Source organism: Alligator mississippiensis, chromosome 1 (assembly GCF_030867095.1).
Source record: "Alligator mississippiensis isolate rAllMis1 chromosome 1, rAllMis1, whole genome shotgun sequence".
Taxonomy (NCBI): domain Eukaryota; kingdom Metazoa; phylum Chordata; order Crocodylia; family Alligatoridae; genus Alligator; species Alligator mississippiensis.
The window spans coordinates 141,359,434-141,647,791 of NC_081824.1; the positions used below are offsets into that span (position 1 = coordinate 141,359,434).

At 43.1% G+C, this 288,358-nt stretch overlaps 2 long non-coding RNA genes across 4 annotated transcripts; both read left to right on the top strand.

Moving 5' to 3' along the window:
• The first annotated feature begins 39,402 nt into the window (after positions 1-39,402).
• LOC132243999 (uncharacterized) lies at positions 39,403-198,080 on the top strand. Of its 3 annotated transcripts, none has more exons than XR_009455624.1 (10): positions 39,403-39,645; positions 155,964-156,091; positions 156,183-156,296; positions 156,511-156,865; positions 157,793-157,920; positions 158,012-158,167; positions 158,340-158,498; positions 191,461-191,782; positions 192,178-192,291; positions 195,778-196,326. It is a non-coding gene; the product is annotated as an uncharacterized LOC132243999 (long non-coding RNA). The 3 variants fall into 3 exon arrangements; XR_009455622.1 differs by lacking the exon at positions 39,403-39,645 and adding an exon at positions 197,271-198,080 and having other exon boundaries at positions 155,916-156,091; positions 195,778-195,919; XR_009455621.1 differs by lacking the exon at positions 39,403-39,645 and having other exon boundaries at positions 155,916-156,091.
• On the top strand, positions 137,606-140,013 carry LOC109281197 (uncharacterized). Its single transcript, XR_002087765.2, has 3 exons — positions 137,606-137,967; positions 139,220-139,276; positions 139,682-140,013. It is a non-coding gene; the product is annotated as an uncharacterized LOC109281197 (long non-coding RNA).
• Positions 198,081-288,358: the final 90,278 nt, after the last annotated feature.

The window sequence follows — 288,358 nt, forward strand, 5'->3', positions numbered from 1 at the left end:
ATGTTCTGCTGCTGTGGAAGCTCCCAGGCACTGCACAAATTCTGTTCCCATTCAAGGCAAGGAGAATAGGACTCTTATTTGCCAGTAGTGGGGAGATTAACTAGAGGTTAATTGACAGAGTCTTGCAGCACTACAGAGAGGGGCACTGCAAGGGTCAACTATCCCTCAGTTGGGAGGCAGACGAGTTAAACATTTTTCCCTCTTAAGGCCATGCGGTACATCCCTGCCTGACCCAGAACCAAATCTCAGTTTCTTGACTCCCACATTCAGTCACAAACCCACACTCTCTTTTCTATCTGTATGCCAGGGCTGTCCAGTTGTCTGCCCATGGGTCATATCCAGCCCATGTGGTTTAATTTCCAGGTTGCAGGCTCCTGTTAAGCTGCCACTCTCCCCATTGTTGTGCTGCATATTCAGTAGGCTGGGGGTAGAGTATTGCACTGGATGCATGATGAGCATCTCTGGGAGCCCATGTGGTGTGCCACTCAGGGCCCACAACTGGTGTGGTATATGGTCGGTGGCCACTTAGAACTTAGCCCTGCTCTATGCTATGAGGTTGGACACACGTGTTGGTATGCCATAAATGACATTCATGCCATATGCAAATATTCAATATTCATCATATATTTGAAAACAAGCTTTGCATTTTTGTAGCCTTACTTACCAAGACAGCAGAGCACAGGAGTTTTATACCTGGGCTGCAGAATCCCGAGAACAGCACTGATAAACCTTTAAAGAAACGAACCTGAAAACCTGAACTGCAGTAGCACTAGCAGGCACTCGGTAATATGACTGCATTTACTGCATTCATGCTGGTGGGCTTTCTTGAGTGTGAAGTAAACATCTTTTGAATGACTTGATGCCAGAGGGGGCATGTATGGCATCCTCAGACAGCCTCAGTGAGACATCTGACTGATTAGATATTAAGGTCAGACTCTGAGATACCAAGGTCATGCCACATCCTGTTTTCCTCATATTGCTGGGGCCTGATAAAATAGCAGTTGGTAAGACCACCAATCAGATAAGGTGGCAATTTTCGACAGTCTCAAATTATTGTTACAGCAAGGGAGGTTCAGATAAGATCAATCAGACACTGGGATGATTTAGCTATTCCTGAGATTTTTTTTCTTCTTCTTCATGAAGACACTTTACCCAGCCAGTCTTTTGAATATGAATGCAGGGGGAGCACTCATGGAATCTTTTACCATCCTCAGAGCAAAATACAAGGGTTGATTTATGGGCTGGATTACAGAGAAACAGTGATTCTTTGCTCTTTATGATGTTTTGTCGGAAGGTGTGGTACCCTGCAGTCAGAACTGCATGATTTCAACTCGGTTTTTACAAAAGGGGCTACAGACTGGGGTGGCAGCGAGTACGACAGCTCTTGTAACACAGCAGTTAATAAGACACAAGCACATAAATCATGTGACAGGTATTGAGTCTAACAAGCCAGGGCAGCAGCTTTTAAAAACAGCCATTTAAGTTACTACCCTGTCAAAGGAAGCTGACTGCACACCATGGGTTTTATGCCACAATTTGCCATTAAAATGTTTCTTTTTTTGATGCTTGGAAAGTTTCAAAAACATTCTGGACTATCACAGCTGCACCATCGCTCTAACGCTACCAAAAACATTTTGGGAGTCCAAGGAAAGCAGAAGGGGAGAGGAGTTTGGAGTGTCTCAGCCGTGCCAAGAGATGAATCTGTACTGCTACGATGTCCTTCATTCTGACAGATATTAGTCCTGAAGTTACCTACATTTCACCTCAATTATTTTTTTATTGTTGAAACCACTTTACATCAGAAAGAATAGTAAAATGGACAATATAGAATGTCCTTTGCATGAAGGGAACAATTTCTATTGCATTGCATCTCCTGCATACTTTTTTGTGTCCCCTTCATTCTGAGCCTTTGTTACACAGCATGTCATATATTTGAACCTTGTCAGGCTGAGAAGGAGAGACAAGGCCAAAGCAGTGTTGTGCAATGGATACACATCCCTGTCTTTATTTCTGTGTCTAGGTAGGAGTCAATGGGTGATGGCACAAGAATGCTGTCATTAATGCACAGGCATGTCCCCTGTGCTCTCTGTTCTGTGCTATCACATTTTTACTAGAGCTCGTCAGGAAGTGCTTTATGTTCCAGCCAAACATTTCAATGAGAACAAACCAGCTTACTTCTTCATCACATTTTTCTTCACAAGGTTTGCTGGTACCATCAAGTGTCAGAACTGAAAAATCTCTGACAGAGGAAGTATGTGTGTGCGCGTGCGTGCGTATGTGTGTGTGCATGTGCACGCACCCATGCATGCGTACACACTTGCTGCTGCTGTTCCCAGTTGCTGAAAACAAAAAAAAACCTTTAGACTTTTCGAAATAAAGAAACAAAAATGCCCCTGCCCCCACAATAAAAATGGATCTTTCCCAAGGAAATTTCTACTTTGATTAAAAAAAAAAAAAAAAAAAAAAAAAAAAAAAAAAAAAAAGATTGTTATTGGTGTTCGTGTTGATGTTGGTACTGAAAAAGTGATTTGAATGAGCATTTTGACCAGATTTACTTCTACTTTTCATAGACATGGATCATCCTGTGCATCTGGAATCCTCCATTGTCAAGCTTATATGTAGTGGACCCTACTGCACCATGCAAGAATGATTTTCTTCCAGCATCGCACACTGCTTTCTAACAAAAGAAAATATATTTTCTGCAGTTTATGTGCTAGCGATGGTCTAATCTGAGATTAATTCCACCTGTCTGTCCCCAGGAGTTTTTATCAGTGAGCAAACCAAGTCTGTGGCGGTGACTTCTTTTTATATCTGATTTTGACAATGTCAGGAAAAGTAGAAAGTGCTTCAGGGAAGATTCTTAGTAACATCCCATCAGCAATATTACATTATGTTAAGTTCAATGAGGTCATTTTGTTTCCCTTATGATAAGTTTCTAGCTCTGTGGACACTAATGGGAAGGAAATATAGTCCATCTTGAGATAGAAGCCCTGAAGTGTGGGATACCGAAGGATGTCATCAGTGAAATGGGATCCTAGGAACTGCTAAACTGGAATGCAGCAAAGGCCCATCTAGTTCAGTCCTGGCTCTGACGGTGATCCATGTCCAATGTTTATGGGAAAGGGGGGTGGAAAAAAAGCCTATAATGCACCTAGCTTTGGTACAGCGCTAGGGAAGACATTTATTCCTGACCCTAGGCTAATGATCAGCAAATGCCAAGAAACAAAAGGTGAACAGCACAATTACGTGATTTTGCTGCTCGGGATAATAAAAAAGAGTTGCACAATTGGTGTTGTCTGTTGCTATAGCACAATGTCTGGAAGGACTGCTTGCCTGGAGAATGGCTCTATTCACAAGGCGGAGTCCATAAATTTGGAGAAAGGTCATATAGGCAAGATGTCTGACCTGTCTGTATGTCACCAAGCTCCTCAAGATTTGATGGTGTTGGATCCACATCTGGTGCAAGCAAACACAATTGGGTTTTCAGCTGGTGTAAATTGGCACACCTGCATCGAAGGCAGAGACGTGCTAGTTTGCAGCAGCTTGGAACTTGACCATTGATTTTTCTGCTCTTGCTGGGTTCTTGGGGGGCAGGGAGGGATGTGCTGGTTGTTGTTTGTTCATTGCATTTGTTCGGTGTTTGTGGCACTTGAATAGGTTCAAGAAAATGCTTAACAACACTAGAATTAGTTGAATAATATTAATTGAATAATTTATTCAATCAATTCCATTGTACTTTTCAAATAATATATATCTGATATTCACTGTGAGAGAGAGGTGAGCGGACAACAGGAAGCATGTTGTTTGGAAATTATGTATTTGGCAAATTTTATGGATATTTTTCAAATGAATTATTTGGATTTTATTTTATGTTGTTTTCCCAGCAGTTGCCTTTCACAATTCCTCTTCGTATATAGGCTTTGCCCTGTCATGTAGGGATACCCCAGCTAGTAATAAATAAGCTGGCTTGAGTCTCAGCAGTCTGCTGAGAACCAGGATAATTTAGTCACCTGGACCTCTGCCCCACTTCAGCTAGGCTGCTGCTGGTGCCCGACCTACCTTGTTTACAGCTAGCTCGGGTATCTCTACATGGTATTGCAGGCTGCAGTGTGGAAAGAAGGAGCACAAAATGTTGGCAAATAATCTACAGGTTTTATATTGCTTCTCATTGAAGGAATCCTTTCTTAGCTCATTATCATTGCCTAGTTTCCCTGACAGCTAACAAAATACAAGTCTCTACATATGGGGCCATCTTTGCAGTAACAGAGCTTGCTGACAAAGATCTATAAGGCCAGTGATGTATCACTCCTTGAGACTTTAATGATGGGTGCTGGTACTTGGTATGCCTGCTTCTTTCTAATGGCAGCCACATTTCAGCCTATTGAATTCAATGACAAAATTCCCATTTATTTCCATAGAGCCAGCATTATATTCCAAGATTACACAGATGATAAATAATAAGAGGGAAAGAGAATGAGGTCACCTGTTTCTCCCCTTGGACATGAAGAGATTCCTGCAACCCAACAGACTTCAAAGTCACTTTTAGCACATTGCCCATGCTAAATAAACAACATAATAATTACATATGTTCTGAATTATGCCCTTGTTCCTGTGCTTACAAAATGGACTTATTTTCACTGAGTCTCTTTCCAAGAGACTGTATAATATAATTCATGCAAAAGTGATTTTTCTTTCTCTGCTTTCAGAGTTTGAATATTGTTTAGGTTTTTTTGTGATTATTTATTTTATTTTACTTTACAGAATGCAAAGAATACAACAGCACAAAGTAGTCTTAAAACAAAGAGTGAGTTACTAGCACTCTTAGGATAATAACAAAATTTATATTTAACAAAAGAATATGACCAAAATGCAAGAAAATAACTATTTTCAATTTTGAATGTGAGCCATCTCCCCACACATTCTATAAATGTGCCTCAAACTTTCTTCCAGTAGTTGCTATATCAACATTTTTGGTGTTGATGCAATAGCATCTGGACACCTTTGGTAGCATCTGGACATAAATATTAAAAATCAACAAAAACATGACATGAACTACCCATATGGGTAGCCAAGTAAAGCCACAGCCACTGGAATTCATTAAGGGCCTTCATCTGCAAAACTGAATGCCTCATCTCTTGTTTTCAGCTTATCTATCATCTTCCTTTTAAGATGCAAGCGAACCTGCCTGTTGATTAAGTTTCTCTTTCATCAAATTGGAAATTACTCATCCTGGGCAAAGTGGTGATCCAATTGGAAAAACACCTGCATAAAGCTAAAATCCCAATTTGTCAGGGCATGGGAATGTTAAAATTTTCATTTTTGTGAAACCCACACTTGGAGGGTTGTTTTCTGTAATGCCTGCCATAGTCAGAGGAAATTGCATGAGCATGGTTTAGGCCACAGTTAGGTTGATAGAAAAGTTGTTCTGTGAGAAATTACTTCCCTATATTTTTCTAAGAGCTGGGTCTTGGAGTGCTCAAGTACTCATGAAGTATTTCTGTTGAAAATCACCAGAGAATAACCCTTGATGATCCTTTTGGGTGTGAACACTGAAGGAAAACACTAGCCAACATGCTTTCCTCTTCTAGATTCTCCCTGCCATTATGTATCCTTTCAGGGATAGAAATAAACTAGCTCTACAAGTGTTAATGCTTAGAGGGGAATAGCCAGAAAGCATTTAACTCTCTCAGATCCAGCAAACTACATATGTATGATAAGAACCAGCATACTTTCTTATGCATGTACAATATCCAAAAAAAGCTGCCTTGAAAGAATATGAAGACTGAAAAATATGTATGGCCCCTTAAACTCATTCTTGGAAATAACAAAACTATTTTAGCTGAATTAAAAAAAAAAATCAGCCTGAGGTAGACATCTGCCATAGCAAGTCTTAGCCTAAATGGGTAAAGCTTAACAAAGGACTAAGTAACTGAAGCAAGGTCTTACAATAGAAAATGTCAGCTGACTTTAGCTACGGTGCTGCCAGCTCTGCCTGTAATAATGGCTAAGGGCTAAATTGTGGCATACAGTAATGGCTGCTTCTTGAGTGGACAAGAGATGCACTACAACAGGGTATCTCCAAAAGGTGATGTGCATCCTGAAGACTGCAGCCTCAGTCCACCCATAAACAAGGGTATCACACACTTGCTTCTCTGGCTAGCCAAATCTTAAGGCTGATGGGGGAGAGGAAGTTTTATTTCTGCCCTTGTTGAGTGTCTTACATAGTTCTTACCCTTCCTGAATTCAGTGATTCCTATTGGCTTCAAGGCAGACTGAGGAATGAAGGGGAGCAAGATTTAATCCCCTTCAGCCAACAAGTTTATACTATATGGGTTACAGTACAAGGGATAGCTATTCTGCCAGTAATAGAAAGGAGCTGAGTGTTTTATTATTGATTTGTATGTAGGATTAAAGGGTTTCGCAACCAAGTTTGCAGATGGCACAAAACTGAAGGGCTCCTTGGGAGGACAGGAGAATTCAAAGGGATTTTGATAAGCTGGAGAAATGGGCAATAGACAACCAAAGGAAATTAAACAAAGAAAAATGCAAGGTGCTGTCTTTGGAGAAGAAAAAACAAATGCACCAACACAAGATGGAGATAATTGGCTGAGAATTAGCATTGCTGAGAAGGATCTTGGCTTCATGATGGAACACAAATTTGACATGAATCAGAATTATGCCAGAAAAGGAAATCCAATTTGGGGCATTATTGAACATTAATAGATATCTTATATGTAAGACATGGGATCTGATATCTCATTCTGCTCAGCACCAGTTAGGCCTTAGTTGGAGTAGTGTGCACAGTTTTGGCCTCTGCACTAAGAAGGATGTGGAAAAATTGGAAATGGCCTAGGGACTGGCAATAAAGATGAAGAAGGGGATGGAATGCAGGCTACATGAGGGAAGGCTGAAAGAGCCAGGTGTGTTTAATTTGGAGAAAATGGATCAAGGGAGGGACACTATAGCAGTTTTTAAATATCCAAAAACTGCCATAAAGGAGAACTACTATTCTCCCTTGCCCCAGAGGACAGGATACAAAGTAATTGGTTTAAATTATAGCAAAACAGATTAAGATCTTATCACTGAAAAAAACTTTCTATCTGTAAAAGCAGTAAGATAATGGAACAACCATGTGGAATCTCCTCCATTAGAGGTTGTGAAGAAGAAGCTGGATGAGCATTTGTCTGGGATGATCAAGGAATGGTGTACCTTGCATCCCTGCATCCAGGGGTTGAACTGGATGACCAGAGAGGTCCATTTTAATCCTTTAGTCCTGTGGATCAATGGTAAAGCTTGTTCATGGGATTCTGAAGGCTGGGTCCAGTCTTGAGAGTGACCTTGGGCTCTCAGGCACACCCTTCACTGTTGTACTCTGGGTTTGAAGTGAACATGATAATTCATGTGGGCAGGTTGTGGCTGGGGTGTGTTGAGCCCCCACTTATCCAAACACATCATTATCATGATGTAAACAAGCCCTTAGGTACTTAATGTATTAGTTATCTAGTATGAGATTTTGGTGTCTGCAGGAGGAGTTTTTGCAAATATGTGGGAAATCCCTCTGTTCCCACAATTGTCCCACAAGCATGGGCACACAAGCAGAGGAATGTAAGGGCTCCGGTTGGAATATATGAGCACCTATACATGTGCCTGATGCCTGCTCTGAGGCATGCTAATTATGCATTGTAAGAGACTTGATTAATTGATTCGGCTGGAGCAGGCTAATTGGCACGCTCCAGCAGCCTTGGCCTCAAGTGTGTTCAGCGTCTCTGAGCTTCAAAATGGCAGTGGTGGCGCTTTAACTAAAGCTTGTTCAGTGAACTGTATTTAAAGTACCGCTGCTGCCATTTTGAAACATAGGCCGCTGAATACATGAGATGCTGCAGGCACGTTGATTAAAGCGGCTCACAAGACCCGCTCTAATTAAAAGTGGCTCCCCGGATCCCAGAGCACATGTAAAGATGTCCTATGTGAATTGACTATTTAAATAATATTAAAAGAGTCTAAATAAAATTACTTCATTGAGCGATAAAAATCTTGGCTTGCAGTAGGGATTTTCTAGCACTTAACAGGGTGGCTGATATTGCAAAGACCTTCCTACATACAAAGATCTTTTCAGCTCAGGTACATTCATACTGAAAAATAATTGAAAAGTTGTTATGTAAGAAAGTGCTTTGTTTTTCCTGGATGTTCATTCTCTTATTTCATTTTGTAGCTCTTGTACAAAAGGAGAATTTGGGGGAGAAAATGGGGAAGTAGAAGGGGAGAGAGGCAAGATAGTACTAGGAAAAGGATAGGAAGGTTAAATGAATGGCTCATCTATATTACAGAGATGCTGACACAGTAGTTTTGCCAGCCTAGCTATGGTGCCTAAGTGGGGATATGACATTAGCCAGCAGAATGTATTTTTCTATTGGTATCTTATAACATCATAGAAAATTAGAGTTGGAAGAGACCCCAGGAGGTCATCTAGTCCAATCCCCTGCTCAAAACAGGACCATGTCCAACTTTGTCATACAACCCAAGGCTCTGTCTAGCCGGGTCTTAAAAACCTCCAAGAATGGAGATTCCATAACCTCTCTGAGCAACCTGTTTCAGTACCTTACTGCCTTCCTCATGAGAAAATTCTTCGTAATATCTAACCTAAATGTCCCTTGTTGTAACCTGAGGCCTTTGCTCCTTGTCATCTGCCACCACTGAGGACGATCTAGATCCATTTGTAACCATCGAGGATGATCTAGATCCATTTGTAACCATCCTTCAGGTAGTTGAAGGCTGCTATTAATCCCTGTTCAGTCTTCAGGGACTAAAAAAGTCCAGTTCCCTTAGCCTCACCTCAGAAGTCATTTCCCCTAGCCCCCCTAACCATTTTTGTTGCCCTCCACTGGACTCTCTCGAATTTGTCTACATCCTTTCTGTGGTGGGGGGCCCAAAACTGGACACAGTACACCAGATGTGGGCACATTAGTGCTGAATAGAGGGGAATAATCACTTCCCTTGATCTGATGGCAATGATTCTACTAATGCAGCCTTGCGTACCATTAGCTTTCTTTGCAACAAGGGCACCTTGTTGATTCATATTCAGCTTATTGTCCACTTTAGCCCCCAGGTCCTTTTCTTCAGAGCTGCTGTTTAGCCAGTCAGTCCCCAGCCTGTACCAGTGCATGGGGTTGTTCTGTCCTAAGTGCAGGACTTTGCATTTATCCTTATTGAAACTCATGAGATTTCTTTTGTCCAGTCCTTCAATTATTCAAGGTCCTTCTGAATCCTAGCCTACCTTTCAGCGTATCCACTACACTACTCAGCTTGGTGTCTGCAAACTGTGTGGTGAGGGTGCGCTCCATCCCATCTTCCAGGTCATTGATGAAAATATTGGACAAAACCAGCCTCAGGACTCACCCCTGGGGCACTCCACTTGATACCATTCATCCAACCTGTATTTCCTTAGATTGCTTGTGAGAATGTTGTGGGAGACCATATCAAAAGCCTTGCTAAAGTGTATCATGTCCACTGGTCTCTGCACCTCCACAGAGCCAGTCATCTCATCATAAAAGGCAATTAGGTTGATCAGGCATGATTTGTCCTTGGTGAATCCATGCTGACTGTTACTAATCACCTTCCTCTCCTCCAAATGCTTAGAAATGGATCCTTGAGGACATGTTCCATGATTTTTCCAGGGACTGAGGTGAGACTGACCAGTCTATAGTTCCCTGGATCTCCCTTCTTTCCTTTCTTAAAGATGGTCACCATATTTGCCCTTTTCCAGTCATCTGGGACCTCTCCTTTTCTCCATGAATTTTCAAAGATGATGGCCAGTGGCTCTGCAGTGACATCAGCCAACTCCCTCAGCATCCTCAGATGCATCCCATCTGGCCCCATAGACTTATATATGTCAAGCTTTTCTAAATAGCTCCTAGCCTGACCTTTTGCCACTGTTGCCTGTTCACATCCTCCCCAGACCATCCTGCCAGGCATAGTAGTCTGGGAGCTGACCTTGCCTGTGAAGACTGAGGTGAAAAAGCAATTGAGTACTTCAACCTTTTCTGCATCATCTGTCACTAGGTTGTCTCCACCATTGACCTCAGAATAGTGAGATGTTTCTCTTGGTTTTGGTCTCTTGAAGTTGGCAATAATGCCTAACTTTCATTTTCCAAAGTAACATAGTTTTAGGGGTCTAAGTAACACTTAGGGCATGTCTTTACCATGCCAGCTGTATGCCCTGAATGGGGCAGCCCTGAGCTTGTCCCTCCAGCTCCACTCCTGTTCACACACACCAAACCCCAAATTGCACAGGTGAAGATGTTCTGGAATATCTCTCCATGACCACTTTCAAGATCTATTTCTGGAATAAATGCAAATGGCTGTTGGGCTGTTGGGAACACCCCAAGGTGGCCTCACCAGCATATTTGGAGCATGCAATGTAAAGGAGATGGACAGGGTGAGTTTGAGGGTGGTTCAGGGTGCTGTTGTAGTGTGGATTATCTTTTTATTCCTTTTAAATAAGAGGCATATTTATATCTCCTGTCATGCATTATATCATTCTGTCACACAGAAATAAGACTTTATGTGACATAGTTGCCATTCATATATTTACTCAGAATTTTACTTAAAGTAAAATGTCTCCTGCATTTGTAATGAAATAAGAATGTATTGTAAGTGGGGCTAGCCATGCCACCAGGTCGCCCAACACTTTTTCACTACAAGACACTTTTTTCAGTTGCTCATAACTTTGTCAAAATTTAACCATTTGGGAAAGTTTCAGTCAAAATGGTTCTTCTGTTTTTGAGAATGAGGCTAAAGAAAAATATATTATTTGACCACTGTTAAAAATTTCTGACAATCCTTCTTTTGTGAGATTCCAGCCAGCCCAGTGCTTGGAGCACTGACCTGAATTTTGGTAGGGTAGGGCTTGTTCTTTGGGTCAAGGATGTGTTTTTTGCTCAGCATGTTAAAATCTACTGAAACTGGAGTTCATTCATAGGTCCTAGTGCCCAGATCCTCAAAGGTTTTTGAAATCTATTGGAATCCGACTTCTAAATTCTTTTGAAGACCTTTACCTTATTGCTTGAGTTCCTTGTTGCTATAATGGGAATAACAACATTTCTTTTATTCATAGGAATGTTGTGAGGATGCATACAAGGAAGACATCTTTATTCATGCTCAAGGGGTGCGCGCACTTTAATTAGAGTGGCTCTTGAGAGCTGTTCTAATTATCTGCAGCATCTTGTGTATGCAGCAGCCCACACTTCAGAATGACGGCAGGGGCACTTTAACTAAAGCTCGTTCAACAAGCTTTAGTTAAAGTGCCTCTGCTGTCAGATTGAAGTATGGGGATGATGAATATATGAGACGCTGATGCTGCTGGAGCATACTAATTAGCATGCTCCAGCAGTCTTGATTAATCAAGTTTGCTCCAATGCGCTGTAGTTAGAGCTAATTGGAGCAGGCATCCTGCACGTCTATAGGCACCCATTCTGAGATGCTCAGGTACTATGGCAATGAAGACCATGTCCATGTTTCTAAAACAGACTAGAACAGTGTGGAAAACACTCAGTTCAGTGAATATAGGTCAGTTCAACAGCAATGAGCCTTCTTTGGAATTTCTTGCTTCTGTTTCTCTTCTTTTTCCTGTGGTCATTTTTACCTCTCTTTTTTTTTACAGTTTTGTTTGCACTCTCTGATTTGTCTTCACTGTTATAAGTATATATACAATTTTCAGAGGCAGTCCAATCTGGTCTATTGTGTTATTCACATACTAACCTGTTAAATATCCCAAGACCTAATATTATACTGTACTGACCCTATATTATGACTCCAAGATCCCTCTCTGCCTCCGAGCTGCTGAGAAGGACACTCCCCAACCTATAGGAGTGATGGAGATTCCTCCTTCCCAGGTGGAGTACCTCACATTTATCTTTATTAAATTGCATCCTATTTCTCTCTGCCCATTGATCCAACCTGTCCAGGTCAGCCTGAATCTGCTCCCTCCCCTCCGCTGTACTAACTTTGCCCCATAACTTGGTATCATCAGCGAACTTGGAGAAGGTGTTCTCCATGCCTTCATCCAAATCACTGATGAGAAGATATTGAATAATATCGGTCCGAGGACCGAACCGGGCGGGACCCCACTGCCCACCTCCCTCCAGGCTGAGAAGGAACCACCCACCACCACTCTCTGGGTGCAGTCCCTAAGCCAGTTGGCCACCCACCTGACCATGTAGGCATCCACTCCACAGTCTGCTAGCTTCCCAACGAGGATAGGGTGCGAAACTGTCTCGAAGGCCTTCCTAAAGTCCAGGAAGATGACATCAGCCTCGGCTCCTGCGTCCAGGCAGTGTGTGACCTGGTCATAGAAGTCTACAAGGTTTGTCAGGCAGGATCTACCTGTGACAAACCCATACTGGTTTCCCCTCAGCATCGTTTCTCCTGCTGGGCCTGCACAGATGTGTTCTTTGATTATTTTCTCTAGTGTTTTCCCAGGAATAGAGGTAAGACTGACTGGTCTAAAGTTACCCGGCTCATCCCTTCTCCCTTTCTTGAAAATGGGCACCACATTGGCCCTTCTCCAGTCCTCAGGGACCTGGTTGGAGCATCATGAGAGCTCAAACAGCTGTGCCAGCTGGCCACTGGCCAATTCTTTCAGCAGCCATGGATGGAGGTCATCTGGGCCTGCTGACTTGTACCCATCCAGCTCCTCCAGGAGCTCCTTAACTATTTCAGAACTAATCGGAGGCGGACTGGTGCCATGTGGACATCCGTCAATGATTGAGGTGGGGGAATTGGCTTGGTCGGTACACAGAAATATAGAAGCGAAGAACTCATTGAAGAGCTCTGCTTTTTTCCCCGCGTCAACCATCAACTGATTTGTCCTGCAGGGGCCCTGTGTTGCTCTGAGCTTTCCTTTTGCCCGCTATATACCTGAAGAAGGACTTTTTATTGTCCTTGATTGTTGAAGCCAGCCTGAGCTCAAGCCCCGCCTTGGCCTGTCTAACTGATTCCCTGCAAAATGTTAAGTGTAGGCATAATATTTAATAGAGGTTGAGTTTCAAAGGATCTGAAAAAGTAAGTGCCCTGAATTTTTTTAGTGCTAAGTCATTGGTAGATTCTTTCTCAGTCACCCAGGTTGCAGTGGGAACAGATCATTCCATGAAGTTCTTAAAAAATGCCAACTGCCTCAAATTTTATCCTTGTTTTATGCTGTCTTACATAGTGGGGACTCTATCATTTTAATAAAAGGTCTATTTTTTCATTTTTAATGTCTTTTTAACAGTGTGGGAGTTATAAATGCTGTAATAATTTTACCACTTTCATATTTAAAAATATGCCCTCTAAACATTTACATTCAAGATTTGTTTTTCTTCAGATGTGTAAATAACACACAGCAATTTGCATCTCATGCATAAATCACTCTCCTGTTGAATGCAAATTAAAAAACATTAACCCCCCTTTCTTTAGTGGCTTTTTCACCTCTTCCTATTTTTGGCAATTGAGCTGGCCAGTTTTTCCAAGGAGAATTTTGGGGCTATATGTGGTTGAAAAATAATTTCTCATTTTATTTTTTCCCCCACTGAGTATTAAGAAATCCAAAATTAATTCATAGCACTTATTTTGCAGTCCTAACAAAAGACTAAATGAACATATTTGAAATGTTTCTTGTCTGTGTATTTATATTGGTCTCTTTAAGATTCATCCAAAATGAATTCAGTCTTGGTTTCTTGTAGTACAATATCAGTGTGAGCTTAATCAATTTCAATTTGCTGGCAAACCAGAAACAAGGCATTTTTCAGGATGAGCCATGATGGGCTAAATGGGCATTTCTTGCTGCTGGAGACTCTCTGTGAAATTTCATGTCATTCACCCTGAAAATTGTTGGAGCACTGAATTACAAGGCGCTCTTTTCTGTGTTGCACTGATCATGTTGTCTGGTTAAACCCTAAGGGTCTTTCTACTCTGTGAATTTCCTGCACTGGTCATTTCTGTGCCTACTGATCAGTTTCCTGGGTCTCAGCCCAGGAAAAAGATCTTCTCTGGGGAGTATCAGTGCCTTCATAAAAATGTGACCGAAATATCTCATCGAGTCATCTTCTTTAGCTGTGATTGACTTGTAGTGTAAAGCATTTGGTAGGGCTCCGTATGAAAGGCCTGCTATAAAAATAAATCGCATGGCATTGCTAACTGAACTGCACCCAGGAAAGATTTGTTGCAGAGCTAGTAGCAGACACAGCCTCTCCTTGCTGGTGTTAGTGTTCTGTTCACATCAATGGAAGCAGATCCCAGACGGCCAGAGATATGTGCATAGAAAACTCCCCAACTGAGGCAGCTGTTATTTTAGTGCTCAGCGTTAAACACCACAGTAAGCTGTGGGTGAGCATTTCCTCTGCTGCTGCTGCCTGACCGCAGCATTGCTAATTTTAAAGCACAGCAAAGAAAGGAAGGGACATGATGGTGGGATGACCACAGCTGTTTGTCACAAGGAGGCAAGCGGCACTTGTGTTGAGAGAAGGAATGCTGCAGCTCCTGTTTCACTGTGCTGAAACAGATTTAAAAAAAGTGGGGACAGGGGAGTAAAAAGTTTGCTAACATCCCTGTCAAAACAGTATTTTTTTCAGAGGTGTTTCTGGCTTTAGTCTCTATTCGCTGCTTTGTAGAAACTCTTTGTCATACTAGTATGAGTGACATCAGGTCTGATAGTCCTCTCTGGAAATTAAAATGAGACTGAGTGAAGTTAATGGTCCTGATTTTTTTACTGCCACTTGCATGGTGGAGTCCATTTAAAGTGGTGAGGTGTGCTTCTTAATATACCACTCTAAACAGTTGGCCATACCCCTTCCTTTGTAGTTGGAAGCAATTAAAAATGTATAACTTTGCCTCTTGACAAAGTTTGTAACTTTTCTCACCTTAGCTGCCCACCACATAAATCAAAGTATTCTTTCCTTTTTAATGGTTCAACCAACTGTAACCATGAGCAAGATTTTGTAGGACATACTAAGCATTTTAGGTTAATCCTTATTCCTGTTTATATGTGGATGGATGTTAGGTTGTATTCTCTTTTTGTTTTTAATGAGGATGGATCAGACCCAATACAGATTCAGCCTGCCAAGTGTACAGTATTCATTTTGAAGGTTTTTATGCAGATTCTACTATCAGATTGCATCTTTATTATATGGGCACTTGTCAGCCACCAGCTCTACAGGCAGAGGTCAAAGTGGCCAGAGAATAGAACACAAATTTCCTTTGCTCAGATGGGAAGAGATAACAGATAACATGATATTGACCTCTGAAAGTCATGGACAGCTCTGAGGGTGGGTAACATGATCTAGGACTTCTGCCAGTCATATAATAATAACACGTGCTGTTAGCACAGACATAGCTAATCTCTTGGGTGGGGATTTCATTCTTCAAATGTTTTTCCAATTGGCGCTAAATTATTTTGGATTCTAACTCTTTTAAACCTAGACAGATATTCAGTGTGAATGTGGGCAACAGGTTGGAAGCAGGACAGGGTCTTTCTCTTTGATCAAGCAAAATTGCTGAATGGGGGTGACAACCATGTGACAGAAGATGCAGGAAAGACTGAAGTGCTCAATGGCTTTTTTGCCTCAGACTTCATAGGCAAGGTCAGCTTTCAGACTACTGAACCAGCCAGCACAGTTTGGGGAGGAGGTGAAAGAACAGGTTAAGGACTATTTAGAAAAGCTGGATATGTACAAGTCCATGGGGCCGAATGGGATGCACCAGAGGGTGCTGAGGGAGTTGGCTGATGTGATTGCAGAGCCATTAGTCATCATCTTTGAAAACTCATGGGGATCAGGAGAGGTCCCAGATGATTGGAAAAGGGTAAACATAGTGCCCATGTTTAAGAAAAGAAAAAGGAGGATCCAGGGAACTACAGACCAGTCAACCTCACCTCGGCCCCTGGAAAATCATGCAGCAAATCCTCAAGGAATCCATTTCTAAGCACTTAGAGGAGAAAAAGGTGATTAGGAACAGTCTGCATGGATTCACCAGGGGCAAGTCATGCCTGACCAACCTGATTGCCTTCTATGGCAGGCTCTGTGGATGCGGGGAGAGCAGTGGATGTGATATACCTTGATTTTAGCAAGGCTTTTGATTTGGTCTCCCACAATAGTCTCACAGACAATCTGGATGAATGGACTGTGAGGTGGATAGAAAACTGGCTGGAGCCTCAGGCTCAGAGGGTATTAATCAATGGCTCGATGTCTAGTTGGCAGCTGGTTTCAAGTGGAGTGCCTCAGGGGTTGGTCCTGAGGTGGTTTTATTCAATGTCTTCGTCAACGAACTGGAAGATGGCATAGAGTGCACCCTCAGCAAGTTTACAGATGACACTAAGCTGGAAGGAGTAGTAGATATGCTGGAGGTTAGGGATAGGATTCAGGGTAACCTAGACAAATTGGAAGATTGGGCCAAAAGGAATCTCATGAGGTTCAACAAGGATGAGTGCAAAGTTCTGCACTTAGGACAGAACAATCCCATGCACCAGCACAGGCTGGGGGCTGATGGGCTGGGCAGCAGCTCTGTAGAAAAGCACCTGGGGGTTACAGTGGATAATAAGCTGTATATAAGCCAACAGTGTGCCCTTGCTGCCAAGAAGGCTAATGGCATACTGGGCTGCATTGGTAGGTGTGTTGCCAGTAGGTTAGGGAAGTGATTATTCTCTGTTCAGCACTGGTAAGGCCACATCTGGAGTACTGTGTTCAGTTTTGGGCCCACCACTACAGACAAGATGTGGACAAATTGAAGAGAGTCCAGTGGAGGGCAACAAAAATGGTGAGGGGGCTGGGGGACATGACTTATGAGGAAAGACTGAGGGAACTGGGCTTATTTAGTCTAGAGAAGAGGAAACTGAGAGGGGACTTAAAAACCTTCAACTACCTGAAGGAGGGTTCTGGAGCTAGACTGTTCTCAATGGTGGCAGATGACAGAACAAGGAACAATGGTTTCAAGTTGCAGCAAGGGAAGTTTAAGTTAGATATTAGGAAGAATTTTCTCACTAGGAGGGTAGTAAAGCACTGGAACTAGTTACCCAAAAAGGTGGTGGGATCTCCATGCTTGGAGGTTTTCAAGACCCAGCTAGACAATTCTTTGGCTGGGATGATCTAGTTGGGGCTGGTTCTGCTTTGGGTTGGACTAGATGACATCCTGTGGTCCCTTCCAATCCTAACTTTCTATGATTCTAAAATTTATATAGAGAAAAAGTGAATGATTTCAAAACAAGTTTTGTATAGTGGATTTTGGGTGGAGGAAAGGAAACAACTCCTTGAGTGGATTACATGTGTGAACTGTGCCATAAAGGTTATTGTATTAAGGCAATATGGTTATGAATCATATTCATATTACTCCCTAAGTAGTATGATTGTCTGCCCTTTCCAGGAATCTACTTGCATCCCATCACAACTCTTTAGGAAAACAACAACAAAACAACAACAAAATAGCTCTTACCTTCAGGTGTTAGTAAAGTTTGGAAAAAGTTTCCATTTATGACAAGTTTTTCTATTTTTTTTGTAACTCTCCCTTCTAATTGAGGTAACACTACTGAATTACAGACATTCTCAAAAAGTCATCCCTGCACTAGTGGCTTGCAGAGAACTGGTACTGCTTTCTCCACCTTCTCCAGTTGCTAATTTAATTAAAAGACACTGAACAGACATTAAATATGTTCATCACATAAATGTACCCTGTAGCAAATACTATAATTACCACAGGCCTGAGATATATTTGTAAATGGGAATAGGTAGTAGGTGTTACTAAAAATTGTAAAGGAAGTTCCTTTGAAACAGCTCTGCATTACAATATAGTCCATTCTATGAAAACTGTGCCACGTGGTGTTCCCCCTCTGTTACACAGTATGAGTCCTGTGTTGATACAGGCTTCATTTACATATTAAATTTACATCTCATTTGTGAATTTATAGACTGTCCCTTTGAAGGAAAAATGGTGCCAGATTATTTATTCAAAGGTTTTTTTCAGTGCAAAGGCATGCTTATGCGATGTAATACCTGATGTACAAAATCCCCAAGTGACAGTAGCTCTGCAAGCGCATGATACTTATAATACATTACACATTATCAATAAAATGTTTCAAGGCATGTCTTAGATCTTATTAATATAGCTTTAAATTATGGGTACAATCTGACCTATCTGTTGATGGAGTAGAAGTAAGGCTTGGATTATTAAACAGTGGTGGGAGGCTCAGGGCATCATTAAACAAACTGTTTCAAGAGCCACCTACGTATTTCAGAATAAGATCAGTAAAAGCATACTTTGGCTATCAGCAGAGCAACACTAACTCTTTTCAAGTTAAAAAAAGGTACAAGAAAAGTGGAAATCACTGATTCCTCCTTTTTAATTTTCTTTGTAATAATATTGATGCTGGTTATGATTCATGTCACTTCTGAAGATCTACCTGCACTACCTACAAAAATATGTTGTACATTCCCCTCTCCCCACAAAAAGTCATGCGTTAAAAATAAGATGTGTTCTCAATCACCATGATGTCTAAACAGAAATTGCATTATTGTACAGCGTTACCACTTAGATGGTTTGCCCTCAGGCCTCAATTCTATATCACCAAATGCTAATATGAACTTCTGCACTAGGTAGGGTACCAATATTGACTTAAATGGGACCCACAGAGAGGAGTGAGTCTATACTTATAGAGATTTTAGGCCTTAGATTACAAGTTCATCATTTATGTATTTTTTTTTGTGAAACAACTAGCACATTATTGCATATATAATGTATAAATTGTGTGTGTATATGTATGCATTATATATTATACATGTAATAATAAGGATAATGTTCCATTGGTATAATGCTTCCTCCTAAAGATCATGACACCCTTTTACAAGTGCTGACTACATCAGCTCTTAAAACAACTAGATGAAGTAGATGTTTATATCCCAACTGTAGCAACAGGAAAAATCAGAAGTGGATAAAGTGATTGGTTTAAGTTTAAACTGAGGTCAGTAATAAGACCTAGAATAGATCCCAGTTCTCCTGACTCCCAGCCTAGTGGATTGTCCTACAAATGATATCCTTTCTCTCATTAGAAAAAATAGGACTGAACAACAATAGTAGCATAAAGTAAGATGTTTCTTTTCCATCTTTTGCCTAATTTAAAAATAGTATTTAAGTGAAATTTCTTTAAAGTTGTGAAGTTTTGGGAGAAGAGTTCTTCACTCCCTTTCCCTACACGCCTTGCTTATTGTTGTCTGTAGCAAAGGCAGGAACTGGTGATGCAAAACCCCTAAAAGAGCTGCCTTTTGCAGCATTTCTATTATAATGTTGCTGGATCAAGTACAAAATTAGCACTGAGAGAAGCATCTCACATTGACTAGGGAGGGAATGGGAAGAGACATTTTTAAAAAATATGTCCAGCTGGTAAGCAAGCTGGCATGCACTGCTGAGTTGTTAGTAATGTTTTTTCTATTGGAGTGGACAGTCTTTTTTCTGTTGACGAAAAAGGCAACTCAGTCCATTACGCATCAAATTAAGAGAACACACACGTGCACCATAAATGCTACTCTCTCTCCCTGTGCACTGATCAGTAATAATTACCTTTTGGGAAGGGATGGAGTGAGGTAACCTGAATGCTTTCAGGTTAATTATTTCTCTACTGTGCTCACTGAAGACCTCAGTGTTTTAATAACAGCAACCTTTTTGTGCCAAAGGTCCTCTGAGACTTGAAAATGGCAACAACAAAGTAGTCTATATCTTTGGACAACAACAATATAAGTCATTATACTGCTAAAAAAAACCCTCCTTCAAAGCAATGTAAGAAGGTTTATTTGGCAAGTTTAAGAATATTAGCTTTTACTCATACAATCTCATACACTAAATAAATCCAGGCACCAGTAAGTGCAGCCTTTAGGTTCGTGTGGGGTTTTCTGTCTTTTTCTGTTAACCTTAAAGTTTATTATGCCTAAAACCAAGAAGAGCTAGTTGTCAAGAAGGCAGAATAATGACATTTTGTGCCATTATTCTAATGGGTTTTCAGTGTGCATTTTCTTTAATTATTTGCATGAATAATATCATTATGCATGCATGCCAATACAATTCTGATAATTAATTTACATGATGGCAATTTCTTAACGATTTTGATGTCAATGTTAATAGCAGCATCTGATAGTTGATCTGTTGATGCTGACATAAATTTAACTTTTAATGCGTTAATTTCAACACCAGCCGCAGCATTGAATTACATTGGAGAAAAATAAACATCCCCTGGATAAAACCTTCAATGGAAAAAGACTTGAACCTTGCCTGAGGTTTCTGGGTTTCAAAGCTCCCAAACAAAATCCAGGCCCCCAGACACGTTTCATGTTTTCTTTTTCTTCATTTTTAACCATCTTCTGTTATCAACAGTCTGACTTTTAGAAACTCAGATTATATAAATAAGATGTAATCAGTAGGCATTCTCCTGTACTGAAGTGGTGCACAAATTCCAAATGTAAGAACTAATCTTGTGTATTCCTGGTAAGATTTAGCTTTCTGGAGCAAAATGCCTGACCTGCATTCCATACCCAAAATGCCAATTGCAACCAGGCAGGGAATCTAGGATTAGCCCTTTTGAATGAGAGTCTAAAATGCTCACAAGACTTTAATGTAAGTTGTATAATACAGTGTCAATACAGTAATATTTGTTTGTGAGCTAATTCTATTAATGTTAACAAAATGCATAAAATGTGCACTGAATAATCCATTTCTGCAAAATTTATCTTGACAAGTCTTTTACTTTAGGGAAATGTGCATGGGTGTCTATATGCATGCATAGTTATTTGCCTGTGTGATGGGTGTATGTGTGTGTGTGTGTGTGTGTATGTGGGTGTGAGAAGGCACATACATATACCTACACATATGTATTGCAATCATATGAATATCCTATAAAGATCACATTCTGTATCCAGTGTCCATGTACATTGAAGTTTATATAGATTTTTATTTACCTGTTAAATATTTTAGTACAACTTACTATTGAAAAAAATAGCTGAAACCAATGATATGAAACATAAACGAGTGGTGATGGTTTCTATTTTTTTTTAATGAAAGTAAAACTCTACTTCATGGTCTAGTATCTGAAATAATGTTTATCTCTACCTGTTTCAGCCAGTTAAATATGTAGATGAAATGTTTAAAACCTTTAAAAACAAAATTCATCCTGCCAAGCATTTCAATCTTTACCCTACTTGGCTTTTCATCAGTGGTATCCACTGTGTGAGTACACACTTCACCTTATATAGCGAAGAGATAATTATACAGTTTCAATTAGACCCTCAATCACTGGACTATAAACACCTAGTAGTGCGGAACCAGGTCATCTACCTTTAAAATTGCACTAACCTTTCTTCTGACGTCAGGCACCTTGAACCTGCATATAAAAAAATTAACTCTTCGAGGCAGTATCATGTAATTCCTCTGGTATATTATATTCCTAACTAGTTAAAATGTTAGAACATTTTGTATGTTTACAAGAAAATTAAACAAAACAAAATAAAATAAAAAGGACCAGCAAAGTTAGGCTCTATTTCTGAAAGGGCTCTATAGTTTTAAACCTTTATGCTGTGCATTGTCTTTCTGAAGTCAATGGAGCCCCATTTAGGAACTGAATTTGTACATCCATTTGTGGGCCCAGGCATGAAAAGACTAGTTTGAGAAAAATGAAGATGTGAAGAGAGATAAAAGCAGCCCTGTTTGGAGGACTGCTTTAAATGGCTGTGTTAAATAAGATACAATTAAAGACTAGCTTTGGGCCCAATGCACAGCTGTCCTAGAGGTATGCAAAGCGTGCAGCTGCATAGGGGACCTCTGCCACATTCATAGCCTCATCCTGGCTAGCTGGTGGCTCTGCAGCTGCTGCTCTCCCTCTTCCCCTCCTCCTGGCCACTTGCCAGTTGCCTCTGCTGAGCTCGAAGCTGAAAGTTAGTGTCTACTAGATAGAACTTCAAAGCACCCAGCAGCAGTAGCTTCTACTTGTCTGAGTCTTCAGATAGAGTAGAGCCAGGAAAGACTGTAAAAACAAAGAGGAAGGGGATAGGAAACCAGCAGGGAAGAAGTTCTCTGAAGAGAAGGGGAAGGAGCAGGTTTGCAGGGAGAAAAACCCTGTAAATATTGGGGTGGACGAAGTACGGTCAGAAGGTCTGTCAAAGGTAAAGCCAGAAAGCTAGTGAGTCAGGTGGTGGAGGCAAGCAGGAAATCATGTTGGAACCCATGCCCCTGCACCCTCCCTGGAGAGAAGGGCTCTGCTTATATAGCATGCTCTCCACTTCTGCAGGGAGCCTGGCTAGGAGCCGTCAGATTATTTGTTTGGATGAGAATGATCTTTCTGGGGAAGGTACGAGCCAAGGCTGGTTAAACCAATTTTAAGAGGAGGTAAAAGAAAAAAGTTATGGGCCTTTTCCTCCAGGGAAGGAACTGATTTTAGGTCCCATTGCAACAGAACTCCTTGTACTAGCTATGAGACCCCACGTACCCAAAGCAATGGATGTGCTTCTTCCTGCAGCATCTTCTCTTCCTTGAATAAAGAGAGCTTAGTGTACTTCACTTTGTGTCCCCATATATGCTCTTGTTTTGGCAGCAGGCAAAATGCCTTCATTTTCTTTTTATTTCTCCATTTTGGTAACTTCCATGCATGGATGTACTTTAACCCCAGTTATATCTGTTTAACATGACCATTTAACCAAGTAGCAATTTTTTCAAATGTGGTTGAATGTTCTTTATTGATATCATATCAGCATAGACCTGGACAGTTCTTATTTTCTTTAAATTATTTTTATCTATAGAGAGCTGTCTCATTTCCATTAACCTGAGAGTATACAACCTGGGCTCCTTTTGAGTCAAAGATTTAAGTCTTGGCAGAGTCAACTCCTTCATCCTTCCAAGGTAGATGCATCACATGCCACAAAGTCAAACGTGGATCTTTCAAAAGCAATATCTAAACCATATTCTCATCAGCTCTCTATAGTCATAAAAAATCCCATAGCCCTTTCCATAAAAGTCCAGGTCTGTTCTGTGTCCTTTGCTAAATATTTTCTTTCCTCATCTGATTCTATTATTAGAGTACTGTGAGTTGATTAACTATTGGCCTCTTCCACAGCCATGGTGACATTTCAGTGGTGCTATGTGGATTTATTCTGAAATTTAGTTAGTGAGCTTGTAGGGACAAAGGAGCCATAGTTTGGAATCAGTGTATCTGTACTTATTTACTTGTTAAAAGTTTTAAAATACTTGCTTACATGTCCCTGTCAGTGCACTGGTTCCTTAGCCTATAACCAATAGCTTAAATGTAGGACTGCTTGTAAATATATGGCATCATATATTGTAATTATAGTTTTAGGCCAGAGAATGACAGAGGGAAGTAGTTAGATGTGTTAATGTGAACTCAGTCAGAAGGCAGGGTAGATATGTACCTTTATAGACTAACTAAATAAGATACATAAAGAGAGCACAAGCTTTTGGGAATCCAAGTTCACTTCATCAGATGAGAATGGGAGAAAACATTGATTTGGGGAAGAAGGAGAAAGACAAGAATCCCTGGATCTCTGAGCAGCCTTAGCCTACTCACCACTCCATGCGTCCTCTAACATGAATAGAAATTGGGGCCAAAACTGAACCCTCCTAATGTTGAGTACTTACAATTGCACTGGACTAAGGGAGAACCTGGACTTACAGAAAGGGGACAGTGAAGAGGAGAGGGCACAGAAGAAAGTTTCTGCAGAGGGAGTCCCTACACAGAGATGTAGCACATCACCAAGAACACAGGATCTTGTCTCCATTTAAGATTCAGAGACATGTTCCATCATGAGACTAATTTAGATTTCAAACCCTTCACGTTCAGTTTTGGATGTGGGTGGTAAGAAGAGAGAGTTTCTTCCTGATATTTTATGCTTACCCTTAAGCTGAAGGATAAATTTGGAGATTAATTGCATAACCCGTTTTTAAGCACAGGACTTTGAGAAATGAGTGGTGGTTTATTCCCCCCAGGTTCTGAAAAGTCTTCTGTTTTTCCACCGAAACGTGGTTCAGAAACAGCTTGAATGTGCCCTAGAATGAATTATTGCTCAATGAGAAGTAGCATACAGGGTTGTTTTTATTAAGGGTAGGTGGAAAATCTCTTGGAGCTTTGTGCTACACTATTAGCTTTGTGAGTTGTCTTGTGGAGGTTACAGGCAACATGAGCATGTCTATGGAACTTGTACTATAAATTAATTACTGCAATAAATCCCAATGGTTTACTCTTATCTGACTTTCTAGAAAAAGTTTTTCTGCCACTTACCAAATACACTATCTTGGCCGGAAAAAAGGTTGAGTGAATCTGAGGTTAGTTGGGCATGATATTTCTGAGGTGTGCTATGGCGCCTGGAAAAGAAGAAACTGCATTTTTTTTTGATAAAAAGATATTTTATTATTGAGATCATCAAAGAGAAAAATCTTTGGGACCTGACTTTGTCAATAAATGGCCTTTACTTCAGAGTAAAGCAAAATAACAAACAAATGAGAGAGAGAGTGAATGAGGGCAAATTCACAGATAAGTACTCGAGAGTCAGGGCCCTGGGCTGGGCATTTTTACGTGTGTTTTTGGATGCGGTGCCTGGCACTTTAATTAGTGAGCTATGCTAATTAAAAATGCCTGCACATCACGTGTATCAGTGTTGCTGCACATCCCCATGCTGAAAAAAGCTCATTGGATGTGTTTTATTTCAAAGCGCACCATTTTGTCAGCGTGGAGATGCGCAGTAATGCTGATACGTGCGACACATGAGGCTGCTGGAGCACATCAATTTCTGTGCTCGAGCAGACTTGATTAATTGTATATCACACAGCATTGTAGAGGACTTCTTTGGACAGTCTTGTCTCCCTGAGATCCCTGAATGCCTTTACAGCTCCTTAGGGCCATTGGCAGATGATCTAATGTATGCCTGAGACTGGTCTAGTACCCAGGGGCATCTGCACACATGCTTCGGGGTGCAGGGAGAGGCATTTTAATTAGAGTGGCTCTTGGGAGTTGCTCTAATTAAAACACCTGCAGCTTCTCATGTATTCAGCATCCCTGCATTTCAAAATGGTGGTGGGGGCATTTTAACTAAAGCTTATTGCTTTAGTTAAAGCACCCCCTCTGCCACTTTGAAATGTGGGATGCTGAATATATGAAATGCTGCACCATGCTAGAGCATTCTCATTAGAATGTTTCAGCAAACTCAATTAATCGAGTCTGCTTCAATGCATTCAAATCCGACTGTGTTGGAGCACGTGTAAAAATGCCTCAGATGTCTTCAGAATTCAGAATGCAAAAAAAAAAGGGCTTGAAAGGGACCATCTGATACTCCCTTTCCTCATCCTATCAGCCATAGCAAAGATCTGGTCCCAAATCCCCTACGTGTATAAATTTGTAATGTTCAAAGGAGCAAAATCCCCTCTTTAAAAATATCTCTTTATGGACAGTATTCATTCAGTGAAGAAAGAGAGAGAGTTTGGGGAGAGAGAGGGATGGAGAGAGAGAGAGAAAGAGAGACAGAGAAAGGGAGAGAGAAAAAATAATCCACCCCACAACTGAAACAATCCATTACCAGGGCAGTCAACTTGCGGCACATATATCATAGGGAGCACAGGCAGCCTCTGTGTGGCACAGAGTGGACAAAAGAGTGTACAGGTAGCTCAGTGTCAGCTAGGGCAGGAAGGAGAAAGCTGATCAGGCAGGAAGCACAAGGCAGGAAGCAGAAACTAGCGTAGCAGGTCAGGCAGGGGAAAGGGATTGGAATGGCACTGAGGGAGGGTGCAGGGTTAATGTGTGGCACACCTGCCAAAAAAGGTTGGCCCCCACTGCACTATACGTTTATCTAAAATAGTTTTTCACTCAAAAGTGTGACTCTGAATGTGATCTAACTACTTCTGGTCTTAGTGCAAAAGCTGATTTCTACAAAGGTAGTCATTAGTCAGTAGGATGCCTAGATACTAAATACAATGTGCATTGTTTCTTTCCTTGACAGCTCAGCTCAGACTGGTTATTAGCATGATGAAAGCTTTTGCTTTGAAAGTCTTATTGCTCTCTCTATCCCCTTACATTCTCTCTCTGCAAAAAAACATACCAAACCAGAATAAACTGCTGTTGCATAAACTGGGTCTTTTTTAGGTGTTCTTTATGATACTGTTCTGAAAATCTCTGATCAAACTGAGACTGAAATAGGCTGCAGGAGGTTGCCTCTGTTTTGGCGATGAATACATTGCTACCAGCCAAGTTCTGAATAAGCTGTGCAATAGAAACAACTTGTAATGCAATGTGGCAAATTTATAAGAAGGGAGAAACTATTTCCTTTGGTATTTCTTGTACTAGAATTGATCATGTTCAACATTTTTAGTATCCATTCAGATGTCTAGGCTGCAAATTTCAAAAGGAATTTCATTGTAACTAAGCAGGAATTAATGACCATTTATTATTCTGTAGTCCATTTTTAAAAATTCATTCAGTTAACTGGCTAATTGCACTGGTTAACTATGTTATATTTTTAAACATAATATGTATTTGCAATATATAGTGCTAGAAAATGTAAAACCTTAAAAAATATGCTCTGTTTAACTCTCAAATCATGACTTTACAAAGAACAGTGTATATTTTTTGTGCCTGCTTTAGACTTTCATACATATAGTATTTCTACTTGTTTACATATGTTAGAATCTCTTGCATTTAAATAGCTCATTATGCAAATATTTAGGAAATACACAGATATTTATTTTTACTGTACCTTCCATTCAATCACTGAGCTGAGATTTTAATGTTGAAACATTGTCTGCAGTATGGCATGTGCCGTAATGACTTATGAGTGAGTATATACTATATAAACTAGATTAAAAGAACCTCATTAAGATTGGAAAATCAAGCAATTGAATATTAGGAAACATTGGGATTAAGGTGCATTCTAAATTCACCCCCCCTGTGTCTGGATGTCTTATGAAACAGGCTAATTACAGGGTCATATTCTGTTTTCCCCACAACAGACACCTGTCTTATTGAAAGCACAGGATGAATGGTGCTCACTCCCTTATAGAGCAGCTGGTCAATATTTTGTTCTTGCCCTTCAATGTGTGGTTCCATGGTTTAATTACTGTGTGCTATTCCAACCTTACTCTGAAAGCAGAATTATTTACTGTCTCCTGGGCTTTCATAGGACACTCATCACTGTAATACCTGACTGCTTTATAACTGTTAATTCATTTATCTTTACATCCCCCTCAGTGGTATTATATGTCCAACATCTAAGGGCATCATTGGCAATATCTCCATTTGAGGATGATCTACCATGGCTCATTGATGGAACTTGAGATCACTTAAGAGTCCAATCCTTAAGCCACAGATTCATCCACAGAAGTTGCAGATCTTTCTTCAGGGGAGGTGTAGGCTACAGGTTGGGATTCATCTCCTTTTTGTTCCTCCACTCTCTCTTCTTTGCTTTGAGGGCAAAGCACTTTACCTCAAAACAGGCTGCTGCTTGGCTGAGGTTGCAGCGCCACTGGAATTGGTGGACAGCCAGCTCACAATTTTTTATGTTGGCATCTGTTTTTTTGAGGTATGCCTTCAATGTGTCCTTGTAGTGTTTCCTCTGGCCACCATAATATCTCACACCATTGCTAATCTGGGAGTAGAGCACTTGTTTTGGGAGTCAAGAGTGAGGTATCTGCACGCAATATCCTGTCCGTGAAGTTGGTGCCTGAGGATTAAATACTCAACGCTGGAACCATTGGCTGCAGCAAGGACACTGGAATTTGCACATTTGACGTGGAGGATTTTCCAGAGACATCATTGGTGATACCTCTCTAGGCTCTTGTGATGATGATAGTAGGTCACCCACATTTCATATCTGTAGAGGAGACTAGGAATGATGATTGCATTAGAGACCTGGATCTTGGTGTCTTTCCAGAGATCATGATGAATAAAAACACATAGAAGCAATCTCCCAAAAGAGACACTTGCATGCCAGATCCTGTGATGGATCTCCTCATCAATGTTCACTCTCTGAGAGAAGTAGTTACTGAGGTAGGGGAAGTGCCTGACTACCTCCAGGGTCTTTCCCTCAATTGTAATTTGGGGAGGCAAGTCACATTCATGGCCTGGGGCAGGCTGATAGAAAACTTTAATCTTCTCAATGTTGAGAGAAGTCCAAATTTTGGTAGGCTTTTAAAAAAAAATCCCATGTGGTCTGGAAGTTTTCCTCAGTGTGCACAAGGATGGCAAAGTTGTTAGCATACTGAAGGTTAAGGATGACTGTTTTTAGTATGTCACAGGGCACTAAAGTGCCTGCTCCTTTAAGAGTGGAATCTGTCTAGGGAGAGGGCCCTAGGAGCCAGGCAGAAACCCTACAGGTGTAGGTTACTATGGCAGCAGGCTAACAAGGGAATTAGCCTGCAACTGTACCTGGCCAGCTGACTGGAAGAAAGCAGGACCCTGGGCATATATAAACCCCATGGCTAAGGGCAGCAGGGGCTAGTTCTCTGGCAACAGCCAAGGGAAGGAGCCTGCAGAGAAGAATTGCCCAGAGATGCTGTGGCTGCCTGATATGCTGCATATAGGGCTAATGGGGCTCCAGAAGCTCACCAGGTACCCTGGCCTACAAGGCACTTAATGCTGGGGGGTAAGTTTGACTCTTTTAAAGGGACAGAGCATACCCTGAACTCCTTGTTTTATGTTATAGCCCAGGGGCTCATATTTTGGTTGCTCTTTATAAACTGGTGGACCAGGCTTAGGCTATTGGGGGAGGAGGAGGCCTTATTGGGGCACACTAGAGTGTGGAGACTCCAGCACCAGCAGGTGCAGCACCAGGGGGCACAGTGACAAAAGGGTGAGCGGATCCCAGCGCCAGCATGGGTGCAGAGACAAGACTACAGAGAGCCTAGTGATGACAGGAGGCCGAACTAGACTAAGGCCTCAGAGGGACAATGTTTAAATACCATCTGTGAGGGTTTGGGCATGGTAAAGGGGTGGTTTTGGAGGCATGCATCTAGCCCATAAGGCTAAGGCTATGTCCCGTGAGTGACATTTTGAGTGGGACCCAAAAAGGGGTCCAAGAACCCACAGGGTTCAGCAGGGTCCATCAGAACCGTGTCCAAACACAAACTTGAGGCAAGTCTCTCTATTTATTATAATTACCAGCAAGACATGGCCGGAGAGGAAACAGGTGCCTGTTTGGCAAGATTGGCACGGTCACGGAGCCCTAGGGGTATCATGGCCATCCCTGGGGACCCCACACCATGATATAGTATTTTGGTCTTGGAGTGATCAAGTCCCAGATTGAAGAACCCTCCCACAGTTTGATATTCAATGTCAGTTCCAGGAAGAAGGCAATCCTTAATAGGAACCAAGATGACTGTCAAAAAAATGAAGAACAGAGTTGGGGCAATGATGCAGCCTTGCTTGACCCCAGTGCAGATGACAAATGGATCTGTTTCTGATCTGCTACATAGAATGGTCACAGTCATCTGGTCATGGAAAAACCTTAGGACCTTGATGTACTATACAGGACATCCAAATCTGGCCAGTACTTTCTATAAGGCTTAGTGGCTGATGGGATCAAAGGTCCTGATGTTGTTCCCAATACCTTTCTTGGACCTAGTGGGCACCAAGGAGAATGATCATGTGCTCCTTGCAAGTAGTAGGCAGAACAAGTTCAAGATTGGAGCAGAACTGCTCTTTGACATAATTGTCTGCATTAAACTGTGGTGTACACACTGATGACAGAGGTGTATTGGTTGGTGCTGAGCTTAAGATGGAGGGTCATAAGATGTTAATTAATGCTTTCAGGGAGCTATGTAAGTTGACTGAGATCATTCTTGATGGTGAAGCTGGCCCTGTTAATGTCTGTCCTGAGCCTGTTTCCCCTTCCAGAAGGTGTAGCCTCCACCCTATTCTCACAGCTCACCCTCATCTGGTTGTCTTCTTTCACTTAGACCTGCAGTTTTGTTCTTGTACCTTACTAGTTCCCTGGAGATGATGGCATCTCTTCTTTCTGGTCATTCATGGTCTCCATTATCCATCAAGGTGTGATGTGGTGGCGAGATGCCCCAACAGGCTCCCAAAGGGGAGGGGGCAGTCCCCACGGGCCCCAAGCCACACAAGCACCCCCCCCCACACTGGGGAAACTCACCTCTAGGGGTTCAGCCAGAGCCAGAGCAGGAGCACAGCCGCGGCCAGCATTACGCTGGCTGTTTAATCAGCTGTTCCCTGGGCAGGGAAAAGCCAAGTCAACTGCGGTGGCCACGGGAAGATTTAAAAGCTCCACTGGAACCTGGGGGGAAGGAGAAATGAGGAAGCATGCTGGCATGGAGCACACCAGATGTGCTGAGGCTCTTGTAACAGGCAGGAGCAGTACAGCTGGCTCAGTGCCAGCATTCAGAGCAGGGGGGGAAGTTGAGCCCCCTGTAGCAGGCTGGGAGGAAGGAAGCAATTCCACACCCCTCTCCTCTCCAGCAGTGTACTTTTTTTGATAAAAAAACAAACCAGAGGCACCCCACCCGGAGGCGTTGACAAGGATGCCAGCCTACTTGAGCCCAGTCTGCCAGTTTCTGCAGTGGAGATGCTATCCATTAAGACAGCCAGACTGGTCCCAACAGGACCCATGCTGACACGGGTTCCCCTAGGCAAAAAGGGGTCAACCAAGCACGATCAAACCACACAGGTGGCACCTATCCGGTTGGTGAGTGGATGGGGTGTAGGGTAGGTGGAGCTCCGCAGAACATCACGCCTGAACCGTGAGTACTACCGTCCTTGGGGTCCCCCAGGAAAAAGATCTTCACTGAACCCCTCCCTTTATCCAATAACACCAAGTTGTGGCAGGAGAGTTGAGGGGAGGGGCTGCATGCTGGATGGATAGTAGGTCACTCAAGGTAGCCCCACCTAAGATGCCTTTCATTCCATGTTGTGAAAATCATTATTTCCTTATGATGTTTTTGATTGCAGAGAGTGTGATCCTGCTGGACATGGTTATCCAGCCAGGAGCAAATTAGATAGCCCAAGTTTAGGGCACCTTTTCAAGCCCCTTCCCCAAGTGGGATGAGAAGAAGGGAACCTGAATAGGACTGTTCAGCCATGGCAGCAGCTGCTGAATTGCAGCCCTGCCACGTGTGAGACCACCATTATGCTACTACTGCCTGTGTGCAGATTCATAGCTGGAATTCACTAGTCTTGTCTCTGTCACCACTGGTCCATTGCCACAAGGCTTTGGGAGGTTTGTGCAGGAGAGTGTGTTGTTTTCACAGGTTGGTAGAAACCTGTGTGTGGCTTGATTTAATATGAGGAATCTGCTGCACAGAAACAGGAACCACATTATCTTGACAAGGTAGAGACCTGGGCCAAGTGGCAAGGGAGAGCCATAGAATACAGGAGATCTCCATCTTGCTGCAGCATTCTGTTTTTACACCCATTTAGATCCTGAGATCTTCCTTTGCCTGTTCCATGGTTGAAGAGTTGGGACAGACATTCAAACAGCCTGAGCCTGAATTGATTCGATCTTTGCAGGTTAGTCTAACCTGCAAAGCTTGAACCTATTTGGAGGTGGATAGACATTTTCTTTTCATTCCAGAGATTAGGAGCACATGCTTGCAATGGCTCAGGCTAGAAGCTGGAGGGTGCTAGAGCAACCCTCCCTTCCCTGACATAGTGCTGAGCTGAGGAGGGTGTGGCCAGACCCTATCAGGACACTCTGATTAAGGAGGGGTGTAAACCCCTACCCTGCCTGCACCATCTCAGACTTTTCCCCCTGCTCACTGCTCAAGGGTGGGAGTGTTGCCAGACCCCAGCCCTAGGCTAGCACTCTGAGGAAAAGGGTGTGTGTGCAATGCATGCATCTGTTGATGATACTGAACTTTTCAATCTCTTCCCCTGCTTTTTCATACTGTCTGCAAACCTGACAGGGCTGCAAACCAGCAGGGGGCTGATAAAACCACAGTGTTTATCAGCCCATCAGCAAAACAAAAGCCTCTCTCATTAGTTCAAGCTCTTCTTAAACAGTTTTTTCCAAGGAAGAAACAGAGGGACTTTACCAGCTGACCTGTTGATTAGCTCCAAAAAGCCCTAAGCAGATACTGTTCTGTCTGCCTGTCCCAGTGAAATTGGTGACACACATAGACACCTCTCAGCATTCACTAGCATACCACATGCTGAGGGTCCATGGGGCTCCATGCTGTGGGAGATGGGAGGGAGTGGGGAATCCCTGCTTGATCAGCGAGGGGAGTCAGGCAGACCCTGCTGTGCCTGCAGTATCTGCTGGAGTTCTGGCTAAGAGAGGGTCAGGGCCAGCTTGTTCTCTAGAGCAGAGAGCAGTCAAGTCTAGCCCAGTCCAGCCCAGGGCTGCAAAGCCTCTGGGATGCTGAGGGACTTCGGTTTAACTTAAACCAGGAAGAGATATGGGACAGACATTGCATAATTGGGTTTGACACAAATCAGTTAAGTCTGATACTACATTCAACCAGGTTTATCTTGAACCAGTTTCAGTCATTTTGAAACTGGTTTATGTACACTGAATTTTTGTTCTGTTATAGGTTTAAACTAGTTTCTGATAACTTAAACCAGTTTATGTGTAATGTCTGTCCCTAGCCTTAGAGTTGGTCTGTGGTTTGCCTGGAACCTCCCCTCAGACCTGTTCACTGTAGGTGACCCTGCCCAAGCATCTAAGGAAAGGGACCTCAGGAATCAATTGCAGATGGAGTCAACTAAAATAGCCATCTGTAGAATGCAGAGGATAAATTGGATGGGATTAAGTGGCTAATCTGGTGAATTTGTATGGGGATGGACACCTGTATGTGATCAAACATAAGCCTTGACTCCACTTTTGGAGTTAGATAGCTAAGCAGCTGACCTCAAATAGCTAGCTCATTCCTGATTTTCCTATTCTATTCCACACCACACCAAACCAAACCCAGCAAAAGCATCTTCACAGAACAAGCACCCCTGCAATAGCTAATAGCATTGCAGTAGGGTACTCCCCTAGGATAGGGGACATATGGGTTTAAATAATCTCTTTTCTGATGGATTTGGAGGAGAAGCTTGAACCTACATCTCTGATGTATGACCCTAGCTACTACAGTATTGTTATTTTGGGATGGATCTTTCACAGTTTCTTATGTTGGAGTTGTTCTATTTTGTATGGACATTTATTGGACCAGACGAACTCTATACTGCATCCAGTGTGTCGGGTATGCACTGGAGATGTAGATGCAAGTCTATTCTCTAATAAATCCATCCAAAGCAGGAACTGAAATCCAGAGTTTCCCACATCCCAAAAAAGTGTTCTGGCCACTAGGATAGAAAGCCTATTGTACATATAGTCTGATGTCTTTTGTCTTACCTAAAAGATCAGAGTGACTGGCAAGAGAACTCAGTAACAGAGCACTTATTTTGAGAATCCCTCCTCAGGGTTTTGGTTTGAGCCAGGCCTCCAAGTGACTTATTGGTTATAGGGTGGTAACAACATTTAGGCAGCTTTGCACATGCTGCTAGATAAGGTGGCAGCTGAGCAGTGGTTGTTAAGGATGTTAATAGGGACTATTAAGACTGTGTAGGCCATAATGAGATGCATGTGTACACGGCACTTAAAAGTGGGCTAAATGCTTTTGCACCACTTTAATGGTGTCGGTGTTCGCACACCTCAGCAGTGTATTGCACATTAATTCCAGCCACTGTAGGAAATTCAGTGGTGTAACGTGCCTTAATTGACTTGGGGTGCAGCAAACTAAAACTCCTTTAAGGAGTTTTAGTTTGCTGTCCCTACAGGTGCGGAGCAAAGCACCGAGCTCCATGCAGCTCCACGGCTCTTTAGGAAGCCCTGCAGGCAGCCTGATAGCAGCCTGGGAAAGCAGGCTGCTCCCAAGAAAGTGGCGTGCCTGATCTTTTTTTCCCCCCCCACCTGGAGCCTGCCTGCTTGCCTGAGCTGCACGGGGGGCCTGGTTGTTCCTTCCGCGACTGCGGTGCCCCCCAGGACCGCCCGAGCTGGGTGCCTGTGAGTGGGTGCCACCTGGGGTGGGAGTGCACCACTGCTGCAGAGGGAAGCACCAGCACCCTCACACAGCCCAGGGACTCCTCTGCCTGCTGTCAGCTCACCTCCCCCCCCTGCCAGAGAGGCAGGTAAGTCAGTGGGGTGTGTGCACAACACAGGGGTTTAATCAGTCCTAAATTGAAGTGGTGTTTTTAAAAACCCACCGCTTCAATTTAGGGCCCCAGTTTCATCTACACATGCCTTAAGGGTGTTAATAGGTTACTAAGGATGTTAATAGAGACTTACCCAACAATGTGCTTTTGAGCACCTGAATCTGAGTGATTGGGGTGAGAAGTTTCTGCTAACTTTGGGTCCCCAATTAGATATATTTCAGACTTAATGTTTCAGAGTATTTAGCATTAATAGCACTCCAAGGGTACATCAGCATAGACTCCTTTCAATTCCTGGTAGGTCCTTTGCTGACAAGATAAACACTGCCCACTCACTCCCTTTTGGATGCACTGGAGACCAGCAATTAAATGCTTGTGTACTTCAGAGTAAAACAGGTGTTCTGTCTCAGGAAAGCCTGAGAACAACAGTGGGAGGGGTACTTGGGGCTACCCTAATTGCTGGTTGTTGGTGTAATTAAGCAAGAGTGAGTGGGCAGAGCTTATTTTGTTAGTGGCAGACCTAGTAAGATGTAGACATGGCCTGGATGCCCTAAGCACTCTATACCATCAGACTTCCCAGGAAGCTGCAAGTGCTCAGCACCTGAGCAACACAATAATGACTGACTGTGAAGAATGTGGTGCAAGTGACTTGTGATATGCAGTATCACAAAGTATATGGCAGACAGAGATGGAATTCAAGTCTCCAAAAAAAGAGTTCAGCTGCCTTTAACTAAATGAGGCAGATGTCCTGAAGAAAACTTACTATGTAATCATGTATTTAATGACTGTTTCAGAATCACAGATTTTGAACATTTTTGACAGTACATTTTCCATTAGGAAATGCTGTTTTGTCAGAATGAAAAGGACTTGTGGGAACTTTCAGATTCTGATGATTTTTTAGATGACATTTTAAAACTATTCAGTATGTAAATATTTAATGTGTTTGTTCTAAGTGTTTTACATTGGCTTTGTTGTTTCATTTTAAGGTTGTTTTCATTCATTTTGTTTCTACTTGTATGATAGTAATCTTAATCTTTATATTATGTTGAGTATTCATATTTATTATAAAAATCTTTGAGCATTAGCAAAGTGAAACATTTCAAAATCTTGTACAGATTGTCTTAGTTCTAGCATTTCCCAATTGTTGGTGATTTGACATTATTATTTTTGTTTAATGGATTTTGTGGGTGCATGGTAACTTCCTTCTCCCTTTATGAAAGCACATTGAAAAAATCCCTGGAAATTCTGTCATGTGGCATCATAGTGACAACCATATGATTCCAAGGTTGGTAACCTTTAGATCTTTACCACACAGACCTCTGTCAGTTTTGGATGGAGGAACTGATAACAGTATCAGGTTGTCATCCAGTATTTGGCCCAGCACTAGAGGGGAAGGGGAGACGCACTTTGACAGAGTGTTTCACTGATATTTTTGGAGAGCAGAAAAATAATGAAAGTCAGGAACACGGGGCACATATCCACGTGCAAGTGTTCTGGGGTGGCTTTACACTAGAGCAAATTTGCTCCCGCTTCCCCACATGTGTAGACACCTTCCTGGGGTGGGTTTCCTTCAGAGTAAATTACTCTAGAGTAAGCCCATCCCTGCAGATGTCTACATGTTTGGGGAAGTAGGAGCAGATTTGCTGCAAGTCTGCTCCCACCCCCATGGACCCTGCACCAGCCCCCTGAAGCATCCAGGGAGAACTCTGGGCTCCCTCTGGGTGCTAACCTAGGGGCTGGCAGGGAGCATAGGGCCAGGAGACAGCTCTCTCCTGGCAGGGGCTGGGACATTGCTCCCTACCCTCAGGAGCTGCTCGCTTCCAGGGTGGGCAATGCCACCAAAGCCCAGATGGGGACAAGCTCCCTCTGCCCTGGCATTTGGGAGCTCCCAGCCCCTGCTCTGTAATGCTCCTGAGGAGAGGGAACAATCTCCCGCTTCCTGCTGCCCTGTTGATTGGGTGCACATTTGCTCCTGATCAGCCATCTACATGTGCTGTACTTCTCACTAATTACTCCCAAGTAAATTTACTACTTGTATTTACTGGTAGTAAATTTACTCTTGATTAGAGCAGATTACTGCACAGTAAGCATCTGCATGTGTAGACAGTGATGCTTACTGTGCAGTAATTTGCTCTGATCGTGCATAAAGCATCTTGTCTAGACACGCTCACTGGGTTCCATTTTAAGAAGGCTCTACAGCAAAGTGTTTTGTAGTTGGCACAAACTCTTTGGCTCGTCTCCCCAGCTGTGATCCTTTCTGTTCTGTCCATGTCATGTCACTTTCCTACCTGCTTTTCTTAGTCTCAGTCTTCCCAGGGAAGTACACCACAGAGTAAATCCGTCTGATTTCCCCACAGACTTAGGAAGGAGGACCCTTATTTCTTCTCCTGGGAAAGTTCATGTGAAGTGTGATCAGCCAGGAGATCTGTATACTCATTGTGCACTTAATCTTTAAAAGTTTGATTGCTCTCCAACTCAAAGTAGCATAAGCAAACTGCAGGATTTTTAAAAGGCTTGTAACTTGGTCAAAATTAGGCAGACTTTCCTGGAGACAGAAAAGATGCACCCTTGATAGAAAAGCCACCCTACTCAAATTTCAAGTTCCTGTTCCAAGGTTTGTGGACAGTAGATGTGTTCAAAGAAAAGGAGGTCCAAATTTTTTAAAGACAAGAAAATATATTTTACCTTGGCTGATTTGTTTTGGTTGATATAATTAAACAGACACACACAAATTCAGTTGGAGGCAGGCACTTTGCATGGAAATTTTCAACCTAAATGGTTAATATCTGGCAAAGTTATAACAGGATTTTATAATGAGTTCTGTCAGACAGTCTTAATAGGAGATGGCATTAACAGCACTGCCTATAATAGTATAAACATTTTGTGCTTAGTAGTTACTTTCATGAGAACAATATCTATATTTCTATTTTACAATAAGGGCTATCTTCAAGAAAGAGAGAGAGAGGAAATATGACTTTTGTCAATTTTCGTATTATAACTGATCTAAAGATATATGTGAAGGGGGCTCTTGTCCTTTTATAGAAGTTGTATGAAGGTTGATTTTTAAGCTAATACATGAGAACAAACTTTCACTAATAGGCCAGGTGTTTTCTTTTAACAAAGGATAGGCTAAGGCATGTCATTTTTGACCTGGAGAATTGGATTGGGATAAGATTGTTTTAGATAAAGATTTCCCTACTAACTTAAAACTGAATCTCTTTTGAACATTTTTTTTCTCCCCAGCTCAAAAAAAAATCCATATATTAATTTTGGGGGTCATTAATTTAATAAACACTTACTGGTTTGGGAAGTGAAAAATGCAAAATGCTGTGAAGGAGGTCAGTCTTCCTGTAATTCTGGCCAAGCCCAAACCAAAAAATGGCATTCTCATAAGATTTCCTATGAAGCAGACAAAGAGAAAATGTTTAGTAAATCACTTGATAGATTTATTAGAGAGAAGTTGAGGACTTCCATTCATTGCTTGAATATTCTGCACTGTAGCCATGTCTGTGCAGTGCTTTGTGTAGGCTAATTAGCCCTGCCAAATGAAGTGTCCTGTTAGCCCACCCTTCACTTAATGAGCCTGTCTGCAGTCCCATGCAGATGTAGCCACACTGCTTGTGATTTAGGATACAGACTGGCCAGAGCCCTATAGTGTGCTTGAGGTCCCACTGCTAAGATTGCTTGATATCACTGCTGAGGGTAGTAAGGTTACTACATAGGTATGGCTCAGAGGTTTAACGCAGGCATTAGGATGGTCACTCACATGCAAGTACTAAATTGTCCTTTATAAATATTCATTCCATTACTAGTCACTTGTTATCTTACATAGCATGACGTCTCTGACCCTGACAGGAGTGAGGTTCTCTAACCATCTTCCAACACAAGTAGCCGGAGCAAGAAACCTAATTGTCTTTTAGAAATGTTTATGAAAGGGTTATATGACGTGGACCCGTGTCCCTATTCCAGCTTATTTTCGATAAACAGATTTATCTACATTAAACAATACTGCTGAGCTTCTTGAAGTTTTCCTTTCCCAAGTTTGTTTGACCTACTGCTGTTGCTTCTGTGGGTTCAGCACAAACGGGAGACATGATGTATAACTTGGTTGTTCAAATACTAACCTGAGAGTCACGTGATTCACTGACTTCAGTTTGGATGTCTTTGGACTCGCTTCCTGTCTCTGTTGCAGATTTCAAGTGTGGCCAGGGACAAATCAATTCATTGCTGTGTTTCTTCATGTCCTCATCTGTAAAACTGGGAGAAAAACACTCTTGCTTTTTGCAAGGGTATTATTAGTGAATTACTTTGAGGTTCTCAGATGGAAGGTGCTGTGGAAGCATAAAAGGTCTTTATTAGACCAAGAGTACAGGGTGCAGTTACTGTACTTGGGAGATTTTGTCTAAGCTTCTGTTTCAGTGGCGACCTCCTTCCTGTATTTAAGAATCTTATTCTGTACCCCTCACATTAGTTCTGTTTCTGGCCAAGCACTTGAAAAAATAGGAAGAAATAGTGCAAAAACCCCAGAACCACCTGTAAAGTTCATATATGATTTCCCCACCCATAAAAAGTAGCAAAGTGATTGTATTTATTTTAATATAAATAAATACATTTTTATCGCTGCAGTTTGTAAATAGGAAATGAAGTCACAATCCTCAAAATTATAATGGCAGGCACACAAAGACACAGTTGCTGGCACAGAATTCAATTAACAGATAGCAATCACCCTTGGGTGACTGTGTGAGGTAGAAATATGCAGGGATGCTAATAAGTAATATCTTAAAGCCAAGTCGTTTATCAGCCAGCAGCCAGACATGGGCATAAGTGTGGGCAGACTGCACTGCTCTGGGATATTTAATAAAACCTGCTCTCTTCATTTGAGGATTTGTGTTTAATCATTTGGTAACATTTTAGAAACATCCAGGCTGGGAAACTTCTCAAATGGAACTGCTTAGGTCAGAAAACGTAAGGCATTATTTACCGAGACTAAAATAGCCAAAGGAACACAGTGGATTCTAGGGTGATATTAAAAAAAATTCTTTGTTGCCATCTTTTTGACCTTTGAGCTTCTATGGTATGCCTGCTAACATGAATCACAGCCTTATCTGGGGAAACCTGCAGAGGGCCTTCATTAATACTGGGAAAGCAAATGATTGAACTGCTGTTTTAAATAATATTTTAACTCTTCTTGGCTTGGGTTAAAGCCTGGAGCTAAACATTTTTTTTCTTCTAGGCTCCTTGAACTTTAATTTGCATTGAATTCCGAGTGTTCAGAAGCTTGAGGCATGCTTAGGGTTTGATTTCCATCCAAAAATTTTCAATTTAGGCTTTATTCTCAGAAATGTTCTTCATGCAGAAGCAGTGGGGCAAAACTGCAGAACTATTTTCCTATGGTGAAAAGACTGTTGCTTGGGAAGAAAGAGGAGTCTAAACATGAGGTTGTTTCTCCCCTTAAAGGAGGACAATGTATAAGAAGGGTGCTAGGATCTTCATATAATACAGAGGTAAGAAGAGGTTGTGATGGGCTTTTAAAAGATCTTTGGGATTAAAGCATTTGTCAAGCAAAAATGGCTTGATGTAGAATAGACCAAGGCCAAGCAGCTTCATAGCAGCCTGGTCATAGGACATACAAGAAGCAGTATGTCAATGTCATTAACAACAAATGCAGAAGTCTGTTGACTAGAAAGCAGATGGCACTTCTGATAGAGCTTTGACTGCTTTTGGTACTGACCCCTCTGAACAACCAGCAATACCTCTTGTGTGGTCATGAATTTTTCATGTATTCTAGTTAGATAGTGATTAAAGGCTTGATTAACTTCCAAGTTACCCTGGTTTCTGACAACTTGATTATCCCCATTACGTTGTCCCTTGTGGGAGAAAGTCTATTGGAAGAGGCAGAAGGTGGAAGGTGCATTTAAATCCTAATTCACCTTTGAAAAAATGGATAGCAATGAGTAGCACCTTAGAAATGTACTGATTTGGGGCTCTTCATAGAACTGTATTAAATTTCTTCTCCTGTGGACTGTCTGCTGCCTTTCCTCACATTTAAATATCCGCTACAGCATAACAGGACTGCTGTGATTTCCAGCAATGTGGGAACTGAGTCCATGCCATGATTGTCATGCTATTCTTTGCATAAAGTCTTAGTAAATGAGCTTCATTAAGGGAACTATGGGAGATATTAGCAGAATGAATTGTGCCCTAGAGCCTGCAGATAGACTGTGGTAGAGAGTCTCAATTCAGTACCTGAGTCTAATGTATTCCCTCCGTGACAGGTGCATCTACATGTTCATTAATGTGCAGTAGTTACTGTATATTTAGTTTAGTACTTGCTTAATGAAGTACCAATTAAATGCAGAGTAATTACAGTTACTGTGCAGTAGTGCCAACGCATGGTTTTTTAGTGACGCTTATTGTGCATTAGCTTAATACTACTGTGCAGTAGAATATTAGCACAGGTTTTGCCCAGCACACTACTGCACACTTTTATTTGGATACTGAACATTAAACAGCTCATGTAGATGTGCCTGAGGAATACCTGTAATCTGCGAATCAGTACCAATAGTCCCCTCTCCTAATCATTCTCCAAACCTTTGGCACAGAGCCCACTTTGTCATGCACAGGAAATGGAAAGTATAATGTATCTGCATGATTGCCAAGAAGATGTGACGTAACATATTGTGGAGTTCTTTTCAAAGTGTTTTTCAATGGCCTCCTCACTAATGGGTGAATTACTTCTATAGATAATTTTAAAACCAGGTGGTATAATAGAAAGATTGTATAGGCATGACTTGTGTATGACCACATTACTCATAATAGCAAAGCCACGAGAGTTATATAGTTCATCCCAAATATATGCCCATAAATCCTATAAAACCATAAAATGCCATTGTTTGTTTTGTATATACCACTAATTTTGCAGAAAAGCCATTTATAGTTCCACACGAAACCAAGCTGACTGATTACGATGAAACTTCACAGAAGAGGAAATTAAAAAATTTCAACTATTAAATTTTAGAACACTCAATCTTAACCTTGTGATATTATGATTCAATATGTGCCATTAGGGCCAAGGGATAAGTGCCGGGTCCAATTGGTTGTGTATTGTAATGGAGACCTCATTCCTGACCTCAGTGGTCTGCAAGATATTGGAACTTAAACTTCCTGCTGATTCAGGCTTGAATATTACTCGTCTTCACTGCAGACTTTTGAATTTTTTTTGGAGGGGAGACAAGAACTGAGAGGTTTTTTTTGGGTTTTTTTTTGTTTGGTTTTTTTTTTTGTGGCTTGGCTTTTATAAATATTATCTCTAAAGTTGCAATGTTGGAAGTTCGCTCAATGAAGCTACATTAACAGCCAGAGTTTAGGTGAGTGGGTCAAAAGTACAAAACAATTGTAATTTACCCCATACATAACACCACCACATGCCTGATATAATTCAATCCTGGAGGACCCAAGGAGTAGTTCAATCTATATGATGATTCACAATCATGCTTTTCTGCTGAAAGTGTCATCAAGGGAGCCAGTTTGTATTAGCTGTAATGGCAAACAGCTGTTCAAGAAGAGCTGGTCAGGCACCAAATGACCATTAGATAGATTGTACTGACTTTTCCCTACTTCTGAATTTGCCCTGGTGACCTGGAATTGCAGTGTCCCATCAGCTACTACCAATCATTTAAACCATTCAGTCCTACAAAGCTCCTGTTCCCACCACAGCAAGTACTGCTTAAATTTAGAAGCTGCCAGATACAGTGCTTCATATTCACTGATGGCCTGAATAATTTCTCAGTGGTGCAGCACATATCTCATTAAATCAAAGATGTTTGTAAGAACTATACATACACAAAATGGGGTGTGTTATTACTTTGCTGAAAAGTGATGACTTAACAGAACCGCATAGCTGCCTGTTCCAACCTCTGGAGAAAACGCTATCTTGCAGCGTGAGTTTTTGAAGAAATACTTCCCCTTCTACTACCCTAATCTGTACCTGTATGCTTACCATTATTATAACATATTAACTGCTAGGCTCAGAGAAGGACTGAGGATTTCCCAAGTATAAAAGCAACAGTAGGTCCCCTACACTCCTGCAGCTATTTCATTAGCTGCTCATATTAGTGTTGGAAATACTGGCTACTACTACTGGTGGCAAAGGTTAAATGTGTTTGCAGGAAATCAAAGGAGTGCTGCCCCTTTCTCTCTTTCGCCAGCCCAACCTCCCAGGTGGAGAATGTTTGAAAGGCTGTTGTATATATGGAGAAAATAAGTTAGTCTGTACCTGGCTCAGGACACCCACATTCATGCAAGAGGCTTAAAAAAATGTGTGCTGTATGACTTTGCTGTAGCAAGATTTTCCTCATTGGTGTTTGGGGGAAGAGCAGAGGATTCCTCAGCATTGGTTATTATCCAGGGCATGTGTTTTAAAATGTTAAGTACCTTGATTGTCTCTTGCATAACCAGTGCTGTCAGCAGTTTGCACAATGCTTTTATGAGTCTTTTTTTCTTCCCTGAGATACCTGCATTCAGTTTTGAGATTCTGTTTCTGAAGCAATTCATTAAACATCTTCAGTGCACCACTTCTGTGAAGAAGTCAATTTGTTCTTCTGCCTAGTGAAGCAAAACTCATGGCTTCAGTTGGTAAATGCAAGGATTAGAAGCATTTCTTGCTGTTTAACTTATACTTCCCTTCAATTTATCCCCTCTAACATCCTCTTTCCTTTAAAGTACAAATTCATTATTCATAGAAGGTCCAGACTGACACTACTTCAGGCTATATCATTCTACTTTAGATCAGGTACAGCTGGGCAGTCTGGCTTTTACACAGGGCCATAGGAAGGGAAAAAAGTAGTTCAGTGTCTTGTTTCATGTCAAGTCTTGGCTCTGATGTTGCTATCAGATGTCAATGCAATGGTGGGTTTAAGATAACCCAAGGGGACAAGAACCATGGCTTTGAAAAGGCCCAGGTACAAACATGACACTTTTACCAGTAACAGTGATTGGAAACTGGTCTATACCTGTAACAGAACAGAAGTTTGGCAGGCATAGACTGGTTTTAAAATGGCAGAACCTGGTTTAAGATTTGCCCCCCCCCCCCCCCAAGGCAAATGTTCTGTTTGCTACTGATCTAAACTACATAATTTACAGAATAACACATAAATGGCTCAGTTCTGCCTTGGGCTTTTTGACACCTAGCTAAGGTGTCATCTCGGTACACTTTTTTTTTTTTTTTTTTTTTAAGTACTTTCCTCCAAATCACTAGTTGTAGTGTAGATGGGTCCCTTAGGATCTGGAGATATTTCTGACCATGTAAGTTATAGTAAGCAGCAATATAGTCCCTACAAATGCAAACACCTCTGTGCATCATCCACAAGCAATTTTTCTTTCTTGGGCATTTCTTTTGTGCGAATTGAATCAGGATTAGATTTACAGAAGGTAAATAATGGAATCAGGACCGGTGCCCATTGAAGTTAATAGGAGTCTTTCAGTTACTTACCAACTAGAAGATCATTTAGGGGCAATTAAGAAAAAATATAGTCTTCATATTTCTTCAAAAGTATAGTTTTTTGTTTTAAAAAAATCCTTTAATTATTCATGATTGTTTGTGGAGGTTTTCTGTATTTGCTATCGAGGGGTATGGTTGAATATAAGTTTACACACACACACACACACACACACACACACACTGACAAATCCTGCACCCAGGAAAGAGAAATGTGCAGAGCCCTAGACTGAGGAACTTCACACTGATCACATTGAAATAGGAACTTCGCGCTGATCACATTGAGATATGTATTTTCCTCTTATTTCCTTAACAGTGCCCTAACATTACTTTTTCATTTAAGCAATGATTCATTTGTAAGAAGTTATTTCTACAGTTGGAATTGAGAGGGATGATAGTTCACAAGAACATCTCTTCTTTAAGTAGTGGTCCCATCAAGGAGAAAGTCTTAGTGCCACTGTACTAATGGAGGTTCTAGTGCTAGAATCAGATACCCACTAATTGATCCTTGGATCCAAATTGCAGCCTATTGACTTCAATTATACGTATCTATTTAGAGGTTTGAGAGGTCATTATGAATTCTGTAATGATTTTCTTTTATTAAAAAAAATGAAAAACTCACAAAGTTCCCAGGTTATGGTCACAGATATTACAACCCAAAATTATATTACAGCAGTATTTTGGAACTTTGCTGGCAAATACAGTAGTATGTTCATGAGTTGTATAGCAGATATTTATTTTTGATTTATACAAAGGACAGAAAGGGGCACTTATCCAAGGTTCTAGGTAGAGTATCATGTATTACAAAAAAGGGGAAATTAAACAGCCCACAGCACATAAAGCTGGCTCTCCTCATCCCTCTAAAAGTCCATTTTCACAGCAACTTGTACAAATGGATGCATCCTTTATGAAGCCTTTCTATAGGGAAGCCAGAGTGAGGTCTGAAGGCCATTCTTGGAGAAGGTTCTAGTGCTAGCCCTATATCTGTCAAATTGAAGAGGATGTGATTTACGTTCCTCTGTTAATCACAAATGTATTAGCAGTATAGCATAGGAAGAGGCAGTCTCAGGTAGTCAACATATCTATACTATGTGTTGTCAGAGGCAAAGCAGGCTCTTTTAGCACCTGGGGTAGGGACAAGGAGGAGAAGCAGAAAGAAAGGAGCCTTTGCTGCCCCTGCTCTCCTCACTTGGGCAGCAGCTGCTACAGCTGTGGTCATTCCTTTATCAGTGCAGGCTCAGGCTGTTGCTGCTAGGGGACAGGCAGGAGAAGGGGCTTCCCAGGGGCTGCTCCTGGTGCCTCCCACTACCTCCCATGGCAAAGTCTCCTGTAGGAGGCATTAGTCAACATCCCCCTCTCCCTCCAGATACACTACTGGGCATGGGGCTGTGCCTGCCCAGCTCCTATGGCCAGGCTCTGCCTGCCATGGCAAAGACTGCATAATGGTGCCACATCTAAGTTGACACCCAGGTCTAGTGCCCTGCTTCTCCCTTCCCCCTGCCTAATTACACTATTCTGTGTTGTGAACCCAACCTCTTAAATTAATTCCTGACACCAACAGGCACTCAGTGCAGTTGGTAGCACACCACGTACGTTTGCTATCATGAGAAGGTTGTTTGTTCTGTCTCTATGCCAGGCCTGGAGTCATCAGTGAGAAGCATATCCCACCCACTCACGCTAGCTAGCATGGGCCAAAGCTCAGAAGTGAAGTGATGTAACTGGCTCAGTGTGGCCCTGATCTGCTCATAGGCTCATTGCCTTGTGTGTGACTCTTAGTGCACACTCAGAGCTGGACTTGACTACAATATGACCACCCAGAAATAGCCCGGAGAATACAAACATCAGTAACAAAAAGCATCAGCAGATCTGCAGTCAGAAGCGGAGGAACCAGCCTGGCATTATTAGCCTGCTCTTTTCCCCAATCTACTTTCAGCTCTCAGTCTTATTGAGGTTGAGGCCTTGCCTACTTGGCATCATCCTCTATGTCCCCTTTAGGGGAGGGTTCTGCCAGCTATGCTGGCATAGCTGTAGCAGCAAAGGCTCCTTAATGTAGGCAAACCCTGGGCTTCAGCCTCGGACTTCTGTGGAAAATAGGTAAGACCTTCAACAACACTAGGTAGATCAAGAGCAAGAGAGATTTTGAGCTGAATGTCATCAAGATGCTGGAAATGCTGCATCCCATTCCTAACCCTCCAATTGGCCCCATATCCTCTTTGAAAAGCAGAGGAGGCAGAAGGCCTGCAGAACTCCACATAATAATGCCCTAAAATAATTAAAGTACTATTGGAATTGGGGGAGGGGAAGTGGCAGGGGGAGAGAAAACGAAAAACTTTTACCACTAAAAGTTTCAAAAGAGGAGTGGAAAGCTATGTTGTAAAAAAGAGCTGATCGTATTTATGATTAACACCTATGCCCTTGAAATTATGTGTTCTTACTACACCAAGGTGTAAGAAGTGGATGGGTATAATATGTTTACAGACTGCATTTCACCCACCTGGGTAGTATAGAGAGAGGGCGCACAATGTTTCTCTCTGTTTCTGAGTTGATGTCCCACCATGACAGTGTTGGGCACTCTCATGCCCCTCTCCCACTTTAGCCATTGCTGGTGGGGAGAGAAGCAGTAGCAAGAGAAATTGGCCACTGCTGCTGATTGTCACCAATTCCTCTCACCTCTGTTTGCCACTGGTTATGCTTGCTGGTGGCAGATGACATCAGGGAAAGCAGTGGTGGTGTCTGAAGTAGTGGGGGTATATGGGCAAAATTGGTGGCAGCTGGCATCCATATGGCCCTTCTTTAAACCTCTCCAGGAGGACATGTCCCACATCTTGGAAAATGAAGGATAACTATCTGTAGCTACTGAGTTATGCTTTTAGTCCACGAGGTAGAATTCTGTGCTTTAGTGTGTCTGGCCCCAGATTCAAACCTCTTAATAGCTTACCCTGGGAGTCATTACACATGAGTTACTTATATTTACAAGCTGATTTGTATTTTCTCTGTAGACCAGTGATTCTTACCCAAGGTGCCTTGAGATCCTTTTAAGAGTGCCCTGAGATGATATACAACATTAGCACTGTTAGGTGTGCAAACATGATTCATCAGATAAAACCAGAGATTTCCAAGAGGAATCCATAGTGTTCAAAATATTCTGATTGATTGTGGTTTTTCTAAGTTCTTTGCAACAGAAAAAAACTGTTACATTATTTTCCTGTAGTTAAAAAATGAGTAAAAACTAAGAGCTGACATTTTCCAAGGGGTGCTTTCAGTCTAATTGGGGGGGTGCCTCAAATCTAAAAAGGTTGCAAACCACTGCAGTAGACATACTGGGACAGCATTTGGGGCAAGCATTTTTTATTAGCCAGTACCATTAGAAATGGTTTCATAGAAGCTATTAAGTTTGTTCTCCTTTCTGTTAGTATACAACAGGGCTGTGAATTTTAGGGGCAATAGTTCAACTAGGAGAAAGTTTTGTGGGAATAAAGTGTATTTATTCAAAGTGTTTCCACAGGAGGGGTGATAAAGGGCACTGTATATTTCTAATATTGTAGCCCTTTGCATGGATTTATCTACAGAGTGAACAAAAAGTTCACTCAGCAAGTCTCATAATCTTTTAGACATAAAATGTTGGGAAATAATCTCCTTTAAACCAAAACATGGTGAACTCTTAAAATGAGCAGCTCCTTCCTGAAAGTGGCTTAAATAAAAAAAAATTGAGAGCCAGCATTCAAGCTGTCAGATTCTACCACTATCACTGTCTCATCTGCTAACACCTACTAGCAAACGCTTGTCAATTGCAGATTGTCATAAGCATCTTTCATTTGAATATCTCAATGCAAATGAAAAAAAAATTAAACAATTAAGCCTAACTGTGCACCAGAAAAATAGGAAGTGTCAATAGGCTCATTAGTAAACTGAGACAGAGAGGTATTTGATGACATGCCCCAGGTCACAAAGTGAGTCACTGCCAGTACTAGGGACAGAATATGCTCTAACCACAAGGCATGCTGCTTGTCTCGCCTAGAAAAGGTTTTGCCAGATTATTATTATTTAAATCCTCTTACTGTTTTAAACCTTCATGATTAGCTTCTGTTCTTCCTTCATAATGGATCCTTTCCCTCCCCACCTTTTGCAGCCAAAATGAGGCATGTGCTGGGGGCAGAACTGTCCTCGGATTATTGAGAACATAGTTTTCAAGGGTGCCAATCAACTACTTTTTCCTGTTTCCCTTCAGATCAAATATTTTCTGTTTGTTTCTTTCACAAACAAGCAAACTAAAAAAAGGAGTTTGTGATGTCTCATATTTCCTACTGGAAGAGATTTCAAAACTTGTCAATTGTCTACACCCAATACAGTATCACTAGATACTAATTTATGGAAGTCAGTGGATAGGAGGAAATGAGGGATGGGGCATCTATAATATTCTACTTTATTCAGAAGCGTGTACCAAAGTGCTTTTTTTCTGCATACAGCAGAGGCTTTGCATGTCTCCTTTCTTGCTTCAAAAACAGATTTGTGTTATGTTATATCCTCCAAGTAGCAAATTCCCTCTGCCAACTATCTGTGGGTGTGCAGCCCTTTCTTGGGAACATGTTGTATCTTCCCAGTTCCTGTGTTTGTGATATCACAATCCTTTTGCTCTGCAAAACCATGAATGAGGCCATTGTGAAGGGGCTACCAGATACTTAACATTCTAAGAGGGACATGTTGCTAAAAGTGTGTGTAATGAGGAAAATTACATGGCCAATAAAACAAAGGTCTTCTCAAGTTCTTGCTCTTTTTTTTCTTCTTGATTTCAAAGTAGAACTGATTACACTGGGTCTAACTTTTCAAGGCCTGGCTGGATCATGTTGAGGTTTTCTTTCTTCCTTTTTTTTTTCCCCCAACAGGAGTTGAGGCTGAAATCTAAGTCTAAGTTAATGAAGCTGCTTCAAAGTTGCGGAGAAAAGAGAGTAAACTACAGCTGTGAGGCACAGACCACAGGAGATTCCTGCTTCAAACCCAGCCAGCGTAGAATCTCTGGAATTATTTGATTTAAGAACAGGAAAAGAATTTACAGTATCTGATTTACAGATTAGCCCTGAAGGAGAGGGAAAAAACAGTAATAAATACTCATTTCCATCTCTCCATTTTCTAATATGGTCATTTCAAGCTGTAATAAAGTTAACTGAAAATGGAGTCCAGCCTGAGAGAGACTTTGGGGAATTTGCGCATAGACTGGCAAATTAATCTCCGAATAGCCCACAGTTCAGCACTCCTTATTTTGTCAATATTCAGTGAACAGTGAAAATTCAGAACATAATTTCCCCCCATTTATTCTATAACAGTTTATTTTCAACCCAGAAGTGCACCTGGTGATTTATTGCTCATTTCCAAGGAGTTTATTCAGACCAATTCATTTTTTTATGATTAAAACTGAAACTCTGGAAGTTTCCTGTGTATTTGCAGGCTGATTGAGACAGAGATATTAAAGGGATGACTGTAGTAGGATAAGGAAGATAGGAAGGAGTCATGCTAAGCAGTACAAAATGCAAATACGTGGTTTTGTATAACTCTGTCCACCCCATTTCTGTTATTGAGAGGTTCAGGTTGCTGCGCTACATCCTGAAAAGGTGAAGAGTACAAGAAGACACTGCCCCCTTATACTCCTGCATAGTAGTGGGGTACAAATATCGACTTTGCACTCCCTCTACAGAAGGCTGTTCCCTCCATATCCCCTGAGGATGCAGTAAGACCTCACTGAAGTAGGGAGAAGATAGGGCATAGCATCACCTGCCCTTTACATCAGCTAGCAGAGGTAGTCAGAGGCAAGAGTTGTGCTTCCCATCCTGAAGTTGTGTAATAGCAGAAAAGTTGCCCTTGTGGGTCAGAAAAACTGATGAACTGTTCTGTCAGGGTCCCTCTAGAATGGTATGGCTCTGCACAGCTGGCTTCGCAATGTCAGGCTGTGCCCCACGATGTACTTGTACGTTATGCCGGAACTCAGCCCTTTTGCTCTAACACAGTATAAGCCAGTCTTTAAAATGAGAATGATCAAATATATAACATGCCATTTTCTCTGTGGTTTTAGGTATGATGCTGAGTATCAAATTTTGCATTTCTGTAAAATCACACAAAATATTGTTTTTGAAATAGTTCAGTATCTCCCTGGACTAAGAGCCATATCCTTAGCATCTGCTGGGCAACCCTCAGGTTTTATCTGTTAAACTTTTTTGGTGCTTAGGTCCTCTTGTTTGTCAGGTCTATATTTTATTCATTTTACCAGCAACCCTGTACTGTATGTTTACAAGGGTTTATTTGTCTTTTGCAGACAGCCATGCTTATAAGCAATAATTTATTATGTTAAAATGTCAGAAACTGGAACTATAAGAAATCCATGCACAGGTTGTTTTTTAAAGGGACCAAGTCAACTTGTTTGCCATTTGGTCAATTACAAAACAACCTCCAAAGACTTTTATCTGCTCCTATGTCCTTTGACCCATTACAAATATTTTACAATGATATTTTTAATATTTTGAAAAAGTTGTTGGCTTTTTTGCTGCTGTTGAGGGGACATGTACAAATAGGATAAAGCAACTGAATGTAGAGGGGAAACTACTAAACTCACCAGCTGCATGCTGCTGTCAAATGTGAAAACAAAGCATAATGAAAAATCATCTTGTTCTAGTAATTTAGCATGCTTTTTCTTGTAATAATGGTGGGTACAGATGCCATTTTTCAACTGTTTTGTCCTTTTAATAATATATGGGCTAGTGTATACTAGTATAGCTCCCTTATGTGTCTGGTTTACATCAACTGAGCATCTAGTTAGTTATTTTAAAGAGATCTTGCCTGACTGTTGCCTAGGTATAAACATGGGCATTTTTCATGTAACTTGTTCCCATGTGATCTGCAGTATGACTTTTTTGGAGGAAAAGTTGTGCTGTATTGTTTGGGGGGAAAGAAAGATAGGGAATGTTTGAAATCTGAACTGGAGTCCAAATTTTGTGAATGAACCCTTTTTTATTATGAGTTGAATCCCATATCTAAATATCTAAGACATTTATGGTGTTTCAAATTTGGAACAAAATATGAATGTTGTCGTTTAAAACCATCTCTAAGATATACAGAGCTTTACATGTCTGAAGCATGTAAATAAAAAATGTGTATACTTTGCTACTGGTTTGTAGTTAGAAAGAGCACCTATACGTGTCGGAGCATAGTAATTTCCATGCTCCATGCAGACTCCAGCATCATGTGTATCAACATCCTCACACTGAAAAATGCAGCAGGGGCACTTCAACTAAAGCTTGTCGAATGAGTTTTAGATAAATCGCTCCTGCTGCTATTTTTCAGTGTGGGGAAGCTGATACACATGACGCTCCCAGCGCTTTAATTAGAGCAGCTCTGGAGCTGCTCTAATTAAAGCACCCCCCACTTCCATCTATAAATGCCCAAAGAATAAATATGACTTGCACATTTTTACAAGACTCCGATTATATAAAATAAGAACTAGTGAAATTATTTCAAATAAAAATATTAAAAAGAAGATTTTTATGCATTAAAATATTTTTAGGCACCTACAGGACTCATTGGAAAAATATTTTCTGCAATTTTTTTGTGTAAAACATTCCTTTCTCAGCAAGATCTATTGTAGCTATATCTAGACCACCTCTAGCACAAATGCAATATTTTAAAGTTGCATAATTTATATCCTTATTTTGGTTCTGTACTGATGTCAAAACAAGAAATTGACTTACAAGAGTGGATGTGGAACAAAAGAACCCTTATTACCAGTATGTGGTTTGTGCCGTGTAAATAATTTAGATACTGGAAGTATGAAGCTGTGATCGGCAGGAGGAGGGGAAGGATGGTATGTAGATTTGTATGGCACAGTGAAGAACTAGAAGTGTCACACAGGACTAGACATGAAAAAATACTGGGTGATTTTGAAGAGTATCATTCTCCAACTTCTGGTTTTACAGAAAAAAATTTGGGGTGGTTTGGGACTTGTGTACTACTTGCTCTGAAGACGTAACACTTAGGGATAAGCTCTAACTCATTTCTGCTTTGAAGATGTGGGTGCAGTTTTGCCTTTTTTAATTTGTTATTGGCTGAAGGATGTGCTTTGTTTGGCCATTATAGTAGCCCCCACTCTCCTTCTCCATATTAAGCAATCTGTTCAGTGTATTTGGTAGAACACCTTGGAGGTTCTGCTGTTCTAATGAAAGTCAGGCTTGACATTTTTGATGCTCCTAAATGCTCTGTATTTTGTATTGCCAGGCTTTCCCCTGACTTTTCTCCCCTAAATATTTACATATGTTTAAAGTAACTTTGGAGCAAATTAAAGCTGTCTCTTAAAAACTAGGAGTTCGCTGATCCTGCTGTGGATTCCAGCTTGGCAGCGTGTCCTCCAGCTGATACAATAGAAAGCAGGCACATAGTATAATGCCTCCCCAAAACCTCATCTGTAAAGTGTAAGCTGGTGCTAAATCTCTGCTGTACTGCAGACTCTTCCTATATTAGTTCCCAAATGTATAGTTGGCACCAAGAATTGTACCAGCTAGTGCAACTGACTTTCATCAGCAGGTTTGCGGCTGTGATTTTTTTTGTTGTTTTTGCCATCTGGATGTGATTTTAGAGTGTGACACAAGCCTGAAATGAAGACATGTAACATTCAGCTTGGTTTTTCTTTCTCTCCTTCTCTCTCCCTCTCAGTCACTGACACACATACAGTTTAAAATAATGCATTCCATTAAAAAAGGATAAATGGCATGCTAGGTTAAATTGTTTATTTTTATTATTACTGTTTATATTCAGATTTGTACTCTGAGGCCCACAAATGATATCAGGGCCTCATGATGCTCAACTTCTAGCAAATACATGGTAAGAAACAGTTTCTGCCCCCACAAAATTTGCAATCTAAATAGATAATACAGAGCCAGGGGAATCAGAAGCACATAGAAGTGAAGTGATCTGCCCAAGGTCATGAAAAGGGTCAGCTGGGCAGTGAGCCCAGATCTCCTGACTGTCCAATATGTTCAGCAGACTACATGCTATCTCTGTTACTTATTATTTTTATTGTGGGAACGCTCAACTACTGTTACCAAAGTTAGCCTCCATTGCACTAAACAGAGTTAGTGCAGAGTAACTAGTGTGCTATATATTCACATACCAGCTGATCATGCCCTTGTTTGCTCGTATAGACAAGCCCAGTGAAAGGAAGTGGGTGAGCAGATGTGTGTGTATCTCTATGTGTGCTGTGTAGAAGGCTGGCCTGTGGTTCTGTTTCTTCTCTGCTCTTCTTACGTGCTTCCCTGTACAGCTCCTGATCTTTTTGTACGTGGGCCAGAGATCTATGTAAGGTCTTATTTTAAGAGTGGTGTGTGTGAGATAGGTCCGAATAGATGACCCTATGATCACTTTGGGAAAATGGTTTCCCATGAAAATAGAGTACTACATTCAGGGCGCCTCTACACGTGTGCCCGACTGTGCAGTTGTTACTGTGCAGTCATTTAGTGCATTAACCATTGGTACTGCTCAGTCCTAGTGCTGCACAAGTTATTTCCAACACTACTACACAGTAGCAATGACTTACTGCACAGTAGCTCATTGCTACTGTGAAGCAGCAGTGGCGTTGTGGTTCATGCCCACCGATGCTATGTTGCCAGAGTGATGAGCAGTATCACCATAGTTTGTTGGTACAGTGACATAGCATCTCATGTAGACATGCTCTCAGTTGCCAAGGAGGCCCCTTTCAGCCCTACACAGACATTCAATGTGAGGGACCCTACTGTCCTTTAATATCAGGTAGGGCCAGGAAATCCAAGTGTCTATGCAGACATGTGTTTCACTTTAAGAAGGACTTATTTGGTTTTAGTGTAAATTAATTCTTAATTGTTTTAAGTTGAAGAAAATTAATCCACTTAGTATGAGGTAATGAGCTTTGATGTGTGGATTCTTGTGTTGTAAGTGCCCTTACTATGGTCTAAGTGTAACGTGTAATTTCACCCTGAGGGGGAATTTATAGGCTGAATTTATATGGGACTAGCTACTTTACTCTTACTCATAGTGCACACTAAATGTGAGGTGGCTTACTCTACTTTCCAAATGGAGTAAGCCAAGCTACCTGGTACAAAATCACTCTTCATTAGGGCTGTGCAAAACGGCTCTGTTCTGTTTCGCCTTGAGTTTCGATGGTTCGATAGAACAATGTTTTGTATGGAATTTCATTTCGAGTCGAAACAGCTGTTCTGTTCCATCGGGCTGTCCCAGCTGGGCTGCCTCCTGCCTCCAGCGCAATCTAGCACGGGAGTCGAAGAAGCAGCCCATCTGGGCTGCCTCGCTGGCCCCTCCCGGATCTTGCGCTGGGGATGGGAAGTCAGCCCAGCTGGACTGACTTCCCATCCCCAGCCTATGGTTGAAACCAGCCTTGTTTTGTTTCGAGGCTATTTCGAGGGCCTTTGTTTTGTTCTGATTTTGCCGTTTTGACCTCAAAATTGGTCAAAACAGTATCAGAATGAAATGGCCTGCAAAATTTCACACAGCCCTACTTTTCACTACATTAAGGCCAGCTATAGACGTTACACATAAATAGGTATAAGTGATTAGAAACCAGTCTAACCCTGTAACAGAAAAGAAATTCAGTGCACATAGACAGGTTTAAAAATGGCCAAACCCACTCTAAGATACACTTAGATGGATGTATCAGACTTAAGTGATTTGAGTTAGACCAGTCTATAGAACTTCTGGACCATATCTAAAAGCCCCCACATAGCAAGCTAGTACAAATTAGTTCCACCCATGTAAAGTCACATGCTAGTAAACTTTATATTTTGTCTTGTAGGTAAGATCAAAGTGAACCGGATGCAGAAAGAATATATTATGTCATGTGAGTGAATGATGCAGGCTCCAGACACAGTGGCAAATGAAAGCTTCAGAGACATTACTCTGAGGCATAACTGATTGCTAATGCTCTTCAGTGTTGAGTCTAAAGCAAAATCTACTTCTGTTTTAGTTTTCTGTAAATCTTGGTACATTTATTGGCATATGTTTTGCTATATAACTCATGCCAAATTGTTCTGTATTTTTTAAATCTTCCTTCCTTCCTTCTCCTTTTCAATTTACCATTTTTTAAAAGTTAGCTCTTCCCTATTTTCCATTTTTTTTTTTATTATCCTCACCTTGTTCCAAGTTTTAAGAATAAGGGGAGGATAATAAAATAATTCTTCACTGTAATGTAGAATGGTAAAATCTCATTCATTTCTATTTTTGTCAGCTGTAGGAGCATAACTTTTATAAACAGGAAGCCACAATTTTTGAGAGTGTCAGAAAAAGGACAGGGGTGTAGGTTATAGCTGTGTTGGTCTAAGGACATAGGCAGACAAGGTTCTTTGGGTGAATCTGATATCTTTTATTAGACCAGCTTAAATAGTTGGAAAAAAAATGTAAGCATGCTTTTGGGTTCAAAAACCCTTCGTCATGCTGAGATAGCTTCTGCAGTTAGTGTATGCTCTTCCTGGATGGAATGAAAAGTAAAGAAGCCAAAGGCTGGGCTGGTACAAAAAAGACAGAAATTCTACTTGTGATTTGTTTACCTAGTGTCTGAGCTGTTCCCAAACTTGATGTCATTTGTAGCTAGGAGGTAGTGTTAATGAGGTGTTAATATGTTTGTAGGAGATGCAGTTTTAGAGGTTTGACTTTGATCAGTAGTGCTATTTCCATTTTCTTTGTCTTGAGAGGCTGTTGTACCATGTGAGGTTGTTGACTTAACAAGAGTTTCTCCTGTAGCTGGAAAAAGCAATCAGGGCTCATGGTAAAGGGTGATATCTTTTATTAAACCAATAAGATTTTTGCAAAAAAAAATTCTTTAATTGTAAGTTTTCAGGCACAAACACCCTTCATCAGGCATTGGAGAAAAGATTGTAAAAGATCTCCTGGGTAGAAATGAAAGTTTGTATTTCATAGGATTTCAGAAAGGAGTCAATAGATAGAAAGCTCCTTTGGGCAAGTGGTTCCTAGCTTGTAAGGAGTTTCTCAGCTCTCCTGTGAAGATCTGTGATGATGCAAATTACATTAAACAAAGGCAAGAGCAACATCTCAGGTTTCAGGTGGTCAAAGTTGCTTCCTACGTGGGAAATTATGAAGATTTCATTAAAAAAATCCACTAAAATCCTGTAGCTGGAAGAACTTCAGGAAGGAATGATGTGGGCTAACACTCCCACTGATTTAAGTGGGATCAGGGTAGTTTCTTTTATTAGAATAGTTTGAAGAAGAAAAAACCTGCTGAGGAGCTTTCCTACATACAGTTCTTGTATTGTTTTAAAGAGAAATTTTAAATTGGTATACTTAAAGCCATATACCCCCTTCTGCAGACACACATATAGCATTATAAGTAAGGACCTACTGAGAAAATGATTTAATGGAAATTGCAAAATTCAATATTGTTCATGAAAGTGGGCAATGTCCCCGAAATCCATGGAAGAAAAGAAAATGTATTGAAAATAAAATGCTGATTCTGTAGAGGTAGGGGTTGGGGTGCTGCCCACACAAAAGGGAGCCAAAATTGCTGCCATACTTACTTTTCACTGCTGATTGGTTAAGAGGGATGCTTGTTGTGTGGCCCTGCCACTCTCCACCAGTTGGTGGTGAGAGGCAGGGTTGTATGACAGACAGCCCTTGCAGCCAATCAGTGATGTGGGAGAGGGCCACCACAATTAGCCTGCAAAAATGGCAGACAGTTCCATGATCTCTTTGTGAAATTGGCCAGCTGCCTCCTCAAGTTGGGTAGTCCCCTACTTATAAGGGTCTTTATCCTAATGCAGCTTATTTCCACAAATTTAGCAGGCTAAGGTATGCCTGTATACTTATGCCCATACTAATGCTTGTACTGTTTAAAAAAATCACAAAGTCATATAAGACTTGTATATAGAACCCACATTTCTAGAGTCAAATTCATCAGGTACAATTCACAACCATGAAAATGAAAACGGGGCAATAAAAGTGAGATTGCTAGGATGATAAAACATAAATAATTGTCAATACAATGAATATAATTGGTGTAAGAGCTCTAATTCTTTTTCTTTGTTAGTTTTCTCACTTAAACAGTAGTGTAAGGCTGATATTATAGCCATGATGATCCATAAATTAGCAAGAGGCAAAGATTTTCTTAGGAAACTATCTTTCATTGAATACTATCATTCATTGGACCAACTATGTAGTTGGGATAAAGTTAGACAAGATTTCTAAAGCAAGACATCCTTCCTCAGGTCTCTGATCACAGGAATCCAGGCACAGCATAGTGAAAAACAGCAGAGGGGAGTGGGTAAGAGAAATTCTCCAGGGGCAGCAGACACAAAATTAGCAGGAGAAAATAAGCTGATTCCTGGGAGATCAAGGTTTATCAAAAGGATGATGAAGGGTCATTCTCACCATACTTGTGTGGAAAGAATTCAGAAGTTGGGGAAAAATATAAGGTTCTGTAAACCCAACATCAATATTTAATTATTGGTTCTTGGTGTCCAGCGAGCTTATGAATCTTTGTTCCTAAGTATGCTTTTTAAAGATGTTAGGCAGATTTCCCTTGACCCTGAGGATAGTGAGGTCAGAGAGGAAGTGGTTGTTCTGGGAGAAATGTGCCCCTAATGGTGTATGTATGTCTTTGTCCTTTATACTGTTTCTTTGGGAGCTCATTCTTGTGCATAGTTCCTGTTTAATTTTACCTATGTAGTTGCCATGTGGGGCAGTTGGTGCACTGGATCAGGTATTTCACATTTTTGGAAAGGCACGTGTTAGAACAATGGATTTGGTGGGGGGGTGTTAATGTTGGTAGTGTTGGCACAGGATTTATTACCCAGATACCTTGTTATGGACACACCCAAAACCCTAAGGCTGAAAATGACTTCTCCATTCAATAATAAACAACTTTTATTGATACACAGTGATAACAGATAAGAATAATGCAAACAATTCTATATCTACCAGTCCTAGAGTGGTCGCAGGGGGAAGGTATGTCTGGCCAGTATGTAAGTTTCACTCTGAGGTTCTTTTTTGAATATCAGATGTCAGCAGCCTGGAGGTTGAAGCCTGAGGGACCCCCCCTCCTCCCCGCCTTCCAGTGGCTGGGTGAGAATGGGCTGGTAGTGTGCCGTCTGTCCATGGTGGCCTTGGGCTCCCCTTTCAGGGACCTTTCGCTGCTCTGAAATCCCTCTTTCTGTATTCTTTTTTTCCTTCTGATGACTCTTTATTCCTTGGCATTGTTGATTGGTCTCCCTGTGGACGTCATATTGTTCATGTCCTGTCCTGTCCTGTCAGCATATTCTGTTGTTTAACAAACCCACCACATGCACACATCCTAATTTCATTATTTACCAGTTTTACCTAACTTAGTCCATCTACCAAAACTGGAAATCCCAAGGGTTCTACAGTTTGGCACTGTGACCTACAGAGTCCCTTTTCTCTGTTTGGGTATACTGTTCGTGTTATGTAATAGCGTGGTGCATATCTTCAATTTCTCAGCCTGTGTGTCTGTTTACTTCAGACACAGTGGGCCGTGAAGGCAACTTTGTCATAAACAGGCTTTTAAAAATCAATTAACCCTTGCTGTTCCTTGGAACCATTGCTCTAATGCAATATATCTACTTTACCTACAAGTCAGTTCCCAAAAACAAATCCCTAAATACCACTTTCTAGCCATCAGATAGTGGTGGCAGTGGAGATGTGCTTACAGATTAAACATTCCTTGCCAAGATACTGTTGTGTTCCAGTTGATGTCTGTTGGGCAGTGGAGAGTTTGTTTCTGATGATGAGTTGGGCAAGGTTAGGGGGCTGTTTGAAAGCCAGAAGCAGAGGGGCTGGGAATATTTCTCTCAAGGTCTGATCTTTGGTGAATGTAGGCTGTAGTTGTTTGGTGATTCATCTGATCGGTTCCAGTATGGAGTGGTAGGTGACCACCAGGAGTGTGTGATCTCAGGGGGTTTGTGTTTGGAATCATTGCTGGTCTTGCAGACATAGGTATGGTGGTCTGTGGGTTTTCTGCATGGTTTGCAGGGTGCTGTCCGGTGTATGGATTGTGGTAATAAGAAAGTTGATATTAGTGTAGGAGTATCCTAGACAAAGTATTCCTTGCCCCTCACATCGCTTAGACTAATTATGCCTTGGGTTAGTCTCAGACTCACTGGCTGCATCTAGACAAGCATAGCCATGTGGTATGTGGCACTGCAGACCTTTCTGTGGCGTGACATACCACACATTCAGGCATTTCCTGCACCACTACTTTGCATCACAGGGGTTTTATTTGACTCCTGGAAATCCAGAGGTCAAAAAACCCACACAGAAAAAAAGTGGGGTGGCATATACAGGGACAACATGAGCCACCCAAAACTGGAGCCTGGCCAGCTACAGTTGCACTCTAGCAGCTGGCCACGCTCCAAGCTGCAGGAGTGACATGGCTGCAGCTTCCCCAGCCCCCAGGACCTCAGGTAGGGCTGCTGGAACCAGCAACTGTGCTGGCACCAGCCTCTCCTACCCCACCCGGGGTAACCTGCTGTGTGTCAGAGGGTGCATGGCACAGACTTTCCCCAGGGACAACTAGCAGTGGCACAAGGTGTCCTGCTGGTAGTTATCCCCGGGGAACCAAACACCCACACTCAACTAGACATGGCCACTAAAACCAAAACAACAACTGAGCCAAAACTCCCCAAACCTAAATCCCCTGCACATGCCAAATTTAGATTAAAAATACTTTGTACATATGTAAATCTCATTCCAAGTATTTTCTCTCACTGAAGTGCCTCTATGCACTTCTGTCCCTGGAGGTCTTCAACTGGTTTGGTTGCATGATTTTCTTCTATTGCTATCATTCATTAATCATGTTTTTTGGAGTAGTGCCCAAGAGCCAACTAAGAACAGGGCCCCAGTGTGTTAGATGTTGACAAGCACAACAGCGAAAGTCTCTGTCCTAAAGAGCTTGCAGTCTAAATAACGAGACGGGAAGAGTCAAAGGGAAAGGGAAAATAAACAAACTGAACAATGCTATGGCAGAAAACATCCAGTTATTTCCACAGTTTGGGGTGGTTGGGCAGGGTGGGTGCCCTGAAGAGGGGATTGGTTAAAATGGAAAGAAGTAGGAAGGAAAGGGGATAAAGAAGCAGCATGAGGAGCAAATAATACCAGATGTACAATGAGGCTGGGTTGAAGAGACTGAGGAACAAGTAGGGCAATGATTGGAGCAAACCACCAATCAGCACAGTTGGAGAAAGTCCAAATCAGAATGAATTCACTTGATACTCCCAACTTTGGCTTTTTCTGCTCCTCCTATAGGCCAGAGTGTCTGAAGTATCCTTGTCCCTCCCCCAAAGGTAGCAACCTCCAGATTTGCTAGCTTCTGCAGCTGTTCCAACAGGTTGGATTCTCACATATATAACAAGGACTCTAGATGAAAGAGAGTTTAACATATATTCATAAAAAGAAACAAGAGACAAGGATTTCTGTGGATGATACCTTTTATCGAACCATTTAAATGGTTGGGGTAGACATAAAAAGAAGTACAGTGACCTAGGTATTTGTATATGTAATGCTTGCTTACAAACCCAATGGGTACATTTGGATTTGTGGACTGAGATGAGCAGGGAACCCACCATAACAATGTGGAAAGTCTCACAAGGTAAAACTTGTGAACTTTAAGACACTTGCTTGTTACAGTGAGCAGTTCTGGCAATGGTTGCTGTAAATTTCATGATCGTTTTTCCCTCTACTACCACTCTGGTTTAATGTTTTGTTGCTTCAGTTGCAGTTTAATGTTGCATTTCAGTTTTCTTTATTTCCGTTTGTGAATACGTTCCCTTTTTCATACTCTTTTTGCTGATGATGAGAGGGGCATCTCCATTAGTGTAAAGTCTTCCGTTTATGCACAAAACAGGTGCAACAAAGATGGCAGTATTGTTACCATCCCTACATAGCCCATATTGTGATCTAAGATCTGCACTTCTGGGTAGTTCCATTCTCCTGATCTATTCCTCCTGCTTTGATGTTGCCTAAAGTATGTTTAGTGTTGTGTTAGTTTTTGGAATGTGCTTTGATTCTGCAAGTATTCCAGAGGTTTACAAATCAAAAAGCTTTACAGGTAATCATCAGAATTTTTCTTGGTTCATTTTCTTTCTTGTTATTTACTTATGATAAACTTTCTTTACTTTGCTTTAGCTTCTTTATACATATAGTGATGGCTTCCAATTCAGGCTTGTATAAAATGAAAAATGTACATTCCTAGTTTTGGAGGTGATAAAAACTTGACAGATATTTGGTTTGAGTTGGCTTGTTATTCCCAATGGAATAACACATGTTCACAAAGCTTTCTTCAGTGTCTTTTTCCTTTCTGGTTTTGGGGGATTTACACATTGTAAAGGATAACTTTATCCTCTGTCTTTCTTTTTTTGTTCTTAAGTATATCTGTAGGCTGAGTGGCTGTTTCAGATTTAATTAACCTGATCTTGGAATCTCAGCCGTACTGGACCTGGCTAGTAATACGTCGATGGGAGACCACCTTGGACTCCTAGACATGATATGAGTTAAGGAATTGTGGTTAAACATGGGGATCTGGGACACAAGTTCATTAAACTGATTTAATCTAGATCAGTTAAGTCTGATACGACATCCATCTAAGTTTATCTTAAACTGGTTTTGGCCATTTTGAAAGTGGTTTATGCACACCGAACTTCTGATCTGTTACAGATTTGAACTGGTTTCCAACCACTTATACCAGTTTGTGTGTAATTTCTGTCCTTGGTCTAGGCGGGTATTAGGCCAAAAAATGAGATTGTAGGAAGATTTTATTTCACCCCATTATTGCTGCTCATCTGACACAGGAATGGAAGGAAGAAAAGATGTCTCTACCTGTTTTTTGTGCAAATATAGCTTTGATTATAAAATGGATGCTGTTTTTTAAAAATGAAAGTGTGTTGTGATTTCTAAATATCAGGGTTTATTGACATCATTTCCCAGAGATGCTCTTTGAGATCTATTAAACAGATGTCCATAGGTTGCTTGACCCTGGTAAGGCAGTGGAAAAAAAAGTATTTCCATTTTTTGTCCTTTATTGGTAGAAAACTGCTCAAGTAAAATAATGTGAGAAGCAAGGTCTGTTTAGTAATATCTTTTATTGAACCAACTATAAGGTTGGGAGGGATGTTAGACAAACTTTTGGGCATAAAGTGCCCTTTCTCAGGTCTGGGAAAGAAGCAGATATAGTCTAAAGTAAATAGCAGGCAAAACAGCTCCAGTATAAGTCAAAGTGAAATAACGGAAGACACCAAAGCTGAATTCCAAACTTTCACTCATCAAGCCAGCTCAGCAGCAACTCAACATGCTTTTAGCTCAGGAATGACTTGCTTTAGGGCCCGAGCAATTGGACAAATGGAGCATATTTGTTTTTTTACCATTCACACCTCATTGGAGGAGAGTGTTCGCATTTATGGGATTTGGAACAATTTCTGTTTTTTCAGCACTGGTGCTCCAGCCCTTTTACAGCAAGCTGTGTTTCAATTATGGTCAGATAAAACTTCAGACTCGTTCTCCTGGAAAGTTAAAGATATTGACGTGTGCTCAGGCCTTGGTCACCAGCAGACAGAAACTTCTAGCTATAATGAAGGCATAGAGGAGATAAAAGAAATGTCTCATATTGCCCATGCAGTTTCACAGAACCCATTCCTGCTTCTCTCTGCAATGGTCCAGATGCCTTTCCTAACACAGGAAGGCTTTCAGTAAACACAGCTGTTCAGAGAACTAGTGGATATCTCATGACCATGAAAATTTGCCATTGCTAAAAAAAGTCCTTTTTTTTAATTTAAAGAGGTTGAAGCAATAGAACTCTGCCAAGACCAAGCATGTAACAATGGACCCTTAGATCTTCAGCCTCATGTTCTTCTGGTTAATGTACTTCAGGTGATGGTCTGGCTCTCCTTTGAAGCATCACAGGGTATATGTAGACTGGAGCTACTGTGCAGTGAGTAGCTTCATTGGGCATTTGTAGTGGTTTAGCCATGACAGCATTATGCTCAGTGTATGCTGGCCATCAAACTATATATTTAGCTCTTCAGACAGGTTTTCCAGCCATGCTCCATGCTGTAGTGGCTCCAGTGCTAGCAGTATCTGCGGTAGCTAGTTTAAAACCAGCTTGGACATGTGTGCACATACCCACAAATGTAGTAATTCAACTCATAGGATGCAATGACTGGACTTTTCTTGCTTGTTTTATTTACTTTTATGCATCAATCATACATTTCTCACTTTTTGGAAAAATGAAAACGAGGCTGGGAGAAACAGCTGACAACAGAATTCTGGTCTGCAAATGTTGGCGATGTCAAAGTACATACTTCAGTGAGGCCACTTGAAAATCTTCTTTAGCTCTGGGGGTTGAATTCAAAGCCCACACCAGTAGTTCTCAACCCTTCTACACTCAAAGTCCCCCTTAGAAAATGCCAGCTCCTAGCTGCCACTCATTTTTGGACTACAGAAAAACAGAGCAATTTTTTTGTTTCAAAGAACTCAAAAAGACCATAACAGGGCAGAATAGTTTTGACGCTATGGATTTCTATTGGAAATCTCTTGGTTTGTCTTGGGAATCATGTGTAGGTGTTTGCACATCTAAGAGTGCTAATCTTGTGTGCCATACCACAGCACCCTTAAAAGGATTTCATGGCTCTCCAGGGTGCCGCAACACCCTGGTTGAGAATTACTGACCTAAATATAAGTTTCAATGAAATCAATCTCTCACCTCTTAATATAGCCCTGAAAACATGACACGGGCCTTTCTGTGTGTCCACTATGGACCACAAATGCCCTTATAGCACTACAAAAGTCAAGAGGACAGGTATTCACACTCCCTATCGTGCTACAGAAATGGTGCCAGCGCTACATAAATATTCCTGTTTAAAACAGGAACTTTTCTGTAGTTCTGTGTTTTGTACCACCACATGTAATATCTATACAGCTACATGCCACTCCCACATATAATATGTAATCTCATAGGCAATCTTTTAGATCCCCAGCATCCCACTGTGCTCTGCACTCCCTACAGATTCTTCCTCCAAGGTGAAGAGAAACAGAGAGCCACAGGCTCCATTACAGCCTGGTGTGACAAGCTGTCAGGGGGTGTTTGCTGCTGCTGCTCCAGTCATTGGAGCTGTCTGACACAGCACCATGGCTCCAGTCATTGTAGGAGCAGGTATCAAAGATAGCCCTCCAGTGTCTGTGGGGGCAGTGGGGGCCAAGGAAAGATGCTGCTTTGGGACCTGTGACCTACAAGTAACCTCTCATTGCCCCCTGGGTAGTGAGCCCACCTTTGCAGCGACTTCGTAGTGTTCCAGCCAGGTGCCTCTGAACATGTGTATGCTGCCATTGCTCTCTATTTTTGTAGTGGTGCAAATGAATGGATATCCTATGCTGCCTGTCCAAAGGAGGCTCCTTTTTTTGCTTCTTTTGTGCAAATGAGAGCAAACAAAGTCTTGCTGAGCAGCAGTAAAACACAGTGTTTTTGCCAGTTTTTGTATCAGGAACCTTGCAATTATTAGGCATTGTAAATGCTACAGTTGAGAGATTGGGCAGATGAGCTTGCTCAGGAGCCTTGGGGATTCTTTGCTGTTTTAGATTCGCTGAAAAAAAATGGGACAAGAAAGCTGATGCTGGTGAAAGAAAAAGTACAGGGAGGCACATTTCAGTGCCTGGGTATAGGAGCCCGAGAATCTTCTTATCAATCAGCAGAAAATAAAAAAAAACAAACCCTTTCTCATCCTGAATTTGGAGCAAATGCTATTGTATCTCTGCATATGAACCGAGGAGTAGTCCAAGGAGCCCCCGGGACCACCTGGGCTGAGTGCCAGCAGGAGGGTGCTGCCTGGGGGGTGCTGCTGCCACCACGGGGGGAAGCACCGGGCCCCAGTGCAGCTCAGGGACCGCTTGGCCTGCTGGTATCTTGCCCCCCGCCCCCCACTGCCAGAGAGGCAGGTAAGGATTGGGTTCTCACCCATGTGTACACGCCATGGGGGTTTAGTTCAGTTTAATAACAGTGTAACCCACCATTTCAATTTAGGGAGAACTAAACTGAATCAAACTCCTGTGGTATGTACAAGAACCCCTAAATTCTAAATATCTATATACTTTGGTGTTTGCTTTTGTTTTTTTTATCATAGAAAAATCAGAGCTTCCCCTGTCCACTTCGCTCTCCAGGATGTGGGGACAGCTGCAGCTGAACCCACAGCTGCTTTGTGGTGCTGAGTAGCATTGATATGGTGGTGACCTGCCCCTGCCCATGCCCTTACCCCTCACTCTCAACCCACAGACCCACCAGTGCCCCTCACTCCTGACCCGCAACCCCTGGCTGCCCTCCACATGCTCCTTCCTGGCAGCAGCTCCCTCCCAGCACCAGGACACAGGTCCAGTTGCAGCTGTCCCACTCGCTGCTTTGTGGCCCTGAGCAGTGCCAGCCCTTGCTGTTCTGCTCCCTGTGCCTGTGCCCAGGCCCCAGTGATTTCCATGCCATGACTGGGAAGACCTTGACTGGGGCTCAGGGACTGGGCTGGGCAAGCCCCTTGCCTTCCAAGCTGGCTTCCCCTTGCACAGGCTGTTGTAGGAGGGAGGGCGGCTCCAAGCCTAGCTCTGGTGGCCGTTCCTAGAGCACTCCCCCTTGCCCTGCGGTCTCTCTCTCTCTCTCTCTCTCTCTCTCACACACACACACACACATTGCTGCCACCCCTGGCCTATCACATACACCTATAGACACCACTGCCACCTCAATCCCACCCCGGCTGCTTCCCCCTTCCCCCAGCCCATCACACTTGCCAAGTGGTTCCCAGGACCAGGAGACCCCCTGGTTGGGGTGGGGGCTGCTGCCAACTCCATCCCTTCCCCCCTTAGTGGGGGGTAAGTGGTGCGGAGGTTGGGGTGGGATTTGTGAAGAGGGTGTAGGGTTTGTGTATGTGGGTGATTGTGGGGTTTGTGGTGGTGCATACCACATGCCCACCCCTTACCCCCCAGTGGTGTACAGCCCTCACCACCAGTAGCAGCAGCCAGCAGCGCGCCCCTGGGGTATTCATGGCACATTGCAGGCAGAGCTCCGCAGCAGCGCACAGTGCTGCCTGAGTCCCAGGGGCTACATATGGTGCACAGAGTCAGCCCAGCCCACTGGTGTGTGCCTTTGCTCCAAACTTGGAGCCCCACATACAGCCTGGCCCAATGGCCCTTGGCTCCTGGAGCAGTGCTGGGAGCCCCACATGGAGGCAGGACCTGGCCTGAAGGTGTGCACCAACAGGCCGGGCTGACTCTGTGTGCCACATGTAACCCCCAGGACTCAGGCAGTGGCATATGCTGCCGGAGGGCTCTGCCTGCAGCAGGCCATGAGGACCCTGAGGGCTTGCTGCTGGCTGCTGCAGCTGCTGGCAGTGGCTGTGTGACATAAGGGGAGTGGGGGGGCATCCCCCTACTTAGCCGTCCCCCCACAAAGTACTCCTCTCTCACACAGTCCTTACACCCACCCACATGCACTCCATTGGGTTAGGAGGGCTCTCTGACTGCCCCGACTTAGTTTCCTGTCTGTCTGCAAATAGCTTTTGCAGGCTGGAATTCTGCTAGCCTTCAGAGAGCTGTTTGCAAATGGGGAAACCTATGGTTTCCCCTTTAAATGGGAAAATCTTTGTGTTCCCACAGGAAAAAGAAAACCCACATTGCTGCTTACTGGGATTGTCCATGGTCCCTGCCACAGCTTCTGGGTCCTCCTGACTCTGCTGCTGGCCTGGAGCTGAGAATGGGGTGCCTCTGCCTCTGGAACAAGGGCACAGCTGTCCCCTCACCCCCCGGCTGCAAGGCAGCCTGCCTGGTCCTGCTTCAGTGTCTAAGTCCAGGGGAGACCCTGGGTGCCAGACAGGCACTGGAGCAACCCAGGACAGAGCCTGGGTCCCAGCCAGCTCTGAGCCACTGCTACCAGCCATGCTGCACTTCTGTTTCCTCCAGCATGCTGAGGCAGTGTGCTGGAGCAGCAGGGGCATGCAGCAGGCGTAGAGACCCTCTGGCTAGAGCATCTCCTTGGAGTGGAGAACCCAGCCTCTAGTTGCTTCCAGGCACTCTCCAAGAGTGCACCCCGCACTGCTTTTTCTGGCAGGTTTTCTTTTGATACCAGGATTCTCTGGTATCAAACTTAGAGTCCATGCTGCAAATATGCAGTACGGGGAACATTTTTTAGTACATGGCGTACCTTCTGTGGTATCTCAGACTGGTCTGAGATGCTGCAAAAGGCACATGCTAGCTCGTGTGGATGCAGACCAGAAGTGAAAAACTGGTGGATGGAAGCTCCATCTTCCTTAGTAATGTGATGAGCTGCAGCAATCTGAAAAAAAGGGCTGGCCCCTTAAGGCACATTCCACATCTGTACGGCTGTGAGGCGGGCCCCACACACTTGGTCTTTGTTCTGCATATACCAAATCCCAGAAAGAGAGAGATATTCAGGCAGTGTTGAGCATTGTGCCAGTAAACACACCTATGAGCAGAACTAGCTGTCTGGTCAGAAATGCCCTATGGCACCTATACTGCCTCATTTATAGAAGTAGAGTAGGAGTGAGTGGACAGTGCACTTCATAGAGTCATGCTCTAAGGAACTGAAATTGTGGGACTGCTTAGACTCTTTGCTATTTGCTTGCAGTTTTTGTTACTTAGGAACACTGGTTTTATTGCCCCAAAGCCCCTCCAAATGCTTGTCGGTAACTGGTATAGTTCTGTGAAAGTGAATGGAGCACCTCGCTTACAGAAAGGTATAGCTACGAGGTACATTTTTAAGCACTCACTTTTTCAGTATATGGTTTCAATATATGGTAGGCAGACATCTTGTGGCTTTGCAAGCACTTGGTGCCAAACATAGAGTTCCCTTGCATGGGTGGTTCTTCTGAAGCTAGTAGGACAAGGCCTGGTAGGAATGACTGTAACTGTGTAGAGGATGACTTTCTTTCAGCAAATAAAACAATTTCTGATATCATATACTGTAAGTAAAATAAATAGGAAGAGAGAAAGGCAAGGAGTATTGTATATTTGCTCCTGATCATTACTATAGGAGTCTTAAATACCAGTAGAGATTCCATGTATCTAGTGAGTTTATGTAAAATCATTGACCTTGATCTGAGGATAGACCTCTTTAACACAATCAATACAGGTGCAATCAGATAAGAACATTCTACTGTTTTATTAAAGTGCATCTAATTCAAAACTCAATAACTCTCACAAATCCTTAATCAGAGAAGACATCCTGGGAGGTATTTAGGTGAGTGATCTTATAACTCTTGCTCTCTTCTTGTTAGGTTGGCATTTTACAAATAGATATGTCTGTTTCCTCTTTATCCTCTCTGCCATAATTCTCTCCTTTTGGCTGTATGGCTTTATTGACTTTATCAACCCTCTGTTATTTAACGAGGTTTGAGTCAAGTGTCAGCCTTTTGCTTACCCATCCCCCAGCATTCCTAACACCAGCCTTGTAAAAGCCAGGTGCATTTTCCTTAATGACAGATTGGGGTTTGCAAACCAGTATGCAGAATATGAATGCCACTTTTATAAGAGGGATACTGCTCACCCTTCCCATCTCACCCAGAGGGATCAAGCATCAGTAAAAGTAATTTGTCCATGTGCAAAATTATAGCTTAAATGAAATGAAAACAGGAGACAGTTACTGTGTTTTTGGAAATGATTTTAAATCAAAGTGATACATATTGAATAAGACAAAATAAACACAAAGTAGAGAGCTCCATGTGCACAGTTTACCGTGAGGCAATTATTATCCTTTCTAGGTGATCCTCAGCATGTTTCACAGTAATGTAAAAGAAAGTGTAATTTGGAACAGTTGAGTTGAGTGCTGATTTATGGTCATTTAACTTCACATAAGGCAGACTGAGGGCATTAGGTCTTCCGTTTAAGTGCAAGCAACTGCACACAGTTAGCTATACACATGGTTCATTGCATTAGCCAATACAGCGGTCCAGTCAAATCCACAATCAAACATTTTTAGAGTAAAAAAACATATTTTATCAGAATCTAATAGGCTATTAGTGCTAACCTGTAACTATAGGTTGTGCACAAAGGTCCAGCTGCTTCATGGTTCTTGTAGCTATAGGACTGCAGTAAACGTCTCCAATGGCTGTGCCATTCCCTTCACGGGGAAGGAGTGTTTGACCAGTGGAACCCCACAATTGTGAATACACTCATCACAATTCTAGTTCTTCCTCCTCCTGCAATGGATTCAAGTTTCTGAACCTAGACACTTCTATGAAATTTCCTAAAGCCAAGTTTGGGAGGGGAGGGGGGAAAGCAAACAAACACCCAAAAAAGAAAGCCCCAGAACAAAAAATACAGCCCCCTAACCTTGTCAACATCTTCAATTCCCCAATTCCTTTAATAGGGATGTATGTTTGGGGGTTGTCAGTTCTAATAAAGATGATACCCAGCCATGAAATTAAAAAACAGTCTCGTTTCCAAATCCGACATCCCATCTCCAAAATCTGGGAATGTTTTCTTTAACAACTGATGTAGCATGTTAGATGGACTAGAACACAGGGCCTTCAGGACCAACAAGACCAAGGCCAACTACTTCCTTCCCCTGGCAAGGGAATACAACTCAGCTAAAAGAATGACTGCAAAAGGAAGTAACTTCATAAAAGTAGCTTCTTATCCTCTTTGTGTACTTCCATTGGAAGCGATCACGACACAATCAGTGTGCTGCCTACTCCCCTGTCTGTTGCTCAGTTCAAGCAGTAGGGGCATATTGCTGTAAATCCTGGATTTTATTCTGGTTGATGATTTTTGTTGGGAATTCTTGCATTTTTAAATTAAGCTGTAGTTTGCATCCAGGTCTAATTGCAAAGCAAACCTTGTGACTGCACTGGCTGAAGACCAACTTGTTTGGCGAGGGAAGACTCACCCTATCTACGTTTTAATATGCTTGGCTTTTGAAACCACATAGTTTTGAAGTACTTGGGATGAGATTTCAAACACAGTGTTGGGGCTGTGATCTAAACCTTTATAAGAGAAACATAAGATGAGTTGGAGGGGGAGAACCATCTGTGCTATGCTGAAAAGAAGGAATGAGAATTTGTCCAAGGACTGGGTATAGGGAAACCTTTTGCTGTGAGTCTGAGTATACAAGCCAGAATTAAGCAGCCTGTGCTACTGAAAATCTGTTTCTGTTCAAGAACAAAGGCTGGAGCTGAAACCAGACAAATTCAAATTAGAAACGGCACAATTTTTTTTAGCAGTGAGAGCGATTAACTACTGGAACAAAATATCAAGGGAAGTTGTACATTTGCCATCTTCTGGTGGCTTCAAATCAAGGCTGGTTGCCTTTGTGGAAGATAGACTTTAGCCAAACACAAGTCATGCTTTAGTCAAACATACTATTGGATTTAACCCAGGAGAGTCTAGGTAAAATTTGGTGGCCTGTATTATGCAGGGTGACAGACCTGACATCCTAATGGTCGCTTCTGGCTTAAATGCTAGGAGTCATTTGTGAGGAATATGTATTTAAGAATAAAAATAGATTAGGAAAAGTTAGCAATGTAGGGCCTGATTCTAGTGATGGGTGTAATTCCACTGTGCTAGATACATAAGTAAGATTGAAATCAGGCCCTATATACACAGTGTAAAGCACTATAAAATAATTGTTTTCAGAGTTACCATTTTCCTTCTACTTGTTGTGAATCAATCCTCTCCTACCATGTTTTCTTTTGCTTCTCATCCTCATCACTATCAAAGCAAACACCAAAGGGATGAAACTTTAGTGTGGATTGAATGACAGCTGGATTGATTTCTAACTAGATCTTGAACACATTCTGGCTGGATATTTGAGCTGTGTCTGTCACTGATATCTTACTGTACCAACAAAGCTTTTGGTGAGTTCATGATTGATGACTGGTTGGTAGTACTCTGTAGAGAACATGTTTCATAATTCTTTGGTCTTCCTCTCTGATAACGTGACTGCACTTAAAAAGTCACTGGGATCCCCCTAGTGCTGATGGATGCATTTACTACATTCAGCTATAAATATCCTTATTGTTCTCATCTTGCCACTGAAGCAACTGATGAATATAATAAGAATTGAAAATGCTATTCAGCTTGCACTTCACCTTCCCTCTGTGCCACATTTCATTGCCATATTGTAACATTGGCATAACCATGGACAAATCCATTGTTTTGTAGAAAGACTGATATGAAAATGTCTCTGCTTGGAGTGCTGAAATGGCCAAAATGTGGCAGTGGCTACTGCTATGCAAGTGTCCACACCTGAGCATACTTCAGTGTTATCTATGACACTTCCCAGGTGTTTGATAGTTGCCACTGACTCAGTTCCTTACCTAGGCAGGACTAGTGATGATCTGGTTGTAAATCAGGATTGAAGGGTGCTTAATAGGTATGGACAGAGTCATAATTACTTTTGTCCACCTTGATAACCAAACCAATGTGTGCTGCTTCTTGCCCAACAAGTTTGGCCATTGGCTGGGAGTGATATGCCAACGAAGACCACTAGTCTGACTAGTGACTTCAAAGCAGAATAATGTTCATTTCAGTGCCCCTGACAGCTGTCTCTTCCAGTTTATCCATCAACCAATCAATGTCAATATTAAACAATGAATGTTTCAGGAGGCAGCCTTGCTGAACTCCCATGGAAATAGGTGTCTGCCAATAACGTGAATGCAGCTTTCCACTCTATAATAGAGTTCTTCTCTCAGTAACACTGATTTCCTAGGAATAGAGTTGCCTTAGTGGATCCCTTAAGCTTGCTTGATGCACTGAATCAAGTTTGAATGAAGAGCCTGACAGAATTCTATAAAAAGTGCTGGGCCAGTTTATTAAATTCAAGTATCATCTAAAAAAAAAAAGCTGTCTCAAAAACAAAAATCTGTTTGACAATGGGATGACCAGGTTTGAAGCAAAACTGAGTATCCCAGCCTTTGTCATGAAGTGCATTACTAGTTTAAGACATTAGTACTGTAGCCAAGATTTTCACCTGGTACCTTCAGCAGTGCTATACTTTTTAGTAATTACTACATTTGATCTTCTCATCTTTTTTTTGAATAGAAGCAAAATAACACCCTTCTTCTAGTCACCAGGGATGATATCCTACTATGTTTGTCAGGGCCTTGTAACACGGGACACTTAATACATATTATATCTGTGCAGAATTAAAGTTGGAATATGTTTTAAGCAGTTGCATAGTCGGTAATATGTACAGCTCACTGCTTGTCAGTCCCAGCACCTGCACTGGACAGGGGTCTTGAGCAAGCTCCAGTCCTGGGGTTGGGAACAGCAATCAGAAAATTGTCTCAGCACTGGAGCCCCTTAAGTGAGGAGAGAAAGCAGGTTTGGGCTTTGGTGGGCTGCAGTGCCATGGTCCCATTGGGACACACGGATTGTAAATCAAGAGGTAAGTGGGAGGCTGTGAGAATCATTCCCTCTGCTTGCTATTCCTGCTTACAACTTGAATGGATGGCTCAGGGGACTGCAGATTGCTTGTATTATCTCAGTGGAACAGTCCAATGATAGCTGAACATGCATTACTTCATACAACATGGAGATACATCTCCCACCAAAAGCTGTAACTTGCGGCAATATGATAGCTCTTAGCAAGTATTTTACTGCTTGGATGCATGGACGCTCACATTTTAAGTGCAGTTAACACATCCTAAGTGTAATGTGTGATGGCCCTGCAATCCAACACTGATAAATGCAACCTCAGTCTCCCATGAAATATTTTTCATTTATGCAGACCTCAAAGTGCTTAAATTTTTCATCAATTAGCCCTGTTTGGAGTGAAACAAAGTAGCTGTTTAGAAATGCACAGGCCTAGTTTAGATTAGGAAGTGAAAAGCTACCATTTTTAAGTTGCAGCAGATGGACGGATTGATGGGGCAGGGAGAAGAATGTTCCAACTACTTTATTGTGTCCATAACACTATGCAACAGTTTGATATTAATCTAATAAGGCCATGATTTGTGAGTAAGTTTTGCTCTTATGACAGGCTGGTTTGGCTCTAAAGGATTCTCACACCCCCTGGAAAATAAGGATACTAGAGATCTAATTATAAAAGAGAGCTTGAGATGCACAAGACTTCAGACTCTTCTGGCATTTAATGGAATTTGCTGTGGTGCTAAAATAGTATTTTGACATGATAATCATGAGTCTTGGAGGGGAAAAATGTGCACAAAACGGGTACAATCACATTTAAAACATGCATCTTAGAACTAGAGCATATATATGAAAAGTTGGCTGCTGTTTAATCAACAGATCTTTATTTTATGTGATGCATGGACTTTCAGTCTAGGGCTTGGTCCTTCTCTTTGACATTTGCCTGTCTAAACCCTACTCTTATTCCTTTGGAGCATTAGGAATGTATTAACAGGCAGAATGTAGCTTCTGCCAGAAATCAAGAATTCAAGATGGCACCATAAATTAATGGGCGGAAAATTTCCTCTGTATTTGCAATTAACTCTCTGAATTAGAGTTGATGGCATGTGGGATTGGCAATCTCCACACAGCTGTATAAAAGCAAGAAACCATTTTTTGATAGATCTGTTAGGTTTTTTTTCTAATTTATAATGCTAAATTCATTTAACTTCATAAAATCATTTATTGGTAATGGTTAAATTTTTTCCAAGGATGCATGAAAAGGTACCACTGAGTTGGCCCTGAACGAGTGATTTTAAGAATAGCGTAGTGATATAGATGCTCAGCTGACTATTGTTGCTCCGTAAGTATTATCAATATACTCTACTACATGCTCTTAATTCAGGCAGAAATAAAAATAGATGATGAGGAAGAGGCATGAGCTAATTCACATAATACTGAGAATTGGGAATTCACAAGCTCCTGTTCTGACAAGGACTCTCGCTGATCTTTAACAAGTCATTTAACTTCTTCACAGACATTTCTCCATTTGTAAAATATAAATAACATTTACCTTACTGAAGTGTGGTAAGATTTAGTTAGTAGGCCCAATTCAGTGAGTGTTGGAGCTGCTTCAGTGCCTATTGAAATCAGTGGGGAGACTCAATCATTCCAGTGGATTGAATCAAATCTTTAATGTAGGGAGGTTTAAATTATACTTCTTTGTACTACCAAGGTCCTTGGGCTATGGAAAGATTAACTCTTGGGATACAGACATAGTTTTACTATCTTTCCTTTGGGTTTTCAACAGCAACAGTTTTTGTTTATAACTAGGATTTCATAATGGCTCTAAACGTACAGGTTGCAGACATGCACAGACCAAAACCTTCCCGTTCCTTAGCTACAGCCTGTTTTCAGTGAGTACTTTTTGGTCTTGTTGACTATGTCTCCTATCTCCACCACAACAGAAGAAAGGTAGCGGCCCTAGCTGCACCCATAAATTCCCCTTCTCCAGGCTTTTCAACACTGTAGCTTTGTACTAGGATTTACCTTCAGGAAACCCTATGATAAATTTGGCTCAACTTCTGGAACACATTATGTATATTTTTAAAGCAAACAATATTAGTCACTTGGGTATGAGTATCTGTATAATTTCTGTGAATCAGGTTACTTCATATTAAACAGATATATATATTAAGAATATGGCAAATGGGATATATTTTCCTGCAGATATTTTTAAGATCAAGCTTGCCCTTTTCTGGCATACATTTTTTGTTAATCAGTGACTGTTCCTAATATCAGCTAATTTATGATAAATATCTGAGCAGTGACCATCAAATGAGCAGTCTCTTTTTTCACTGCTGAGATGCCTTATTTTTATCTATTTTTTTTAAAAGCATCCAGAAAAAAACAAAAATCAAGAGGGATATGTGTATCAGTGTATACCTTTCTAGGGACGCATTATATAAGCCTTTACATGATTTTGATTAATTAAACCTTAAGAATGCAGGCTGTGAACAGACATCTGACGTGAAATTACTTGCAGCAAGCAAACCTATCTTTTTAAAGTCCTATGTAAAGTTGCTACATTTGACATAGCTAGTGGCTGGGTGTTTGCTCTGCAATAGATCTTGCTTTGCATTGTGGGTCATTGTGGGGCAGGCTAACCAGCCAATGCAGCACACGAATGCAGGCAAAAAGAAATTATAACTATGAGCTGATCAGGAATTTCATGAAGAATTTGCACAACATCTTACTCGTAAGTGGAAGAGAAAAGGCCTTACATCCAGAGGTTCCACTATCTTTGTGGATAGCAGCTGTCCCAGGCAAAAACATGTGATTCATTTAATATCATATCGCTGTATAATGCCATCAGATAGTCTAAGGGATATCTTACGTTACTCTGATAGTCAACAACCAAGCATGGTCAAGGACAGTCAGATTGTTTTATTGCACATAACTTGGCAAAGGCTAAGGAAACTGTATGAATTTAATGGCTTGAGGCTTTTATTGCTTGCCCAACAGGTGATGTTTAAAATGTACTCCTTTGCCTTCATGTCAAATGCAAAGTGAAACAGACAGCTCTAAAAATCATTAGCTGGAGAGGGGGACAGACAGAACAACAGTCCTCTGATGTCAGCCTGCAAATTGGTCTAAAGAGGACCTGGAGGCAAACAGAGAGACTCCTAGAAATCCCAGGAGAGCTGTAAAAGATTAGACTATAGGACAAGTGTCAATCCATGTAAAAAGGTATTCAGATTACAGGAGAAATTTATGCAAGGGTTAGTAACCACACTACTGGAGAACAGAAATCTGCCCTTTAAGAGAATATTCCTTTTAATGGGGTCTCAGGAGAAATCCATCTTAGATAACCAAGAGGTGAAGGTACTGCAGATTTTCTACCTGCCTCATCTAATCTCCCTGTAATGTAGAGCAGTCCACAGGAATGACTAAGGAAATCAAAAGATTTGCATGATTCATCTCTGGGAATGAGAACACTTGATTTGGGAGAGAACAAGTAGGCATTCTGAAATATGTTCCCTGTCTAAAGGATGGAAGTCATTTCCAGAATTGTCATCTGTTTGTTTACCCTAAAAAAGGCACGAAGTGAGTGAGGATCTGCTTTTCAATGTTATTTACAAATCCAGGGTTCAAATGAAAGTGAACCATAGCTCGAATAAGGATTTTTCATGCTCTCTCAGAATTCTACTAATAGAATAGATAAAATATAGTAATAATACATTGAATTTATACACCACATGTCCAAATCATTTAACAAATAGCCTATTATATAGGACAGCACATCACCCTTTCTAACAGGCTTCCATCTCCATGTGGACAAGAGCAGCTGTTGCACGTCTGGCAACATTACACAAGAGATCAAGAAAGAAAGTGTAAAAATTGTTGTTTTCAAATTTAAATGGACAAAACATAGGTATCTGAATTGGAATTTAAACAGGACATGGTGGCTCACACATTACTCTAGTTAAAGAGCAATAATGTCAGTAATGTCCAGAAGTAATCTAGACCTTGATTTTTTCTGTCCTGTGAAAGACCACACCTCTAGCATTACAGAGTATCCTAAAACAAGCCTAGTCCTTGACTCAGTACTGATGGAGGGGAAGGAGTGCCACCTACTGAATTATGAGCACCCCATTCTACAGTAACATTTTTTTTTTCTGTGAAGGTTTCCTGTCCAAATACTGACTAATCCTAACCCCATTTACTTTACAAAATCTGATACGATTATATCCCACAGTGGAATGGCTGTGAGTTAATACTATATAGGATTTTCAGAAAGGTGATCACTGGTTTAGAATGGAAGCAAAAATACAGTACAAATCAGATTTCTGCTGATAAAGTTTGCTTTGCAGAGACATTGAGACCTTTCTTTAGTGGACAGGAACAGTGATGTGCAATTTGTATTCAAAATATTTTTTCTAGACTATCCCAAGATCTTAACAGGATCTTGATATCTTCTATATGATCCTCCTAATTTCATGGGGTAAAATTAAATTTCTTGAGGGGGTATACATTTAAAGAAGGGTTGAAATAGTATAAAAGGACTTTACAACAACACATTAGAAGTTAGTGATCCTCTAGATAACCTAAATGGATACAATCTTGAGTATACATGAGTTGGAGATCAGTCCATCACACTTTGGCAAGGTTTGGGGAATTTAAAATATTTGGAAATGTGCCCGAACACAAGAGACCTTTTAGATGGGGAAAGCATATTTCTTAAACCCCCGAAGAAATATGACTGTTTTGGGAAGGGAATTTTATAAACTGGCATTTCAGCTGCTTTACTGCTAAAATCCTAGGGGAAAACGTCTTCGCTGTATGTATACTCTGTGGGCAATGTATCATTTCCAATGAAAGATTCCAGAACCCAAGACTGAGATGACATATTTAAAAGAGTTATGACCAGACATAGATGGATGCAGGTGGTGTTATAAAGAGGGTTGGAGCTACCTTGCTACCACAAAAACAAATCTTATAATGACTGGACCCATGAAAACTATAAATAAAAGGAAAGCCAAAGTATTCCCACAAATGGCCAGATGACATAAGTGCTGGGAATTGCTTTTAATTTAATATGGCTGAGTGAAGGAATGCCACATAGGATATGGTTAAAAGGGTATTATTAAAACCCTACCCTAAAACAGATAAATGAGCCTGCAGATGATGCTGTTGGCTCACTCTCTCTGCTCTAGAGGAGGCATAGGAGAAGAGCAGAGTCATCACAGATTAGGCAGGCTCTTCCTCTGCCTTCTTTTCCAAGAGTTTTGTTTTTTAACCTAGGAAAGTCAGAAATAAAAAGCAGAAATTTGTATGTTGCCGTTGTATAATCTGTAGAAGACCTTAATGGAACAGCTCAAACCTTTTCCTTTGGCTGAAAGGGTCATTACTTTCCTGCATAGACTTCCAGTGAAGAAAGTCTATTTCCTTTACATACAGACAAGCCTGAAGATCTTTTTTCCCTTTGCTTTGAACTGGATGAGGAATGTCTTTAACTAAGCATTTTGAGTAATCAATTTTGAAGGCAAGGTTGTTTTGGTTTCTCATCCTGTGACTGAAAAAGACCTTTATAATTACACAGACCTTATAAAAACACATTGTACAGGCAGACCTCCTTTGTGGTGAATGGATGAACCTTATTCTGATGACCCAGGATAAGACACAATTGTCACTTGATTGTAGAGTCGCTACTTGCCAGATGAAGGTTATTCACTCGACCCTTAAATTCTGACCACACAAATGTGCACATATTGTGTGCTCTCTCTGTTTCTCTCTTTCTCACACATACATGTGTAGACAAATACACTGGTTCCAACCACATTCCTTGGTGGCCTGCTGTCTCTTTTAGGGTATAAACTTGCCAATAAGGTCTTTAGATTTTGTTGTGGTAGGCAACTCAGTTTCACAAGTGGCAACAGTGTATTTCAGGTAGACATGATCTACCCATTTCAGAAAAGTCATGTTGCCAATCTGGCAAGTAGTGCATTTAACCACCATATTGGAATCCAAGATGTGTGCCATGAATTCAGATTTGGGTCAATATTTCAGCTCCCACTAGGGTTAGAAAATTAATTCCAGTGACAAAAACAACTATGTGAACTGAGAAGATCAATCGTAATATTTCTGTCATGGTAGCCATTTGGATTCCAAGATGGCTGGCACATTAGCATGTATGTATCAACTCAATGTAAATAAAAAACCTAGTTAATAATACTAAAACCTCACAAATTCTATCACTATAAATTTCATAGCAGGCCTATAATACTGAAAATATTACAACTCAGGCTAGCCCACTTGTTTGAGTTATATTGAATAAGACAATACAATTTATTTTTATTTCAGAATGTGGATAAGTCAGATATTAATAATACATAACTCAATGGCAATGAAACACACAGACATATGTTCAGCTCTAGGCAATAGGAAAATATTATAATCTAATCCAATGGTTATATAACAGTAATTCAACAGTATATATAGCATTAATACAATGGGTAATTGCAGTTTTTCAGATCTCTTCATCATTTGAATCCGTTTCTGAATCCCTGTAGGTCTTATACAAATTGCACCATGCTGTCTCATAGCACTCACAGCCAGGAGTGCATGCCACATTAACCTGCTTGCACGAGAATGCTGGTCCCCAGTATTCCATCTTGTACTTGCAACTTGTTACCCAAAGGTATTCTCCTGGTAATGGTTCAAACCTATTTATGATAGAGACATAACTGTCATTTTCAGCTTGCCAACCACAATGATCAGGTGACAGCAATGGTGGATTAGATTCAAGCACACTTCGCCAAACGAGACTTTGATAATTGGCTCTGCTTACATGGTACACAAGGGGGTCATATGTAAGCAGAAGTTATCCAGAGTTTTGCCTTGGTGGAATATTTTTATCCTAACATCCAGAAGGGTCATCAAAGATGTTGGCTCCTGATACAGCAACACAACAAACTTTTCTACACAGCTATACAAATCCTTCTCAACATCAGGCCTATTTCCTAGACCTGCCAAGAGATGTGGATATTGAATAAACACTTTCCAAGCAGTTTTCTTAGCATGACCACTGAAGTGTCTGGTGGTGTCACAACCAGTGATACTGTGGAATCCAATTAGAAATGCACAGACTGGCTCAGGCAAGCCTAACACAACATCTGGAATGAATCTTACTGGGTTGCTTCTCTTCATCCAAACCTTAGGCGGAAGATTATATCATAGAAGAAGGACCAATATGTCTGTGTCATTGCACGAGAATACTAGAGAGGAGTATCCCTGACTTGACTGCATGTTTGTTGTGTAAGAACATTCTTGTGTCTGCCTCTTGCTGCGAATGCAGTTGTGAAATGTCACATGAGCCAGAGTGCTCTGTTTTAGCAAAATCACAATGAGCATTTGTTTACTTCAGAAACATTGATATGATTCCTTTAGAAGCTCCTCACTTAGAAAATTAACTAGGTTTTCTTTGTTTTCTGGTAAAGATACAAAATTACTCTATGATTCCAGTAATGGAAGAGAGATACTGCTAATGATTCTGCGGCCTAGTAGGCTGAATCTTTATTATTCGTGTGCCTGCCTTTATGTATGGTGATATGTATTGACTGAAGACAATGTTGACTGGATTGCATGTGCTGAAATATCTGGTAAACACTTGTTGCACAAAGGAATCAGACAAATTTCCAAATGTTTGAGCAGTTTTTGGCTTTCCTATGCTCTGTACAAGAGCCATACTGTCAAAAATAACAGCTGATTTTTCAGAAGTAGTATCTGGCAGAGCAATTACTGCTTTATCTCCAATCAAGATCCACAACAAGACTGCTTTGTTGGCCACATTGAGTGATTTGTCAGGTTCACGTTGTTGAAGAGAGTGTACGTAGAACCTTCTCCTGCTGCATTTCTGCAAGTAGCCTTTGCTGGATTTCCTTTGCATTCTGCATCTGTTTCACTTTGTTCTGCTGTTCTAGGACTTTACATCCTTGAAAGTTTTCAGTTTTGATTTGGGTATGTTTGCATAGAAGCTCTCGGTACCATCTTCAGTAAGACATTTCTGGCTAATGGTGTTCACAGTTTCTCTTCTTTTGTCATATACATTTAAAATGTATAATGCAATATCTTTCAGCTCAGCATCTCCCGTAGAAATACATAATTGCTCATCATTGGAAACCTTAAACAAGTGGAACCTTTTGAGATGGTCTTGTACCAACTTGACATCATTGTAACCTCATTTCAGTTGCATCCTTTGTCTTTCATTATGATTGAAAGAGGTTGTTGTATTGATCCCAAACATTTGATTCATCATCTCAGTTAGGTGACTTCTTTCATTGTAGTCTGGCTCCCATCACTGTCTAACTGATTTGTTGCATGTTATGTTTAATGTGCCACCAGCAATTTTACAAACCTTGTGAACCTGCTTTATTGCCTGGTCAGTTGAAATTTTTACAAAGGGGAGATTAGTTGTCTGTACCTTGAATCCTCCTTCCACAAACTCAGTGTACACTGTAAAATTCACTAAATTCACAGCAAAAATCAGTAAATTCTTCATACATTGAAGATATACTGGACCCCATCTTGTGTAACTGGTATGATCATGCATAGCTATCAACAGAAGCATTTCTTCAAGGACACATATATGCTAATGCCATTTTCCTTCACATTTGGTCCTGATGAAGTGCAAGCGAGTATTGACTAGTTTCAAAGAGTTCATCCATTACTTGAACATACCTTGATGAGAGTGTTCTTCCACAATTTCTTGAAATAGAGTGATAATTGTTAGCAGATTAACTAATAGCTCTTTCATTGCATTCCTTCTTGCTTCATAGTCATTGTTTTTTAATGCAACAGTTATGCTACTGGAAAGTTGGTCAATGACATCATAATCTAATCCATTGCTTGAATAGGGCAACAACAGAATGAATTAATTTATCCAAATATGCCACATTTAGGGACCTACTTAACTCGCAGCAAGACAAAGCCATTTTTGTGACTTTGTCCCCACACAAAGACTTCATTTTGGAGGCATTTCACAGCGGTCCCACCCCTTAGTGCTGATTAGTGGAGAAGCCCCACTCCTTAGCAATGATTGGTAGAAAGGTCCCAGTGGGGAGAAGGGATGAGGTGGTAGCCACCATCTTGACTGCTGGCTGCCCTTCCTCCAGCCCAACCCCCTCAGTGCTGATTTGCGGAGAGGCCCTGGGGTGGAGGAAAGGCAGTCACCATCTAGCCTGTTGCCCACCTTGTGCCATCCTGTCAGCCAGTGCCTTCCCCTCCTGGGCAGGCTGCAAGGCTCACCCAGGAGGGAAAGACTTAATAAAAACTTATTTTTATGAAGGGTTTTTTTTTTGGGGGGGGGGGGGAGTTGCAGATTTTGTGGGCAACCCTGGATTTTGTGGTTTCCACAAAATCTGTAAAAATGTGATTTACGAAGGTCCATAGCCACATTGCTTCAAATGTTATTTTGTGTGCTCTGATAGCACAGTTGTACCATTTTCCTTTCATTATGTTGGTGGAGGTGTTTTCTGAAAATAATCTGCTTTCTGTCCAACAGTCTTCAAGTCCTGAAGCAGTGAAATGGTGACAAATTGCTCTTAGGTAAACTGTGATGATATGGAAGCCTCCCAGCTGAATGTTTACTCCTTCAGTCTCTTGTGGCCAAGCCCACACTAGTTCGTTCACTTTGCAATACAATGTCTGGTCAAATGTTATGACTGTATGCTGTTGTCCCAGGTGTTCTGCAATTGCTTTATATCACATGATTAGTCCAAATGGTGTTGTACTCAGATACCGGTGCAGGCAGTATGAGACAAAATCCAACAATTGATGGTGGTAAAGTATCATCAGAAAGCTAAATGCTGTCTACCCAGGTACAGCAACATTCTCCTGGTTGTCAGCTGATATTCTATCCAGTATCCATGGTCACTCTGCTGAATCTGTTGAACAGCTGTGTGGGTGAGCTTTTCATTTGTGTTACTATACATACTATGGACAGGTAATTTCAGTGACTTGTTATGGGTCATCATCACTGAAATGACTTCGTTAAATTCAGGTGGTACATATTTCAAGGTTCTTTTGCTTCTTATTATGTCAGTGCTTTCTTCAATCTCAGGTAGTTTTGATGGTCCTCTTTGAAATGTTACAATTTGCATTCAATGAAATCCTTGTTTTCCATCCAATAGTTCCTCCAAGATGTCAATATAGTCCAATAAAAACTGAACACGATGACTGGGTATGAGATTACAGGGAATAACAACTTCATTTTTCTGAAATTCTTTTAAGTTTTTCTTAGCATTGATGGTATCAATGTGATGAACTGTCTCATATGGTGTGCTGCATCCAGCAGCATGGAGACTTTGTACCAGCTTCTTAGATCTAGTTGGATGATGCATCAGGAAGCCTAACCCAACATGTTTTGGTATTAGCTTTTTGTCCCCTGACTGCAAGTAAACCAAATCCTGACATATATTCAATACATCTCTGTCTAGATTCTTATCTTGCACATGACTTTCAACATGTAAGTTGTCATTGTCATCTTCCAAAATCAAACAGATCAATGTGTAAAGGCTGTTAGGAACACATTTTGGGGCTTGCTTTTCATTCAAGTTGCTGAATCCCTTCATGCCAGCTATAACTTTCAAATCTGCTTTGATATTGAGAGCAGTATAGTACAAGTTTCATGTGTCTAAGAACTCTTCTCTGAACTGCAGGCCAACAGCTTTTACATTATTTACATGTAACATTACAACTGTTTGTATGGCTTTACCAGTTGTCACAGTTCAGAAGACAAGGAGTGGAAGATTTGCATTTCTTTGGTGCTGAAACTGAATGGCTATATTGTAGTAAGTCTGAAGTTCTTGCTTCATTTGCTTCAGTGTGGTCAGAGGACTTTCACCACCTTCATCTTCTACTAAATTGCAATATCTTTCAAGAATATATTTCAGACTTTACACATTTTCCCATGCAAAATGGTTATCTAGTTCATCAGTCACTTGATGCCATGCTCTCACTTCAGGAGAAAGAAGAATATCTTTTTGTGCAATCTCCACATGCAGATAGGAATGAGAGACTTGTTACTTCTGTTGTTCCTCCTGCCTGGATTCAGGAAGGCAACATGCCTCAGCAGCTATTAGATCTTTGACACCAATTTGGCAATGCAACACTTCATTCTTCTCTGCCAGCTTGTGTATTGCATTGGTTGATTCAAATGACAACATGTGACTAAATCCCTTCTTATTAGAGTGTTTCTGGTAGAATATGCAGATCCTCCGGTGAACTGCTGGGTAGATGATCTGCTGATGTCCTAGTGTGTTCTTCACTTGATGTTCTTAGTAGGTTGCCATTTCATCTTCTACCTTGCATGAATTTTTAAACAGCCTTTCAGTATGTCCTTTGTGTGTAAAATAACTGTAGCAAGAACAGTGCCAATTGAGGCTTTTGGAGTGTTGCAGTACAGGATCAACACAATGTGATAGTCTATCAAGAATACTGCCATAAAAATTGTTGAATTCAGCAACTGGCCTATGTTGAATGAGTGCTTTGTTTAGTTGTGCAATTCCAGCAGGTGTATTTTGGCTAATCGTTCACGGCAAACCTACTTCAAGACATATGATGTATCTTGTAGATTCCGAGTCATACCTCCCACACTTTTTTTTGAACTCATTGATGCTAACAACTCCATTGTAATATTTGATTAAGGACAGTAAGGGCAAGTCTCTTGTCAACAGTCTCCATTGGAGGTTTTCATGTCAAGGTACTCTGAAGCAGAACAGAGTTGATGTATCAATTTTGCAAACCTTTTGGATATCTAATAATGAACGAAACTGTAAATTTGTACCAGCCATCTTGAAATCCAATATGGCTACCATGATGGAAATGTTACAGTTGATCTCTTCTGTTCATACAATGTTGGTTTTATCATTGAAATTAATTTCTAACCCTAGTGGGGGCTGAAATATTGACCAAAATGTGAATTCACAGCAGCTATCTTGGATTTCAGTAAGGCAGCAACATGCATTACTTGCCAGATTGGCAGCATAACTTTTCTGGCAGGGGTGGACCTCTATCTGAAACAGTGTTGCCACTTGTGGCAATGAGTCACCTACAAGGTGATACCTTTACTCTTCTTTTTTACCCCACTTCTATAGAATCTTTGGGTTTCAGGCAGGCTTATAGTCTCTTCATTTTGACATTCTCTTCTTGACCCTCCAGTCCTATGGCACCACGTGATTCCTACCTCCTGGAAGAAATACATTGTTCTTTTTATGATGGCATCTTGCTGTAACCTTTGCCGATCACTATAGTTCTGGGATAAACAGTACCTTCTTGGCATTAATCCTCCACCCAAATCACATTGGGTTCTTCCTAGAGATAGCAAAAATAGCAGGCAGCAAGTGAAAGAAGTTGCTGAGTGAGCATTAGAGTTTCACTGCCTTTGTGTCTCATCATTTTTCCATGTGGCTATTAAAGGTCCAAGGTGTCAATCATCTTCTCTGAAAAGACCTGAAAAGGCTGTCAGAGTTCAGTATTTTTAGCTCTTCATCAGATTATCTCTTTTCTTTTTGAGATAACAATAGTTCTTAGAGGTTAAGAGGGAGACAAAAGCCTCGTTAGTTTTGGAATTTCAAGTTAACTCAAGGAACTGAAGAGACTTTTTTCCACTGGAACTTGAAAAGTTGCTTAAAGGATATGAAAACAAAGGGAAAGCCTCCTTCTGAAGGATCTCTTTGTTAATGATATGCAGCTGTAAACTGCTGCAGCCTTCTTCTCCACACCTTGGGACCATGATCTATTCACAGCCTTCTCAGTAACAATCCAGCTAAACTGGTAATGGAGGTGTTTGCAAAGCTCTGCATGTAGCGATCTTTGGTCTTCATGAGAAAGGAACCTAGGGTTTCTGTTAAGATGATTACTTAAAGGGCCTCAGTCACAAGGCCCTACAGAAACTGGGCTGCTATTCCTGACAGAAAGGACTCAGCCACTCTAAGAGAAACCTAAAATGTAGCCAGAGAGTCTCTACTGCAATTGGTCTGAAGAAAGGTTGGTCCTGGGCAACAACTAATGGTATCAAGTGTTATGTTTGTTTAAAAAGAAATGTAAAGAATTAATTGTACAGCTGGGACATGGTTCAAATGCAACAAAAATTGAAGGTGTGGGAAGACTATTGAAGAGACACAGTCTAACATATGCTTATTAGGCCTGTGTGAAGTGGCTAGTATTCACTTCAGATTTGGATTCGGCCAATTTGGGGGACAGTGATTTGATTCAGTGATTCAAATCACTGTTCCAAATCCCCCAGACTCACTGTTCCTGCCAGTGGGGGGCAATTCCCACTGCCCCCACGGCCCCAGGCCACGTGGGGTGCCCTTCATGAGCCCCCCAAAGCCCCGTGGTTGCTGCAGGAGTGGTAAGTCCCAGGGGTTTTCTCAGTTTTTTCTTTGTTAACGGGCTGGAGCCACATCAGGAGGGGCAGCTGTGGAGCGGGTGAGGGGCAGTGAGGGACAGCAGGGATTGACCCCTGTCCAGCAATACACGGTGAGCACCGGGGCTTTTCTTTAACGGGCCAGGAGCTGGGGTGGGTGGGGTACCCATGGGGGGGCTCGAGGAGCAGGTGGGGGTCAGCAGGGCTGGGGGAGCAGGCAGGGGCTGGCAGGGTTCCCCCCATGATCCCCCTTCCCACTCCCCCACTTGTAGTACTTACCAGCTTGGAGTCAGCTGCAGCTCCCTGCTGCAGCCACTGGGGACTGCTGAAATCATCAAAGCTCTCCGAATCTTTTCTAAAGATTCAGAGAATTTTGAATTGATTTGGACCTTTTCATTGGTCCCCTGATTCGATTCAGATTCGGAGATTTGGCCACTGAATTGGGCCGAATCTCCTCTGAATCAAATCACCACTTGAAGCTTTGCACCGCCCTCATGTTTCTCCCCTCCAAAGACTTACTAAACTACTTCAGCTGGATACTAAAAGTCATTTGTTTTTGGTTTTCTTTGGTGTATCTGATAGTTACCTTTGGAAAATATATTAAAAGCCATGCAATTTTGTAGCAGACTCTCCTTTTCCTAAAGCTTGGACATTTGCCACAGCTCTGCTAAGGGATCAGATTTGCTAGTCTTTTACAGGGAAGTACCCAGGTCTAAGCTATGCATTGTGCAAGCACACAGGGACAGTCATCTATAAGCTTGTTATGGCTCACTAGCTCTCTACCAGCATATTCTCAGTGGGCTCATCTACACATGCATAAAGATGCTTTTCCTAATGCACATTAAATTTAGTACCTCCAATGTGAGGTACTAAACAGATACGCATAGGCTGCCATAATGTGCAGAAATGATTGCGCATGATTTTTAGATGACGCTTAATGCTCAGTAGCCTATTTTACTAAGCATTAGCTTAATAACATTTTTTTTACGTGATGCTTTAATGCACAGTAAAATAGGCTACTGTGCATTAAAGTGCATGTGTAGACACTCCAAGTATGAGCTGGAACAACCTAGAGCCTGCTCTAAGTTATGAAGTAAGGGACCAAGGGGATCATGTGTCCAGGAGGATTAAAAGTGGAGTCCTGTTTCTACAGCAACTTTTCCCCTTTAGTCAATGGTAGCAGCTGCTACAGGAGTTAGTTCTGCTAGCTTTCCACTGGGGAAGCTGAGGGGTGGGGGAAGGGGTGGTTATCACCGAATTGTAGCCAAGGGTAGATCTATAGGCAATGTCATGGTGTGGTCACACCCTACCACTTTGCCACACATGTAAGTGGGGCTAAAGGAGGATTTATGTAATGCATAGATCTTTGCCAGCTTTCTGTACAAATGTGAAGAATCTCTAGTGCTCTTTATGAAGGGCTGCTTCTCAGTGCTTAGTCATGTCTTACTGTCTATGATCAAATATTACATTCAGCAGGACAGAGCAACTTGGGATCTGCTTCAGCTATCATGAGGGAAATCTGACTGGGACTAAAAAAATCCCATAATATTTTGGTGGGAATGTGATGTAGTCTTTTGGCTCCCCTTTTTTTTATCACCTTACCAGAACAGAGCTAAGATGTGTCCAGAATACTTTTTTGCATGGTTCTTGTTTCAGTGTTGATGTGCGCATTTGTAATAACAGCTTTTGCCACATTCTCTTCTTTTGAACTCAAGGGTAATTTGGTAAGATCAGATCAGCTCAATGCAGCAGCTATTAGATGAGCTGGCTCTGTGGAAGATCCAGCATCAAATAGTCTACGCTGGTCCCATTGTCAGATATACTACATGAAAGAGCCAATTCTTTCAATAGCATTTCATAATCTAAGGTTTCAAAACAGCCAGATTTCCAAGGCCAACATATTATATCCAGGGTGCTTTTTTTGTTCTTTTCACATTATGTAGGATAGTATTGAAAGTAAAGAGAAGGAAAATTCCAAAAATAACTGGAGAAAAAAAAGAAAATGTAAGAGAATTAAATTAAAAAGTTTAACAACTCCCCTGCATCATCGTAAAGGATAATGTTTTTCATTTCTGCAGCACTTTTCATTTCCTGTTCTCAAAGTACTTTGTAAGCATGAATTAAGCATTGAATGATTCAAGTAAATATTTTGTTAGTCATTTTACACATGGGAGAAACTGAGGCACAAAGAAGGCTAAACTTTGTCAAAATCACACAGGGTGCATCTATACCTGCGCTTTACTGCATGGGTAACTATCTCCACACTAATGCATCACTGTCTACATGTGCACCCATGTTAGGGGAAAGAAAATTAATTAACTTTGTCATAGGATACTACTGCCCAGGACAAGTACTATCCTACTGCAGAGTAATTTACACCACCCGAATGCACACGTAGACGGTGACCGGGGCTGGCTGGGGCACAAGCCAGCCCCTCCACAGCCCAATGACTTGACTTAGAACCTGAGGCTGACCCCTTAAGCCTGCTGCCAGCCCAGGGCTGCTTCTCCCTGGATCTAAGTGCTGTGGTCCCAGGTGCATGTGCACATGCCTGGGAGCCACTAACTCCGGTGCAAACCGCACCAGAGTTTATTGCTCTGTGCTAATTGCACATGTACAGAGAATCATTGGAAAAGCAGGGAATAGAACCCAAGAATCGTAACCCCCCTGGCGTATAGCCCTAACCATTACACATACTGATTCATCACTATACTGCACTGCAAAAACATGAATGCAGGAGTAAAGATCAGGCATTTGAAAGGGGAAAGCAGCTTTCTGTAGATGTACAAAAATGGCATGTGTGGTATGATAATCTTGAATACATTTACTTTGAAAGCCTAATCTATTAAAATGAGCACATATAATTCTGCAATTATAAATACAATATGTGAAGTAAACACATTAGTTAAGAAGTTATGCTCTCAAAACTGTTAATTACTAGCCAAATGCATTTTACAATGCTTTAATGAGTACTTTTTCATATCATATTAATATCCATTAGCTATGTTAATACTAGTAATGCTAATAATGTAGAAAGCCATTAGTTTGATACAAAGTCAATAATGGATGGTAGTGATTTCTAGACTGAACTGCATGAGAAAATTTTTACTGTCTTTTAGTGCAATGGTAAAATTGTCTTCAATTTCTGTTTCGGTTATGAATTCTATCTGCCCTCACAGACAGTAATAACTGAGTTTTATGGAGATCTGTGGGGCAGATTTGTTGATGTTTTGTGACTTTATTAAGATTCTGCATGGATGTGAACAATATAGAGATGACCTCTTGTCTTTCATAAAGTGAAACCAGGCACAGAGACATTTACTTTACTTTCTGCTGGAGAGAATCCAAAATGTTTTCTTGCATGGCCCATATCTTGGGAGACTTTCTTGTGGATCTTCTTTGCTTAGGTATAATTGTCTCCTCATGAGAGAAACAGCAGTAGGCCTGATCTTCAAATTTTGCTTTGAAACTTTCTCAAAGTGTACCATTGTTAAGACACAGGCCTGATGCAAAGCCATGGGGCCTTGTATCAGTTCCTTTATAAGTATTGTTGATCACTTTTGTTTTTTGTTTTTTCTAAAAGGATCATATTGTTTAGATTAGTTCTCCCTGGCACAATTATGGTTGTTATTTTCCCAAATAATCTGGTGAAATGTAATGGTTTTTTTAGTTAGTGGAGGGAATCAGGAGTGATTATTTAGAGAATTTCTGCTTGAAGTTGTAATACAATTTGCAACTACATTATATTGCTTGCTTTAGGAAAACATTTGTAAGCTGATTTGCAAGTAAAATATTTTATTGTACTAATATCAGGAACATTTTATGGTACCAGTGTAATACTTGCATTGTTTTAGAGACCATTCTTGGACTTGAAAATTAGCCATATATTGTGTAAATCAAGAGAGAGAAGAAACCTCAGTGGTTGTCTCAAATATTAAGGATACAGATTTTAATAATAGCGTGTTCCTGTTTAATTTTTAATTTACTTAACCACAGCATTTATTCTGGCTTAAGGCAAGAGCTTGCCTGCAAAATGCAAATATTTGAAACTTTTCTCATCATTTTTATGCAATATACATATATTCTACTCCCTGTATAGTATCTTTCATCTTCTCTAGCTACTTGAAATGGTTTAGCCTGTGGAAATGAACTGCTCTAGGCTCCAAAAGTGGGTTTTTAGTCTAGAGTTCATGAAATGAATCAAGCTTACTGAGGCACTGATTCACTGCAATTAGATCCAAGACCGATGCGTACAAGTGTAACACCCACACACACTTGAGATTGTGTATGGCAAAGTGTGTGCTTTTGGTTGTTGTGTATTATGTTTTTTTCGTGTGAGTGTTTTTACATGGGCAAGACAGCCCCTGTTGTTCTGGTCACGTGCTCAGTACATGGCAAGCTGGTGCCTGTATCTAGGCAAAACATGTAAAACTCTCTGGCCTCATTGGTAAAAGGAAGCAGAACATCTTCCAGGCCAATTGTTTGGGAGAAACACTGGACAGTGGTGTTCCCTAGTTGAACAAGGCTTTGGTGCTGTCACACCAGGTATATAAGAACAACCCAACTAAGTTGTTGTTCATAAGGGATGGAAGTAAGGGAATACCACTAAGGAGGATTATGCAGCACTGGCCCTCACCTGTAGGAAGCGGACCAGAAAAGCTAAGGCTAAAACCAAACTCAAACTGGCTACAGGAATCAAGGATAATAAAAAGTCCTTCTTCAGATATGTGGGAAGTTGAAATAAACAACCCAAGGGCAACATTGGGCCCTGCTGAACCAAATGGGGCAGCTGACAACCGACACCCAGGAAAAAGCTAATCTTCTCAACAATTACTTTGCATCAGTTTCCCACCAGCCCAAGGGGATCACCCTCCCAGACAGGACACAGGATTACCAGGGTAAGGGCAACCATATGCTAATGATTGGTGAAGATATTGTGAGGGAACGCCTTGATAGGCTGGACATCCACAAGTTAGCCAGAACAACTGATCCCCATAGGGGATCTCCCCCCCACACCTTTCACTGGAGAGGCAAGCAAAAGTTAGGACACGGGAAAGGTACAGGGAGAGGAAGTCTTTTTCAGAGTTTGAGACTCGTATTTCCTCCCTCTATCCCCCTCCCTCCCCCCCCCCCGCCCCTTTGAGTGGGATAATACGATGCGGGGTATTAATCCCTGGACCAAACTGATCAGAAAAGGAGTAGTGGCAGTTTTGCTGGCAGTTTTGGCCCCACAGGCTTTGATGTGGGATAATACCATGGGGGTATTAATCCATAGAGCAGGCTGACCAGGAATGAGTCCTGGCAGTTACTGGCCCCTCTGTTTTGTAATTGTATTGCCTCAGTAGCTGAGACTGGATGTGGTGTAGCTGAGACTGGATGTCCAGGCTGCAGCCATAGGCTTGGGCCCTTTTTGCTGTTTCACAGCTATTGCATTTCAGCCTAGCTGTGTGGCTAAACCCCAGCCATATGTTTGACTGGCAGTTTTGGGCCAGGGTGAAGCCTGGCATGGTTTGGTTCAAGGTGAGACCTGGCACTATTTGTTATTTATTCCAGGCCTCAGTGCAGTATAGGCCTGGCTGGGTTTTGCTACCCAGTTCAGGCCCAGTGAAATAGGCCTGGGCATCTTTTGTTCCTTTTTTTAGATTGTGCCCCAACCAAGCAGTGTGGTTGGGCACTAGTTGTAGTTCAGGCCTAAGCCAAGATAGGCCTGACCTTTCCTTCAAGTTTTTTTGCAGTTTTCTGCCCAGAAGAGTTGGGATTGGGACTAGGAATTGTGGAGTGCGGTCTGCTGATGAAAGCTGCAGTTAAACCCTCAAAGCCCCCATGCGGAGGTGAAGGTTGGTGCTTTACCATGCCTCCAGGAGCAATGGAACCCCTTTGCAATGCAGAAGGAGCCACGCTCTTAAGCAGCTCCCCTCGGCGGATTGAACCCAAGGGGCTGCTCAGGTCTCTCCAGTGTGGGCCCCCTCTCCAGCCCATTGCTGAAGGGCTCCCAGAACTACCTGTTGGGGAATCCCAAGTCCCAGACTGTCTGGGTATGAGTGAAGCCTCCCCAAGAGGGTGCCACCTATGGACTTTGATTTGTAGTTAGTGTTTTAAAATGATATTTAATTTTTTCTTTTGTTTTGTTCTCTGTAATACATTTGAGCTTTTTGTTTTCAGTGCTTGTGAGGAGGTGGGGTTTGTTTATAAGGGATGTCCCAGCAAATTTAGTGCTCGCAGTGGGAGATCAAGCCACTAGTATAATTTATAAGGTACCCCAAAATGTGAACCCAGCCCTTTTTGCTGCTGACCAGTGCCCAGGAAAAGGGTTGCAGAAGCAGAAACTGTTGCACTTAGAAACCAAATGTTTAAGCTAGTGCTTTATGAATTGATACAACATTCGGTTGATGAATAGCTGAGAGGCTTGCTTTAATAACTACCAGCAAGTTACAAAATGACATGATAGAAAAAGACTCTTTCCCAATATAAAATGAGCGATTAGTCCTTATATTAAAAAAGAGAACCAAAGAGAATTTCACCCAGCTTTGCCCAAGGCAGGCAGGAAGCAGTTCTTGTACAGGCTCATAATATGGATCCTTCATGTGTGACTGGGTGGTGCAGGGTGGCTTCTTGATCCTCCCTGGATTGCACAGACATCTTGCTGGTAGTTCTGTCTCACTTCTTATACTGTTTTAATTGTATAGCATCAAAGCATTCCTCTTGATAGTTGGATAATCAAGGTCCGAACAAAGCAGGCAAGGCCAGAGTTGACATATTACAATTGTATCCTGTTTGTGAAGTGTGCAAACTGATCTAGCAATCAAATGGGATGGGTATTGATTGAATGAGATACCTTTAGGAAATTGATCACAGAATACTGGTTTTCAGTAGTTATTTTAACAATGGAGTCTAATAAATGCTGCATCAAATGGCTCATGGAGATGGTGAAGATCAGAGACTGTTGGATACAACAGGTGTGAGTTTCAAGAGAATACACACTGCTTTAGCATAATAAACATTTAGAAATTGACAGCCTATTTTGAGAAATATGCCTTAATTAATAAATACAAATGTGAGGCAGTGAGGATCAGACAATAAATGTGAGGTAGGTTAGATGCGGTCATGTAGACTGATTTAGCATAAAGCTTTAGACAGATATTGGATGTTTGCTTTGGGAAATAGGTCTTAATCAAAGGGGGAATGTGTTATTAACCAGGATATATTTAGTTATGTTTTCATTGCACCTTGGCTTTTCTTGTCTCTTACAGGCTTTGTTTTGAAGTGGATATTTTAGTTCTTCTGTTTTTTTTTAGTGACACTTTGCTCAGTTGAGATGCAGATGTAGTTTGTAGGTTTCTCCCCAAGCCACTTGGCTTTCTGACTAGGTTTCTGAGTCTTGTTCCATTTATGTACTGATGTTCCACTTATGTACTGTGTTAGGTTTCTGCCAATACCTTTAACCACCACTTATTTTTTTAGACTCAGGTGTGGTAGAAGGTTGAGGACCATTATTATGACTGTTATTATCTTATGAAATGGGTCTGGTATTGGGTACTGCAAGCACTCAACTCTCTCTTACGCCTAATAGGTTGCAAGCCATTAGCAGAGTTTGATTTTCTTGTGGCAATCTTGTTACCACAACCCAGTCTTGCCCCAGCCATTGCCCCAGCAAGAGACACTGTCCAAGCTTTCACAGTTTTTATATGCAGCAAACACTGTTTCATACATCTCATCCATCTTTGGTTTTACCTTCTTAGCTTCTGGGTCTGGAACTATTTTTTCCCCGTGTGAAGATTTTCTTTCAGTAAAGCAGATGGGGGAATGGGAGGGAGGTTGGAAATCTACAGTCCAGCCTAACCTACAGCAAGAAGTGTTTTGGGCCAAATCTAATAGTATTCACTTTTATTATTAAAGTAGCAGGGAGTCACATGAGTCAGAAACACATGAGAGATTATGACAAGCTCTTATCAAGTTGCTTCTAAAATTTCTCAAGTTAGTTTCCCATCTAATGTTTGGTTACCTTTGTTGTGAGTGCAGGTGAACCTTTGTATCCTTTACTTCATTTTCAATGCCAGATAAAAACCATTCAAAATTGTACCAGTGATGGTTTTTTCGTGCTGTGAGGTTGGGCACTGCCTCACAGCATGATATCATTTTGCTCTGAGACCTCCACAGGAAGGGAGGGCTGCTCTAGTGCCCCCCAACTTCTAGCCTGACCCACTGCAGGCATGTGCCTGAATTTTCTTAGTCCAGAAACAATGTCAGTCCGGTTATAAACCGGTTCAGCCTAGCCTGGTTAGACTAACCTGCAAAAATTGAATCAATTCAGGCTCAGGCTTTTTGAATGTCTGTCCCTAGCCCCCATGACCTAGAGAATAGGCATCCCCAAACCAAACAAAAACAAAAATCCCCTTCCCCCCAAAAAATGCACTGCATAATCCTACACAAAATAATCTCTTGATGCTTAGGAAAGACTTGAGATCCTTAATTACATTACAGGTAAATATTAAATCTGAACTGGATCTGCCTGGGAAGTGGTGATAAGACTTCCTCCAGACGCAAGACACAGCCAGAAGAAGCATAAATGGGATCCTGTCAAAACTGTTGGGCAGAGAGAGAATTCCTGACAGGTAAAAATGAGCTGGATAAATAACCTATGAAGGCAATAAAAGAGTATTGGATGTAAGTTTTCTGTCATGACCTAGACTTAGAGGAAAACATTTGCTCCCTAAATCATGCTTACGGCAAAACTGAAGGTGAACTTTAAAGACAAAACGCATCTCCTGGGATCTGAGCTCCAGAAATAAAATCCTCCTGGAAAATAATAGAGCTGGACACAACCTCAAACATTATACCATGTGGCTGACTATGGTTTAGGGGCACACTAGCCATCTATATTGTGGTTTATGTATACATTTGGGGGGTTTTTTGCCCACAGCCTATATAAGATGCTCCAGAAGCTCCATAATGGATAATTAGGTCTGGTCCTATTGACCTCAAGGATGGACGCCTTTACTGGGTGTTCCTGAAAACTAGAAAAACATGACTGGTTCCAAATTTTAAAAATGGTCCATCTTCATCATGGGCCAAACCAAAGTTATAATCCAAACAGCCCTCAGATTTATGATGACTGAAATACGAGTCCACTTTTTGGCTTTAGCCCTTAACCAGAAAAAAAAAGAGAGAATTAGAGTGGTCCGTAGACACCAGCAATAATAAGAGCCGAGTGAGTAATTTGCAAAAAATGCAAATTTCAGACTGTCCTGGCATATTTTAGCACAAGGTATACTGATTGAATGGTGCCTGAGAAACCAGTTTCCATTGTGAATATCTAAACTTACAAGTTCATTTGCTTTCCATCTCTCTCTCTCTCCATATTTACTATTATTATAGTAACAGTGCAAACACGAGAGACAGAAGTGGACTTCCAAGCCACCTGATCTGAAACAAGGTTACAAAAGTTTATTAACCTTGTCACTTGACAGAAGACACTCATTCACCAACTACTAAATACAGTTACGTCTTCCTTTAAAACAATTAAATGCAATAACACTATCTCATATGTAAGTAATAAGTTCATACCAGTTCAGTAATTACCACAACTTAATAAATCAATTCATAAAGTACAAATAGATACATCTGGGGTGGAACATGGAATAGATGACTTGAATCTCCTCTTACAGATTAAACAAGTATTTTAGCTTTAACTGAATGGGCATCTCTCGATGACTATAGTCAATGACTATATCCCTACACCTGAATGACTGTGATAGCTTGATCACTTTGTTCTCACTATAGTTCCCTCTACAGTACCTAATTCAGACACTGAGGGAGATGGTCTACTTCTTGCCACAAGTAAGGGTGTGCCAGATTCTCTTGGGCAGTAACCATTACTCAGAGCTTGTATTATCTTTATGGTCTCCCCTCACCCTAACCATCAACACTCGACCACTGTAGTTATCCTGTCAGTACCCAATTGGGCAGGAACTGTTTTGTACTACTGCTTCCTAGCAGCAGCCATTTTTGTTGACAATATCTGTACTCTTACGATAAAAATATCTGGCGATTGAACTGTGCCCTCCTGATGGTGCAATCGCAATTTGAGTATTTTCTCTTGCCTTTTGTAAAATAACTTGGACAAATGTTGCTGGAATATTTTTATAGGAAAAAAAAAGGGAAGAGGTCTCTGTTTTAACAGGTGAACTCTATCCATAACACTATGTTATTTAAACTTATTTTTGAGTTGTTAACATTTTCCTTTGGCTTTAATAATGACATAATGGGCTAAGTAGAGCTCAGGCAGATACCACATTTGTAAGGGGGCACCAGAATAGTACTGCAACTGCTGTGATCACTCACCAGTCTCCTGCCAACTGTGCATTGCCCTTCTCTGGCTATAGTTCTTGCCCACCCATCCCTCTCTGTGCAAACTGCTTGTTCTTGTTTCTGTTTTTTTCTCAGCTACGTCCCAAAATCCTTTGGGCTACATGTCCCCACTACATGTTTGCTGATCTGGGGGCAAAGGTTCCTGGTGCATAATGCTTTATGTGAGCCCGGATTAAGCTCTCAGTAAATATTTTATTGCATTATCTTGATTCTTCTCTCTTGGTAAAGTAAACTAACGCCTGGTGTTTCGCCAGTTTCTATTTTAACCTAGGATTTCAAGCCACATACACAGTAGATTCTCATTGTTTTCACTTCGCGGGTTTGTTTTCTGAGCTGTTTGCAGCTCTCTCTTATTCCTGTGAGAGCTGATGACAGTTTTTAAAATGAATTTGGGACTGTGACCTGTGATATTTTTCCCTCTCTAGAACAATATCTTTATAAATATTTCTGAAAACACAATAATAATACTATTATCTAGACTTCATTACCAGGATTACACAGTTGTATATATCCAGATCTTGGAGATAGGTAGCTTATGTGATTGTAAGATTCTTAGTAGACTCTACTCTCAGGACGCAGGTTAAAGCTGATTTGTCTTAGCTTTAATTCATGTGCTGCATTGCAAATGCATTTGCTTTTTTCTTGAGAAAGGAATTGGTGAAGCATTTTATTTTATTCATTTGGGCCCCTGATCACTGAAGTATAAGGAAAGATATCCACAGACTTTGCTGGGCACAGGAGTGGGATGTAACTCCTCACACATTCCCTGTCTGCTCCTTTCTTCTGGGGCTGGAAATGTTCCAGTGGTTCACATATTTGGACAGCCCAGGAGCATTGATTTTCACATTACTGACAAATGCCAGAACAGACTGGTGTGAATGTCTCTTTCTAATTACATAAAAATGTGAGATGTAGAAGGGGATCACAAGAGAGTAAAACATGGTCATTAAGGAGCAGGAAGGAAATGAAATGCTTTCCTTTCATTGACTGACTGAATTATTTTCAGCTAGCTGGCTGGACTTCCTTGTAAGGTAGGCCTCTAAAAAAGTGACATCTTTTAATGGACTAATGTGAGGCAGTCCAAGTGGTGAACAATGTAAGCCACCTTCCAAAGGCTTATGTGCAATAAGCAGCTTCATTTTTTAAACTGAAGGCATGTTACTACTGCTGTTATTCACAAAGTACTCTATGTGTATAAAGGGACAGATTTTTATAAAAAAACCCTCTACATCTCTTAAGGGTTTGATCTTTCAATAGGTCCAGCACTCCCAAACCCCTTTGGTGCTTATGACAATCTCCCACAATAAGCTTAACATACATTAGGACCAAATTCAGAGGAGATTCAAGTCTCCCTTAGACATGCACTCACTGATGGAGACTCAGCTGAGGTACATATGGACTGGAAGAAATTGTAGGTTACAGTAGCATAGAGCATCTCTCCATGGGTTGGTCTGCATCTGAATTCAGCCCATAGTTCATGTTGTGAAGTGTTTCCTAGCTGATGGACAAGGAAACAACAGAGATAGGAGATGTCAAGTGCATAATACTAGTCATTGGTCTGACTCAGTATAGCTCTTTTTATGTCTGTGTGCAAAGGGAGGGCTCACAGGGAAAAAGTGGGCTTTGAGATGGAATTTGAAGGGAGAGAGGAATGATATAAAGCAGACAAGAGAGAGGTATTTTAAGTATAGAGACTGGTGTCAAAGATAGTGCAAATCTGAGTCACAGTGAAGAAGATATAGGAAACAACTAAATGTTAAGACTGGGAGGAAGTTTGAGGAAGTGAGAGGGATAGGGGAAGCAGAAGAAAAGTAAGATGTTGAGGGGGGTGGATTTCATAGCACCTCAGAAGTGGGGGTGAGGGGCATGAACTAGTGGTAAAAGGCAGGAAGCCAGTAAAGAGATCTAAAGAGGGAGATGACATATGAGAGGCAGTCAAAGAGTAAGATCAGTTTAGAGAAGTGCTTCCACATGGCTGCATTCACTTCTCCACTGTTTCCTTTGCTTCCTGATGGGAAGGGAATGTCTTATTTTTCTCCAGTGTTGTAGGTTGTAGCCATGTTGGTCTAAGGACATAGGCAGACAAGGTTCTTTGGGTGAATCTGACATCTTTTATTAGACCAACTTAAATAGCTGGAAAACAATTTTTAAGCAAGCTTTCGGGTTCAAAAACCCTTTGTCAGGCTGAGGAAGTTTCAGCAGTTGGTGTTTGCTTTTTCTGGATGGAATGAAAAGTAAAGAAGCCAGAGGCTGGACTTGTATGCAGCCCAGCCCAGCCCAGCCCCTGGCTTCTTTACTTTTCATTCCATCCAGGAAGAGCGCACACCAACTGCTGAAACTTCCTCAGCCCGATGAAGGGTTTTTTGAACCTGAAAGCTTGCTTAAAAATTGTTTTCCAAATATTTAAGTTGGTCTAATAAAAGATATCAAATTCACCCAAAGAACCTTGTCTGCTTATTTTTCTCCATACATAAAATGATGTATCCCAGATCTGAAATGCAGGTAAGAACTGTGCATATTTGCCTTTGGAGTGTCTCATAAATGTAGAGTCCTATAAGGGTGTAGGTTTTTGAACCCGAAAGCTTGCTTAATAATTGTTTTCCAACTAGTTAAGTTGGTCTAATAAAAGAGATCAGATTCACCCAAAGAACCTTGTCTGCCTGAGTCCTATAAGGAGTCTTCTACTTGTCAGGCCTCTTGTTTTATAGACAAGCAATGTTAGGCCATGGCATCCTTGAGACCAGTGACACGTCCTCTCACAGGGCCTAGCTGCATCACTTAATTTGGTTTTCCCTGAATATTATCTTGGTCTTGAGAAACGTGTTGTGAAGCAGAGTCAGACTGGTGTAACTGTAGCCAGACAGCACAAACACAGTCTTCCAAAATAGCCTGCACATTTGGATGTGTACTATATGTATTGGCTGTAGTGTCCAAAAGAAAAGGTACATACCTTCAGAAATTATTACTTTGGGATGCAATGTGCCACCCTAAGGGATAATATAAAAAGCAAAGTAAAAAGTATATTGTAGGCCAAGACTTGATTTTTTCTTTTAAATTCAGGAAGGGCTAGTTTGATTGAGCCTGTTTTGGATGGCTTTCAAATGTAAATCCTCCAGGCTACTTTAGGCGAACTCGATATCTTCTTTGAGTCAGACAGGTCTCTTAAAGTGCAGCAGGACCAAAAAAGGACTTGAAATTAAGGTGACTGCACATCTTTGGTGTCCTGGAAGAGTTCCAGAGCATGAGATGATATTTCAGTCCTTTGCATTCCCAAGAATGTCCTTTTGTCCCCTGAAAAGTTGACACCTTCCTGTATCATAATGAAAAGATGAGCCAGAGAAGGAGGGCACTTGTTCAATAAATCTGTTCAGTGACCAACTAGCAGTGTTTTAGTGCAGTGACTGACTGCTGCCTTTCCAACCTGTCAAATGAAGGAGCAGGAGTCTTAAGATGCTAATTCTCATCCTCACACTGCCCCCTGCAGGCTGAGCTACTAAGTCTTGAATGATTTTGGACTCGTTGATAAATAATATGCAAGGACTAAACAGAAAGGGAAAGATATGTTCATAGAAAATTATTAGTAAATAATATTAATAACTGCTTTTCTATCTCTTAATTCAATGCAACATGTTTTTTTCCTCCAGATCTTGCAGTGTTTGTCTATCTTTAAGAAGAAGGGTGCCATTGAATTATAGGGGTTCTGGGCTAGAAGGTGGCAGCTACTTCTATTCCTCATTGGGGTTTCCCTTCCTCCTATGTGCCACTCTTCATATGTTTAGTTCTGTTCCAGGTCAAAACCTTTATTAAGATGCAGTTAACTTATTGAAGGCAAATCAGGCACTTCTGCTGAAAACCTTAGTGGGACATTGAAGATATTAGACAAGTACAACAAAATGAGAGGAAGGCAAGCAATTCCAAGTTAAGGTTCAGCTTATGCATACAGAAATGTTTGAATTTCTGTACATACAGGGTCCCCTGGCCATAGCTTTTCACAAGCCAAAAGGATCTAGTAGGTAGGGGATAGGTTTCCTCTGTTTCTGGCCTTCCAAACAAGCTGCAAGAGCAGTGAGAATACAAGCCTTGAACAAGGCAGAGAAGAACCACTGATCTCTTTGTTTTATAACAAGAGGATCCCAGAAAACAACCCAGGAATGTCTGAAAAGGTCACATATTGTATAGCCCTTTTATGAGTCTCAGAATTTAAGCATACCTGAATTCTACGTAGATACTGAGGAGTGACAATCAATGGTTTCTATAACAACAAGCACAGTTTTCTTTCAGACTCGCAACTTGTGTATCATGAGCCAAGGAGACCAAATATAATAATAAGATAAGGTGATGCCAAAAGTATGTAAACTGTCAATGGGAAAGCAGAAATTGTTGGGGTGGGTAGGGACATACAGGAAGAGAAAATGGGGAGATGAATTATGGAGACAGATGGAGCAAAATCCTATTCGCTTAATGGATGACCAAAGTGCAGTTTATAGGAATAGGGAGATGTTTGCACATCACAAGAGGACAATCCTCTTCCTATAACAGGGCCACTTTTGTGCCTAAAGGAGGTAACAGAATTGATCTCATGTAACAGTCCAGTAATTCAGAGTTAGTATCAAGCCACACTTTCGTCATCCGCAGAAATAGGATTCTGTCCATGGAGGGTAAGAAGTGGAACCCAAAATGAGAGGTCTAATAGAGACTTTTTAACCTTGTACTAGAAATGCAGTGATCGCACCAAGAAATGTGCATGAGGATGCCAGAAGCAAGAAGCCAGAATGAGACCTCATTCTTCCATCAAATATGGGATTGATTCTTCCAGGTCTTGTTAGTGCTCTCCATCAGCAGTCTAGGTAACATAAAACTAGAAGTGCCAGCACAGTAAATTTCAACTTGACCAGTTTGAGGACCATGTAAAAAAAAATCTATTAACTGGGTTAGGTTAAGATGCTGTGACCTTAGGAGTTCTCAGTAATTTCTGGCTGGGGAGGAGCAAGATCATAGCAGGAGGAAGAATTAAGCTTTGAAATGGGAGTGGACAGAGATAAGGTCTTATGCCCCATGACCAGAACAGGGTAATGAAGAAAATCCTGTAGGCTTAATGTGTACATGGGCTCTTTCTCTCCAACATGTGCCAATGTGCTGCCTTCACAGATGGTGTATCAAGGGAGCCCCAATGGCCAGTTACAGCAATTCCTGCACTAATGTGAACAGAGCTTTTGATTTCATGGTTTAAAATAAAATGACCCAAATATAATTACTGAAGCTTATTAATTTATTTGTTATGGGTCGGTAACCCTTCATAGGCTCTAGTACTTGTAACAGGAAGGGCCGAGAGGATTAAAGCTTTAGTTTAGCACAGTTTGCTTCCTATATGAAAATTGGAAGAAACGAAGCACTAAATTGCATGTTTTATGATTATATCTTATTAAAAAACAATTAATACCCAACTTTGAGTGTGCCAGTTTCATGCTGAATAGGAGCAGTTTGAAAACAGCAGCCTCATGAAGGTCACAAGTGAATGATATATGCAGCTGTTAGTCCTCTCTATTCAAATCTTTAATCACTGATAGTAACTGAAAACTGTTACTGTCAGGCAGTTGTGATCTGTATGATGTAGGCTGGCAGACTTAGTTCTGCTTCAGGTGAATAGATTCAGAGATTCATAGATGTTGGGGTCGGAAGGGACCTCAGTAGATCATCGAGTCCAACCCCCTGCCCTGGGCAGGAAAGAGCACTGGGGTCAGATGGCCCCAGCCAGGTGCTTGTCTAGTCTCCTCTTGAAGACCTGCAAGTAGGGGAGAGCACCAGCTCCCTTGGAAGCCCATTCCAGATTCTGGCCACCCTTACCATAACTAAGTTCTTCCTGATGTCTAGCCTAAATCTTCTCTCTGCCCGTTTGTGGCTGTTGTTCCTAGTTACTCCAAGGGATGCCCTGGTAAACAGAGCATCTCCTATTCCTTGCTGTCTCCTCCCCAGCCCCCCCATGAACCCCCACCAATGAATTTGTAGGTGGTCACAAGATCACCTCTCAGCCTTCTTTTGCGGAGGCTGAGGAGATCCAGGTTCCTCAATCTCTCCTCATAGGGCTTTGCCTGCAGGCCCCTAACCATACAAGGGATGCTTCTCTGAACCCTCTTGAGGTTGTCCATATGCCTCTTGAAGTATGACACGCAAAACTGATGCAGTACTCCAACTGTGGCCTGACCAATGCTGCATAGAGGGGAAGTATCACCTCCCTGGACCCAGTGGCAATGTGTAGGAGGTATAGTCGGGTGCATATGCACCCTGAGAGTGCTGGTGCATTCCCTGACAGCCAGCATTCCCCACTTAGGCAATGGGTGTGGGGGCAGGTGAGAGTGCTGGTGCCCCTGCTGAGAGTGCTGGCTGGGGAGTGGGGGCGCCATGAGAAGCGATCCTCACAGCCCCCCCCAACCGATCATGCCAACCTGGAAGTGCTGCGCTGCTGGCACTTCCAGGTTGGCGCGATCAGCCACAGTGGGACTCCCCCCACGGTCAGCACTATAGGTCATGATCAGTGCGACTGGTCACTGGGCAGGGCAAGTACCTCCCCTGACTCAGGAGGGACCAGTCACCCATGCTTGGACTTGTTCATCATGCACCTGCTAAAGCATGATGAAGTGTGTGGTTAGCTTTACCGATCACTTCATCACACTGACTGTCATGACCCAAAGGGTATGATTTTGTGTGCGCTTCGGCACTGCAGAATTATTTCCTGCCACGAGGAGCTTTCTTTGCATGGTGCAATTCTCAGTTGCATAGAGACAACCCCAGTGCAAAGGAGTTCCTGCCACCCGTATGTAAATTTGTGTGCCGCTATTGGCTGTTTCTAAATTATTCCCACGTGGCGGCTAGTGATTGGCTTGCTAGCCGTATAAAAGGCTTGAGCAGTTTCCGCCCAAGTTGGAGGAGGAGAAGGAGGACTTCACATCTCGTAAAGAACTCTAAGCGTGCTGTGGAACTTAACGAACCCAATGTGTGCCTTAAGAAGGATATAGGGGCCTGATCAACCTCTAGCCTCTCCCCGTCGCCGCACGATCCCTCGACGTACCCTTCCCTGCACGCTCGTGGAGAGTCACCTTTCGGACTCTCATCCTGGTATCCAGAGCTCTTCTCGGGTTATTTCGTCCGGTTGATTCGACGGGCTCGTGGTTCTAGAGCTCTCAGCCGGCCTTGGACCAGAGTTTGTGATTAGAACTCTTGTCCGCTCTTCTTCTTTTCTATCTGTAACTGCAACGCAAGCAAGTTTTCCTGCCTGCACCGCGACCATCTACGGTGTAAGTAAAATAATCTTTAATCAACCTCTACGTGTCTGTGCCTAATTCTAGTCCGCTGTGCCTAATTCCCCAACCCACGTGCCAGGGCTGCTGGCCACAGCCCGCCGCATGCCCCCGAAAGCCTCAGACCGCTCCTGGCCTGCACATGGCGACGAGGATGGGATCCGGGGAAAGCACAATGGAGCTAGAATTAGTTAAGAACTGTCCTTGGTGCAGTGGAAAACGCCAAGTAGAAAACTTCATGGAACTGGAGGTGCATATCACTTACCACCAGGCGGGCGGACCGGGTGAGAGGTTTATCAGCAGATGCCTTTCGCTGAAGGGAGAAGAAGGAGCTTCTGAAGACGGAGCCCCAAGAGAGAGGGAAGTGTGTCTTCACTGCGCGGCATTTGGGTGTATAATGAATAATGAACGGGTCCTGTTTAGGCCCCTTGACACTGTGTCCCTCGCCAGAGTCAACCCGGCAGGTGCAGTAAACCCAACCCTCACCCGGGAGTGTGCCCGTTGCCTAAGATGTGCTCGGGAGAGTGAAGAACTGGTGCCGATCGACCGGTTCGCCCCCTTTATGCTAGCGTCTAGATTGAGGGGTCGTGAGCTTCCATCTGAGCTCCACGAAGACCTGGAGACGGAGGGACGTGCCGCAGATGAGAGGGTGGCCCCACAATACTACAAGGGGGGAGTGCTAACTGCAACTTTTCGCACTGTAACCGATTTAATGCAAAAGAATTTAAGTTTGAAAGCCCAGCTGCGTATGGCCGTTCAAGCGGTCAAAGAAGCGGCTGCGAAAGAAAATCTTGAGACGCCACGCCAAGATGGCACCGAGCAAGAAGGAGACCGCGTGGAAGAACCGGAAGAGAAGGGTGGAGCTTCAGAGGAACCCGTGAAAGTTCGGCCGGTGACCCCGCCCACCGATGCAGCGTTGCTTCCGGCGACCACGCCTTCTTGCTGATGGGAGGGAGCATCGAGCGGAGGAGTGCATCCACCCCTCCTGCCTGAAGCAATAACAGCAGCATCGACTCCCGAAGTAACAGATCAGCCTGTAGCAACAACCAGCCGAGTTGCTACTACCTATTACGCTCGCACCAGAACTTTACTGCAGGATTTGTGCAGAGAATCAAGAATCCAACCTGAAGAAACTCTAGCTGTATGGTTGGGACGTCTGGTCGTGGAACTTGGGTCTGACCTGCTGAACCAGGAAGAAGCAAGCTTCTTGGTCAAACAAGCTTCGTGGAGTAGAGGACATGTCACTGACATTGACATGGTGGCATTTAACGTTCACTGGCCTATTCCACTGCCAGCGCTTGTTGCAGGACTGATCGGTCAAAAAGCCCATGCATGGCATGACGGACGGCCAGAACATACCGGCGCAGAGCAACTCATGCTAGCAATTATCGGAGTCTCGTACTGTGCTTGGAACCCCAGAGCATGTGCACTAGGACTGACATCACTCCAGCGAATAAGACCACGGCCTCACCGTCATCTACAAAATCCTGGATCCGTTCCAGTGACCATTCACAGCATAGATAATTGTCTTGAGGTTTATGGGCGAAAGAACATCGCTATCCTCCGAATTCTGCTTAACCCAATGGTGAACCAACCTGTGAGTAATCTTCGTCAGTTGTCACGACTGCGTATCCTGATGGAGCCAAGAATATCTAGTGATCGGGAACGTCGACACCCGACTGAGGCTCAAGGCGCAAGACATCGTGAATCCGATCTTCCATCGTTGCCACAGAGAACACCAGAGGAGTGATACATGTTTGGATTTCTCCTACAGCGTTCTGGACTCTAAGTGGCAACTTCGGGTTTTAGGGGACGCAGGCCAATGGCAACTGGCCTATGAGTTAGGTTTTCATTATCTGGAAGAGCTAGACGACAGCTCCTCGACGATTTCATCCAGTTAAGTGTGCAAGAGACGGTTGTCCGGAGTAGCAAACACCTGTATTATGTTTTAGAAATGATAGTGTGGTTCCATGTGAATTTTGTAAATATTAGTGAAATAACTGTTTTAAGAGAATTCTTTTCACAGATCTGGAATTCAGAGTGCGTGGCGGAGAGAAGCCCCAAGAAGGATAACATCATCGGCAGAAGTGAGGGCTTGACGCGCGACTTCGCCATGACGCCCACTGAAGCCCTGATCGTGCAGTTTTTTGTTATGAATCTAGTTATGTGTGTATGTATTTGTGCCGGCTATTATTTAATTCGATCCCTGGAGGACGAACTTCTTATGTTAGCTGATTTTGTGTTTACCTGTTTAGTTCAACGACCTGTTATAAGAGCTACTGGTGACCCGAGTGACGAGCATGTGGTATAATTCAGCTGTGCCTTCAGCAAGGGGGGATGTCATGACCCAAAGGGTATGATTTTGTGTGTGCTTCGGCACTGCAGAATTATTTCCCGCCACATGGAGCTTTCTTTGCACGGTGCAATTTTCAGTTGCATAGAGACAGCCCCGGTGCAAAGGAGTTCCCGCCACCCGTACGTAAATTTGTGTCCCACTATTGGCTGTTTCTAAATTATTCCCACGTGGCGGCTAGTGATTGGCTTGCTAGCTGTATAAGAGGCTTGAGCAGTTTCCGCCCGAGTTGGAGGAGGAGAAGGAGGACTTCACATCTCGTGAAGAACTCTAAGCGCGCTGTGGAACTTAACGAACCCAGCATGTGCCTTAAGAAGGATATAGGTGCCTGATCACCCTCTATCCTCTCCCTGTCGCCGCACGATCCCTCGACGTACCCTTCCCTGCATGCTCGTGGACAGTCACCTTTCGGACTCTCATCGTGGTATCCAGAGCTCTTCTCGGGTTATTTTGTCCGGTTGATTCGATGGGCTCGCGGTTCTAGAGCTCTCAGCCAGCCTTGGACCAGAGTTCGCGGTTAGAACTCTTGTCCGCTCTTCTTCTTTTCTATCTGTAACTGCAACGCAAGCAAGTTTTCCTGCCTGCACCGCGACCATCTATGGTGTAAGTAAAATAATCTTTAATCAACCTCTACGCGTCCGTGCCTAATTCTAGTCCGCTGTGCCGAATTCCCCAACCCACGTGCCAGGGCTGCTGGCCACAGCCCGCTGTGCGCCCCCGAAAGCCTCAGACCGCTCCCGGCCCGCACACTGACGACTCATGTTCATCTTGGTGTCAACAATGACTCCAAGATCCCTTTTCACTGCTGTGCTGCTGAGAAGGTCATCCCCCAGCCTGTAAGTGTGCTGGTGATTCCTTCTCCCTAGGTGCAGCACTTTGTAGTTGTCTGTGTTGAACTTCATTGTATTCTGTTCTGTTCACATTTCCAACCTGTCAAAATCCACCTGGATTCATTCCCTACCCTCTAGTGTGTTAATTTTACCCCATAATTTGGTATCATCTGCAAATTTGAACAGAGTGCTTTCCACACCCTCATCCAAGTCACTGATGAAGACATTGACCAGCACAGGTCCAAGGACTGAGTCTTGTGGGACTCCACTGCCCACATCTTTGCAAGTCAGTAAGTGTCTATAACAGAATTGAATAAGTGTCTATAAGAGAATTGGGAGTTGTACTGGCAGATTTAACAAAGCAAAGGATTATACATGAATGGAACTAAGTACCACTTTTCCTCTCTAAGGGGTTAGAGTCCTTTCAAGTCAGACACAGTACTACAATGTCCATGGCAGACAATGGCCTCACACTAAGTCATCATTTTTCATGAATGCACTATATAAAAGTGAATTATTTAAATAAAATAGATGGAAGGCAGAATAGTGGTGAAGTTCCTGCCTACTCAACGAAAGGGTCCAGGATAGAGTCAGAGCATGCTCCCTTCTAGGGCAGCACTTGATTTTGGCTGCCCAGGTGACCAGCCTCAAAAGGAGCACCAGAGAGTGCTTTGTCTAATGCTTGACCTGGGGCATGGTAGTCAGAACCCCATATAGAGAAGTCAGAAATGAGTGAGGGGGTCCTAGAAGCTGGTTTGTGGCTTCCTGGGAAGTGCCCTACTCACTCAGCTATTGAAGCTCAAACATGGATGGGCCTTCTTCCTCCTCCTGCTAGTCATGTATTTCTGGGTACCTACCTTTTCAGGCCTTAGGCACTGGTAAATGTCTGCAAGGGGTGCACGCATGCAGACATGTATGTGCCCAGCCAGTGTGTAGCCTACTGTGCATGCTGTAGCTATGTGCACATACTAATGCAGCCAGCTTGTCAAGGAAAGAGAATTGCTACCTGTGCACAAGTGGCACTTGAATGTATAAAGAGAAATAGAATTCTACTCTTAGGCTACTGGTGCACTGACACCAGTAGCTATCATGCTAACCAGTACCGTCTCCTCATTTCATTGTATTGCCCTTCCTGTTTTTTATCCATCTGTTGTCTTTGTCTCTGTTGTCTTTGTAAATCAGAATGTGAGCTCTTTGGAGCAGGAACTGGGCTGGGGGGAGGTGGTTCTTTTTTTCTTTTTTTTGTGCATTACCTAAAACAATGGAATCCTTTTCTTTGACTGAGGCTCTGAGTGCTACAATAATAAAAATGTTAATCAAGTATGCACAAAATGGGGGAGGTATCCTGTAGGAAAAAAGACTGTGTAATAATGCCTGCATGCAAGGACCATGAATTAAGGGTGCCCAGGTAATTCTAATGCTGGCATTTCCCAACTTGTAGCTGCTTGACTTTGCAACCTTAATAATACTCTAATAAATTGTTAAAATTTGAAGATGTCATATTTTGTCTAGCAAACTCTTACTGCTAGGTTAATCTCTAGGAAGGAAGCTCAGTAGATAATATTTAATTTTATATCCTGTTGTTGAATTTCCTCACGCTGGTGAAGCAGTTATCATTGAACAAGATACGAGGCAACACTGTAATTTTTTCCCTAGGGAGAAAGGTGCTGTGATTGTGTGTGTGTGTGTGTGTGTGTGTGTTTATATGTGTTATATATGTTAAAGCATGTTACACTCTTATGGTAACTATGTGCAGGGATGGGCTGTCAGGAGGCCTACTTCTTTTCCTGTTTCTTCCTCTGAGTCACTCTTTGACCTTGGACAAGTGACTTCCGTTATGATAAAAGTTATAATTTATAGATGGTCCCTAATTAGAAGAACTGGGAATTGGGAGACAGGTCCTCAGTTTAGCAGTAGCTAGGTAGAGACAAAAGAACAGCAGAGGCTTGTCAGCTGCTCCACACAAAGTTGTTGTATTAATTCTTCTTTTTCATGCCTGACTGTGCTTATTGAACTTTCTCCTGTATCTCAGTTCTATCATCTGCACGGGGCAGATAATTAGCTTCTTCATCTTTAAACATGTACCAAGAACTCTTGATGAAAAACATAATGGGCAAAATTTTAAAAAGTCCCTGAGCGCTTTTGAAAAAAGAGGAAGTTGGGTACCTAAATATTTTGAGAATCTGTTCCCTAAAGATCTAAGTCCCATCAGTGCTCAATAAGATGCATGCTCTTACACGTGTACAGAACATGGACACACAAAGAAGTTACCACAAGAGAAATGGAAGCAGAGGGTTTATGGTGCATTCTGTGGTAACTGCCTGTATGCATGCTCTTAGCCTGCAGTAAATGAAAGCTGGATAAGATATCATTAGGAACCTAAGAGCCTGTTTCTCATTGTAAGCGAAAAGATCTTTCACTTTTAAAACAATATTGGTCTTTCATACAAACCTGAATATTTTTTATGTGGGATAAGACATTGAAGGGTCTAGCCTTTCTTTGACATAGATATGTGACTCTCACTGACAGTGATAGATCTAATGAAGTGAACTTCAACCCATGACAGCTTGTGCTATACCTATCTACCTGTCTACTTTGGCTAGTCTGTAAGGTGCAAATCTACCCAGCCTTCCCCAGATCCATTAATTTCAATACTTCCATGCATCCTGAGTGATTTTACTTCTCCTTCCAGAAGACTCCTGAGTGATTTTTGGTCTTTCCATGTTGGGTTTCTTTGATTAGCCCTAACACAGTATGCGTCTTTTACTGAATTTTCATATTATACATATTTAGAGAGTTTCCTATGTGCTATTTCAGCTCTTCTACCAAGCAGTACAAATAGGCCTTCTATCCCCTCACAATAAAAAGCAACTCTCCCTCTCCCTTTGATGGCAGGTGTTCTTTACTGATCTCAGTTTTGTTGCCAGCACTTCTCAGTCTTTCTCATCAGTTACAAGAAGCCCCACCTGCCCAAAAAATCTACAGTGAAAGTTATGTATGTTCAAAGAACTTCAGTGCCATATCGTGAAGCACAGACAACAATAGAAGACTGACTGCAAAGGACTTACTATGAGCCTTTCCTCACACTGCCTCTGTGCAGTGTGTGGGAAGATTAGAGAGCTGTCCACATGGAAAGGAAACTGGCTTTAAGGTCCTATCCAACAAGCTCCTTCCAAGAATTGTGGAAGAATGGATGATTAACCGTAGCAGACATCAAACATGTCAAGCAGGCATCTGTCAGAGCAGATATTTTTGGTCCACTGATACTGACAAAGAGGATCCAGTTTTGATGGTAGTTTTTTGTGACACTTTAAAGCTTAAAGAGACCATTGTATCAACTAGCCTGGCTTTATTTTGAATATATTTACATATTTATATAAGCACAGATATCACTAGCCATTAAGTGCAGAACAGCTCACAACACAATTAAGACTATTTAGTATTATGAACTTGGCTCATATTTGGACTAGAGACCTCATAATGAAAGGCATTACAGTCTACATCAAACCCCATAAGATATCTAGCTCTGTGCTGTTCAGAAGTTATGATTTCATTTGGAAAAACAAATTGGACCCTTTCTCCTCTGCAGATTTCACCTGATATTCATAATTTTCTGATTCCTACTTATGGAAAAAGAGCAAAGGAAAAAAATACTGAGCAGAGGTAGAAGTTGTCTTTTTTCCTCTGGCATTTTCTCCACCAAAGGCATAGAGAGAACCTACCTGCATGTTACCTACATTAGTGCTAAAGGAAATTCCTTGTGTATAGCATCCTTCCACCTATAAGGCTTTGAGCACCTGCCTAACTTCAAGTATTCAGTGTGGCAGCTCATGTGTTAAAACAAACAAAATGTACTTCACTGAACCAAAGCCTGAATCTGCAATGTATTGAAAGAGGACCAGAATAAAATTTGAATTTTAATATTCCAAAACAGGTATCTAGGTCCTGGCAAGAACTGCATTTCTTATCAAGGTTTTGTACCCCAGAACCTTTTTGATTATGTAAAGCTGGTTGAGGGGGAATGCCAGCTTTCCATCTACAGTAGATTGAAAGATAATTTATTGAGTTCATTTCTACCCTATACTATATTTAAGAAAAAATTGGCCAAGAGTGACACCTATAATACTTCGATAGAGAAAAGCCTTTTTGTTAAATTAAGTGGCTCTTCCATTATTTTACAGGATGTGGACTATGATACACAGCTGTAAAGCTTTCTCTAAATTGGAATAAAGATGTTGCATTTGTCTAGGTCTATAAAATTAAACCCTGTGGGTGATTATTTCAATAGAAGCTCATATGTGAGAGACTGGGGAAGCCATTTCAGGAGGAAATAAAAAAAAGCCTAGCCTTGTCCTTCTTGCAAACTGGAAATGGGATCCAAACATATTTTAGGTGAGTTTTGTAGAAGAACCTTTACCATGTTCTCCACTTGATATGGAAATGTCTACTTTCTCCATGTTTTCATGGAAGTGTTTTAATAGATTGCATCAGCTTCCTTCCCTACATGATTTCCCTAGGCTCTGGTGCCTTCCCCCTGCTGCCTTTGAAGTTTCCATTGCTAATTTTAGAAACTTTATCAGCCTTAAGCTAGGACTTTGCTGCTGCTGAATTCAAATTCCACACATGAGGCATACATAGTCCTTTGGAGGGTCACAGGAAGGAAACAGAGGCTGCTTTAGTATTGCAAAGTTGTAGCGAGAAAGAGAGATAAGTAGATGCCCAAATAGAAGTGATGGGAAAGAGGACCTGGAGGATCTGAGGTTGCATCAGTACCTCAGTCTCTCCTGTGACTGCAGTTTGTGTAGATCTCCCCAAATTAGGTTGAAAATGATCTATCTCTGGTTCTGTCAGTAGTGCAACTAAGCTGCGTTGATCTCAGGACAAGCAGTAAAAAACACCTGTAAGGTTGAAGTACTGCTCAGCTTGTGCTGAGCTACACTTCTAGCACTACTTAAGCTAGCTGTTTTAAAGCTAGCCCATTGGGTGTGTCCACACGTGTGCTTGCAGCCTCAAATAAGAGCAGTACAAATTTGTGCTGGGGATTTTTGCCTCAGCGCACGTACCTGGACATGCACTTTGATGTGAGGCAAATTGTGCCACTGGGGGCAAAATGACCCTGCCTGGTGCCTCCTGGATCTGCAGCCAGGGGGAGCTAGAGCCTGGGGCCAGCACCTGTGGTGGCCCCAGCAGTATAAAAAGCTGCCCCGGAAAGCAGCTTAGGGCAACTTGCTCTCAAGAGCTTCTGGGGTCCAGCCAGTTGGTACCTGCGGACACTACCCCTTGTGCCAGCTGGACTGCTGAAGCAGCCCTGAGAGTTCCCTGCACCCTTTACCCACTGCAGCAGTCTGGCAGTGGGGGCTGCTGCCTGGCTGTGACCTGCTGTGCACCTATGACAACATATTGATCTCAGGACAAGCAGTAAAATTTGTATTGCTCATATTTGAGGCTGCAAGCACACATGTGGACATGCCCAATGAGCTAGCTTTAAAACAGCTAGCTTAAGTAGTGCTAGAAGTGTAGCTCAGCACAAGCTGAGCAGTACTTCAACCTTACAGATGTTTTTACTGCTTGTCCTGAGATCAACACTTGACCTGCTGCCAACCTGTGACAATGCCCCAAGGCTGCGTGCCTGCTGGACCCAGATGGGGACTGTACCTCTGGGCTAGCTGCCAGTGGGCTGCGGCCACACAGTTGGCCTTTGTGTGGCATTACTGCCATGTGTGCTGCCACCCTGCCATCTGGGCAACTATTGCCTGGAAAATGTTCTCAGTGTGGTGGCCTGCTTTGAACTGTCAAAGCATGGCGTCCTGGTCCCCAGTGGCCAGGTGGTCAGCCACCTCCAGCTGGGTCATGGGTGTTAGCCCTGAGCAGGTTCCTCTGTCTGGGTCCTTCCACTTGCCTCACTAGCAAGAATTCTGGTGTTCCCTATTTGAAAAACTGCAAAATCTCTGATAAAAAAAATCCCAAATTCACTCTTTAAAATATCCCCAAATCCATGTTCTTCCAGAATTAAAACAAAAGACCTCTATATCTATATCTATATCTAGAGAGAGAAAGAGAGAGAGAGATCTGTTGGGCAATGTTTTATTGATATATTTACATTTTTAAAGCAATTTGGAAGCCTACCAGTGTCTCTAACATCATAATAAAATCAATTCTAAATACAGGCAGTCTTCGACTTTCAATGTTTCCAGTTACAACATTTTACACTTCAACGTTTATAAATTGACACCCTGTTTCAACTTTATGACGTTAGTTTTGACTTTACAATGCTTGATCTGATGTGACACCATGCCAGCAAAGAAGTTTGCTACGTTGCTCATCTCCCTGGAGAACATCTGTCCGAACTTCCTTGGACACTTTCTTTAAGAAAGCAAGCAAGACTCCAGAAAAACATTTAGCCAAGACTCCTGGGAAGACTCCAGCCAAGAACCCTTCAAAAAGTCCAACCAAGAGCCTTACTCATCTATACTTGATCGACTAAAAAATTCTGGGGTTACTTTTGGTGAAAATAGGGTATCAGGCCTTGGTCCAGGAACCAATCTCCCATTTATAACATTGTCTCTTACGAGAAAATTGGTTAAGAGTTACAACGTTTTGACTTAAGACTTGGTTTTCAGGAACCAATTGTGTCATAAGTCCAAGGACTGCCTGTATCTATATGTTTTGCTGTTTGCTTTTGGTTTTATTATCATAGAACAATTAGAGCTCCCCCTGACCCCTTCACTAACTAGGACATGGGGACAGCTGCCCCTGCAGCCACAGCTCCTACCAGCAGGTCTGACAGCTGGTCACACAGGGAGTGTCATGGGGGGATGTGGGGTTTGCAGGAGAGGTGTTGGGGGATGTGGGTGGATGTATGGCTGGGTGTGGGTGGATATGGACATGGGGTGTGTGGGTAGGAGTGGGGCATGACAGGCAGTCCCTGTCAGCGGCGCTGTGCCCCTGGTGACAGCTTGAGTGGCCTGGAGCTGCTCAAAGGCGCATGGCCCCATGCCGAGCTGGGCCGGGGCTGTGCAACGTGGCACAGGCAGCACTGGGTGCCAGGTGACTGGGGCTGAGCTGGGCTGCCCCGCACTGTGGGGGGCTGTTCCAGGAGGGCTCCGAGCTCCCTGATGGCAGCTGCTGTTGTGGGGAGGGGGGAGTTGTGGTCCATGAGGGGCAGGGGGGGGGGGGCATGTGCCCTGTGGGGGGAGCATGTGGGCCCTGCAGGGGGCAGGCAGGGACCCACCCCTTCCAAGAAGCCTCCCACAGTACCCCACACCCTCACAGCCCCTTCCCCTCCAGTCCCCTCCCCACCCCTTACTTACCTGGAATGGAGTCCGGGTCCAAGTTACTGCAGCCTGCACTGCTGTTTGCTCTGCATGAGCAGGCAGCATGCTGCAGCATTAGGGTAAGGGGCAGGCATAGAGATGCTCTGGCCAGCTACCAGAGCATCTCTTTGGATGACCCCAGCCTCCAGTTGCTTCAGGGCACAGTTGCTTCTGGGATTTATTTTTTGATACCTGGATTTCCAGGTATCAAATTCTGAGCCCGCACTGCAAATATGCAGTGCAAGGGACATTTTTTTGTTCCCAGTGTGCCTCTTGCCATGTTTCAAACTGCTTTGAGATGCAGCAAGAGGCACATACGGGCTCATCTGGACATGCCCAATAGGTCTATGTGCACAACAAAATTTGCAGTGTAATGTTGCACAAAGGGAGAGACAAAAAGAATTGTTGCAGGATTACTAAGGGGATGGAACCTCCAGGTTTAGGTTAAATGCCAAATGTCAGGGACCTTTGTAAGTCAACAGCTATAGTTCTTTCCTCAGTATTTTCTGTCCATATTCACTACTAGTGAAAGTGGCCATAGGGGTATAGAATGGACCATACATACTAGTCACGTGGGTTGGGTTGGCATTTGTGAAATCACAGCTTGGTCATTAACAATACAGGCATGTTGACAGATTCTAGAATCCCAGAGCATGACTCCCTAATAGATTTGATCATTTAGAAAGCTGACTTTTATTGGGTACCCTTCTGCAATTTCCCATTTTTCAGTATTTTAGGGAACACATAGCTGTCTAGCTTCTAACCTTGTGTGATGGCACTATTGCTCCCAGGATGTTAATAGTCATAGCATATCAACCTGTTCTGGTTTGAGTCTCTTGAGGGCCCACGTGGCTTCCATGTCAGTACTTACTTAGAATGTTTTAAATGTGAAGATGATGATCTGAAGACATCAGCCTGTGATGCACCACCATAGAAAAAGATGAATGTCCATGGCTATCTACACCTCTAAATGCCCATTTTAAAAGAAATCTACAAGTGAAAGCTTTGAGTAGATATTACCCAGTAAACTTGGCTCATTTTAAACAGAACAGCTCAAGACCAGTGGCATCAGCTCAGGAGATGTGCTCATCAGTGATCCCTTGATTTGAGGGTGATCTCTACTATGGCTCATTGATGGATCTTGAGGTGACTTAAGAGCCCAATCCTTGAGCCACAGACCCATCCACGGAAGTCACAGGTCTTTCCTCAGGGGAGAATAGGCCACAGGCCAGGATTTCTCTCCTTTTCCTTCCTCCACTCTCTTCTCTGATTCAAGGGCGAGATGTTTTATCTCAAAATGGGCTGCTGTTTGGTTGAGATTGCAGCACCATTGAAGTTAGTCAGCATCCAGTTCCTCCCAGCTCTTGATGTGAGCATCCATTTCTTGATGTATGCCTTCAGTGTGTCCTTGTAGCATTTCCTCTGGCCACCACAAGATCTCAGGCTATTACTAAGCTGGGAGTAGAGCACTTGTTTTGCGAGTTGTGCTATCTTTGAGGTGTAGACAGGCCCACAGTCTCTGACTGGATATCTTATACATCAGTGTAGTATCATAAAACTAATAAAAATGCTTATTAATCACTTCCCAGTACTCAATTCAAACTTAGTTCTGCATCGGTTACAGGTCCTAATGCTATCAGTCAGAGAATAGTCTGATACAGTACAGGCGCTGATATTCCTTGTCTACATCTACAACCAATTCCTTGATGGAGAATGCAAAATTTTTGTTTAGTACTATTCCAGGAGCATTTCTAAATGTACTGAGTTCTTCATCTTGTGGTCTTGTATTATGTTATGATGAGTCATAGAGTCATATAGAAGTAGGGCTGGAAGGGATCTTTAGAGATCATCTAGTCCAACCCCATACTGAGGCCAGACCATCCCTATCCAAGCCATTTTATACAATCCATAATGTACAATTGACATAAGACTACTGTTAATCCTGACACAACATGGACACAGGTAAAGCAGGGGAACCATGGTAGCCAATGTCCTGCTTTTATAAAAGCTTGTCAATATATGCTCAAGAAAGCCCAGGTAGGGAACCCATGCCCCGCCAATACAGAGGAAGGCATAAATCCCCACAATCTGTAACAATCTGACTGTGGGGTAAAATTTCTTCCTGACCCCAAGTATGACAAACAGTCTGAATGGAGGGACAAGACCCATCAGCCAGAAATCCCTGGCTTTGGTTCCAGCAGGAGCATGGACACACCTTAATCAAAATCCTCAGCCTTGGCTGCAGCAAACTCCCAGTGCCTCGGAGGGAGGCTTAAAAATACCCTGAAACACATAGCAGAAAAGAGGACAGGGGGCAACCAGCAAAGCTCAGAAGCATGGGAAATCCCCAAAGTAGTACAAAGGCCCAGCTACACCTAGATCATCCCCAAACAGTGTCTGTCCAGCCTCTTCTTGATCACCTCCAGTTATGGAGAGCCCACATTTTCCCTAGGCAGTCTTTTCCACTGCTTCATGATTCTAACAGGGAAGAGTTTTTTCCTTATATTCAATCTAAACTTACTTTGTTTCAACTTCAAGCCATTAGTTCACATCCTGTTCTCTGCAGCAAGAAAGAAAAGGTGCTTTCCCTCTTCTTTATGGCAGCCCTTCATGTATTTGAAGACTGCTATCATTCTCCCACTTAAGCACCTGTTTCGCAAGCTGAACATGCCTAGCTCCTGAACATACCTAGTCTCCTTGTGTGACTTGCTTTCCAAGCCCTTTATCATCTTTGTTGGTTGCCTCCAGACCCTCTCTAAATTCTCCACATACTTTTTAAAATGTAGAGCGCAGAACTACACACAATACTCCAGATAAGGCCTAACCAATGTTGAGCACTATCATCTTCCCATGTGGGAAATCCCATTTCATATTCTGGCCATAAGTCCAAGCCGCTAGACTGACAGGGGTAGGAAAGATAAGAGATTGATTCTGCTTTATGCTAGTGCAAAGCTGCAGTGATTCCATTGCAGGCAGTAGATAGCTCCTATTCCTACAGTTCTTATTTCCTCTCTGGGAAGGGACTATGTCATTTTCCTGTGACCCTTTGAGCACAAGCATGGAATAGCATTAATAAGCTCTGTAGGAAAGAGAAGGTAATGGAGGATCTTTGTGGAAGGAAAAGCACAAAGATAGTGAAATGGGAACTATTAGAATCTTGGAAAACTTGCCCAAATATTAATGTTAGAAGTCCAATTCTGATAGTTTTGCAGATTTCTGGAACAGAGAATATCAGATTCTGTTTGTGCTGTCTGAAAAGGAACAGCTTATGGGAGAACAAAGAGCTTCCTTTCTCTCCCAGACTGAGGCAATAACTCATAATCAGGGTCTAAAATTAAAAAAAAAAAAAATCAAAGAAGTTGTATATGTTCCAGTTCTTTACCATGCCCACCAAAATGGAAAAAGAAAGATATGCAGAGAATAAATCTGCTGGGATAATGTTTCATTTATGAAATAAGGGAAAAAAGGGATAAGAACTGGAAAGAAGTTGATAGCCAAGACCAAGGATGAGCGGGTACTGTCAATTCCATGGGGAATGTACAAATACCTTTAATAGGATGTGTTGTCTTTGATGGAAGCTGTTGAAATGTAAGTAACGTTTGGAAGGTTGGCTCATATGACTGTGACTCAGTTAGATTTTAATAGTGCCTATAGAGGTCAGACGCTTGAAACTAATTACCAGCTGAGCTCTGGTGTTTCATAGAGGTTTCAGGACGCTTTATTCAACTACCTAGCTAATCCCTTGCCATCATGATGAATGAATATTTAGCTTTCTCTCTGTTGCCATTGCTCTGCCATCATGGTATGTTTCACTGTTTCATTAATTTAAAGTGTTGTTCTACTTTTAAATCTCTGCTGCATGTCTTTCCTGCTCTCTACACATCTTACAAAACTATTTCCACCATACTCCAGCTCTCTAGCTGTGTCTGTTCCCCTGTTGTCTGCATTGAGACATAGAAGCCCCTCCTTGGAAATTTGCTTGCAAGGCCCAGGCTTGAACACTTAGGGCTATAGTAACATTGCTGTCATTCTTCTCATTCAGGCTTGTTACAGAAAGAGCAAAAAATGATGCTTCCCACTCTTTATCATTTGAATTTGGGAGTATATTCATTGTTTTTCTTTTCTTTTCTCTCACCTATGAACATGTTCCCTAATTTATTGGGTTTTTTTCATACTGTATTCTGTTTCACAGTTTGCTTGATTACATTATTGTCCTAGTTAATAGGTAGTGCTAATTATGTTAACTCAGAAGGTGATTGTATATTATTGCTTCAGGTTATATGCATTGCTGAGTGCAGTGAGAGGTCTCTAAATGGAAGCTATTTTTCTATATTCCTTCATGAATAAATAAAAAAGAACATTTAAAAAAGAACAGAAATGGAAATGATTCCACACTGTCAGAGAGGCAGTCTATAGTTAATGATCATCATTTACAGAAACAGTGCTCTTTTTATCCCAAGTTATATTAAATTACTTAGTATAAGATCCATTCATCCATTTCTCCATCTAGCTGGCTATTTATATTGTCCTCATTGTTATAGCGAGTACCTGACATTGTCTCCAACACACAATTTTCTTTCATGAAAATGGTTCCTGGTTTCCTGCTAGATATGATCCCTAGATAACTTCTTTCTGGGACTGGGACTTCTACATGTTTTCTCCTTTTTACAGCTCTTGTATACTTGACTGGGAGAAGATCCAAATAGCTCCATCTCCTTGACTCTTCCCAGTCTCAGCTCTTTCTGTAGTCATTCTTGCCAAGTTATTCAGCAATATTGAGGGAGATGGGAAGAAAGGAACAACAACAGTAATTTATCAGTGAAGGGAAAGTCTTCCTTTCTTGCATGGTGTGGTCAAAAGAAAAAGAGGTTTATTCAACAAACTGAAGAAAGGCTTGGGAAAGAATCCTATTTCACCCTAAACACCAGAGTGACAGTTTTCCAGCTGTGCAATTGTCATTTTTGTCACTTGCACACAGTTGATCCTCTCATGAGGCCACAGGTCAGGCATTACCTAATCTCCTCTAGGCTGCCTTCTGAAGCTGGACCCTGGGCAGCCAAGGGAGAGAGCTGTGTGGGGCCCAAAAGCAAAACCCCCCCACCATGCTCCAAGGTGTGTTGCTCAGTGAGATGTCCATTGTTGTAGAAGGGACCAGGTCCTGGCCTGAGCCATTACATTGGGAGACTGTGGTAACTGAAACTTCTTTATTGCTCGTCATCCATTTTATCTAATGACTACTAAATGCAAGATGAAGTGACTTAGCTTCAAGAGAAGGGACTGGATCAGGCTTAACTTGTGGCCTGGTGGTTTGAGCACTGTTCTTGTAAGTTAGAGAAATGTACATTTAAACCCACGGTGGGGGGGAAGGGCTAGACTTTGGTTTTTCTGATTCCTGGATGAGTGCTCTAACCACTCAGCTACTTGCATTAAAACATGGGAGGGTTCTCCTCATTTTTCTGGATTTATTTTCAGGTATGGGCATATGGAGTCATATACCTGCCCAGCCAGTGTGTAGCCTACTGCACACGCTCAGTAGCCAGGAGATGTGCCTACATAGAATAGGATCCCTAATTGTACATAAATACTGAAATGTCAGTTACACGGTGGGAAAACTGTCAATTGGGCATATAAAGTGATATAAGATTCTGCTGTTGGCCACTGAAGAAGTCTAGAGGGTGGCTTTTGATTCTGTCACAGGATTAAGAACATTTCAATGTTGGTCCTACATTTTTCTTTTGCAAGGGGATATAGAAAGGTGTCAAAACTGCCAGAGTTTGTGTGACTTAGTGAGATGGCAGTTGCCCTGAAACGAAGTGGGATTAGACTCTAGCCTGTGCCCTTGATCCCAATGGGGCAGACTACTGTAGTTCATCCATTGAATAGTAAATGCAAGATACAGTGGGCCAACTTCAAGAGGAAGGCTAGAAAGGGGTCTGAGAGAAATTGGCCTGAGTTTTAGAGGGCCTGGTCACCAAGCGTTTATACTGACCCCAGGAGTTGGTGTTTAGCACCTGTGAAAGTCAGGATATTTTATTTAGATACCTATATATGAACTGAAGTGCCTCACATCAATCATTCAAGTCTGAAATTTTGGCTGTTGGCATTTCCATGTTCCTGGGAAAGGTACTCCAAATGACTGTGAATTCTGTTAGCTTAGAATCTGGTGAAAGAGAGAGTGAGAGAGATGATTACACCATTGGCAGTCATGCTAACTCTCTCCTCTGATGCAAGGAGACTAGGGTTAGTGAAATTATTCTATGGTATTACTTTAACAAAAAAGAACAAGAAATTCAACAAATAAATATAACTGAGCATTGGTACAAATTGAAATACAAATTTTTTAGACTATACAATAAAACTGGGGTGGGTGAGGGGGTGGACAACCTTGCAAAAATAGCAAGCAGAATTAAAGGAAAAGGAGTGGGGAAAAAGAGAAAACAAGACAAATATAAAACTGTAATTGTGAAATGTTATGGTAATATGAGTGTAAATAACAGTGCAAATATTATACTAACACATTGGGTGACTCTTTCTATTTTCATATGAAATTATTACCCCTGTAATCCTGTTGAAAGTTAGCCAGAATAAACCATATGTATAGGAGGCCACAAATCTGGAGCATGTAATTAGAGCTAATTTTTTCAAAGATGCAGTTGTAGGCTGAAGCTGCAATCAAGTAAACAAACACCAAGTAAATAAGAGAACAGTTACATACCTTACAGTAATTGTCATTATGTTGTTATGTGTCATCTGTACAGATTATACCATTATGGGTTTGCTATGACAGGAAGTTACCATGGAGGAAGATAGTCTAAAGATATACTACAATAGCTGTCTCTCACATGCAGTCACTCAGAGCACATGTTAGCAGCTAAGTTCTATTTGACCCACAAGACATTTAACTTGCAGGTACTGGGAGAGTCCTGGCTTAAATGACCAGGATCAGGGAGGCATTCTGCTTCACCTATACAGACACACAGGTATAACTCTGTTCCTTCTGAAAGGCATGTATGCAGCCACATAAATGTAATGTTAGGCATTTATGCACATTGCAGTTAGGCTCTTGGGTGCAAACTCTTGGGTGCGTGTATTGAATATGCTCAGTAAGGTTGTACTCTGACCTGGTGAAACAGGGTTGCCTCAGTGCACATCTAAAGCTGGGCAAGTAGCAAATTTATTTGCGAGTAGTTACAGAGCAGTAATGCACATGTAGGCATCAACCGAGGGCAGATTTGGTGGAGGGGCTCTGTTGTTGGGGAGGGAGGGAGGGAGGAAGGGGGAGACTGTTTGTTGTGAGGGCAATAAAGTATTTTTTTCTGAGAATTGTCTCCAGTGAGCGTGGTGCTGGGGTTGGGCGGTGGGGCACGGGTCTGTAGGCAGCTGTTCAGGTGGGCTATAGTGGGGAGTCCAGGAGGAAGTGGTTGACCAGCACCTCTTGCACCTGTTGCCCTGGCCCCTGCTGGTAGGTGTGCAGCTCGCCTGAGGCCCCAGCAGGGGTGGGAGGAGGGGCTGCTGCTGTTGCTGCCACTGCAGCTGGTGCTCCTGCTTCCAGGCATCCTCCACTCACTGTGCTTCCTCTGCCCAGGCCTCATGAAACAGCTCTGCCGGGCCTCACAGATGTTATGCAGCACACAGGCTATTATGCAGACTTGAGGTGAGTGTTGAGGGTGCACCAGCATCCCTTGAATTGGCTGAAGGCTCACCCTATCAGGGCACGGGTCTGGCTGAGACATTGGTTAAAGTGGGTATGACGGGGGTCTAGCTGGCTGGTGTAGGGCCACATGAGCCAGGGCAGGAGTGGGCAGGCAGGGTCTCTGATGAGGAGGGGCAGGACCACTATGGTACCTAGCTGGAGGTCTGGCACCCCCAACGCAAAGCGCCCACTCTGCACCAGGGCGGAGTTCTGAATGATGCAGGTATTGTGGGCACTGCCCAAACAGCTGGCACTCACATTGGTGAAGGTACCACAGTGGTTGACAGTGGCCTGGGGTACAATGGAGTGAAAGCCCTGCCAGCTATAGTAGGGGAAGTCACTATGGGGTGGGTAGGTGCCAGGGTTGTGGGTCCCCTCCAGGGCCCCGATGCACTGGGGGAATCCAAGCACATGGAACCCCACCACCACCTCCAGGGGGTCATGGACATGGAGCAAAGTGTGCACCACCAAGTCCTGGAGGGTGCTGCACACCTCCAGGGTGGCCTCTCCAGCAGTGGCTTTGCCCACACCAAAGAGGTGGCCCACATAGTGGAAGCTGGTGGACGTGGGTAGCCTGACCAGGATGATGGCCAGCTGGGTGTCTGCAGGGTGGGGCTGCTGCATGGTGGTGTCTTGCTGCTCCAGGTGCAGGTAGAGCTGCTCCAGGAGGTCCAGGAAGGTGGCTTGTGTCATGCAGAAAGCGTCCAGCCACTGCTCATCAACCCAGGTGGCCTGGATGATGTGCAGCCACCAGTCCTGGCTGGCTCAGTGGGCCCATAGGTGGTGGGGCTGGAGGCCCAGGAAGGCATGAATGGTCCTAGTGGTGTCATTCAGGTGCCCATTGTTGGCATCCCTGCCAGGGTCTGGCTAGCAGGACAGGATCCAGGCAGCAACTGCACAGTGGTGATGGCTTTGGGATGGTGTGGTGTGGCTGGACAGGTAGTTGCTGCACATGGAGGAGCCCAAACAGCTGTGGGCCAACTGCTGTGGCAGGCTAGCAGGGCCAGCATGGTAGTCAGCAGGAGCCCAGAATGCTGGGTATCACTGCCAGGGGCAGGGGCTGGGGCTGGAGCAGCCATGGTGCAGGGGGGCAGAGGCTGCTGCATGAGAGCTGCCACATGCTGCTCCTGTGCTCTGCACACTGCTCCTGGTCAGCAATGCAGCTGGCATGGAGCAGGAAGTGGGGCTGCCATTTCAAGATGGTCTCCAGCTGCAGGTGGTAGGGGCCCATTCCAGGGCCTGCCTGAGAGCATTTACTTGCAAGTAATTTACTTGCAAGTAAACTGGTCCTGTATCAAACACACATGTAGACACATCCCTTGTCTTTTGTGTTAAGAAGTGGGAGATTTAAACATAGCTGTACTGTGACAGAAAAGATCAGAGGAAAGTGAGATGTCAAGGAGACGCACAAGGAAGGGGTTTAAGGGAGATTCTAGTTATTACTTTATAGAGGTCTCAAGGCAAAGTTGAGTTGTTAAAGGAAGAGAGGAGATGAGGAAAGTCTTTATAATAGGAGGTAAGGAGGGAGATATGAGAGAAAAACATAGAAGAGAAGGCAAACTGAGTAAGGGGCATATTACTTTTTTACTTTTCTTTTGGAAAAAAGTGTTCCACTCCTGTGCAGAAGGGAGAAGTGGGAGTTGGAAGCTTGAAAGGCTTGAAGGACAAGTGAAAAATGGTAAAAAGGTAGCTGCAACTTTGAGAATGTGGGTCTATTAAGTAGAAGTACAATTGTTTAGCTAAAAAGGTGACCGAGCCTAATGGGAAATGCTGAAAGAGATCAAATACTGGCTGAAGAAGGACAACTCAGTAACAAAGAATGTGTATTGCTTCGTAAAGATCCAGGCAAATGAATAGCTGAACTTGGGGTTGAATTAGGGCTGCAGGCAGAATGAATATGGGAGTGTACAGAAACTTGCAGCAATGGGCTTGGCTGGGTGAATAACATGAAACCTGAAGTCATCAGCAATGAGTGTGGGAGCATGTGAGGAGAAAGAGAGAGAGAAGAATCAAAATTAGAGAGGAGTTTGGTGAATGGCCAGTGACACTAATATGTAGGAGAGCTCAGATTCAGTGTTGGTCAGAAGAGGAGAAAGGGTGAAAAGGGGTAGCTGTGGCAGGAAGGGAGAGGAGAAGCCCAGCACCTGAACCCGGGTCTAATCTGGGAGGGCAGAAAGTGGAACAGAAGGGGAGGCCTCTATAAATGTGGGCAGCTGCAGAAGTATTATAGGAGGAAGGGATCCAGGTCTTTGAGAAGTCAGGAGCTCAGTTCTTCCTCTGTACAATGGGGAAATACTGCTATCAAATCTTACAGGGCTAGTGAGTAGAGCCTCATTAGTGCTTCTGAGGAGCTCAGACACTTGGGTCATGAGGGCCATATAAGCAGAAAGAAGGTAGATTATATTCACAAAGATTTTATTTCCAGAACATAATTAACAGCTACATTGTGTGTGATAGAAGAGTAGACAGGGAGGTTATAGAAGAAACTGTTCTAAAATATACCTGTTAGCTGCCAGGCCTCAGAAAATCATTTTAATTTCCTCTGAATTTTTCTGGACAGAGTTCAGCAGCCTTTCAAATCTAGTTTTGGCCTTCTGCCTTTGAAACTGTTTATTTTCTATGGTTTTAATCCAATTGAAACATTATAGGCTAGGTCACTGAGTTGGTTCGAATTTAGCTGATGCATCCCTTCTTCCCAAAAGCAATATCTAAAGTGAATGGAACTTCTTAACGGTGTGACCCCTTGAGGACTTGTTTCTAGTACTTCCCTGCTATGCCTGCTAGCCAAGAAGCAAGCCCCTCCCACCTGCTTCTGCTCTACATACGCCTGAGCCTGGAAATGAGGCAGGGGAAAATGGCTTAGGGGCATTCTGAGTGAGCACGTCAATGACCCTAGTGCCTAAGCACCTCACACACACTAATGGAGTTATCACCCCTATGAGGCAAGGTAGTAATTCAGCATTTTTGAGACAGGCGCACTGTCAACCTAACCCACCCTAACCCAAACCAAAATATTTTATTTTGATTTTTCTACATAGAAAACCAAATGTTGTTGTTGTTGGTGGTGGTGTTATTACTATAACAAATATAATTAATAACAATAACAACAACAGCAACAATAATAATCAACAAAATTAGCATTTTTTTCCTGTAGAAAAATTCAAGGTTTGCAAAAATTACCTTTCTGACTGTAAAACCTACTTGGAAGAAAATTTTCCAAGGAGTTCATGGTTATGAGAGAGAATTTACACTAGCTACTTTTGCAGTCTCATCAGTGCAGATAACTGTCCATGTCCACTAGCCATTTTCACCACCTTGTTTTTAGATTTGCTTGATACTAGACTGCTCTCTACTTTAGAGCTTCCAAGGTTGCTAGTACTGGTGTAACTGGAGACTGTTTAGCATTACCTGGTGTATTAGTTAAAGATCCCTGTAGACAAAGCTTTGATATCACAGCTCCTTTGGACTGGCCAAATAGAGACCAAGCATGTTGAAGCATGCTTAATTTTTGGAAAGGGAAAGGAAATTATACTACAAAAATAGATCATGCTGTTGGACAGTGGCAATTCTCTGAAAAGTCCTATGCATCATTTAATCCCTTTATTAAAAGGTGACCTGAAAGGGAAGTGGGGGGAAAAAAAGCAGTGTTGTGCTATTTTCTTTGGTTCTATCTGGTGGATAAAGAAAACCTGAACTTTGTTTATTTGTTACTTTTTTCTTACATCAGTAATTCTAACCTAGAAGGCTGTAACTAGAGAACTAATGAAATGATGTAATCACAAGAGCTAAGCAAGGGAAAGCTGAGAGGAGAAGAGAAGTTCAGTCAGTCTAGAGCTCTTAATGTTTGTGTTAACACCTATTTAATGTCAATAAATGACTAATTTAGGTAAAGGACATCATTGTTAAAATTGCAACACCTCTGCCACTGAGACACAGCTAGCAATGTATGTTCTTTGAGGGCACATCTACATGACACGCAGAACAAAAATAATGTGGGTTGTAATCTGGCTTCCCTCCAGGGACTGTCCGACCTTTATTATAGTCCCCCTAGTACAGCCTGTCTAGTGGGTATGGAGGACTCTGTGATCACTCCACAACTACGTTATCCTTAGTTATTTTGACTTAAATTGATATAAGGACACTCTTATTCCTGTGTTTTATATATCAATGTAGTTAAGCCAGCAAGGAATTAAGTTATATTGAAACAGGGCCCTCCTATACAAAAATAAGAATGTTTACACACAGTCATAAATAACCAAGGATGTAAATTACAATTGTAACTAACTATCATTTACTCTTCTTTTGATTCTATTTATTGTGTAGACAAGCCTTGAGACTCACTAGAGGTCCTCCAGTAAAGCTGGGAACGTCAAGACCTAATATGCCTGATAGTTCTAAGATAAAAAACTGGAAAATTCCCATCAAACAAACTTTGCAAATTCAAAAAGGACACAGATCCAAAAAGGACAAAAATATAATTTAAAGGGAAAAAATGGGTCACCTTTCCAGGAGAGATTTTCAAATATGCCAAATAAGTGCAAATGACATTGAATGAAAATATCTACTCAAGTAGCCAGGGAGCCTTGAGTGTTTAGTTTTCTCAGGGGTGAATTTCAGGAATAGTGAGCATCCAAGTTTGATTTCTTCCCTCCAGATTTTGTCTTCATTGACCCAAAGATGAGGAGGTTTGTTTTGTTTTAAGAGCAAAATAACTAAAGGTGGGATAGAGAGCTCGCTGTAAAATCCTACCTGGAGACATGAAAATCATGTTTACACTGTTAGGGACTTGTCTTTGCTGTTAAAAAAAATTATATTTTTATCACAATATAAGAAATGTGTGTGAGCTATTTTGTGGGAAAAACATAACAAGATCAAGGCTAGAGCCAGATTCCTGGAGATCAGCCCCAGGTGAGGCTATAGGCCTGAACTTGATGATTTTACCTTGTGGTTAAAACGAAAAGTCCTTGTGTTCACTGTGCTTTCACCCCAGTTTCTCAGGTATGTTTATTACCCAGAGGTAAAAACCAGTTTTCTCGCTGTTAAAACAAGACCTAGGTAAGGTTATTGTTGTCCCTTCTCCATCCCTTCCTTTACCTGGCTTGTCTCGTGGTAAGGCTAAAAAAGTTCCTTGTCTCCACTATGGTTTTGCAGCAGGAAAGATGACGTGTGTTAGTTATCCTGTGGCAAAAGCTCAGGTTTTTGCTCAATCGAGCCATAGTCTCAGTTGGGGAGCAGGCATTGCAATGAAAGCAGAGGACAAAAAGGATTGGTGCAGAATGTTATTAACGCACCTTTGTGTAAACAACATGTATAGCTGTATTCTTTAGTACAATAATATCCAAAGCCCCAGTACAGCATGTACTTAATGTCTTCTAAATCTCAGTGCTCACTGTATGCACAACACTGACATGCTATAATTTTGCCTCAGGACAGGCTTAGAAAAGGCTGCATACATTTACCAGTATGAATATCAACTATTTCATGGGATGCAGGAAGAAAATATTATGATTGCTTTTGGAGAGTGGGCAGGCGGGGTGACTCGAATTCAGGTGACACTGTATCACTTAAGGAAGATAAGCATGTAATGAATGTCTTTTCTGACCCATGGCTGTATTTGACCAGTTTTACACAGATATGTCTCAGCACCTATGTCTGAAGCCTGTGTCTTTGATAAGCAGGCAAACCAAAGAATATAGGCCATTCCATCAAGTATGTCTGCTTGTTTAACATTCGCTTACTATCATGGGCAAAAGCATTTAGAAGCCGTCTCCTCTTTCCTCCCTCCCTCCCCCCTTTTTTTTGGTCAAGCACAGAGAAGCCTTTCAAGGCTTTTTATAAACTATGTAATTGGGTATGTTTTCCAAAGCATGGCTGTGTTCTTTCTGAAGGTTTAGCAAAGAACATTATTCCAATTCTTCTGTAGGCCTTCAGAAGTGCTGAGCCTTTCAACAGTATAATGTGTGAAGGATTACAAATTTGTTTTTCAAAAGACCTCCCCAAATCCCTGCTGGTTGCACCAGTTCCTGTCCTCATGTCCCTAGTATCTCTGCCCCAGCCCCCTACTCTGACTCCAAGCTGTACCAAACTGGCACTCTTGCTTTCTCTCTCTCCATCAGTGTCCCTCACTCTTTCACTTCTTTTTAGCTTTTCCCATTTTTTTATGCAAACAAAAGTGTAGAAAAAGATTGCCATGGCAACAATGGCTCAGTAGGCCATTGGTGTTGATGCAAGTTCTAAACTTTTTAAAATAATGGCCTCAAAAGAACAGGAAGGGAACAGACTGAGAGAGAAAAAGAGAGTAAGAGGGAGTGAGAGAGCGCAAAAAGCAATGAAAAGTGGGACAAAAACATTGGAAATGCATTCAGGCTGACATCATCACCCTTTCCCACAGTGGTCATTCACTTGTGAGACTCCAGTGTCCATTCACTGTCTTAAAGCTAGCTTTCTAGAGCCTGGGGAGACCATCTTTCCCTGCCTGAATGCCTTTTTTGTTGTGAAACAGTGGACTGTTTCTGAATCCCTGCATAAAGGGCTGAGTAATTCACTTCAGTTGCCAGGAAGTCTGAGCCACTTGTGAGCTAACAATAGTTAACTTTATCTCCCACCCTGAGCTGAAAGTTCCAGCTGTAGGTCCCGAATTCTAATAAGGGCTTTACTCATGCCTCTGAGGTTATGGTAATATTTTATACATCTTTTTTCATTAAGACACAGTCATAGCTACTGTTGAGGCACCGGAGGCAAGTACTGTCGATTGATGGGAAAAAAAAATAAAAAAGAAAGAAAGAAAATAGCTTTTATATCAGCTGGACAGATTTGCTGTTTAATACTAGAATTATCAACTGGGTTGGGGAAAGCAGAACTTACATCTAACCAGTTGCATTATAAACCTCTGAGTCAAACAATACCTTCTGATTGCTTCATATTTGTAAAATAGCTTCCGTTTTTACAACTTGGGATTGCTGTGGGTTTTTTGCCCCCCCCCCGTCCCCTCTTCCTGCATAAGAGGGACGATGGGTGCCAAGAAACAGGGTGAATCATGAGGAATGTAGATGAATGTGTTTGGGCTTCCCTTTTAATCCGGATTTGGATGTTGATGCCAGTTCTCAGAAAAATCCTGTACAATGACAGCCCAGCTGAATGTATGTGATGACACACAAGAGTGATTCATGCAGCGGACCTGCAAAGCCAGTAACCATGGTGTGAATTGAAAAGAGATGTGGAACATCAGTTTTCTTTACTTTCCAAACTAATTGCCTTCCCATGAATTAATGAAACCAAATTCAATGCAGAAGACAACACCAAATATTGCCCTCCAATATTCTGTAGTGAAAATTATTTCCTCACTTCCCACTTTTAAATTAATGGTCACTGGGACTGCATTTAATTTCAGTGCGTCTCTTTAAACTTCCTCACTGGGCATAAAAGACAGCACTATTCAAACAGTTCTTCCGTGTCTTTGGCTAATGCTTCCTTCCCACTGTGCCTTGAGAAATAGCATTAGAAATGCTTGAGTGAAAATAAAGACACAGTTCTTTAACTTCCACTTAATACATTATTAATTTTAAAAAATGATTGAAAGATGCATACAATATTTGCAAAATAAAACAACAGATGTACTCTGTGTACTCCCCATGTAAGGCAATCTTGTGTCCTTGATCTGTACAAAGGACTCTGACTGATGCCAGTGGGAGCTGCATGTGTTGTAGATCAAGCCATTGCATTGTAAATAAGTTACTTGGCCTTTTGGATAAGATCAAGTGTAGAATCACTTTAATATCTAGTATCAAAGTGACCTCTATCAGGCAAGAAAATCCTGAGCATGCAGGATCATGGAATGGATGATAAGACTGATTTTTTTCCCCTCTTTAACAGTTGCAATTTCTGATCTTCACTGTGAGTTCATCTTGACTCGTTTACAGCATTCTAGCTAAAATGTTAAAACAAAAGCAAACAAGCAATCTTTTACCCTCATCAAGGCAAACCCTATTAGAGAAGAAGCAGGCCCCACAATCATATCAACCACAGAAGATGGACAGAAGGTTTGGGAGAGAGTCATTTCATGCAAGATGTTTGTTAATCATGAAATAGCTTTAAAGTCCTTGAATCTCCTCCAGTGGTCCTAATTGAAAACGCTGATCTGCTGGCAAGGCATCTCTTCAAGCTCTCACAGAGTGCTGTCAATGCACTTGAGCCAAAATAGGTGAACTGAAGCTGAATGTATTATATTTTGACACCCATTCTGACTAAAAGGAAATAACAGGCTAATGCTTCCTAATGGTAAAAGCTGAATGGCTGAAGTACCTATGCCAAACAAAAAGGAATCTGGCCCTCTAGTTTACAGTGAGTTGCAGAAGTCATGATGGGGCTTTGGCATCCTCAAATGATCCTCTTCATTCCTGAGATAAAGCTTATTCTATTTGAAAATCTGACTACATTTTAGGTGCCTAAATCAGAACTCAGTTCTTTGAAAACCATAATGTGGTGGTAGACAGTAACCACTTGAAAATTCAGCCCTGTTTTTTGAAAAGTTGAGCCTCAGTTATAGGCACTGAGTATGTGTGGCCCGAGGGCCCTGGCCCCCCTTGGGAGGAAGGTAGGGTAACCACCCATCCCTAATTGGGTGGGACAGTCCTGAAATGGGAACATCAACTCCTGCTCCCAGGCTGCATGACTCCAAGACTGCATTTGTTCCAGTTTTCCAGCATTGTGTAGGGATCTGGGTTTTCTGTTCACTGAAGAAAAACACAGGGAATGGTGGGTATCCCTTTGCAGGCTGGCAGAGTTCCATGAGTAGAATGGCCACAGGTGAGTGCTGCAATGGTGTCATCTGCCAATACTGAGAACAGTCTGCACAGGAAATTAGTCTGCAAGAGTAGTAAATTTACTACTGCACGGGTGTGTTTACACATGGTGATACTGCACAATGGTTACTGCACATTTATTTAGTATTTGTATATTACAATACTAAATTGTAATACTAATTGTAGAATAGATGTGGGCACTTGAAAGCCCACATCTATGAGGCCCTAGCCACTGGAATGCAGGGCCTCATTTGGTGTCAGCTGGCAGGGCAAATCTAGTAGTGTAGTAGTACTGTTGGTGCTGTGATGCCCTACTGCACAGTATTATTCAACTGTTGTGCAGTCAGTGTGTCATGTAGATGTGCTCCAAGAGTAGTAAATGTACCGCACAGTAATGCTTCGCCATGTAACTATGCGCAGTAGCTACTATGCAGTAAATAAGTCTACTGTACAGTTAGCTAGTATCTGTAAATACAGGTACTAGATTAACTGTATAGTAGTTACTGTGCAGCAGCGCTTGTGTAGATGCTGACTGGGAGCAAACTTGCTGCCAGTCAGCCACATCCAGGAAGGGACCAAGTCCTGGTGCTGCTAAGCTTCTGGTTCCCTGCAGGAGCCAGGAGCCAATCAGTTCTGGGATGGGGTTGCTCTCTGCCCCTCCAGTCACAGTGCTGCACAGCTCCTGGCTCCCCACAGGAGCTGGGAGCTGAGCAACACCAGGACTGGGGAGCCCTCTGCTTCCCTGCCCAGCCAGGAGCTCACTGCCAGCTGTCCCGCTGGCAGGACAGCTTCTAGCCAACCTCCTGCTAGGTGGGGATTCCCTGCCTAGCTGAGGGTTCGCTGGCAGCTGCCTTACCAGCTGATTGGGGTATGGGGGGGAAATAGCTGTGAGGGAGGGGACACCTGGCTGCTGTAGGGGGGCAGAGCAGAGCAGGAGTAGCCCTGCTCTGAATTGCTCCCCTTGGGAGCAAATTTACTTCTGATGGGTGTGGCAGGCCAGTAGGGGGTGCTCCTGCATTGAGCCACCCACCTCACTGTGCCTGACCACCTTCCAGGCTTCAAGTGCCTCCCTGGGGGCACCTCATGTCCGGCTGACCCCCTTCCTGGAGCACACCTGGAAGCCTGGGGGTAACACCACCACCACCCAGGGTCTGGATTGATCTTGGCCCTGTTCCCCTGGAAAACACAGGCCTAGTAGTCCTTGAGGGGTACTTGACCCACTGCAAGAACTTGGGTTGCTTCTCTCAGTCTGAAGCACCAATAGCAGTCTCCCTTAGTCAGCTGAACCAAGGGTACCCCAAGGCATAATCTAGACCTTCTGCCAATAAGTCTCCCATGCTAGATACAGAGGAGAAATTTACTGGTCACAAGGAGTAGGTTTGGAATAGGGTGCAGGGTAGAGCAATATCAGAAAAATACCTTAGAGCAAACAGTGGCATGGTAGCCTTTGATCACACATCCAAGTTACTGCAAGCTATATATCTAGTTAGATCTCAAATAGCTTATTCACATGTATCATCCAAAGGCAGGTGGAGATTCCTTCTGGAGGCAAGCAGTTTATTGAACGTGAGCTTCAGGAGAGAGAGCAGGTTTCAGATGGTCCAGTTTCTCTGAGAGTTCTCATCATAGCTGCTGCCCCCACCTCCTGGGCAGTCCTTAACTTATATAGACTTTATGACCCCATTTACCTGATCCAATGAAGGACAGCAGCTATTGGCTGCCAGCCAACCAATTTGAAATGCATCACTGGTTGCTGGGTAGACTGGCAGGGTCTCTAGCCCCCTTCCAGTCACGATGACATTGCTTAGAACAATAGGTAGTTTAAGCCCCCACCCAGGTGTGTGAGGCCAGTCATGTAGGCAGAGAGAGCAGGTTTCCCCCTCCCTCTGGAATGTATCCAGCTCAGGTTACAACTCAGGGTTACCTGAAGCTGATGAGGCCAGAGGTGTCTGCCCTCTGCAGTGACTATGGTAACGAAATTGTCAGATTAAACATCTGCCTGGTAGCAGAGTTTGGGGAGAGACAGAGATGGCATTCTGCCACACTGGGCACCTGTGTAGATGTGCTCCCAAGGAAAGCTTACTGCGCAGTATTTTACTGCTCAGTAAGCTTACAGCACATTAATAGCATGTGTAGGTACACCTGCTATGTCAGCCCTTGGAGCTATTTTAGTTGGCTTCTGGGTTCCAGCTGTCCTTAAGGGACTATCCAGAAGCCCCAAAGAGCAAGACTATTGTTTACACAAGCCATAGCATCTTCTTCTTCCAGCAAACCCCTTTCCAAGGGACTGGAAGGGGCTGGGTACCATGCGGTCTTTATGTTAGCCTGCCATTGGACGGAGAGTCCTTTTAACCCATTAAATGGGAAGACCTGACTGCTTTGTATCCTATTTACATCTCATGTGAGGTATAAAAGTGCCAGAATATAAACTGTGTAAACGTCTGTAATTTGATGAGTTTGATTTTTTCCTTGCAGAACAGAAAGTATCAGCACTTTGCTTTTAGGTTTAAGATTAATTTCTAACAAGTCAGAAATATCAGGCCACACTGGACAAACAGAGCTGACATGGTGAGAGCTATAACATCCCTCCCCATATGCAAACTGAGGAAGAGTAGGTGGTGGGAAAGGTGAGAAAAGTGGAAGCTGTGAAGGGTATCTTAACCTCACCCTAGCTTTGAAAAAGCTATAGGTGCTCCTGCTGAAAGACAAGGTTTGGGGATACTGAACAGAGACTCTCTTTTAAAAATGTTCAAGATATCTTTTAGGAGCAAATATGCCCTAAATAATCCCCCAAGTTAATAGGCCCAATGCTAGCCTTAATTAACTCAGGAAGTTATATCCTTATATTTTTGCAAAGTTTGCTGGTGCATCCCCCAAGTCCTTATTCTGACCGCATCCCAGTTTTCAATAGGTGTAATACCCTTGCAGTCAAACTTTGCAAGCACAGTTCTAGAGACTGTAAACGTTTCTTTCAGATAGACATATAAGCAAAGCAAAATGAAAGCTGCTGCTTGGTGAAGGGAATAAAAAATAGAATAAGAGTGTGATATTCACAGAGCCACACTGGGAACACTGCAGGAAACCTGCAGGAAAGGAATGCAGCCAAGATGAAAGGAAGAGAGAAAAAAAAATTGGCTGGAGTGGGTGCAAAACAATTACAGTGAATGTACCAAGAACAGGCCTCTCTCTTAATGGTTCAGGGAGTAGATCTGGCCACAGGACAGCAGGGGGTAACTCATTTATTTATTTATTTTTTATACTTTTCTATCTGTGTAATAAAAGCAGAAAACTTCAATTCTGCACTGGGAGATATCACTTAGAATCAAACCATAAGATCCTCATTCAGAAACCTGATGTTTTCCACTTCCTTTCCCAGCCATTCTCTTTAGTCATCTTTGGCAGTGGAGTCTAATTTTAACTGCATGTGCATCTTTATCCCTTTTGAAGCAGGAAATATTAATCACAAAATCTGATTGGTCTCACTGTTGCTTACCCCAGGGCTGTTCTTTTGACTTATGAAAACTGGTGTCAGTTGGCATTGTCATCCACATGGCTAGATGAGCACAAGTGAAAGCCCAGCTATTTCCATTTTAACTAGACAATACGGCAGAGGAGCTGATAAATGCTGAGGTAGGGTATATTTCTGCAGGGAGGTTTTATAGAGTGAAGCTTTCTCACTGGTTTCATATCTACCCTGTTGCTGCTAGGGCTGGAAATGTCCATGCCAGTATTTTTTTCCTGTTGCTATTAGCAGAGCTCATCAAAAGACATGAAGAAAGTGCAAAGGTACTGCAGTTAGCTAAGTGTGTTAAGGAAAAAAATATTCTAGCCCTCTGCTTTCCATCCTTTACTCCTTTTCAAACAATCTCCCATCAGGTTAAAGAACATTTGTTAGCTTGAGTTATCCAGAAAGGAAACTGTTGGTATGTTATAGAAACTTGTTTAGCTCAGGGTTTAGGCCCCTTCCCTTTTATATAGGTTATATTAGCAATTTTGAATATAGGTTAGATTTGTGAGCTTAAACATACAACTTTCTAACACAGGACTCTAACCTCCAGTTTACAGATTAAGTACTGCCTTCTCTTCCTGCCAGTCTTTCTCTTGAAGCTGATCTACTGCATTCTGCATTTAATATGGCTAAAATCACTGGAAATCAGAGTGTAAGCTTCTGCCCCATGGAGAAGATGATACAGATTAGAAGCCAGGGTTCTCTCTCTCCTTCTTTCATAGCAATAGCTACCACACTGAGCCACAAACCTACAGCTTATTCCCTACATATTTCCCTGTCTTGGCTGACCAGTGAGCCAATTTCAAAGGAAGGCTGGAGAAAAGACTGGATAATGCCTGGTGATTAAACTACCATGCTGGGAAATTGGAGAGATCCAGGTTTAAACTCATTCTTATGGGGGGGGGGGGGTGGAAGAGGAGCAGGGAGCAGAAGCTGTCTCCTACATCCTGGACAAATGCCCTAGCCACTGTGCTCTTGGGATTTCTTCTCTTTTTGGTGAGGGACAGAATGTCAGGACCTGCAGACAAGGAGGCATTCATAGAGCCACAGTCATACATAGCCAGAAAGCAGCCCACTGTACATGTTCAGTAGTCATGTGGACTCATACATGTCCACTGCACAGGAAACGGGTTCTCAAACTCTCTGTAAGTGCCAAAAATGGCAGTTACACGGTGGGGTGTCATTTGGGCATGTTCAGTGAAATAGGATTCTGCCCAAGATGTTTGAGGACAGGATTCTGAATATGATTCAGGATGCAATTCTCAACTCAGCCACAGACGATCTATGCATCATTGGTCAAGTCGTGCAAAATAAGCTTTCCAAAATTTTGAAAGTCTGTTTTGTGCTTTACTTTCTTTACCAATAAAATGGGAGTCATAATGTGTCATTTTGCCATCTTTTCTATTTAGGGCATACTCTCCATATAGTTAGTGCTAAGCAAAATGGGACCTAGTCTTATTTGGAATCTCTGTGCCACGATACTAATAATTAATTGCCCTTGAAATACATGCATTTGTTGCTGTCCAAACTTCCGCTGACTTCAGTGACTAAGTCCTCAATAATCTTGAGAGAAAAAATAAATGTTCACACGTTTAACCTGTTATTTTAAGCAAGTTTGCTTTTAGTTATTAAAGAAATCAGCTACTCCTTTCTTCTGTCTGAGGGATGAATATTTTAAAATAAACAGAGCTGAAAGGTCAGGGATGGTTGCAGGGATGGAGTAGAAGTTTTTAAAAGCTTAATACAATTTTTAGTCTTATTTCTCTTGATGGTTTTCACACAGCATCATGTGCTTTCTTGGAGATGAGTCTGAATTGAAAACAGCTCAAGGCAAAAGAAAACAACTTGGCCATGGAGTCCGTATGTGTGCTAGAGAGACGCAGAGACAGACAGAGAGAGACTGTTCAGATTGGGCTAGGGGGTTTGTGCCTAAGGTACTTCAGGTGCCATCTCAAGTCACATACAATGACTTCTAGAGTTGACACTTTGTTTGGTAGGGTGGGTTTGTACATAGTAGATTAGCTAGATCAGTGATATATAGCATAAGCTTTCCTGAGCTGGAGCTTACCTCATTGGATAGCATGAAAGGTTGAGTAGTGTTTAAAATAGAGGGAGTAATTTGAATAGAAAAGACAGGAAGAGGGGCAGAGGGAGGTCAGCATATAAGGAGAGGTAAACAATAAATCCAAAAGCATCACAAAAACTAATCCAGATAATGGGATAAGAATCGTCGGTATCCGTTTAGAGCATAGTACAATCCAGTTTGTGAATCATTTCTTGTTCCACAATATCCTATTCAAATGTGTTTTTAAAGTTTTGCTAAGAACTGCAACCCTGAAGTCCAGGGAAGTTAGTGTCTTTAACATAGGCCTTTGTGTTTTTCTAGAAATGATGTCAGAATGGGGTTTGTTCATTCTTACATGTAGGATTCACTCTCTCTGTCTATCCAATATGGACAGCAGAAGGGCATTGTAAGCAGGTGATGGTGTATTGAATATGGTAGAGTTGCAGGTGAACGAAACTCAGATGTTATAATCTCTGTTACTAGGTCCAATTATGATGTGGTTTGTATTGTACTGTGCTCTGCTGTGCTGTGCTGTGCTGTATTGTATTGTGTTCTGCTGGGCAAATCTACCTTGCCTTCTGCCTGATTTCAGGCTAACGTGGCAAACTACCTTTCTTTGTTGGGTGTCACTTCAGATATCTATCTAGAGAAAAAATATACCACACGGATGACACTCTCTGCTTCCAGTGGATAGGATTTTTCTACTCAAGTGCATGCACTCAAGTGCATGTTATCAGTTACATTCCCACTCCATTGTGTATCAGGTGGCTTGAGGTGTGGATCTTCCCTTTTCTATGTCAAGGGAGTTGTTTTTGCCACTGGCATTCAGTGGCTCACTCAGAACCACTGAAAAGGGCCTTTGTTTTCTGTGGTACCAGCACCTTAACAATGTCCCCCTTCCATGAGCTGTGCAATACAGAGGAAGGGAGGAAGCGGGGGTGGGGGGGTGGGCAGAGCCATTGGTTCCTATGTTGTCTGAGACACAAGCAATTCATATAAAACCACAAATAAGATCATAATTTGACAGGCAAACTGCAAGAAAAAAAATAAAAACAGATTTCTCCCTCCAAGGCCCTGAATATTTTAGTGATTCTTTTCTTATTTTCCAAAATACATTCTTTTTGCTTAATCACAGGATCAGGTCAAGATGATAGTAGCAGTACCATGTGCTGCTCATGTGCATTTCTTTAATATGAAGGGCTCTAGCATTCTTCCCATTGCCAGTCCACTGAACACAGAGCAAGCAGGCCTACAGGTGCCCACGGCATCTCTTGAGTTCCTGTTGTTTTTCACTTACCTGTGGATGACTGTGTCCAGGTTCTCTTGTGTGTGTAAAGCAGAGGTGGGCAATTATTTTGGGCGGAGGGCCGCTTACTGAGTTTTGGCAAGCCATTGAGGGCTGCATGACAGGCAGCCAGGAGCAGATAAATATTATTTTTCTAAAATTTTAGGGGCTCTGTGGGCTGGATAGAATGGCCTGGTAGGCCGCATCCGGCCCACAGGCCACATTTTGCCCACCCCTGGTGTAAAGGCAACATCCAGAGGACTGGAATAGCAAGACTTTAGGAAGTTTTGTTTGCTGTGAATCTTCTCAGAGGGAATTAGCTACAGTAAGTGAACAGGAACTTGAAATGGCAGGGCTACACAATGAACCGAGACTGATAAAGACAAACTAGCAATTACAATATAAGTGCTGTCTGCATGCTGAATGTTTTCACTTTTACAAAATGAAATAATTCTTTGCCATTCCATAGTACCTAGGAGCTCAATGAGGTTTTGTAAATATAATGGAGACTTGTGGGCCCTATGATTGCCATCCCTGGAGCCTCTGAAGAGAGGGAATCTCTGCAAACATGACCCTTGCTTTCTTCTTGCCTGGTTATCCTGCCCGAGTGGGGTTATCCCTGATGAAATAGATCCTATGGCCTTTCCCCTCAAACCTCACAAATCTATCCATGCTGAGGTGCTGTATATATATCTGCCCTAGCTTGGTCATCCCAGCACTCCCTACATCCAGAGAGGATCTACAGAAAAAATGAAGAGAAAGCCCAACAGAATCTGCAGAAAATGGGACAGTAAAATGAGGTGTGCCCTCATCTACCCTGCCCTCCGTTGCCCGCTCTCACCACTTAACCACTCGTTCCACAACTGACTGAGCATTCTTGATTCAACTTTGTAGGGAGAGCATTTCAGAACTGGCCAACACCTCCCCTCCCATCCTCACACAAATCTTGGATGCTGAATGTATTTGTGAGGAGGACTTCAGCTTCTGAATGAGATATTATAAAGCCTATGTCACAGGTGAGCTAGCTGAGAATTAAATAACTTCCTCAGGATCACATTGTACAACCATAAAAGAGCACCGAGTCCAATGTGGGAATCTTAACACCTGATGCCTTTTTAACTGGTAGGCTACACTCTCTCCCCTGATTATTCTCCTAATTCCCTCCCTACCTAAGGAAAAGAACACTTTCCATGGACAGTTTATCTGATTAGTTTGTTCCCAAGGTAAGATGCCATCTGTGCTTATTCTATATAAACATTTTGAACTACTCCTTTCAAATTGCAAGAAATTGACTTAAAAACCCTGTTTCCCCCTGCTACGAGCACCTCAAAGGGAGAAGAATAGCATATTTAATTTTATTTAGTGCTCATCCAGGACAAAATGGACTCCAGCCTTGTTCTTTATTATTTAATACGCACTTAATTTTTTTTAAATAAAAGATTTAATTTTTGATCTATGCATACCTTCAAAATCCCAAAAGAGCTTATCTCATGTGTTGTTTGGTTTTGCAGGGAGGTTTGCATTTGCTCTCTGAATTTTTTTTTAATTATACTTTATTTGCATTTTTTTTTTTAATCTCTAAAATGCACTGAACTGAGACAATGAATCTCAGGGATGCTGTCCAGTATTAAAACACAAAGATAGCATTCCAGTTGAAGTATTTTAAGTGTTGGCCAGAAAGACTGTTTTGTTGCTAGTGACACAACAGCCTAGGAGCACGTCATTTCGGACATGTACTTGCTACCATTGAAATCTATGGTAATCTTGCATGGACTACCTCAGTCATGGGATCAGTCCCTTAGAGGCTTCATTAGCTGGTCAACAAGCAGCCTATACCTTCAGACCTATCTTTGGCAGTAACTGCACAATTATGTCAATGCATGATGAGGCAATTGCACAGTAATTAATTAATCTTGCAGTGGCGAGGTGCTTGACTCAGGTCATTGCTGCAGGGATGGTTTGGGTTCTGGGAGTAAATAAAAACAAAACTCTGCCCCAGTGCAGCAGGGAGTGATGCTGCTTAGCAAAGAGGGCACTGAACTCTGCAGCAAAATCACCGTCCTGTTTAATTATAGATTTAGGAGGCCTGGGAACGACACACTGGAGTCTTACAGCCCAGTTTAAAGCCTCTTGCTAGACCGCAAATGTTATATAGGCCATCCATGTGTCATGCACTTACTTCACCTCTCATCCATCAGTGCACAAAATTATGGGAGGAAGGAATTAAAAAAACCCAAACCCTAAGCACTTCTTGTTTGTCTTCTCCAGGTCTGAGTGCCAAGCTCACCCAAAAGAAGCAAAACTGACTTTTCCAAATGGCTTCAGGTGAAAGAAAAGTTCTTGGCTATTGCTTTTGCCAGTGACACAAGTGCTTTACCTTCAGTCCAGACCTTGTGAATAATTGACTGATGCATTTGTTAATTTGCTGCAAACTCTTAATTGGTCTGAACAGGTTTGCATTAATAACTGTATCATTCAAATCAGATGAGCTTTGTGGACAGTTATTTTAGGATGCGTTTACTGTATGACCATAGACCCTATGTGCCACAATTAAGAAGCAGGCAGGTGGGGAACCAGGCTTGGCTCCTTGCATAACTCAGGGTTGCCTGAAGGCTTCCATTTGCAGTAGTCCCCTATGACACCTATAGGACTATATGGCAATGGGAGGGCAGTAAAAAGGCCTAATGACATATTTAATCATGCCCTTTTTTGCCTGTTATGATCCTACAGAAAGAAAAATGGGATAAAGGCTGTGAAGCATCCTGCCACCACAGGATTCTCCTATACTGGGCATGGAGATCACCATGTGCCAATGAACTGACCTGGCAACTGAACCGTGACATGGATGTTGCCTCATACTCTTCCTGGAGGACAAGCCAATAGCAATGGTTGGAAAGAAAAATGTTTTGCTATCAGCAAATGGCAATTCATTGAAAGCAAAACAGGAAAACGTTGATGAGATTTTGGGTTTTTTTGGAGGGAAAATCAGGAATGAGCGTTTCGATTTTCCATTTTGAGACAACTTTTTGTGTAAACTTGTGGCTTTTGTAAAATTAAAAATTAATCTTGATTTTATCACAGTGCAATATTTTGCTCAAACTTTTTTTGAGAAGGAATTCTCTGTCATGTGGCATCTTGGATTAGTTCTGTTTTAAAACAGGAAAAAAATAATCAAAATCAAACCTCAAAATTTCCTACAAACTGAAAAAGTGAGTTCCTGCCTAGCTTTGCAAGTCAGTGACACAGTGTCAATTACTGGAAAAAAGTGGCACCCACAACATTGTGCCCTGTTTCTTTGCGATAAAAAATAGACACTATGGCCGCATCCACACGAGCGTGGACGTCTGGTTCTCTGGAGACAACTAGCAGCAGCACACCTAGTGCCACTGCAAGTTCTCTCCAGGGAACACCTGTGCCATGTGCCCTTTGGCACGTGGCAGGTTACCTCGAGTGTGGCAGGGGAGGCTGGGGCCAGCACTGGGCTGGCCCCAGAAGCCTTACCTGGGGTCCTGGGGGCCTCCAAGGGCTGCAGCAGCAGTGATTCTGCCACTCAGAGCCTAGCTGGAGTGTGGGTCTGGCCAGCCAAGCTCGGGTTTTGAGTGGCGTGCACTGTCCCTGCATGTGCCGCTCCACTTTTTTTGCTCGGGTTTTTTTGACCCCTGGATATCCAGGGGTCAAAACCCCCCACCCTGTGCTGCTCCCTTGCAGTGCAGAGAACAGCTAAATATATGGTATGTGACACTGTGGACATGTCTGCAGTGCCATATTCTGCAAGATGGCATTTGTCTGGATGTGGCCTAGGAGTGCATGCCATTTCTGAGAAGAAAGGAAAATTCAGAAGAATAAGAGGAGAATTTGGCCCTAGGACCACAACACGAGCATCCAAAAATGAATTGTGAAGATGATTGTGTTATTTTGTCAAGTAGAAAAGTCAGACTACAGGCACAGTTCTCTTCCTGCAGGATATGATTAACTCCCATTGACTTAATCACATCATGTGTAGAGGATAATAGGGCCCAACAGTAGAAAGCCAAATATTGTCTTTAGACCTGAATTTTCCTTATTGTGAGTCACTGAACTGCATGTCCATGCATCTGTTTTTCTGCTGTAGGCAACAAAATTTTTCCTTCCGTGTCTGATGGGAAAGATGGATAGGAGTCAAACCTAGTAGCTTTTTCACTTATTACGGTAAACTATCAAGTCTGAATTTGAGATATTACTATCCTTACACTGGGATCCTGACAAAACCTCTAAGAAAAAGGAAAACATTCTTCCTATAAAAGGAATGGAATTGCCCACAAAATTATTTCCAGCTTGCCAGGCCTGTGTAATCTGACACACAAGATGAAAAGCATATGAATTTCTGGATCCAGTAATTTCTTGCACATTTAAATATGACACTGTAAAGCAGGGTGGCTCATTTCTCACATTATCATCATCTGTCCTACTCCTGTGCATCTCCTGGATCTGCCTGAGATGCAGCTTCTTGCTGTATAAATGTATGTTGTCCATCAAGGGCACTGAGTCTCTTGCTTTTTAGGGGATTCACTCAGGGTACATGCAGATGTTTGCCATACCCGATTTATGATCATGTGACTTGTGAACACATTTGTGAGTGCCTGGAGCTGGGTGGGGAACCTCATCTAAGTCAGGATTTCTCAACCTTTTTCTTCCTGAGGCCCCCCCACTAGCATGCTATAAAAACTCCATGGCCTACCTGTACCACAACAGCTGTTTTTATGCATATCCAGAATGCAGGGGGTGGGTCCTAGGTGAGGTGGGCGAGGCAGGGGGGCATAGGCAACACACGGGGGGCATAAGTGATGCATCAGGAGGGTTAGGGAAGGCCTGGGGGGCATAGGTGATGCATTGGGGGGGCGTGGGGAGAACACATGCCCTCCAGATTTGTGCATCCGCAGCAGGCACAGGACTGCAGCTTGGCCAGGCTGGCACGAACAGGAGCCGCATCTGTGGCCCAGCGGCTGGGACCTGGCACAGGAGGGTGGAGTGGGGTGGCAAGACTCATTGCCACTGCTGCCAGAACCGCTGTGCCAGCTGCGCCGCCAGCAGTGAGAGGGGAGGCCGGGCCATGGCTTTACCCCACTGCCTGGCCTGGCTGCTGCTACCTCTCCCCTCAGGCTGTGGCTCTACCCTTGAGGGGAGGCAGGGTAGGGAGAAATGTGGAGCCCTTAAATTTGCTTGCAGCCCCCCATGGACCCCTGGTTGAGAACCACTGAACTAAGTAACTCACAGTGTTGGGGGGCAGCTGGGATCCAGGGGGAGGGAGCCTAGTGGGTCCATGGGATGGGGCTGGCAGGTTCAGGGCAGGCTCATGGGTCTGTGGGGGGCAAGGGGTTAGTGGGTCAACAAGTGGGTTTTGTCCTTCCAGGGGTGAGGGTGTCGGGGGAGGGCAGTAAAAATAGCTTAGTCAGGGTTGCAGTAGGGGGGCAGGTTGGAAGAACTTATCCCTAGGGTTGGGGCAACCAGCTGGGCTTTCTCAGCCACAGGATGGTGCTCCAAATGTGTGCTGATGTTTAGTAGATGGGGCTAACCTCTGAACTAGTATAGATTAGGCCAGTCATTTTTTGTCCAAGCTGACCTCCCCACAGGTCTGTACAGACTGTCACTTAGACTGACTATGCCTAGTTAGGTCAATCTAAATATAACATCTGCATGTACCCTCTGATGGCAAGACAGGGCACAAATCAGTTGGGCCCAAGTATATTGATGTTGTAATGGTTTATTTACATTCTCCTTTCCCTTCATCTTGAGATGCAACTAGGATTAGGGCCAGATCTTCTTGTTGTTGCTGTTGTTTTGTTTTGTTATAAATTGATGATATAAAATGGTGTTTCAGCCAAGAAATATGAGAAAAATGTTTAACAAAATATTTTTGTTTCAGAAACACCAAAATGCTTTATTTTTTACTTAGAGTTGTTGTTTGAAAATAGCAGGCTTGGTTAAAGTTAAACCAAAGGTTTAAATAACATGAATGTGAAACAAAACATTTCTTTTGGTGTTGAATGAAATGCTTCTATGTTTTTTGGTTTTTCATGTTTCTTTCATTCCATTTGACATTGTGTTCATTTCTTTAATTTCACCAACAAAAAATGAACCATTTTTTTTTCCTTCTGATTTTTTGGTTCATTAGCCAAAGTGAAAATGCTTGCTAAAGAGACTGCCTGATGGTACATTGCAGAGAACCTTTCTATTTGCCTTCAGAGACAGTAAAGTCTTGAATGAAAAAAAGAGGAATCAAAAATAATTTTTTTTGTGTTTGTCTGTTGAGCATAATGGCATAGACACAGCGACAAACTTAAAAGACTGGTGCTTCAGTAATGCTGAAGCAGCAGCCCATGATTCAGAGGAAGGAAATTCAAAATTCAGGCTGACAAGCAACCCTTAAACAAGCCAATTGTGACTAGATCATTGAGCCAATAGACACTAGCAGCTCTTTTGGAACCATTACGGTCTCTCACCTCAATGCATACTTAAAACCCTTTTTTTTTAAACCCTCGATTATTGACCTGGCAGCTGGTAACAACTCCCTCTGAGCTCTTACCATGTAACTATCAATGCAGTGGCTGCTGCTCATCTACACGGAGCCTGCATGCTAAAAATACACCGTTCCACAAATGTTACTGTGTAGCTGGAGTATTTCTTTTTCCATATGAAATCACTCTGAATATATTTACTAGCCCCCTGCCCCCTCCTCTCCCAATACCATGCAAGACTAATGCATCCTGTAGATAAGAGCCCCAGAGCTGCACTTTGGAAACAGTTCTGCTCTTAGGCCAACAGTGCCCCCTGTGGGAGGGTAGAAAAGGCAGCAGATGTTTTCTTAGCATCATTTTTATCCCAATAATAAGGCAGCCGCTCTGCTTCCAGGCTTCATAGGTCTTCCAGACTCAGCAAAAGGTGAGGACCCCATCCCTTAAAGTAGCTCTTAAATCTCCTTTTATCATTTTCACATATCTTAGTGTTGTTGGAGGTATGCTGTTGGGGCTTCTCCTGCTTGTCACTATCCTCATAAGCTGCTTTAAATTGAGGTTTGTTTGTTCTTTTTTCAAGGTGGAGGCTCTGTAGATGAATTAAAGCAGGCTCAAACTGCACTATTTTTTGACAGCTTTTCCAAGTGCTTTGAAGGGAGCAAGGCACATTTTCTTGTCCTTTCCTGCCTCCCCCTCAGCTACAGATCTTCCAGCCCATGGCTAGGACTGTGTTGCATGGTCTATAGCAGCAAGGCACAGTTATCAGAGACACTTGTGTGGGCTGGGGATTTGTGTGTAGGAAACCCTTCACGCAGATGGTAAGATCCAGACTATCCGGCTTTCGTTTATAGCTCTTTGACCTTAATGAAGTTATTCCTTATTTATGTGGCGTGAGATCAAAATCTGGCTCGAAGGCTTCGGTTTAGATGAATGGACTTCATCGCATATCTGAAATTCCTTTTCATTTTGTTTTTAAGTTGTAGCCTGGGGAAAAGCTGAAACAACACCAAAACAAGCTAAAAATAGGAAGTGATCCTAGGCAGAGACCATTTATGTTACATTTGTATGGCTGATACAGCTACTGAAAATAGGGTGTCATGAGTGGCCGGATGACTTAAGGGTTTTATAATGAGATATGGAATCTTTCATCTCTAGGTCACTGGTTTGAATGTGACCCTGCGTGGCGGTGACTGAAAGCTGCTGCCACCTGATAGCAGCTTGTTCAGCTACATGACATGAGTTGTAGGTCTCCATCTTGTCCCCAGCGGGCAGATGCACATTTCTTGAAACCCACCAACCCCTTTGGCATTAATTGGTGTTCTTATTGTCTCAGCAGAAAGACAGAGCATTAACTAAATAATGTTCACTCCATCACGGGTGATCTTTCCAGTCCAGCAGTGGGGTGCATGAGCAAGGGAAATGAAGGGCAAACTTGCACTTCGATTGCCTCAACCATTGTCGGCCTGCAGAAAGAGAGAGAGAGGACTTCAGGCTACTGAGCTAGCAATCCAGCGTCTTTCCTCAACACTAAAACTGACTTTATAAAGAGGAGCTTATTATAACAGGAACTCTGACAATAGCACGGTACAAAGTGTGCTGTCATCCTGATGGTTAGAATATTAAGGAACCAAAAAAGAACCTTTTAAACTCGTCACTCCTACTCACCAGGGTACACCAGGAGGTGCTCAGCAGCAAACTGTGTGTCATTCACAGCAGGGATTGGAAGCACAATAGCTTCTGTTCTCTCTGCCTGTTCACTGTTGTTTGTTTTATGTTGATACTGTCTACGCACTTAAAGAGATTATATATTTTTCCCATGGCATAAACAAAATGACTTGCATTTCATAAGGAAAGTAACAATCATGAGAAGCCAGTCTTAGAAGGGAGGGGTGGAAAAGTTTACAGCAAGGGGAAATAAAGCCGATCTGTTTGACTTCGAGGTAGCGATTGCAGTTTCCTAAAAAAAGAACAAAAAAAAAGAAAATGCATTGTGCTCTCATTTTAGAGGAGGGGACTGGCCCCATGTGGAACAGTGAGTATTCTCATAGTCGGCAATGTTCGTCACTGAGTTGAGCTCAAAACTAGTTAAAAAAAACCAAACCAAATACAAGTGCAAGTGAGTTTGGTGCTCTCTGGAGACAGATTTCAACCCCCCTCCCCTCCAGCTCAACAGAATTTGAAACAATTGCTGTGAGGGAAGATGATGAAACAATTCCTATGTGGCGGGCCAGTCTCAAAAGGTCAGCCTGGGAGCAGATCCAGGCTGCCCAACCCTCCCCCTTCCCGTCTCAGGTTAAAAGAAATGAAGCAGTTTAAAGTGGTAGGAGGGCATTGGATTATGAAGGGCCCTGAAAGGTAATGTGCATTTGCCCTTTTGTTCTCCAGGGAAAGCATACAGTACATTGTAGTCATTCGCATGGGTTATTTTTTTTCTCCCCCTCCCACCCAAATACAGAACAGTGGCAGCTGAACCACTGTAGGAGAATAGCATTGAAATGTGTAATGCACCATAAATAAACAGAAATAGACAGCCAGGAAGCTGTGGTAATCATCGCTTTGATGTAGCATGAATTATGGTGTATATGTGTGTGGTGAGCTCTTTTTTTTAAAGGCTTCATGTTTCTGGCAGTGCTTGTTTTGACTCAGCTGCTGTTACTTTGGGAAGGGCTTGAATCCAGTTTTCTTTCTACATATCTCCACCTTCGCATTGACAACTGCTGTCACTTGACTCACAGGAAAGTGATCTCGGCTCACACCTCCTGTTCCTGTACAGTTTTCCCTTCTCCTCCTCTTCTCCCGCTCTGCTCTGCAGTTGCAGTGGAGGAGCTGGAGCCTTGGCCCTGTCCCAGGAACAGAATTGAGACACTCCTCCTGCCAGCTACTGAGGATTCCTGTAAAAATGTCCACGCATCATCATGACCTTCCAATGGCAGCTTATTTATATTTCCTGGGCTCATCTACACTAGCCTGTTGTATTCGCTTCCCACTGTTGCGCTAGCAGTGGGAGCAAAAGCATGCCCATTAGTGCAGAAAAGACTCAGGTGGGATTTTAACAGTCATGCCATCTAGTTCTGCCATGAATATTTAAAGTGCAGGTGGCTCTTGAACCCTGCTGTTCCACCCCTGCTTGCACTGGTACAGCCATACTTATCCTAGGGCAACAGGAGGAAGTCATTGGAAAAATGCTAGTGTAGAGACATCCGCTTAGTTATAGACTGGCTTCTATTGGCTTCTCAGAGCCTCTCTCTTTAGCTGGCAAAGCAAACTGCTTGTTTGGAATAATCTCCTGTCTGTTCCTGAGACAGTAGCAAGGCATCTTATTAAAACAACCTCACATTTTCTTTGTGGACTTTGCATTAATGTTTTACCTAGAGTCGACAGTGTGTTTTAAAAAAAAAACATTGCGTGGTCTGAATAGCCACAAATGAGTCTAAAAATGCTTAAGTGCTGCTAGAGTTCAATGAATTCTCTGACCTTATGATAATTTAGGTGTCACAGGGCACCAATAAATGCCAAAAACTGTCTGCCATTCTGTAACTAGCTACATAACCACTATGGAATGTGGTAGCGTTCGACCTGCCTGCTAGTTCGCTTAATGAACTATAAGCAATAAAGTCTCTTTAGACCTATATCCATAAGCGCCCTCTTGTGGCCACTTACACTAGAAATGCAGTGACTTTTTCAGATGCAGACCATGAGATTTGTCTTATTCAGCTCCAGGCTCTTCTCTAAACCCTAGGGTTAAACATTACTAAATGGTTCATTATTCTAATACAAGAGAATACATTTATTAACAGAAAGGGAGGGAGAGAGAGAAAATAAGGCTGTTCTTTTTGGTTCTGTGTCTTAAAAAGAGCAACCTTAAGAATCCAAATATTTGGAACAGTTAAAAATATGCATGAATTTTTGTTCATTTACATTTATATCTTTAGCCGCAATGATTGACAGAGAGCTCTGAGACTGTGATATCTTGCCAGAACCAAAGACTGAGTGCAAAAAAACATAAGTGAACTATTTTAACTAGAACATTACAATGGGAGCTAGGAGCCTAAATCCCTTTAGGGATTGGGGCCTACAGGTCACATCTGTTTTCACTTCAAACTGGTTTTATTTACTGTTTTATAATTTTGGTAGAGAGAAAGGGTTATACTGTCCTTTGTTGCGTTTCTACCTATAAGAAGCTGCAACGCATAAGAACAATATCCCTGGGGTAGATTTATCAAGGAATCAGGCTAGCTTCAGTGGCTAGCTGGAGGGAAGGATCAGCTAGCCAGTTTCTCTTCCCCATTGGGAAGTTTTGTCCAGGCCATCTTCTCAATGGAAGTCTTTGGGAGGTACTGACTAGTTCATTTTCCAGTTTGAAAAATGAAGTTGCTAATTAAAACATATTTGTAAAACACTGTGGAATTTGAATATGTATGCTAATGTGGAGTTTATTTTAGTGGGGTCGTTTCCCAGATAACCATCATTTATTATTATAAATATAAATTAAATTCTGGTTGCATTCCTTTCAGTAATTTTAGAAGTAATTTTTATCGGCATGCATAACGTTTCAATCAATACATTTGCATATACCTAAGAATAAGCAAATAAAAGTAATATGGCAACTTTAATTTTGACCCAAAACAGTGTAAAGACTAGCATGCAGTCATAATTTAAATGTGTGATAGACAAGTGGACATGGATGTAGGAGTTCTGGGGACAGCATTGAAAGCCTGGCAACATACCCAGCTATACAACTCTGGCCCTTTTCTTTCCTCCACTCATCTATCCCCTGAGTTTCAATGCAGCTTCAGACTATTGAGAGGCACCATGGACTTGATTTTTGTGACCTGGCAGATCCAGGAAAATTGCTGAGAACAACATCAGGAACTGTATATGTTCTTTATTGATTTGACAAGTCTTTGACTCTGTTAACTCTGAGGCTCTATGGAAGGTCTTATCAAAGTTTGGCTGCCCAGGGAAATTTATCACCATCTTAAGACTCCTTCATGACCAGATGACTGCCTCATCCTATACAATGGCCCTTTGCCATTTGAACTGGCATGAAGCAGGGCTGTGTGATTGCACCAATTTTGTTTTCCATCTTTCTTGTAGTCCTCAAGATGCTCATCTGTGACCTTCTGCCACATGGCATTAGCATCAAAGTCTGGCCTGAGGGTCGGTAGTGGACTCCATTTCCCAGCAGCCCCTGCCCACTTGTCTGGGGCTGGTCTCCATGAAGACCCCAGCTGCACCTGTGCTGTGATAGTGCAAGGCTGAGGTTGCCATGGGGAGCAGCCCCAGCTGCGTTGTCAGGGCGTGTAGCAGAGCAGGGCATGGGGCTGCTCCAGAGCTGCTTGGATTTTGCAGCAGGGGCAGCTTGGTTTGGGGCCAGGGCAGAGCCATGATCTGCCACCTGTATGCTCTGGGCAGGGGTGCACAGGCAGTGGATCGCAGTTCTCCCCTGGCCCCAGACCAAGCTGCCCCTGCTGCAAGATTGCAGTGGCTCTGGAGCAGCTTACCTGTCCTGCTCTGCCACATGCCCTGGCAGCACGGCTGGGGCCAGTTTCCATGGCAACCCCAGCCTTGCGCTATCACAGTGCAGGTGCAGCTGGGGTTTCCATGCAGACTGGCCCCAGCCATGCAGGCCAGGGTTGCTGGGAAATGGAATCCAGCTGCCGGCCAGATCCACCATTTTGCCCACCCCTGGAGTACAGGATGGATGGGAACCTTTTCAGTCTCTCCTGCCTCCTTGCTAAAACCAAAGTTATTTTGGCCTCGATTGTGGAACTTCAGTACACTGATGATTGTGCTGTCATCACACATACTGAAGAGTACCTACAAATGGCCCTTAAGTGCTTCTCACAAGCATACCAATGCCTGGGACTGATACTTAACATCAGAAAAAACAAAGGCGCTTCACCAGCCTGCTCTGGGCCAGTCAACCCCCCTCTCCCCCCAAGCAAAGATTTTCATTGACAGCAGGAGCTGGAGAATGTTGAACACTTTGCATATGTTAGCAGCCATCTCTCAAAGAAGGCCAACATCGATTAGGAGATCCAGTATTGGATGCAGCATACCAGCTTTGCCTTCAGAAGACTGAATCATCATGTTTTCAACAATCACGACATCAAACAAAGCTCCTAGTGTACAAGGCTGTGGTAATCCCAACCCTTCTCTACAGCTATGCAGCTTGGGTGACTACAGGGGCCACCTGAAAAGCCTGGAATGCCATCACCAGTACTACTTCCAGAAGATCCTTGGCATTAAGTCGGAGGATTGTCACACAAATGCCAGTGACCTCATTAATGCTAACACCACCCGTATGGAAGTACTGATTATTCAACTTCAGTTGTGGTGGGCAGGGCATTGTGTGCACATGTCTGATGTATGTTTACCAAAACAACTGCTATACTCCCAGCTCAGCCAAGGACAAAGGACATATGGAGGCCAGAGGAAACACTTCAAGGACACCCTCAAGGCAAACATTAAGTGTGGCATTGGCACCACAAATTGGGAAAAACTAGCCTGAGGCAGGGCTACATGGTGATGCATTGTGAGAGAAGTCACATCTTACTTTCAGGAAAACTGTTTTGGGGGCAGAAAAATGACAGAAATGGAAGGAAAGGAAACAAGATTGAGAAATTCTTGGTCTGACCCTCCCTTTAACCACCACCTGTGGTATTTGCCAGATAATGTTCAGCCTTCTTAGCCATCAACAGACTCATTTACAACCCTTTACTTGACCTGTAAGAGCGATCATCCTTGACCAGGAGGGATCACTGCTTCCAACTTCGCCAAAAATCAATGATCAATGCAACTGAACAATGTTCTGATGAGCAAGATCTTCATCATGATAGCTGTTTGTTTGTCAAAGATCATGAACTCAAGGACATTGTTCAGATTGTTCAGGAGTAGGACAAATATTTTCATCAAGAATAAAGTCTTCAGTACATTTGTCCTTTGCTTTGATGATTCTATTCTGTGTGACTGACAACATGGTTCTGCCTTTGTTAAATTGGTCAGCTTACCCAAGAACTCTGTTTCTATATCCACCAAACAGCCTCTTGAAAGCTCTTTGGAAGTTGGATGATATATTACAAGTGAGATGGGATTAAAGGAACAGTAAGAACGGTTTAATGGTGAAAACACTTAAATGATACCACGAACAACTGATTTAATCCATGCCTTTGCCAGAGTTCCTCTGAAAAACCCAGTCAAACCACTGAAGCTTGCACACATCTCATTTTTGAGTGCATACTGTGAGGCAAATGGAGCCAAATCTGAAGAAGTGCTGAGCCCTCACATCTGCACCTGAGGTGCTATAAAAAACCCCCTAATTTTTATGAAATATTTTAATTTAGGTATCCCAAGTTAGGGATACTTTTGGCAGTTGGGCCTTAATGACCTCAATACCTTATGTCTGTTCAATGGTGGTCATTACTGATTAAGAAACTGAACTCATCACTTCTCTTAAAACCAGTTTATGGTGCTTCATGTTTGGGAAACTGATGCCCTGACTGCAGCTTTAATGGCATTTTTATGATTAATTTCCAGTACCTTATAAAGGCCAGTTTTAAAATGGAAGCAAGGCATTCACTTCATTGCAAAATGCATATTGTGCTTAGGCTTGTGGTAAACTATCATTCTTACAGAAGTAAATCATGTGCTCCATTCTGCTGTCCCTTTTCTTGTTAAGTAGCAACTTACTCTGGAGGTAGTCATTAAGATTGCCTGGCATAAGCTGGTGATAGCTGACCCAAAGAAAGGATGAACAGCCACTAAAAACAATGGTAAAGTAATTGTTGATTCTTCCATGATACAGAATACCAGATTGTTCTAAGAACACAGATGCTCTTAATGCACCAAGGGAGAAAAAGTAATTATTAAGCAAGATAATATAGGCAAATTCTACTATACTTGAGAACAACTGGTGATGAAAACATGATTGCAACAAACCAGAACATTTCAATATGGCCCTATAAAAAAAGGATGCTTGTAAAAAAAAAAAAAAAAAAAAAAAGCTACACTTTAAAAGCAAATTATTTGTTATTGTTTGTTGAAGTTATAAACTGTTACCTTAACCAGGCATCATCTCTCACCCCAGATGTAGGTCTTATCTTTCTAGAATCTTGAAACTTTTTTATTTTCATTGTTTTGTAGGAGTGCAGATTCTAAATGAAATCCAGCCCCTGCCAAAGTCAATGGAAGTTTTGCCACTGACTTCAATGAAGAAGTATTTCATTTTTCCAGTCCTACTTCGTGTCATAAAATTGTCAACCTGGCAGCTTCCTGTTTGCTTGTTAATTGCTATTTTTATGATTCTTAAGGCATATAAATTATTTGCCTAGTGATTTATTCTCCTTTAAATTAATTATGGTCATTAGAATGTATTTAGTGTACATTGGAGTTTTCTTATAAAGGCCAAGATCATTAAACTTTCTGTATTTGGGAGCTTTGCCTCAATCCAAAAGGTTTGGGCTTGTCAATGAATGATTGGTTGCAGTTCAGAGTTCTAGTTTTAAAGCTCTATGAAGTTCTGTCAGTGGCATTTTTGTGTGGATTTTACATTTTAAAGACTTTTTGTAAAGTTTGTGACATATTATTGCTAAGGTGTCATGTGAATTCAGTATTATAGTACTCTCCATTTTTCCTCCCTGTTTATTTCCAAAACATAACAGGAATAAAGCATACATATAAAAGTATGGCACCTCATAAAAGACACCACATTTACACAAAGACAATACTAACATAAAAATATGAGTAGTTCTAAGTTCTCAAGAAAAATGGCCATATTTCTTTGCATTTGTCCTGATGTTCATTAAATGGAAAACTTCCTTCTCTAAATTTCTAGGTTTTAAACTCATGCATCTGGTTTGATGTCTCAATCTTTGGATACTTAGTATTTATGAAAAAAACATTCTTCTGCTTGTTTAACTTGTTCCCAATACAATTATTTTTCTTATAGTTAGCATATAGAGAAGGTAATGTTCACCCCTGTACAGAAAAAGACCAGATAGGAAGCTCCTACATGAGATGCTAACTGTGCAGTAGCAGAATAATACTGTGCAGTAGCACGTCACTGAACCAACAGTGCTAATATACTACTGTGCAATATTATTAGGCTACTGTGCAGAAGTGTCACAAAAGGCATTTGCCAGGGCTACTGTGTAGTAACTCTGGTTACTGTGCATTTACTTAGTACTTGATTATACAAGTACTAAATAAATGCACAGTAACCATAGCATAGTAGCGTCTCATGTAGATGTGCCCAGAATGTCTATACCCACTTCCTCGTGAAACTTATTTTCACACCCAAAATGAATCTTTGAGTCTTAAGATGTACTGATGTAGTAACTATGTCCACAAAGTCCATAGAAACAGTTGAAACTTAGAATGTTGGCACCCAAACTTCAGAACAACTCCTCCAAAGGATCCTAAATACTCCATATGCCTGGCCATGACTACTATGAACAATTACTGATTATGCACAAGTGAGCATGTGTAGCTAATGGGAGCTTTGGAAGGTGCAGCTGTTGGCCTTGTGCTCAGATGTAGAGAGACTTGGTGGGTTGTGTGTTTGTTTGTATGGCAGTGCACCTTTGGTGTCTGTCACTTTAAGGGCTGGAGTAGGCAGCCAGCAGGTGCTTGATTAAGGTAGCCATTTTCAAACAAAGGCAAGACTGGTAGAGACAGCAGTGTGTTGCTTGCAGCTGAGGGAACAGCAGCATCTGGCTGAGCGGCTGCATGGAACATCCTTGGTAAGGGCAGGAGCTATGAGGATGGTTGGAGGATCCTGGTCCTGGGCATGACCTGACAGTGTACTCTGCTGGGGAAGGGGGGTCTGGAGGGACTGTCCATGGTGGGACAGCCCCTATGAAATACCAGGACTATTCACCTCCCCAGTGAAAGGTGGCTAGAGGCACCTCAATAACCTCAGCCTCCACAACACTGTGGGTTAGAGGGCCAGGCACAGCTGTGGCCACCTGAGCCCCAGAGGATGTAAGACCTCGGAGAAGTGGAGGCCAGGCACAGCTATGGCCACTTGAGCCCCACAGAGGTGTAAGACCCTGGTGGCCCCAAAGAAGGGGCAGTCATGTGGCCCCAGAGAGGGGGCAGTGGTGTGGCCCACAAAGAGTAGGGTGCTCAGTGGTGGCCTGAAGTCTTGTGCCATTCTGGTGCTGAGCAGGGCTGAAGGGTCAGTCTGAAGGGCAGCACTGGGGGTGTGCTGAGTAGGGCTGAATACACTGCCTGAAGGGCAGCACATGGGCCAGCCCCCATAACAGGTTGAGTGTATTTTTTTTGTGAAGATGCCTAATGAAGGGCCAGGGGCAGAGTTGGCCCTCTGTTGGGAGAATTGCCTGACTGGGTGTAGATGAGGGTTGTAGGAGAGGCCCAAAAGGCTGCACACTGGTTGGCCATAGAGTGGGAGTAGTTAAGCCTGAGGGCCTATGGGAGCCTCTCCAAAGGGGAGTAGGGCAGTTTGAGAGTGGCCCAGCAGTGGGCATGAGTGCAAGAGGTCCTGTGAGAGAGGGCAGAATATGAGAGGCCCCAGTGAGAGGGGGCACTATGTGTGTGGCCCATGTAGGGCAGTCCTAACAGAGGACTGGTTCCGGCCCAGCTTCAAGCCAGGATATAATAAACATCTGTATGTCATCTACGAGGCATGGGCCTTGGTGTAGGGAAGGTAAGGAACCATGGATAGTGCCCCTCAGCATTGGGGCATATAATGAGCAGCCTCCTGCATTTACCACCAGCTTATTATACCAGAAAAGTTGTGGCAGGAAAGACTGGGCAGGCTGCTCCATATAGGCTGGTGGGTGGGCTGACATGAGATCTTGGTCCCAGGAGGACCCTTTGTCACAGTCTGTTATTGGTTTTTATCTCCATATGCCTGAATAGACCTACTTAAAGAAGTCTCTTAGTGCATATTTCTGTGAGGATCATAAGGTTCAAACCCATCACTCTTGGATTAGGCCCTATGTTTGATTCATAACTCTCTGAGTGAGAGGGCAGAAAAAAGCTGTGAGACCTGAAGGTCAATTGCCAGAAGACTATCTTCTGAGTACATGCTCAGGCTTAACTAATAGGAGAATACTAGAAGAAATTTGAAGAAGGACCATGGTTCCATTCATTCAGGTATGGCTCTTTACTAGATGGCTACTATACCAAAGGACATCTAATATTTTTGGTTTATGAACTGCAAGGTGGTGGACATACAGAAAAAGAACATACATGGTACTTATAAATGCAGGGGTCCAAGAAAAGGAAGACTTCTTGGACTATCGGCGTCAGAAATGGTTGCTACAGATACTAGGGGAAAGGTCTATGATCAGGGAACTGGAAAATAGAAACCAAAGCAGGAGACTGGCAGTCTGAGATCAAGAAGGGAAATAAAACCAGGAAGCATTCAACCTGATTAGAAATACCAAATCATTTTCTGGTGCTTACTCTGATAATTACTGAGGAACCTACAGGAACATGCCTGGTGGGAAGTCCATGTGGTCAGAAACAAGCAGCAATTAAGTCAGATCCTTCAACCATCTTATGAAGTCAAGTGATGGTCATTGACACTCCAGTTTAAGAAGAATTCATAGGGGATGCAGCCAAAGTTACAAGGACAACAAGAGGCTGTGATGGTTTCCTGGAGTTAAAGTATAAGATGTATCAACAAAACTGGAGGGGTTTATGAATGGTTAAGGGCTTGCAGGCCAAGCCCTACAAGGAGAGACTAGGGCACCTGCACCTCCTCAGCCTCCACAAGAGAAGGTTGAGAGGCGACCTTGTGGCTGCCTTTAAGTTCATCACAGGGGCACAGAAGGGAATTGGTGAGGCTCTACTCACCAAGGCACCCCTGGAGGTTACAAGAAATAATGTCCATAAGCTAGCAGAAAGCAGATTTAGACTGGACATTAGGAAGAATTTCTTCACAGTTAGAGTGGCCAAAATCTAGAATGGGCTCCCAAGGGAGGTAGTGCTCTCCCCTACCCTGGGGGTTTTCAAGAGGAGGTTAGATGGGCATTTGGCTGGGGTCATCTGAACCCAGCACTCTTTCCTGCCTATGCAGGGGGTTGGACTCGATGATCTATTGAGGTCCCTTCCTCCCTTCCAAACAGGGAGGGCTCTGTAAGAGCGTGCCGGCGTTTGCGCAGGCGTTCACTCTGGCAGGCGGGCAGGAAGGGTCAGGAGAGAGACTCCTGTATGGGTAGGGCGTAGACAAACAAACAGCAGCTTAGAATGGTGTCGACGAGGAGTGCTACTAGGGCCTCTGCCCAGAGGGACATGGCTAACCGGGGCTGGTCAGAGGCCTCCACCCAGACCGAGCCCATGGGGGAGCTGATGTCCCCCTACCTCCTGACCTGTGGGGGATCCCCAGCGGGGCTGGGGAGGCAGAGATTGGGGGCCTCCACACCTCTACGGCAGGTGCCCGTCTTAGGGATCTGGAGGCACAGGTGAGGGAGCTCCGGGAGGAGGTTAGCAGGCTGAGGGGTATCAGGGAGGCGGAGGATGAAATTGACGGCTATTTCCTTTCCCTGCAGGACCAGGCACCTAAGGAAGAAGCAGCCCGGGGAATGCCCTCCACAGCAGAGTGGCAGACGGTCACATCCAGGACCAGAGCTGCTTGCAGCGAACAGGTACCAGTTCCTCCAGTCCAACTGGAGAACAGGTACGAGGCCCTGGTGACCCTGCAGGAGATGGAAGGGGAGGAGGAAACCCTTGGGCAGGAAGAAACACCTCATTCTTCACTCTCTGAACAGGTCAAGAGATCCAAGCGGACCCAGAGGAGGAGGCGACGAGTGCTCGTCATAGGCGACTCCATCCTGAGAGGCACAGAAGGGCCCATCTGTCGCCAGGACCCCTCAACACAAGAGGTATACTGCCTGCCCGAAGCAAAGATTCGGGATGTGAAGGAGGTAATCCAGGCCAGGATCAAGCCCACCGATTACTACCCCATGGTCCTAGTCCATGTGGGTACTAATGATGCGGCCAGGAGAACCCCCAATCACCTGATGGCAGACTACAGTGCTCTGGGCGGCGTGCTGAGGGAGTTCGGTGCACAGGTGGTATTCTCTTCCATCCTACCAGTGAACGGACGCGGAAGACGGCATGAGAACTGCATCCAAGAGACCAACTGGCGGCTTCGGCAGTGGTGTCTCGAGGCGGGCTTCGGCTTCCTGGACAACGACCCGCACATCAGGACGAGGGACATGCTCAGTTGGGATGGGCTTCACCTGTCCCCCAAAGGTAAGCATGTGTTTTCTTCTAGGTTGGCGGATCTCCTCCGGCGGGCTTTAAACTAGGCTCGCCGGGGGGAGGGGAAGATGAGGGCGGGGGAAGCTGTGGACCACCAAACCATGTGGCACCCACAAGGACAACCCAGCCTGAAGAAAGAGAACATTGGACACCTGCAAGATGCGGGGCGGCCAGCACTACGGCACAGGTAAGAAACGAGAAAGTAAGAAATAAGGGGCCCCTTGGGACTCGGAGCAGGGGGGCAGCAAAGGCACCTGTCGCAGGGCTCAAGTGCCTATATACTAATGCTAGGAGCATGGGAAACAAGCAGGATGAACTAGTGTTCCTGCTTGCACAAAACACCTACGACTTAGTAGGGCTAACGGAAACCTGGTGGGATTCGTCCCACGACTGGGCAGTACATATTGAGGGTTATAGATTGTACAGAAAGGACAGGGTGGGGAAAAAAGGGGGAGGGGTTGCGCTCTATGTCAATGAGCAATATATGTCAACCCTCATCAAGACAGTATCCAAGGATGAGGAAGTAGAAGGATTGTGGGTTAGGCTACATGGGGGGCAAGGAGAAAAGGATTTGGTGGTAGGGGTCTGCTACAGACCCCCACATCAAGGGGAAGAAATATATTCGGGGCTCCTGAGGCAACTCTCGGAGACCATAAAAGCTAAAGAGGTGGTAGTCATGGGGGACCTAAACTGTGAGAGCGCGCCGGCGTTTGCACAGGCATTCACGCTGGCGGGCGGGCAGGAAGGGCCAGGAGTGAGACTCCTGTAGGGGTAGGGCATAGGCACCACACAGATCTACAAACAGCAGCTCAGAATGGTGTCAACGAGGAGTGCTGCTAGGGCCTCTGCCCAGGGGGACAAGGCTAACCAGGGCTGGTCTGAGGCCTCCACCCAGACTGAGCCCATGGGGAGCTGATGTCCCCCTACCTCCTGGCCTGTGGGGATCCCCAGCAGGGCCGGGGGGGCAGAGATTGGGGGCCCCCACACCTGTCTGGCACGTGCCCATCTTAGGGCTCTGGAGGCACAGGTGAGGGAGCTCCAGGAGGAGGTTAGCAGGCTGAGGGGGATCAGGGAGGCGGAGGATGAAATTGACAGTTATTTCCTTTCCCTGCAGGACCAGGCACCGAAGGAAGAAGCAGTCCAGGGAATGCCCTCCACAGCAGAGTGGCAGACGGTCACAAGCAGGACTGGAGCAGCTCGCAGAGAACCAGTACCAGCTTCTCCAGTCCGACTGGTGAAGAGGTACGAGGCCCTGGCGACCCTGCAGGAGATGGAAGGGGAGAAGGAAACCCTTGGGCAAGAAGAAACACCACATTCTTCACACTCCGAACAGGTCAAGAGATCCAAGAGGACCCAGAGGAGGAGGCGACGAGCGCTCGTCATAGGCGACTCCATCCTGAGAGGTACAGAAGGGTCCATCTGTCGCCAGGACCCCTCAGCATGAGAGGTATACTGCCTCCCTGGAGCAAAGATTCGGGATGTGATGGAGGTAATCCAGGCCAGGATCAAGCCCACCGATTACTACCCCATGGTCCTAGTCCATGTGGGTACTAATGATGCGGCCAGGAGAACCCCCGATCACCTGATGGCAGACTACAGTGCTCTGGGCGGCGTGCTGAAGGAGTTTGGTGCACAGGTGGTATTCTCTTCTATCCTACCAGTGAATGGACGCGGAAGACGGCATGAGAACTGCATCCGAGAGACCAACTGGCGGCTTCGGCAGTGGTGTCTCGAGGCAGGCTTCGGCTTCCTGGACAACGACCCGCACATTACGACGAGGGACATGCTCAGCTGGGATGGGCTTCACCAGTCACCCAAAGGTAAGCGTGTGTTTTCTTCTAGGTTGGCGGATCTCCTCCGGTGGGCTTTAAACTAGGCTCGTCGGGGGGAGGGGAATATGAGGGCGGGGGAAGCTGTGGACCACCAAACCATGTGGCACCCACAAGGACAGCCCAGCTTGAAGAAAGAGAGCATTGGGAACCTGAAAACCATGGGGAGGCCAGCACTACGGCACAGGTAAGAAACGAGAAGGTAAGAAACAATGGGCCCCTTGGGACTCGGAGCGGGGGGGGCAGCAAATGCACCAGTCGCAGGGCTCAAGTGCCTATATACTAATGCTAGGAGCATGGGGAACAAGCAGGATGAACTAGCGCTCCTGCTTGCACTAAACGCCTATGACTTAGTGGGGCTAACAGAAACCTGGTGGGATTCATCCCACGACTGGGCAGTACATATTGAGGGCTATAGATTGTACAGAAAGGACAGGGTGGGGAAAAAAGGGGGAGGGGTTGCGCTCTATGTCAATGAGCAATATATGTCAACCCTCATCAAGATGGAATCCAAGGATGAGGAAGTAGAAGGATTGTGGGTTAGGCTACATGGGGGGCAAGGAGAAAAGGATTTGGTGGTAGGGGTCTGCTACAGACCCCCACATCAAGGGGAAGAAATAGATTCGGGGCTCCTGAGGCAGCTCTCAGAGACCATAAAAGCTAAAGAGGCGGTAGTCATGGGGGACCTAAACTACCCAGACATCTGCTGGGAGACACAGACGGCAAAGTCCCACCGCTCACGCAGGTTTCTAACCTGTGTACAGGACCTCCACCTGACGCAGGAGGTACATGGTCCCACTAGGGGGAATGCCATACTGGATCTGGTATTGGCAATGGGGGATGACATGGTAGGGGACCTACATATTGGTAGCCATCTGGGGGACAGTGATCACCTAATAATAGAATTCACCATAAGACGTCGAGTGGGTAAGGTAACTAGTAGGGTGAAAGTGCTAGACTTTAGGAAAGCTGATTTAAATGAACTCAGGCGATTAGTCAAGGACACACTGCAGAGTAGGAGTTTTGAAATGATGGGAGCCCAGGAAGGGTGGCTGTGCCTTAAGGAAACGATCCTTCGGGCACAAAGCAAGATGATCCCCATGCGGGGTAAAAGAGGGAAAGGGGCCAGGAGGCTTCCCTGGCTGACCACAGAAATCCAGGGCAGCCTAAGGGCCAAAAGGAGAGCACACAAAAAGTGGAAACAAAGAGAGATCACCAAAGACGAATATACCTCCTCTGCTCGTGCTTGTAGGGAGGCAGTTAGACGGACCAAAGCTACCATGGAGCTGAGGATGGCATCCCAAGTAAAAGACAACAAGAAATTGTTTTTTAGATATATAGGGAGTAAAAGGAAGACCCAGGGAGGAACAGGACCTCTGCTAAATGGGCAGAAACAATTGGTGATGGACAGGGGGGACAAGGCTGAACTCCTCAATGAGTTCTTTGCCTCAGTGTTCCTAAGTGAGAGGCACGACAAGTCTCTCACTGGGGTTGTAGAGAGGCAGCAGCAAGGCGCCAGACTTCCATACGTAGATCCTGAGGTGGTGCAGAGTAATTTGGAAGAACTGGATGCCTTTAAGTCGGCAGGCCCGGATGAGCTCCATCTGAGGGTGCTGAAGGCACTGGCCGACATCATTGCAGAGCCACTGGCGGGAATATTCGAACACTCATGGCACACGGGCCAAGTCCTGGAGGACTGGAAAAGGGCCAATGTGGTCCCCATTTTCAAGAAAGGGAGGAAGGAGGACCCGGGCAACTATAGGCCAGTCAGTCCCACTTCCATCCTTGGCAAAGTCTTTGAAAAAATTATCAAGGCTCACATATGCGAGAGCGGACAAATTATGCTGAGGGGAAACCAGCATGGGTTCGGGGCAGGCAGATCGTGCCCGACCAATCTAGTCTCTTTTTATGACCAGGTTATGAAACGCCTGGACACAGGAGGAGGGGTGGATGTCGTATACTTAGACTTCAGAAGGCCTTCGATACGGTATCCCACCCCATACTGGTGAACAAGTTAAGAGGCTGTGACTTGGATGACTACACAGTCCGGTGGGTGGCGAATTGGCTGGAGGGTCGCACCCAGAGAGTAGTGGTGGATGGGTCGGCTTCGACCTGGAAGGGTGTGGGCAGTGGGGTCCCGCAGGGCTTGGTTCTTGGACCGATACTCTTTAATGTCTTCATCAGTCACTTGGACGAGGGAGTGAAATGTACTCTGTCCAAGTTTGCAGATGACACAAAGCTATGGGGAGAAGTGGACACGCCGGAGGGCAGGGAACAGCTGCAAGCAGACCTGGACAGGTTAGACAAGTGGGCAGAAAACAACAGAATGCAGTTCAACAAGGAGAAATGCAAAGTGCTGCACCTAGGGAGGAAGAATGTCCAGCACACCTACAGCCTAGGGAATGACCTTCTGGGTGGCACGGAATTGGAAAGGGATCTTGGAGTCCTAGTGGACTCTAAGATGAACATGAGTCGGCAGTGTGATGAAGCCATCAGAAAAGCCAATGGCACTTTATCGTGCATCAGCAGATGCATGACGAATAGGTCCAAGGAGGTGATACTTCCCCTCTATCGGGCGCTGGTCAGACTGCAGTTGGAGTACTGAGTGCAATTCTGGGCGCCACAGTTCAAGAGGGATGCGGATAACCTGGAGAGGGTCCAGAGAAGGGCCACTCATATGGTTAAGGGCCTGCAGACCAAGCCCTATGAGGAGAGACTAGAGAAACTGGACCTTTTCAGCCTCCGCAAGAGAAGGTTGAGAGGCGACCTTGTGGCTGCCTATAAGTTCATCATGGGGGCACAGAAGGGAATTGGTGAGTATTTATTCACCAAGGCGCCCCCGGGGGTTACAAGAAATAATGGCCACAAGCTAGCAGAGAGCAGATTTAGATTGGACATTAGGAAGAACTTCTTCACAGTTCGAGTGGCCAAGGTCTGGAACAGGCTCCCAAGGGAGGTGGTGCTCTCCCCTACCCTGGGGGTCTTCAAGAGGAGGTTAGATAACCATCTAGCTGGGGTCATCTGGACCCAGCACTCTTTCCTGCCTATGCAGGGGATCGGACTCGATGATCTATTGAGGTCCCTTCCAACCCTAACATCTATGAATCTATGAATCCATGACCCTAACATCTATGAATCTATGATTTTTTTGACATAGCTCTACAGGTGATTATAGATACTGGAACCAATGATGTGGTTCTGGTGGAACTGCACTGAGTATAAAACACTTTAAGGGTCTTGGGAGAGAGCCAAGGAAGAGAAAAATCGTATTACTGCTCTGTGACAGGGAACCCTAACCCTGTCACGAGGAAGAAGGTGCGCCCCTACAAGGCCAGAACCTTCTGGGCACAGAGGGCTGGAGAGGAAGGGGTTAACTGCTGAACTGGGATGGCTGGTCAGCTGACCGGAAGAGGCAGGACTATAAAAACCTGGGGTTGAATGGCAGTAGAGGCCGGCAGCCAAGGGGGAAGGAGTGCATCTCAGAGCTTCAGGGAGAAGTTTGGTGGAAAGCCCAAAACCAGGAAGAGGGAAACTATAGAAGCCCTGAAGAGATGATAGCCGCACTGCAGCAAGGACTGGAGCTGATGGTGGGGAGCTGAAACATGAACCTGCAACTGTAAGCTGACATACCACTTTCTTTATTCCCATTTTTGGGGTGGCAAATATTGCCCACGGACAGGACTGTTTATTTGTTTTCTTTTAGTGACGGAATAAGACTGGTGGTTTCGGTGAGGCTATTAGAGGTTGGAGGAGGCCTCATTTTGGGGACCCACTCCAGAGTGGGATCCCCAACGCCAGTGAGGGCGCAGTTTTGGGGGGCACAGACCCTGGTGCCAGTGAGGGCGCAGTTTTGGGGGGCACAGGCCCCGGCGCCAGTGAGGTCGCAACTTCTGGGGGCACAGGCCCCAGCGCCAGTGAGGTCGCAACTTCTGGGGGCACAGGCCCCGGCGCCAGTGAGGCATAGAGAGAGACAGGGCTGCGGAGAGTCCGAGTGCCAGTAAGGGCACCGTGTTGGGATGATCTTTAAAAAGCCAGGGAAGCCTGGGGGGGTGCAAGTGTATATTTTTCTGTTGTTTGGACAGGTGGGGTCACGCCTGGGTTTTGAACTTGTGACCCTTTTGGCTGGGGGGGGCAGCGTGCATGCCTTTGGGCTAAGGGGTGCCATGCCTTGGAAGGGAGCAGAAAAGGGGGCCAAGAGCCTCCAGGCACTGGAAAGAAGAGTTAGAGTCTCAGAGTCTAACCCTGCTTGGTGGATTTGGATGGAGAGGCCTAGCTAGAGAAAAAGGGGGTCAGACCATCATAGGAGAGACCCCAACATACCCAATATAATCGGCAGTCTCCTGCTCGCATACCAATTCCATCAAGACGTGGCAGATGAGATTAGAGCGGGACAGCAGAGGTCCAAGAGGACTCCAAGGGTGCCCCATGTAAGGCGCAGATGACCTGGAAGATGGTGCTGGGGAGGGCGACCTGTTACATGGTCCTATTACTAATAGAAAGAAGAAGGTACTGAAAAGTCAACTGTTGGTTATGCAGTGGGTTTGAAGTTGGTTTCAATGAGCATGTTGCACTACATTCCAGTGGGAGAGGGAACTGTATGAATAAATGGTGTAGCAGTGAGAATACAAAGAAAGGTTATAAAGAAGGTAAGTGTAGTACAAACTCAAATTTGGTATTTCACAAAGTATCTGAACTGGTGTGACAAAAATGTGAAGAGAAGACAATTGTTCCAACTGCGTGCATATTGGTGCCATGAATCTAAATAATGTGGGGAGGGAGTGGGTTCTGAGAGTGGAGAGAGCATTTGGGTTCCAAGAGCAGAGACGCAGCAGTCTTGCCCGTGCCAGAAACTTCTAAACAGTCTTTGGCTAAGCTGCTGCTCCCACTACCACCGTACATACTTTGCCTGCCCCAGCAGTTGTTCTTAAAGCAGCAGCAGCTAGGGACTTTTCTGGAGTTCCCTACATGGGTATGCTGCCAGCATGCGGATTCCACAGGGGTGGGGGTGCAATCCTAGTTATCCCCTTCTAACTTGGCAGCCAGGGTGCTCTCGTTTACCCCCAGTTATGCTACTGATTGTGGGGCATTTTCCCATAACTGTAATGTTCAAATCTCTAAGTATAGCCTGTTTAGAAAGGATAGAGAAGGTTAAAGATGTGGAAGTGGTACTTTATATTAAGAACTCTGTTATATTATACAATGTAACTTTTTTTAGAGTTACTGATTAGTCATAAATGTAAAATCTTGAAAGCACATAGACCAACATGCTCAGTATTCCTATTAGGTTATGCCACTGGAGTCTGTTACAGACCACAAAATCAACTGAGAATAGGATGTGTTACTCCTTAAGTAACTGTCAATAATTTATGGAAAGAAAAATAGTGCTAAGTGGTCTTTAATTAGGGAAAGGCAGGGTGGAGGAGCCATAAAGCCAGAACTAAAGTATCGTTAAAGCTTCTAAAATTTATAGATAGTAATTTGAACACAAGAGTCCCTGTACCTAACCTGAAGTAAATTTATTTTGGACTTGGCTTCGATGAATACATGTAAATTAGTCACTGGAGTGGAAATTGGTGGTTATCTACAGATCAGTGATTGTGACCTGATTACATATAAAATGGGCAAAGAAAGAGCAATATTATACATATGGAGGGTGTGTCTACACATGCATTTAGGTGTGCCTAAATTTAATGCACATTAGCTTAATGCGTATTAAGGCCATTTAGGCTTACGTCTCCACGTACACAAGTTAAAGCACATTAATGCCATGTACGCAGGCTGACGTGGGACTAAAGTTAGTCCCAAGTCAGTCCATCCACACACAGCATTAATGCACCTTAACAGGTCTACATGTGCATTAATGCACTTCAGCTATTTGTACCTAAATTTGATACCTACTTTGGCAGAGATCAAATTTAGGTGCAAATAGCCTAAAATTGCCATTTGTAAGGCGTTTTAAGAGTGTGCATGTGTAGATGCATGCCCTTAATGTGCCTTAAATTGGGCTAAAGCACCTTAAATTGGCACATGTAGATGCACCCAGAATGTATTAAGAGGGCTAATTTTCCAGAGCTGAAAAAATTATAGTGAAATTGACATGGCAGAAAAAATTAGATAGAAAAATCAGCATAAAAACTGGGAGTTCTTTAAGAAACTTATTAGATAATCAAATAACATTGTTTTGACTGATAGGAAAGGTGACCACTTTAACTAAAGGCCTATTCTAGGTCAATGGAAAAGTGAAGGCAGCAGCTGTCCATGATATGATATGGTATGATATAGTTTTTCATAGTATAACATATAGGAAAAATGGGAAATAGGTAATGGGAATGGGTTGATATGAGTTACAATTCATGAAATATAGAGAACTGAAATGGGAAACTGAAAACATAAAGGAAAAACTATCTTGGCTCACAAGATTGCAGACAACAGGAGTTTTAAAATACATAAGGCTCAAAAGAGATCCTAACGGCTGTAAAGACCCTTAAAAGAAGGGAATCATGAAGTCATTAATATAAGAACACAAGAACTGTCATTTATTTGGTCAGACCATAGGTCCATCTAGCCCAGTATCCTGTCTCACACAGTGGCAGAGAATAAATCCAGAATTTTCCACCCCTTGCTTCTCTGCCATTGCAGCTTCCAGCATTCAGAAGTGTAAGTTGTTTTATTTTTTTTCCAGAGGCTGCACCCCTATCTACCATGTTCAGTACTTACTGATGGACTTTTCCTCCATGAATTTGTTCAATAATGATGAAGGGGATCCAGAGTCCTAGTGAACTAGTACATGGCTCCCACTGTGATGCTGTAATGCTGTGATGAAAAGTGGCAATGTGATCCTGTTAGGTCTACACAGGAGAGTAAGAGTAGGGAGGTGATTTTACTCTGATATACAGCATTGGTAGACCAAGAGTAGAATACTGCCTATGGGCACTTGTACACATGCTGGTGGGGGGGGGGGGAGGGGCACACAGTACTTTAATTAGAGCAGCTCCAAGAGCTGCTCTAATTGAAGTGCCGCAGTATTTTGTGTATCAGTGTCCTCACACTTCAAAATGGCAGTGGGGGTGCTTGAACTAAAGCTCATTGAACAAGCTTTAGTTCAAGCACCCCTGCTGCCATTTTGAAGTGCAGGGATGCTGATACATGAGACAGGAGGCTGCTGGAGTGCACTTATTACTGTGCTCCCACAGATTTGATTAATCTGTAGTTACAGTGTGTTGGAGTAGCCTCTGTGCTCGTGTATAGGCACCCTATGGTTCTAGCATGCCCATATGAAACAAAATAGTGAACAAATGGATGGAGTACAGAAAAAAAGCCACTAAAACTATTCAGGGGCTGAATAAAATGCCTTAGTAAGAGCCTTGAGGAGTCCATGTATTTAGCTTATGAAAAAAATAGGAACATATTTTAATTTATTAAAAGCAATATGAAGAAGTTGACCATTGTAATTTATAAGTACTAGGGTTGAGAGTTACCCTCTTGGCACTGGACTTGGACTTCAGCTGTTACCTCAAATAATGCTGATGAGTTTAAATCTCTACATAGGTTTAGTAAGTAGAAGGAAGATGTACATTCTGGTTGGGGATGAGCTAAATGATCTCTTGAAGTTGCAGTCATCCCTTTATTTCTTTGAAAACACTGAATATTAAGGAGTCTTTAATCTATCTGAGAAAGGCATAGCAAGAACCAGTGGCTGGAAGCTGAAATCAGATAAATTAACACTGGCAATAAGGCTTTTTTTTTTTTTTTTTATAAATGTGAGAGATTAAATACTAGAACAAACCATCAAGGCAAGTGGTAAATTCTTCATCTCTTAAAGCCTTTGCATGAAGACTAGAGGCCTTTTCAAACGTGTTTTAACCAAACACAAATTGTTAATCTCACTGTGTTGTATAAAATGTATATACAAAAGGAGATTAATCTTTGGTCCTTTCTGGCCTTAACTGCTAGCTTAATCTATAAATTATCATGAATGAATAAATGTAGTGAGATAGGTGAACATCCTTTGGGAAGTATCATCTTCGAACAATCAACTGGAGTGTCTTTGGTTGCCTCATTTTGACTGCACATTAGTCTAACTTTAGCCTTTCCCCAGCCAATCAACACCAATCAGATATGAAAAGCAGACAGAAGAGAATTTCAGACAAGACCAGCTGCCTTGTTCATGCACAGATACCAACAGCAGTGGGAAGATCTGAAGGTTTTATCCTAATGTAGATGGCAGAGGTGGGAAAAACTGTCTGGCCTTTGACAATCCTAGGCTATATGCAAGCAGCAACACCTGCATTTAAAGAATCATGAACAATGCAATAGCCTTCTCAATATTATTATGATAAACTTGAGTGAACAATTTTCCACCTCCTAAGAGTAAAATGAGTATTCATGCACTGAACAAATTTGCATTCAGTAGTTTTTAAATGCTCACATAAATTAATAGATCAGTTTGTTAACACTCCAAAAAAAAATTAGTTTGTTGATGTAAATTGTTACTCAGCAGGAATTCAGGTCTGCAAAATAATCACACAGTTCTAGCTGTTGACAGTCTACAGTGTCTTAAATCAATTATTTGCACGAATTCCATGGAACAGATCACAGCTACTGCTAGCCTCTTGAAGTACTTTATTCCACTGTATTGGTAACATTTGCTTCTTTCACACAAAATCCTATAGAATCCATTCCTCAAAGAGCTGGTAAGAACTGGTTTGGTTATGTCTACATGTGGTGCATTCACACCTGCAGCTCCAAGACAGATTTATCCTCAGCGATGGAAAAATCCTTCAATGTAATCTCCTCTATTCATTTCCCCCTACTGACAAATCGGCTACAAACTGAGCAGCACAAATGCAAGGTTTCCCACACTGCACCTTTACTAAGCTCTGGAGTGATAATGACCTCTAGGTTTGAGTGGGTAACTCAGACTTCTTTACTCATTCACTTTGGAGCCTGGTCTGCTGAGACTATTCTATAAACTCCTACCAACAAAGCAGCGTTGTCCAGGAGAGAAGTCCCAACTGACGTAAATGGGACTATTTGACTGGGTTGTATGACAGATGCATTTAACCATTCAGAATAGAATTGAGACCATTGACATACTATTGAAGGCTTCAGAAATACCTTCAACTATCCATTGGATGAAAAGGGAAGAATTTAAGTACACAGACTTAAATACACAGACTGAGAGAGAACTTTTCATGTGAGTGGAGTGGATGCAATGCCTACAAATATCTTGCTCTTTATAAATACATTCATTTATTATTTGTTATCTTTTATTTTATTACCAGCTGAAGAGGAAGTGAAATAAATGATTCAGTTCATCTCCTCTTATCTCTGCAATTCGTTTTTGGCTCACTATTGGTATAATTTATGCTTATTTCTCCATTTAATGTCATTGCTCTGTATCAGAGTTTAGCTTCTACCTTGCTGATTAATTATGATAGCTGAAAATAATACAAGAAAGAAGATTTTAAAATAATTTATTACGAGTGAAGGGCTTGCATGACAATGAAGAGACTTGATGTAATTATGATTATGTTAGCAAGGGGGATCTACATTTTGTTTTAAGCCAGATGACAAATTGCCTAAATTCCCTCACCCCTCTGTCTGTTCATAGATATGAATCTTGGGGGTTACATTATCAGTTCCACAAAAAGGCAGATCTTTGTCATGAAAAATTGCTTTTTCTTCTCCTCAGCTAACAAACAGAGGAACAGGTATAAAAACAAGAACCACCATCCAGACAAAACCAGATTTCTGTGCAGTGGCTTGCATTTTAGCCCAACTATTAAAGAATGACGGTTAATGCTTGATGGATGATCACAACAGACCCTTTGTGACTTCAAACTATTAAATCAGCTCCATAGGCTTCTGGGAAATTGCAGGTGTGTCTTGGGTAGCTTAGCTGCCCACAGCAATGGTGTGAGGGCTTTAGAGGCCAATGATGAAATCCAGGCTTTATTGAAGTCAACAGGAGTTTTGCTAGTGAGAGTTCTAGGTGGCCTGTTAAATGTAGGTCTCAGCAACTGAGTATATTATTTTAAATTTTCCTGCCATTTGTGCTGTCGGCACATTGGGTGTGCTAGCTGGATAAAGAAGCTGACAGCTGAATGGGTGTCCTTGGACAAATTGTGTGTCAAATTCAGATTTGCATCTGAATTTGCAATGAAAAAATCTGAAAACTAATATAAAATGTCAGCATCCAGGCACAGTCTTAGTGGACAGATCTGACAGTCAGGTAGACAAATAGAAGTGGACACATTGAGCATGATGTACACTGATATGGCTAGTTATGTGACTGTTAATGGGAACCATGTGACTCATTTCCCTTGCACTATACTGACAGTTTATACATAATGACCCTGTGCCACATGCAATGCCTGGCCCAGCTGCTTTGTCCCGACAGATCAGAGATCTGAAGACATTTATTTCAAAAAACAATGGGAGATGGGCTGTACTGGCTATGACCGCCATAGGGAATGTCCAACCTATACCCTGCTTTGCTGCTGCTGTTGAGCTCATCATAACCCACAGAGCCCTTCTGGTTCTAGGAGATAAACGTGGAAGGTCAGTTAAATGCATTGCTTTATTAAGGGTGACTTAACTACTGTCTGGCTTTAATGCAGTGTGTTTGTCCACAGTCGCATCTAAATGTAGATGATTAAGAGTATGTGGTTCATCAGCTTTCTAGATATTAAGTAATGTTGCTGTCCCTGTGATTTGGTCTTAAACAATTTAGATCAGTAATTTACTTATCTGGGAAAACTTTGCTCCAAGGCAGGAACTGCTTTATAAATTATGCTATATTTTTAACTAATTTTTCTAGCTAGGTTGAATGAAGCACAAGAAAATCAAGTGGCTGAATTTCCCATAGCTGCACAGAGTAAACCAGGGACTCATCTGGATAAGAGCTAGGCTCTTTGGTAGACTAAGATGATTGGCAAGACTTCCATTAATTGTTGTGAAGCCAAAATGTCAGTTCCCTATTCTGTTGTTCAAATCCCTTAGGTTTCACAGGTTCCTTTTCTAAAGAGGATGGAATCATTTTATTTGAGTTCCTTTATAGCCAACTCTTAGCCAGTAAAGCGACTCTGGTGAGATATTCTAAATACCCACAGATTGGTAAGATCCAGAGTAGGGGAAATAATTGTGGTATTGTTCCAACTTTGCATATAAGTCAACCTCATATTTTAGGAAAACAGCTTTTGACATAAATATATGTTGATTCCTACATATAAGACCTTGACCTTCTATCGCCCTTGCAAAATCCCATGGGAGAATCACATAGTCAAGAAAAGGATACAAAGGGTTAAATGCACTAGAAATACTAAAATAAGAATTGCATTAAATCAAAGTTCTGACGTTATATTTTTACTGCATGCACAAAAATACTGTGAGTACCAAAGTCAGGACTGTCAGGGGCCAGATTATAAATTAACCCCAAGTGTAGGTTAAATAAGATTTTTATGGTTCTTTTTGGAGAAAGAAAAAGTATTTATAATCAGAACAATGCAGTACATAGCATTGCTTTCACATGGACAATTCACACTATAGCTCCTACTACAGAATGTAGCAGGCTAAGACTGGCTCCATAATACCATAGTTTCCAGAGAGCAACTCTTTGTTAAGACTTAGTTAAGGTTAGGTATAAGTGGGCCATTGACAATAGACTGGTGTAGTAATAAAAAGAAAGGTATCTCAAAGTTAAGAGTGTTGATTTATATTCTCAATGGTACACAATGAGGTTCGTTTCTCCTTGATGGCCAGAGCCTTCCATCAGACTGCTGTAAATGCAAGCACAAAAATTTACTTTCTTGGGCTAAAATCCAGAATTGGTAATACAGCAGGCTTCACAGCATTTATATAAATCCTCACAGAGTTGTCAGGTCTTCAGAAAATGTATATCAATGAATATAGATACACTGTGAAAATGATTAAAGACATCAGCCCTCCCTTTGGGGGAAAAAATAGTTATCTCCCAAGCAGTTTGATTACCCTCAAAGAGTCCTCAAAATTCTCTTTTAGAGGTAAAGATATCCCAGAAAAGTGTGTAGACTGGTTTAGTTTTTGGCCAAGTTATGAACATATGAATATTACTCAACTGCAAAAACTTGGCACAGCTTTAATACATTATCTCCTAGTTATGAGTAGAGCTGTCTAGTTGCATATTAATTAAAACTCAGATAAGTCTCCTCTGCGTCACTGAAAATCTTGGGACAAAGAGAATCTTTGCATCAGCGTATATGCTGGTATGGTCTTCCTCAGTATTAAATTACTCTGGCATTTCTCCTTTAAAGTTGTTATGGTCCCATTAAATGAGATGTTGTTTTAAAATGTATCTTTCAAATAAACTGCACCATAACTGTTGCATATGATGGTCATAACTCTGCACTAAGAATCTGTTCACAAAGTGTATTGATGATACTTCAGGCTATATATCCAAGCCTTTTGCTTGCTTAACAGTTATTTTGGGGCACTGCTGCTAGTACTACTTTATAATTTGCACTTCCAAGCGAATGAGTTGCAGTTTAACAGCAACACACTTGTGTAAGAAATGCAAACATTTAACTTCCAATGAAATAATGTATTAAGTATGGGTAAATAAACCTTTGTATACATATAGTAAATTCTATGTCTGCTTTGCGTACCTTGGCTGTAGAGCTATATAAGAACATACAAAAATGCAAATACTGTTATTCTGTTCTCTTACCCCAAAAGTTTAAAATTTAAACTTTAATGAAGGTGATGGTGAAACTCTACTCTCCTGTCCCTAACATGGTGATACTTTATGGGGCTTGATTTTTTTTTCCTGAGGATGGCCATAGAGGCTCCTTCTATATGTTACAAGTATCATGCAATTACCTAGTTAATTGCGCAATTACTTTGAGACCAGCTACACGTGCAAAGTATTTATTACTCTGTCACTGGTTGGAGCTTGTATTAAGTTAGGCCTCAAATGTATTCTAGCTTTATAGCTGGTTTCTATTGAGCTTTAATTTGCATATGTATCAGGGTCTCCTCTGAAGCTAGGAGCCCCATCAGCTGACAGGGCTCTCAGATGCAATGGTGCACTATGCCCAGAGTGAAACCCCTGGGCCTGGGGGATCATGGCAGCCATGATCCCCAAGGCTTGAGGATATATGAAACCCCTGAGCTCTGGGGATTGCAGCTGCCATGCTTTCCAAGGCTCAGGGTTGCATGAAGTCTCTAGGCCCACACACAGCTAGGACCAAGAGCCCCATCAGATGTGGGACTTGGTCCCAGCTGTGCATTGTCTCCATGGCTGGGAACCTCCTCAGCAAAGGGATTTTCCAGGTGTGGGAGCCTACTTCTTGTTGATGCTGGGGGAGCCTGGGATTGGCCTCCTCCTACACCAACAATAAGGTATGATGAGATCTAATGTGCTATCCCACAGTCATGCCTCTTGCCATCCATGTATGGCATGCCAAGAGGCATGATTGTTTGGATCATGCATTAGACCCAATTGCACCTTTACCTGCATGTGTAGAGTGGGGCAGAGATCCATCCTTGATCCTCCTGAAAGCCAGGTCTCTTGATGGGTTCTCAGACTGATTCCTCAAAATAAAATGTCCCAAATCACTAATGACTTCTGAAAGTCTTAGCTGTAAGACATCCAGGCAACATGCTCAAGGAAATCAGAGTGAGAACCATGTCTGAAAAAACAAAAAAAGCTAAAGCTACAGAGCACATATATATTCTGTAGGATGTAAAGCTCCTAGACTCTAAAGTTTACTACTAAGGGCCTTGTTCCCTATTAATTTAGGTGGTGTTTGGAGCTTTTAACCCCTTGATTGTCCATATATTAGGACCTGAAACTAGTTTTAAGCACACTTTAGGTGGTTAAAAGTTACGCCACTCCAGGGCAGGGTTATCTCTGATCTGTATTACCCAGTTCATGTTCCATTACTGTTTGGCCACTCCCCACAGATGAGCCACCCAAGTTGCAGTCCTCCAGTACCTCAGGATGCAGTGTCCCCTCCCCCAGCCTCCTGTTCTGTGTGGACAAACTTTCTACTCCCTGAAATCTACTACCCAGGATGCAGTTCTGGTATGAAGCCAAGTCCCCCTTTCATCTCCAAGGGGTGTGACCCAGTGCAAACAGCCCACAGAGTGCATACCAGCTAGCCAGGTTGCAGGATATGGACAGGTCGAGCAGTTGGCTCTAGTATGGGGGTGGGGGATGAACCAGGTAGGGGGCAGGATTGAGTCCCTGTGAGCTGGGGCTTCCTTCCTGAGGCAGGTGCAGTACTGCCCAAAAAGAACCTTCCCTCACTGCTCCCATTTCCCAGCCCCCTCCCCCGAAGCATGCTTTATACCCCCCCATACCTCAATCCCAAATCCCAAGCCCAAACCCAATTTATTAAAACATGAGACCAGCTTTAATTTACTTGCTCTTTTTATTTCTTTTAATTTTAATTTTTTTTAATTCTTTTTATTTTATCCTTCAGTGGCTGACTTCCCTTATTTTACCCTTCCTCCATGCCCATTTCCTCAGGCTGCTGCTTTCCAATCACCTAGTGGCAAATCACAACTGTACAGGTAAGGGACAGTCAGAAAAGGGTTTCTAGCCTTAATGCATCAAACTCCAAGCTAGCACTAACACCAATCAACATTTAAGCAACTCAAAGTTTACAGTGTAACAAGGCCCTAACATACATCTGTTGAAGGTAAAATGATTCTACAGCTGCAATCCTCTGTGGAAGACCCAACATGTGTATTGTCCAATCTGGAATGTTTACAGATGTGGTGCTGTTCTTCATAAACATGGTGCCTAGTTGTCTGAAAAACACACAAATATATGAAGAGAATGAGTGAAGCAGCAGCTTATAAAAATATGCAGAAACATGACAGGGTTAAGTGACAAAATCCTTATTCAACACATGCAAGTCAATAGTCAGACTGCAGATACCAGTGGAAAGCATGGGTGACAGTGATGTAACTGATGCCACCTCCAATATACTTTTACCCTACTAAGTCTACATCCCTGGCTTATCACATTTTTTCTCTTCTATGATGCCCTATCCAGGGAGTCCTGCTCAATGGCAATCAACGGAGGTGAACAGTCCCTTTGCAGAGGCTATTTGCTCACTTAGTACTCCTACACACCAAAGTTATGTCATCAGAGCCTCAGTTGGTATAAAGTGACTGACTGCACTACTGTCAATGGTGCTATGAAAGCTTATGACATCTGGATATGCAAATGTATAGGATTAGTCATTTTTCTATTTGTAGCATTAATTTTAGGAGAAAGCCAGGAAGATCACCCCTCTAGCCTTGCAGTTCCTCACTACAGGGACAAAAGCCAGCCAGTCCTTCTCACTTAGCAAGGCTACAGCCCTCCTTAAACCCTCCAAACACATTTCCCTAGGTTAATAATGTCCACAGGCTAGCCCCTTACCATTGGCAATGCATAGGGGGTGCACATGGATGCATGTGCACCCCCTGAGCTTGGCAGTGCACCCCCTACAAAAAGCACTGCTGATGCTGCTGGCAGTGCCTGCAGGCGGTTGCTGCTAACCACCCCCCTGCCGCTGACAGCTGACTGCTGACACCACCGCTATGTTCATGCCCCTTAGCTTTCCATGGCACTTTTGACAGATACCAGCTCTCAAACAGGAATCTGTTACCAGATCCTATGAGGTTGCTCTCTTCCTGCAGTTCTACTAGGTCCCACCTGGGTGCTTTTTTCCTGGGAACTCCTGTTGCCTCCTCCAGGCCCCAATCATCTACATCCACAGATTTCCTGAAGATCTCCCACTAGCTTCCAGCTAGCTGCCTCCTCCAAAGAATTGCTACAACTATCTAATTGTCCTTCCCTGCTTCCATTTCTTAGGTGCCATTCCACCTCCTCGGCAATGCCAGCTGAGATACACTGGCTCCATCACAGAGGATCCAGACTTATATTATTTAAAGTGGCCCACAAGCCAGTGGCATCTGGCCACCCCACCCTGATTAACTACATTCACCAGTTACTTGCAAAATATTTTATATCTTTATGCACATACATACAAACAAGTAACTCTGCTCCAGAATGTGAAATTCCTTCATGTGAAGCTGTAGTACATTCTGTTAGCCAGACCTTTAATGAATGCAAATCAGGAGAAGATGGTGGCATTGGGAGAAGGAAGTCTATTGGAGCTAATCCAGTTTGTAGCAACTGAAGATTTGGCCCACTCCTTACACTAAAAAAATGTACAAAATCATTCATGGATGCCATTCAGAGATCTGGTATGTCTACTGTCTACTGGACCCAGATGGCTCCAATCTCTGACTAGTGAAAATCAATGTAGTTCCATTGATATCAACAGGGCTATGCCAGTTTATAAGAGCTAAGGTTAGGACCAGTGAGTGGAAAAAAGTTTTGGGTCTGATTTGATAGTGGTTCACACTGATTTTGTACAGATGTGAATGACTATGCAAGTGCAGGACCGTGGAGAATTATGAATGTTAACCCTGAATCTTCTCTTGTTTACGTCAGATTCACATATGTTTAGTAGATCTCTTCCTATTACATGCAGCTGAGATAAAAATTAGGTCAACTGCCACAACTTTGTCCTTGGTATATCTCCACTTAGAGTTGGGTAGAAGTGTATTTATATAGGACAGCCAGAAGAGAAAAATCTTACAGTTTTAATAGTAGTTGGATTACATTTTTAACCAGACTAGAAAGTTGCATAAGGTACTGAAATGGAGGTTTTGTTGCACTGACATTATGATATTAAGAACTTCACATTGTCTTGGGACCGACCTTCTTAACAGCTCTATTCACTACTATTGTGCTTGCATAGCTCCAAATGACACTAAGCTTCTTAATGGAAAATGTGAGGTGAACTTTGACTTTGTAGCAAATAGCTTGCAACAGTGACTGGTGCCTCCTGAATCTGGGAGGGCACCCGCAGAAGCCATTGACGGTGGCAGCCCTGTCAGGGTGGGCTACAGCCCTACCAACAGCATCAGTGTTGGCCATCGGGGGGGCACTGCCTCCTTCAGGAGGGGGCACATGCACCCCTGTGCACCCCCTACCAGTCGCCTATGAGTGGTACACAACAGTTTTTAAGCTTTGACAATGTCCTTACCATACGTGGGACACAACAGACTACCCTAAATGAACAACACATCCCTAAATGAAGGGGCATGAACTTGCAGTGGCACAAAAAGCAGTGGCACAAATTTATGCCACCATTTTTTGCTGCTGTGCACACCCCTACATGTGCACTGTGGTGCGGGGCAAAATGCCCTGCTTTGGGGAAACTTCCTGTACCCTGATTCTCCAGGGTCTTGGGGTGCTAGAGCAGCCAGGGTGGACCTACAGCAGGGGAGACATTCTGTCTAGCAGCTAAAGCATCTCCCTGGAGGACTCAGCCTCTAGTTGCTCTGGCACATGCTCCTGGAGCATGCACTGCACCAGTTTGATACTGAGAGTTCTTGGTATCAAATTTGCAAGATAGCACATGGCTGCACATGTGGTTTACAGTGCCTCAAACAGTTTTGAGGTGCCGTAAACTGCATGTGCGTGCTCATCTGGATGCCCCCATTAAGTGCAAAACTCAGTTAATATAATGGTAAATTTCTACCAATAAAATGTGTCACAAAAAAAAATCAAGATGTCTATAGCACTATGAACTTGGATGCATTTCACAGATGGCATATTTTTTACTTCTCCCCCCCCCCCCCCCCAATGTATTTATATTCCTATATGGTATTAATTGCATATAAAGTTAAGTATTTAGGTCCACTTGATACCCAACATAATGCTATGCTTGATAGAGCTATTGTTGCTATAAGAACCTTAACTTTTGCATTTCCTGCTTCTGAATTTGTTATTGTATGATCTCAAGATTGTACTTCTTCTCCTCATGTCCTGCCACCATAGTCAAAATTGGGTCCAGAAATACACCTATACTATTGGTCAACCTGTAGCCTTAGTGAGGTCCTCATTGTTGCATGGTTCCCCTAGAATGGGCGAGCCAGTACATGTTCTGTACTCTGAAAGTTTCCTCCACATTCGCACATGGTATTTACATTGTTGGAATATTCCAACAGTAGCAAGTTAACTTTAGTCTGATGGATCTCTGTTCAGAGGTGGTTCAAATTTCTCCATGTTGGCCAACCAAGCTGTGTGCCTGCAGGGCAGTTTTGATACCCCCCTTTCCTGCCCCCCCACCCCGGGGTCATCTCTAGTCATGATAACCACATTTCTATTCATGTGACTGGCAGTGTTTTATCCAGTGAAGAGAAGAAACTTTTCCATTAATTACGTCTACTTGGAGCTACAATATTCTTATGTTGGGTGCCTCTTGTTTTTGATTTGCTGGATGCATTCTGTTTTGCTTCTTACTGCTCTCCTGATTTCTGATGGGGTGATTCCAGCAAGTAGATGGAAACTATTGACATCCATTGGTTTAAGGCATCCAGTAATGCACCTGTAACTTTCATTCAGCACAGCATTTAGTTGCTTTGCGTGTGCCAGTCTTTCCCAGACTGGGCATGCATATTCAGCTGCTGAAAAACAAGTGCAAGTGCAGTAGTTTGTAACACTGTTGTGTTGCCTTGCCTCCCCCCAGCTTCCCTGCCCCCCCCCCCCCACACACACTAATTTTGAGCTAATGGGCTTCTTTAATATGGTGTTCCAAGAACTAACTTTGCATTTTGTCTTTGAGCTTTGTCTTTTCTTCTCTCTCTCTCTCTCTCTCTCTCTCTCTCTCTCTCTCTCTATAATACATACATTATAAAAAATATCAAACATATATTTTGATAACAAAATATTATCTGAATAACTTTTATTTGAAAACAGTGACTCACCCTCCCCCCAGAAAATCAGTTCACTATTTTACTGCCTTTCCCTGTGATGGGGCATTGTATTTGGAGTAATGCCTCCACTCTCTTCCCAGAATACATGTTCCATAATACATCTGCAGCCATGTAGCTCCTATGGTGAACCATGTCAGTTAGTGAGAAAGGAAACAGTCTTGCATCATGGTAAACATAATCCAGCCAGAGAGCATAGCTTATAGAAGAGAGTGGGGACATCAGGTCTTTAATTTACAACTCTCACAATGTGATGTGTCACAATAGAAAAATGCAATTCAGTGTTGAATTGGCTTGAAACAAAACTATTTTTGTTTTTGTTTTTCCCCCTAAAGGAAAAAAGAAAAAAACAAACAGCATTTTGTATTTTCCAGTGAAATATCTATCAGGTGGAAATTCCTGATCAACTTGTGAGATAAAACTGTAAAACACTGAAGACAACTCTACACCATTAAATGACCACAGCTGGGAGTATGCCACCCCACTCCCAGTCTGGACATGCTACATCCCATAGGCAGGTAGTGAAACTGCCCTAGTACATCATGGGGTTTACAGCAGTAAGTTGTTGTTTCAGGGTATGTTTACTGATGCATGCACAAACTGCGTAAAGCAGCCATGTTCCATCCTTTTAGGGTGTAGCACATGCCGAATGGGCACACTGTGCTTCACTGAAACATGGGTAGCATGGTCCTTTGACAGTGTAGATGTTCTCTGATGGTCACTTGGTGACCCTTGTGAGGGTGCTTTGTTTTAGCACTTAGAGGACAGCTATTCCATTAATTCACACTCCTATTGAAACTCTCAGCAGAGTAGCCTAGGGTCCAACAGGCTTGGAGATTAAACAATTCTTTGGCTCCCAGGAAATGCCAAGGCATGTTGGCAAGATATTGTGTGGAGGCTTGTATTTCCACTGTTTCTGTTAGACCTCATCTCTGTGTATAAAAGCTTTAATTCTCACTGGTTTTCAATTCAGCATCTCTTCTTTGCACTAAATTCAGCTTTCCCTTCTCACCAGCATGAAAGAAAGCAGGAAATAAACCCCCAAAGCACACACGTACAGTCAGGAAAGAATGATGACATGCAACAAGTGTTGAAAGGTAGCTCCCTGACCAGCAGCAGCCATGTGTGCCCATGGCTTGATGAACAAAGCAGTTGTTCCCTATCTCTGTCAGGATGATCTCCCATGCCAAATATTTTGGCACCGTTCTGAGCCTGTGGCCCAAACCTTATTCACTTAATAACAGGAACGTTTGTCTTTGGGTAATACTCTAAGTTATACCACTGGGGTTTCCAGGGCATGAGAATTTTGCGTCCTGGAAAGTGAATAAAAGGCCACCTCCTTTTCTCTGCAGGCAAGTGGAGACTCTGAATTCCCTCAGTGTAGGCAACTCTTTGTTTTTAGTCCAGAGATTGTCTTAGATCCAAGACAACCAAACAAAAGCTGATTCATCTCACCTTTAAATAGAGGGATTACTGCAGACAAGTTGAAGCTGTGGGTGTAACTGTGAACTCCACTCAAACAGCTGAAGGGATAATGCTGCTTGGGAAATAAGTGTGGAAGAACAGGAAAAAAATGCCACACTTTACATTGGACTGTTGCACCAGGCATTACTTCTGATACTTGGGGCATTTTTTATAGTTACTTGCATTTACATGAAAAGGGAGCAGAAATGCACAGCAATGTTAATTCACTCTGCAGTACGAAACCGGCTTTTCAGCTTAAAAGTTCAGTATTAGAGAAACCTTGTTGAGCTGCACGAGAGAAGAACGATATTGTCAGCTCTTACCGACACCCCTTTCCTTTCTCTTCCAGCACCCCAGCAATGAATGCTGTGGTTTTCTTTCTGAAACGTGCATTACCAGCTACTTGTGAGGGATGCCATGGAAATAACTAATTGCAACATAATTCCTGGAAGTACCCTCTCCAGAACAAAGTACTTCTAAGAACAATGTGAAAAACAAATAGGTCCTCAAATAACATCTCACAATGGCTGAGAAAAGCTCAGTGAAATTCAGATGGCATGTGTGCAGTATGGTTTAAGACACCTTTGTGTTTCCCCCATCAATCGTTGGCTACTTTTTGTTGGAACTACCCCCTGACACAGGTTGGAGCTGCCTGAAAATAGCTTTTACTTTTATGGGCTACCAGCAGACCCAAAGTGGTATCATGCTAGTCTGAGACTATGTGGGGGTATTCTTAAGACCCAGGAATGCTCCAGCTTAGTCCTCATCTACTGACAATGGCCCTTATACCAGTGGTAAGAAGGGTTTTGATGTAGAGGACATTGTGGCATCTCTATGCCAAACAAGGATCTTCCTCCACTGAGGTGATCTTCCTCTGACCCCTGACCAATTTACTGTGGGAGAGGAAAGCTAACAGATGGGAGTTGGTTGCTAGGTCTTTTCCCTAGAATGGACTTCCATCAGTTAGAGTATTGTTTTCTGGCAGCTGTATTTACAGAAGAACAACACTGACCTACAGAAGTCACACCAAAGATCAATTTTTACAGAGGCCAAACTAACATTGTATCAATTCTGAACTTCTAAATATTGATGAAGTTTCTAAGAGACCAACAGTCCTTTGTGGTAACAGGGATCAATTTAGTAAAGGAGAACAGCCTCTGTCTTCCAGCTGATCCACAATATTTAACATTTTTAAGAAAACTAAATGCAAGGCAAACAAAGACACTTCAGCAATATAACTGGAATCGATCATGAGCCTGATCTAAACTGGACTGATTTCAACAGGCATAATCTTGACAAAGCCTTGGGAAAAATCAGACCCATTATATCTATAACAGCAGCCATGTTAAGAAAGGGTTAGAGGTTTAAATCTTAGCCAAGATGAAACAGATTTTTCTGGTCATCAGTCCTCACCCACACGTACAGCCAGTAACAGCTCACAGCTCCTGGGTATCAGCTTATGAACTCCAGAAGGGCAGAATGCTGCTCTGAAAACATTGTGACGCATTTTTTCTAGGAGTTTAGCTTTCACTTCAATTCGCCTACATCATAATCTGGATCCAGCAAAGCAGTGCTAAATAGTATTGGATATCACGCAGGGGCTATTGAAAAATTTGACGATGCTGCCTGGTTTGAGTGTCAGATAGGCATTGGCAGGATCAATTTACAGCCATGCCAGACATCTGAGTAGGTCTGAATTATGCTTGTTCCCCACAAAAAAAACTGTACTATGAAAACTGATGTGCTGTGGTGCAGAGGGAAAAGAAGAGATTACCTTCTTTTACTTTAAGGATAGTATTGGAATCTAAATATTAAGCAAAGCTGGTAAAAATACCTTACAAAAATTTCCAAAGACATCTCACATCTGTACAACCTCTCCTTTTCCCACCCCCTCCCTGAGAGCTTTGGGAAATTTAGATTTATACCTGTATACCTGATAGTAGGTGCTTCTCCCTTTTCCTCCTGTGCTAGGAAAAGAGATACCCCTTTATAACAGAAGCAAGGATTCTGAAGTAATCTTTGCTGCCAAAATGATTTTTTTCTCCAATATAAAGCAACGGGGAACAGCAATCAAAATTGATTGTCCCAGTTAAAAGTCTGCATCATGATGTTACCAAAAAAAGTACCATGATGAGCTCAGCTCTTCTGACAACATGTCGCAGTAAATATAGACAGGAACCCGTTAAGATTAAACAGTTCTTTGGCACATCGTACATTTTCTTGATTCACTGTGTATCATTAAACTTTTTCTTTATGATGCTTTGTTTATTTCATGGACAAGACATTAAATTCAAATTACATCTTGAAGGAGATTTACTCAGTTCAGATCTCACCGTGGAAATACCTCATTATCTGTATTTGTATTTCTAATGCAGATGAATGGGTCAGACCTTAATAGCAGGTCAAGGAGCTTAGGTGGATGTAGAAACAGTAAAATCAAAGGCATTTTCTGCATTAGCTAGTCTACTGCAACTTTTTTGTGAGGGATCTACAAAATATTTATGTATGTATGTACACAGAGGTGATAAAAATGATAGAGAGCCTTTTTTCAGCTCCCAAACTATAATTTAATATTTTATTGTTGATTATGGTGACATTAAATAGTCAGTAAAACATGTATCTGTATCACACAGTGTATAAATAGGATTGCAGTTGCCTGTCTAAAATGCTTAAATATTTTCAGTGGATAGTATATAAAATTGTATCTTTCCCTTCATTCCCTTTCTCCTTCTTCCTTTGCTGGTTGATCATGAACTTGAAGAGAAAAGGCTAACATTATGTGATCGAATTCATTGTACAGAAGTAGAAAGACTTTACTGCCATTAATTTGAAAAAAGAAAGTGTGTCATGGCATCTTTCTCTCCTTTCATCTCAAGATAAGCATTTTGTAGCATTTAATAAAGTGCAAAGGGTGAGTGCTCAATTGAAGGTCTTGCACAATTCGTAAAGGTCTTTTATATACTATCATAGGTTTCTTTAATCACTTGCTGGCTCCTACTACCCGCTGAGATTCACTTCCCCCCAACCTTAAGTTAGGGTTTGCCATATTCAAATAGCACATAGTCTATTTTTAGTACAAAACTGAAAGGTAGTATTTTTGATGATAACAGAGCTTCTGACTTAAATCAAACCCGTTCTGTTTTTTAAAGAAAATCAGTGAAGAAATGGTCTCTGATTCATGATAGATACTCTTTGGCCCCTTTGAGAATACAAGTATTTGTCAGTTTAAACATTCCCCCCACCTAGCATTGTTTTTAATACACATATCCAATCACACAACAAACTGAATATTCTCAATTCCATTTGGAATAGATGGGCTCAGCATCCCAGGAGAGGTACTCAAGTGAGCAGGATCTGGCCAAAACAGCACACATACTCTTTTGTTCTGATCACATACAAACTACTGATGCTGTATGACCTTCAAGATAATGTATACATTTCTTTTAACCTGCCTGTCATTTTTATTTATCATAATGTTTTGCTGTCTGCTAAAATCCCAATAAGGGCTGTATTATAAAGATAAGCCTTTCTGTAACATTGCCTTGTATTTTTGTGTAATGAAAAAGGAGTGTACTCTAAATTGTGTTCCAAGATCCATCATTCTGGTATGAATAACATCATGAGTTCCAATTGCAAATGCATTTGATACTTTTTCAAGAGAGAGATTTCATAGATTTCATAAACATTAGGGCTGGAAGGGACCTCGGAAGATCATCGAGTCCAGCCCCCTGCCCCTGGGTCAGGAAGTCAGTAGGGATCATAGGATCCCAGCAAGATAAACATCCACATGTCTTTTGAAGGCATTCAGGGTAGGTGCTTGAACCACCTCTGGCAGCAATCTATTCCAAACCTTGGGGGCTCAGACAGTAAAGAAATTCTTCCTTATGTCCAGCCTGAAATGGTCATGGAGGAGTTTGTGACTGTTCGACCTTGTCATCCCGTGAGGTGCTTCGTGAACAGATGTGCCCCCAGATTTGGGTAAGCACCCCGATTAACTTATAGGTGGCCACCAGATCACCCCTGAGCCTGCGCTTTTCCAGGCTGAAGAGTCCCATGGCTCTCAGCCTCTCTTCATAAGGTCTGTTTTCCTGACCTCTGATCATGCAAGTGGCTCTCCTTTGGACTCTCTCAAGCTTCTCCATATCCTTTTTAAATTGTGGAGCCCAAAACTGGACGCAGTACTCCAACTGCAGCCTCACCAAGGCCAAGTACAACTAGAGAATGACATCCTGGGATTTGCTTGAGAAACATTTGTGGATGCAAGCCAGCGTTCTGCTTCCTTTACTAGCAGCAGTATCACATTGAAGGCTCACATTCATCTTGTGGTCAATCATGACCCTCAAATCCCTTTCGTCCGTAGCGCTAGCCAGCGTAGCACTGCTGAGCCTACAAGCATGCTGCAGGTTTTTCTTCCCACAATGGAGAACCTTGCATTTTTCAGTGTTAAACACCATCAGGTTCTTGTCCGCCCATTTCGTGAGCCTGTCATGGTCAGCCTGGGTCACCCTTTTGTCCTCAAGTGTGGATGCTTTACCCCAGAGTTTGGTGTCGTCGGTGAACTTGGCCAGTCTGCTTCTGATACCAATGTCCACATCATTAATGAAGATGTTAAATAGTATAGGCCCAAGCACAGAGCCTTGGGGGACTCCACTGGTCACAGGGCGCCACAATGATTGACTTCCATCAACCACCATCCTCTGGGTCCTACTGCAGAGCCAATTCCCCAGCGAGCAGATCATGGTGAGGCTAAGGCCACAGTTAGCCAGTTTTGCTAAGAGATGATCATGGGATACTAGATTGAAGGCTTTTTTAAAGTCAAGATATACGACATCAATCTCTTCTCCCTTGTCCAGGTGATAGGTCATCTGGTTGTAGAAGGAAATAAGATTGGTCAAGAAAGACCTACCCGCAACAAACTCGTGCTGGCTATCCCTCAGGATGTTGCTGTTGGCCAGTCTGTTAAGAATGGCCTCTTTGATAATCTTTTCCAAGACATTCCCTGGGATAGAGGTCAGGCTGATGGTCCTATAGTTTGCCAGATCCACTTTCCTCCCCTTCTTGAAGATAGGCACCACATAGGCCTTCTTCCAATCTTTGGGCACTTCACCAGAGCACCAGGAGTTCTTGAAGATCCATGCCAGAGGCTGAGCTATGATGCTAGCCAGCTCCTTGAGTACCCTTGGGTGTAAACTGTCAGGGCCAGCTGACTTGAAGGTGTCTAGCGTCTCAAGGTATTCCTTCATGAGGTCAGCATTGATGCGGGGTAAGGAACCTCTCTCACCTGGGCCTCCCTGTCCCATAATGGGTAGGGGTGTCCCATGGGACTGGTGAAAGACCAACACAAAGTACCCATTTAGCAAGTTGGCTTTTTCCTGGGCGTCGGCTGTCAGTTGTCCCATATGGTTTAGCAGGGGACAATGTTGCCCTTGCTTTTCCTCCGGCTCCCCATCTATCTAAAAAAAGACTTTTTATTGTCTTTGATACTTGTAGCTAATTGGAGTTCCAACATAGCCTTGGCTTTCCTGGTTCACTCCCTGCAGGTCCAGACCAGTGCAGAGTATTCCTCCTTGGAAGTGGATCCAATCCTCCATCCTTTGTAGTCTTTCTTTTTAGATGCAGGAGGTTTGCAAATTCCCTGCAGAGCTAAGGGGGCTGCTGTGCCCTTTTGCTGCCTTTCGTCCGAGATGGGATAGACTTTGCTTGCACATCCAGGATCGCTCCTTTGAGGAGCAACCACTTGTCCTTAACTCCCTTCCTCTTTGGGTTGTGGCCCTTTAGGGCCTTTCTGACAAGCCTCCTGAGCTTGTCAAAGTCAGCTTTTCTGAAGTCAAGGACTTCTGATTTGCCAGCTTTACGGTGGATGGTGAAGGTGATCAGCTCGTGATCGCTGTCATCCAGCTTCCCTTTGATCATTAGGTCACTGATTAGGTCATCCCCATTGGCCAGAATCAGGTCGAGCAGTGCTTTACCTCTCATTGGCCCATCAACTTCTTGCGTCTGATACAGCTCATTCACGCATGAGAGAGCTTTATGTCTGCTTGGATTTGGCTGAGTGCTCTTCCCATGAAATGTCTGGGTAGTTAAAGTCTCCCATAACAACCATGCACTGGGAGCATGAGGCCTCAGCTAATTCCCTGGTGAACTCCTGGTCAAGCTCTTGATCCTGGGCAGGAGGGCTGTAGTAGACTCCCACCATTGTATCCCCTGTGCCGTGTTCACCACAGATTTTAACCCAGAGGGTCTCCAGTTGTCCACCCTGGGCGCCAATGTCGGCTTGCAGTGACACGCAGCTTTCCTTGACATAGAGAGCTACACCCCCTCCCCTTCTGTCCACTCGATACCCTGTACAGGGTATAGCCATCTATATGTGTGGCCCAGTCATGGGTGGAGTCCCACCAGGTCTCTGTTATCCATATGCCATCATAGTTGTTTGTGTTGGGCAGGAGGACAAGTTCCTCCTGTTTATTCCCCAGGCTCCTGGCATTTGTGTACAGGCAGGCAAGTGTCCCTTTGGGGGCCCTTGCCTTGCCCACAGCTCACTTCAGGGCTGAGGCAGGAGTGGGCTCCCTTAAGTGCCTTTGGAAAGAGACTGTGAGCTTTGGAAAGCCACTGCACAGTGTGTGCAAGGCCTCCTAGAGAGAGGCATAGTTGGCTCTTCTCTTAGAGCAGGGGTCTTTTGAAGTTTACCTGCAGGAAACTTAATAATCATTTACTGAGAAAATGTAAATAGCATCCACTAGGTATACTATGGAATTCCACTGGGTGGAATTATAGAAATGTGTGAGTAATCTTCAACTCCAGCAAAGAAAACTGATAAGCGTGGGTAGTTAATGTGGCCACCCATTTTCATTTTGGTACAGAAATTCTGGAGTTCTCATGCTTTGTCCCAACTCCTTTAAAATATCTCACCCCATAAAATCACTGATGCTAATGTCTCTTTTGTAACCACGAAAATTGTCATTGCTTAGGACTTGATCAGAATTGTTAAAGGAGATGACATGTTAGCAGCAGCATAAGGATTAACAACACCAGTTGCAAGATCAAGGGTCTGCTTGAGCTGAGTTGACCCATTTGGTTATCAGAGCTAAGGCATGTTATTTTCTGTAGACAGTCATATCCAGGATAGTGACATGGTTGTTAACTTTAGCCATCTCTGACCCTTGAAATCCAAATAACGAAGTACCCATTAGTAACTGGGTTGACTGATTGTGGTCCTTAGCACAAATTTTTAGTACAGCTTAAATTCATGCCTACAAATAGATTGCAAAATATCTTAGTTGCCCTGCCACTGCATCCTAGATAGCAGCATGTTTCAAAAAGATCATTCTTCATTGAATATGCATCCTTGTGTGCTTTTTTTGATGCAATATACATTTTCTTAATTTTTTTAATCAACTGACAGTTGTTTCAGTGTTCCATTGATTTCAGCTTCAAGACTGGGTTTGTAGATTGGTGGTATTACATAAATCAAGTCTTAGAACTACAGGTGCTATCCAGGCATTCCAACATACTGGCTATAGCAGTGGTCACCACCCAGTGGATTGCAACGGATCAAGATCCACTGGTTGGTGGCCACTGCTATAGCCGATATGTTGAGATTGAGATCCACTGATAGATCTTGGAGCCTCTTGTGGTAGATCTTGGAGCCTCTTGGAGTTGATTTGAGGCTGCATTGGGGGCCTGAGTGCCCACATGCATGAATGTGCATGCCCGAGCCCAGCAGGTCAGTCCATAGAGAAGGGAAGGGCCAGGGGCTAGATTGATGCCCCCATGGTGAGAGACATTGCCACAGGGGCAGGGCAGGAGCAGGGGTAAACTGAGTGGGGCCCTGGTGGGTGGGATTTACCAGCTGGGGAGGCACACCCCCAAATAATTTTTTACTCCTCTGCCTCGATCTGCCTCCCCTCTTTCCTCTCCACAGACTTACCTGCTGGGCGGGGGAAGAGGGGGGAGGGGGAGTGGCAGTGGCACATGGTCGATCTTGGGTTGCTTTTAAATGCCAAAGGTGATCTCCTATTTAAAAAGGTGGGAGACCACTATGCTACAGGGAATGCCCAATGCACTTCTAGAACAAATAAGCATTTAACACATAGTAAAAAATGCTCACTATGCCCATCTTAAGAATACAATGCTGGGCCAAATGGCGGTATCTTTATTTTGTAGCCCAGGGCTTTGTACAGCTCACACAACAGAGCAAACTTCTGTTGAACCCATCCTGCTAGTAAGAAAAATCATATATGGTAAATCTTGATCATCCAACCAATAACAAGGGAGCTTTATTCTGTTCTTATGGACTTCCTGGATTGCCTCCCCTTCTCTTGGAAACAGAGGTTGATATCCCGCTGCTAGTTCTTTTGAATGCTGTTTTAGGTATAAAAGCATAGCTTGTATTAAATAAGAGAATCTCAGTAGGGTGCCTCCTGGCATTCAGTTTCTCAATCAGTGGTGGTGAGAAGGGAAATCAGCACTTTAGATCTGTATCTGTTGTGCTCAATAGTGGGATGAAATGGGAGCTCAGGGCATTTCATACAGTTATGTAATGAGACAGATATTTCTTTCTCTGGGGGATCTGGGTTACCATATTTATATCCATATATGAATATTATATTTTGTCTAGACTAAGGAAGATGGGCAGTTTAAAAAAAAAATGCCTTGTCACTGCCAAGAGCATTGTGTAGACTGTATGCACCTTGCTGGGTCCTCATTTAAAATAACTTTTCACAGCCAAGCTTCTGTTGGGATCTTGTGCTTTGTTGAGCTTTGCCACATATCTGAAGGCCTAACTGATTTTCATGGGCAGTTTACTCCACCATTGTCTGCTAGTCTTGGGTATGACCCAAATTCTTCCATTGTTACCTGAGCCATATGCAGTATCAAAAACTTAACAGATAAATTTTTTTCATGGCAAATTCAGGACATTCTAGGAACTATGTCATGTCACTGTAGACTTTTGAAAGAGGTGGTCTACTATCTTGCTGGCTGGTGAGCAACAATAATGAGCAAATAACATGCTGACAACCAACATCATATTTTTTTCTCTCCTTCTCAGTCTACTTGTTAAATTTTTGGGGGCTACAAGCTGCTTTGGAGAATCTCATGGGCAACCTTTTCTGTGAGCTATAGGCTGGGGACTGTTAGTTTAAAAGTTGTGCTATTCTCTTGCTCTCAAATATGTCTTCCTTTCAGGCAAAAATGCCAGTGATGCTGTTAGGACAGTGGGCCACATATGTAAAGGTATTTAGCCATCTAACTCATATTGAAATCAATGGGAGTCACCTTAACACTTCTAAAATGCTGGCAGTATAAATTTAGGCTCACAATCTCTTGTGAGATGCTCCTGAGGGCACTCCATTTCTCTAGGATCCACCTATAGTTTGCAAACTTGTCTAGTGCTTTGAGATATTGGAAAACTGAAAGCTGCTATATGAAGTCCTCATTCAAAGCATTAATTTTAGCTGGAAAGTAGTCATAGATTTTAATGATGTCACTCACATTTATTTACATGTAAAATTAACCATGTGCTGAGGCACTTTGCTGAATGCAGACCTAAGTATTGGTAGGGCTGTGCAAAGCTTCAGTTGCTGATTCAATTGGGAGGAGATTTGGCCTGATTTAGTGGCCAAATCTCTGAATCTGAATCAAATCGGGAAACCAATGAAAAGGTCCAAATTGATCTGAAGCCTCCAAACTGATTCAGAAAAGATTCAGAGGAGATTTGGAGATTCAGGCAGTCCCCACTTGCCACTGCAGGGAGCTGGACCCAGACTCCATGCCAGTAAGTGTCAGGGTAGGGGTCATGGGGGGACCCCCACCAGGCCCCATCCCCTGCCTGATCCCCCAACCTCCCTGAGTGCCTCCTGACCTTGCCTGCTCTCCCAGCCCTGTCAATGGATGCCCTGCCCAGCCACAACATCCCAGGATTAAAAAAAGAAAAAAAGGCCTGCACTCACCAGCTGCTGCAGCAGCTGTTGGGGCCTCTGGAGGCTCATGGCAGAACCTCCCCTCCCCATGCAGTGCGGGGCAGTGGAGGCAGTGGGAGGGCATTTTACAGCCTTATAGGCTATTTTAACTCTAGCCAAAAACCCTAACTCAGGTGTGGTAATAGTAACTCAGACCTTGAAGTGACTGACAGTGAAGTATTGGATGCATAGACAAGATGTTCACTCTGAATAAGAGATACAGGAAACCCTTGCTATTCACAAATCCGCTATTTGTGGATTCAATTGCACCAACGGGGTGGGTTGGGGCAAGTGCCACCGCAGATCCCTCTGGCAGTACACTAATCTCCTGCCTCTGTATAAGCAGGCATGGAGCGCTGTGCAGGGTGGGGGAGGGCAGAGCCAAGGAGAGCAGAGCAGAGAGCAGAGCCAGGCGGGCAGAGGGGGAGGGCAGAGCTGGGTGGGCACAGAACAAGTGCCAGGGACGGGGAGGGAGGCAGCAGCAATGGTGACATCTTTTCCCCCGGAGGAAGCCGTGGTTGGTCCCCAGGTGCTACGGGGGAGCCCCACACTTCCAGCTTCTCGTGGGGACTGGGGATGGGAGCAGGGGGCAGCTGTGGGGTCTGATAGGGAGTCCTGTCAGTATTCACGGATTTTGCCATTCGCAAGGATCTCCATAATGGATTCCTAATGAATGATGAGGGTCTCCTGTATATATTTAACTGTAATGATTACTGGACTAATGGCACATTATCTTTTGACTAATTTTTTAATATTTTTGCCTAGGTTGTTAGGGTTTTGGGGGATTTTAAAATATATTATTTGGCAAATTAGTGCACAAAGAGTTATATTTGTTTTTCCTTTCATCTCAAACTGAATAATATAGTGCCAGTCCCCTAGCACATTAGTAAAGCTTCTAGTTTCTCTTTACCAGGAAAAAAATGAGTTGTATTACATGTTTTGATGTGCCAGACCATTTGCACCTTCCTTTTCAAAATCTTAGTTCTGCCCATGTAGATCTATCTATCTATCTATCTATCTATCTATCTATCTATCTATCTATCTATCTATCTATCTATCTATCTATCGCTACCTGGTTGGCTACACACACACACACACACACACACACACACACACACACAGAAGAGATTCATAGTTTTTATCTCCTTAGGCTATGCTGCTTCTGAACAATGACAACCATAGGTGACATTTGAGTGCTGCCAGTGGGGGAGCACAACTCCTTGCTGCCGCCACCGCTGCTGCTGGGCACTGGCTCCAGTGAGGCTGTGGCCCCATGCTTGTGACCCAGCATTGGCACAGAAATTTGGCGGGGCATATGCTCCTCATGATCCTCCTACACGTCGCAAATGATGACAACTATATTTTCATTTTGTCCCCTAATCAGGGATAGGTAAGGAACATTGTAATTGGGTCTAATAGATAAAGGATGGTAATAGGTGTCTATTATATCCAGTGATTTAGCCTTTCCCTAACTACATAAATGGCATCATTTTCTTTTTCTTCTCCTTTTTTAGTAGACCAAGCCTGATTTTCCACTCTTATTGCATCAGACTAATTCTATAACCATCATGGATTGACACCAGCATTAAAATGGGATGACTGGGCCCTGGAGAATCTGGGTCCTTGTCTTTAAAGTTTGTCTGGTTCCTAACTTAGTTCACAATACTATGACCCACAGGCTGAGTAGGAGACCAAGTTTGTGGTACAGGAAGTTGAGTCATCTTAGATATTTAGAGGAACTTGTTTGAAAAAGTCATCCTGGTTTGTCTCTTGCTGTTGGATTTTCCAAGTGTTTTTCATTTCCTTTTCTAGCACCCAGAATGTACATCTTTTTTACTACTAACAGTTAGTCAAAATTGAGCTTTGTTTAATTCATTGGGCTTTTTACAAAATGTTATATTTATATGAGAGTGTTTTATGATATTTATACTATGGCATAAATATTTTTGCAAGTACACTATAAACCAGATTGCCTCTCCCCCGCACTGTGACTTCAGTGAAAGTTTTTTACATTCCTGTGAATTTAATGGTGTCTTTCTATTGTTTCTAAGGTCTCTGGCTCTAGGCATGCAGGCACTCATTAACAAGAACATACACCAATAAACCCCTCAGCTCAAAAAAAAAAAAAAAAAAGAAAAAGAGTATATTCAATGTCCATCAGATGGGCACAACTTATTGTGGAAACTCATACTTTGGGTCCAAAAGACCAGTGAATGCATAATGCACATGAATGGAAACAGTTTCTGTAGGTTGCCTGAATCTGGTTATTCAAAAATTATTCCCACCCTGAATTGAGACAAAGAACAATGAGATTAGCAAAAGATTTTGAAAAACCCATCATTTTGGAAGAAAAGTATGAAGGGGGTCAATCTTAGCTCTTTTCAAAAAAATCAATCATGTTGATACATTTCATTTTGTTTTAGAGTTTTTGAACTCTTTTCTAAGTAGAAAGACATTAGGCCTCCACCCAGATGGAGCCTTGGAGCAGGGCGGTGGCACCTGGGTCCCCTGTGTGCAGGGGTTGCCTGGAGGGTCCTCAGAGGCCTGGGGGCAGGGGAGAGGCCAGGGGTCCCCCCACCTGTCCCACATGTACCAGGCTTGAGGCACTGGAGGGGCAGGTGGTGGTACTCCAGGCAGAGGTGAGCAGGTTGAGGGGGATCAAAGCAAATGAGGAGGAGATTGATGGGCACTTCCTTTCTCTGCAGAGCCAGACACCAGGCAGAGGAGTGGACTGCAGAGGCCCCAAAGCTGATATGGAAGGATGGACGACAGTCACCTCCAGGACCAGGTCACTTGTCACAGAAATGGATCCACTGGTACAAGTTGGGGAACAGATATGAAGCCCTGGCTGCACTGGAGGAGAGTGCGGTGGAGGAGACGGCATGGGAGGAGCCCCAATCCATCCCCGAGCAAGCTGAGGGCCAGACAAACTACTGGAGGAAGAGGAGACGTGTCATCATAGTGGGCGACTCCCTACTGAGAGGAGCAGAGGGAAACATCTGCTGCCCAGATCCCATGGCGCGTGAGGTGTGTTGCCTGCCAGGGGCCAAGATCCAGGATGTCATAATTAGGATTCCTGACCTGATCCAGCCCTTGGACTACTATCCCATGGTCCTCATCCATGTGGGAACCAATGACACGGCCAGGAGTAATCCTGACCATGTCATGGGTGACTACAGGGCTCTGGGGGCCAGGCTTAGGGAGATGAGGGCTCAGGTGGTCTTTTCGTCCATCCTCCCGGTCAGAGGTCACAGTAGGCATCACAACACCTGCATCAGAGAGGTCAATCTGCTGCTCAGGAGTTGGTGCCATTGTGCAGGATCTGGCTTCCTGGACCACGACCCACACTTCCTGGCAAGGGACTTCCTGGGACATGATGGATTTCACCTCTCAGCGAAAGGTAAAAGTCTTTTTTCCAACAGGTTGGCTGATCTCCTACGTCAGGCTTTAAACTAGCTCAGATTGGGGACGGGGAGGCAGAAGAAGGAGAACATCAGGAACCTGCAGTCCATGGGATGTCCAGCAGTACAGCACAGGTAAGCAATAAGTAGGTAAGCAATAAGGGGTCCATTGGGCATCAGAACCAGGGGGCAATAAAGGCTCCAGTCACAGGGCTCAAGTGCCTATACACTAACGCTAGGAGCATGTGGAACAAGCAGGATGAACTAGCACTCCTGCTTGCAGAAAACACTTATGACTTAGTGGGGTTAACAGAAACCTGGTGGGACTCTACCCATGACTGGGTGGTACACATTGAGGGCTATAAGCTGTACAGAAATGATAGAGTAGGGAGGAGAGGGGGAGGGGTCACGCTCTATGTCAAGGAGTGTTATACATCGACCCTTATCAAAATGGAATTGGAGGAGGAGAAAGTAGAAGGATTGTGGATTAGGATACACGGAGGTCAAGTGGAAAGGGATTTGGTGGTAGGGATCTGCTACAGACCTCCACACCAAGGGGAAGAACTAGATTTGGAACTCCTGAGGCAGCTCTCAGAGACCATAAAGACTAGGGAAGTGGTAGTCATGGGGGGACCTAAACTACATCTGACATCTGCTGGGAGACGCAGACAGTAAATTCCCACTGTTCGTGCAGGTTCCTATCCTGTGTGCAGGACCTCCACCTGATGCAGGAGGTCCCACTAGGGGGAATGCCTTACTGGACCTGGTACTGGCAACATAGGATGACATGGTAGGGGACCTACAGATCAGTGAGTGGTCACCTGGGGGACAGTGACCACCAAATAATAGAATTTGCCATAAGGCATAGAGTGGGAAAGGTAACTAGTAGGGTGGAAATGCTAGACTTTAGGAAGGCTGACTTCAGTGAGCTCAGGCGTTTAGTCTATGACGCACTGCAGGGTAAGAGATTTGACGAGATGGGAGCCCAGGAAGGGTGGCTGTGCCTTAAGGAAGCAATCCTTCGGGCATAGAGGGAGATGATCCTGATGCAGGGGAAAAGGGGGAAAGGGGCCAAGAGGCTTCCTTGGCTAACCAGAGAAATCCAGGGCAGCCTAAGGGCAAAAAGGGGGGCATATAAGCAGTGGAAACAGGGAGAAATTACTAAAGAGGAGTATGCCTCCTCAACTCGCAGTTGTAGGGAGGCAGTTAGAAAGGCCAAAGCTACCATGGAGCTGAGGATGGCATCCCAAGTTAAGGATAACAAAAAATTGTTATGTTTTTCAGAGATATGGGGAGTAAAAGGAAGGCCCAGGGAGGAATAGGAGCACTACTGAACGGGCAAAAGCAGTTGGTGACAGACAAGGGGGACAAGACTGAACTCCTCAATGAGTTCTTTGCCTCAGTGTTCCTAAACAAGGGGCAAGACAAGTCTCACTGTGGGATCATAGAAAGACAACAGCAGGGCGCCAGACCACCAAACGTTGACTCTGAGATGGTGCAGAGTCACTTGGAAGGACTGGATGCGTTTAAGTCGGGAGGCCTGGATGAGCTCCATCTGAGGGTACTGAAGGCACTGGCTGATGTCATTGTGCAGCCACTGGCAAGAATATTTGAGCACTCGTGGCGCACAGGCCAGGTCCTGGAGGACTGGAAAGGGGCCAATGTGGTTCCTATTTTCAAGAAGGGGATGAAGGAGGATCCAAGCAACTATAGGCCAGTCAGTCTCACCTCCATCCTTGGCAAAGTCTTTGAAAAGATTATTAAGGCTCATGTATGTGAGAGCCCAGCAGGAAAAATTATGCTGAGGGGAAACCAGCACGGGTTCGTAGCAGGTAGATCATGCCTGACTAATCTAGTCTCTTTTTATGACCAGGTTACAAAATACCTGGACGCAGGAGTAGGGGGTAGATATTGTTTACTTAGACTTCAGGAAGGCCTTTGATATGGTATCCCACCGATACTAATGAACAAGTTAAGAGGCTGTGACTTGGATGATTACACAATCCAGTGGGTGGTAAATTGGCTAGAGGGTCGTACCCAGAGAGTGGTGGTGGACGGGTCAGTATCGACCTGGAAGGACATGGGCAGTGGGGTCCCGCAGGGCTCAGTCCTTGGACCGATACTCTTCAATGTCTTCATCAGCGACTTGGATGAGGGAGTGAAGTGTACTCTGTCCAAGTTTGCAGATGATACAAAACTGTGGGGAGAAGTGGACACACCGGAGGGCAGGGAACAACTACAGGCAGACCTGGACAGGTTGGACACATGGGCAGAAAACAACAGAATGCAATTTAACAAGGAGAAATGCAAAGTGCTGCTCATAGGGAGGAAAAATGTCCAGCACACCTACTGCCTAGGAAATGACCTGCTTGGAGGCACGGAAGCAGAAAGGGATCTTGGAGTCCTAGTGGACTCCAAGATGAACATGAGTCGGCAGTGTGACGAAGTCATCAGTAAAGCTAACTGCACTTTATCGTGCATCAGTAGATGCATGACAAACAGAGCCAAGGAGGTGATACTTCTCCTCTATCGGGCACTGGTCAGACCACAGTTGGAATACTGCGTCCAGTTTTGGGCGCCACACTTCAAGAGGGATGTGGATAACCTGGAGAAGGTCCAGAGAAGGGCCATTCATATGGTTAAGGGCTTGCAGGCCAAGCCCTACGAGGAGAGACTAGGGCACCTGGACCTCTTCAGCCTCCGAAAGAGAAGGTTTTGAGGTGACCTTGTGGCTGCCTATAAATTCATCATGGGGGCGCAGAAGGGAATTGGTGAGGCTCTACTCACCAAGGCGCCCCTGGCGTTTACGAAAAATAATGGCAATAAGCTAGCAGACAGCAGATTTAGACTGGACATTAGGAAGAACTTCTTCACAGTTAGAGTGGCCAAAATCTGGAATGGGCTCCCAAGGGAGGTGGTGCTCTCCCTTACCCTGGGGGTCTTCAAGAGGAGGTTAGATAGGCATCTGGCTGGGGTCATCTGAATCCAGCACTCTTTCCTGTCTATGCAGGGGGTCAGACTTGATGATCTATTGAGGTCCCTTCTGACCCTAACATCTATGAATCTATTATACACTGGAAACACAAAGTTATTTCAAACTGAAAAACAAAAAAATTGCAGATGGAGACATTTGAAACACGATAGTTCAAACTTAAGAAAAAAATCATTGCAAGATTTAGTAAAATAAGCACTTCCCTGCAACAGTTTGTTTCAGCTAATCAGAGTTTTCTTCCAAAAAATATGTTTGAAAATTATTGCTTAACTCTAGCACAGACAGACCTAGGCCTCCATTTGGGAACCTATGTCTGTACAGCAGACCACTTAAGCATGAGGTTTAAGATTTAGAATCAGGTCCCCTGTCTGTGCTTCTGGAAAATGTAAGCACTTTCTGGCATATCTGCTGTACAGTCTTTGTTATGACTTCTGGAAGCTGCCGTGTGACCAGCATATATGCATTTTTAGTATTGTATTATTTGACCCTATTTGCCAGTTTGCACCTAACTTACTCACACTGAGGAAATCTGTAACAGATACTTAAGAAAGGAAATGTTGCTGCACACCAAAGCACTGCATTGATGAAGGTTTAATGGTCCAACTGAAGTTTAACATTTTTGCTTCTAGGGTGTGTCTGCATTGTGAAAATCTGCAAGGCAGGGGCAGAAACAGAGAGGCACCATGCAGTGGTGTGGTCATCCACCCCACCCCATTTTTTTGGACCATGCTGTGGGAGCAGCAATCAGAGACTTTGAATTCTGTGAAATTGGTGAGAAGTTGGCTGCCTCCCCATGTTTAGTGATATGTACCCTCCCCTCTTATCCCCTCCCTCCCCTGCCCACCATTGCCACTGATCTGCAGTCACCAGTTTCCCCAAAGGCAGCCAGGCAGTGCATGGAGCCAGGCTCAGCTGGGGACAGTAGCAGTGGTGGCAGCTGGTGATTTCCCCCTCCCTGTCCACTCCCCTGACGTGTTCCCCACCAGCCTAGGAGCAGGTGCAGGGAGGTAGTACCTCCTGCTACTGCTGCTTTCCCTGGCTGGGTCTGGTTCCCCATGCATCTCAGATGGAGTGGAGCAAGAGCAGTTCTGGAACTCCCCCTACCCACAGGGTACTTGGGGACAGTGAATGAAAGGACAGGGGACATGCTGCAGAGCATGATGGGGAAGGGAGGTGGTGCTGAAAGTTGGGATGGGGTGGGTGGGATTCTTACCTGATTTGGGACTTAAAAAGTTCCCAGCTGCTGCTCTTGCATTGTGATGTTGCTGCCCCAGTGGGGGGTGGGGGCCCGGAAGGTGGGGTGTAGCTACCCCTGCAAAGTCAATTGCTACTTGTATATGCCCCTTTACAAAATCCTGAATCTGTGCATGAGTGGGGGTTTTGGGGAGTTTTTTTTTTCCGGAAGCAGTACCAACCCGATTGGTGTTGTCAGAAGGGAAAACGGTTGTTTCAACCTGCTCTGAGCTGGTCTAGTTGACAGTGGTAAACCACTCAGAACCATGCATATGCTAGTTCTAGGATCATTGCAGTGGGAAGTCTATTTAAAATACTCATTCTATATAAGGGCAGTATAGGCTCACTTCCTGATTCACTACTATGCTAGTCCAGTTTTACATCAGCATAACTGTATCATTTGTTTATAGTGATGATCCATGTCTTTGGACATTAGGTAAGCATTTCAGACAGAATTTTACTCTCAGAATAAATTCACATTAGGTTGCACATGAACATTATCATGTGGATTAAGAGCTCATTGAGGGATCAAGAGTACAGTGGATAAGGATTAACTGCAGAGAATCAGGCTGGAGGGTGGGGAGCAGCAGGTTGGTGCTAGTTCCAGGGGTAGTCCCCAGTCCTCCATGGGAGTGTGCAGGACCAGGGCTTGCTTTTATTACCTTTCTCAATACATTAACACAATGTACAGATGATTGGGAGGTAGCAGAAAGGACTGGCAGGGTGTGAGATGTTCCTACAAGAGGACCTAGAGACTAGAATACGAGTTCTATCCCAGGAAAACATAAACTAATGGGTTGTGTAAAATTGTCCCACCTACACATACTCAGTGGCAGGGAGATGATAGCTGGAAAGCACTGAGCTGGCATTAGCTATTTTTTTCCTACAGGTTTTCAAACAAAGACAAAGCCACCAGACCCAGATGTCCTGGCTTGGTATTCAATGGCCTTGCTACTGCTGTTAGAATGGCTGTGTGTGCCAGGAACAGTTTCCTGTGCAATATCTATTTAAAAGGATGTGCCAGCCTCACTAAACAAGCAAATTTGATGGATGTAATTAGTATGTCATTCTGCAGTTGTAACAGAGATGGTACTTAAATGCCCATTAGGCTCAGGAAGTAATACACTCGGAAGTTAGCACCTCTCTCTCAGGACTTGATGGAAAGTCCATAAAAGTCAAAGGGCTTTGGATCAGGCCTCCATGCTTTTGTTTGTATCTTCTTGGATTTAGACTCAACAAAACCAACTATGCACCATTTGCACTGGGAAGGTTAATCTCACAACCAAAGGGGTTAGAAATGTGTGCTATAAAAATGTTTAGAGTCTGCAGAACACAACATATTCTGCAGTTTCTATGGAGTTTTCTGCAGTGCACTTTTTCTGTTCGTTACACTGCCAAATCTCCAGTGTATTATTCAGAGGTAGAAATAAAACCATTGCTCTGCTTTTCCAGGTTCAGTTGCTAGTAGAGTATGCTGCTTGCTTATTCTCCAGGAAAAAAATGGCTTTGTATCAAAAGTAGATTCAAGACCATTTTCGTTTGTATGAGGCAAGTGCATCAATTATCTGACATCTCTAAATTTCGGATACGTTAGTGGAAGATCAAGATAATCTAAGAAAGATGATCAAGCAGGGGTGATACATGCTAATTCCTGTGAGATCTTGCAGAAGTTACCTTGAAATTTCTCTGTAATGCCATTTTGTTCCATCAAATAAAATAGAGTTATCTTGAAATCTCATAGTAAACTGTGGCATTTTTTTGCAATAACTGTGCAGCAAGCCTGTGTTTCCAGAAAATGGAAAAAGTATAATTAATAGGTCTGATTCAGCACTACTGAAGAACCTGGGATGCTTTCCATCAGTTCTAATGGTAGTTGAAATGGGCCCTAAATTTCCTACAGTGGGAAGATGAGGCTTCCTAAGTTAGGTATTTTAGTTTATTTCCTTAGCTTTGTAAGAGGTTCTTTAGGGGTCATGTCCTGCTCTAAGTGGAGTATTTCAAGCAGCAAAATGGACTACTCTCTCATCTCCCTTCCCCTTCCACCCCACTCCCCTTGACAAATACATATTGCCTGATAATAAGGAGATAATAAAGCCACACATATCCAGTTCTCAAAACTCTTGGCTCTCAAAAGCCGAGGCAAAATATCATAGCTTGCAATATGGTCAAACAGTTAAGCCTATTGCAGAACCAAGGGGTTGAAAGAGGAATTTTTCCTTCTGAAACTGGAAGTGGGGGGTGGGAGGGAGGATGACATTACTCTGTCAGTAGCTTCCTCTTTTCCTAAGAAAGCTCCCGTTTAAACAGCAGTAGCTAATTGCAGAGTATATCACAGGGGAGTAAGGTCCAACAACTAGGTGAAAACACTTAAGAACTGCCAGGTTCAGAGCAACCTTGAGTTCCACCCAGCAATTCATTAGATGGCAACACCCATTCCAGAGCAGTGATGTATTTTTCCTCCAATATGTAACTGCTTAAAATGTGGACATCATCAACATCCTGTGCCTGCTTCAGCTTCTGAATGGGCTCAGTCTAGACTGGTATATAATGGCAATCTGCCATTCAGAGGATGGAGATGTACATAGGTATGGCTAAGTGTACAATGGAAATGAAGGACTGCACTCTTTTCAACAGATGCAAATGTGTTTTAGTGAAGTGCTTTTGGACAAAGCCAGAGCATCCACAATAAGCATCCTAGCATCTAACATGACACTTAATTTTCTCACCTGCTTTACAAATGGAGTTATGCTCCGAGAGGGAGCGGCGATGATAAAAATTCTATCACAGCTTCTGTCTGCTTTTCACCAGCTCACCAAAATGATCTCAGTTGTGTCTGGATTAATTGGCAATCAGTCAGCTCTTGATTCAAGCTTTGAGTTCATTTAGACTTTGTGTAATGTGTTTGATGGCACCAACTGAAAGCCATTAGCACATTGAAAAGAACTGCAGTACATAATTCCCTGATAACTACCACAGAGGCCTCATATATAAGCACACGTGTGTGTGCACATGTGTGTGTATTGGACAGGATGTATGACAATAGGGACCACCTTGGTGCACAAGAACCAAATGACATCAATTTGGTGCTACCAATCAGCTGTTGAGCTCTCTCAGAGAAATAAATGCCTGTAAGTAATTTAATACATCTCATGGCTAATCTAAAGCTCCAGGCTGACTTCAAAGAACCACTCTTTCCCTTTGGCCACTGCTTGGAGGAGCTGATCTCATATTTCTACCAGCCTGTTATCTGAACACACTGGGGGAATCTAAGGATACAAACAAGTTAGCAGTTGTCCCATCAACAATTCTTGGGAGAATGCCAGTGTCAAGAGTTGGTCTCATAAGCACTGGTCTCTAAGAACCACTGGCATTCCTGAAATACGGATATGATGAATAGGGTAGGCTGTGAAGATAAAGTCATTTCAGGGATACTCAGAAATATCCTTAATTGTCATATGGCCATTAGATTCTGCTGTTGTAAGTACGGCCGCCATATAGAACCACGGGAAATCTGGGACACTGCCCCTCCCCCCCCCCCCAAAAAAAATAGTGGCACTGCTACAAACAGAGGCAGAGTGGCATGGCACACCACACAGGTGAGTGGCAACGGTGCCTGCCTGCCTGCCTGCCTGCCTGGTGCACCATGCTGCTCTGCCTCCCCACTGGACTGCATCCCATGCCTCTATGATTCCCTCCCACCCCATCCCAGTGCATGCACCCTCTCACCTAGCACAGGGCCATTTGGTACCTCTTGACTTCTGGCTGAAGTGCCTGAAAGGAGGTGTGGACTGTCACACAGGGGCTCTGGGCTCCATGCAGACCTGGGCACACAGCACCCCTGTAGGCAGCATGGCCAGGCACACAGCTGTGCCACACCCCATGCCCATTCTGCATGGGTAGCGCATGCAAGTACCTGGTATGGCAGTGGCTGCAGCCTGGTGGCCTCTTGCTGCTGCTGCAGCTGCAGCTGCCAACTGGCTTGGCCCATCCTGGCCAGGGCTGCAGTCTCAGGGCAGAGCCCAGAGCTGCTCCCCCAAATACAGGTCCCTGCCGGCAGCTGGATGGGCAGGAGGGGGAATTGACACACACACACACATGCACGTGAGCAGGTTGGCTGATTCCCTTCAATCTTGGACTTTTGCTTCAAGTTTCACCAACCAGTTAGGATGCCAGGACTGTTCCGGCTAAACTGAGATGCGTGGTCACCTTAGTTATAATTATTTTATAAAATCCTGTGACCATTACATTGATCTCACTGAAGCAACTGTGTCCCATCCATTCAAATTCTAATGCAAATTCTTTGCAATATCCCGTCTACATTTAAATTGACTATGACTATCAAAAGCTTTACTACTTCACGTCTCTTTTTGAATACAGCTAGATCATTATTCTCGGCATTATTATTGGGCTTTGGCTGAAGGCAGGACAGGGATTAATTTAGCATACAGCAATTGCCTTTTTTTCATAATTATGAGCATTCCCATCCCACTATAAACAACACCATGTTTTCCAAGAGGCAAGGTCCACACGCTACTCACAATACTTAAATGTCACTTGTGATATTGGAACTTGTGCCTGATCAAGTCTGATCCACCTAGTGTCTAATATCTGGACTGTAGGCAGAAGTAGCCAGCAGTTAAAATTTTGAGAACATGAAAGACTTGTAAAGTGTGCCAAACTCTTTGTTCAGTGGTACACAAAGGTAAAAAATCTCCTTCCTTATCTCCTACTGTGATCAATTCATGTCCAAGAAAATTAGATTTAATTGCCTTTACCATTGTTTAAAGCTAAGAAAAGTAGTATTTTCAGGAAGGACTCTTTTCATTGCAGTTTTTATTCTAGATTGGCATGCAGTGGATGTTAAAACCAGAAGCAACAATTTGAGTGTAATTAGGTTTTAAATGTATATCTTTTTAGTAAAATAAATAATAGCTGGCTTTTACATTCACTTAACAATAAAAGCAAGATTTTTTTATCATCCTTTGCACTGTTGAACCAATAAAATGGCACCCATACAGATGAATGAATATAGCAGTTAAGAGTTTTAACAAGTTTCTTTTTTGATTTTTCCTATGCCAGATAATCTGACATCTCTTAAACTGTATATTTTCAGGGACAAATTTAGGCAGCTGTATTCCCTGCTGGGGGATTTGAACCCACAGTCACCAGGGAGAGCACTGCTATTAATGGATAAAGATGTCAGACAACATTACAGGAGTACCCACAACTGCATATTTATCACAGTGTCATAGGGTCCCTGGCAAACCAAAAGATTGCACTGTTTATTCACAGTGAAGACATTTAATTAATGACTAGGCCTAATCAGGCTGTTTTATTATTTACAAGGATTCCAGCGTGGCTTAGCTCAGCTGATATGCAAACAAACTGTCCTCAGCCTGCTCTAATTAATAATTCTGAACCAAGCACAGAGAGTGGCACTGTCAAGTAGCTTGTTGGTGATTTACAAACACCTCCTCTGCTACGTTTGCATCGCTTGCATGCAAATGAGCAGCCACCCCTGCAAATCTTTCATTTTAAAACACAATGTGCTGTCTTGTTGATTACAGGAATGCCCTTATCTTTGCACATGTCTTAATGGAGACAAATGCTTAACTTCAGCAGGTTCCTAGGGTCTTTCACGGGCACAAAACTACAATGGACCTCATTTTAGAAGCACTCAAGAGGAAGAGGGGAGAGAAGATGCACATACCTTATTGGCATTGTTTATAGTTCTAAAAATCTTTTCCTCTTAAGGCATATTGCCAAACCCATGCCTGCCAAAAAGTCCTGATTTTCCACTGCTGTGTCTGTTGAGTCTTCTTTTCCCCCTGTGCGAGGAAGGTGGAAAACAGTGATATTCCTGAAAATGAGAGTAAGGTGACATTTTGTACCTACTTTATGGAGTCATATACCACAATCCAAGGTGTCAAGCATTGAAAAATCAAGTTCCAAGTTCTTCAGTGATATGTATGAGCAGAAGTTTCTGGGTAAAGGTACATGATGTTGCACGTGGGTAGCAACAGTTTGCATTGTTATAGCCTTTGATTTGAGAAGAGATTACAAAGTGCTTCATACATAACAAACAATATGACTGTGAAACAGGCATTGTCATCCTCAGACTCTAGAAATGGAAAAAGAGGGAGAAAGACTAGAATCAGGGTCAATTAACAAGTCAGTTCTAAAATCTAGAATAGAGCCCAGCTTTCTTGTCTTCCACTCTTGGGTTTTAACCAGCAGACCACACCATCCCTGAAAATTAATTCTAAGTATAATGGAAGAAGTGTCACCAGCAGAGCAATGTAAGGCAGATGACAACAGTTTATAAGCATGATTCATCACCACAGATGAATCATCCAGTGGGCTTTAAACTAGTCTCGCCGGGGGAAGGGGAAGACGAGGGCAGAGGACGCCTTGGACCACTAAACCAAGCATCACCCACAAGAACAGCCCAGCCTAGACTGATGATGAGCAGAACAAATACCCAGGTAAGCAACAGGGGTCTGGGTAGTACTGGGATTAGGAGGCAATGCATACATCTTCAGGAGGACTCAAATGCCTCTACACTAATGCTTGTCGTATGGGGGAAAAGCAGGAGGAACTTACCCTCCTGCTAACTAACACAAACCCAGACATAATGGGGCTCACCAAAATGCACGACTGGGTGGTGAATATCAAGGGCTATAGGCTGTACAGGAAAGATAGGACAGGGAGGAAAGGTGGGGGTGTGATGCTCTGTGTCAAGGAGAAATACACATCCTCAGTGAATAGCACTGGGTCAGAGGAGGGGCACACTGAAATGCTCTGGTCCTGATGATCTCCACCCCAGAGTGCTGAGGGAATTAGCAGAGGTCATTGCGGGACCCCTGGCATGGCTTTAAGAGCACTCATGGTGCTCTGGTGATATGCCAGAGGACTGGAAAAGGGCCAATGTGGTTTCCATTTTCAAAAAAGGGAGGAAGGAGGACCGAGGAAACTATAGGCCTGTTAGTCTTACCTTGCTCCTGGGTAAGCTTTTTGAGAGAATTATCCTGGCGCATGTCCATGAGGGGCCAGCAGGGGAGATTATGATTAAGGGCAACCAACATGGGTTCATTAGAGGCGGGTCCTGTCAGACCAACCTCGTGGCCTTCTATGACCAGGTCACAAAATCCTTGGATGCAGGTGTCGCAGTAGACATAGTCTTTCTGGACTTTAGGAAGGCCTTCAACACTGTCTTTCACCCCATTCTCATTAAAAAACTAAGTGACTGTGGTGTCAATACCTACACAGTCAGATGGGTCACTAATTGGCTGGAGGGCCGCATCCAGAGAGTGGTGGTGGATGGGTCTTATTCGACTTGGAGGGATATGGGCAGTGGGGTTCTGCAGGGCTCGGCCCTCGGGCCCGCGCTGTTCAACATCTTCATCAGCGACTTGGACGAGGGGGTAAAAAGCACCTTGTTCAAATTCGCAGATGACACTAAGATGTGGGGAGAAGTGGGCAAGCTAGAAGGGAGGAATAGGTTGCAATCGGACCTAGACAGGTTACAGGGTGGGCAGATAAGAACAGGATGGGTTTCAACACTGACAAGTGCAAGGTACTGCAGCTGGGGAGGAAAAGCCAGCTGCATACCTATAGGCTGGGGAACTCCCTTCTCATCAGTGCAAAGGCAGAAAAGGATCTTGGAGTCATTATTGATGCCAAAATGAACATGGGCCGACAGTGTGGGGACGCGGTCAGGAAGGCCAACCGTACCTTGTCATGCATCCACAGATGCATCTCAAGCACGTCCAAGGTAATCCTCCCCCTCTACGCGGCACTGGTCAGACCACAGTTGGAGTACTGCATCCAGTTCTGGGCTCTGCACTTCAGGAGGGATGTGGACAACATGGAGAGGGTCCAGAGGAGGGCCACTCACATGGTCAGGGGTCAGCAGGGCAGGCCCTAGGAGGAGAGGCTAAGGGACCTGAACCTGTTCAGCCTCCACAAGAGAAGGCTGAAGGGGGATATATTGGCCGTTTATAAACTGGTGAGGTAGGACCAGCAGGCACTGGGGGAGTCCCTGTTCCCCCAAACACTGCCAGGAGTGACTAGAAATAACGGTCACAAGCTGGCAGAGGGTAGATTCAGACTAGACATCAGGAGGCGCTACTTCACTGTCAGGGCAGCTAGGATCTGGAACCAACTTCCAAGAGAAGCGATGCTGGCTCCTACCCTGGGGGTCTTTAAAAGGAGGCTGGATGAACACCTTGCCGGGGTCGTTTGACCCCAGTACTCTTTCCTGCCATGGCAGGGGGTTGGACTTGATGATCTGCTCAGGTCCCTTCCGAACCTACCAACTATGAAGATCCTAGAAATCCATATGCCATGGGAAAATGTGGAATTTGCAGTTTTATTGAGAACCTGGAGATTCAAAAACCTTTTGAATCTCCAGGGAAAAAAAGTATTGAAAATAAGTTGCTGGCTCCCCAGTGGGAGCCAGCAGTTCTCACAGCTGGTAGGGTTGCCATATTTCCAGTTCCAAAAAAGAGGACACCAGTCAGGGGGTGAGGGGTTCCCCTCACTCCCAACACACAGCCCCCAGGCCCTGCTGGTGCCCCTCCCAACCTGCAGCCCTCTGTCCTTCCTGCTGCCTCTCACTCCCAACCCACAGACCCTGGCCCTGCCAAGCCATGCTTGTGCCCCTCACTTCCAACCTGTAGCCCCCTCCCCCCCCATCCCTGCTGGTGCCCCTCACTCCTAACCCATAGCCCCCTGGAACTGCCAGTGCCCTGTACTTCCAACCCACAGCCCCCTGCCCCCCCTGGTGCCCCTCAGTCCTAATCAACAGGCCCCCCAGCCCTGCCTGTGCCCTTCACTCTTGACCCACAGCCCCCTGCCCTCCCAGCCCTGCTGGAGGGGTCCCCAGCTTCCCCTGTCCAAACTGGGCTGTAGTGCAATAGCTGTGGTGGCTCTGGCTCTTGCCAAATATGCCCCCCATCCCCCAAGACAACATCTCCTGGCTGCCCCACCTCTGTGAGCATGGGCAGCAGCCCTGGTACTGCCAGCTTGGCCATGCAGTTCCTCATTGCCCCCAAAGGGCCTTCCCACCCTCTTCTACTGTCAGAGGAGCAGGCGCCTCTTTCCTGACCCCCATGCCCTGCCACAGCCCCAGTGGCTGGCCACCTTCCCCTAGCACTGGCAGGCACCTGCCCCCCGACACACACACACACACACACACACACACACACACACACACACCTCCACCCAAGACAGTCCCCATGCTGTGGTCCTCCAATCCCTGCTCCCCATACACTTACCTGCATTCAGCTGCTGGGACCACCCCATCACCTGCCTGGCTGTATGCCAGCCACATGCATGTGCAAGCCCAGATGCATGTGTCACCCTCCCTGTTTCCAATCACCCCAAGCAGCACCTTACAGGCTGGAAGGCTGCCAGTCTGCAAAGGAAAATCCATGGTTTCCTCCTTTAAAGAGCAAAATCCACATTTTTCCAGATGAAATGGAAAACCGAGATCCCTGGTAAACAAGCATGCTGTTAGGGCAAGCTGGGAAATACAGTTCTACTAGCAAAATCCCAGATATTTGTTCATATTTTAAAAAAACCACTCAGATGGAGATTGGAGCACCCAAAAAGAGGACATGTCCAGGAAAACTTGGACATATGGTAACCCTATGCTGCTTCAGCCTGCGGGGAGGGTGGGGGGTAGGTAGGGGGAGAAGCCACCAGCACACAGGGAAACATCCAAAATAGCAACTGCTATCTCCTCTCTCCACTAATGATTGGCCAAGAGGGCTGCCCATTATGTGACCCCACCCCTGTCTGCCACACGAATGGCAGCCCTCTAAGCCAGTCAGCGGTAAGGGGCAGGGCAGCATGAAGTGAAGCCCTCTCAGACAATCCACAGCGAGGGATGGGGCCACTGTGGGGGCCCCTCAGCCAATCAGTGTTGCAGGGCTGCTTGCCATGGGAAAATGCAGAATATATAGTTTTTTAATCAGAGATTTTTTTTTTTTATCATGGAAAACTAGGATCCCTGGTCATCACCCCCTTATGATAATGGAAGGGCACCATGAATGCCTCACCAATAACACCATCAAATATATACTTGTCAACAACTGAAAGCTCTAACAACTGACATATTATCTTGTACAGATATAGAAGCACAGGTCTGCCAACCTGTTTATATACTTCCTACGCTGCTTTTCTGTAATTCAGTTATCCTACATCCCTGATAACTCAATTGAGGTCTGTGGAATTTGGATTCGCAAGCTGTGAATTGTGATCTTGAAGGCCCATGTACATACAACACGTATATAAGACCAGTTGACATCTGTATCAGGAGAAAGCTGGCTCTAATGAAAGGGTAGGGGATTTAAAATATAAGCTCAAAAAGCCAGCCTGTGTCTCAGAGAGTGTACGCCATTGGAAAGTGGGAAGATCATGAAGGTACAGGCTCTCCCCACTGGGTAGGAGAGTACACTGGCTGCTTTGCCCTTTAGGAGGAAGAGTCTGCAACTCTGGCAAAATATAAATTAGTCAGGGCAATGAAGTTGTGACTGACTTCTTCACCTGCATCCCCCCTTCAAGGTTATATAACTGTCCAGTGTCATTGATTTCACAAGTAATGTCAATCAGAATAATGAAGAATTGGCATGGATCTCGGAAAGCATGTGACTTGCTATTTTGAAGTATTTATTTTAAGATAACAAAGGGTACTTTCAGATATTCAGATATGCACAGGTTAGATTGAGTAAAAAATGGCCACCTGCTCTAAGGTAAATCAGGATGGCAGGGCTAGCAGGGGGCTTGGGTGAGTAGGGGGGCAAGGGATTGGAAGGGCAAGTGGGGTCTGCAGTGGGGGGATCAGGGGCATTGGTGAGATAAGCAGAGTCTGAGGGGGCAATTGGGGAGGGATAAGTGGGGGGCAAGCAGAGTCCATGGGAGGGATCAGGACAAGTGGAACTGTATAGAAGTTCAATTAGATCAGTCTCTATCTCTCTATCTATCCTGAAGGTAAGTGGGGCGGAGGGACCCGGCGCAGCTGAGCCGGATCCGGAGGGGAAGCCCCCCGGGTCCCATATAGCTGAGCCGGTAGGGAGCCGCGCTCCCAAGCCGTGCAGCGTGAACAGAGCGTGCAAACAGGGAGGGCTAGGGAGGAGACTGTCCCCCCAGGCCAGGGAGCACCCCCGGGGCTAACCCTTGGGGAGCAGGCTCCGGCGGCAGCGGATCCCCCCAGTGGGGGAGCATAGGGGGTGGAACTGCCGGAAGGCACTTCCGGGTAGACCGGGGCGCCTGATTGGCCGTTGGAGCAGGGGCGGGTAATTCAAACCGCGGGCTTTAAAGCCGCGGGGTGATGTAGTTCCCAGCACTTGGGAACCAGCAGCGGGAAGGAGAGGAGTCAGGCACACGTGTGTCCCGCACTCATGTGTGCCCCCTTAACCAACTGACAGACCGGAGGCAGCAGCAGCAGGAGCAGCAGCAGCAGAGGAATCGGCAGCGGGGGCAGCAGCAGCTGATCCCCCGAAGGTAAGTGGGGTGGAGGGACCCAGCGCAGCTGAGCCGGATCCGGAGGGGAAGCCCCCCGGGTCCCATATAGCTGAGCCGGTAGGGAGCCGCGCTCCCGAGCCGCGCGGTGCGAACAGAGCGTGCAAACAGGGAGGGCTCTGTGAGAGTGCACCGGCGTTTGCACAGGCGTTCGCGCTGGCGGGCGGGCAGGAAGGGCCAGGAGTGAGACTCCTGTAGGGGTAGGGCATAGACACCACACAGATCTACAAACAGCAGCTCAGAATGGTGTCAACGAGGAGTGCTGCTAGGGCCTCTGCCCAGGGGGACAAGGCTAACCAGGGCTGGTCTGAGGCCTCTACCCAGACTGAGCCCATGGGGAGCTGATGTCCCCCTACCTCCTGGCCTGTGGGGATCCCCAGCAGGGCCGGGGGGGCAGAGATTGGGGGCCCCCACACCTGTCTGGCACGTGCCCATCTTAGGGCTCTGGAGGCACAGGTGAGGGAGCTCCAGGAGGAGGTTAGCAGGCTGAGGGGGATCAGGGAGGCGGAGGATGAAATTGACAGTTATTTCCTTTCCCTGCAGGACCAGGCACCGAAGGAAGAAGCAGTCCAGGGAATGCCCTCCACAGCAGAGTGGCAGACGGTCACAAGCAGGACCGGAGCAGCTCGCAGAGAACCGGTACCAGCTTCTCCAGTCCGACTGGTGAAGAGGTACGAGGCCCTGGCGACCCTGCAGGAGATGGAAGGGGAGAAGGAAACCCTTGGGCAAGAAGAAACACCACATTCTTCACACTCCGAACAGGTCAAGAGATCCACGAGGACCCAGAGGAGGAGGCGACGAGCGCTCGTCATAGGCGACTCCATCCTGAGAGGTACGGAAGGGTCCATCTGTCGCCAGGACCCCTCAGCATGAGAGGTATACTGCCTCCCTGGAGCAAAGATTCGGGATGTGATGGAGGTAATCCAGGCCAGGATCAAGCCCACCGATTACTACCCCATGGTCCTAGTCCATGTGGGTACTAATGATGCGGCCAGGAGAACCCCCGATCACCTGATGGCAGACTACAGTGCTCTGGGCGGCGTGCTGAAGGAGTTTGGTGCACAGGTGGTATTCTCTTCTATCCTACCAGTGAATGGACGCGGAAGACGGCATGAGAACTGCATCCGAGAGACCAACTGGCGGCTTCGGCAGTGGTGTCTCGAGGCAGGCTTCGGCTTCCTGGACAACGACCCGCACATTACGACGAGGGACATGCTCAGCTGGGATGGGCTTCACCTGTCACCCAAAGGTAAGCGTGTGTTTTCTTCTAGGTTGGCGGATCTCCTCCGGTGGGCTTTAAACTAGGCTCGTCGGGGGGAGGGGAATATGAGGGCGGGGGAAGCTGTGGACCACCAAACCATGTGGCACCCACAAGGACAGCCCAGCTTGAAGAAAGAGAGCATTGGGAACCTGAAAACCATGGGGAGGCCAGCACTACGGCACAGGTAAGAAACAAGAAGGTAAGAAACAATGGGCCCCTTGGGACTCGGAGCGGGGGGGGCAGCAAATGCACCAGTCGCAGGGCTCAAGTGCCTATATACTAATGCTAGGAGCATGGGGAACAAGCAGGATGAACTAGCGCTCCTGCTTGCACTAAACGCCTATGACTTAGTGGGGCTAACAGAAACCTGGTGGGATTCATCCCACGACTGGGCAGTACATATTGAGGGCTATAGATTGTACAGAAAGGACAGGGTGGGGAAAAAAGGGGGAGGGGTTGCGCTCTATGTCAATGAGCAATATATGTCAACCCTCATCAAGATGGAATCCAAGGATGAGGAAGTGGAAGGATTGTGGGTTAGGCTACATGGGGGGCAAGGAGAAAGGGATTTGGTGATAGGGGTCTGCTACAGACCCCCACATCAAGGGGAAGAAAGAGATTCGGGGCTCCTGAGGCAACTCTCAGAGACCATAAAAGCTTAAGAGGTGGTAGTCATGGGGGACCTAAACTACCCGGACATCTGCTGGGAGTCACAGACAGCAAAGTTCCAACGCTCACGAAGGTTTCTAACCTGTGTACAGGACCTCCACCTGACACAGGAGGTACACGGTCCCACTAGGGGGAATGCCATACTGGATCTGGTATTGGCAACGGGGGATGACATGGTAGGGGACCTCCAGACCGGTAGCCAACTGGGGGACAGTGATCACCTAATAATAGAATTCACCATAAGACGTTGAGTGGGTAAGGTAACTAGTAGGGTGAAAGTGCTAGACTTTAGGAAAGCTGATCTCAATGAACTCAGGCGATTAGTCAAGGAAGCACTGCAGAGTAGGAGTTTTGAAATGATGGGAGCCCAGGAAGGGTGGCTGTGCCTTAAGGAAATGATCCTTAGGGCACAAAGCAAGATGATCCCCGAGCGAGGCAAAAGAGGGAAAAGGGGCCAGGAGGCTTCCCTGGCTGACCACAGAAATCCAGGGCAGCCTAAGGGCCAAAAGGGGAGCACATAAAAAGTGGAAACAGGGAGAGATCACCAAAGACGAATATACCTCCTCTGCTCGTGCTTGTAGGGAGGCAGTTAGATGGGCCAAAGCTACCATGGAGCTGAGGATGGCAACTCAAGTAAAAGACAACAAGAAATTGTTTTTTAGATATATAGGGAGTAAAAGGAAGACCCAGGGAGGAATAGGACCCCTGCTAAATGGGCAGAAACAATTGCTGACGGACAGGGGGGACAAGGCTGAACTCCTCAATGAGTTCTTTGCCTCAGTGTTCCTAAGCGAGGGACACGACAAGTTTCTCACTGGGGTTGTAGAGAGGCAGCAGCAAGGCGCCAGACTTCCATGCGTAGACCCTGAGATGGTGCAGAGTCACTTGGAAGAACTGGATGCCTTTAAGTCGGCAGGCCCGGATGAGCTCCATCCGAGGGTGCTGAAGGCACTGGCTGACATTGCAGAGCCACTGGCGGGAATATTAGAACACTCGTGGCACACGGGCCAAGTCCCGGAGGACTGGAAAAGGGCCAACGTGGTCCCCATTTTCAAAAAAGGGAGGAAGGAGGACCCAGGCAACTATAGGCCAGTCAGTTTCACCTCCATCCTTGGCAAAGTCTTTGAAAAAATTATCAAGACTCACATTTGTGAGAGCCCAGCAGGACAAATTATGCTGAGGGGAAACCAGCACGGGTTCGGGGCAGGCAGATCGTGCCCGACCAATCTAGTCTCTTTTTATGACCAGGTTACGAAACGCTTGGACACAGGAGGAGGGGTGGATGTCGTATACTTAGACTTCAGGAAGGCTTTCGATATGGTATCCCACCCCATACTGGTGAACAAGTTAAGAGGCTGTGACTTGAATGACTACACAGCCGGGTGGGTGGTGAATTGTCTGGAGGGTCGCACCCAGAGAGTCATGGTGGATGGGTCGGTTTTGACTTGGAAGGGTGTGGGCAGTGGGGTCCCGCAGGGCTCAGTCCTTGGACCGATACTCTTCAATGTCTTCATCAGCAACTTGGACGAAGGAGTGAAATGTACTCTGTCCAAGTTTGCAGATGACACAAAGCTATGGGGAGATGTGGAGACGCCGGAGGGCAGGGAACAGCTGCAAGCAGACCTGGATAGGTTGGACAAGTGGGCAGAAAACAACAGAATGCAGTTCAACAAGGAGAAATGCAAAGTGCTGCACCTAGGGAGAAAAAATGTCCAGCACACCTACAGCCTAGGGAATGACCTGCTGGGTGGCACAGAGGTGGAAAGGGATCTTGGAGTCCTAGTGGACTCCAAGATGAACATGAGCCTGCAGTGTGATGACGCCATCAGAAAAGCCAATGGCACTTTATCGTGCATCAGCAGATGCATGACGAATAGGTCCAAGGAGGTGATACTTCCCCTCTATCGGGCGCTGGTCAGACCACAGTTGGAGTACTGCGTGCAATTCTGGGCGCCACACTTCAAGAGGGATGCGGATGACCTGGAGAGGGTCCAGAGAAGGGCCACTCGTATGGTTAAGGGCCTGCAGACCAAGCCCTACGAGGAGAGACTAGAGAAACTGGACCTTTTCAGCCTCCACAAGAGAAGGTTGAGAGGCGACCTTGTGGCTGCCTATAAGTTCATCACGGGGGCACAGAAGGGAATTAGTGAGTATTTATTCACCAAGGCGCCCCCGGGGGTTACAAGAAATAATGGCCACAAGCTAGCAGACAGCAGATTTAGATTGGACATTAGGAAGAACTTCTTCACAGTTCGAGTGGCCAAGGTCTGGAACGGGCTCCCAAGGGAGGTGGTGCTCTCCCCTACCCTGGGGGTCTTCAAGAGGAGGTTAGATGAGTATCTAGCTGGGGTCATCTAGACCCAGCACTCTTTCCTGCTTATGCAGGGGGCCGGACTCAATGATCTATTGAGGTCCCTTCCGACCCTAACATCTATGAATCTATGAATCTCAGAGGTACAGTTAACTTGAGTCGGCCATTGACTTGAGTTGGCCATGTACAGTTAAATTGAGTCTGCCATTTTTAGACTGATCTAACCTTCCTAAACTTCTGTACAGTTTGCCCTTCAATCCCTAGTTAGATTAATCTAAATGTAAGGTCTGCATCGGGTGAACTAAGTTAGATTGTGTGGCCATTTTAATGCTATCTAACCTCCCCGAAACATTTGTACCTAGCCAAAGGGCCAAAGGTTTGTGAGATTTTTAATTTTAAAAGGAAGTCCAGTGTTGGAAGTCTTGTCATTTAGCTGATATATTTTAACCTTTCTTTAAAAAGTCTCTTCAGGTGTGATAAACTGGAAACTATCTAAATTATTTTCATGATTGTGATTCAGGCCCCTGTGTTTGTCTTTCATGGCTTATAAATTACTGACTCTGACAAAAGTACAACAGAGCAGATCTGTGTCAAGGGCAGCCACCAAAACTCAGGGTAGTCATCGGCTTCTACCATGTTGTTTGCAACAGTATGGCTAGCTACCACTGTGGTAGCAGCTAGTTATGTAAGGTTTGACCTAGAAACTACTATGCAAAGCCTAAGCAAAAGTGAATGTTATGTGTCGAATGCCCATCTGCAATGATAAGGAGCAGACAGTCTTAGATAGAGGAAACTTGAAAACAAAAAAAAGAATCAGAGGTACTGGAACAAAGAGCTCATTATAATACTAAAAATCACACCCCGAGGCGGGGAAGATATATGCTAATGGAACATATATGTACGTTAATGAGATACATAGCTAAAACAGGTATAGAGACATGCTCAGTAAAGAACTCCTTGCGTCACTCCTTTATAACCAATTAGCAAACAAGGATGCTTATGAAGATTCAACCTCTGGTATATAAGGGGCTCAGTATTGAATATGTGTGTGCTTGTCTTGTGAAATTATTCCGCTTGCACCTTTTATTGCTAGCAATAAATCTTTTTTATACTTTCACCCCTGGTATCTTTATTGGCCTTTGCATACCGGGCACGAACCCAGACTTGAGCTGGGGCCTAACAGTTTTTGGCGACCCAGATGGGACTACCGTACATAGCTTTGCCCGGACTAACTGATGACCAGCTAATCTGCTTTTTCTTATCAAAAGTCGAGCGCGCCCCGGGATTTCTTTTCCCGGTGAGACTTTTGTTTCAGGAGGAGCTGGATCGCTGAGGCGGCAGTAGCCTAACGGTGCAATGCCATAGAGTGAAAGTATCAGTAACAGGTACCTGGGTGAGAGGGTAGAAAGGGCATAAGGCCTACCGTCAGTACATCTGCCTGGGATTATCTCTGTAAGTATTCTGTCTGGCCCGAGTCCAAGACCAGTGATTTTTTCCCCTGTGAGGACAAGGACTAAGAACAGATCCCTGGATCCCAGGTAAGTCGAACGGTCAGAACCGGGAAGGCAGCCCGGAAATGGGTACTATTAACAGTAAGGTTAGGAAATGTACCCCCCTCTCTTGTGTATTGGGACATTGGGCAGAGTTTGGTGAGGATCCTATGACTAAGAGGAAAGCTAAATTCTTCTGTGAAACTGTGTGGCCACGCTATCAGCTAGATGATAAAGAATATTGGCCTCGGGAGGGAAGTGTTAATTATACTACCATCTTACAATTGATTTTGTTCTGCCGGCAGAATGGTAAATGGGAGGAATTGATGTATGCGCAAGCGTTTATGTCTCTTTGTAGAGATAAAAAAGTTTTGGAGGAATGTGGATTGGGGGAGGGGGTTGGGATCTGTGAGATGGCTGTGGCTCGACCAACTGCAAATCCTGTCCTGGACTGTCCAGAGCCGGAGGCTCCCCCCCCTGTGCTGCCTTTACCTTATCCTCTTCCTCCTCCTCCTCCTCCTGATTCATCTGATTCCTCATTGGCATCTGCTCTTCCTGCTTTTTCCCCCCCTGAGGCAGAAGTTGTAAATACTCCCCGACATAGGGATCTGGAACAGCGCCAACCATGGCCGTCAGGTGCTTGGCAATCTCCAAACTCCCCAACTTCTCCTGATATAAGCCCGGGAGGAGGATGGAGAGTACAGTTAGAAGCAGAGTCCGGGGTTAAGGGAAAACGTCACAGGGAATCTGATTCTGGCCATGGGAAGGGAAATGGGGTATTTCCCCTAAGAGAACAAGTGGTACCCGGGCCTCTCGAAGATGACGGTGAGCCAACCTACCGTCGAACCTTTGTGCACGTTCCTTTTAATACCTCAGATTTGTATAATTGGAAGAACAATAACCCCAGCTTGAGAGAGAATCCTGAAAAGGTACAGAACCAGTTTAAAACGATTTTCAAAACCCATAACCCAACTTAGGCAGATGTTCAGTCTCTTCTAGATATCCTGTTGACACCAGAGGAAAGGAGAATGGTAGTGAACAAAGCTCGTGAGTACGTGGAAAAGGAAATTACTGCAGGGAACCTGCAAGGAAATAGAGACGATCATGTCCCCGTCCAGGAGCCAGATTGGAAACCAGACCAAGATATGACCTCCATCCGTGCCTATCGAGAATATATCCTCCGAGGATTGAGAGATGCTGTGAAAAAACCTCAAAATCTCAGTAAGGTGTATGAGATTCGACAGGAGACTAATGAGACCCCGAGTGCTTTTTTGGAAAGAATTTACACTACTTTCAGGCAATACGCTCGTGAGGATCTGGAGGATGCATCGAACGCTCGCATGGTAAATATGATCTTTATAGGTCAGAGTGCACCAGACATTAGAAAGAAATTGCAGAAGGCAGACGGAGCAACAGGTATGCCTATTTCCCAACTAGTAGACATTGCTTACCAAGTATTTACTAACCGAGAAAGTGTTCAGGAAAAGAAACAGGACAAGAAAGAGGAGAGAAAGATGAAAATGCAGACAGCCCTAGTGGCAGCTGCAATCACGAGAAAACCTAGAGATGAGGGATCCTGGAGACAGCCGCAGAGACGGGGTCCATTAGAGAAAGATCAATGTGCCTTTTGCAAACGAAAAGGACATTGGAAGCGGGAATGTCCTTATCGAAAAGTTGGGGAAGGTGAAAAGAAAAAAGAGGAGAGCAGTGGATTGTTCGCTTTTGGAAGGGATTCAGATTGAAGGGGACCGGAGGCCCGGGAGGGAAAGATAACCCAGATCCCAGTGTCCCCTGATGAGCCTCTGGTTAAAATGCAACTAGGGGACAGAGATGAATTGGTAGATTTTCTCGAAGATACAGGTGCTGCCCATTCTGTCTTAACTCAAAAACTGAAACCTTTAAGTAAAAAGACTGTGCCGGTGGTAGGGGTTACAGGGAAGGCAGTAACACGATCCTTCCTACAGCCAATGACCTGTAATCTTGGGCAGGCCGAAGTTACCCATCAATTCTTGTACATGCCAAACTGCCCCATTCCCCTTTTAGGGAGAGACCTCCTCTGTAAACTGCAAGCTACGTTGTCGTTCCAGGATGGGCAAATGTTTTTAACAGTGCCTCCTGAAAAGGGGTGGCATTTACAGGCTTGCCTTCTCGGCCTTCTCGAAGAGGAGAGTACACCAGATATTCCTCAACCCCTGCTCGATGCTGTTGTTCCATGGGTATGGGCAGGTCACCGACCCGGGAAGGCTAAAAATGCTGACCCTGTAAAGATTCAACTTTTGCCAGAGGCCCAGCCTCCATGTGAGAAACAATATCCAATGCGGATGGAAGCCAGGAAAGGACTGAAGCCGTTAGTTGAACGATTCCTGGAGTATGGCCTTCTCCGTGAATGTACATCAGCTTTTAACACACCCATCTTGCCTGTGAAGAAGCCTAAGAGTAATGAATATCATTTCGTCCAAGACTTGAGAGCCGTAAATAAAGTGGTTGTGAGTATATACCCGGCCGTGCCTAATCCGTACACCTTGCTATCTGCTTTGAACCCAGATCATAACTGGTTTACGGTTATTGATTTAAAAGATGCTTTCTTCTGTATACCGGTAGAGAGGGGATCTCAGGAAATATTTGCATTTGAATGGGAAGACCCAGATACTAGCATTAAGACTCAGTTGTGCTGGACTGTTTTACCCCAAGGATTTAAAAACAGCCCAACCCTATTCGGCAATGCATTAAGCAAGGATTTACACAGGCTAGAATTGCCACTGTCCTGTGCTCTTTTGCAATATGTAGATGACTTGCTTTTAACAGCCCCCACTGAAGCAAGCTGCCTGGAAGGAACAATTTGCCTCCTTAATTTTCTGGGTCAACAAGGATATCGCGTTTCCAAAAAAAAAATGCAGCCCATATCCCAGAAAGTCACATATTTGGGATTTGAATTACAGCCTGGTCAGAGAGCCCTGTTGCCTGAAAGAAAAGAAGCTATATGCTGGCTGGCACCCCCAATAACAAAGAAACAACTACGAGGATTTTTAGGTACAGTAGGTTTTTGCAGGATTTGGATTCCAAATTTTGGGGTTATTGCAAAACCTCTATATGAGGCAACACACGGAGATGAAAAGGTACTCGAATGGACTGAAGAGTGTGAGCAAGCATTCTGCCAGTTAAAGCAGGTTCTCATTGAAGCACCTGCCTTAGGACTACCGGACATGAGTAAGCCTTTTTCCCTTTTTGTGCATGACCGAGGTGGGGTAGCCGTGGGAGTCTTAACACAGAAATTGGGCAACGACCAGTGGCATATTTTTCAAAAAAATTAGACTTTGTGTCATGTGGATGGCCTGCTTGTCTCCAGGCTGTTGCTGCTACCTGTCTGCTAATACAAGAAGCTGAAAAATTAACCCTAGGCCATGAAATGATTGTATATATTCCTCATGCAGTACTTACAGTCTTGGAACAGAAAGGAGGGAACTGGTTAACTCCGGGACGAATGGCTTGATATCAGGCCATCCTCCTAGATAAGCCTGAAATAAAATTAGCCATTTCTCGCAATGTAAATCCAGCAACACTGTTGCCATCTATGGGTGACACACCAGATCTTGTGCATGACTGTTTGCAAACATTGGAAACTGTTTATTCTTCAAGACCAAATTTGAGAGACAGACCTCTTGAAAAAGCTGACCTGGAGTTCTACACTGATGGCAGCTCGAGTATAGAGAATGGAAATCGAAAATCCGGATACGCTATCATGACTACACAGAATGTGATAGAAGCAGTACCTTTAAACCCATCTGTTTCAGCTCAAAAGGCTGAACTCATTGCTATGACTCGGGCTTTGCAATTGGCGGCCAACAAAACTGTCAATATTTATACTGACTCTAAATATGTTTTCCTTGTTTTACATGCTCACGGAGCGCTATGGAGAGAGCGAGGTCTACTTGATTCAAAAGGAACAGGCATTAAGCATAGCAAGCAGATAAAAGCCCTCCTTAAGGCAGTCTGGGAACCAAAAGAGGTAGCGATAATGCATTGCAAAGCTCATCAAAAGAAAAATGATGATTCATCCACAAAAGGTAATCGATTTGCTGACGCTACAGCAAAGAAAGCAGCTAAAAAACCTCAGACAGACTTGCTGCCCGAAGTAAGTAATCTGTTACCTCTCCTCCCAGACTTATACCAGCCTGTGACACCACAGTACGGGGAAAGAGACAAACAATTGATAAGAGAGTTTCAAGCAAAGTAGGGGGAGCACGGGTGGCTAGTAGCAAAGGATGGCCACATTATCATCCCAGCTGCCTGGGTTCATGTGGTAGTGAAGAGAGCTCATCATGGCACCCACTATGGACCCAGGGCCCTGATAAGGTGGATCAGTCACTATGTAACTGGAGTGGGATTAAGAGAGGCTGCCAAGAAGGTATCAGAGACATGTGAGGTCTGCCAGAGAAATAACCCAAAAGGAGGGAGAAAAGAAACTTCAGGACATCAGAGAATAGGCAATGGGCCAGGAGAAGAATGGCAGGTGGATTTTACTGAGTTACCCCGGCAACAGGGGATGAGATATCTCCTTGTCTTTGTGGACACTTTCTCTAATTGGGTTGAGTGCTTCCCATGTCGGACTGCCCAAGCCCGAGAGGTGGTCAAGGCACTCCTACGAGAAATCATACCTCGCTTCGTACTTCCAAAAGGAATAGGGTCAGACAATGGCCCACATTTCATTGCACAAATTACTCAAAAGTTTTCTGAGTTCCTGGGAATCAGCTGGCATTTACACACCCCTTGGAGACCCCAGTCCAGTGGAAAAGTGGAACGTATGAATCAGACCTTAAAAAGACACCGTGCAAAGATTTGCCAAGAAGCTCGACTCAAATGGCCAGAGGCCCTACCTTTGGCCCTGCTGCGAGTAAGGGTCGCACCACATTCTAAATTGGGATTAAGCCCATTTGAGATAATGTATGGTAAGCCTTACCCTCTGAGTCTGCCCATGGGTACTGAACAACAGTTACATGTTTTAGGAGAAGGAATGATTAGAGAATATGTATGGTCTTTGGTTTCTGTTTTGTCTTCCATCCATCAGCAGGTACGGGACGTGCTGCAGACACAGAACCAGTCTCCTACCCTGGAAAATCAATTATTACCTGGAAGTTACGCTCTTGTGAAAGATTGGAACGAGGAACCACTTCGAGCCAGATGGAAGGGCCCGTATAGAGTACTTTTAACGACCCCGACAGCAGCAAAGCTCGAAGGAATCAAGACTTGGATACATTCCAGTCGCCTAAAGCCGGTGGCTGAACCAGAACAAGAAGAAACTCCTGCAAACTCCGGGACCGGAGGCAGAGAACAGTGGAAGGTGGAGCCAATAAGGGACTTAAAATTCCTATTCAAAAGAAAGGAACTTTGAATAATTTGTCAATCTTTGATCAAGTTTTACAAGCCTTATTATGAAATTGTTCAAGGTTTTAGTGTGGGGCACCCTGATCTGTCCACTCCTACTTATAGGAGGGGAAAATCTTTTACCACAAGAATTTGACCCTCAGGAAAATGTCTGGATTTATCTGGCCCGGGAAATATTAAATAGTACAGACTTCTGCTTGGCAGGAGGGATCAATGCTCATCTGGTTTTTACCTCATGCTTAATTGCAGTACCTACCCCCTTGAAAATTTTACAGAATTATACTATGCTGAAAGATGTAGAGAAGGAAAATACATAACAGGATATATATAAGTGGGGGACTATTGTAAAAGAGAAAAGCAAAGACATGTTTTCTGTACGGGTTCAGGCAACAGCTAATGCTTCTGAATGTTTCTTAATAGTGAATTGTACCAATAATTGCTTTGAATTGAACCAAGGTAGAAAAATCTTCTGTAATAAGACCAGTCAAATATCCTATGTATATACACATACCATCCTTCCTCGAGGATGGTTTCTGGCCTGCGGCAGAATGATATATTCATACCTTCCAGCAAATGCTACTGGGGGACCATGCACCATTGCCCGGGTAACTGCAGCTCTTCCAAGGAAGTCTGACCTAATGCACACTGAACAAACTCCTCTTGGTGGGAGGTTTAAACGAGCATACACTACTCTCACTGCTGATTGTGACGAGAATGATTCCCCTGGACTATTATCTAAGGCAGAATACATAGCATTAGCTGCATCTATGGTGGGGGTTCCGGGTCTTGCTGTAAGTAATAGAAGAAATCTTAATGCAGTAGCCTGTGTTTTAGCAAAAGGACTAAATGCTACATCTCGAGCGCTCTCAGCCTTGAATGCTGAACAAAAACAACTAAGGGACGCTGTCTTAGAGAATAGAGCCGCTATTGATTATCTCTTGTTACGACACAATCTGGGGTGTGAAACCTTAAAAGGAATGTGCTGCTTCAACCTCACTGATAATTCTGTGCTAATTGAAGACAAAATTGGTGCCTTACAACGATTGACACAGACATTGAAAGAAACATCTGGCTTAGACTTTTCCTGGTTAACTTCCTGGCTTCCCAATTTTGGATGGTTGAAGCAGTTGTTTTGTATGGTTATTCTGTTTTGTTTTATAGGGATTATGGTCTGTTTCTGTATCCACTGTATACCGGTTTGTATCGCATCTATCTTCAGGCCTAAGGTAAATCAAATGATTTTGTAAACAAAGAAAGCTGAGAATACTAGATTTGTGTTAAGTCAAATTGAATGGAGCAATCATAATTAATAATAATTATAAATGCTCCAGATGAGGGAAATGTAAGGTTTGACCTAGAAACTACTATGCAAAGCCTAAGCAAAAGTGAATGTTATGTGTCGAATGCCCATCTGCAATGATAAGGAGCAGACAGTCTTAGATAGAGGAAGCTTGAAAACAAAAAAAAGAATCAGAGGTACTGGAACAAAGAGCTCATTATAATACTAAAAATCACACCCCGAGGCGGGGAAGATATATGCTAATGGAACATATATGTACGTTAATGAGATACATAGCTAAAACACAGGTATAGAGACATGCTCAGTAAAGAACTCCTTGCGTCACTCCTTTATAACCAATTAGCAAACAAGGATGCTTACGAAGATTCAACCTCTGGTATATAAGGGGCTCAGTATTGAATATGTGTGTGCTTGTCTTGTGAAATTATTCCGCTTGCACCTTTTATTGCTAGCAATAAATTTTTTTTATACTTTCACCGCTGGTATCTTTATTGGCCTTTGCATACCGGGCACGAACCCAGACTTGAGCTGGGGCCTAACAGTTATACCTGCTCCTGCCCCCAAGTCAGCACTTGGAGCTGCTGCTGCAGTTGCCCCCCCTCAGTTACACCACTGGACACTGATAAAAAATGGTTGATCGAGGAAACCAAGTAAGAAAGGTAGAACAATGACCCAGATAAGGAATTTCGCCATAGAAACAAGATCCCAGTTCATTAACATAATAGGAAAAAAAGGATCAAAAGGAATAGTAAATCATTACAGGACTGAGACAGAAGAGGATACCCAAGGTGTGTCAAAAAAAAGCTAACAACCAGGAACTCACTAAGAAACATTCATTGAGTTAGCAGTAGGTTTTTCGGCTCTCTAGGCTAGGACAAAGTGGGATCTGGCTAACTAACCAATTACAAGCTGTTATATAAGGCACTTTGCTTTACCTTTTTAATCAAAGATTCCTAAAGACTCTGTCTCTGTTGTCTACTAAATAAGGTATTATTTTTAGCAGTCCTGTGTAACTGCAACCTTCTACTGGTTTTCTTCTTCCTAAGAGGACAAGTCTCCAACAGGAGTCTAACCGATTTGGACCTGCTGAAGGAGCCACAGCGAGAAACAAAAATATTGAAATTAGGGACCTAGTGTCAGAGTAGCTAAATTACATGGCTGAGCCTGGAGAAAAATCGAGGCCTTTCTCTGAGAAAGATAACTCCTAGAAAGATTGTGTAAAAGTTAGAGGCAGAAAATGCTCTGTGAATCTGTGACAACTTGTCTAAAATGATCACATAGCTGGCTCCTATTAAAATCAAGTGGTTAGAAACAAAATATAGAACTTGTAATGGACCTCTGCTGGTAACCTAAACTATGGAGGTTCATTTAATTATGACCACATTAGAAGGTACTTCACTCATAATTGATATGTATCCACATATAGGCTGCTGTGACATTAGTATAACAAGGCACAGGAATATCACATAACAGCTTAGGAGAAGAAGTAAAAAGGCACCATTATGAAACTAAGACTGCATAAATATAGAAATAATTATGAATGTCTGAATAGATGCAGAAAAAGAGGGAGGAGGAGGAAATGCTCAGGATACATGTGATATTCTTTATTCAACTGTGCAGCAGTAATTTTCCCAACATGTGCAATGTAGGGGAAAGTAGGGGTTTAAACAGATTTTTTTTCCCCTTCACATTCAACTTAAGGGCAGGCCTTTCAAGATTCAGAAATTACACAGAGCATAACTAGATAAAGCAGACAGCCAAATGGACAATTTATCAAAATATTATGCACCCAGCCAGATAAAAATTATTAATTTGTAACTGGGTTATTAAGAACTGTCAAGACTTGAGTCAGGCTTGCAATTCTCAAGTTCGAGAATTCAATTTGTAGACTGCAGCATTAAATTAAAAAGGCTTTCTCTGTGTCAGTTTTCACTAAACCTTGTGGATGTAACAAAGGCTTTTGGTGTCAGTAAGCCTGCTTCTCAGTTACTCCATTTGTTTGCTGGGAGAAAGAGTAGAGGGGAAGCAAGGGAGAGGAGGGCCTCCTCACATTGCTGATCGTCATATTTTGTAGCACTGGAGGGGCCTAACTAATACCTTACCCCTTGTACATACTGGGAAGCAGGAGTTAGCTGTGGTCTGCAACCATGCATCCAACATGGTCAACATAAAGCATTTACTATCCATGTAGGCCATCTGCATAATAGCAGGGTTGGTCAAACTTTTTTAAGAAAAAGATTTTTTTCTGTCTGTAGATGGAGTTTCCTTGAAAATTATTTTTTTGTTGGAAAATTGGGTTTTGGGTGAAATTTTATTTTTGTAAAAAAAGAAATGTAACATTTTCAAAGATACTTTGGGGTGTTTCCAAATGTTTAAAATTGTACAATATTCCATTTCTCTTATTACTCTCCTTCCTTTAATATTTTTTTAAAGGAACAAAGGGCAGAAAAGTTTAAAATGGGTGAGAAAGGATTTTTCACCTACTTTCTATCACTTCCCATATTTTTCCTTTTCCTAATGGAAAGTGGTGAATTGATAGATTGCATTTCATTTTTTCCTGCCTGTTTTATCATCTTGGCAACATTCCATAGTTGGGGGACTGTAGAAAGAATACAAAAGGTTAAAAAAAACTAAAAACAAATAAACCATAAGACAGGAGAAGAAAGGGAAAAGCAAAATTCTAATTCTAAATTCCTAAAACTGCCAAAAAATGTTCATTCTAAATTTTTAACAAACAATCAAACAAATGAAATGTTTCATTTCAAATGTTGAGTTAGGAAAAACTTTGGATGTCTGAAAATGTTTGCATTTTTCCTAATATTTAGCACCTATACACAGGAAACAGACTAAATAAATACCTTCCACACACTTATACCTTTAGTATTTCAGAGAACAAAGTCCAGTAAAATCTCTCTCTCTCTATATATATATATATATGTTTGTTTTTAGCTTTTGTAAGCCTAACTCATGTTATGTGATTGGAGAAAACAGAGACCAATCTCTAAGTGCCACTTAACTTGTTGCATGGTGTTAGATTTAAAGATTAGGCAAATTAGGTGTAAATGAAACCATTTGTATACCTCAGTTTGAACAGGAGCTGGGCAGCAAACTGAAAAATTATATTATATTATATTATATTATATTATATTATATTATATTATATTATATTAGAAGTAATTATAACTTTTCCTGGAAAACAGTGGCATGTCCCAGAAACTGCAGCAGAATGAAAACTTTCACTTTCCTATGTATGGTAGGTCCAGAGGTACTGGATATTTGCAAGACATTCTAATACAGGAAACAGACTGCTAGAAAAGCCAGATGCAAAATTCTATAATATTGTAACCCATGTAAGACCATCACTTGGAATATACAGATCAATCATCTGCTAGTTAAGACCATTGGCTAGCCTAAGAAATTGGACATGTGATTCCAAGTTTGTATAGCTTTTATACCTATCACTGGGATCAGACTTCCTTCAAATGACAGTATGATCTTTTTTGTAAATGTGGTCATCTTGCACTTTTCCTGTTCGTGCTACATGTACACCCCAGTGCTCTATGAAGGTTGGAATTAACTTTGAGATCCTTTCTATTGCTGCTCCTTCCAAATCTCAAAAACAACTTGATCCCTCCAGTCTATAAATGCAGTTCAAATCCCGAACTAGCACTCCATCTCATTAACATTATCAGCTTCTATCCCTGGTTGGACTAGATGATCTCTTGAGGTCCTGTCCAGCCTTACTTCTCTATGAAATCTTTAAGCACTATATAAAACCTGGTTGGTTTTTGGAGGGGGTGGGAGGAGGGCTGTCTAATAAGTGTTTGTTCTAACTCTCCACAGAAACTTTAAGAATGCCCTATAGTGCCTTGCCAAAACTATACCAGGGTTACTTTTCACAAGGAAAAGCAGGGATATTTTATTTTATTTTATTTTATTTTTTGTTGCTGAGCATTCATCCTTACCTCCATTTTGAAAGCAAAAAAAACCCAAGAAGACTCATGCAATGTTAAAGGAAGCTCCCAAGGGATGATGGAAAATTGAGTTTTCTCTTCTCTTTCAGTTCTGTTCAGTTTTCCAATTTATCAGAGCAGATCTTCAGAAATTTCCAGAAAAAAAATGGCCTTTTGAGGGAGCTATGCTATGCTGTGAATTATGAGATTATTCCCAGGGGGCAAGGCAGTTGCAATAATGTCATACAGAGTAAATTCTAAATTAGGCCTGATTGGGATATTTTACATTGATTTTTTTCATGGACAATGGAGCATCTATAAAAATCAAAGTTTTCTGTGAAAAAAACGCTGTCATTTAACTTTTTAAAAATTTTTGGACTATTTTGGTGAACAGACAATTTTTTTCTGTAGTCAATGTAGCATCAGATTGCTTTTCCTCATTGTGACACGTTAGCTCATGGGAAATGTAGTTTGGCAAGTTTTATGATGTTTTAGCATCATGCAAATCACATGGCTTTGTTTGTAAAAAATGTATGAGCGCAAAATACCTTTAAGTAATTGTCTCTGGGGATTTGTCTGCACAAGATTAATTAAATTGTATATAATAACTGAGGTAGGTGGCACAATACGGTGATAAACTGGTCAGAGTAGACAAGGGTAGGGTGTATGTGGCACAGTGTAAGCCATTCCTAGGCAAACCCTAAGTGGGCACACCTACCTGTACCTCCAGTGTAGTTCATGCTGGAGTTTGTTAGTCTTCGGCGCCATGTTTGCACATGCACCCGGGACCGTAGCACATTGAGCTGGGGCAGAGCTGTTCTAGCTGGCAGTAGACCATAAGGGTCAGCCTGCCAGCTCAGGGCTGCTCTGACTTGGCTCAACATGCTGCAGAGGGAATGGCTGGGGCATGAGGATGCTCCAGTGTGGGAATAGCTGGCAGGCAGTCCCTTCAATGAAGCACTCTTATGCCCCAGTCAGCCCCATCACTGTCTACACATGTGTTGCGGCAGAATAAATAACTCCTCCGTCAGATAGTACTTGTGTCTGGCAGTACTATTGTACAGCAGAGTTAATTAGTTACTCTGTCCTAATAGCACCACACGTGTAGATGGTGGCATTTTACTGTAAAGCCAATTAAGCAACTCTTCAGTAAATGTCTCATGTAGATGTACCCAATGAGGCTAGATTAGTCCTTGTCTACACTGACTTATTGGCATAGTGTCAGGTAACTTAATTACTAGAAATTAATTTTGAAACACATAAAGTACATTGATTATTGAAGAAAAGACCTGGGAAGTTGATGCAGACACACCTCACTGCAGCCAGCATGTATCTGTAACTGGTGGAGTAGAGGGGCAGAGTTAGTGCTGGAGAACTGAGCGCTTACAGGAAAAAGCTCTGACCAGGCACAATCAATGCTGGAAGTTTGACTACCACATCCTATATACTCGTAGGTGAAGCATAAAGAAGCATCCCTCTGCATATATACAAGGTGAAGGTGTACTTTCCCTACTAGCTTCTATAATGAATCAAATATTTTGATGGGCTCATTCAGATCCTTTAGTTTGTTTTGAAACTGGTTTATCCACAGAACATGCGGATTTGCACAATAATGATATTATTCTTATGCTTGTGGGTGGCATAATTAGTAAAATATTTAATATGCCCTCCCATGTGAAATTACAGTTTGCTTGGGCATGATTTTTTAAACAAGTGAGTTTTTTTGCTCATAAAAATAGCCCTAAAACAAGACTGTGACGCTGCATCAAAAAAGTGGGGGTAAAGCCTTGAGTGGCCATCATTCCACACGTAGGACCTCTCATGTGTGTGTGACCTGCCAAAGACAGAATATTTTTCAGCTCTCTCCTACCCCGCAAGTAAATCATCCTATCCTGTCCTACCCATATCTGTGCCGACTGAGTGTTATTTGTCAAGGTGGTCAAAGGCTTAAGGGTTTATTTTTATTTTGTGCTAAAATTATATTTAATTACTATCCTTCATTTTCATGAATTTTTAATATGTATTATGCACTGGGAGTCATGTTTCTTTTGTCAAACAAGATAGGGTAGCAGTCTTGGAGACTGCCTTTAGACAAATGACAGGAAGAACTGACAAGGGCAGTGCCAGTACAAGCTGACCTACATAAGGTGCCACAGTTTTTACCTGTGGGGACTACATCATAGGCTAACATTTCAGTCCAGGTCTTTTGGTCATTGGCTTTTAGCTGATTCTTTCTACAAGACGGCCACCTAAGATGACAAATAGCTACTAGGAATTGATCTGAAAACCACAAGATTGCTTTTCTGAGACCATCTGAATGGCTTTGGAGATATGTTGGGTTATGTGTATGATGGGTGTGGGAGGGAGAGAGATGGCACAAGAAGTCTCAAGCCACTTTCTGGCCAGAGCAACTGGAAAAAACAAAAGTCCATATGCTCACAGAGTGAAAGAGCTTCACAGAGCTAATGCCACTGCTGGGGTAGCCTGTGCCAGAGTATCAGGATAGGGTGAGGAGGAGATGAGGTTACCACCCCAGCTCCACACCAGCTTTTGGAGGTGGCAACTTTGCAATCAGAAAAGTATTCTGCACCTTCAAGAGCTGTAGAATCAGCTGGTCCTCCCAGCAGTTCTTGGGTGTTGAGAATGCTCCAACTCTAAAAAAGAATCTGGCTTTAAAATCTGTGCTTCTTCCACTGACATCTAGCAATAAATTTGGTGAAAACAGTATGTCAACAGCCATATGAATTCAGTGTTAGTAAAATAAATTCTGCCTTTGCAAATTCAGGGCCCGATCCTGCAATTTTATCCAGGCAAAATTCCAAGAGGCTTCTGTTAGCATTTAGCCTTGGAAATAGCTGTAAGGTAAATCACCTGTCCTAAAAAAGGATGAAACCTCTCATATTGCTCTATCTTCTGTCAAAGGAAATAAAGAGAATGAAAGATTATGGGCCAGATTCTCTTCTGGTTTAAACTGCTTCAGTTCCAGTGATTTCAGGGAGCCATTCCTATTTATGCCAGTAGAGAATTAGCCTTCATATAAGGGTGCCGTTTATGCTTTTGAATAACTACCTCATGAAATTCTGTATGTAGCTGCATTTCCAGCTGCCATACAAACTGAACATTGAAGTGTGACAACATCACCCTATGGATTGCTTCTCTAGCAAAGAAACCTATGGAATCACTTTCATGATGAGCAAAATGTATTTGTGTATTAAAAATAATAGGTGGATGAATCATCATCTCCTCTTCTAGTTTAATGAGTTGCAACACTCAACAAGGGCTGATTTAAAATACAGGAAAATGGGGGCATTTTTTGTGCCTCTTAAAATTTTGCAAATATTTCCCGAAGTATATGAGACTTTCCAATGCTTATGAGTAACATTTTATTCTTATTTTGGGGAAAACATTAATGTAATTATATATTTATATTTCCAACACAAAAAACTGCCCTAACAGGAGTTAAGATTGTGTTAATTTCTAAATGTGCTAAATCTATGCTGGACGCATCTACATGAGATGCTACGTTGCTGTAGCAACATGCTACATGGTATGGCGACGTAGTGTCGGCAGGCAGAAACCGTAAGGTTGCAGCTATGTTACCATAGCAATGCACTCCCTCGCTATAGCGTGTCGCTACGGTGATGTAGTGGCTAAAAATAACTGCGCCACCAGCACAGCGCAGTACAGGCTATTCCAAAAGGGAGTACTAAATGATGGCGCAGTAACAACGGTGCTGCAGGGGCACGTGCAGTTGCGCCCGCTAAGTATAAATGCTGCTTATACTGAAAAAAAGACAGCATCTTATTAAGTATGTTAGCTAATGCAACTAAAACGTAATTCTGCCCTAATCTGGATAAGGGCAGTAGTGTTTAAAAATATGTTTTCTGGTTGTAGTTCAGGTTAACTTTGTCCAAATCGAGGGCAAAATCATATTTAACAGTATACTAGGTAAAAACTTCATTTGCCAATGTGATACTTTTCCCTCCAGTATAAGGTCTAAATCAACAGAAAATAATGACTAACAGCTTTTTCTTAACCTTTAGAAATCACTTGCTATTCCACAAATTCTAGATTATATTAGTATAAATAGAAAATTTACACAGCAACTGTAAGTGGGACCATAAGTCATAATTCAACTTTTCTGTGCATACATATAGATACATACAAACAATAAGTCATAATAATTGCATAGCACCACACTCACTAGTAAAAACTGCAAGAACGTTTTCAGAATATCTTCAGAAAAAACAAATATAGAAAAATTACTTACACTTTTTTCCTCAACTTTAGAGATCAAGCTATTTATACCTTATGTTATTTAGCCCTATTGTAAGGAACAAAAGCAGCCAAGTCCACCAGACCCTGTGCCTACTGAAGTCAGTGCCCGTTTTACCACTGATAGCCATCCCTATCTAAACATCTCATTGATTATTGTGAAATGCCTGACATAATTTCCTGCAGTTTTGTTTAACAATTATAAGTAAATATTTCATATTTCTCAACGAATATCGCATTCAAGCCATTTACAGTTTAGTAGCTTTGAAGTTAAGGGATTAAAAAACCTCCATTAAAATAGGTCATTTAAAAATGCCTCTGACTTTTTACTTATCTAACAGAAATGGTTAAAACTTTAAAATATTAAATCTGAGTCTCATTATTAAATGAGGAAAGAATTACATGTTGTTACAAGAATCAGTGGGATATAATCCTCACTTTAAATACATTTTTTCCCACTCAGATTGAACTAGAGAGTTGCAACTACTTCAGAAATTAAGGTTTATGAAATGATCAAACAGTTGGATGCCTATTGCATCAACAAAGAAGAAAAGTAACCCATTTTTAGTGACTTCTGCTGAAGACTGGAACCTGAACATAATATTTTTAAGAAAAGGCTCCCTTAAATTACAATGAGCATGGAATAGAATAACTTTTGGTAGTACAAAAAACAGTAACTATCTCCCTTAAGGCCCATTTCCTCAATAGGAGGGATAAATAGCAGGGATAAGTGTGTTATCCCACTCTAACTCATGATAGTTTCATACCTCCCTCTGTTCTTTACTATTGTGACAGTCATTAGTCCTGTGGCATACTGTTAGACACTGAAACATATTTGCAAAGGGGTGTCATTAACTGCCCAGTTGAAACTTTGGCTGTCCTATGAGGAAATGTAGCCAACTGCAAGAAAAGGGGCTTTCAAGGAAATGCAAAGGGAGGACCAAAAAACAAACAACCAAAACCCTAAAAACTAAAACAAGAAAACTGAGCTTGAGGACTGTGGGTGGGGAAAATGAGAAGGATGGAGATGGTAAATGAATAGAGTTGGAGGAGGAGATGTTTTTCACAAAGCGAAGCATGTTCCAGTTCTCACCCCACTGAGCAGGCCTAGTTTCATAAATGTTATGGATGTCATTCATTATTATTTATCTATCTACTCATATGATTTGCTAAAGGGTAAATCCAGGCAAGAAAAGAGTTCTGTAAATTACTGGCAGCAGTAACACTTAATTGAAATATTTTGTTTTGCTCCTGGTTGCAGTCTGGATGATGTGACATACAGCTGTACATTTGTGTCAGGATGTTTGATGGGCTATTGAAGTCACTCAACAGTACAAAACAACAGCATCTTCACCTCCTTAAATCTTTCCCTCTGCTTTAGCCTTTCCTTTTACATTTGTCTGAATCTGTTGCTCCTCAAGGTATTGACACACGTTTTTCTCTCTCTTAATAAATTCCTGAGTTTGTAAATGTTAGGTCATCAGACACTTTTTTGCTCTTATTAAATAAACACCCCCCCTGAAAAAAAACAAACAACCGAACAAAAAAAACCACCAAGGAAAATCTTTCTTCTTTATTTCACTTTATACTAGTATGCTTCAAGGATAGTCTTCTGGCTAATGGCTCAATCCTGTGTGATCCTCAGTACCATCAGAGCCTACTGAAGTTATCAGACATTTAAACACCTAGCAGCTGGAGCTCTGCATATATGGTGGTATAGGTACAGCTGTATGTGAATTTCTTTTTTCACAAGAGAGGTTTTAGTTAGAAAATGATGACTCAGTGGGGAAGTTTTTCTGGTCCAGGTTGAAATGTTTGGTAAAAATAAGAAAATGAGGCACCAGACCCACAATTTCCTGTTAGTTACAACCATTATCTGGGACACCTGGACCTTCCTGCTTTACAGCAGGAATTTGAACCTGGCTGTCCCACACCCACCTCCTCTTTCTCCCTCTTTCTGTTTCTGTCTCATCAGAAAGTACCAGTGGGTCTTCCAGAAACCTCCCTGAGGAAAACTTCATCAAGACTGATAGGAAAGAAGGTCCAACCAAGGCTAAAGCTCCACTGGACTAGTGTGGTTAAGTTACATCAATTTTTATAGCCAACAGCATGCAAGGAAATGATGAGAATGGCATCATATCTAGCGGGGGGAGGGGAGGCGGGGTACAGTAACATCTTCCTTTGATTGTGCAGCACACAAACAAAGGTTTGGTCTCAGATGCTTGTTGCAACCCCCCCCCCAATGCACACATCAGTGAGCTGTCTGCCACACATCCCTTTTCAAGAGCCTAGATCTGCTCCTGCATCCAGCTACCTTCAGCTCTCCAGCCTGAATGACCAGGCACCCATTTAGAGCTGGATCAGCTAAGGGCAGCCTGTGGCACAAGTCCAGTGTTTGAATTCACATCTCCAGAACTGTACTGCAACACTAACTGCACTGCCACCACATCCCTTCAATACTGATAAGCTCTCCACAAAATGTTTGGTTTGGACAAAGCAGCCTATTTTGATAATATAAGATTCCACAGAAATATTGCAACCTGCTCTACCAAGCAGCCCGTACAAAGTATTAATACGATAACTTACATTTCTATAAAATATTTGGTTACAAATATAGAAAAAGAAAACTTCACGCACTCAGATGCAATCACCTCTGGGGTGCAACACAGCGGCTGCTTAACAGTGCAAAGCAAAACTAAATAGCTGCTTAGGATAGAAAGTGAAGAAGAGCATAACTATTTGAAACTGCAGGGGGAGTTAATATATCAGCAGTGTTTGGCTGATTCCTCTGATTTCATATATAATACCATGCCAGCATTTTTACAGCTAAGCAAATAATAGCAGACAACTTTGTGTGGCATCTCTTTCATGTGGGTGGTAACAACTAGCATAGCATAAGGGTTATTATAAATATTATGAATCTTTTGAAAAAGAGCTCTCTCACATTAATGTTCCAAAGCATATCAAATTAAATATGACTATTAAATTCTGTCAAATACCTTTCCAGCATCCAGCAAAAGAACCAAGAAATTAATTTTCCTCATTTTGTAGCATTTGTCATACTCAGAGGTCTGCAGGCATTTTACTAGAGATGTCCCTGTATATACAGATAGGACTGAAGGAACACATTGTGGAACTAGAGTTTCTAGTTATGGAACTGTGAAATCCTGATTCCATTCACACTGTTTCTCTGGAGAAAACCAGTGGGTTTGTTTGCAGGGATTCATGCTCGATTCCTTAAACTTCAAGCAAATCCAACAAGTTTGATGTGTTCCAGGGTAAGGATGCTTCAGGATGATGTGGATAAACCACATAGCAGCATGGTATTCTAGTGAATAAGCCAGCATGTTTCTTAGCAGCTCACAAGCACCACACACCGGTGTGACAATTACACTATGAGAGAGGCAAGGGTATCTTTAGGGACCTACACAAACCAAGGTGGCAGACGGGCGATTTCACAGGCCAATTATGGTGCCAGCCACCATTTCCTATGATTTTCACAGGCTTATTGTGGCAAGCCCACTGCCACCCCCTCCCCCCCCCCCCCGGCCACTGCCGATTGACTCATTGATTGGCTGTAAGGGCTACCCTCCATGTGGCCCCGTCCTTCTCTACTGATTGGCAGGGAGGGGCAGGGTCACACTTAAGGCAGCCCTTTTGGCCAATCAGCACATAGGGAGAAGGAAGTACAGGCGTCGTCTTAGTTGCTCCCCTTCATGCTGGTGGTTTCCCTGCACCCTCCCCACCCCCCAGTGTGTTGTGAGGCCAGGTTGCAGCATTGCAGCAGCTGCTGGCTCCTATTGGGAAACCAGCATTTTATTTTTAGTAAGTTTTTTTTCCCCAGCAATTCTGTGCAAAATTGCAGAAACCAGCATTTCCACAAAAATTGCAAAATTGCCATTTGAGTATGTCTCTATGTATCTTAGGATGATATCTCTTACTTGACTACTGCATTGTTAGGATAGAGTTAGATAAGATTTTGAATACATGACATGCTTCAGGTCTTCTTCAGTTACACTACACTCAGAGTGGTTGTAAGAAACTTCTCCTGACTCATTGATTGACCAGTACAAAAGTGAGGACAGATCTATCATATGGTCCTCCCTGCAGTACTTCTGGTTCCTTTAGACATCCTAGGCTAGATCCAGATAGTGAAAGAACTTATTGCAGTGCCTACAATTTAGGTGCCTACCCCCAGGAGGATGGACCTAAACAGACAGGCAGCTAGGATCTCTCTCCAGTCACTGAGGAGTTAGGTATCTCTGAAGGGAGAATCCTGGTGAGGTGCCTAGGGTCTTTCCATGGAGAACTGGGAGAGTAAACCATGTCCAAAGGTTGATTCAGGGAGACTTAGGCACCAAGAAGTATGCAACTGGCAACATTCAGCACAACTATCCTTCTCCAGAACTTATGCACCTGCCTCAAGCTGTACATTAGATATTTCCGTTCACCTGGTATCCATCGCCTCATCTTCCTCTTCTGAGTCAGCTGTTCCCAGGCACTATGTATATATGTGCACCTGGGACTGCAGCTGTTAGAGCTGGGGCAAAGCAGGCCCAGGTTGGCAGGGGGCTCAGGGGTCAGCCCTGGGCTCTGGGTTGTGCCATTGGGCAGTGGAGGGGCTAGCTGGAGCACAAAGTTATGGTGCAGGGCTAACCAGCAGGCTGGCCCCATACTGTAGCACCCTTGTGCCCCAGCCAGCCCTGGTCACTGTCTACACGCACTAAATGATTCTACTGCAGGATAGTACTTGTCCTGGACAGCACTATATTACAGCAGAATTAATTAATTTACTGTTCCCTAATATGGACACACTTGTAGAAGAATATCCTTTACTGTGGAGCTAATTAAACACCTCCACAGTAAAATGCACATGTAGATGTACCTTACCTGGACTATTCTATAGCTTGGAGGTTAAAGTATGTTCCTCAGAAGAGAAAGATGGGGGGTTTGAATCTCCTCAGGCTGAAGCCAGCCTGAGCTGCTTCTGTGATTAAAACTATGGCAAAAGCTGGGGGGTTTTGCCCCCAACTACCATCAGCACCATGTGGGATTGCTCCTGTCACCCTGCCCTCATTCCACTACTGGCAAAATTACTAGTGGCCGTGCATTTAAGTGCTTAACTCAATATACTATATGCAAGTTAGGTGTGCTATAAGGATGCTGAATGGATCAGGGCCCTCTGGCTAGCCAAAATGTTGTGTATGGTTTGCCTTCTAGTTTATTTTCTGTAATAAACCTCATACCCCTGGTCTCAGGAGCTTACTAGTCATCAGGGAGCTTAAACATCCAAATACCTTTCTGAATCTGTAGGCAACTGTTTTTAAAGTCATAGCAATGATATAGACAGGAGACTTTGTAATGTTTATATGCCCTCATACATATTCTCCTCACTACTCCCACTTGCATGTCTAATCTATCACTTTCAGATCAGGTGGAAATACAAGCTTCTGGCCCACATATATGAGACAGCACTCTTATCCCTGACCAGGGCTCACTCCTTTTGGGGAGGTGGGAAGTAACTAAGAATCAAGTGGTATGTCTGTTGCAGCAGAGCAAGCCATTGATCCATTATCAAGGAGATTATCAGGAGAATATTCCTATGGGAAATTACACAGGCACATTTCTCAGCAAAGAGACCATGTCTTCAGTGCCTAAGTATACAGAAAAATGCTCTCTGCTACAATTAATAGTTTAACTACCTCTTACCCAATCTGTCTACAAGCTGCAGTGTAAGAACCTATTGCTCATGAATGCTGTGAGCATTTGCTGAAGGCTGGTTTCTGATCCCTATTTCTTGGACTGCTCATTCCCAGCACAGTTGGGTAGGTCTTCACCTGCTGGCTTAACCCAGCTGCTTTATGAATCAAAAATTTCCTATGTAGCTTCTTAGACAAGGTACCCACATTTGGATCAAAGCCATCCATTTCAGCTCTTGATTCAGTCCAGCCATTCTCTCGCTCAGAGTACAAGGCAACCCCATGCCCTGTGGTGGCAGCATCTTTTCCAGCCCCTCTCCTGGAGTCAGTTGACCCCAGCCAAAATCCCCTATACGTTTTGGATTAATAACCACCTCTTCTAGTGAAGCTCAGGTCACCAGTGACTTTTGAAAATGCCCCCCTCCCCCCCCCCCTTATTAGTTAAATGGACCTCCATTGATCTCCTGTATTTATCCTTCCCTAACTATAGGGGTTGGAGTCAGGAGGAACACCAGAGGACAGTGTTCCCCACCTCCAGGCAAACATAGATTTTGGGAAGGGCATCTGCCACCTCACAAGACACATCCTCTTTTCTTCTTTAATGCACCTTTTCTCAACAGAGACTGACTTTACAGGAGAGGAAGACAGTCCTGACTCTCCTATGAATCTGTCAACACTGCTCATTAATCAAGCAGACAATTCACTGTTGAGAGACATAAGGGACTCCTCTCAGGGGCCATACACACTGCTTCTACGCAGCTCTTTTCCTCCATCTTCCCCCATGAAATATAGGAAACAACAGATTAGGAAGCAAATTCAGCACAGATGTACGCTGTGTGAAATCCTGTTGACTTCAGTGGATTTTCAGAGTGTGCGTATGTATGCGGAATTTGACTTCAGGAATGTAAAACACAGACTACCCCCCAAATCTTTCTGATGTAGATGTAATTAGAATTCTACCCAGAAACATGGATAATATTGCTGGGTTCTAATTTGCTATAGATTCCAAACTTGATCATCAGTGGAGTTTATAATATGTTTTGTAGCTTGTTAGTTAATTGTGTATGTATGCAATAATATAGTTTACACAGCATACATGAGCAGGGCAACTATTACATAAATCATGCTCTTTCACTGACCATGAAATAAATAACAGGGCATCAGATAAACTGAGTTCTTTCTGTATTTTCAAGTGTCACAAAGCACTGGCTATACCAATGCAGTGTTATAGGAATAACAATATTTCTGATGGTGCTTGAGGGCACCTGTGCTTGAGGTTGAAACTTTGGAACCTGGACTGTGAGAACGCTCATTGACAACTCCACAGTAGGATCATACTTGTAAACACTATATTATTTGTAAATACTAGTACTTGCAAATACAAGTACGATCCTGCTGTGGAGTTTTTTTATCCATATCAGAGCATGTGTAGATGCTGCCCCACATGGCAGGGGAATAAAAGTGCTTCAGTGCAGGAGCTGCCTGCTGGCTAGCCCTGTGCTAGAGCATCCTTATACCCCAGCCAGCCCCTGCACAATATGTTGAGCTGGGGAACAGCCCCAGGCTGACCTTCAGGGCCCTCTGCCAACCAGAGCTGCTCTGACCTGGCTCAGTTTCCCTCCCCAGCACTACGCTTGGACTGGGAAGGCAAATCAGCCCAGCTGGACTGAGTTCCCAACCCCACTGCGATGATCAGGCTGCATTTCTTTCCCCAGCCCGATGGTCATGCTGGGGTTGGAAATTCAGCTCAGCTGGGCTGAGTTCCTTTCCCCAGCCCCATGGTAGTGCTCAGCTTAGCCCTAGTTCCCTTCCCTGATTGATCCTGGTACTGGGGAGGGGAACTGAATGATGGGGCTCAGTTACCTTCCCCAACTCCCCGGTCCCAGGTGGCATCCCTCCCTCATCTGGCAGGCAGATGGGGACCCGCAACCCCAGGAGAACTGACATAGCCCCTGCAGCCCTCCTGAGGTTGGGCCCCAATCTGCCTGCAAGATGAGAGAGGCTGTTTCAAGCTTCCCCACTATAGCCTATGGGCGAAACATCAAAAAGCATCACTGTTTCAATGAAACGAAATGGAACAGCAGTTTCAAATCTAAACAAAATTTGAAACGAAACGCTGTTCTGTCAAAACCTTGAAATGCAAGTTGAAATAGAATGGTGCCGTTTCACACAGCCCTAAATTTAATATGTATTTTCTTTTCTAAATCAGCTACCCATATTGCATAAAGTAACAAGGGACGGCCATCCAGCTTTGTGGGGCTGCTTCTGTGTTCCTTGTACAAGTGAATACAAAGCTGGGAGACTGAGGTTGAAAGGAAGAAAAAAATCTGGCCATCCTCCACATCCTTCCAAGATATAAGACAGGCAGACAAGGTTATTTTGGTAAATCTGATATCTTTTATTAGATCAACTCAAATAGTTGGAAAAAAATCTTTGTGCAAGCTTTCAGGTACAAATATCCTTAGTCAATCTAAGGAAGCATCTTCAGTTGGTAGGTGCTCATCCTGGATGGAATGGATAGTAAAGAAGCCAGAGGCTGGAATGCAGGCAAGAAAGCCAGTTAATGCACTAGAGCATGGGGTTACATTGCATCAAGTATAGAGGCTCATGGAGATTATTTTCCTTCAGTCAAGACAGGGGATCCAGGACCAATTTGAAATTCTGAGACACCCTCTATCTAGTTTTTGCTGTACCTGGGTTACGCAATTGTGTTATGCCCCTTGTTCAGGACTTGTGGCAAAGCCACATGCTAGTTCAGATAAAGTCATTATGGGGCACACTGAATTCCACACCTGCAGTCTCATACAGAGACAAAAACTCCAAGAAATGCAAGAATACTGGGTACCATCTTATACTGGTGCCTTAAAGATTCTACTGGTATGTTAGCCACACCAGGGCTGTACTGGTCAGCAATTTCTTGTATGATGAAATCTTTATAAACTCCCTAAGACCATGTGCCGAGAGGAAGAGTACTATTTGTTGTTGCCCCTGTTGTCTAATAGATTTTGTGTCTCTGTCTTTTTATTTCCTTCTGATTGATTGATAAACAAACTTGATCCTTTTCATAAAAACAAGATGCAAGAAACAAAGGCAACAATTTAATTTCCAAGGTTTGTTTTGTGAATGGAACGTTGTGCTGGGATTTTTTTTTTCTCTCATCTCCCCAGGACATTAGCTTGGGCATATTGCCTGAAATAACTACAACAGAACAAAAGTGAACTTTCAGCACTCAGGATTTATGCATCAAAAATGCCTCAGCCCTAGAACATGCTTTATGAGTGTTAAAATAGAAGGTACGGTCCCTGTGTCTCAGGTGGTGAACAGGTGATATCTCTACAAGATTTAGCTCTTTGTAGACTTTCCTGAAATTCCTTAAACTGCTGAAATCATGATTGATTGCTCCAAAGAGAAGTAAAGTCTATATCTGGACCCCAAAACCTTGTTCCAATCACTGCCTATAATTACAGTAAAAATTTCAGTCCCTAACAGATCATAAAAAGTGATAAAAAAGAAAAAAGGCTGTTGTATTTCATAGCATTATTATTGAATAAACATATTTTCCCCATAAATAAGACTGGAAAGCTCTTCAACTATATTATGTTACTATAGATATGCCTACAGTTTACACACTGTGGCTTGGCACCATGTATGTATGACTCACCAGGTGCACAATATATACACTGCATGACCTGCTGATCATGCCAAACTGATGAAGGCCATACATCCATACATTACAGAGTATGAATTGTGCCTTACTACTTATCGAGCAAAGTACTACAGTACTCAAAATAAATAAGAGTTGATGATTCCTGGCCTGAAATACTGGGTAAAGTTTTCAAATCTTTAATGCAAGCACAATTAAACAGAAGAATTCTGAAAGCTGCCTCTGCAGAATCCCCTGCCTTCATATCTTTTCAAGTGCATTTTATTTAAAGATCCATTAAAGACACCCATTGAAACACTTAGTGTGGGCACAATGTAAAGCCACACTTCAGTCACATGCACAGTGTACACCCACCCAGGCTCTCATATTTGGGAGGAACTGCATGCTGGAAGCTGCTGCCTAAAGTCAGTCTGATGATAACCAAAAAAAGAAGAGGAGACAGGATAATTTCCCTGACCACTGGCAAATTTCAGCATAAGATAAAGGGGAAAAACGTGTCTTAAGACTAGAATTTAATAGAGCATTACATCCAGGGTAGAACAGTCTACACTTAGAGTTTGATATGTACAACACAAACTTACTTCTGTGTTCACTAATTTCCAGAGACCGTTATTGTCTTCATCCCTATTAAATTCTGTAAGACATTTCTATAAGAGTACTTATCTCTAAACACATGGTAGAGAGGCCTACCAGTGGGGTGCTGACATTGCTAGTTTTCTAACACAGCTGGAATTCTGCACAGGTCAAATGAACAGAGCGCTAATCACAGGAATTTCTAATCTAATGGCTGATTGCTGGTGCTTGATCACAGACCTGATTTTTCCTCAGCCCACTGGACTTCTGGGAGCTGAAGACAGCAGGGACAGGCAGTTTGCCACAGCATCCTTTTCTTTCCCACCACTAGATGGATAAATATAGCACAAAAAAATTCAGGCAACAGCTCTGGAGTCATAAAGCAAGAAGCAGTTAAGAACCACTTAAAACTCCTTCATCCCTCTTCTTTCTATGGAAGCTCAAATTCTTGCCTAGGCACAAATGTAAGCTGGTTAAGGAACATTTTTCTCATGTGAGCTGTATACCAGGTTTCCAAAGCTGTAGTCACATCCCCATTCCTGCTGTTTCAAAGAAAGATGCAATTTCCTGGAAAGATATCAGATGATGCAGTAGCATGCCCTGCTTGTAAGAGATGATCAGCAGGGATCCTGATTTTCTCTGATTTACAAAAATCCCCAATTTTTGGTTAAACCCCCCATCCCCGAATTCACATTTTTCCATGATTAAAATGAACCACTATCTATCTATCTATCTATCTATCTATCTATCTATCTAGTGGTGTTCATTTTAATCATGGAGAAATATGGATGAGGGGTGGGTTAACTAAAAATTGGGGATTTTTGTAAATCAGAGAAAACCAGGATCCCTGCTGATCATCTCTTATGAGCAGGGCATGCTACTGCATAACCTGATATTGATAGATAGATCTGTGTGTGTGTGTGTGTGTATGTATTGCTATATATATATTTTATAGATAGATCTGTGTGTGTATATATATATATATATATATATATATATATATATATATACACACACACAGATCTATCTATCAATATCAGGTTATGCAGTAGCATGCCCTGCTCATAAGAGATGATCAGCAGGGATCCTGGTTTTCTCTGATTTATAAATATAAATATATATATATACACATACATACACACACACACACATATACATACATACATATACATATATAGTGGTATTTCATTTTAATCATGGGAAAATGTGGATTTGGGGTTACTTTTTTTTAACCATAAATTGGGATTTTTTTTTTAAATCAGCGAAAACCAAGATCCTTCATGATCAGCAAGGGACCTGTCTCAGTCAAAGAGTCACCTACCCACTGATATGTGCAGGGCACATATAGATTTTCATCCTTTCTTGGCTATGGGGAAATGGGGGGATGCTTTTCAACTTAAAAGTTTAGCTTGTTCTTATATAGGGATGATTACTTCCTCTAATATTTGAAGAGAAAACACTGCCACTATCATTATGAATCACTATTCCTGACAATTCTAATTCTTTTTACAGCCATTACAGCAGATGCTTACATCTCTATCCTCTGTGGCCAAATCAATCTTCCTAACTCCTCAAGTATTCCAGTATGAATACTGGATATTACAACACTCATTTGGTTTTGGCAGGAGATAACAGAACTACTCTTTCAGGTCAACCTTCCACACCACTTCCTTGGAAAGCCCAGGGGAACATCAGGTACAGTTGTTTCACTGAGTGTCACTAATGTACAAGCAGATATTGAGAATGACAGCACATTTTCCTGTAAATGGCTGTGGTGCTCCCCCACCCGCCCCCCAGCATCATCCAGCATTCAGTATGCAAGACATTTTATAGTCAATTATAAAAACTTTAGGGAGTTTTTACATTGGTATTTTCTCAGAATCCAAAGCAAACAACCTTGCCATACCACAGAGAATACAAAACAAAATATAGAGAAATCAATGCACCATGTTGCATGAGAAAAATGGATTAAAAACAACTTCAGATTCATCACCCCCTTGACTAGATGGATTATCTGCAATTACATTTCTCCTTATTTGTCCATCTCTTTCTCCCAGGTTTCCATTTTTTTCATGTTCTAATCACCATCCCTGAGGCTCCTTGCACAAACTTTTTATTCGCACTTTATCTCCTCCTAGCACTTCTCCATCGCTCTCTGCAATCAAATGGTCTTTGCCAAATGGGATAACAAATGCTATCCACTAAAGTTGCTGTGCATCACCATGAGCTCCCATTGTCACCAAGGCTTGCCCTGCCTGGAATGCTCTTTGATCCATATTATAGTCTATTTTTTCCTTCAGTCTTGCCACTAACTCTTTGCACTCCTCATGCATGGCAAGGTGCAGAGGGAAGGTTTCTGGTAGGGAACTGGGCCCTGATTGAATAACTCTAAGAATGATGTGTAGTTAGGAATCAACCAGTCATCTCTTTTAGCATGAGAATATTCTCACTAGGGAATGTGTCACTCTGTTCCTGATCCACATAGAATGCAAGTGTTACTCTCTAGCTGGAGGTGCAAGACCTGTAACATGCTCCCCAGTGGGTGACAAAAAGTTCTAGGGTTTTCGTCATTTCAACATATTAAAAACCAAAGAAAAGTTTGACTTGTGTTCAGAAAATAGGCAAAGTAGACCATGTAGTAACTCCAGTCAGCTGCCCCTAATTTCTCCTGCAATTCCAGTTGGACAAAGCAAATTAAACATTCAATCTTGAATGGCTTTAAGAAGTACTCTTTTGCAAGGCTCCCATCTTCCAACTTGGTAGCTGTTCCACTTCAGTGATGGGGAAGCTGATTCCTCATGTACAGTAGGTAAAATGAAAGCCTTCCTTAAGCAGTGGGTCTACAGAACTGAGCTCTACCATCTATACCACAACCATTGTGCAATTTCACTTGGAGCAAAGAAGTGCGGGATGATTTGCTGCTCTGAAAAACAATGGTATGTACCATCTGCTAATATGTCCTATGGCAAAACAGAACAGGTATTTAGGACCTACTCATGGAAAACTGCAATCATCAGGCAATGAAATATTTCTGGAGGCCTGGGCTGGACCTCACATTAAGAGATCACTAGTCCTTTACTGCATAGTAAAGGGTCATGGATCATAAGAATCTCTTTATCTTCCAGGAGAGAGATGGCCAACCTGCAGCATATGTGACATGGACAGCCTGTGTGTGTGGCACATAGCAGATCAGGGAGGAGATAGGCAGCACAGATGCAGAAACAGCAGGAAGCAGAAAGCAGAGCAGCAGATTCAGCTTGATATTTTCTTGCTCCCTGTGTACCTATAGAAGGACTTTTTGTTGTCTTTTATTTCTGCTGCCAGCTTGATCTCCGTGCATGCCTTGGCTTTCCTTGTTTCATATCTGCAGACCCTGCCCACATGAGTGCACTCTTCTCTGAATGCTGAATCATTTTTCTATTGCATGTACACTTCTTTTTTTTTCCAGAAGTTCCCTAATGTCCCTTCTGAGCCAAGTGGGTTTCTTGGCCCCTTTTCCTCTTTTTGACTGTGTGGGGATGGCCTCTTTTTGAGCAGTGAGGATTGCCTCCTTAAGGAAGCACCACCGTTTCTGAACTCCCAAATCGTTCAGTCACTGGTTGTGAAGGGTCTTATTTACTAGACTAATACAAGGCAATCAGGTTGGTCAGTCATTACTTGGCCTTGCTGAATCCATGATGACTGTTCCTAATCACCTTCTTCTCCTCCAAGTGCTTACAAATTGATTCCTTGAGGATCTGCTTCGTGATTTTTCTAGGAACTGAGGTGTGGCTGACTGGTCTGTGGTTCCCTGGATCTTCATTTTTCCCTTTCTTAAATATGGGCACTATGCTTGCCCTTTTCCAATTATCTGGGACCTCTCCTGATTGCCATGAGTTTTCAAAGATGATGGTCAGTGGCTTTGAAATCTCATCAGCCAACTCCCTCGGCACAGTTGGCACTGGATTTGGACCCAGCCCCTGTACCTTTGTTCCGGGCGAACACAGCCCTCAGATCGATCACACCTGCCAGTTGATAATAGGTGAGTTTATTGATACAGAGTGATAACAAAAAAACAACAACACAAACAATCAAAGAATTCTATATCTACCAATCCTAGGGCTGTCATCAGAGTCAAAGTACATCTGGTCAGGATGCAGGCTTCACTTCTGAGGCTCTTTTTCTTAAGTGTCAGATGCCAGCGGTCTGGAGGTGGGATGCTGAAGCCCACAGCTCCCTCCAGTGGGGTGCTGCTGGTATGTGCCCTCTGTCCATGGCAGCCTTGGGGACCCTTCCTGAGGGACAGGGATATGGAATGGGATAGGGACCCCTCTTGGGGAGGAGAAGGAGGGACAGGGAGGGATGAGAAGGGACAGGAAGTAATAGGGAGGGACAGGGAGGGACAGTAAGGAGGGACAGGAAGGGACCCTTTGTTAATCTCAAGTTTCGGCTTTTGTATTCTTCTTCCCCCTTGATGACTCTGTATTCATAGCTATCTCTGGTTGACAGTCTCTCTGTGGTCACATGTCCATGTAGCCTTCCAGGCCTTTTCCTAATTTGGTTTGTTTCCCCCAAACCAGGACTCAGCCCCTCTGCTGCTCTGGAACCTTGTAGCTGGTGTCACTTAGCTCATGTTATGGGACAGTATGGTATATAATTCCTTGGTTCCCAGGCTATGTGTCTTTGCTGTGTTAGACAGCCAGTCTGTCTTGAAGGCTGTAATCTTGTGTTATGGTATGCCCTCCTCAATTCTCAGGCTGTGTCCATCTGTTGGCCTTGTCATGCAAGGCAGCCTGTCTGCTTCCAGGGCTATATGGAACTCTGTGTATGAAACCCAGGGTTTTACAAATCAATTAACTCTTGCTGCCCATCTTGAAGCTTTATCATGCATATATCTATACCTATAAGCCAATTCCCAAAAAGCAGAACTTTACATACCATTTCCAAGTCAACAAGCACCCTCGGATGCATTGCATCTGGCCACATGAACTTGTACATGTCCAGCTTTTCTAAATAGTCCCTAACCTCTTGTTTTACCACTGTTGGCTGTGCACCTCTTCCCCAAACTGTGCTGCCAGGTGCAGTAGTCTGGGAGCTGACCTTGTGTGTGAAGACTGAGGCATTGAGCACTTCCGCCTCTTCTGCATCCTCTGTCAAAAGGTTGTCTCCCCCATTCAGTAAGGGACCCACACATTCCCTGATTCTCCTCTTGCTACCCACATACTGGTAGAAAACAGTCTTGTTACCCTACATATCCCTTGTTAGCTGCAGTTCCAATTATACTTTGGTCCTCCTGACTTCATCCCTGCATGCCTGAGCAATGCTCTTATACTCCTCCCTAGTTATTTGTTCAAGTTTCCACTTCTTATAAACTTCCTTTCTGTGGTTCACTTCAGTAAACAGTACCATATTTACTGAAGTGTTCCCTACTAAGCCAAGCTGGTTTTCTGTCATACTTGCTAGTCTTCCTGCACATCAGGATTATTTGCTCCTGTACTGTCAGTAAGGCTTCTTTAAAGTACAGCCAGCTCTCCTGGACTCCTTTCCCCCTCAGACTGGCTTCCCAGGGGATCCTGCCTATGAGTTCCCAGAGCAAGTCAAAGTCTTGTTTTCTGAAGTCCAGGGTCCTTATTCTGCTGCTCTCCTTCCTTCTTCCTTTCCTCAAGGTCCTGAACTCAATCATCTCATGGTCACTGCTGCCCAAGTTGCCATCCACTACTACATTCTCCACCAATTTATCACTGTTTGTGAGCAGCAGGTCAAGTAGAGCATGGCCCCTAGGTGGCTGCTCTAGCACTTGCACCAGGAAGTTGTCCCTAACACTTAAAAAGCTTCCTGGATTGCCTGCGCACTGCTATATTGCCCTCCCAGAAGATGTCAGGGTGATTGAAGTCCTCCATGAGAACCAGGGCCTGTGATCAGGAAACTTCCACTAGCTGTTTGACAAAAGCCTCATCCACCACTTCCTCCAGGTCTGGTGGTCTATAGCAGACACCCACTACAAAAATCACCCTTGTTGCACTTCCCTCTAACCTTAACCCAGAGACATCTCCAGTTTCATACTGAAGCTCTGAGAAAGCATATGGCTCTTTTATGTAAAGTGCAACTCCTCCTCGTCTTCTCCCCTGCCTGACCCGCCTGAATAGTTTGTACCCATCCATGACAGTACTCCAGTCATGCGAGCTATCCCACCAAGTCTGTTATTCCAATCATGTCATAGGTCTTTAACTGTGCAAGGACTTCCAATTCTTCCTGCTTGCTTCTCAGGCTCCATATAGTCTGTATTATAAAAGTTGCTTCTTTTATCTTAGTTCGAATTGGTCACATAACTGGTGCTCAAATTCTTACTAATGTATACACTACAAACTCATTATAATGACCCCCCGATGGGACCAGGGGGAAAGTTCATTAAAAGATGAGAGATGGTACTGTGTTATAAGCAAAACTATCAACATTTCACATTTGTGAAAAAATTTCCATTATTCTATGTGCTGGTCAGAAAAGAAAGAATCAGCCAACCAAGTACAGGGAGAAATTGCTCCAGGAAATATTTAATCAACATTTAAAAAACATCTGAATTTTTTTCAGTTGGTTTCTAGAGATTTAGTGAGCCTAACTTAAGATCAGAGACCTGCACTGCTCTATCAAAGTTCCTGTGAAAAAGACGAAGACAATCTTTGCAGACACGGCATGCAAAAGATTGGACAGGAAACAGGAGTAAAGAGAAACAAGGGCCACTGATAGACGTTCAGTTAAAGGCCTGATGGGATCAGATCCATGATCTCAGTTGTTGTGCCTCCTATCATGCCACACATGATCAGACCAGATCCCAACTGGACCTTGTTGCTGGCGTATGGGGAGCCTAGAACCATGATTCTAGGCTCCACCTGCACCAGCAAGTAGCAAACTGGGTGCTTGTTGCTCCCATGGCTGGGAGTGACAGTCAGTTGACCAGCATTGGCCATGTGTTCAATTTAAGTTGCAATGGGAACCCACCACAAAGTTACTACACATTTTGTGTAACCTCCTAGCTTCTTCACTAGTTCATCGTGTAATTGCAGTAATTGTGTATCTGGGTTACTACTTAAGACATGCTTAACTGGTTAATCATGTCTCAAGTGTAATGTCTGCCAGAGGCCAAAGTGATTTGTCTGTGATAGTGCAGCACCCAGAATCAGAGGCAGGTCCTGCTTCTGAGCCCCAACCCAGGTCATTAACTACTAGACTATGTTGCACTCCAAGTGATAAGAAGGAAAAGCAGGAGGATGTTTCAGATATCCTATATTCTTGTGTTTTCCTATGCATGCCAAAGGTGTCTGGGTTTTTGGATGGGTTCCTTTGGACGGGAATTTGTATAAGAGTGAAATATAATTAAAATAAATGTTATACATTCAATCTATTTTTATATCTATATATAGAAGGAAGAAGGCCCTTGTTCAGGCAAATCTAGCTTTCTGGAAGCTATCCATCCCAAGGGAACAATGCAGCTTGGACGTGCAGTCCACATAGCAGGGGCATATTTAAGGGCATAACACTACCTGCAGTGAAAGGTATTTGATTATTTTCTATCTTTAATAAAAGTAAACATAATTGGAGTATTGAACACAGAAGGCTCAAGTGTTTTTTGTTTCTCCCCTTTGATTTAACTCAGTGTATACCAGAAATCTACGTTTTTTTTAAAAGATATACTTGCTAATAATGTGTCATGACCAGAACATACATCTGATACTGTATATCTGGTGGTTCATACGTGTACCTTTGTATGCTTGAGCAACCTCATCCAGGGCCTATTGATACTGACCGTAGTCTTGACTCATGCAGTTAATGTTCCATAGTCAAATGGGTTTGAATTTTTGCCAGCTTGTCACACTGCATATTTCTAGACAATTGATTTTTGGGAAATGTGTTCTAGTTGGGATGAGCCTACTAGGTGTGCCACGAGGACAGAGATAGTGTTGGTGTTTACAAAACAGATTAAAATCCTGTCAGTCATTACTGGTTCATCTCTCTTTTTTGATACCACTATTCTTTTGATCATTTGTCTCTCTGTTTTCTGGGTATCAGGTACAAAGACTTAACCCATGAGGTCCCTTCCAGCCCTAAACTTCTGTGAATCTGTGAATTTACATAAAACTTTAAGTTCCACTGAATCTTTTTAAACAAACACATTACTTTCTTGCCTCCTTTAAAAAAAAATCTGGAGACCATTAGTTTCTTTGGAATATGATTTCTCCTTTTGCTTTCATGCTTATCCAGACTAGGCTGAAAGGTGCTTGTATCAAAAATTAGCTTACTGGTTAGGTCAACTAAGACAGGGGAGATCTGGGTTCAAGTCACTAGTCCAATGAACACTTACTATAAAATAACAAAGTATTCAATGAGGCAAAGATGAAACCCAGGTCTTCTTTTTTTTTCTACTAGGCTTCTCCCTCTTTCTGCCAACTGAATATTATTTTATTAAAAGTTGACCATCAAGAGAAGGAAATGAGAATACCCCTACTCTGAGCAATCTGGTAGTGTTCTCTAATGACTCAAGCAGAGAAAGAAATTAAATACTGGTCTTTCATATCCTGGCTCTTTCCTCTGAGACACTGTGTAAAAAGCAGGCCAGCCTTCTCCTCTTTCAGGCCTTTTTTTTGTTTTGTTTTTTTGGGAAGCCTGCTCTATTAAGTGTACTCTGGAGGCACCAATCAGATTGGGCCCTGTGTGTGAGTGAGTCAAAGAAAAGTCTAGCTTGTGAATTCCAATGGGGCTTAAGGGTGTAACGGAAGCAGAGCTATTCAGCACACTCAAGTCTGAGCCATTTTTGGTCATGCCCAGAAGGCACAAAATTAAGGGGTAGGGGACATTAATGCTGAAAATCTAGGTATCTTCTGGATTAGGAGCAGCTTGAGAGGAGGCTTTTGGGGATTTCAAACTTTGAACTTAGGCACCCACAATGAGTGTCACATGTCTGAACTGGGCCTAACCTCCTATGTGCAACTAACTCAAGGGCCTCTCAGAAATTACTATTGCATATTGCAATCTCCTATTCTCCAGATAAGAACCCCCTAGGGAGGTGACGGTCAGTCAGGTTGGTTAGACAACTCAAATTACAAAGCAGAATACAGCTTTGGAAGAAGCCAACTATTAACCAAAAGCAGGTTGAGATAAAAGACCATGATTAATAATAGGGATACATTAAATTTTTCAACCAGGAACTTTTTAATTTTTTAACCAGGAACTTTAATTTTCTTTGATTCCACAGTCTTAAATCTTAATTCAACTGTAGAACAGTTTAGTTAAGGACAATGAGATAAGCTGGAATGTTTGGCTCATCTGAGGCCTGTCATTGAAGTCAACAAGATGGTTGTAATGCACCTCACTAAATATGCAACTGTGTTCACAGCATGTAGATTGGAGTCATGTCTTCATTCCTTTGGGAGTGAGTTGGCATCACGAAGCATGACACTTGCTTTTCTTCTTCTCCTATTGGTTTTTTTTTACCATACCTCTTAAGTCCAGCTACACTGTATATCAGGCAGAATACTGACACTACACCTGATACAACAGGCAGAATGAACCAGTACCCCGCAAACTATTGCTTTATATGAATAGCAACCATACACTGCTATTGATATCTACTTATAGTCATAAATAAGTTACACTCAGAAAAGATAATATCCCTCAACCCTCCTTTCTCTCTCCATTTTTTTCTAAAAAATCATTGAAATCTGCAATTTTGAAAAGGGAAAAAACCCGAGAAAGATACTTGTACATTTCAAAACATATATCCTTTCTCTAAAACCCAGATAAGTGCCTTCCAGGTCTTTAGTCCAAAAAAGGAAGGATGGACTTTAAACAAAGAGAGTGCTGAACTAGTTGTAGGTGGCCAGATTTTGTTTTCAGTTCCGGCTGTACAAGACTAGATTAATTCCACTGCTCTCATAATTACAGGTTTATGGTAGTGTCACTGAGATTAGAATCTGGCCCTGTGTCTACAAGAGTTCAATCCACAGCATTTTGCTGATGAGTTAGTTAAAGTATATTGTAACTTTCCATCTCTATCTTTGACTCCTTGCCTGGGTTTTCCAACATGGACAGGGCTGTCTTGCGTTTTATGGGTCAACAGCTTGTCCTCAGGAGGAACTACCAGGACCACCGAAATTTCTTTCCTGCCATGACTTTAATGACTCTTTTAAGGGATGTTAATATCCAATTCAGTGGTGTGTGGTTGTCCCAGCTTTTGGCGTGAAAATATGGGGCTGTGCCTCTCCTACACCCCACCAACTCCAACCCGATGGTTCATGGATCTTTAAAATTAAAGGTGCTTTCTCTGGCCTTCATTATTCCACTCTGGCAATGCCAGAGGTTCTTTTGCTTTTAATAATGTGTTCTACTGCAAGACACAGTCCAACTCAAAGCAATCCCACAATAACAAACACAGGAGAAGCAGCTGCCGCAACTCCTGCTCTTCACTCATGGTTTTCTTTACCACTCTCTCGTTTCTTCTTGTCTTTCAGGTCCAAAGGAACTCCAGCCAGATTCACTGCTGCTTGGGTCCCACCAGCCTCACTTAGGTGAGTTGTGTGACTCTTCAGAGTCACTCCTTGGTGTCAGCTTCTCTGGCAAGGTCGCCACCAATCGCCCCTTCTGGGCCATGTATTCTCCCTCCATTGTTCTGGCGATTGGCAAGAAACCACTTCTGGTTCTGGGCTGTGGTTGGTTCAGTGTGTCTTTAAATATCCTGGAGGAGCCAGGTTCGCAAATCAGCATCAATACACATGTACAAAGCATGCCCACATTGGAGCCAGATGCTCCTTGATTTCTGGCATATGTGCCAGCACTGGCTGCAGCAGGGCTTGTATCTGCGCTTCCAGTAAGTCCAGAGATGTGGCAACTGAGCCGGCTCTGCCACATATATATTCATCACAGTCTTCTGGGTAAATAAAGGATTAAATGAAAAACTTCAACAACAATAATAATGTATCTCTAATTTTTTTAAAGGATTCTGTCTCTCTCTCTTTCTCTCTGCTTCAAAATCATTTCCACAGTTATTCATGGCAAAAGAAGGCTTACTAATGAAGTTCAAAGAGCAGGCAAAAGCAAACAGGGGGCTGTAAGTAATGGATATCTAGGAAAGTCATCTTAAAAACAAGTACACCTACAAGAAACAATTGGCAGACTGTTCAGACTTTTGTGGATAATTACATTACATGGGCTCTCATAATGTCAGATGTAATATAATAAATAGGAGGCTCACTTTGGTGTTCCCCACAGTCAGCTAGAGCTATCTCAGACACAACTCATCTTTTTTTTTTGGTTTGTGTGATGCCTTTATGTCAGCAGCTCTTATGATGCAACATACCACATACCCCAGCATTTCTGTTTAGCGCTTCACAGTCATAATTAGATCATATCAAACTGGCAGTGTTGAAACAGTGGTGCTGGTATTGTCTCACTTAATTATGTTCCTAGACTGCCTTTGAATTGTTTAGTTTACCACACTGACATCTGCTGATGAAAGCAAAGATGATCAGATGCAAGTGAAGCAGGAACCAGTCCTAAACAGGCCTTGAAAAATAATGAGCCTTCCTGTGTAATATATTGTGTAAACTGAATATAATATATGGTAATGTGAATATGCGACAGCAGGGGGGAGCAGCCCTGCTGACTGGATTTGGACTACAACTCTCAGGAGTCCCCAGAGGTGAGACTTGTAGAACTACGCTGACTGAATATACATTACAACCCTCAGAGACACTGTGGGGCAGGGAGACAAAGGGAGGGAAAGCAGGAAGCAATGGCTAAGCATGGGATGCAGTAACACAGAGAAATGCCTGGCTAGAGATCCCAGAGGAGTGGTGGAGCTGGGACTGAAGATGGTAGCAGCAAGACTTGCAGATGGCAGTTGAGTGCTCAGGGCTACAGGCTGGTTTGGAGCATCTCTGGAGGTGTGGGAGCATTTAAGTTTTCTTCAGTGTATGTACCATGGTGTTAGTGCTCACTATCTGGTACCTGTACTTGAGTGCATGTATCTCAATGTTAATGCTTATTTACCTGTACCTGCTCCTTTCCCCTTAGCCCATTGGCTTTTGACTCTAATCCCTAGCATTTTCTATGTAAAAGTGGGAACTTCCCTTTTCAGCTTCCTGTGCCAGTTTGTGGGGTTGCGAGGTTTGATATACTTACATCCCACAGCTGCTATATAGATAGTTAAGGATATTCAGCACCCCATGAGAGACATTCAGTGACTTATTAAAATTGTTTCATGGGGTGAGAGCATTAGAAACCCTACAAGGTCATCTAGGTCAGGTACATACATTACATTTTTACTGCTAATAAGCAGGGATCCTGGTTTTCTCTGATTAAAATTGAAAATTCTCTAATTAAAACACGCCACATCCCTGCCAGTGTCCCTCACTCCTGACCTCCAGCCCCCCAACCCTGCCAGTACCCCTCACTTCTCACCCACAGCTCTCCAACCCTGCCAATGCCCCTTGCTCCTGACCCACAGCTCTCTGTCACATCCCCCTCATTTTTCCATGTTTTTCTGCAGCAAATGGAAAACCCAGATCCCTGGTAATAAGTGATCAGAAACCAATCGATGCCCAAAACAGAACAGAAGTTCAGCACATACAGACTTGTTTTAAAAATGGTGGAACCGTGTTGAAAATGTGCACCTCCACCAAGGGGCAAATGTGAGTGCTGTTCACTACCAATCTAGACTACACTGCTTACAGAAAGTTGTGTAACTTAGATCAATTCTGCCTCAGGCTTTTTGAATGTCTGTACCTAGCCCTATTAGCTTTGATTTATGCTGTGTAAAGGATTTCACACACAAAACATATTGTGACTATGTAAGCAAGCAGTGTCTCGAGTTTAAAGATGAGGAAACCAAGGCAGAATGTAGTGTATGTCCAACCACCAAAGTGGGAAGTCTGATCTGAAATTCCAGCACAGAAGTCTGTACCTCTTAACAATTTCCTGGCTTCCAGTCCTCTGGGCAGGCAAATAGCTATACCTCTTAAGTGAAAACTTTGGAGGAAAAGGAAGCTACAAGGCTCAGGTTCTAACTTGTGCCTGCCCATGAAATTAGGTGATCAAGTAGGACTCAAACCCAAGCTTCATCTTCCACAGATAGGCTTCAAGAGAACTGAGACACTGCTGGCTAGCCACAGGTAAACAGCTGGCTTTATTTTCTCAGCTATCCTGCAAAGATGAACTTCTGGAGTGCAGACTCCATTCTGCTAAACTAGGCATACAGGCTGCTTACAGACGTTAAAAAAAAAAGTGCTTTACTGGAATCAGCATCTGTTATAGATTGGAAGCTTCAGCGGGGCTTTTTGGTGCTTTTAGCTAAAGCTGATTCAATCAGCAATTAGATAAATGTGCCCCCAAAAGCCCCACTAAAGCACCCAATTTATACAGATGTCAGGCAGGCTGGGTCCATTAACATTCTGCCTCTTCTGGGCATACAGGGGGCTCGGTGCGGGAGCATGTGAAGTTTAAAGTAAAGCACCATTTCGGGGCTTTTTTTTTTTCATGTCTGCAAGCAGCCATACTGTTTAAACTCAGTTGGCAGTCAGTAGAGGCTGGTATGGGTTCCTATCTGAACCATTGGCCAGCCTCAGAAAAAAGGATAATGTTTAGAACAGGTATCTGGAGAAACTTGTGTAGATCTTCCTTACAATGCCTCCTTGTTTTATTATGCGAACATTGGCAAATGACCTACAGCTGCTACAAATCAATCTGCCTGTGTTTTTACTCCTTCCTCTCTCCTTTTCACCATGCATGAAACAGCCATATTATTTAACGAGGTGGAGGATCAACCCTTTCCTGCCTTCTTTCAGGTCCCTTTGAAATAAACCCTTCCATTGGATGTGCCTAGAATCATGTGAACACTTATGTACTGGGTACCATATTTATGGCTAATGCTTAAAACCAGTAAATTTTTAACTAAATCTACCAGTTGGGTGGCTATGGATGACAGGCCAGGAGAAACAGCAGGCCTTCAATTTACCAAATATTCATTAGAAACAGAATTGCAATGTAGGCACTTCTGACAGTTATATAAAGTGAGGGAATAAAACAAAACAAGCAATCTTTCAGGATCTGTTTTAGGAGCCATTTTTTCTATGTTGTAATGACATATGCATTTAATAAAGATATACAGCATTCTGAGGAAAGTAAATCTACACCCTCATGTTAGAGCCACTTAGAATGAGGATTTCATTTAATTGTGACTCACTGCTGAGCACAATTTACCAAAATGGCAGTAAACTGCTATTGAACTGTAACATGTAAAGATGTCTAAGTGCTTAGATAATTTGTCTCTCTCTCTTTCTCTCTCACTTTTTGGCTGATGATGGTAATAAAATAGCTAAAAATAGGAGGATATAATAGCAGAAATATCCTAAGATTGTAGGTGAAGAATAGACGGAAGTCACAGAACAATGGAGTTACAGTGTTTCTTGTATTGCCCTCAAATATTGGTAGGCACTGCTTAACTCTTAGGTATTATTGAATTGGTTATATGTATTCAGAGCCACAGGTACATACAGGACACTAAAAGAAGTAAAGGTATGCCCAGACTCCAAAGAACTGTAGTCAGCATGGGACAGACTGTGTGCAGCAGGCACTAGCTTTTAACTATACTCGTGTATAAAGCTTAGCACAATGGGGGTCTCAAGTCACACTGGGGCCTCTATATGCTACTGCAATAAAAATAATAACTCAGCAAGGATTGGTAATAAAAGATGACAAAGACAATGGGAGATATGGGGATATGCTTACAGTTCTGAAGGCATATCATTAGTGTCTGAATTTTTTTGGAGTTATTGCTGTTGTATTTCAACACAGCAGAGCAAGAATGAGTGCAGTGTTCAGTATCAGGCACAGGAAAGTTAGATGTGGAACATTTATCTGCCAATAATGACTGTAGACTAGGGAATTCTGCTTACCTATATACACTGGCAAGTAACTGAAGGTGAGGGAAGAAAAGACATCAGAAAACTCATTCACCCTGGAAGTCAGCTAGCATAGTCTCTGTCCTTTGAATCACACATGATAGTTAGGGCAAGGTAGTAGAGAATAAACTTAACACCACTAGTGTTGATTATGGACTTGCAAGACAAGCCATACAAGGTGGGGCTGAGGGACTTGGACCTCTTCAGCCTAGAGAAGAAAAGGCTGAGAGGGGACTTGGTAGTGGCTTACTGGGACATCAGGGGAGTACATCAAGAACTCGGTGAATAGCTGTTCACTAGGGCACCCCTGGGGAAGACTGGGAGCAATAGGTACAAACTCCTGGAAGGCTGCTTCAGGCTCAATTCCAGGAAAAGCTCCTTCATAGTCAGGGTGTCCAGACTGTGGAATAAACTCCCTGCAGTGGTGGTGCAGGCACCTACCCTGGAAATCTTCAAAAGGAGACTGGACAGTCACCTTGTTGGGGTCACTTGACCCCAGCTGTCTTTTCCTGCCTAGTGCAGCGGGACTAGACCCAATGATCTACAAGGAACAATCTATGAATCTAACAATCTATGAATCTATAAGCAGTGAAGCCAGATGTGGAGTAGCAGTACAGCAGAGGGACTTGTGGCCAGTCAGTCAATGGTGAGGCGGGGCTCCACATGCAGTGCAGTAGGAAGAGTGGAGTAGGGTGCCCAGTCATCCATGCAATCAGGGGGAGGGGAGTGCCCATACAAATGCAACCCATTCCAGCCCTACTTTCCTCTGATCTTATCACATGTTTGAATGGGGCCACAGATCATTCAGGTTGTTGTTTTCATGTTTTTAGGGAATGAAAACGCCAACCCTAACTAGAACAAGTATTAAACTAAGAGATATTTCTGTCCCCTCCCAGATAAAAATAAACAAAGTGGCCCCAGCCTCTCTGTAGAGAAGGACCGAGACCAGAAATCTGGTAGATGGGTGTGCAGAGTACAACTCATAGGTGTGTTACTTACCCACTTAAAAACATAATGCACAGACATATGAGAACCATTTATCAAAGTTGTTATGGTAAACTATAGTGCTAAGACTGTATATTTCTTTTTTTCTCATTAAAAGAAAGTGTAATACTCTACTAGGGAGATAACAAATAGGGACAGTTCATAAATATAATTAACTTCAAATATATGTACTTTGAAAATTCTCAGATTCATGTAAAATACATGGAATTAAAAATACTCAATTCTCTCTCCAAGACAACAAATACATGTAAATATTTTAGTGTAATGACAATCATATGCCTTGGAGGGTTAATACAATATGAAATCTAGAATAAACACCAAAGTTGAATATTGTGTGTATGGAACTGGACTCCTGCTGGTACATGGAATGAAAACTATAGATTAGGTTGGTTGTGTTTAGATTATTCATATGTCTAGTTATTTGTGTCACTTAAGTGAATGATGGAGTTCATATGTGAAAACCACATTTTGTAGGGAAATATGAATTCCAAGAATTCAGGCCCATGGGCTGGGGTAACTAATGTAGGACTATGGACTTACCTTAGGCCTCTGAATTTGCAAGCACTGTGAATGCTTTTCCCCCTTCCATTCTTCTGGAAGGTAATTTTGCATAATTAGTAAAATATCATTATTTAATATTACTCCCATTATTTAATATTACTCCCCAAAGGAAAACTAGCAAAGGGTGAACAATAAACAAGCAATGATTAGTAGATAAATTACTTGACAATTATTTGACCAGCCACAAGAAAAAAAGTGACCACAATACAGTTATATTTTAAATCTCCATTTTAAGAAATAAATTCTTCCTGCATTCACCCTAGGTTAAGTCCCAGGTTATTGGTTTGTTTTCTTTGCTGTATTGTGAAGTAAACTGTCCTGGGACTAGGAGTAAAGTTCATTAAAAGGGTTCATTGACTATAATAGGATTAATCAATTTGGTACATTAGAATAATAAGAAAAAATCAGTTTCTATTGTTGGGATAATAAAAAGCAAAGGATTGTTAAAAACTTCATTGCAATGGAGTGGTACTGTAGAGGATATCAAACACAGTTGGAACAAAGCAGGAAAAGAAAGGAAATGCTCAATTCCTTTGTTTATGAATTTACTACAGCTTTAAAGTGGATGAAAGATGTTGGATGGTCACCTCTGGAGAATAAAATCCTCCAAAAGACTCAATCTGTTCAATGTAAGCTTTCAGGCATGTTTTGGCAATAAGCCTCCACCCTGCTCTGAAGGCATCTAACCTATAGACATGTCACTCTAGTTCCTTCAGCCCATGGCCTCTCTAATGCTCCCAAACTTCTTAATTAGTGTCATTTCTCATGGTAGATCCTCTAATATAGACAGCTGACCATGGGTACTCCACTAAACCCGTCCAACTCATGTCACACAACTGAAGGACATCAAATGACAACTTTCTGTCTTTGCTAAAATGGACCAGATTTCAGATAGCAATCCAAAGATGAAAAGGTATGATATACCATGACAATGCAGCCTTGAACCAGGGAGGAGAGGAAATAATTCAGAATATGGGAAAAAAGTGGAAGGCAGTGGTGGAAGGCAACACTGACCAAATACTATAAAACTGCATTTGCAATCCACCAGGTCATTGCTCAGATGTCTGTTCAGTTTAGCCATGCTTGTGACCTTGTGTATTTACTCTTCACATATATGAAGTTTGGGCACAATCTATTTTTTTTTTTTTGTATTGATATTTGCATTTCCATGCAAGCCTAGGTATTTGTGAAGAACTAGGAGCAAAATCTCAGCCTGTTGAAATCAACTTAAATTTTGCCATAGACTTCAATGGAGGCAGGTTTGACTTCATAGGTATTCTGCATTCAGCATATGCCATTCATTATTCTCTTGTAGAAAAGTTCTCAGGCATCCATGAAACAGGAACTGCACTCAAGTGATCAAGCAATCTGGTTCATTAATTAACAGTAAAATGTCTCTGCGTAAATTTCAGCCCAGGGAGGTACTCATTCAACAATTACAAGAAGAAAAGCTACTAAAACACCAACTTCTGTTCAGGCATGATTAGTGATGGGGAAAAAAATACAAACCAATGAGCTCTTGTAAAGGATACATCATAATGCTCCCATATATTTTTTTTTTTTAAAGAAAAGAATACAGCAACTATCCATGCTAGAATGTGTAAAGACTTCAGTAGTAGTAGCAGCATTCCTTGAAAGGATGATGCCATGCACAAAACAAGCCCAAAGTACATATACAGGGCTTTCTAATTCAAGACCTTTTGTGCTTTCTAACTATATTACTATATCCTTAAAACAGGGATAATCAAACATGTGGCCTGCAGGCTGGATCTGGCTCATGAAGCTCTATTATCTGGCCTGTAGTGCTCCCTGTGGGTCTCAAAGTGGACCCACATGCAGGGCCAGCCTGTCCTATATTGTGAAGCCTGCGGCCACAGGGGGCCTCCTGTGTCTAGCCGCTCACTGCCACCCCTGATGCTGCTGCCGCTGGCTTCTTCGGCCACTTGCCACACCCCCTCACCCCCACCACCACCAGCGGTGGCTTCTTCGGGGCAGGGGATTCCAAAACTTTTTCTTGCAGATGGCCCCCAAAAATTGTGGGACGGCCCTGCCCACATGTTGCACATGGTGCACAGGGCTGGAGCAAGTGCTTCATGTGGCTGGGGCAGTTATGCACCACATGAGATGCCCATACCAGATCAGCCCCACATACTGGATTTAACACATGGACCCAGTTTGCAGGTCCAATCTGGCCTATGAAGTGACCTTATATCACTCATCTAGTCTGCTGGGCATGATGAGTTTAACACACTTGCCTTAAACCCATAAGTCCATCCTCCTGATTCTTTACCTAGTCATCAACTATTGTAAGGAATTAAAAAAAAAGGTAAAAATATCTTGAAAGCAGGCTCAGGCAAGTAAATGGATGCAAGTTTGTTTTAAAAGCATATTGTTTTAAATTTTCACTTAGGGATCTACATATTTATGGATGCTCTGAAGATCTTCTGGATGCCCTCCTCCTCTCCCATGTTTTGGGTTCTCTAAATATGCTGGCTACAGAGCCTGGGTAACTGACACAGTTTTCTTCCTGCCTGCTTTTCTTCCTTAGCACATGAAAACTATGTTTAATTAGCAGCTTTAAAAAAGAGATCTGTCTGTAATTAGTGCCTTGGAAAGTTGGGTTCTTTGTCCTTAAGGCTGACATTTTGGCTACTAAACAAAGTGGCAGGCTGCAGATGCATTCCATGATCTGAAACAGTGAGACGTTTCATACACATGTTTTAATAAGTCTCTTGCCCTCTTATTTTTGTGTGATTTCCATGGACTTCATTAGAAGCTGCATGCACACATGCAAGGCCAGAGGACCTAAGTCAAAATTCATTCATGTTAATGGGAGTATTTCTATTGAACTCAACAGGGTTTGGTTCAAACCCAAAATGTGGCTTTGTGTGTGTATGTGTATAGCCTGAATATGTTTATGTACTCCTCTTCTAAATGCTGAACACTACCTTCTGCAAGGAGTAGAACAAAGGCAGAGAGTCCTAGAATGGCCTCTCAGAAGGAAACCTGCTAAATAATATTCTTCTTTGCCTCATATAATTTTTTAGTAATAACCAGTTCTCTTCAGGTGTTGAACATGGTAGGAACTTGTCTTCACACAGACTAGTCATGTTTTACCTTATGAAACTATGTTAAGCTGATTTAAGTAAATGAAAAAGACCATGCAGATACTTGATTAAGTCAAAGGCAAAATAAACCTGGGTGGACCAAAAATAAAAGTATCCACATAGCCTTTCCCACTGGTTTAACTAAATCCACATAAAAATATTTAAGTTAAACTAACACAACTTTTATGTTTGGACAAGGCATAAGTTGCCAGAACTGGTTAAGGGAATCAGAAGAGAAAGGCACAGAAAAAGAAAGGGCAGCTACCAGTATACCTAGCTTTTGCCATTCTTAGGTTGATGTAGGTCCTGCTGCATTATCTAAATGAGTCATCTCACAATCGCTGTAAAACTATTGGGTATGCTGTAAACCTGCCCAGAGAAAACATAGGGGGTGCAAGATTGTACTTGGTAGCATTTGAAGATTAACATGGCCTATTCTTGTGGAACCAGATATATGTTTCTAAACTGGATCATGGAAACTAAAGTGAAAGGACAGTTTAAAGTTTTGTTCATGATGACAACCCACATAAATCTGAGTCATTTTTCAATTGTCACAGTTTTGGCCCCTAGAAATGCAATCAACTTCTCCTGGGAGAATCACTGCTGTCCCAGAAAAAATCATGAGTGTACAGATGTTCAGTAGGGCTGTGCGAGGCTTTAGACAGAGCTTCGGATCCGGAGAAGCTTTGGACACTTTGGGGTCTGAAGCAGCACATCTGGGTTGAAGCGCTGGCCTCGTTAGGCTTCCCGAAGTGGTTCGGAGCTCCCGAAGAGCTTTGGAGCCGCCTCTGAGATCCGGCCATAGGGTATAATGGGGAAACAATAAAATATCTATAACTTTGTTGTTTTTTGTCTGATTTGGATGAAATTTTCAGGGATGGTAGGCTCTGCAGAGGGGATGAAGTCTGCCAAGGGTTAAGAAGATTGGTGCAGGAGTTTGGGGGAAACAGCACCCCAAATTCATGAAAGCAAAATTCATGTCACATCTAGGCGTTACAACATAGTGAGGTGAAAACTGCAGGAATGGTAGCTCTTACTGAGGCCACAAAGCTTGCCAAGTTTCAAGAAGATTGGTGCAGGGGTTTGGGGGGGAACTGCCCCTCAAGCTGAGGACAAGCAAAACTGGTGTCATGGGTGCTTGTGGGACTGACTCTGTCTGTCTTGATTCCTTATTATATCCTATGGCCGGATCTCTGATCTTTGGCTGGATCGAGGCTGAAACCCGGTCTGGAGCTCTGGGTTGGATTGCAGCCATCTGAAGTGGCTGGATCCGAAGCCGGATCGGATCACTGCCAACTCGCACAGGCCTAATGTTCAGGCTTTTTCTACCAGAGTAAAAACAGCCACTGCAGGAAAAAAATTACCTAAAAATAACCAGGGTTAAATCACTCCTAGAGGAGTTTCTCCTGGGAGAGTGAATATCTGTATATGCTGTGGCTTCTCTCAGAAGAGAACATAGTCCTCCAGCATATCCCACCTCTTCCTCCCCCAGGAGACAGTGTGTCATACTCTGGACTTTGCTGCTCTAGGAAGGATCAGAACACGCCTCCTTTAAAAGCCTCACCTTGTGCTTCAGGGAAACACAGGCTGACAATGTGCTGTCTGGGTCAGTCAGTCAGGGCTGCTCTATGCACTGCCACCATTTATCACCAGGCAGACCAAGGAGCTAGCAGAGCATGCTGAGACATATGTGTACAGGGGGTCCTCCAGCTGCATAGTGTCAGCCCATCAAACTCTCCAATCTTCAGAGCCTCAGCATTTGACTGTCTATACATGTGGTTCTGGGTAATTTTTTTTACCAGAAGAACAAACTTTGGAGAATTCTTCTAGATTATTTGAATGTGTGTATGCAGTCCAAGTGAGGAACATTAGTAGCCATTGATGAGACTTGTTTATGGGATTATCTTCTGCAGGACTTGGGATTTTCAGAAGAAAACCTCTGGATCATAAAAAAAGCCCTTTTGGCCAGCTAGAAATAGACAGACACTGGTGATATATCTGGAATTGGCCCTTCAAGGCCTTCTGAAAGCGTAGCCAAATGGTGAGAATTTAGAAAGAGTGCCACTAATTCATATTTAGTTGCATCTGAGTTGCCTTTAATAGAACCTACATATTTCATGATGTTTTTATTCCTCTTAGTAAATTCCTATTTAGTTAAAAGGACATTACATTTCCTACAAAATGTTATGATCATCTCATGCTGTATTAAGAGAGAAAAGTATATTGTGTGCTCCCTAGCTAAATATGGTTGCAAATTAATATTTCCCAAATCGTTGCTGTGTAATAAGAAGTTATGCGAAATTATAAAAGTTATTTTTAAAAACAAGAAAATTAGGGAACATGCTCTAGTTAGTAGGCAATTTTCAGAGGGAATTAGATCTAAGTGCACATAAATTTCCTGGTTAGTATTGGTGTAATTATGAGGGATTAAATCATGTAACAAATAATGAGTAATTCTAATGTAATTAACTAATGAATTAGTGGCCACACTACCCCCTACCACCAAGTCTTACATGCACACAGGTAAGCAGAACAATTAACAAATAATAAAGGCATTTCATATTGATTTGTATGGCTCTGGTTCGAAGTAGAGCAGAATCCCAGATGGGCTACAAAATTAAAATTGCATTGTAGCAAAAATGAATTAACTTTGTTCCATGTCTTTGTCCTACTTTTTCTGAGAGTATATGAATTAACTGCCACTTGTGGCCCTAGTACAGCACAGAGCATTTGTTATTCACTTAGCAGTATTCCTAACACTTGCTATAGAAAATGTGAATGTTTGCATTCTGCCACCAAAAAAGCACTACAGTGTTTTAACAATATGCAGATAAAAAAGAAGTTATTTTAAGGGTACAGACAGAAGTGACAATTTAGCCTGATCTGGACACAGAAAGCTGCTTATAGCTCGGACCAAACACAGGTACATGACTGCAGACTGTTTAAAAAATGGCTGATCTGGTGAAAATCTGAACCCTTATTGCATGAGGGGTCAGATGAAGACATTTCAAAATAGAACATTTTCTGTAAATTCTGTCTACGCTGCCTGTCTGCACTGCCTGCATTGAGCTGTTTTCAGAATGGGAAGGGGGAAAGGGAGTGGAGGGTTCAGTCTGCGGGGGGTTCAGCTCCCTCTGGAGGGTGGGATCGGTGGATTAGAGCCCCCCAATGGTAGGGGGACTCCAATCCAGTCATCCAATGCTCTAGCACCAGCTAGGGAACTCCTAGAATGAGCTCCCTCTGATCCATTTCCCCCCTCCCATTCTGAAAACTTTTCAGCCTGTCAGGGAGGAGGGGCCATTGCTGCAGAAACCAGCTACAGGCTGCAGCCGGCAGCTAGACTCCCCTGCCCCCTGGAACCAATACGCATGCAACATATGTGAGGGCTGTGTTCCCAGATCCCATGGAAAGATGAGGATCTAAACTACTAAGAAATCAGAAATAATAAATCTCATCTTGAGTTTAGATGTTTGGACTCTGGAAGTTTTCAACTTTGTATTTAAAAAAATAAATCAAGCAAGCAAATGTCAGTACTTGTGAAAGGTGCTCATTCCAAGCCCTGGTGAATAAAACCCTACTTCTCTGCAAGGTTGCGGGAATTGCAACCTTCCTCATAGTACTCATTCAGTGGGCCTGAGCTCCAACCTAGATGGACAACAAGAGAAAGGGTGTCAAAGACACAGCCCATGGGCCACAGGGCTTCTAGAGGGGTCGGGAATTTGGGCATGGGACAAGTGGGGGCTGAGCCTGTGAAGAAATCCCCCTCTCACCCCACCTCCACTGGGTCATTGCAGAGGTACCCCCCTCTCTCTCACTTGCTCTCTTTGGTTCAGGTTGGTCAACCACATGATCGGGCCAGATAAATTCCTGAGGGGAGGGAGAAGTGCTCTCTTCCTCCTGCAAGCTTTTGGAAAAGCCACAAGCAAAGTGCCTCCAGGCTGAAGCCTGGATGAATTCCTATAAGTAAAAACTTGGAAATTAGCCAGGAGTTAGGATTTATATCTAGGCAGATGCATTTTAAAAGGACTATTATGTCCAAGACTGTGCAGGCGCTTATTGATAATGTTTGCTCAAAGTGTATTTTGCAGGGATCCTGAAAAAAATCCCCACTTTCCAGATGAAAAAAATAACCCAAAATTCACATTTTTCCATGATCAAAATGAAACATCACTATATTAGTGGTGTTTCATTTTGAACACAGAAAAATGTGGATTTGGGGTTACTTTTTTAAACCTGCAAATTGGGGATTTTTTTTAATTAGAGAAAATTAGGATCCCTGGTATTCTGACTTCCTTATTCTACCCTCCCACCCTCCACCCCCTGATCAATAAAGATGTTGTGTTACAGTGTGCCTGGCAGATTCACTGTAGTAGTGAGAGGCAAGCCTTTTTGCTTCCAGCCCAGCCAGCAGAGCTTGTCTGTGTATGGTTTTCTCAGTCATACCTGAGGTTATCTTGGGATATTTTGGGCTGAAAGAGGCATCCTCTTGCAATATTACCAGTGGGCAAAGCACCCCCAAGGTTTTTATGGTCTCTGTACCCTAGGCTGCACAGAGCCCTAAAGGAGACCAATGCCTGGGACCAATGCCAGCATTATCCCAGGCTTGCAGGTGTTCTCCAGGAAGGAGGACTGCTGGTGGTACGTACCCCATGGGAGATTCCTGAAGCAAGGTTTTTGGGCCTGGTACAGTGAGGCAGGTGGCTCTGCATAATAGCACCCCCTACTGTGCTACCACAGTGACCACTGTCGAATTCCCAGTTATGAAGCCCTACTGGGGATATGTTTCAGTTCATTGGAGGATGGGAGGTGGGGGTGGGCAAGTGATGTCTGGATTAACCCTTATGCTGCTGCCACTTACCCCACCACCAGGTCCAAATCCAGACCACGAGGCTCCTCATTATCTGGATCCAGCCTACAAGGAGCTCTACAGTCCAGATCTGGCCCCTGTTTCATACTCCTGACATAAAGTGTTTAAGGTTTAAACTACAGACCCATTCTACTCTTAGACTCTACTAAGGCTACTTAGAAAAAGTATACCAAGCAGGAGTCGTGCTTTTGGTGACATGAACACTTTGTAATATTAATACTGAGACCATCGACTTGCTTCATATAGGCTACCAATGAGTATCCCAGTGATCACAATTTTAGGTTACATGTACTGGAAAGATTTAAAACTGAAACATTCCCTAGTTATCTACCCTTTTTAAACATGATCACTTTTTCAGAAACCTTGACATAAATCATTTTACGTTGCTATCCCAGAAGGAATCTATGAAGCTGGTTTACTGAGGAGCTGTGGATCTTGCAAAGTTCTGTGCACTGATATCTAGGTTGGCTTTAAAAAGAAGGGTATCCACTCAGGCCGAGCATTCAGAGATAGCTCAGTATCACAGTACTGGCCTGCACTGTTATGAAATAACAATGGGACTATCAACATGTCCCATGTGTTGCATACGAACATACCCCAAGTTTCTAGTAAAGAACTTTTACTGTGCCTATGTGACAAGACAGTCAGGAGTGATTGGTTCTTTTCAGTTAACACTGCTGTCTATTTGTTAATACTGCCTGTGTCTACACGGGTGGTGGACTGTGCAGTTGTTACTGCAGAATCATTTAGTACTTTCATGACCAAGTACTAAATGCATGGTGGGGATGTACTGCACAATAGTATCTCATTGTCAATTTTCACTTCAGCATGTACATGTCAGGATCTCAGCTGGTCTTCTAAGCCATACTGCATTCCTAGATAGTATCCCCCTTTGGATTTCTTATACATCACTGTTGTTAAGGTAACCTGCACATGTTCAGCTACAAAGGTTTTGTGGCTATTCTCTCATTTGAATTTTTTTTTAAATGTGTACCCATCCTTCCATTTTAGGCATCTACACACACACCCAACACTGACGTTGTATCCAATAATCATACAAAGCATGCAATCAATCATGTCAGCTTTAACAACTACAGCCTTCCCCCTGCCAAATAGACTTACATACACCCTACAAATCTAGGGATCTGGGCTCAGTGGACCAATGAAAGATGCATGTTCTAGACTCACAGGGCCCTTTAATGAACATGTACTGCCAGCTGCTCCATTTCACTTGAAACTAGGGTTTAGATAACACAAGCCCGTCATCTGAATCTTAGCTGCCATTGTACTGTACAAGTTGAGAGAAGGACTCTCAAATTTACAGCATACAAACTTAAGGCAGTAAAGATTAAAAGCAACACCCTGACAGTGTGACTTAATGGACTGATCACTGGAATGGGGCTCTGGAGACCTGACTTCTATTTCCCGCTTGGTTACTATTGGCAAGTTGTATCATCTCCCTGTGCCTCAGTTTCCCCATCAATAAAAATGAGTTAATGATATTAGGTTCTTTTATAATGCAATGGGATTCTTATGAAAAGCACTCACTGTATGAGAAAGATATTAAATTATTATTACTGCTAGACATGAGTTTAAGCCAGTGCAGATGCCAAGCATATGTATAAGCTTTATTTGGTGGTTTCACTGAAGAACTTGCTACTCTGCCATTTTTGAGTGACCTTTAGATGTAGTCCATCTAGAACATTTAAAAACAGTAAGCTTGTTTCAGGGTGACAGAGGCAAGGAGAGGAGCATGGAAATCTGCATCAAAAGAAAACTTCACAGCCTTCTATCCAAATGGATAGGAAGAATGAACCCATGGCCAGAGTTGTTCCTTTAGCAGGTCATGCAGAAGCAGTTGGGTTGATAATAGGTTATTTAACAGGGCCACCGAAGGCCTGTCTTCACTGTTTCAGTGCCAAGCCAAGGAGTGCTGCTGAGAAGCATAGCCTGCTTGATCACTCTTGCTCCAAAGCTAAATTGTTCCACTTTAGCTGCCAGTTCCCAGGGTGTAGTTGTGGCAGAGACAATTACTGAGGAACAGCAGAGGTGAAGTCAGTCCCCATCTTCCCCTCATTAATGGTGGGGATATAGGGCAACTGGGGGCTTAGAAGAATTAGTGGCTTGCAAAATTGCTTGTAACTGCCATGATCCCATATGGGGTCACAACACTTACTATGGGTTACTTAAGAGTAACTCCATTTGTCCATGCTAGCCACTACAGGCAAGATACTTTTTGGTTCATTGTTCATGGTATTGAAACAAGTTATAGCATCAACATGGTCTTTGACACTCATTATCAGGAGATGATTAATACTGTTATGATGCAGCATTACAGTTTTAAACAGCAAACATTTTCTGGTAAATTTAACATTTATCCACAAGTTCCAGTCAGGATCAGAGCCCCATTTTCTTATGTGCTGTAAAACGTGCCCAAAAAAGCCATAGTCTTTGCTCCAAGGAGCTCACATTGCATCCTTAAGTAGATGCTGCTGTTGCAACAGAAAAAAATATACTAGCAGTTTGCTGCTTTTATTGCCTCAGTATTTTTATTGTTAGTAAAATAAAAGGAAAACTGAAGTTTTCATGTAATGGAAGCCAATATTTTCATGGGAACCCAATGGCTACATTTTTCAGGTGGTTGTAGGAAGGGAATGAAGTCTCTGGACAGCACTTATTTCCCATCCTCATAGGCATTAGTTCCATATTCTGATAAAGATCTGCCTTGGGCCTTCTGGTTATTGATCTCAGTTAAAAGGCAGATCTTACATCCCTACCAAGTGTTTCTGCTCATATATTTTCTTCCTAACGTTAATACTCTCTCTAATTTTTCAACCTCAAGCAGCAATAAATTGCAGAGTCTGTGGCTTTAGCTTGTAAAAGCAGAGCAGACATTGTGAATGTGTGTTGGACAACTTGTCACAGTCTGCTGCAGAATTCAATTAATTCTCTTAGGTTATTATGCCTTTCTTCATGATAGCTATTTTAATTTTGGACAGGGTGGTGGTAGAAATAACTCTGGCTGTCCACCCCAGCATTAAAGATGTTTAACCCAAACTACCAGAGATTCCATAACACTCGCCTATATTACATACTAGAAATGAGCTTGGCAAGTTTAGATAGCAAATCAAACGTATCAGCAGGAAGAATAAAATAAGTATCCACATGTCTCTGATTTAAATTCACAAAAGCTACCTTTAGAAACAGTTGGAGCTCTTAAAATGCATTGGTTTAAATCTTGGTTCCTTATTCAGTGTGAGACTGTAAACTCACCATTACTGGGCTGGGTTACTTTATTGCCCATAGTACCGTGTCTTCAATAGAGTTTCTACTCCCATTTTATTTCAGGTCAGTAGTGACTCCATGTGGGCTACATCCTGACTCCACATTGCAAGACAACAACCAACAAAATTATACAGCACAGAGGGGAAAGTAATCTACACCAAGAACCAGACTGAGCCTAGGGGCACAAGCATTCATGAAATCCAATCTACAATCACAAGGCTTACTTTAAGGCATATGATTATAGATTTAGTGCCCATTTGTGCCTATGCTAACCACTACTGGGACCTGTGCTGAGAATGTGATCTAGGTAAATTGAGTGTGGGGAGGGTGGGTGGGATTGGGGTGAAGTTAGCAAGGCTACAAGGGGGGATGGGTTGTTCATCCAGGGGGCTAAAAATTGCCTGGTCAGTGTTGGAGTGGGGTGGGAAAAGCACAGTCCTAGGCCTGGAAGAAGTGGCTGGGCTTTCCCAGCACCAGGACTGTACTCTAAATGTATACACATGTAGCTAGTTTGGGCATGGGTTATCCCAATCTTAGTGCATCTCCTCAGGTGAACTAAGTCTGATCAGGTTGGCCATTTTTTGCCCAATCTAAAGTCCCCAAATTTATTTACAGTTTGGCACTTACCTTGATGTAACTCTGGTTGTGTCAATCTAAATGTAACATCTGCACATATCCTATATGTTAATGTGTTGTCCCTAGTCTACACCTGAAGTAGTGCAAGTTACTCAAGACTTTTGGAAAGGTCACAACTCAGTTATTTGTTTCTCTGCAGACAGAGTTCTAGTGAAGCTCCAGTTTACTTCACTTAAGAGTAGAGGCAGAGAGAAAATTGAGCATGGCCTTCTAGATTTGGACTCTTGTTATGAACATTTGATTCAAGTTAAGCAGAGGTGTTCTTTCATTTTAAATGTATAACTTTTGTGAATTCCTTCTCAAACGTTTAGAAGAAAATGTAATACTTCCTGCAGACAGATTTTAGAAGCAAGTCTTAGCTTCCCAGCATGTTTTTAAAACACAATACTTAAAAAGTACTACACAATCTCAGTTATTTAATCCAGTTAATTACTTATTGCTATGTTGGGAGGGGGGAATCTTGTAGAGTTTAGAATTTCAGCTCTACAATTCTCTGCACTGTTAATAGGCATTTATAGAGGGCAGAGTCCCCTAGTTCTTCATACTGTTAAAATAATTTCAGATAAGTGTAGGCTCTAAAAGCAACAGAATGAGTATCCAATGCAGCTTTAGACAGCTTTGATATTGATATTAATAATTTGTTTCATAATACTTTGCAGAAGTAGTCATGTCAGAGGTACTGATAGAAATGTTTGGAATTCTCAGGAAATGATACATCAGTGAGTTAACTCTTAAATTATATGAAAGTTGAATAAGGGCCTGGAAAAGGGCCCTGAGTCTGCCTTGTAAATTGTATACAACTCAAATTGCTTGCAGTTCTCTTCCTCCCCTTCATCCCAAGACAGAATCAGGGAAAAAGGAATGACCATGACATTTCATGACCAGGAGACCATGACATTTCACGTGGCTCTACTCATATTTGTGTGAATCTTTGTCTAGTGTAGCTTAGTCCTTGGTACACAAATCATTTCAAGCTTTATCTAAAGACTCTGGGGAACTTGAAATAAAGCATGGTGTCTAAGGCATTAGGGGAAATCAAAGACTTAGACAGCCATGAACCAGGAAGTTGTGGTTTGGAATTTTGGATTTACACAACTAAATTCTTCACTGGATCTAGCCCGAAGTAACTAACATCCATTCAACATTCTAATAGGCATAGCAAGATTTATTAGATTACTTTTCTGTGAGTAAAGTCTGTTTAATCTGTGGTTTATACTTTTAAATGCAAAGAACCCTAAATCCTGGTCCAACTGAATTAGAGCAGTATTGCCAATCTCAAACCTTTTATACGTCTTGAGTCAGGACCCCCAGATCAATTTAAAATTGAAAGGCATATTATACCAGTATTTGGGCTCTTTTTTTTTTTTTTCAGTTTGCCTTTTTCAGTGGGGGAGGGGGTATGAATTCACAATTTCAAAGTTTCTGCAACTGAGAGGAAAACACCTTTTAAAAAAAATTAAAATTAAAGTTTTCAGGTAATCATAGAACCCTATAAACTGGGACTGCAAGACTAAAATCCTTCAATATCAAGAGGTTCTCAACAAACATAGATCTGGTGACACTGTCCTTGAACCTAGAGCACTGATTCTCAGTAAGGATTTCAGGGCACCCTGGGATGCTGCCAGATGCTTTGAAGGCTGCCATGAAGTGTGAGGAGATAAGTGAGGTGTCAGGAGTTAAGCAGATAGATTAAGCAGATAACCACTGCCAGCCCCCTCTGCAAGGAATGATCTATAATCTATAAATTATTTTTTGAAATTGGGCGCCACTCAATTTTAAAAAGTTATAGAGGAGAGAAACAGGTTGAGAACTACTGACCTAGAGGACAGTGAAATAACTGAAGTCTGAAACTATCTCTCTGTTTTGAAAAATAATGAGGCAGAACTAGCATCTTCTCACTCACATTCAGTTAATAACCGATTTCCCCTTCTCCCCCTCCCCCTTCCCGCCACCTCCCAAATAAATTATTTGGCAATTGTTCATTACCCACCTGTTTCTGGCAGTAAGATGTGCCTCCCAGTGTGTCCTGTATTTACATTTACTGATCACTGCACAAGTTGTGTCTTCCTGATCCCATTGAGTACCACTGCTGCTGGCCTAGTTCTTCCATGGCTACTTCAAGGAAGAGGCTTAAAACAGTGTGAGCTGTTTCAATCATGACCAAGACTCACCAGTTCTTTGAATAAAAATACAATTCAGTTTCTATACACAAAGATCTTGGGTTTGTGCAAGGCTGCCAGGTGCAGCCTGGTTCTTTTTATTCATTTCACTGAGGTCACCAAACTGATATCAGGTAATGACTTTGTCACCATTTACTTATTAGGATTCAAGCCAGAGACCTAAAAATGGAAGTTTGTTGATAGCCCCTGAGCTACTTTATACATAACGTTTTTCAAGCAATGCAACAAAAGTGGGATGGGGAGTCAAATGGAAACAAGTTGAAGAGGTGATGAAGAAGAGGCGGGAGCAATGGAACATTGTGTTGGTTGAGAAATAATATGAGGAGATATAGAACCGTAGTTGAAGAGGTTCATATTTTTGTCCGTTATGGTTTATTAGCTGTGTTCTCATGTTGTTTGGTTTTAACACTGACAGATCATCTGGGCTAAGTACAGATGGTCAAAAAGCCTGAGGCTGAATTGATTCAGTCTTTTCAGGTTAGTCTAAACTGCAGAGATTAAACTAAGAAACAACTTGACAGCATTTATTTTTGATTCAGGAAATGCAGCCATATGCCTGCAGTGGCTCAGGCCAGAAGGGGTTTGGTAGGGGCACTAAAGCAAGGCTGTCTGGCATGTAGCCAGCATGGGCTGTGTGTTCACTTCCTCTTCCTACTGCCTGCAAGGTCTCTGGGATTTGCAGTCCAGAATCACAGAAGTAGGACTCTGCAGGGTTGCTCATCACTTCCTCTTCCTGCTTCCAGGTGCCTTTTGGATTTGTAGTCCACAGTTGCACTCAGCAGTAAGTTTTTAGCAGGGCAGGGCCAATCTGTACTTGGGGGAAGGGAAGTTTAACCCCCGTTCCCTGACCCCAGACCCCAGATGGTGTTTGCTGAGTGGAAGGAAGGGGAGGGCAGTCCCTGCCTCCCCGCCCCCCCACATCAAGCCCTTCTCTGCTGAAGCAGACAGCACAGCACAGTCCAGGGCTGCAAAGCATGCTGGGATGCTGGGAGACTGATTTAACTTGAACCAGGAAGGGGTCTGGGACAGAAGTTTCATAAACCGGTTTGACCCAAATCAGTTAAGTCTGGAACTACATTCAACCAGGTTTATCTTAAACCATTTTCAGCCATTTTGAAACTGATTTATGTGCACTGAACTTCTGTTCTGTTACAGGTTTAAACCACTTTATGAATACTTAAACCAGTTTCTGTGTAACTTCTGTCCCTAGGCCTGCTGCAGTTCTTGGCTTCAAGTCTGTTTAGTTTTTTTCTGCAGTTATTTGGTTCTGTAATCCCTAAAGAAATGGAGACTTTCTGTTGGCAATTAGTGATATTATGGTGAGTCACTTCTTTCACCAAGGTGTTCGCTTACTACCTCCCACAAATGTTGCTAAGAATAGCTGTTATAAAAATAGCTTTTAGCAGAAAGATAGACCAAAACAACACACTGTCCGTAAAACTTAAATTTGGTGGCTAGCCTGCTGTTAGAAGAGAAAGACGAATGAAGATGAATAAAAACTATGTGTTATGTGCTCATTTATTTAGCACAAACATTCGCCCTAGAAAGACATAAAAGAAGAATTTTCTGGGTACATGCATATTTCTATAGGCTCAAGGGGATATTTTATGTTCTATAAGAAATCATTTAGGTCTATAGGTTGGTATGTTTTGTTTATAACCAGTTTATCATATTGGAGAGAGAGACAGAACAGTTTCTTTCTTGCCATGTTCTGGATTATTTTAAACATGAAATTAGTTCAAAAAAATGTGTGTATGGGGGAAGTTTTGGTTGCATGAATAAGAAAGATACTTTGCTTCTAACATGCTGAATTTTACTGTTTGTTATGCTGATGTAGTGCTAAAATAATGCAAGGGCATTTAAGAGTTACTTAGATTTACCTTATTGTAAACAGACAGAATTTGGCCTAAAGGTATCAGCAAAAAGTCCAAAACAAAATAGTTTTATATGCTAAGTTTGTGTGCATGTGTTTCAAAGTGTGCTTTTCAGCAATTAAAGCTCTTAGATTTGCAATACTGGGATGGATCCTGTACAGTTAACTGAATTTACTGGTCATCAATCACCACTGAAAGACTAGATGTAAGGATTAACAATGGATTAACCTCCAGGAACTCGGAAACTTTGGGCTTGCTCCCCCTTTTCTAAGGACAGCCTTTTTTGCCAGCTCACCCCCTTGCTGCAGTCTGACAGAGGCAAATTACCTACTTCCTTGATCAGGAAGGTCCTCAGTGCTTCCTTCCTGAAGCACTGAGGACCTAAAACAGCTATGGGCTTCAAGCATTAAAAACAAAAACATCTAAGAGTTTTGTATCCTCTTTTACACCGAAGTCTCAATTCTGCCACACATCCAGTACTTTCTCATTTTACAAGTAGTTCCTCTAAGTGCTATTAGTGTCAGGACTGAGCTCATTATATTAGTGGTGCACCCTTGAGGAAATAATAAAATGGGAATTATGGTCCTTACCCTCTAGAAAAGCATTTTGATTTTTCTAATTTGCTCTTAGCAATCAAGTCTTGCTCATTCAGAGGCATAACTGAGCAGCTCTATGCCCTGGGCAGTATCAGAACATGGGGTAGAATGGGCTGCTGCATTGCTGATGATTGTAGCAAGGCCAGGATCTAGCTGCAGCAGTGGCTGTTTTTATGTCCCCACCACCCCCAGCCCCCCAAGTTGGGGGGTAGCTGCTCCAGACTCCCCCGTCAGTTATATCACTTGTTCATTGGTTTTCATGCTGAGCCACTGTATTTAGAACATCAGCACGCAGCTTGTCACTTTTCTGTCTACTTCCAAAACTATGACTGTCACTAGCATTATACCACCGGTACCTTGGTGCTGCCTCTTAGCCACCTGCGAGAAAGCTGATACAAGTTTTTTCTTGGCTGCGTTCTCAAACAGAGCTCTTGCCTGTAAGCTCTGTGCATTTTTTGGGTACTAGAAGCTTCATGAAAATGTGGGGAATACATGCCTATCAGGATTTATGTAGTGTAGGAGAGTTCCCATCATAAAACAGGTAGTAGAAAAAGCCAAGAAAAAGCCATGTGGCACTGTCAGTAGCGGGAGCATGGTGGTGGTGAGCGGTGAACTCCCACAGGCGGCCGTGGCACTGTTGGCAGTGGGAGGAGTGGTGAGTGCCGACTAGTGGTCGGTGACCACCTGCAGACACCACCGGCAGCCTCAGCGGTGCCCAGTGGCAATCAGGGACTGCCCACAGACACCGCCGGTGGTATCAGCAGTGGGGGTGGGGTGGGGTGGGAATGGCAAGCAGCAACCACCAGCAGATGCTGCTGGCAGTGTCATCGGTGCTTTTTGCAGGGGATGCACCACCAAGCTCAGGGGGTGCACGTGCATCTGTATGCACCCCCTACGCATCACCAATGGTTCTGTTACAGGTTTAAACTAGTTTCTGTTCACTTAAACCAGTTTGAGTGTAATGTCTTTCCCTAGCCCAAGTGATAACTTACGTTCCTACCACAGACTGGTTTTATGGCCAATGAGTGAGGAGCTCACTCATAGTCTGTCCACACCAGTGATTATGCCAGCCACCACAAATTGCATCTCATCCCTTTTCCTTCCATAATATTTAATTATTTTTCCTTTCAAAACTTGTTCCAGAATGTGTAAATACTATTGAAAGGAACATGTGAGAAGCAAAATTTGTTTTGCAGTATCAGGGGGATACCTTAAGGAAGGACATTTTGTGCCCATAAGCTTGTTTAACATCCAACTATAAAGTTATTCCCATAAAAAATATTACCAAACAAATCTTGCTTCTCACAAACTGCTGAAGTTGGATTGTTAAGCTTCTGTTGCCCAGATCATTTCTTTCTCCCAACCCTCTTTTTAAGTTTAGGTACTGTGTTTACTACTTTCTAGTAACACTAAATCACTCCCCATTTCATAGTTTTACTAAAGATCTTTGCTTCTATACTTGCAATTTCATGTTTCAGTTCTTTCAGTATTCTGCGATGGAAGTTATCCCAGTCCCCTGACCTGAGCATATAATAGTCTTCAGATTTTGATGGAATAAACTAAATTACCTTTAATCACTATTCAATCATCACTTCGTAGGAACAACCCCGCATTGTCCTATGTTCCTTGGCTTTCATTGTAACCTGGGGATAAAAGTGGACCATAAGCTGAATATGTACCAATGTTGCAAAAACACCCAATACCACACTGGGTTCTGTTAACAGAAGTGTCACTCACAAATTAAGGGAAGTGATTATTCTGTTGTATTCAGCACTGGTGAGCCTTACCTGCAGTTTTGTGTCCAGTTTTGAGCCCCATACTTCAAGGAAGATGTAGATTTTTTTCAGATTGGAAAAAAATTCGGTGGAAAGTGACAAATGTGATTAGAGGCTTGGGAAACATGACTTATGAGCAAAGGCTGAAAAAACTAGGACTGTTTATTCTGGAGAAGAGTGAGTGGGTATTTGATAACAGTCTTCAAATACCTGAAGGGTAGCTATGAAAAGGATGGAAATAGACTTTTCTAGGGGAAAGGACTAGGAATAATGGCCTTAAAATGCAGCCGAGGAAATTTAGTTTGGAGATTAGAAGGAACTTTGAATATTGGAACAGGCTACCTATAGAAGTTGTGAAGTCCCCATCCCTGGAAATATTATGGTTAGTTAGATGCTTGGCTGAGATGGTTTAATGGGGCATTATCCTGCCTTCATAAAGGGGCTGGATTAGATGACCTCATGAGGTCCCTTCCAGCCCTAGTTTCTTATGATCATATGAACCCTATAAAGGGAAAAAAACAAACAGTAAAGGAATAAGGTATCATGTATATGCACAGTGCTTTGGATTGGAAGGCCCCTGAGGTTCCTTCCAACTCTGTTTTATTTGCTTTGGAATAATTGGACTCTAGTGGGCTCAATACTTAGACTCAGATATTACTAGAATTGTTTTCTTACCAATTTATGCCGAAAAAGTTGAATTCTCCCATAATAATTAATTTCTCCGTAACAAAATGTCTATCGATAACTAAATCAAATCTTGGGTCTACAGTAAACACTGCACACTATTCCAATAAAAACTTATTCTACCCCAAACTGATTCTATTTTATCACTGCTAGTATTTTTTTAGCTTCCTGCATCATGAATGTACAATGTTACTTTGCTATCTTTTGCCTTATTTCTACCTTTCATGAACAGTTCATATTCTTCCATACCCATGTCCTAGTCATGATTGCTACCCTCAGAGCCATAATAAGTTAATTGAGCACCTGGAGTACGTGGAAGGATGGGGATGAAAGTATACTGACCACTGTAGACTGAGGAGAGGGGCAGGGGAGCATGGGTGAAGGGAAAGGAAGTTTTATCTGCTAGGGCCACTGCTGCTGTTGTAGTAGCAACTCTGGCTCCCTTGGAGCCAATCCTGGTGCCTTGACCCTGGGTTTAGGTCTGTGCCTGCTCTGGGAAGAACTCCTGGGGTGAAGGAAAGCACCATTTTGTTCGCCCCACTCACCCCCTGCCCTCAGATACACTGCTCAGTGCAGCACTTCGCTGCCCAGCTCCTATGGCTGGGCAGAGGCAGCACAGGACTACCCCTGCCATGGCATGGACTCTCAGCAGGAGGATTTTGGCATCCCCTCATAGTCAGCATGCAGGGCGGGTTACTTGCTTGTCTGCTCCATTCTATTACTCAGATTTCTTGCACAAGCCTGTAAGTATTTCAATTGGTTCATATTGACCACATCCAGTTGTCTAGCCAGATTAAACATAGTCCTTACATTATCTGTATTGTCTTCCTGACTGCTGCTCCCTTCAATGTTAAAACATATTTCTTTTTTGTCAGTCAGCCTCTGACCTTCTGTGTGTGTTCCTTTCTTTACCATGTCCTTGTTTAACCAATTTTCTTCTTCCTATGTATTAAAACCAGGAATGGTGATTACTGAAGTGTCTCTCAACCATCTCCCTTCCCCCATTTCATGGTTTAAAGCTCTTACTAATTATGCTAGCTTTGATCCCTGAATATTAGTAAATCCAGTTATTCAGTCAGGGACCATTGACTGAGGAAAGGCCTCCTTAAACACTATGTAATCTTGGTATTGTGACACATATTCACTAGAATCATGTTAAATATGATCTATGAAAAGATGGGCAAACCAAACAAGACATATGAAGAATGTGTTTTTTGAGAAACAGAAAGGCAACCTGTCTCTTAGGAAAATAATTGAGACTGCCAAATTCAAGAGATATATTAAGATTTGAAAAATATTAGCTATATCTGCCTACACCCACACCCCATAACTGCAAACACCCACACACTTAATCATACATACTGTACACCACTTCCCTGGCAATTAGCCCAGAATTTAAAATAATGAGTGTATTTAGAAATTATTTTAGGCAATCTATATGCATATAAGATAGTTGAATACTGAACTGTCATGCCCATTTGATCATCCAACAATTGTGAGCTATCTGTTTACAAGTGCAGGCAGCTACAGACCTGCATGCCATCCCTTCAGGAAGCAGAATGCTAGTGTTGATAGTTCTAGGAGCAATGCAATAGAATTTGGGGAGTGTCGGGGGCAGATCCCCTTCCTGATCCCCTCTTGCAGCTCTTTACAGGTCTAAAGTACTTGACACCCATGCTTCATTTTATAAAATCCTTATGAGATATAGTCCTTTGACAGTCTGGTAAGTCCAAGTTCTCCTAAAATACTTACCAGATATAGTCCTGTGACAGTCTTGTAAATCCAAGTTCTCCTGAGATCCTCCCATACCTTCAGCAGGCTCTCCCTGAAAACTTCCTCACTAGGCTGTATTGACTTTCTAGGTATAGCTGGCCCTTGAGCTGATATATCTCCATTCACCCAGCTTCCATCCGAAATGACAAGTGACTGCATTTCTGTGCCTCCTTTATCTGTGGCTCTAACAGGATTTGCATCTTAATTGATAGTAGCGAGTTGCCTAGTTAACCATTTCCTTGCCAACTTTAAGTAATGGCACAACATTGACCAATCAGTGATGCTTGGCAGTGTGATTTCTTTCCTCAAAGCATCAATAACCAATAAAGTTCCAATGGCATTTTTTATGAGAAGTTGTGTTAATCATATTATCCTTGTATCCACTGTAGCCAAATTCCATTTGGGAAACTGTATTCTACTTACCTAAAAACTCCAGTGTCTTTTCAACAATATGTGGCGTTCTTTTGTTTCATGCAATCCACGTCTTGGAGCTCAGCACAAACGTACCAGCTCAGCATTGAAAACATTGATGAAGAATTCTCCAACTACCTCATAGAGCACCACCAGAGCTGCCCCATGGAAGCTACCTTAGCATCTTCCACAGATGAAAAGGCACTGGGGAAGCCCTTTAGAAGAGGACCCTTGGGCCCTACTCTTCCTTTCGAGAAGCTCTGCTGAGTTTGCCTCTGGGCCATATTCCTAACTTGTCATCCCTCAACTTTGGCCTGGTTCAGCTAATAAAGGGCCTTCAACTGCAGTATTCAAGTGATACTATTTATGCATTTCTGCCCTGACCTGTTGGAAGCATTGCTGTGTGATGGATAAAGGCTATATTCAGTGTTTCTTCTGTAAGCAGGATTTGATCCTGCACAATTGAAGTTAATGGGAGTTTTGCCTCTGAATCTATGGGTACAACCAGAGACCCTTATTAGGAAGCTATACTCAGTGGACGAAGTATATAACAGTCACTTAGTTATTATTGTCTGGTAAACTGAATTTGACTAAACACACAAGGCCACAGTATCAATTTTATACCTAGTGTAAATCCATTGAAATCAATAAACTCATAGAATGAGGCATTATTTAGCCTGAAAAAGGGTTGTATAATCTTCTCACCTCCCCCTCTTCCCAGTATCATAAAATAAATAAAAGCGGGGAAAAGAAATTCTGCATGAAAAGATGTCAGGCTATATTAATGCCTAATATGCTGGCTTCCCACTTTGCCTCTACTGCTTCAGGAACACCAGTGCCATTCACAAGCCTAAATTCATCATCGTCAACAACAGAGGCAGCATGACGCTCCTCAGCGCTCCGTTTACTACAGTTCCTCTTTGATCACCACCTGCCTGCATCACATCTGACTAATAACTGATTGCCTTCACTCTACTCTTTGGAAAGACTGACTAAAAATTCATTTAAACCAAATGGACACTCATTATTCTTAGAATCCTCTCTAGCTTCAGCACAGCATGCCACCCAGACTAAATATTATTTGTCTTTAATCAACCTCATCGGCATATCAGACCGAGAGGTTTGCATTTCAGCTTTTAGTATCAATCCAGCAAGATCTTGTTATGTATCTGGATGTGTCTCATATGGGGACCTATTTAACAGTTTGTGTCATCATCTTCCTCTGAGCATATTCTTCATGCTGTTGAAGACAACTTTTGTTTGGCCTAAATATTGGCATCTGTTTGTGTGGCCCACAAAGGTAAAGTCTCTCCTCAGGCTTCATCTACATGTCTGACTCACCAAGAGTGGGTGTTACTACTGCACCAGTTATTATTAATCTCTTTGAACATTCTTTTTAGTGATTAAAGAAGTACTGTATGAAAGCAACTGCTCTGTATGTTGCAGCCAACCAACAGCCACTAAGCAGATTTTGTTGGCTCCTTTAGCCAAATTGCTCTTTTCTTGGCACCAGAAATGTATATCAACAAACATTTTCAATTTTCCAATGTTCAAAATGTGCTTAATTATTGTTATTCAGGGACTACACAGCTCTCCACCCCCACCAACTACAAAGGGAGGTCCTTAACATAATCAGTAACACCCCTGATGTACAAGTGATGAGAGAAGATGATATGTCACCTCACCTAGAAACACTACAGTCACAATACACTGCTGTTTCTTTTTTTTTTTTTTTAATCTTAATTTGGACATTTTATGATTTTACAGATTTCTTTGGAAAAAATGGCGTTAACTGACTAGTGTAGCCACACACTGCATTCTTAAAACATCTTAGAGCATCTAATCAGAACAGCTCAGTTTTTTATCATGGGATCATAGTTGCTGAGATTTTTCTTTTGGCCCATATGCTAAGATCCTCTTTTTGAAGAAAGGAGAGCTGAATTCTCAATTTGCTGTTGCCATGAACTTCTATATGACAGTGGTTCATAGAATCATGGAATTTTAGATGACCACTGGTTTGTCATAAAGTGTTGTGAATAAGTAAGAAGATTTGAGCTTCCCGCCTTTACTTTAAAATTATTTTTATTGATTTTTTTAAATGCAACACAAAACAGAACTCTGTATATATCAACTATAATGTCAATCTGAATTATACACATGTCTGTCACAATAAGTAATAAAGAGGAAAATAAAATAAAGGAGGAGGGATGAGGGAGGAATAGAAGAAAAGAGAAGTGTGCAAGAAGTAATAATTTAGTTATCAAAATATTTAAAGAACTCTTTCCAAATTGTACCAATTTTTTGATGCATTTAAGCTTGATAAGTCACACCATCTCAACATACCAGATTTCAACCTTTGGAGATGTCCTACTTTTCCATTGCAATAATATAATCCTGCATGACAGTAATAAGGCCTGCTGTAAGAGTGCAATTTGAGAAAGATTCAGTTTAAATTGTTTAGGTATATAATCAAGAACACACATATTTGCCAAAGGTATTGGTGCTGTGTTCAAAACCATGTTAACTCTAGTTATAATTTCTTTCCCAAAATAATTAATAAGAGGGCATGACCCAAGCATTGACCAAGCATTGCTTGCAGCATATCATGTCTCCAATGTGTCTGCAGTATATTCATTTTTTTTAAGATTTGAGGGGGTCCAGGGAAGACGAAAATGATCTTTTTGTTATACAAGATGAAGTCTAAGATCAATGGTCAATATTCAAATACTGTGAATTTCTGATTTCCATGGGGCTTCAGTCTTTTGGATACCTAGGTTTCCACTCCACTTTAGTCTTAAATAGTCTGTATCATAGAGTTATACAAAATAAGGGTTGGAAGGGACCTCAGTAGGCCATCTAGTTCAATCTCCTGCTCAAAGCTGGACCATCCCTAACTATATCATCCCATCCAAGGTTTTGTTTACTCTGGTCTTAAAAACCTCCAAGGATGGAGATTTCACAACCTCTCTGGGTAACCTGTTCCAGTGTATTACTACCCTTCTAGTGAGAAAGTTTTTTCCTGATATCCAACCTAAACTTCCCTTGCTGCAACTTGAGACCAACTGATCCTTGTTCTGTCTTCTACCACCACTGAGAACAGCCTAGCTCCATCGTCCTTGGAACCCCACTTCAGGTAGCTGAAGGCTGCTGTTAAATCCCCCCTCAGTCTTCTCTTTTCCAGACTAAATAAGTCCAGGTCCCTCAGCCTCTTCTCATTAGTCATGTTCTCAAGACCTTGAACCATTTTCATTGCCCTCCACTGACCTCTCTCCAATTTTTGCTCATACTTTCTGTAATAGGGGGCCCAAAACTGGACACAGTACTCCAGATGTGGCCTCACCAGTGCTGAAGAGGGGAATAATCACTTTCCTCAATCTGCTGACAACACTTCTACTAATGCAGCCCAGTATACTGTTAAACTTTCTAGCAACAAGGACACACTGTTGATGCATATCCAACTCATTGTCCACTGTAACCACAAGGTCATTTTCTGCAGAGCTACTGCTTAACCAGTCAGTCCCCAGCCCTTAGCTCTTCATGGCATTGTTCTGTCCTAAGTGCAGGACTTTGCACTTGTCCTTATTGAACCTCAAGAGATTTCAAACTCTCTGAAGCCTAGCCCTAGCCTCCAGCGTATCTACTACTCCCCACAGCTTGGGGTCATTGGCAAACTTTCTGAGGGTGCACTCCATCCCATCTTCTAGGTCACTGATGAAAATATTGGACAAAACCAACCCCAGGACCAGCCCCTGGGGCACTCCACTGGATACTGACTGCCAATTAAACATCAAGCCATTGACTACTACCCTCTGAGCTTGATGATCCAGGCAGTTTTCTATCAGTCAAAATAAATACAGAGCTGACCTTACCTTTAAGAATGGAGGCCTGTTACATTATGCATTCATATACAGTAATGCAAGAGGTTGGGGAAGAGAAATTTTGGATTTCAAAGGAAAAAAAATGCATCTGGAGCATTTGATACATCTAAAGCCTCAGGTCCAAACTGACTTTCAAATACTTGATGCAACTACATATATTGCTATTCTAAAAATTCAGAAGGTGAAATTTACCACTTTTCAGTCTGTTCATCTAACATGCCTTCCTTAGTTTGCTTGTGAGAATGTTGTGGGAAACTGCTTCAAAAACCTTGCTAAAGACAAGGTATACTACATCCACTGCTCTGGAATGTAGAGGTAGCATGTGCTACCTCTAAAGCCTCAGGTCCAAACTGATTTTCAAATACTTGATGCAACTGCATATATTGCTGTTCCAATATTTTCAGATGGTGAAATTTATCACATAACACAGAAAAGGTTTTAATACAATTTCCTACTAGACGCTGGTCCACATGCACAGTACCCTTATCCATCTGTTTTCCCCATATCAGTTTATGGGGCCCATACTTCAAAAAAAGGGTTTTCCCTAAATAGAGCTCTTATGACAAAACAAAGGCTGAAATTTTAGTAAGTATGCCAAATTTTTCCAAGCTTGTCAGACTGCTAAAATTGTAGGGATTAGAAAATTAGAAGAATAAGTAGAGTTTATAGTTTCATAGTTGTTAGGGACTGGAAGGAACCTTGCAGACCATTGGGTCCAGCCCCCCTAGACTTGGGCAAGAAAGACTTCTGGTATCGGATGACCCCAGCAAGATGGGCAACAAGATGCTTTTTGAAGACCACCAGGGTGTGTGACTGTACTACCTGTGGGCAGAGCCTGTTCCAAACCCTCAGTACTCAACTTGTAAAGAAGTTTTCCCTTATGTCTAGCCTGAAGTGATCCTCAGTTGGTTTGTTCCCATTATTTCTTGTCCTCCCCTGGGGGGCCTTGGTGAACAGATGCTCCTAGGCCCTGATGTATGCCCTTGATATACTTATAGGCTGCCACCAAGTCCCCTCTGAGTCTTCATTTCTTGAGGCTGAACAGTCCCAAGTCTTTCAGCCTCTTCTCGTGTGACCCAGTCTCTAGGCCTCTAATTGTGTGTGTCCCTCCTTCAGACTCTCTCAAGCTTTTCCACATCCTTCCTGAAGCGTGGTGCCCAGAAATGGACACAGCATTCTAGCTGCAGTCTCACCCAGGCCAAGTAGTAAGGGAGGATGACATCCTTAGCCTTGCTCGAGATGCCTTGGTAGCTACATGCCAGTGTTTGATTAGCTCTGCCAGCTATGGCACCACATTGGTGGCTCATGTTCATTTTGTTGTCTGTCATGACACCCCTGTCTCATTCAGATACGGTGCTAAGCAAGCATAGCACTGCTGAGCCTGTAAGTGTGTTGTGGGTTATGTCTCCCTAGATGGAGCATTTTGCATTTCTCCATATTAAACATCAGGTTGAGGTCCACCCACCTTGCGAGCTTGTCCAGGTCTGCCTGTATTGCCAGTCTATCTTCGAGCGTGACCATGTTCCCCCATAGTTTGGTGTTGTCAGTGAACTTTGCTAGTTCACTTTTAATACCCAAATCATTGATGAACATATTGAAAAGCACTGAACCCTGAGGGACACCACTAGTCACCCTCCACCATGATGACTCACTTCCATCAATCAATACTCTGGGTCCTACCATGGAGCCAGTTACCCATTCACCAGACCTCAAAGAAGTCAAAGCCACATTTTCCCATTTTTTTCATGAGGAATTTGTGGGTGACCAGGTCAAAGGCCTTTTTGAAGTCCAGGTATATGACATCAACTTCATTTCCCCCATCCAGATGGTGAGTTACCTGATCATAGAAGGAAATCAGGTCAGTCTAGCATGACCTGTCTGTAATGAACCCATGTTGGCTATCCTTCAGAATACTGTCTTCTGTTATCCTATCTGTAATGGATTCTTTGATAATTTTCTCCAGGAAAATTGTGGAAAGTTATAATGGTTGATAATGGAAAGGAAACATACATGACTGTTCACTTTTTACCCATACAGGAGACTCATCAGTTTTATCAGTGATGCAGTCCATAGCCTGATTTACTAAGAAGGCATTGTGATATTGTCAAAGTTTTGGAAGTTGAAAGCCACCCATTTTAATTGGTAGTTGAATCTTGTAGTGCAGGGATGGGGAACCTCCTGGCTGCCAGTTGGCCGGGGACTCCATTTCCCAGCCAACCCTGCCCAAATGGCTTGTGCCAGTCTCCATGGAGACCCCAGACTCAGCCACATCAGCAGCAATGGAGGGAAATGGAGTACCTGGCTGACTCTTCCCCCCCCCCCCCCCAAAAAAAAAAAAAAAAAAAGCTTGCTTCGGAGCCAGGACAAAACTTAGATCTGTAGCCTACATGCCCTGGGCAGGGGCATGCATGCAGGGGATTGCAGCTCTGCCCCGGCTCCAGTCAGGCTGTGACTGCTGCAAGAAACTGGGACATGCATGTCCCTGCCTGAAGTGTGCAGGCTATAGATCACTGACCTGCCCTGGCTTCAGAGCAAGATTTTTTTTTTTTTTTTGGAGTTGGCTGGAGACTCCATTTCCCAGCAGCTTTGTAGCACCCCCTGCACTGCTGTGCCATGCACACTGTTGGTATGGTTGAGGCTGGGGTCTCCGTGGAGACCCCAGCCTCATGCAGGCAGGGGCAGCTAGGAAATGAAGTTCCCAGCTGACCAGATCCAGCCTATGTGCTGGACGTTCCCTATCCCTGTTGTAGTGGGTCCAGTGCTGGGGCAGCAAAGTCACCCCCTAGTGTCCACTTGCTCACCCCCTCTAGCCTTCTCAGGATCCCTCCCTGATATCTTGTTTGCCACAATTTGGTGTTACAATTGGGCAGGGAGGTTGTCCCTAGAGGGTAGGGGTGTTTTGACTCAGGTCTTGGGTCCTTGTCTGGGCTGAGCCCCCCTTGCCTTGGCCCACTTTACTCTAGTTGGGCTCCTGCACCTGAGGCCCACTGTCCCAGGACCCTAGGTTCCTGGGCCCCAACTCCAGCCGAATCCTTCACAGGCTCTGGGCATCTTAGCCCCAGGGTTCACTCTTTACCACCTCTGGGCCCCTTGGTCACTGGTCTTGTCTGTCTGACACTACAGTCCTTCTGCTGAGAGCAACACTCCTCCCTTTTGAAGGGTCTAGAACCTGGGGTGCCCTTGGCACCCTTCTCAGTGTCCTCCTCCACCCCTATAGCCACAAACCAGTCCCCCAGTATTTAAATACAAACAAAACAATATGAGAATCTGATCTCAAACAAAAGGTTCCCCAGTCCTGGGTCAATAACACACTGTGGTAATGAGCCACAACACAAGTCTCCAAAATACTTAACTTGTGCTGCAAGAGGCTTCTTGCAGCTTCCCAGCAGTTTAGAGTCCTTCCTTCTTAGCTAGTCAGGCCCCTCTCCTCTGCAGAGCTTCAATTCTACCAACCTGTGGGCCAGACTCTCCCCCTTGCCTGAGCCCTGGGGCTTATATGCCTATACCTCCACCTCCCCTGGGGCCACCTGACCCACTACTTCCACCCCAGGCCTGTCAATCACCTGGGCAGGGTGGTCAACCAGAAAGGAACCATCCAAAATAAATTGGTAAGACAAAGACAATGACAAGATGACAAGATGAAGGTGGTACAAACTGAGTCTATCATGGGAGGACTAGTCAAGGGGAAAGTAAACACAGGAGAATAAAGCAAAGGGGAAAACCTTATGATCAGGCTAAAGCAGTGAAAGCAAAGAAGAAAAGAATTTTCAAATTAGTGTTTGATGCTCTGAATGCTTTGCTATCCTGATTATTGTCAACTTAGACTACCTACAGCAATCTTTAAAATTACCAGATTTGTCCCATTAAGTATTTAATGTTGCAGTTATGTACAATTTTCTCTTGCATCACTGCATCTACTTCAGCTCCTATGGCCATCATTTGAGCTTCCAGTGCATTACAGCACTGACAATCTAAATGAAGACATTTCCTGTCTAACTTACTCCATCTGTGTATGAGTTAGGCTATTATCTTTCTTTCTGGAGAACAGGCTGGATTTCCAGTGTGTCCACAAGACCTTTTAAACTCTATATTCCCATATGGTAGGCCAGCAAGTTCATCCTTAAGGTGAAAGAAGCAAAGCTGCTGCCTAGGAGAAGCAGTGAGGCTAATTGCTGTTTTTATTACAGACAGATTTTGCACATCATGCAAACTGTGTAGCCTCTCTGTGTCTCAGCATATGGATCCATAAAATGATTCCAAATAACTAGAGCTACTGTTTGTGACAGCAGCCTGGGAGGTGTTGGAAACTATGACTGAAGAAAATCTGAAACTCTAGTGATGCACCCTGTCATTCTGATGGTTGAATGAATTGTATGAGGCATGTAGTGCATCTAGGGAATATTGTTCAGCCAGGGGATATATATATCTATATATATATATCTATATATATCTATATATATAGATATATATATAGATATATATATATATAGAGGAAAGAATAAGAGCATTAGTTCTTCCAACTCTGGAGGCAGTACTTCCCTGTAGGTTGAGGTTGTTCTTTCACTGTTGTAACCATGCAGCAAACATGCTTGGTAGCTTTTCTTGAATATTGAGATTTTTTTCCACACCCCTGCCATGAAATTTAGTAGAAGTTACCAAAATTAAATTGTGGCTTTATGAACAACACTTTGGGTCTGAACTCCATCTGGGGAGAAAGCTGCAACTATTTCTTTCATATTTGGATCTGGCCATCACTATCCAGGCTTTCAAGACTTCAAGTCTGTACTACTGCAATGCTTTCTACATGTAGCTGCCCTGGCTGATCATATGCAGGGGCTGCAGCTGCTGCAGAACACTGTATCCCACCTTCTGACAAGGGTGGGTTGCCAGGAGCAGATAACTCCAATGCTCCAGAGTCTGCACTGGCTTTTCATAGCTTTCCAGGTTCAATGCAAGGTACTGGTTCTCACCTACATGGCCCTGAACAGTCTGGGCCCTACATATATAAGAAACTTTCTTCTCCCTTATGTTTGATCTCAGTCCCTAAGGTCAGCTGAGAACAACCTCCTGCAAGTGTCATCAGTGTACCAAATTCATGTGCTTGAGGTTGCTCTTGGTAGTTGCCCCACTGCTCTGGATTTCCCTCCCCACACCTCTACCTTGAGCCCAAGCCTGCACATCTTCCAGAAGGACTGTAAAACCTTCCTATTTGGGCTGGCACTTAGCAAGCAAGACCAAGCTGGGATACTGTTTAGGAAGTTTTTGTTTTATATCTCACTTTGATACTCTACTTGCTTTCGTGAGTTAATTTTCCTCTTATTGTAAACTGCCCTGAGCCTTTGTTGAGAAGGGCAATAAACAAACAAGCAAACAAACACATGATTTTGCTATATGCTTTGAAATATATAATAAAGACAATGTGCAAACCAAAAATACTGCTAAACTGAAGGGATTAAATATCTTCAAAATCATGTGGTGGGACAAGAGTTCCAATCACTCTGTTTTCTTGCTATCATGTGAATGCACCTTCCCTAAGTTACTCTTTTTTTAAAAATCTAAATACATGACTGGAGACTCTGGACTCTTTCTTTATATAAATCCATGTCACATGAACGGTGCATGCCCCCGGTGGCTGGTGGGGCACTGCTGCGCTGGCGGCGGTGGGACCACGGGAGGAGCCCAGCAGTGGTAAGTGGGGGAGTTCTGGCAGATGCCATCGGCACTGTTGGCAGTAGGGCAGGGGGGAGGGTAGCAAGCATCAACCAGGGATTGGTGACCATCCATAGGCAATGCCGGCAGCAGCGGCAGTGGCCAGCGGCAATCATGGACTGTCCGCAGATGCCACCAGCGGTGTTGGCGGCAGGGTGGTGAGTGGCGACTGGCACCTTTTTGCGGTGGGTGCACTGCCACACTCAGGGGTGCATGTGCACGTACACCTGCGTGCACCCCCTACACATCGCCCCTGACATGTCATAATAGAGTTGAGTCTTCAGTCAAGATCACAGACATACTGTTTGGGGCACCCAGGAAACTTCTCCTACAAGCAGGGAGTTTTCTGCAAAGTAGCAAAGAGAACCTCAAGATCTTGCTTTGTCTAGGAGCAAGACACATGCTTCAATAAGTAAAAGTTAAGAACTAGCAGGAGATAGTTGTCTTTTAGCAAGTAAAAGAGGAAAAAAAATATGCTACCAAACCAAACAGAACAAGAAATTATAAAAAGTTCAGAGAGGTAAGGAGAAGAGATAATAATCAGTCTGCTAGAGTGAGGTGTGTTAACAATTGCAGGAAAATATTTAATAAGAGCCAATGAAAAGAAAATCTAATAGAGAAATTCAACCTATCTAAGCCAAGAATCTTACTGAATAAAAATATTTATTGTTGAATCTCTATGTGACATTGACAAAGCCTTGTCTGATATTAGAGATAAATATGGACGGGAGATAACATAACCAAAACAGCAGCAATCTGTCTCGGTTCAGTCTTCCACTAATGTAGTTAGGACTTCTGTGACTAACTTGTATGAGTGATGATTTTATAGCTGCCCCTGTCTGCAAAAGACGCAACTGCAATGAAATTGCTTTTTCCTCTTGAGAGGCACAAAATTTAGCTTGCATCCATCAAAGTTGCTGCCTGCAGAGAGGTCAGAAACAGTGAGCCATGTTGGCACTTGGGGGAAAAAAAAGCAATGCACAATTTGTGTTTTGCATCATTTACATCCATTTATAATTACACCAGCAGAAGCTTGAAAATGACATCTGCTAATTTATTTTGTGTTCCTTAAAAAAACTCAGAACAATTGTCACAATTAAAAAAAAATAATAATTTGCTTCATTTGTTGTTCTAAACCCATTAGGATTCTGAAATGGAAATATCCTTCCTTACCACACTAGAGACAGATTCATATCTCATAAACCCTTACATTTCTAGAATAATCCTTTAACTTCAATGATGTTACAACCAATTTATATCACTTTGGATTCTGGCTGAATCTGCCATATATACCAGTTTGTGGGTTTGATCAAGTGCACTCAGTGGTTAATATATACTTATGGTCAGATTCTTGTATAATATCATTAGTGTAGAAATAGTCCCACAGCAAAAAATCAACTAGTTTTAAGCCAGGGATTGTGGATATTTGTACAGTACCTAGCACAAAGGGATCCTGGTCTAGAAGGGATTTCTAAGTCCTACCATAATAAGAATGGCTCAACTACTGTAGGCAACCTTTGATATCCTGGTGTATGAATAAGGTAGGGGTGGGCAAAATATGGCTCGCAGACCAGATCCAGTCCACCAGGCACTTTCATCCAGCCCACGGTGCCCCTCAGTACATTGTGCCCTGCCCAGCCCTTCAGCCTACAAGGGTGGGAGCAAAGCACTTACATCTGCCCCCAAGATACACTATTATGCCTCGCACAGAAGGGCCTGGCCCAGCCAGCATCAGAAGGGGCTGCTGCTGATGCAGGCTTCCCCAGTGTCCCGCTCCCTATGGGCAGCAGGCAGGGAATTGAGGGGTGGAGCTGCAGCTGGGCAGGAGCATGGAGCCCAGGGCAGGCAGGTGGGATACAGCATAGCCGGGGAGCCCCAGGCATGGGAGGGAAGCCCCAGGCATGGGAGCTGGCTGGGGTGGGGAAGGCAGCTGGTTCCAGGAAGCCTGGGGCTTCCTTCTCATGCCCTGGAGAGTGCAGGGAGTATCGGCAATACAGATGGTCTGGCAGGGGCTGTGCTCCTCACTGTGATGTGCAGCACTGGCTGGAGCCGGGCACAAGTGCCCCCAGCTGCTTCTGTGCCATGAGGGGAGTGTGGTGGGGAGTCCCACACCCCACAAATGCCACACAACCCCCAACATACCCTATGCCCCCACACAGCCACACCCCCTCACCAAAATCCCCCCACATCCGCCCACACCCCTTGCATCCCCCCTCACCACACTCCCCCCTCACCATACACACCCCACACAATATAAAAGACTAACAATTTATTATGAAATCCCTTCTATATATAGTACACAAACACAAATCATGACACCAATATTTTTTGTAATAAAATTAAAATATGTTATAGTAAGTGTTTGACTTTTAGTGTATCTTTTGTTTTTTTCTGGTTTTAAGGTTTTTTCATAGATTTCATAGACATTATGGCTAGAAGGGACCTCAGAAGATTATCGGGTCCAGCCCCCTGCCCCAGGGGCAGGAAGTCAGTTGCAATCAAAGGATCTCAGCAAGTTAAAAATCCAAATGTCTCTTAAAGGAGTCCAGAGTAGATGCTTGCACCACCTCTGGTGGCAGCTTGTTCCAGGCCTTGTGGGGCTTGGA